This window comes from Perissodus microlepis, chromosome 3, assembly GCF_051167445.1.
Source record: "Perissodus microlepis isolate ML-2025 ecotype Zambia chromosome 3, ASM5116744v1, whole genome shotgun sequence".
NCBI classification, from domain to species: domain Eukaryota; kingdom Metazoa; phylum Chordata; class Actinopteri; order Cichliformes; family Cichlidae; genus Perissodus; species Perissodus microlepis.
The window spans coordinates 2,055,963-2,342,414 of NC_140463.1; the positions used below are offsets into that span (position 1 = coordinate 2,055,963).

The 286,452-nt window shown below is 44.1% G+C and overlaps 13 protein-coding genes across 22 annotated transcripts in view; 8 read left to right on the forward strand and 5 right to left on the reverse strand.

The window, feature by feature from the left end:
• Positions 1 to 4,405: 4,405 nt before the first annotated feature.
• Positions 4,406 to 35,126, forward strand: LOC146389395 (alpha-2-macroglobulin-like). The gene is made up of 37 exons (XM_084909960.1): positions 4,406 to 4,702; positions 4,975 to 5,122; positions 5,202 to 5,382; positions 5,480 to 5,633; positions 7,405 to 7,457; positions 7,569 to 7,589; positions 8,138 to 8,303; positions 8,379 to 8,463; positions 8,560 to 8,707; positions 13,129 to 13,246; positions 13,340 to 13,449; positions 13,546 to 13,713; positions 13,948 to 14,175; positions 16,970 to 17,033; positions 17,128 to 17,273; positions 17,745 to 17,894; positions 18,756 to 18,899; positions 19,006 to 19,108; positions 19,206 to 19,344; positions 20,235 to 20,460; positions 20,952 to 21,078; positions 22,008 to 22,129; positions 22,215 to 22,266; positions 22,502 to 22,585; positions 26,136 to 26,312; positions 26,563 to 26,638; positions 28,110 to 28,266; positions 28,845 to 28,919; positions 32,457 to 32,619; positions 32,690 to 32,877; positions 33,386 to 33,598; positions 34,095 to 34,219; positions 34,330 to 34,420; positions 34,508 to 34,576; positions 34,657 to 34,762; positions 34,908 to 34,952; positions 35,060 to 35,126. Exons 2-36 carry the CDS (start codon positions 5,043 to 5,045, stop codon positions 34,943 to 34,945), a joined length of 4,347 nt encoding a protein of 1,448 aa, XP_084766086.1. The 5' UTR covers positions 4,406 to 4,702; positions 4,975 to 5,042; the 3' UTR covers positions 34,946 to 34,952; positions 35,060 to 35,126.
• Positions 35,127 to 53,141: 18,015 nt separating this feature from the next.
• LOC146389396 (uncharacterized) lies at positions 53,142 to 54,942 on the forward strand. The gene is made up of 2 exons (XM_084912447.1): positions 53,142 to 53,888; positions 54,607 to 54,942. Exons 1-2 carry the CDS (start codon positions 53,142 to 53,144, stop codon positions 54,940 to 54,942), a joined length of 1,083 nt encoding a protein of 360 aa, XP_084768573.1.
• Positions 54,943 to 74,684: 19,742 nt separating this feature from the next.
• On the forward strand, positions 74,685 to 78,142 carry LOC146389397 (uncharacterized). Of its 4 annotated transcripts, none has more exons than XM_084911886.1 (7): positions 74,685 to 74,844; positions 75,606 to 75,681; positions 75,787 to 75,855; positions 75,948 to 76,058; positions 76,144 to 76,180; positions 76,453 to 76,529; positions 76,628 to 78,142. In XM_084911886.1, the coding sequence occupies exons 1-7, from the start codon at positions 74,830 to 74,832 to the stop codon at positions 76,642 to 76,644; spliced, it is 402 nt and encodes a 133-aa protein (XP_084768012.1). In that variant the 5' UTR covers positions 74,685 to 74,829; the 3' UTR covers positions 76,645 to 78,142. The 4 variants fall into 4 exon arrangements, with proteins under 4 accessions (XP_084768012.1, XP_084768022.1, XP_084768029.1 ...); XM_084911896.1 differs by having other exon boundaries at positions 74,687 to 75,436; XM_084911903.1 differs by having other exon boundaries at positions 74,687 to 75,168.
• Positions 78,143 to 81,817: 3,675 nt separating this feature from the next.
• mogat3a (monoacylglycerol O-acyltransferase 3a) lies at positions 81,818 to 89,231 on the forward strand. The gene is made up of 9 exons (XM_084911394.1): positions 81,818 to 82,065; positions 82,554 to 82,732; positions 82,915 to 82,975; positions 83,054 to 83,197; positions 85,814 to 85,944; positions 86,191 to 86,234; positions 86,313 to 86,403; positions 86,698 to 86,806; positions 88,708 to 89,231. The coding sequence occupies exons 1-9, from the start codon at positions 81,972 to 81,974 to the stop codon at positions 88,860 to 88,862; spliced, it is 1,008 nt and encodes a 335-aa protein (XP_084767520.1). The 5' UTR covers positions 81,818 to 81,971; the 3' UTR covers positions 88,863 to 89,231.
• Positions 89,232 to 90,390: 1,159 nt separating this feature from the next.
• LOC146389399 (TSC22 domain family protein 4-like) lies at positions 90,391 to 102,732 on the forward strand. Its single transcript, XM_084911414.1, has 5 exons — positions 90,391 to 90,807; positions 92,725 to 93,401; positions 94,121 to 94,254; positions 99,570 to 99,621; positions 100,255 to 102,732. The coding sequence occupies exons 2-5, from the start codon at positions 92,751 to 92,753 to the stop codon at positions 100,402 to 100,404; spliced, it is 987 nt and encodes a 328-aa protein (XP_084767540.1). The 5' UTR covers positions 90,391 to 90,807; positions 92,725 to 92,750; the 3' UTR covers positions 100,405 to 102,732.
• A 401-nt stretch (positions 102,733 to 103,133) lies between these two features.
• LOC146389400 (phosphatidylinositol 4,5-bisphosphate 3-kinase catalytic subunit alpha isoform) lies at positions 103,134 to 123,269 on the forward strand. Its single transcript, XM_084910231.1, has 28 exons — positions 103,134 to 103,392; positions 106,765 to 106,888; positions 107,120 to 107,223; positions 107,301 to 107,463; positions 107,545 to 107,754; positions 112,099 to 112,166; positions 112,245 to 112,373; positions 112,453 to 112,506; positions 112,831 to 112,940; positions 113,020 to 113,161; positions 113,463 to 113,548; positions 113,650 to 113,755; positions 114,517 to 114,669; positions 114,750 to 114,881; positions 117,202 to 117,326; positions 117,639 to 117,720; positions 117,810 to 117,974; positions 118,145 to 118,248; positions 118,334 to 118,433; positions 118,823 to 118,894; positions 118,979 to 119,085; positions 119,365 to 119,486; positions 119,570 to 119,648; positions 119,720 to 119,890; positions 119,966 to 120,083; positions 120,159 to 120,310; positions 120,387 to 120,535; positions 121,861 to 123,269. The coding sequence occupies exons 2-28, from the start codon at positions 106,804 to 106,806 to the stop codon at positions 121,983 to 121,985; spliced, it is 3,213 nt and encodes a 1,070-aa protein (XP_084766357.1). The 5' UTR covers positions 103,134 to 103,392; positions 106,765 to 106,803; the 3' UTR covers positions 121,986 to 123,269.
• Positions 123,270 to 124,329: 1,060 nt separating this feature from the next.
• Positions 124,330 to 133,081, forward strand: eif4e2rs1 (eukaryotic translation initiation factor 4E family member 2 related sequence 1). Its single transcript, XM_084911692.1, has 7 exons — positions 124,330 to 124,505; positions 125,081 to 125,162; positions 126,461 to 126,595; positions 126,785 to 126,889; positions 128,929 to 129,081; positions 130,377 to 130,513; positions 132,862 to 133,081. The coding sequence occupies exons 1-7, from the start codon at positions 124,489 to 124,491 to the stop codon at positions 132,899 to 132,901; spliced, it is 669 nt and encodes a 222-aa protein (XP_084767818.1). The 5' UTR covers positions 124,330 to 124,488; the 3' UTR covers positions 132,902 to 133,081.
• Positions 133,082 to 134,530: 1,449 nt separating this feature from the next.
• LOC146389402 (retinal guanylyl cyclase 2-like) lies at positions 134,531 to 161,644 on the forward strand. Its single transcript, XM_084910250.1, has 24 exons — positions 134,531 to 134,744; positions 137,622 to 137,868; positions 138,435 to 138,665; positions 147,571 to 147,726; positions 147,808 to 147,950; positions 148,142 to 148,297; positions 148,445 to 148,594; positions 149,465 to 149,684; positions 149,854 to 149,929; positions 152,138 to 152,222; positions 152,470 to 152,586; positions 152,654 to 152,737; positions 152,895 to 153,071; positions 153,364 to 153,517; positions 153,727 to 153,870; positions 153,942 to 154,090; positions 154,185 to 154,348; positions 155,299 to 155,422; positions 155,507 to 155,575; positions 156,275 to 156,449; positions 159,224 to 159,322; positions 159,457 to 159,542; positions 160,089 to 160,174; positions 160,256 to 161,644. The coding sequence occupies exons 2-24, from the start codon at positions 137,631 to 137,633 to the stop codon at positions 160,341 to 160,343; spliced, it is 3,171 nt and encodes a 1,056-aa protein (XP_084766376.1). The 5' UTR covers positions 134,531 to 134,744; positions 137,622 to 137,630; the 3' UTR covers positions 160,344 to 161,644.
• A 9,459-nt stretch (positions 161,645 to 171,103) lies between these two features.
• On the reverse strand, positions 171,104 to 193,588 carry LOC146389403 (uncharacterized). 4 transcript variants are annotated; one of them, XM_084910634.1, is made up of 5 exons: positions 193,489 to 193,588; positions 189,825 to 189,951; positions 182,511 to 182,636; positions 179,656 to 182,314; positions 171,104 to 173,234 (listed from the first exon to the last, which is right to left on the reverse strand). In XM_084910634.1, exons 4-5 carry the CDS (start codon positions 180,735 to 180,737, stop codon positions 172,001 to 172,003), a joined length of 2,316 nt encoding a protein of 771 aa, XP_084766760.1. In that variant the 5' UTR covers positions 180,738 to 182,314; positions 182,511 to 182,636; positions 189,825 to 189,951; positions 193,489 to 193,588; the 3' UTR covers positions 171,104 to 172,000. The 4 variants fall into 4 exon arrangements, with proteins under 4 accessions (XP_084766760.1, XP_084766765.1, XP_084766769.1 ...); XM_084910639.1 differs by having other exon boundaries at positions 179,656 to 180,739; positions 180,829 to 182,636; XM_084910643.1 differs by adding an exon at positions 190,766 to 190,930 and having other exon boundaries at positions 179,656 to 182,636; positions 193,489 to 193,550.
• Positions 193,589 to 196,926: 3,338 nt separating this feature from the next.
• Positions 196,927 to 212,114, reverse strand: LOC146389404 (uncharacterized). 2 transcript variants are annotated; one of them, XM_084911572.1, is made up of 6 exons: positions 203,151 to 212,114; positions 200,768 to 200,809; positions 199,704 to 199,982; positions 199,393 to 199,623; positions 199,073 to 199,192; positions 196,927 to 197,439 (listed from the first exon to the last, which is right to left on the reverse strand). In XM_084911572.1, the coding sequence occupies exons 1-6, from the start codon at positions 203,176 to 203,178 to the stop codon at positions 197,411 to 197,413; spliced, it is 729 nt and encodes a 242-aa protein (XP_084767698.1). In that variant the 5' UTR covers positions 203,179 to 212,114; the 3' UTR covers positions 196,927 to 197,410. The 2 variants fall into 2 exon arrangements, with proteins under 2 accessions (XP_084767698.1, XP_084767688.1); XM_084911562.1 differs by having other exon boundaries at positions 199,073 to 199,297.
• A 108-nt stretch (positions 212,115 to 212,222) lies between these two features.
• On the reverse strand, positions 212,223 to 236,028 carry LOC146389405 (uncharacterized). Of its 3 annotated transcripts, XM_084910409.1 has the most exons (11): positions 235,547 to 236,028; positions 229,667 to 229,800; positions 225,644 to 226,003; positions 225,444 to 225,563; positions 218,886 to 219,227; positions 218,070 to 218,411; positions 217,549 to 217,887; positions 216,251 to 216,529; positions 215,665 to 216,003; positions 214,764 to 214,848; positions 212,223 to 212,787 (listed from the first exon to the last, which is right to left on the reverse strand). In XM_084910409.1, the coding sequence occupies exons 1-11, from the start codon at positions 236,011 to 236,013 to the stop codon at positions 212,745 to 212,747; spliced, it is 2,850 nt and encodes a 949-aa protein (XP_084766535.1). In that variant the 5' UTR covers positions 236,014 to 236,028; the 3' UTR covers positions 212,223 to 212,744. The 3 variants fall into 3 exon arrangements, with proteins under 3 accessions (XP_084766535.1, XP_084766543.1, XP_084766554.1); XM_084910417.1 differs by lacking the exon at positions 225,444 to 225,563; XM_084910428.1 differs by lacking the exon at positions 229,667 to 229,800 and having other exon boundaries at positions 235,547 to 235,712.
• Positions 236,029 to 264,179: 28,151 nt separating this feature from the next.
• Positions 264,180 to 283,516, reverse strand: LOC146389406 (uncharacterized). Its single transcript, XM_084911334.1, has 10 exons — positions 283,432 to 283,516; positions 279,940 to 279,981; positions 279,557 to 279,835; positions 279,228 to 279,476; positions 278,875 to 279,132; positions 278,076 to 278,153; positions 277,870 to 277,926; positions 273,662 to 273,727; positions 264,517 to 264,561; positions 264,180 to 264,430 (listed from the first exon to the last, which is right to left on the reverse strand). Exons 1-10 carry the CDS (start codon positions 283,460 to 283,462, stop codon positions 264,423 to 264,425), a joined length of 1,113 nt encoding a protein of 370 aa, XP_084767460.1. The 5' UTR covers positions 283,463 to 283,516; the 3' UTR covers positions 264,180 to 264,422.
• A 2,362-nt stretch (positions 283,517 to 285,878) lies between these two features.
• The window catches only part of LOC146389407 (uncharacterized), a 4,896-nt gene continuing 4,322 nt past the window's right edge, over positions 285,879 to 286,452 (reverse strand). Inside the window, exon 6 of the mRNA XM_084912350.1 lies at positions 285,879 to 286,452. This exon is cut by the window's right edge and continues 2,365 nt beyond it. The gene's annotated coding sequence lies outside the window, so the exon portion shown is untranslated.

Here is a 286,452-nt window from a genome sequence, read left to right on the forward strand (position 1 = left end):
TGCTTATTCCGGACAACGCCCTAAGCGGCACACAGAGCGGGTGCCGTCTGCTCTTGTGCACCTCACAAATTATTCAAACTGCGCCACGGACTCGATACCGCGGTTTCTCTTCCCCTAAAAAATATAAAACCAAATTCAACCCCCCAATTGACTTCACAGTTTGCAACAACTCATGACACGGCCTCCTGCCGCGATTTCTACACACCACAAACACACACTTTTAGACACAAATTCTTTTTGTTACTTTAATTGACTCCCGTACTTCAGACGAGACACAGACTCTAACTGCGCTTTCACACACACACGCAATCTACACACACTGAAATCAGTGGGCTGAGCCAAGCAGTCGTACTCTCACTACGAAGCAACTTGCCCCCACTCTCATGCAGGTTATCAACCGCGACTAGGATCCAACACCTAGCTTTAGTTATTTAAGGCGTCCCCGGTGCCCAGGTTACCAACCTGGCTCCTGTCCCACAGGTCCCAACGACGCGTCCGAAGATGGGTTGAGTTGCCAAACTCAGAACACACACACGGCCCTCAGCCGCGACAAGGCCTTAAACCCCGCATTCTAACTAATAGTAACACACGTTTCCTGCTTTAACGCACGGGGACGGTTCACAACACCAACACTTTTTTTCCTAATAACTAAGACGGATCACACACCGCCGCGGATGAAACACCGATTCTATTAATCCGTAACAAACGTCTCCTGCTTTAACGCACTGAGATGTTCTTACGGGGCGCTAAACATCATCCTGAGTTCTTAGCACAAGTCTCTTGCTTTAACGCACTGGGACGGACGCTAGCCGCCTCTTTTTCTACTGAGTGAATTTACACTGTAATACGTTCAACTTAGCAAACAGATAATTTAGAATTTATTCAATATGCACACTTCGAAAATAAACAGGTGGTGCTTACCTTTTAGATGATTGAGCCGGCTCTCTGTTTGCCTCGTTTCACGACCTCAGCACTGCCAATTCGTCCTCTCTGAACCTCGAGCGAATCCCGGGGTTTCGGCACCAAAACTGTTACCTCTAAACAGTTTCGCCCGGTTCGTAGATTCCTCAGGCCTCCAGAAAGAACACCGGGGACTCAGCAGTCAATTCACAACACTTTTATTAATCCACACTCATTGATCACGCTTATTGATTACACCTTCTAGAAGGGAGATGTACAGGACCCTGGAAATCCTCTGCAGATCTCAACTCCTTTGTCTGTTACATGCAGTTTTGTATCAGTGACCCCCCTTCTAAACCCTCTACAAGGTGCCATAAAACTAAGTGCTATGTTTACATACTTTCACTTGAGTGTGTGCGTGTGAATGCCTACATGTGCGCGTTCCCGCGTGTCTATGTGTATGTGTGAGTGCACATGAATGAGTGTGCATAACAGTTAAAACACTGTGGGTGTAGGTGACTCCCTAGAGGTCATAAAAACCCATCTCCCTTCCAGACCACAGTTATCCAGGTCAGATGTTGAGACCCCCACCCAAACATTCTCTGGGGAATTTCCACTCAGCATTAACTCCTCTCTGTTTTACTTTCACAGCTCAACTGGGGAGGGTCTCCTATACTCTACTCCTAAGTTCATGACACAATCAGGCCTTTATTACATTGAGGGCAGTGTCAGTGTCTCTACAATAATTCTAGATTCTATGTTAACACATTTCTCAACTCTAAATCAGCTAAACATTTCTACAAGACCCATCAGAACAGCAGAAACACGATCATCATCATTATAAACTTCTAATGTAAGGAGACTGTCGGAGGTAGGGAGACTGTTGGGTAGGAGGTAAGTGATGGAGGTGACGGACAAGGTAAGCGACTCATGTTGTAACTGACGTCAGACGCCGGAGATTTTGGCGGAAAATTAAAGCGAATGGTAGTTTAGATTTGAACAAATTCCTTTAAGCTTCAGTATTACCAAATACACTTATCAATTGTCTTATAACTAACAACATTTGTCTAAATCATCTCCAACACCCTGGAGAACAACGGGGAGAGTTTAGAGACTCTCCAAGATTACATTGATCAGTGCTTCCAGGATCTCGTGATGAAGAAGGGCCAGAGTGCATCTTCCCCGGCCAAATCTGAGACGCCGTCGTCGAAAAGACTTCACCAGGCAGATTCCCCCGGCACAACATCGCCAGCCGGCAAAGATATTGCAGACATCCTAGAGTCAATCGACCAACGATTGTCCAGTTTCGATGCAAGGCTGTCCTTGGTGGAGATTCTTCACCGGGCATTCAAATGCTTGCGAGAATCCCTGGAGTTCAGCCAGCAGCAGGTGGAAACGCTCGCTGCTGAAAATGCCACGCTAAGGGAGTCGGTGAAATGTCTCACAGACAATGTTACTCAGCTAAATAGAGAAAATAAAAAAATAAAAGAAACAGTTATTGATCTACAAGCTCGTAGCATGCGTGATAATCTGGTATTTTCTGGTATTCCAGAAGCCGCTGGAGAGGACGCGGAGACTACGGTAAAAAGCTTCATCAAAACCCACCTGAAGCTGCCGGAGGACAGGGTGAAGAACATCGTCTTCGATAGGGTACATCACCTCAGCCCCATGCGGGCTGCGACCGGGAGACCACGTCCTATTGTGGCCAAATTCGGGCACTTCAAACAAAAGGAACATGTGAAAAGCCGCGGCAGGGAATTAAAAGGAACGGACTTCAGCGTGAACGACCAGTTCCCCAAAGAGATCCTGGAACGACACAGGGTCCTCTTCCCAATCCGACGCGGCTTTATCCAGAAGGGCTCCCGCGCTGTCATCGCTGTGGACCGGCTGTACGTGGACGGACAGCTCCACCGCGACCCCGACATCACTCCGTGGCTGTATTAACCTCACACCAGATAAGAATCAGCTACACCCTTTCCCTATCCACTCACACTAACTTGCATTAACATCTGTTTAACTTACTAGTATCAAATCGCATCTTAAGTGTGATATGATAGCAGAATTAACACCGTCACTCTCCGTCAGTGGTTTGATTGAAATGTTTTCGGGGGTTTTTTGTTTTTTTTTCTTCTCGTTTTTTTCTCTCTTTCCCCCCTCTTGTTTTTATGCTGCTCACCCTTGTCCTTGGTTTCTTTCTTTATTTCTTTCACTGCCTCGATCACCTGCTTCCACACTCATCCACAAACAACATCCTTTATTTCGACACATACGCACCGCACGATCACGCACAGTCATGCGCTAAATGGCAGCACATTTACACCAGTCAGACAGCGCACACAGACCTACAGGATACACACACTTAAGCCAAGCCTACTCATATCAGTAAATATGCACACACATTTTTTCTCTCTCTCCTTCTCTTTATTTATGAACAAGTGATGTATTCTCTCCACCCGTCTAAGCGACACACACAGCGTACACTCCTAGTTATACACAGACAACTATGGGTGCACTAAGGTTTGTTACATGGAATATAAATGGAGCTGGCTCCAGAGAAAAGAGGTTAAAAATATTTAACCAACTCAAAAAACTACAGGCAGATGTTGTCCTTTTACAAGAGACCCACAGACCTCTTAGAGGTTCAGATGAACTTAAAACACCTGAGTTTCCTAATGTGTTCTCAGCTTGTTATAATTCTAGACAAAGGGTAGTAGCAATTTTAATACATAAAAAATTTAATTTCACAGTACTCGATACAGTTATAGATCCAGAGGGCAGATTCTTAATCATTAAACTATCTATACGTGATAAAAAGCTATGTATTGTAAGTGTATATGGTCCAAATATTTTGAAATTGATTTCATGAAAGTATTTAACTTCATTTGGCATAACGGACTTTATTGCAGAATTCCTTAGTGTTGTCAAATTTATAAGAGAAAATTGTTGAGCTGTTAAAATGGGAGACAATCCAACTGAATGTTTCACCCAGATTTATGAAGTTTGTCACGATTTAAATGAGCATGCTGTTTAGTCCTTGGCCACATGTTTCAGCACATTAACCATGAGTGAGCTCATATCATAAATACATGTATCATAATAAATATCTAATAATATCTAATAATATCATAACAGCAGCAGATATTCAGTATATCAGTAGACTTCAGTCCTTCATAGGTTCAGTGCTGTTAACTGTTTTTTCTGTTATTTTCTGGATTTGTTAATAAGGATGAACACATCTGTATGTGTGTTTAAACATGCCCCACTGCAGCACATTAGTAAGACGGAACAAACAAAAACCCTTTTCCTGTAAAGGCAAATCAAACAAGACAAATAGAATAACATGGGGTAATACTGCTGGGTCCAGAGGGTCAGACATAATGACTCATTCTCAGCAATGTTACAGTTTAAAAACCAGACCAGAAATCCCTCCACACTCAGCAGTGTGACTGTCACTGCTGTTATTTCAGTGGGCTGAAGTTTGATCTGTGTTGTTTACTAAAGCGCAACAAAAGCTGTTTAACATGTTTCATTTTTAATTTGGACAGAAACATTGTGATTTTTGTCTTTTAAGCAAATATAGCAGTCTGTGACATCACTGATGAATCCACCAGTTGTGTTTGAGCCTGTTATCACTACACAAACGTTTGTTTAGTCTTTCCCGAGAAATAACGTCACAAACATGGCAGTCAGACATCCCATGCTGGGTAAAGGGCACTGTTGGTGGCTACACTTACTGTAACGCCCAGTGATTTTAGAGGATATCAGTAGTTACACACTACAGTGGGATATCCCAGCACTGACGGTAAGAAAATGCACATTATTAAGTAAAACAGGCACATTCGAAACAGAAATAACTTTTTGTAACAGCCAAATTAAACTTGGAGCTGATTTAGAAACATCACCTCGGAGCACTGTATGTTACTGTAATGTTTTACACTGAATGACAAACTTTACTGTTGTCTATAGTTTAGTGTTCAGTGCTGAAAGCAGGAATGGGATTTTGTAAACGTGTAAGTGATTGACTTTGTGGAGATCAGAGTACATGAGTGCGTTTCAAAGACGTGGCTGTTACAGTGTATGTGGGTGGGGACGATCAGCCAATATTTAGCCGAAGCTGACACTGAGAACGATCACAACCAGTCATGGACCGTCTCTGGATCCTGAGCTGCACTCTGTGTGTCCTCCTGAGCTTGATACGTGTGGATCAAGCGGTGGCTGAACCGTGAGTTTGTCTTCAGCGTGTTTTTGTCTGTGTGAGTTGTTCACTGCAGTAACTGCTGTATGTGCGATGCTGTATGCAGCCAGTACCTGGTGGCCATTCCTGCAGTTATTGAAGCTGGAGCTGAGGCCAAATTCTGTGCAACTCTCCGACAGCCCAGTGGGACTCTGGTCATGACTGTCACTTTGATGTCCCGAGAGAAGAACACAACCTTATTCACGCATACGTCAAATGAGGCCTTTCAAACCTGTGTTCAGTTTGAGGTTGGCAACCAGCACTTTCACACACAAACTGTGTTTGTTAGTTGTTATCGTAAGCATTATTGGCTTTAATGACTATCTAAATATCCCACTGTCTCAGGCTCCTTTGGTACAAGAGGAGGTGCAACATTTTCAGGTGGAGGTACGAGGAGACACATTTTACTCCAAACAAGTCACAAAAGTGATGATCCGAGCGTCTGATACCTTCACATTCATCCAAACAGACAAACCCATCTACCTCCCTGGACAAAAAGGTAACAATGTGCTGTTATGTTATATATGACATGTAGTTCATTCAAATTCCATCATCATGAGCCAGCTGCTCCACCATCTCCAATTTGTGTAACAAGTTTTGTGGTCCAAAATTTGGACACATACAGTGATTGATGTGAAATGTTTGCTTCAAATAGCAAAAGTTTTTCAAGATATTTAATATAATATTTAATACGGTCGATCGACCGAGATGTTTATTCGAAGTTTGAAATCCGACTCCATCTTTGAACATAACTACCGTATTTTCCGGACTATAAGGCGCACTTAAAATCCTTTCTTTTTCTCAAAAATCAATAGTGTGCCTTATGTATGAATTCTGGTTGTGTTTACTGACCACAAACAGATTTTATGTGGTACACAGTGCTCAAAAATGTGTGAAAAAATGTTTTGGTACGCCTTTGGTAAGGTACGAAGCCGCACCGCTTGATGGATTGTCGGAGCATTAAGGCTAGAAGAGTCAGAAGCCTCGTGGACTCGGTCTAATCTGGGTCCTAAACGCCGTCTGCTTCAGGTCCTAAAGTCAAACGAACACTGCAGCATCACTGAGAGTTAAAAACTGTCTAAATTCTATGGGCTCAAAATGTGGTCATAAATATTTTGTACTTGTAAAAAAGATTTGTGTGTGCGTAAAAAAGATTTGTGTGTGTAAAAAAGATTTGTGTGTGCGTAAAAAAGATTTGTGTGTGTAAAAAAGATTTGTGTGTGCGTAAAAAAGATTTGTGTGTGGACTTAGAAAAAAAACCCTGCAAGTTACAAGTACGAATTTTGACCCTATTTTTCTTCCTTTCATCTGATTGGTCAATGTCATGTCAATCACAAATGTAACAATCCAATCAGAGAACAGATGGGTTTGGCTGTCGGAGGGGCGCTTTTTTGAACTGCTTTTGAACTTGAAATTTTTTGTTACAGCAGAAAGTGGACAGTGCAAAGTTACATAGCAAAAATTATAAGGCGTTTAATGCGCCCTATATTCCAGTACGCCTTATGTATGAAAACAGATCAGTTTCAGACCCGTTCATCGTCAGTGCGCCTTATGGTCCGAAAAATATGGTATTTTAAAAAACAACAAAAGGAAAAAAAATCCCACAAGTTTCATATTTGAGCTCACACTAATGAAGAACTTCACATTGCAAAAGACAGCTACTGACAACGAATGGTATGCAGTTATTTCACAGTGATGAGAAATAAAATATGCAGAATACTCAGAGTGCACAACTTCCCCCAAAGGGCAAAGGCCATATTATATTTTCCATTTTGAGACCTGCTGCTGTGATGGAGAATTAGACAGTAATTCAGCTTAACTTTGTAATCGGGGACAGATAGCACAAAATGAATCATGTGTGAGTAATGCCTCTTAGTTTATTTCAGAGTCAAATTCTTTTTATATGAAAGTTTAACGGTTTTAATTTTTAAAACTTCACAATAAAATAAATATGTTTAAACATGGCTTTGGAATTCAAAGTACAAAAAAATCGCGAGGGAAGAATATGGAGGGCCTCGGGTGCCAAAATGTATCAAATACATAATTAAATAATAAATTAAATGTGTCATTAATTAAAATATAAATTAGCAATATCAGTTCAATTTCACTAAATTCTATACATATGTCTCATACATGTCAGTCCATTATCTGAGATCTGTCTTGGCTTGCTGTGTAGGGTAACCAATCAGATCCATGTTTGATAAGTTGCAGTGACTTTGTTTTAAAGTACAAAGAGAGAAACAGAGGTAACCTCTCAATTTTTCTCAAAGTGAATTTCAGAGTCGTTACGATGGATAATAAAATGCGACCTGCCAATCAGCTGGTGAGTTTTTGAACAGTATTATTAATAATGCTGTTTGCAATTTGGATGCAGTGATTTACACAACAGTTTCTTAACTCCACCTGTCTTTCTTCCTTTTGCTCTTTCTTTCAGTATGATGTCATTGAACTTCAGGTAAGAGGGCGCCTCTAGAAAAGGCTTTTACTTCTCTTGCAAATGCATCAACACAACACTGAACACATGCAGTCAGACAGACTTGAAGGTTCCCTGCTCACTGCTTGCATACACACTGCTTCTGCAGTAATACTCCAAGTTACTGACAGTGCAAGGTTTAAAACTTGGAGAAATTGGGTTGCATGTATGTAATACACACCGTGCAGGGGCCTGTTCTGTCACTTGATGCCCCACATGTAAAATAAAATGACAGTGATTAAGTCAAAATAATATTTTTGATTTAATTACTCCACAAACACAGCCACAGCTTCCCTGTCATTACAGCATAGGTTTCCTTATATCACTTAATTTTTAAACATTTATAAACAAGTGCTTCACATCTAGAAGGGGACAAAGCTGGCTACAGATGAAGACAGGACAGTTTTATGTCCCCCTAAATTTATATTGTCCAGTTTTAGCTCTAATCTCGTTGAAAAAGAAAATAAAGAATCTAGTTGGTACTGTACTTACACCTGTGTAGTAGCTGTCACTGTCATTTGATTTAACAGGATCCAAATAGTAACAGGATTGGACAGTGGCTAAATGAAACATCCAATAGCAGAATACTGCAGCTTTCTTACTCCTTGGACACTGAGGCCCGTGAGGGACCGTACCAGATCATTGTGTCAATGGGTGAGAGGAAAATATCTCACAACTTCAAAGTGGAGAAATATGGTAAGTCAGTCTTATTTATTCTTAAATTCTTTGTTGTAATGGAGTGCAAATGCTGACATTCATATTTCCCCCCAGTTTTACCCAAATTTGATGTGACAGTAAATATATCTGAAGAAGTGAGTATTGGGCAGGAAGACATTGAAGCTAAAGTGTGTGCAAAGTAAGGAAAAGTTCTTTCAGGACAAATTATGTGTTGTAAAATCTGGAGTTTGGAGAGCAAATGACTCATAATGTTTACTTATTTTTCTTTAAACAGGTACACGTATGGACAGCCTGTACCAGGACGTGTTACAGTCAATGTGTGCAGACCTACTAGGTACTTTTTCCAGGGTATATTGGTGCACAGTGAGGATGATTTGGCCCTATTGCAGATAAGTGCGCCCTGCCACACAGAGACAAAGCAGGTACAGTTATGGCTTTATTTCTCTCCAACCTTTTTCCCTGATACTTTGGGTACATTTAGGCCCCTGCATTAGCATTACAGCAAACGGGTTGCCTGCTCTACCCAGCTGAACTGGCGCCGTATGTTCTCTTCACTGTTTTTCACTACATTTCATCATCTCGTACTTGTTTCATCCACGGATTTGAATTTTTAGTGATATCTCATCTTTCTTGGATGGACGTGTCAGCTCCAAAGGAGTGAAGTGGTGTTTGTTGTGCCTAAAAGGTTGCATAGGTTGTGTTGGTGTTTCTAATATCTGCTAGATGATTAGCTTTACTGGTAGGGCTAAGGCAAGTGGTGTGTCTCATCATGTCTGTCACACAAAAGAATACAACTTCTGTGAGAAATCTAAGAACTTCAAAAATACTCTGATCAGACTGTGACACCTAAACAAACTGAACAAATATACATGTTGCACCCTCAGAGAGACATGACTCCATTCTCCTTTTTCTTGCAACTTTATTCTCCTCAGTTCAGGTTTGGAGTTTACAGGCAGCATAGCATATCATCAGTAAAACATCGCTTCCTCACGTCTCAGACACTGTTTTTTTTCTGCGCTTACTGATGACATCACACGTCTGATTTCTGACCTCCTGGAGCCAGTAAACTACAAAAATGAACTAGAAATGTGTCCAAAAACAAAACACAATTAAATAAGAATAGTCTTTAAAGATTTTCCCAACAATTCAGAAAAATGTAAGTTTTATAACTACTTTTAGAGCGCAACATACACACATCCAAAGATTCAGCTCCTGTTAAAAGTTTGAACAATTTAGACTGATTTACTGAGTTACTGCTCAGTGTTGGGAAGGTTAAAGTGTATTCCACTACTATTTCACCAACTAGATGTTTAAATCTTAATATAAATGAGTAACAGTAGGTGGACATTAGGTAAGGCTGCACTTTTTGCAGCGATCTCGTGTAGAAAACTATTCCACGCGTATATAAAACAGGTCAGCGGCTCCGAACCGTAGTAAAGGGACCTCTGGCTAATACGTCGGGTTCATGTCGGGCTCGTAGCTGAAAACTAGCTTTACTTTGTTGTCTGGGTCAACTTTGCTAGCGAGAGACAGAGAGAGGCGTTGAAAGGCTGCTGTAACGGGACTTATTGTTTTGGAGGAAAACACGAACACAGAGTACAGTCGAGTCTCAATACAGTGGCTTTCAAAAGTATTCGGCCCCCTTGAACTTTTCCACATTTTGTCACATTACAGCCACAAACATGAAGCAATTTGATTGGAATTCCACGTGAAAGACCAACACAAAGTGGTGCACACGTGAGAAGTGGAACAAAAATCATGCATGATTCCAAACATTTGTTACAAATAAATAACTGGAAAGTGGGGGAAATAGCTACAGTGGTTTACTGAAACATGCATGGATGGAAATGCAACCTGAATTCTCTCAGGCAAACTTTCATGAGTTCAAGCCCCGCTGTTGTTGGCGTTTGTTTTAGATTCAAAGAAGGAAATGGGAGTAAAAGATGGATCGACAATGGGATAAAAGTTCAAACTGGTTGTTTGCTAAGTTGTCTGTTATGTGTAGAAACAATAATCCCTTGAGGCAGGTGTCTTTGTTGTGCTTGGATGGTTCATAGGTCAACATAAAGTGCCTGATCGAACTGAACTGGAAATGAATGTAAAAGCTGCCAAAGTCTCAACACAAACTGCTCAAGCCCATTTTAAAATGGGCGATCGTGGCTCAAGAGTTGGGAGTTCGCCTTGTAATGGGAAGGTTGCCGGTTCGAGCCCCGGCTTGGACAGTCTCGGTCGTTGTGTCCTTGGGCGAGACACTTCACCCGTTGCCTACTGGTGGTGGTCAGAGGGCCCGGTGGCGCCAGTGTCCGGCAGCCTCGCCTCTGTCAGTGCGCCCCAGGGTGGCTGTGGCTACAATGTAGCTGCCATCACCAGTGTGTGAATGTGTGAATGACTGAATGTGTAAAGCACTTTGGGGTCCTTAGGGACTAGTAGAGCACTATACAAATACAGACCATTTACCATTTAAAAAATCCCAAGAAAGTTTGTTTAGTTGGAAGCCAACAAGCAAACACACAAAAAGTTAGTGGGTGAAGATTTTTTCACAGTACTGTATAACATATATATAGTAGTACTGAGATTTTGAGGATGTAAATGAGATGCTGCTGGGAAATTTAAACGATACAGTGGTTTTGTGAGGTGATACCATCATACTGCTATACAGGCCCAGCTCGACAGGATGTTTGGGCTGTTGTGGAGCATACGGCGTCTGTGTTTTCCAAAAAGAATTTCACATTCTGAATCATCTGAGCACAGAGCAGTTTTTGTCGTTTTAAATGAGCTTTTGCCCAGAAAAGAATGCAGCGTTTCCAGTTCGCATTCACATCTGACTTCTTTGCGCAATGGAGCTCTAACCTGCGTTTGTGGGTGGCACGGTGAACTTTGTGCACAGATATTGATTTGTGGAAGTGCTCCTGAGGACATGCAGTGATCTGAGTGGCAGAATGGCGACAGTTTTTCATGCATTGCTGCCCGAGGACCTGGAGACTGCATCTGATAGTGGATTTCAGCCTTATCCTTTGCACGTTTTGATGACATTATGCGCTGCAGATGATGAGATATTCCCCGTCTTGATAATTTTACATTAATGAAATTTTTCTGTCATTGTTCTACAATTTGTAGACACAGTCCATTGCAGATTTGTAAACCTCCGCCCATCTGTATTTGTGAGAAACTCTGTCTCTCTATGATGATCTTTTTATACACGTTTATCTGAATGATCTGTTGCCAGGTAACATAATCAGTTACAAAATGTTCCTTCAGCTGTTTATGTTTAGTACAACTGACCCCTCCAGACTTTTGTCCCCCCACCCTGCATTTTTGAACCATATTGCTTTCATCAAATTCTAAATGAGCTCAAGTCTTTCATGACTCATCATAGTTTGAACTAGAGATGAACCGATCCGATATTACGTATCGGTATCGGTCCGATACTGACCTAAATTACTGGATCGGATATCGGAGAGAAATAAAAAATGTAATCCGATCCATTAAATATCAAAAAAGCACCTCACAAAACTTGCGACACGGCGTAACTCGGCTCATAACCGAAGCACGTTGGAGCAGTGTGGTCACGTGATAGAGCGGCTGTGTGTATTTGTAGCCTCACCAGCATTTCATCTCCGAGGAAGTTTTCCCAGAGAGAAGTAAAGCAAGTGTGCAAGTTCATCTCTGAATGTTTGTAAAGCATTCCCACGTTAAGCTTAACAACCAATATATGGAGCGACTGCCTCTCTCTCTCTCTCTCTCTCCTGCTGCTACGTGAAACTGATCAATGATCAGCTGATCGGCTTTTCTGTCGAGTCCGTCTCTCTTCTTTGTTTTTGGCCCACTTCTCACCAGAAAGAGGAAACCAGCAGCTGAACAACAGCAGCACGTTTAAGCTTGATAAGCTGTTGTTAGAATTTATTTAATATTACTTTCCACACCAGGATCTTTTTCTACGCAGCTGACGGCTGGTAACTGTGCAGGGGCGGATCTAGCAAAGTTTAGCCAGGGGGGCCGATAGGGCATGAACAGGGAAAAGGGGGCACAAAGACATACTTTTCTTTCTTATTCTCGTTTCAAATGTCGAGCTTTTAATAAATAATTATCTGAATCTTACACCCAAAGTTTTAATCTAAAAATGTATAGAAGTCCGTTACTGTATATAGTAACTGTTAAGTCTAATACACACTAGTAAGCTATAGTACTTTTTTTTCCCTTTAGGAAGATACCATCTGTGCAGTTCTGTTGAAGAAAGATGTTGAATCTATTTAATTATTCTTGAAAAATAATTTATTTCTGTGCATTTTCTTTCACCCTGCATCAAATTAAATTTGATTACATCGATTAAGCATCATGAGGTGGAGGGTGGTTCCCTATTTTTCTTTTGCTGGGAGTTTGCAACCCTATTAGTTAGGTTGCTTAATATTTCTGCTAAGTACTCTTTAAAATACCAGAATAGGGAGGATGGAGCAGGTTTAAGTTTATTAGATTGATCAGTTTTGCTGAACTAGGAAATATTTTGGGCGCAGTGTATTTTTTACATACAGGTATAACAGAATAGCTTTAGTGTTGTTGTTTATTTAAACTTGAGTTTGAACTCATACAAAATGCAGCAAGATATTAAAAAAACAGTTTTATTGATTAAAAAACACTATATCGGATTCATGTCGGTATCGGCAGATATCCAAATTTATGATATCGGTATCGGACATAAAAAAGTGGTATCGTGCCATCTCTAGTTTGAACATTTAATATATTTTATAGATTCGATTGTGAATGAGATTTGATTCTAATTTTGGTTTATTCTAGTAAGATTGTATCACACACAGCAGTGATTTTCTTTCTTTATTGTTCTTTCCAGGCAGACACGACTGGCTGTGCAACTTTTTCCTTCAACATGTCAATTTTTACTAAAATGGACCAAAAGGTGCTTCAAGATGTTCTGGATATCAGGGCCAAAGTGGAAGAAGAGGGAACAGGCAAGGTTTTTTATTCCTTTATAATGACACATCGATGTGTATTTAACCAAAAAGGCATTCACAGGATTGTAACATGAAAGTTTTTACATTCAGGTGTTTCACTCCCTCAAGAGAAGAGAGTCACGATTTCTTACGTCCTTGGAAAAGTGTCTTTCATTAACGTGCCCAAGGTTTGGGAACGGGGATCTAATGTGGAAGGAAAAGTAAGCCTAACATGTTGTTTTCAGCTCAGTTTGTCGTACAAAGCACATTTAAATTGTTTGTATTTTCCATTGATAGAGCATTGTGCTTTTCAACAGGTCAGAGCAGTGTACCACAATAATACACCAGTTTGTGACGCACCGGTCTACCTGTTCACGGGAGAAATGTGGCAAACACGCTCACTACAAAATCTGACAACTGACAGCAACGGTGTGGCCTCATTTTCTTTCAGCACTGATAACTTTGACCAGGATATCCAACTCCATGTGAGCTGACACACTGAAACAATGTGTAATTTAATGCAGCCATCACAGCAGCATGAAGCCACAATTGGTTTCTGATAGGCTGCAAATGTCCAAATACCTCCCACAGTAATAAGCTGCAATCCTGAAACAGTTTATGACTCATCTTCCTCCACCTTTGCCTTGCTTATAAAGCCTCATTGACCACTGTTAGTTTTAGATCAGTTTTTTACATTTTTGTTTCCTATCCCCAACTAGGCAAGCCTGACACCAACAGTGGGCTACCCAGGATACAGAACTGCATACTATGACAGGGGATTTCACACATTATCCATGTCCCAGCCGTCTTCTCCTGATATTAAAACAATCAGCTCTCTAGAGGTACAGACGAAGGATAAAGCAGTGCCCTGTGATGCAGAAGAAGACATATCAGTCAACTACACTATAGTGGGAGAGTCTCCGGGGTCTGTGGATGTCATTTATCTGGTGAGTTATCTCTGGGTTTACTACAAAGTTCAACATGACCAGACCTTTTGTGTGTTTGCTAAAAAACTACTGTTGTAAAACCCATCATGACTGAAGAAGAAACTCTCAGTCCATCATTAGAATCCAGCAGCCTGGATCTATTTCAGCATAAATACTGATTCAGCCCAAACTATATGCTTTATCAAAACGTAAAACTAGGGAGGGCGTCTGTCTCCTGAATCCAAAGTGGAAGCTGGTTTCACAGACTTCGGGTCTGGTCCCTGTGCTTTGTCCCTCATCATTTTCTGTCAGCTTAGTAATTAGCCTCAGTGTTTAGTCATTTGTTCATGATATCCTTAGTTTTCTCTCTCTGTTAAGTATTTAAATTCTTAGGCCTTCTTAGTTTTAGTCATCTGGGTTCTGCTCTCAGTTAAAGTTGTTTGTATTCTAGCCCTCATTATAGTTATTGTGCTTTTCCTGTGTCCCCCTGCACTTTTGACTGATTGATTGATGACCTTTATTGACCCAGAAGCAAATTGGGTTAAAGGCTGCCAGCACTCCAGCGCCATCTTACCCTTCCAGCCATACATACCTTGCACAAACATCACATGGGGACGACAGGTCAGAAGAGGTAGAACAGTGGAAATACACGATACACGAGGAAAGACGAGGAGAAAAAAGACCCGCCCAGGACACTACTAATCCATCCCACAAAAGGCTTGCTAGCCAATCAGTGATGTATAGATTGCAGTTCTCTTAAGTAACATAAAGCCATTAATATAACATGAAAAAATAACCATATTTACATTATCTTTGTCCTTATATCAACTGATATAAATTAGTATTAACTGAACAGTTTTATATGCAGTAGTCCGTCAACAGTATTCAAGAGTGGCCGATGGCGCAACATAGCAGCCTCGCTTCTGTCAGTGCGCCCCAGGGCAGCTTTGGCTACAACTGTAGTTTGCCTCCACTATTGTGTGAATGGGCGGATGACTGAATGTGAAAAGCGCTTTGGGGTCCTTAGTGGACTAGTAAAAGCGCTATACAAATACAGGCCATTTACCATTTTACACGAGGAAAGACGAGGAGAAAAAAGACCCACCCATACTGAGCCCTTAAAGGGAGATCGGTTTGAGAACAGAAAGAACACCTCAGCACACGAATCTTCAAATCTCACAACAAAAAAGACATCAGAGGCATTATTAACCCTTTAAACCTGGTCGGAGCGGGCACGCTCCATTTTGCGTAACTATTTTTAAATCCCAGTAGCTCTGCAACCACGTGAGCTAGCGCAATAATTTTTTTTGCACATGAAACCGGAGGAGTTGTACTTGCATCTTATGCCATCAGCTTGTCCTCGGTCACAGTTTCCTTCCACATATAGCTTTGCAAAAACTGCATAAAAAGCACTTGCAGCAACAAAAACATAATATTCCAGAAACACGCTTTGCCGATCCAATCAGCTGTTTGTAACACTTCCTACGTCCATCAGCGTGAACTATCTCATGTCCACCATGACCTGCCCGAAACCGGAAGTGACGTCATTTTGCGGAAATGTAGTTTTTTACCATCAGCGCCTTATGAGCCTATACTTGTGTTTTTAAAGGTTATCTTTGACTTTATGACTTTGTGTCGTTTCTGGGATGCTGAGGACTCATATTGCACTGCTGGAAATAGTTTATTTTGATGCATATGCTGTTATTTTCATAATTCTTTTCATAAGTTTTTTCATAATATTTATTTTCGTTTTTTCCTGCAGTATATGAAAATTGGTGTATTTCAAAAATAAAACTATGAAGACACTCAAAATAAATTTCCTGTGGTGGGAAACTAGTTTGTGCAACTTTTTTGTATTTACAGTCTTGAGGGATAAGCCTCTTAAATTTCTCTAACTAGAAATATATGTTAAAAAACAAAAACGATTTTCAATTTTTTTTGTAGTTAATTGCACTTTTTTGCAATTTATGTAATTACTATGCACTTAATGCAGACATATTATTAAAATTTGGACTATAATGGTTGTATTGATGTATAGCAACTTGAAATGCTCCCAAAAATGGCTCCACAGCATGTAAAAATATAATATGAGCTCTGGCGGACTTGGTTCTATGGTAGGTCTTCAAGGGTTAAGAAGAAAAATCTTGATCCTAATGTTCTTTCTAACTTCAGGCCAATTTCTAAACTCTCTTTTATGTCCGCAATTTTGGCAAAAGTTGTTTTCAAGCAACGTCCGACCTTTTTAGATGTTTGTGGCATTTGTGAAGCATTCCAGTCTGGTTTTAAATCTCCTCCTGAGACTGCACTTTTACGAGTTTTTAATGATCTTCTTATAACTGTAGACTCAGGTTGTTCTGTTGTTTTAGTCCTTTTAGATCTGACTGCTGCCTTTGACACAGTTGATCACAACATTCTCTTATGGAGACTCAAACACGTTGTTGGTCTTAAAGGCTCAGTTTTATCATGGTTTAAATCATACCTGTCAGAGAGCTCATGTTCTGTTGCTATTGGGCAATGCCCCTCTTCCTCTGCCCCTGTGTGTTGTGGTGTGCCACAGGGCTCTGTTTGGGGTCCAGCTCTGTTCTCCTCATACACGCTGCCTTTTTTATTTTTATTCCTATATTTAGGAAATACAACATTCCCTTTCATTGTTATGCTGATGACATCCAAATTTGCTTCCCTTGAATCTGGATGTCTCTTAACCTTTTAATTCAAACACATTGAATTAAAAGGTGTCAAAACCTTTCACTGGTAGTGATGTCCACAGATATCAGTGCTAGTTCATTCTTGTTTTTAAATGATTTCTGTCTTCCAGGTGTTGTCCAGAGGAGCTGTCACCATGCAAGGACAAAGACAGGTTCAAGTGCAAGATAGATCAGGTAAAATTTCCATATTTCCACAAATGCCACAGCCAAGCATTGACGTTGGTCTGTTTTGTTGATCTGTGGATGTATGTTTGGACCTGTGATTCAGTGAATGAGGGCCAGGTGTCCTTTAAAGTCAGAGTGTCTCCTGAGATGGCTCCAGAGTTCCAGGTTGTGGCTTATGCCGTCCTGCCAAGTGAGGATGTAATTGCCCACAGTGCTGACTTCTCTACTGACAAATGCTTCAGCAACAAGGTGAGTGTAATTCTAGAGGTGTGCTGTGTGTTTGGTGTCTGCAGTCATGCCATGTCGTTCAAATCAAAGTCAAATTCAGGTGGCTAAATCACCTGAGGATTTCTAGCATCAGTAAATGGACTGGTTGTTGCACAGCTGCTTTCTACTCTACCTGAGGATTTCTAGCATATACTGGTTGTTGTGGACTGGTTGTTGCACACCTGTTTCTACTCTACCTGAGGATTCAAATTGCTTCTTTATATGACCTCATGACCCGCTCACTCCCATTTATACAAGCACCTTTTTCAATGATGATGCAAGTCCTACCTATCTAACACTGACACAGTGTTCATACAGTGTCCAACGTGGGCTACAGCCATCTCATGGGACTCATGATTTGTCACTCACCACAGTGAAGCAGCTCATTTAGCCAGCAGTGAGTGGGGAGTTATCACAGTCACTAAACTTCTACGGGTGTTTTGTGTGTGTCAGGTGTCAGTGGAGTTTTCACCGTCTTCAGCCATCCCAGGTGAAGAGACCAACATGCAGGTGACGGCCCTGCCACGTTCTCTGTGTGGTGTGAGCGCCATCGACAAGAGCGTTCTCATCAAGGAGCCTGGGAAGACTCTGGATGCAGATAAGGTAACTGCTGATATTAACACCAGTGAGGTGGACACATCCCTTATTTCCAGAGCCCGTAGTGTCACAAGTTCCCAACAGCTCAGGCCTTCGCTCTGGTACTGATAAGTATTCTTTGGGTAGTCGTACATTCAACTGTTTTAAACAGTCAAATGCTGAGTTTGTCTCAAAGCAAACTAGTATTATTACTACTATTACTAGTAAGTAAGTACCGTGCTTGTTGCTCATGTGGTTGCAGACAACAATATTTTAATCTTATAAAATTAATTCCCTTTGGGCAAATTAATATTTCAGCATGGAGATAAATCCAGGATCATGACTTTTTTTTAGCAAATAATTCAACCATGCAAACAAGTGTATCACCTGCCAGTCAGTGTCTGCTTTATTGAGAAGACTTCAACTTTACATCAAAACTGCTCAAATACATTAGTGTTTGTTGATGTTAAACATACAGCAAAACTGGGAAAAAATTAGACTTGGTGAGGTAAAGGAGCTACAGAGACAGCTTCAAATGGAGAACACTTACTGTAGCCATATAAGTCACTAAGAACGATGTGGTGTTTATAGAGAAATTGGACAACTTCTGTAAGTTTTTTTAAACAGATCCCTCAACTACAACACCTCATATCTGTGGAGGCTTACTGCTGACTTCATTAATTTTATTTATTTATTTTTTTAAGAACCCTTCTTAGATAATCTAGCAGTTCATTTGAACCTAATCGGTTCTAGTATTTACACCAGTACTTCATTTAAGAGTTTAACAATTATGTGGACCAAATGCGACCATGATCATGATAGATCAGTCAAAACTTCATAGGACTAAAAATGTTTGGAGGTTTTGCTGAACTGCACTTTTCTTTTCAGATATTTGACTTGCTCCCGCTCAAGAAATCCTCAGGTATCCCGTATGAGGTTGATGATGCTACAGAATGCCTTAATGTGAGACCAAAAAGATATGTTTTGCCGTACCCCAGTCAAGAGCAAAATGACGCCTATGCAGTTTTCCAGGTAAAATACATGTATACCTGTGAGTCCGTCAAACATAATGTAAATGCAATAGTTTTTGTTGTTGCACCAGTTTTTGCTGATCTTTGTGTGCTGCTGAAATATCTAGAAAGTCGGACTGAAGATGGCGACAAACTTGCTTTTTCGATTGCCTTCATGCCTCAAGTTCAAAGGAAAAGTCTACCATGAACGCTCTCATCATGTCTACTATGGTGAATCATTCGCTTGTTTGTGTTGTGTCTGGCTATAAATTTTGCTTTGTATTTACCAAAAAGAAAACAGGAAATTAATTTTTCTTTTTTTATTTAGCTATGGCTCCCCGGTTTAGAGATGGTTCTATTCAACTAAGTAGTCCTCGTCTGGGATCTGCTGGGCAGCTTCCTCCACTAATAGAGACAGCTCGCTCTTTCTTCCCTGAGACTTGGATCTGGGATCTGGTGGAAGTTGGGTAAGTATCTGTTGTGAAGAGATCTGGTGCATATTACATTTTTAAAAAGTTTATACGATCACATTTAGAAACCCATGTGAACTTTCTGCTGTGTCTTTGCACACATGAAAAACATGAAAATAGAATAATTGTGAGTTTTTTCTTAAGCATGTTTTGATGCTTCATGCTGATGTTTTGTCATATTTAAAGTTTTGTGGGATATATTTGTTAAGAGATGTATTCTAAAACACTTCTTCAGCAGAGAATCAGAGAGGAGAAACACACAGGTTTTCTTGCTAGCAAGGGCAGTCACCAGAGCGCTCGCACGAGAGAGTGAGGGCTCAGAGACTCGCAGCTCTGAGACTGCCCTGGTCTTTATTTATACATCAGTGGGCGTTTGTTCCTTACATTGGAATGTAGAGGTGTATATGTATGTGTGTGTGTGCGTGTGTGTGTCAGAGTGTGACCCCGTAAACTTAAACGAAAATCCAACAGTTCATCTATATGTAAAAAAGGCACTTAGACTAAAACTGACATAGCTACGTTAATCCTACCGTAAAACAATAGGACAAGGTACCACCTCTCCCATGCTCCCAGGATGTGGGCGTGAATGCCAGAGCACTCTGGAATGCACGCAAAGCTTTTGCAGACTATTAAGGATCGCACATCCTATCACTACCATATGTAAACTTATATTATTAAAAGATTATACTGACTACTGAGTACAATTTTCTATTGACAATATTATTTCACTGTCATCAGCAACGTGGAGCTCTTTTACTTTGTCAATGCAACATAAACAAGTAATTCACACTGCAGGATGTAACTACACTGATATACAAGTAATTTACAGACATAAAAACATGTTTGATTATGTTACAGAATGTGTTTGTGTGTATCTGCTGCTTCAGAGACGATGGAAAAAGGGGCGTGTCCCTGACTGTCCCAGACACCATCACCACCTGGGAGACGGAGGCTTTCTGTTTGTCCTCTCAGGGTTTTGGTTTGGCTCCTCGTAAAGAAATGAAAGTCTTCCAACCTTTCTTCCTTGAACTCACCATGCCCTACTCCATCATCCGGGGGGAGCACTTTGAACTGAGGGCGACTGTCTTTAACTACCTGACCAGCTGCATCATGGTAATGAATGATTAAAGTGTTTAGATACATTTCTGTTCATAGCCAAGGAAAACCATACTGAAAACATGACTTTCTAAGCAAAATTTATATCATATTTATTAAAATACAATAGAAAATATTTTTTCTTTGGCAATATAACCATGCAGGATGCAGGCCGTTCTTGAAGGGCCCCTGCTCACCAACACCTACAAGCTCACCTGCAAGCACAGACAACAGGATTGCCCAATCACATGTCTTTACACTACCAACCCTCCTCTAGCTTTCTTTGTGCGCTCATGCACCTTGTAGAACAGAGTTTAGTGTGGAGGCTGTAAGAAAACAGATGGAGGGAAACGATTAGGAAGGGAGTGATTAAAGTATCCAAGTAAAATGAAGGTCTACTTTGATCATGAGTTCATAACATCAAACTTGTGCATTCGTTTAGATGCTTAAAAATGTGTTCACATTTGAACTCAGCTTTAAATGTAGCCATGTCTGTGTTCCTCGTACAGGTTACTGTCACTCCTGGGCCGTCCTCAGATTACACCCTCACGCCTCTCTCTGGTGATCTGTACACATCCTGTTTGTGTGCCAACGAGCGCAAGACCCTCAGGTGGACCATGATCCCAACAGCCTTAGGTGAGGATCAGGCTTTGGTCCTCCACACTGCCAGGAAACCGCTGTGTGGCAGGCTGAGTACGACAGGTGCAGGACCCAGAAGCAGGAAGTGAACTCTCAGGAAGTGACTTAAAAAGAATCCACACAAGATGGCTAAATAGAATAAATGGAGATAAAAACAATAAAGAGCAATTATAAAAACACTATGTGAGAAATACTGCTGAAATATAAGTTATCATAATGAAATGAGAGAATCTGAGACCCAATAAGCTATATTCATGGAATTTAGAAAGCTGTGTGTGCATTAGACGACAGTGAGTGTGCAGTGTAGAGCTAGGACATGTTGACAGTCAAATGCAGCTGCAAATCGAGGGAAACCAAGAATATAACCCCTGTGTTTGGAAGGCTAAACGTGGGGGTTGTAGGGAGTGGGGCAGAACGTCTGTACCTCCAGTCTGAGGGCAGCAGCTGCCTCCATCCTCATGCTTTACTTAATGCAGCTGTCTTAGCCAATGATAAGTCATTTTGAAACCTTCCTTTCAATTCATTATGCATGCTTCCCTTGCACAGTATCATTAGAACAGACTGTTTGCAGTTGTATTGCCATGCAAATGATTTCTTCTTAATCTTAATTGGATCTTATGATTTGCAGTACGTGGGCCTCCAGCAGGACTCAGCAGCAACCCTGACATCATTTTGGACTGTTTTTTTTTCAGCTCATGTTTTTCATGCCTGATGCAGTAAAATTTCCAATTATAATTGATCTTACCTTCGATTTAGAACCAACATTAAATCTAGAGATCTAGATTTAGATCTTGTGTGATCACAGTTAACTGCCTCCTTTTGTCCCAACACATTTGCTTCTAGTTTCTACAAAATCTGTAAAATAACCTCAGTAACCTTTATTTTAATGGAGAGATAAAGAAGATGACCTGTGCTGCTGCTTTTAGGGGCTGTGAATGTGACTGTGTCTGCTGAGGCCGTAGCGTCCCATGTGTCATGCGATAATGAGGTTGTGAGCGTACCAGACAGAGGTCGCATCGACGTGGTCACCAAATCTCTCATAGTGAAGGTCAGTGTCATAAATACAAGACGAGAAAAACATTTTTACTCATAAAATTTAAATTGTTACTCATTTTAAAGATACTTTTCCTCAGGCTGAGGGAACTGAGATGACAAAGACGTACAACTGGCTTCTTTGTCCAAAAGGTCAGTGTGATGTCCATCAGCAACACCACTTAAATAATGTCAGTAAACAAATGACCTAAATTAGCAGTGGAGTGCACTGTGTACATAAAATCGTATTTTTTAAAGTAAAATGTTATCTTTTACTTTCACAAAATGTAACGATATGTGCTGAAGATCAGGCCACCTGGGGACTTTGAACAGTAACTCTGTTGTAGTCGTGACTTCCTGATTGGACGTTTGTTGTGTCTGTACACAGGAAGCCCGCTGACGGAGGAAGCAGAGATACATCTGCCTGAGAATGTGATCGAAGGATCTGCCCGCACTTCTGTATCAGTCCTGGGTAAACCTCATGATTTCATCTCAATTTTGATTCAGCCAAATAAAAATAAGGCAGGTTAAAGCTTTGTTGAAAAGGCAAATTACTAAAACAACAGAAAATAAAAGAGACATCATGTTCAAGTAAAAGTAAAAACCGTATTCAGCTTTTAAAAGATGATTTCATTTATAAATAGACCCACGTCTTCCTGGCCTTGTGTGAAAAATAAATGGACCCCAAAAAGGCTGTTTGTGCCATTCTTTGCAGGAAGAACTGCAGTCTAGCTTTTGTCATAAGTGTTTTCTGAAACGCTGTGGAGGAGTTTTGGCCCAGTCACACCACAGGGTTTCCCAGCGCAATCGTTCTGGTCATGCAGAATCATGTCAGTAGGATTTAAGTCCAGATTTTGATTTGGCCACTTTCTGGCGTTCTGGATCATTTTCCATCTTAACCCTCTGCGGTCGACGGACGCGCCGACACGTCAAAATCACATGACCAATTTAAGACGACACAGCTACAAGATAGTGATGGGATTTCTTTCTCTTTTTGGAGAACCGGCTCTTTCGGCTCGGCTCATTAAAAAGAACCGGCTCTTTCGGCTCGGCGCATTAAAAAGAACCGGCTCTTTCAGCTCCCAACCGGCTCTTTCGGCTCGGCGCATTAAAAAGAACCGGCTCTTTCGGCTCGGCTCATTAAAAAGAACCGGCTCTTTCGGCTCGGCTCATTAAAAAGAACCGGCTCTTTCAGCTCCCAACCGGCTCTTCAGGTTGTTTTGTTGCTTTAATTAATTTATTATCAACAACAACATAAAATTATGCACAAAAGAAATTACTAATGTAAAAAAAAAACGTGGATTTATTTATGTGTTTACATATAAATATATGCGGTGGCCCCTAGAGACAAAGCACAAAGTCCAAAACACATTTCTAGCATTAACTGACCCTCCAGAGCTACTAGATCACTTAAATTACACAATTGAAAGCATATGTGTATTGTTTGTGTATTTATACACAGGCACTCATATATATTCAAATAATTTTAAAAAAAATGTTAATTTACCTGTTACTACCACACACCAAATCAGGTCGTTGGTACTTCCTGGCTTGTGTAGCCACGAGGTAACAAAAGCTCAACACTGCCCCCTAGCATCCTGGAGCACTTCTGCTGTGTTTTGTACGTGTTTTGAGTTTTTAAGTGTTTTGGACTTTGTACTCTTTTTTGTCTCTAGGGGCCACCATAAATATACTTTTATTTATTCACTCAACATAAAATGTAATAAATAAATCATATAATACAAAAAACTATTTACATTTCAACTTTTAACTATTTAAATTTTCAGCTTTTTCCTTTTAAAAGTGAAACAACACAAAACACTGCAAACCACTGCAAAAAAGTGCGAGGGGGGGGGGGGACACGGCTCCCAATAAGGAGCTGGCTCGCGTCGTTCACTTCAAAGAGCCAGCTCTAAGAGCCGTTTCGTTCGCGATGACACATCACCACTACAAGAAGTAACGGACTTCAAACTACATACCAGTTTTTGAATTGTGTCGATGGACCACGTAAAACCAGAGTTATGATAAAAAATACACATAATGTTTTCTTCTTTACAAAACTGCGGTGTTTACAGCAGGAAGAACGGTAAAAACGGCGTTTTCTACAGACAGCGCTAGCAAACACTCTCTGCTTGCGCGTGAAAAAATAAAATAAAAAACACCCCTTCCCTATTGGTGTTGGAGTTTACCATGTCAGCCCATCAAAAAATGATATGGCAACATGTGACGCTTGGTTATTTAGGGAGAACGGCATTTTTAGTAGTGACGGAAAGCCAGCGAAAGAGAGAGAGAGAGCGAGTTTTCATATGTCAGACATTAGTGACGTTTAGCGTGTTTGGAGGCTGTAGTTAGTGTGTTGTGTAGTTATTGTTTTGTATTGTGTGTCAGTTATACTGCTGAATGTCACATTTGCTCCAAAAACGCCGTCAAAGGCAGATTCCAGTGTAAACGCTGTTCCCACATGGAAAACTGGACTGATGCACCTCCTGCTGTCAGACCTGGTTTAGGCCTGTGCTGTTCTCCTCTGTCTTATACTGAACACAAATAATTTGTGTGCCTTCGTATTTGATGCAGAACTGATTGTTCTGTAAATAGATTTAAATGGTTATATGCCTGGGCTGCATTTTTAGATAAATAGTACCATATAACTTTGTTGTTTGCAAAATTTGTGCATAATTTTATTCTATCTATTTGCATTTCAAGTTATGAAAATGATTCATTAAACATGTTTGTGGGTTTTACAGTAAAAAATGTAACTTTTTCTACTCGGATTTTGACATTTTTGTCTGGATTTAGATCAATTGTGCTAATATAGTATACCAAAATGAAAAAATAACTCAAATTTCAGATATTTGAAGCTGTGCTGAAAGTAACGATACCAAACAAGGCAAGATAAACACTTTTTAAAGGTGAGATATAGAGGTAAAATCAAAAGTAGTCAAAAACGGCCAATTATACCCTGACCCCAGAAGGTTAAATGCCCAAGTTTTAGATTTAAGGCACAAACTGATAGCTGGACATTCTCCTGGTAGAGAGTTCTTCCCTCCAGGTCGTGGCGAGCTCCTGAAACAGCAGAGGCATGATTTAACAGTGGGCACCAGCTGCCTTAACCAGACTCCTCCGTCACTAACCACCTGAACCCAATGCCCCACCCCTCCCCTGCAGCTGAGCCGCAGACAAACCTACGCCACACAGCCCCAGAGCATCACACTGCTACCACCACTGTTGGTATGATGTTCTTTCTATGAAATGATGCGTCACTTTTAAGCCAAATGCAACAAAACTCAAAACTTTTTCTCTTCAGTCCATATAATATTCTCCCAAATATCTTGTGGAGCATGGAGATGTTTTTTGGGCAAATGTGAGATAAGCTTTTGTGTTCTTTTTGGTCAGCAGTGGTTTTGTCCATGAATGCTGTTTTTGCCCCGTCTCCTTTGTATTGTTGAATCGTAAACTCTGACCTTTACAGAGGAAGGCAAGGCCTTCAGTTCTGGGTGTTGTTGGGATTCGTGTGACTTTTTCGGTGAGTCGTCGATGTTCTAATGGAGTAATTTCTGCCACATCTTTTCTAGTTTTCTCAGTTTGTGGATAATGGGTTCCAACATGGTGCACTGGCGTTCCAAAGCTGTAGAAATTGTTTTTAACCCTGTCCAAACTGATAGATCTCAAGACTTCTCGCCTATTTTTGAATTTCTTTTGGTCATGGCAACGACGTGTTTCTTTTTGACGTCTTTTAGCCTGCTTCCCTTTGTCAAACAGATTGTACTTGAGTGATTTCTTGATCCAGCAGGTCTGGCCTTAATCAGGCCTGGGTCTGGTTGGTGAAATGAAACTCAGTCTTCCCAGAAATATTTGGTTAATCTCAGTCAATCTTTGATTTTCAGTTTGGATGTTTTGTCGCTCAGCAAATGAAATCATCATTTAAAATTGCATATTGAAGTATTCAGGTTATCTCTGCCCAATAATACAAAGTTGTTTTACGCTAGTTTTGTTAGTTTTAGTGAATCAGTGTTTTTGATCAGGTGACATCCTCGGCCGGGCTCTGAAGAACCTGGATGGATTGCTGCAGATGCCGTATGGATGTGGGGAGCAGAACATGGCTCTCCTGGCCCCCAACATCTACATCCTCCACTACCTGAAAGGCACACAGCAGCTCACCGCAGCCATCATGGAAAAAGCTACTAACTTCCTCACCAGTGGCAAGTTTTTATTGTTTCCTCTAAGAAGGAAATCATTTGAATCACTTCAACACACACGGTTCAAGAAACAAGCCGACATGAGGCAGAACATTAGCCACAGGTTTTGGTCAAATGTGTCATTTTCCTCATCTGTCAGCAAGAGTCATTGAATTTCCCAAATCTTGATGTACACATGCAGATCCATAAACAAATGGAGTCCAATCATCACCATAGCAACAATGTCTCGATCATGGTGTCCCTGTTGTTACAGGATACCAAAGACAGCTCAACTACAAAAGTGCTGACGGTGCTTACACCACATTTGGAACAGGACCAGGAAACACTTGGTGAGAACATCACTGATCAAACATGTCATAAACCAGAGAGGTTACACTGGTTTTTAAATATCCCACCAAACAGAAGACGTTTCTTGAAGTTTGACTACCCATTAATAACATAAACATGTCTACCTCTAATACTTAAAATAATTCTCCATTTAATCCCTTGACTAAGCTAACATTAACAATACCTTTTGGTTAATACTGTGTAATTCAGTAGGTAGGAAGGAGCATTAGAGCCGGGTAAAAAATGTTATTGATCATTATTAGAATAAAGTTGAATTTTAAAGATTAAAGTTGTTTTACTTTAAGAAAAAGTCTAAATACTATTTCAATAATAAAGTCTTAATACTGTTTTGTGAAAAAAGTCAAATTCAAATCTAAGAAAACAGTTGAAATGATTACAGTTGTTGCTTCAAACGACTGCTATACCCTGTATAAAATGCCTTGAGTAGATGTAGTGAAATAAATCAGTCGTCTTGTGATACAGCATAGATCCTCTTTATTCCACGAGCGTGGAACCATCGGTATCCTTGCATCTGTACATTAGCAGCCATTTCCTTTTATACAAATCTAACCACATGCAGCTTTCTGCACCACTTTCTGCTTTTCAGTGTACTTATACTTACTGCCACGCTGTTTTTATTGCTACAAGTGACATCAGTTCCTTCCTTTTGTCATGGTCCTGGGCCATGTTGGCCCAGTATTCTTAGTTTTTGTGTGTTTTGTATTTTGTTCTTTTATTTATGCATTGGTTCATAGGTTGTTCAGTTAAGATGTTCCTTATTTGGCTACCCTTTGTGTGCCCCTCTGTATCTGTGAACCCCCGTTTCCCCTCCTTGTGTTTTATTCCATGTTTTCCCCAGCCCGTTATGTCCGTGCTCTCTCTCCTCCTGTCTGAACCTCTGTACTTCCTGTTTGACTTTGACAGTCTCCCGGCAGTGTTGCGTTTACTCCTGCCATGTCTTGTTATGATTATCAGTATCACCTTTGTTCCCTGTGTGCTCCCACTTACCTCGTTAATCCTCTGTGTATTTATGTCTGTGTCTCCCTCAGTTCAGTGTCGCCTTCTCCCTCATTCATGGCCGTGTGTTTCTCTGTGTAATATGTTATAGTTTCCAGTTTAGTTTGTATGGTTTTCCTGTCCAGCAATAAAGCTGTGTTTTGAATTCATTCCTGCCTCCGTGAGCTTGCGTTTGGGTCCTCATCCTGCCTGCACACAGCCGCAACATGACACCTTGTTACTAAAACTGAGTCTGAAGTACGATTTCACTAATTCAGAGGATAAAGCAACCGTGGCAGTTTGTCCTGAAATAACTCGCCCACATTTTGGCTTTTGTCTCAAAATACATTTTCAAATGTAATCTTGAAATTTCAAGTTTATTTTCACAATGGTCAGTATTTCTTTCTCTTAATGTGACCTCACAGCCAAACATTTCCATCGTTGTAAGACGTGTAAGTGTTGTTTTCTTTTTGTCAGGCTGACTGCGTTTGTGGTAAGAAGTTTTGCCAAAGCTCAGTCTTTCATCTTTATTGATCCCAGAAAGATCGAAGAGTCTAAGACCTGGCTGCAACATAAACAACAAGAAAATGGCTGTTTTGAAAAGTCTGGGAAACTCTTCAACAACGGAATGAAGGTAACCTGCAGTTCTTCGCTGTTAGACTGTGGAAACAGCCTCCAGTCTGGATTTAACAAATTTTATTAATAATGTCATGCATACATGGAAAACACTGTACTAAATACTGTAATAGCTCACACCAGTATATTCTATTATTTTATTTAAGAAATAATTTCCATTCATCTTGCTCCATTCACACCAGCACTGCCTTCTATGTAGCATTCACACATATTTATAGAAAATACAAAGTATCCACTAGAGACCAATTTGGGATTAGTATCTTGCCCACAAATATTTGGCATGCAGGCTGGAGCAGCTGGGAATCAAACCACCAACCTTCTGATTAGTAGATGACTACACAAACTGTTTATAAGGTTGGGGAAACCCGAGGTGAAGAAACATCCATCTCACTGGAAATACAATGTCCAGATGAACAAAATCAACTTCCTGTCCTTCTCTTTAGCTGGATGTTTGAACATGCATCAAGACATTCATGATACTAAAACCACATGCAGCTGAAAATCATTTTCATGACTTCATTTCCCTGAATGTTGGTGCATTGATGATAAAGTGTCTATGATGTCTTCTGTTGACAGGGTGGTGTATCTGATGAAGTGACTCTCAGTGCGTACGTTACTGCTGCCTTCTTGGAAATGAATACATCCCAACATGTGAGTAGACTCAAAGAATATCAAGGTATTCAACAAAAAAAGGAGTACAGTTTGTGCTGCTGAGCCATGGAGTTAGGTTTAACCAGCAGTCTAGCACCCTGCTGGTATGTGCTGGATTGTCTCAGGGGCATCTTTACACAGCCTGCAATTCAATTCAATTCAATTCAATTTTATTTATATAGCGCCAAATCACAACAAAAGTCGCCTCAAGGCGCTTCATACCTGGGGTCTTGCCTGGTGTGTTAGACCCCAGCCTCTATGGATCTTGTCCTCAGAGCTTGTTCTTGTGCTGCCATGATTAGTGCCTCCGTGCTGTCTTTCAGTCCAGCTTTCATCTACTTCCTCTATCTGCCAGTGGTAACATACTGTGCAGGGGCCTGTCCTTCCATGATGGTTCCTCGCCTTCCTCCTCTTTCTTGAGTTTCTGCTGCCTGAGGTATTCACTGAGCACGCGATCAGTTGGGGCCATCTTCCTCGTACTCGTGAATATTCGTTGTTTCATCTTGGAATGTGGTGCTGACACTCACCAGTCCCTGGCCTCCTTCCTTCCATTTAGCATGCAGGACTTGGCGTGAAACCCTCCATGCATGGTTAGGAACTTTCTTGTCTTGATGTCAGTGGCTTCTATCTCCTTTTGCCAGCTTATTATCCCAGCAGGGTACCTGATGACGGGCAGGGTGTAGGTTTTGATAGGCTGGATCCTGTTCTAACATTCAGCTGACTCCTCAGGATTTAACTGACCCTCTGCAGGGATTTGGTTGTAGCAGCTTTCCCAGCAGCCTCTTTGGGGTTCCTATTTGCCTGTTGGAGTACTTGTAGCTGTCCTCTATGTCTGCAATTTTGCCTTCTAGTAGTTCGATTCCCTCAGTTCTGACTCTTTGTTATCATCCGACTACATTTCTCCAGTCCAAATGACATTCCAATGTCGTTGCTGTATATCCTGGTAGTGTGGATCAGTGAATCGATGTCTCGTTCACTCTTGGCATACAGCTTGATGACATCCACGTACAGGAGATGGCTGACAACTGCTCTATTCTGTAGTCAGTATCCGTAGGGACAGAGCATCTCCTTGATAGATGGTGATTGTGCTATGGGCTTGAAGTTGGCCTCTAGTGTTGTATGCCACATCCCCATTGAGTTCTTGATGAAGGCTCTTAAAGTCCTGTTGATCTTGTACAGGTCTAGGCATTCCAGGATCCAGCTGTGGGGCATTAAGTCATAGACCCTCTTGTAATCAATCCAGGCAGTCTCGGCTGATTGTTACAAGTAGCTGGTGTTTTGCACCTCTGTTATTCTTGCCAATGAGTGGGGCACAGGAACATGTGTCTGTTCATCTTAGCCACTATGATGCCTGACAGGAGCTTCCATGTGGTACTGAGGCAGGTTATTGGTCAGTAGTTGGATGGGACCGATGGGACCGATTCCTTCAGGACTGTCCGCCCTACAGTTAGCCATTCTGGGTGTCTCTCGTCAACTAACAGCTGGTTCATTTGTGCTGCCAGATGCTCATGGAGTGCAGTCAGCTTCTTCCACCAGTAGACGTGAGCCATGCTAGTGTATGGCAAGGTGCTGGCCAAGGCTGTTAGTCGTTGCTTGGCAGTTTCCATGGACAGCTTGCTATACTTCTTCTTGGGCACCGTCTTTGTCACACCTTTCTGCAGCTCCGATAGTTGGCTAACCTCCCTCCTTGATCTCAGCCTCTAGTCTCCTTCTCCTTGTGGCTGTTCAACCTGTAGCCAAGCATCTCTCTGATCACTGCTGCTGTACTGTAGATCAGCTTGTTAGTCTCGATAATCGTGGCTGTAGGTATCGCATTTACATCATCTAGCAGATCTTCACATCTTGGTAACCAGCTACGGGGAATCCAGGTTTCAAGTTTTGCCATGATCCTATCTTTCAGGTCAGTTCCTCTCGCACTATAGCACTTGGGGCTTGGTACAAATCTCGGGTGGAGGTGATGACATCTCCCCCCTGACCTGTCGTCCTGGCTCCCCCTTGCCGTAGCATTTGTGTTGCACCTCGTCAATCTCTAGCTGTGAGAGCAATACCCTTCTTTCGAATGTTGGAACACTGAGTTATTAGTTGTTTCGCCGTCAATGTGGATGCTGGGTATCGAAGATTCCATAGGTCCCTCATCCTATTCATGTAACCCCTTCCGCCAGGGTTACTTGTATAGTAGCATTCCAACAACGCCCTATTTTCATCTCTTGCCCACCAATGCCTTCTTGTTCCAATAGTTGATCCGGGCGAGGTCCGAGCTGGTATGCATATATAAATACATACACAAAAGTGTATAAACCAACAATCTAATATACAATCTAATATATATATTACATATACCCCAAAAAGTTGATTCTGTTCATCTGGACGTTTTCAGTGGGAGAAATGTTTCGTCACTCATCCAAGTGACGTCTTCAGTCTCAGCTGACTGCAGGTTTCAATCTTATAAACAGTACATTGCATAATGACTGAAACCAGCTCACTGAAGGAACAATGGGCTGGGAGGTCAGTTCCTTAATCGTAATTATGCAAATTCTCATGACCATTGATCAACAACCACTGATCAAAGACCACTGATCAAGGACCACTGATCAATGTCCATGAGTCCCATTCACAGAGAGTTGGGGAATGGCTGCAATCACAGCAATGTAAGATGGTGACAGATGTACCCTTAGGCCCCCTCCTCGATTCAGAGATGGTCTTTCCTTTTTCACGTAAATGGCCTCCTTGACCCTACACTCAAACCAGCGTTCCTCCCTGTCCAGGATGTTACATCCTCATCATTGAAAGAGTGTCCACTGGCCTGTAGGTGTGAATAGACTGCAGAGTCCTGGCCTGACGAGGTGGCTCTTCTCTGTTGTGCTATCCTCTTAGCCAGAGGTTGTTCGATTTCCCCGATGTATAGATCCTGTAAATCCTCCTGGAACTTAACACCGTACACTATGTTACTCTGTTTGTGTCGGGGTGGACCAGTGTTTAGAAAAAAATGTGCCTCAGCTGTTCTGATACTTCTGACACATACGGGATCACTACAGGTTTTCAGTTAGGCAGCGGTTGTCCTTCTCTCCTGGATCGGCTGTCGCTTAGGTTTACGGTACACATCAGCTTTAAATGTCCCCCATTACTGATGGAAATCTCAGTCTAAGAAGACGAACCTGACACTTTTCATATCCTCCCTGGTGAATTTAATGTGTCGTTCCACCGAGTTAATGTGATCCGTGAATTGTGGAACGTCCTGAGATTTGATTTTCACCCAGGTGTCATCCACATACCTGAACTCTCACCAGCAAGAACTTGTATCACCACCCAACCTGTACAGTGTTTTTTCAATATGTTTTTCATATTGTAAATACTACTAGAAGATTGCTGCACTCTTTGCTTGATCTGTACTTTCCTCTAATTGCTGTGTTTTCTATTATCACACTGATGTTTTGAGTGACTGAATCAGGAACTCTGCCTCCTATTCTTCTCACACTGGGCTTAATGAAAGAAGATTTCTGTTTGTCCATTAAAGTTCTTTGTTGTGATCTTTTAAAGGATCCTGTGATGAACAAGAGCCTGGCTTGTCTCAAGGAGTCTCTCGGTGACCTGAGCAACACCTACACTACAGCTCTGCTGGCCTATGTGTTCACTCTGGCAGGAGACGTGGAGACCCGCGCTCACCTTCTGCAGCACTTAGACACAGTTGCAGTGAGGGAAGGTGAGTCGTCCTTTAGCAGGACATCATTCAGGCTTTATTAGCATCACTGTGACTGTTATTGTGTTTGTAGGAGGTTTCCTCTACTGGTCTCAGACAGCAGCAGAAACATCAGCCTCCCTGTCAGTGGAGATCAGTTCTTATGTGCTGTTGGCCAAACTCAGCGCCTCCCCGACTGCTGAGGATCTGGGATATGCCTCTGGTATTATCAGGTGGCTGACTGGGCAGCAGAACTATTACGGAGGCTTCTCCTCCACTCAGGTACGACACCACCCGAACAGCATGAAGCTCATCTTTGAGTTCATATACAGTCTTAGACAAAATCAGGGACAGAAGAAATAATACTGAAGCTTTCAGTTTTCTATCAGATATGTAAAACAGATTTGTTTTAGCCAGACAGAGAAGTTTTTATTCTTTAGTTAGAATATTACATTTAAGTTTTGTCTAAAAATTCATTGTTTTAACAGAATAGCAATGTTACCTCAGACCTCTGTACCAACTACACGTAACAGCCTGTAAATAACAGATCACCTGCGAGTTTATACCTTTAATTTCTATACTTTGATAATTCTCAGTTAAAGATATTTGAACCTGTTTAACGTTTATTTAACCAGGAAGTGAAATTTAGGAAACTTGAGATTAAGGATCTCTTTTGTGAGAGGGTCTCAAAGTGACACAGGCCGTTTTAACTTAATGTCTATTCCACTTAAGCCCATGAAATATGGAGACATATGCTGTGTGTGTTAACCACAATGACTCCATCCTGTAGGACACGGTGGTGGCTCTTCAGGCTCTGGCTCTCTACTCCACTCTGGTGTTCAGTCCTGAAGGTTGGAGCACAGTGACAGTTCAGGCTCCCAGCAGTCAGCTGACGTTTGATGTAAATCAGGGCAACAAACTGCTCTACCAGGAGGAGGCGCTGCAGGACATGTCAGGAAAATACAGCCTGGAGGTGAAGGGCACTGCATGTGCTTCAGTGCAGGTCAGTGACAGCATCATGTGACAAGCTCCTGGTTGATGTCAGAGAAAGGGTTTCTTCTCTTTCTTTTTACTTATACAACTTTAGAGAGCATTAGCATTTTCACATGTAATAAAGCTCATCTTGCACATGTATTTTCATACACAATAAAGACATTAGACCTGGCAGTAATAACTGTAGAGAGTACAATGCTATTTTAAACTAAATTGGAGAACTGAGCAAAAATAAATGAACTTTCTGTCTGTATCAGAATCAGGGAAACTGTTAATCCCAGAGGGAAACTGAGTTGTCATAGCAGCAAATATACAACAAACATCAAGCACTCGTATAAAATGAGTGTAGATATAACAGAGATACTCATATTAAGATGTATATAGACATATAGGTATGAATATAAAAGTATGTGTGCAAATATGTGTCATGGTGTAGAACAGTGACAGCAGGATGCATTGAGGTGTGATTAGTTCTGTTCCACATGTGACCCAAGTGTGTTTCCCAGATTTCTGCCACCTACAACATCCCAACACCTGCTGATGTCACCACTCTCAGTGTGAAAGTCCAGCTAGAGGTCAACACCGCCAGTGAATCTGCTAGACCCAAATTCACTGTGCAAATACAATCACTGTAAGTATGTGACAGGTTAGAGGAGTGCTCTTTACCAGTGTGGAGGAACTGCTGGTAGATGAAAAGCAAGTGTGCACACAGGTCAGTATAATCACACTGTTCAAACACAGGTACAGTGGAAAGGAGGAAACTACAAACATGGTGATCCTGGACATCAAAATGCTCTCTGGATTTTCCCCAGACCCCGAGTCTTTGAAGAGTGTGAGTAATTAGACAGATTCTACCAACGAGTGCATCTCATGTGATAATTGTGAGGATAATAATAAAAATGATGTCATCTCCTCACAGCTCAAACGTGGCTCCCTGGTGAGTCGTGTTGAGCAAAAGGAGGATCATGTTCTGGTGTACTTAGAGGAGGTAAGTGAAAGTCACCGTGAGGACACCAGATGATGATCTTTGGTACAAACTGTGTCTGCGATTGTTTCTGTCTCGTCCAGTTATCAAAGGACACACCCATCAACCACAGCTTAGAGATCATCCAGGAGCTCCCAGTGGACAACCTGAAGCCAGCCGTGGTCAAGATCTATGACTACTACCAACCAGGTCCAAGTCTAACTAAGCTTTACTCCAACAGTACACTGACACACTTCAGAGGATTCATCAGACTGAACAGTTCATACAAGCTGATGTTTCCATCAGTGACACAGAGAAATGACACTTTCATGTTTTTCTACCATGTTTCTGTCAGGTGACCAGGCTGAGACCCAATACATGTTTGTCTCGTGAGCTGCAGGTAAGAAGCTGTAATAACACACAAGGACACCTTTCACACACGTTCATGTTCACAGCATCAATGAAAAGGACTTTGAGCTTTTACTAACTTTATTCTTCGTCTCACAGTTTGAAGAAGGTGTGGCTGGTCCTGAGGTTTAAACCTGCATTTGAATAAAGATACTTTTTCTGCTCACATGTGTGTATGCGTGTGTGTTAACAGCTCCAGTATTATTAATGCTTCTTTAACAACATGCTTCATTATTAATAATAGGCGGAATGGAAAATATAGTGCTGTGAATGCACCGCTGAGACTGGCCTTATGCCACATTTCTGTCTTTGTGCAGGTTTAGACAAAAACAAAATGGTGCAAGTGGGCAAAACATTAAAAAAGCTAAACGTGCTCTTGGGAGACATTCAGTGACAGCTGGCAAGTGACGTCCACGGAAATAGAAGACAGCAACATAATGCTCGTGTGTGTGTGTGTGTGTGTACGTGTGTACGTGTGTGTGTGTGTGTGTGTGCGTGTGTACGTGTGTGTGTGTGTGTGTGTGTACGTGCGTGTGCGTGTACGTGTGTGTGTGTGTGTGTGTGTACGTGTACGTGTGTGTGTGTGTGTGTGTGTACGTGCGTGTGCGTGTACGTGTGTGTGTGTGTGTGTGTGTGTGTGTGTGTGTACGTGTACGTGTGTGTACGTGTACGTGTGTGTGTGTGTGTGTGTGTGTGTACGTGTACGTGTGTGTGTGTGTGTGTGTGTGTGTGTGTGTGTACGTGTACGTGTGTACGTGTGTGTGTGTGTGTGTACGTGTGTACGTGTGTACGTGTGTGTGTACGTGTGTGTGTGTGTACGTGTGTACGTGTGTGTGTGTGTGTGTGTGTACGTGTGTACGTGTGTGTGTGTGTGTGTGTGTGTGTACGTGTGTACGTGTGTGTGTGTGTGTGTGTGTGTGTGTACGTGTGTGTGTGTGTACGTGTGTGTGTGTGTGTGTGCGTGGGTACGTGTGTACGTGTGTGTGTGTGTACGTGTGTGTGTGCGTGTGTGTGTACACGTGTGTGTGTACGTGTGTGTGTGTGTACGTGTGTGCGTGCGTGTGTGCGTACGTGTGTGTGTGTGTGTACACGTGTGTGTGTGCGTGTGCGTGTGTGTGTGTGTACACGTGTGTGTGTGCGTGTGTGTACGTGTGTGTGTGTGCACGTGTGTGTGTGCACGTGTGTGTGTACACGTGTGTGTGTGTGCGTGTGTGTGTGTGTACACGTGTGTGTGTGTGTGCGTGTGCGTGCGTGTGCGTGTACGTGTGTGTGTGTGCACGTGTGTGTGTACACGTGTGTGTGTGCGTGTGTGTGTGTGTGTACACGTGTGTGTGTGCGTGTGCGTGCGTGTACGTGTGTGTGTGCACGTGTGTGTGTGCACGTGTGTGTGTACACGTGTGTGTGTGCGTGTGCGTGTGTGTGTGTGTACACGTGTGTGTGTGCGTGTGCGTGCGTGTGTGTGTGCACGTGTGTGTGTGCACGTGTGTGTGTACATGTGTGTGTGTGTGTGTGTGTACATGTGTGTGTGTGTGTGTGCACGTGTGTGTGTGTACATGTGTGTGTGTGTGTGTACGTGTGTGTGTGTGTGTGTGTGTGTACGTGTGTGTGTGTGTGTGTGTACATGTGTGTGTGTGTTTGTGTTTGTACGTGTGTGCGTGTGTGTGTGTACATGTGTGTATAGGTGTGTGTGTGTGTGTGTACGTGTGTGTGTGTGTGTACACGTGTGTGTGTGTGTGTGTACGTGTGTGTGTGTGTGTGTGTACGTGTGTGTGTGTGTGTGTGTACGTGTGTGTGTGTTTTTAATTCCTGCTGTCCGCCTTGGGAATAAACTTTTCCTGATGATACCTGTTGCATCTCTGTGTCATGTGTTTCTGATTTACTTAACCCCTCCTTGTATTTAAAAGAACCATCCCTAGTATGACATTCTGGCGCATCAGCTGTAGTCTGCTATGTTGAAGTTGCCTCGTTCTAATGTTTTCTCTGAGGCTGCTGTAAATGTGAATATATTTACTGTGGGTTTTGCTTAAAAAAGCTTTACGTTGTGAAAAACTGAAATCTGGAAATTAGAATTGTTGTGCCTTTTTTTGTGGATCTTTTTACATATATTCCTTTTGAAAATACTAAAATTTGTATATTTATTTATTTTAGTTTGTCTGATAGCATTTATTTATAAAATAAATCGGACATTTCAAACAGTTACTCGCTACTTACTCAGTACTTGAGTAGCCTTTTCACCAAGTACTTTTTTACTCTTACTCGAGTAACTTTTTTGACGACTACTTTTCACTTTTACTTGAGTAATAATATTTTAAAGTAATGATACTCTTACTTGAGTACAATTTTTGGATACTCGACCCACCTCTGGTTGGTGTGCCGTCTCAGTCGAATCGGAACGCCAGATCTTCTCCCTCTGCGTCGGCGTTTGCGGCCTCCAGGGCCAGAGAACCAAGGCGTCTCAGGTGAGATGAATGGGGGGTCTGCAAACGGAGGGTCCGTGTTGCAAAACTTGAACTCCGGAAAGTGATGAGAAAGTCCGTCTTTTATGTCCAGTAAGGTTTGTCGCTCGTACACAAGGAGACGTGCTACTCGTGAAAAAATAAAGGAAAAGTAAAATTAAACACAAAAACCAGCTGTTGCTTGGGGGAGCTCACGACGAGGCTGCCATACTCGGCGCCATCTTGCCATCTTGTTGATGATGATCCCCGACCCGGAGTGGGCACTCCACCCTTTTCCGGCTGAGAACCATGGCCTCAGATTTGGAGGTGCTGATCCTCATTCCCGCTGCTTCACACTCGGCTGCGAACCGTTCCAGTGCGAGCTGGAGGCCTTCACCCGATGAAGCCAACAGAACCACATCATCCGCAAAAATCAGAGATGAGATTCTGAGGCCACCAAAGCGAAAGCCCTCCGCCACTTGGCTGTGCTTAGAAATTCTGTCCATAAAAATTATGAACAGAACCGGTGACAAAGGGCAGCCCTGGCGGAGCCCATCACCCACCGGGAACGAGTCCGACTTTTTGCCGGCAATGCAAACCAAGCTCTTGCAATGGTTGCATGAGCCCAAGATGGGCAATTTTTTGAATTGGGGTGGGGGTTCCAGCAACCTGTCCCATGGTGGAGAGTGCACCTCAGTATCATCCCATGATATAAGGGACCGTCAAAGTAAATCAGTAAACATAACAACAAGACACAGACTTGACACTGAGACAGAGAGACATAACTGACCAGGGAGGTAGAGGGAACATGAAGACAAGTGTGACATGATCAGGAACACGAGAAGGACAAAATAACAGAAACCACAATCAACAAGACTAAAAAGCCAAGTTGACAATATTCAGGACATAGAGAAAAAGAAAACCATCATTCTGCTTTATTTCAGGTGTTACACGAGTGTAGTGTTACATGATTATAGCTACATGATTACAGTATTACATCATTGTAGTGTTACAGTATACGTTATTACAGAATCACATTAAATTAAAAACAAACAAGAAACATAAACACAGCATATGCAATCATTATTCACTTTCTCTCAACTGATGTATTGTTGGAGGTAATTCTGCCCGCGGTGGAGGTTTTTGCAACCACAGAGGTCTTCTTTGCGGACACGGTGGAGGTCTTTCCGTCTGGAGTGGAGGTTTTTGCAACCACAGACGTAGTCTTTGCACTCACAGTGGAGGCGTTTCCACCTGGAGTGGAGTTTTTTGCAACCACAGACGTAGTCTTTGCACTCACAGTGGAGGCGTTTCCACCTGGAGTGGAGTTTTTTGCAACCACAGACAATGTCTTTGCACTCACAGTGGAGGCGTTTCCACCTGGAGTGGAGTTTTTTGCAACCACAGACAATGTCTTTGCATCCATAATGGAGGTCTCTGCTTCCAGATGTCAGAAGTCTGTTAGTGTGAGATCAGCAGGAGCCTGAAAAGAGCACAGAGGACACTTTGAGTGCACAGAACTGAGTGAAGTGCATTACAGTACCAGAAACACGAGGATCTGAGCAGATTTGCTTTATTTTTTATTTTTCTGGTTTATTCACCGATCAGCTGACAGCATCTTGAAGCTAATCAGCTGACTGCATCAAGTTAAAGTGGTAAGTTGAGCCTCTCAGTGTAAGTCTGCTTGTTTCCGATCCACAAACAATAGTGTGGATGCTTTAAGCATCCACACTATTGAGTTCCTTCTTGGTGTTTCCGTACACTTTTCGCCGTGGATCTACTTCCACAATTTTTGTGCTATTTTCACCGTTCAAATTTTAAACTATTCTGCTATTTCTGCTAATGACGGCTATATCTTTTGGTATTTTTCACTATTATACTTTTTAAAATATTAAGCTTTTTTCCTTTAATTTGAAATGAATGGGAAACTTCTGCAATTCTGCTAAAATTTGCTTGTTTTTGAAACTTAACTACTTCCTCATATTTTCACGTAGAACAACCATTCAAACTTTAAAATGTTCTCAAATTATTGGGCTATTCAGGTATAAATCAGCTTTTTCAAATCTTTTACCGTTTTACTTTTATGCCTCTTAAAGTTTTCAGTTGCAAAATTGTGATTTTTCACAAAATACATGCGTTGTTATGGTTGCTATGCACTTGCTTCCAGTGTGCCACTGAAGGTTTTGCAGTCTTCTCTTCATGTCCGAACAACTTCTTGCTACTTGCTCAATTTTCACTCAACTTCCACAAATTATACATCAAAACGTAGGTATTTTTGCTGGCTTTCCGAAAATGTCACTATCATTGTTGTGGAATTTATAGAATTTTGGCATATCTCCTCAGACCAACACAAAGTCGCAAAACTCTCCATAGAAAGTCAATGGAGAGCTTGTTTAAAATCACCGCTTGATTTCTGTAATGAGAGGCATATTCGAATCGTCATATCTCCTTAACGAAGCAAAGTTAAGACATGAGGCTTGTCCCCGTATATCTTCAGACACTCCTGACGCTCACAATTCAAGAATTATTTTCTCACCTATTACCGTTCTGAAATGAGTTAGACTTGTTTGAGGGTAGGAAATTCGTCCTTCGCTCAGATTTCTTCAGATTTCAAACTCTGGAAATGAACCACTTTTTTCTCTCGTCATATCTTTTTAATGGATTTCCACAGAGACCTGAAAATTTCCATGATTGTTCACCAAAGCCTGCTGTCTCTTACGGTGAAAGAATGATATTGATGCTCCAAATAGATTTAGAGTTAGAAAGCGTTGTTTGAGGGCAAGTCAAGGCAGTTTTTGCTTTGCTCTACTCAGTTATGGTGCATTAGAAGTCAAATATCTTTAATAATTCATATTTTAATGATAAATTGTCAACACTGGAAGATTCCCCCATCTCTTCTGAACAAAACGGTGTAAGAATGACCGTTCTAGCCCCTACGGTTAGGAAATTATGGTCATTTGTTTGAGGGGAGTCGTCATTATGAGAAATAGACTGCAAAAGTCCTGTGTCTCTCTGTGCTGCGTGCACCTGTTTTGGCGGGAAAAAGTGCACAGGCTCTCTGATTGGTGGATTCAAATTCAGCAGCTCCCAGGCTGCTTGACTGAAAACTTGCTTCTCTCTCCCTCTGTGTGTGTGTGTGTGTGTGTGTGTGTGTGTGTGACAGAGAGAGACAGAGAGAGAGAGAGAGAGAGAGAGCCTTTTTATGGGATGATCTCATTGTAAGATTTAAATTCAATATATTTAGACTGGTTGACTGAATTGGATCTTGTGTGTGTGTGTGTGTGTGTGTGTGTGCGCGCGTGTGTGTGTGTGTTTGTGTGACAGAGAGAGAGAGAGAGAGAGAGAGCCTTTTTATGGGATGATCTCATTGTAAGATTTAAATTCAATATATTTAGACTGGTTGACTGAATTGGATCTTGTGTGTGTGTGTGTGTGTGTGTGTGTGTGTGTGTGTGTGTGTGTGTGTGTGTGTGTGTGTGTGTGTGTGTGTGTGTGCGCGTGTGTTTGTGTGACAGAGAGAGAGAGAGAGAGAGAGAGCCTTTTTATGGGATGATCTCATTGTAAGATTCAAATTCAATATATTTAGACTGGTTGACTGAATTGGATCTTGTGTGTGTCTCTCTGTGCATGTGTGTTTCCTTATGTGTACATATTTGTGATTGTGTGGCTGTTATATATTTTTTTGCTGATTTTTTTTATTTAACAAGTATATTTTAGGGACCCTCAGCATGTTCGGCATTTTTTCAGCTGTCCATTTTGCTTTTCCAATTTTTCTGTTTAAGTTATTACTATTGTGCTAAATCATACTATTTCTGCTATTTTATAAGATTTGTGCCAAATATAGTATTTCTGATTAATTATAATTTTTCTACCAAATCATAGTACAGTATTTTTGCTTTTTATAGGATTTTTATAGGATATTTATATTGTTTAATATAGTATTTCTACTAAATTATAGTATTTCTTCTTTTTATAGTATTTGTGCTAAAACATAGTATTTCTACTAAATGTAGTATTTATGCTTAATCATACTATTTCTATATATTTCTGCCAGGTCCCAAGGCAGCCAATCCTCTGTGAGGACTGAGACATTCAAATTTTCAAATCAGGGCCTGCACGGCTTCCCAGCCAATCATATATGTGGGCTGAGGCATTCAAATTTTCATATTGGGGAATTAGTGGCTTCTAAGTCACCAAGTCATCCATGTCATATATCTCTAAAAATTCATATTTTAATGATAAATTGTCAACACTTGAAGATTCCCCAATCTCTTCTGAACAAAACGGTGTAAGAATGACCGTTCTAGCCCCTACGGTTAGGAAATTATGGTCATTTGTTTGAGGGGAGTCGTCACTATGAGAAATAGACTGCAAAAATCCTGTGTCTCTCTCTGCTGCGTGCACCTGTTTTGGCGGGAAAAAGTGCACAGCCTCTCTGATTGGTGGATTCAAATTCAGCAGCTCCCAGGCTGCTTGACTGAGCTAGAAACTTACTTCTCTCACCCTGTGTGTGTGTGTGTGTGTGTGTGTGTGTGTGTGTGTGTGTGTGTGTGTGTGTGTAACAGAGAGAGAGAGAGAGAGAGAGAGAAAGCCTTTTAATGGGATGATCTCATTGTAAGATTCAAATTCAATATATTTAGACTGGTTGACTGAATTGGATCTTGTGTGTGTGTCTCTCTGTGCATGTGTGTATACATATTTGATTTTATGTGTATCTGTTGGCTGTTCCTTCTTGTTTTTTAATTTATTTTTATTTCTTTTTTTTTTTTCACAGGTGAACAACAATTAGTTTTGAGGGAACTTAACCATGTTCTGTTTTTTTTTTCATCTTGCCATTTTACTTTTCCAATATTTCTACTTCAGTTATTACTATTCTGCTCAATCATAGTATTTGTTCTAAATCATTGTTATTATGCTATATTGTAGTATTTCTGCTAAATCAAAGTATTTCTACTATATTATATTTTTCTTTCTAAATATAGCATTTCTGCTATATAATTGTATTTCTGCTATGTTATACTATTTGTGCTAAACCAGAGTATTTGTGCTAAAACACAGTATTAATTTAAAATTACAATATTCATAGTTCATCACAGTGTCTCTGGTAAATCACAGTATTTCTGCTCTGTTGTACTATTTTTCTAAATCATAGTGTTTCTGTAATGTTTAAGTATTTTTGGTTAAATATATTCTTTCTGTTATCTTATGCTATTTCTCCTAAATTCTTGTATTTTTGAGAAGTTATCATGTTTCTGGTAAGTTACAATATTTCTGCTAAGTTCTGCTATGCTATTGCATTTCTGCCAAGTATTATGTTTCCTCTAAGATATTGCAGTTCTGCTGAGTTATTACATTTTAGCAAAGTTCCTTTGCTTCTGCAAAGTTTTTACAATTTCTGCAACTTTTCAGCCTTTTCAGCTAGTTTTTGCAGACAGCTTCAGCTTTAAAGCATCCACACTGCATTTTCGCAGGAAATGCAAATTTTTCTAGTTAATTTACAGTTCTGATGCTGTCTGATGTCTCAGAGAGCTTTGAAACTTTTAAGTCTTTAAATAAAACTTAGTTTCTTTTTTTCTGTCAGTGAAAGTAGAATTGAGAATTAACCTTTAGTAAATAAGTCTCTGTGAGTCATGTTAAGTAGAACTGGAACCACGTAAGCTAGCACAATATATTTTTTGCATATGAAACCGGAGTTGTATTTACATTTTATGCCATTAGCTTGTCCTAGGTCATGGTTTCCTTCCACATATAGCTTTGCAAAAATTGCATAAAAAGCAGCAACAAAAACATAATATTCCAGAAACACACTTTGCCGATCCAATCAGCTGTTCATAACACTTCTTATATTGGAATAGACGTCAGCGCGAACTATCTCTAACTATTTCCTGCCGTAAATTGGAAGTGACGTCATTTTTGCGGAAAATTTAGGGGTTTTTTTTACTTTCAGGGCCTTATAAGCCTACACTGGTGTTTTTAAAAGTTTTGTTTGACTTTATGACTTTCTGAATAGTTTCTGGGATGCTTAGGACTCAAATTGCACTCCTGGAAATAGTTTATTTTGATGCATATGTAACCACGGTAACTTCTGACCCCACTTCCGCCAGTCCCTTTATTGTGGTGGGAATGAACCTGGTTTGTTTGGTTTTTTTGCAAATTTGCAGTATAATATTTATTTTCGTTTTTCCTGCAGTATATAACATTTGGTGTATCTCAAAAATAAAACTATGAAGACACTCAAAATAAATTTCCTGTGGTGGGAAACTATTTTGTGCAACTTTTTTGTATTTACAGTTTTGAGGGATAAGCCTCTTAAATTTCTCTAACTAGAAATATATGTTAAAAAACAAAAAACCTAAAAATTATTTTCAATTTTTTGTAGTTTATTGCACTTTTTGCAATTTATGTAGTTACTATGGACTGAATGCATACATATTATTAAAATTTGGGCTATCACGGTTGTATTGATGTATAGCAACTTGAAAAGCTCCCACAAATGGCTCCACAGCATGTAAAAATATAATATAAGCTCTGGCGGACTTGGTTCTATGGTAGGTCTTAAAGGGTTAATGTGCATAAAACTTTCTTTTTTCATGAGAGTAAAATGAAATAAAAAATAGCTTATTAAGCTGAAGGTTTCTAAGTTGTGTCTTAAAAAGAGAATAAACCTGATTTAAATAGCCATCCACTATTCATGAGCAGGATCTGTTTCACAGAGTAACAATGATGAGAATATTTCAGATGAGAAATGATGAAATGAAAATCTGTCACCTTACTCACTTTGGAGAGTCACCTGAGGCTCGTGGTCGTCCAGAGAAAAGGCTCTTCTGAGACTTGCCCTTCAGCAGGTCACAGCTTTATATTCAGGTGGATGGGGAGGAGGTAATAAGAATCTTTGTTTCTCTTTTCCCATTGGCTGTTTTTTAATCAGATGTTGCAAACAGAGAATGTATTGGTCATGAGAGAAAGTGAATGTATGACTCGATGTGTCCGTCTGTCATCAGACTGTCATCAGCTGATTTCAGAGCCTGCAGTGTCATGTGACTCTTCCTCTGTTTGAGGCTGACTTTGAGGCCAGACACTGTGAAGACGAAGGCTGAATGAACTGAGTCTGTCTTCATGGATCTGTTACAGCCGATGGAGAATTTAGAGAGAGTTTAGACCTTGTCCAAAAGTTGATTCTGTTGATTCTGGACGTTTTCAGTGGGAGAAACGTTTCGTCGCTCATCCAAGTGACTTCTTCAGTCTCAGCTGACTGCAGGTTTCAATCTTATACACAGTACATTTGCATTATGACTGAAACCAGCCCACTGAAGGAACAATGGGCTGGGAGGTCAGTTCCTTAATTTTAATTATGCAAATTCTCACGACCATTGATCAACAACCACTGATCAATGTCCATGAGTACCATTCACAGAGAGTTGGGGAATGGCTGCAATCACAGCATTGTAAGATGGTGACAGATGGACCCTTAGGCCCCCTCCTCAATTCACAGATGGTCTTTCCCTTTTCACGTAAATGGCCTCCTTGAGTCCGCCCTCAAACCAGAGTTCCTCCCTTCATTCAGAAGTTCATGAATGTGTTTAAGGGACAAGTGTCATGGTCCGGGTGAGTGCTGGGTTTTCCTGCGTGCCAGTAAATCCATCACTGGGCAGAGTCATCACACCCCTCGTTTGTGGCACCTGTGTGTAATTTGCTGGGAGACCAGCGTTCTCAAACATTCCTCGCTGGAACGTCAGCTAACCCACGTTAGTGAGAGGCATAGCTCGGTAAACCCTGTTTTGTCACGCTAACCCTGTCTACTTACCTCTGCAGCTTCACAGTGGATTGGATCTTGCTGCCTGTAACCACTCAACTCCCCGTCACTGGCCTGCTACTATTCTCGGCGCTATTCACCTGCCTGCCCTACACTTCACAGTGAGTATACAGGAACTGGTTTAGCCTCACTCGGACCACTAATCCCCTCCTAGCCTCGCCGTCAACCCAGACAAGTAAGTATGTATTTTGTTGCCACCACTTCTTGGACTGCTGCGTGGGGCACGCATTGACTCTACACTCCTTTCATTACAGTGACTCAGAGAAACCCTGTGACCCTGTACCTTGTATGCCTGCTCCGGAAAATCCCAAATAACGTGCCCAGCCTGATAAAGAGACTATTTCCTTTTGGCTTTGCTGCTGCACACGTGGTGTGATTCTTGTTTATTGGTCTAACAATTATTTTGGAGATGGTCTAGCCAAGACTTGTTTACTTTCTCAGCATTCCTGGTAACAGCTAGCCCTTGCTAATCACAGTGTGTTTGTAGCTACAGATTCTTAGTACCATAATCAGAAACTTTATGTTAGTAGGTAGCCAATGTTCAGAGGTCTGTTTTCCCTTTCGCCCTTAGTTCACATATAGCATTTTTGTTTCTTTTACCTCCTTCATGGTGTGCCATTTTTTTTGAGTGCCAAATAAATTGTTCGTTTGCACTATACCTCCGAGCCTCCGTTTGGTGTCTGCATTTGAGTCCACTTACCTGTGTCTGGCTGCCCGGTCGTGACAACGAGTGCTAAATGAGTTCAATCCCACCACACAGTGACTGTCCCTTTTACTGGACACAATTAGATAAAATGTTTGTTGTTAAGAAATTGACATTCAGGTTTAACTGAAGAGTTAATATATTTAATAAAATGCACTAATAATAATATGCAGACACACACATAGCGTGACAAGCTCAAAGATGAGGAAGTGTTGGGTTACAAATTCCTCTGCTGACAGCTGATGATTCTGGCATCACAGAAACTGATGGAACAGGATGTGTATTATTTATTATGTATTATTTCCTTTACATGAAAGGAAATAATACATAATGATCTGAATTAAAGTGTAAAACAAACAAATTCCTGTTGTGTGTTGGTCTTATATAGCTCTACTAGATAACATATTGTTTCTGCTTAAGAAAGGGTTAGGGTTAACTACAAACTGAAACTGTGATGCATTCAGTTACTAGTTTTTCCTGTTTAAACAGTCACTGAAGATTGTTTCCTTTGTTTGATGCTAGCTGAAAACGCGTAACCTCATTCAAAGAATTTTTGTTTCTCATGAATGTAAGACAAGGCAGAGCTAATGATGACTTAAATGAACAGCTCAGGATCCACTTCATCTCTTGTCCATATTATAAATATTATTGGGATCACTTTAATCACTGTTTATGCCAGCGGGTTTTCTTCCCAGTTACCGAATCAGAATACTTTATTGATCCCTGGGGGAAATTATTTATTTATTTATTTATTTATTTAAAGCAGTTGCTCATTGGGGGGTCATATGATTGTTGAGCTTTTCTCTCCCTTTTTTTAATTGTAGGGTCTATCTTACAATATAAAGCACATTTAGGCAACTGTTGCTGTGTTTTTGTACTTTATAAATAAAAATGAATTGAAACAGTTTGCTCTCATTGTTCATACTGACAGTAATACACAAGTGCAGTGTAAAACAATGTAAAGAATATGGTAAAAAGAAAAACAAGAGCAAAGGTAAAGCAGTAACACAAAAACACACACAGTAACACAAAAACAACACAAACTGCTTTGTGTGTTGTTTTTCCACACTACAAATTACTCTTAAATTACTCTTGTTAAATATCATGAGCCATTAATGAAAAGACTCTTTCACTTTTGCTTTTAAGTGGAGTTTTAGAAACGTATTTACTCCAGCGAGTAATTAAGTAACGTTCTGCATTACTTTTAAGAAAATGAACCAGTAATGTGTAATAATGTACTTGGTTTTTGAGTTGCCACCCTAATGAAGCATGTGAACTTTACTCTGACTTAGACTCACTATGAGCAGTCAGACGGCATATTTTAGGAAGGAACACATGAAGGTGTGAGACACACACAAGTGTGTATTTATATCCTGGTGGGGGACATCTCGTTGATATAATGCTTTCCCTAGCCACTTACCCTAAACCTCCATCCATCCATTCGCTTCCGCTTATCCTTTTCAGGGTCACGGGGGGTGCTGGAACCTATCCCAGCTGACATAGGGCGAGAGGCGGGGTACACCCTGAACCGGTCGCCAGTCTGTCGCAGGGCTAACACATAGACAGACAACCATTCACACTCACATTCACTCAAAGATTCACACACCTATGGGCAGTTTGGATTAATCAACTAACCTATCCCCTAAACCTCACTGTGGTGGGGCGTGGTCTGCGGTGCCGTGCAGGGAGGGCGGACGCACCTGCACGGCATCCTTAATCACAACCGCCTAGTTAAAAACAGAACATCATAAGTTGAGGCTGAATTCCAGTGTGTGACAGGAACTGGCTCTACCACAAGAAACTAAAAATATTCTACGTTATGACTAGAGTTGCAGCATTCTCCACATTAAATTCCACATTTGACTTTGACTATGACAGGCTTTTTTTTTATCATCAACAATTTTTATTTAATTTTAAAACTTCGATAACAGAACTGAAAAATAAACACATAAATAAATAATTTAAAAAACAAACAAACAAACAATTCATCCATTTCATTCATTGTTAATGTATTTCAAACATGTAAACAATATACAGGTACATTTAGTAAAGAAAATTAGAGAGAAAAAAATACTACACACAAGTCAATATATTTCAATATAGCTACCATTCTGATTCATTTACATGTTGAAAGAGTGGGAAGAAGTACACACTTATTTAATCCCACCCCTTTGCCATCAGTTATCAGTTAATATTTAGTCAGCTTCCTTACTGATATAATCTGTAATAAAAATAGTGAACAGATTTCTGATAGAATATACTATATATACTATATATTGTAATATCACATCATGAAATTTTTTAAATAGAGACATTCACTTAATTTCAATATTTTCCCTTTCTTTATAGTTCGAGAAGATCATATTTTTATAACTCTTTTTGAACAGTTTTATGTTTGGACATTGTTTTAATTCCATTTTCAAACTGTTCCACAGTTTCACTCCATGCACAGAAACACAAAAGCTTTTTCTTGTAGTACCTTCCCTGTTTTGAAGTTACAAAAACCCCTAAAATTATTAATGATGGGCCTGTCTAGCACAAACCCACCGCTGGAACGAGACAATTCTACTACACAGCAAAGCAAGACACAAGTAGGCAAAGTTCTTTGTGTTACTCGTGCACGAGGGAGAGAACCATGACAAGCGCCGTTCCTTCGCTTGACCCCAGTCGCTCTCGTCCTCTACCTCGTAACACTGCTCTTTTATTGAGGTTACATGAATGTGCATAAGTTCATTAACATTTGACGTCTTACACAGTTATACATATGGACAAAGAATACCTTGTCTGTGTGTGTGTGTGTGTGTGTGTGTGTGTGTGTGTGTGGTCGAGATGTGACCCTGTGAAGACTCCCCAAAGCTGGTGCCAGGAGTCTAGCGGTCCATCTAAACGAAGGGCTCTTACACTTAAACAGATATACGTGTGTTTACTATAGAGATGGACCGATCCGATATTACGTATCAGTGTCGGTCCGATACTGACCTAAATTACTGGATCGGATATCGGAGAGAAATAAAAAATGTAATCCGATCCATTAAATATCAAAAAAGCACCTCACAAAACTTGCGACACGGCGTAACTCGGCTCATAACCTTAGCACGTTGGAGCAGTGTGGTCACGTGATAGAGCGGCTGTGTGTATTTGTAGCCTCACCAGCATTTTATCTCCGAGGACGTTTTCCCAGAGAGAAGTAAAGCAAGTGTGCAAGTCCATCTCTGAATGTTTGTAAAGCATTCCCACGTTAAGCTTAACAACCGATATATGGAGCGACTGCCTCTCTCTCTCTCTCTCTCCTGCTGCTTCTTCAATCATGAAACTGATCAATGATCAGCTGATCGGCTTTTCTGTCGCGAGTCCGTCTCTCTTCTTTGTTTTTGGCCCACTTTGCACCAGAAAGAGGAAACCAGCAGCTGAACAACAGCAGCACGTTTAAGCTTGATAAGCTGCTGTTAGAATTTATTTAATATTACTTTCTACACCAGGATCTTTTTCTACGCAGCTGACGGCTGGTAACTGTGCAGGGGCGGATCTAGCAAAGTTTAGCCAGGGGGGCCGATAGGGCATGAACAGGGAAAAGGGGGCACAAAGACATACTTTTCTTTCTTATTCTCATTTCAAATGTCGAGCTTTTAATAAATAATTATCTGAATCTTACACCCAAAGTTTTAATCTGATATAAAATGTATAGAAGTCCATTACTGTATATAGTAACTGTTAAGTCTAATATACCCTAGTAAGCTATAGTACTTTTTCCTTTGGGAACCATCTGTGCAGTCTGCAGTTCTGTTGAAGAAAGATGTTGAATCTATTTAATTATTCTTGAAAAATAATTTATTTCTGTGCATTTTTTTTCACCCTGCATCAAATTAAAGTTGATTACGTCGATTAAGCATCATGAGGTGGGGGGTGGGGGGTGGTTCCCTATGTTTTTTTGCTGGGAGTTTGCAACCCTATTAGTTAGGTTGCTTAATATTTCTGCTAAGTACTCTTTAAAATACCAGAATAGGGAGGATGGTGCAGGTTTAAGTTTATTAGATTGATCAGTTTTGCTGAACTATGAAATATTTTGGGTGCAGTGTGTTTTTTACATACAGGTATAACAGAATAGCTTTAGTGTTGTTGTTTATTTAAACTTGAGTATGAACTTATACACAATGCAGCAAGATATTAAAAAAACAGTTTTATTGATTAAAAAACACTATATCGGATTCATATCGGTATCGGCAGATATCCAAATTTATGATATCGGTATCGGACATAAAAAAGTGGTATCGTGCCATCTCTAGTTTACTATATACCATATACCAGCAAGAGAAGATACAACCTCTCTCATGACCCTGGGAGGTGTGTGATCTATGCTAGAACACTCTGAAGAGGAGTGAACGCACTCCCCTCTTCATGCTACACAGAATTGTTACAGACCTCCTAGGATGAGACATTCTTTCAAATCTACAAACGATTATATACTTCTCAATACAAATGACAATAACAAAATATAAACCCAACAACAGCTCAAAACCAACTCAGCCGGCAGCAGCTTTATTTGTGGATGGAAGTCGCAACACTGAGAGTGGATCACATGATGTTTAAGGTGAGTCATGTGACATGTTCAATATTGTCACACATGTCTAGATTGTCCCTGATATCATAGCTGCTCAAACACTGATGATTATATTTGAAGAATTATTACTGATGGCAGCAAAGTTTGAATGGAGCTCTCTGTCTGTGCTGATTTGTCGCCCTCTGGAGGTCAAAGCAGAAACTGCATGATGTCACTGTAACCACCACAGTGACAGGAAGTTTTTTTAAATGACTGTCAAAGGAGCTTGCAAAGAAAAGCGTCTGGACTTCTTTAAGTTGCTTGAAGATGTTTCACCTGTCATCTGAGAAGCTTCTTCAGTTCGAAGGTCAAATGGTGGAGAGTCCCAGATTTTAAGCCCTGTGGGAGTGTCCCCGACGAGGGACATGGACGCCTTAACGCCCACTCACATCCTGGGCCATTTGATCACAGGAAATCACATGATAGCGTGGGGCTAGGTCTCACAATGGGTTCACCCAAAACCCTGGATGATTGTGACCCACACCCGTTTTCACACCTTGGCTTGTGTGATTAGGTAGCGGATCAACAGGGGGTCCGTGTCCCTGAACTTAAACACACCTGCTGACTTCATGTGTTCTGCTCTGACAGCTGCCATGTGTCACAGCGTGCAAATAAGTACAAATAAGTAATTGAAGACGTGTGGTCTGCAGATGTCAATGTACATGGATGTACAAAGGAGTGTGCAAAATGAGCTTAATGTGCAAATTGTACGTGTTGAAGGTGTGTGGGGTCTTTGAGGATGGAGGCAGCTCTCCTCTGGACTCTGCGATGGTAGCTGCTCTGCAGAGAGGGCAGCGGGGTCCTGATGATCTTCTCTGCAGTTGTTATCACTCTCTGCAGGCGTTTGCGGTCCATAGCAGTAGTGCTGCCGTACCATGCAGTGATGCAGCTGGTCAATGTGCTCTCCACAGTGCAGCTGTAGAACCTGCTGAGGATCTTGGCCAACATCCTAAATTTCCTCAGCCTCCTCAGGAAATACAGCAGCTGCTGAGCCTTCTTGACCAGCTGCATGGTGTTCAGTGTCCAGGAGAGGTCCTCACTGATATGGGTGCCCAGATACCTAAAACTGCTCACCCTCTCCACTTCACGCTCCCGGATAAACAGCGGCTGGTGAGGCCTCTTCTTCTTCCTGGTGTCCACTATCATCTCCTTTGTCTTATCAGTCTTGAGGGTGAGGTTGTTGTCCTCACACCATGACACCAGACCAGCCACCTCTCTCCTATAAGCTGCCTTGACCGATCACTGCAGTGTCATCTGGGGACTTCAGCATGATGTTATCTTTGTTGGCCTGTACCCTGATGTAGGAGTCATTATTTTCCAGGTGGGAGAGTGAATAGTGAAGGGCAGCAGCGATGGTGTCTGGACCTATTGGGCCGGTTGGCATACTGCAGGGGATACAGAGTGTCTGGAATATCACTCTTAATGTAGGCCAGCATCACTTTATCAAAACACTTTGCAATCATTGGAGTGAGCGTAACTGGTCTGTAGTCGTTTAGGCAGGTGGCTGGGCTTTTCTTGGGGAGAGGGATGATGATTGTGGTCTTGAAGCATGTGGGGATGGTACTCTAGCTGAGGGAAAGGTTAAAGATGGAGGTGAGAACATCAGTCAGCTCGTTAGCACGTGCTCATAGTCCTGGGTGTGACCCAGTATTTTATGTTTAATTTATTATCCTTCATTATTGCTAAAGAAGCTTGGAGTTTCTGTTTCTGTATCCTCCCTGTGTTTCACGTTTGGTTCCCTTTGTCTCTGTGCTTCATGTTCCCTTTGCCTCCCTGGTCAGTCATGTTTCTCTGTCTCAGTGTCAGGTCCATGTCTGTGTATCCTGTTTTACTTTGAAAGTCTTATGCTGTGTCCGATTTCAGGACACTACCTACCTACCTATGTCATGTAGGTAGTGTCCTTCAGCGGAGGTGAGCGGCTGTGGACAGCCCCCTTTTTTCTCCATAGAAACTTTATTGAACAAACAATGAGTATCCAACATAACAGATGGGCTGTGGACAGCCTCCTAGCCTTCAACTCCGCCCTTACTTGCATGTTTTTCCGGTCGCTGGCGCACAGCGCGAAAACTTTAAAATGGACCCAGAAATGTCGCTCCGTTTTCTTGTACATTTTTAATTCTCGAGGAGCTAGAAAAACTTTATTGTTGTCGCCCGCACGTTTTGTACCTTAGGCTCATCAGAGACAATCATATCCAGGTAAAATAATTTCCTTTAATCTACACGCATTTAGGAATTACTCAGCTAATTACACGGATAATTGAATTATTGCCAGCGTTGTGCCAAAAAGTGTTCGCCTGCCAAAACTGATTTCTACGGAGCCCCTCTGATGACATGGTACAAAAAATAAATAAATTGTGGCCACAAAATACTATTTGGAGGCCACGAAATAGGTATAACGTGCCCACAAATTAGCATTTCGTGGGCACGAATTGGGTATAACGTGGCAACGAATTACGCATTTGTGGCCACGAAATAGATAACGTGCGCACATCATATTGATACAATTCCTGGACAGCTGCGTAGAGACACAAGCATAAAAGTAGGCTAAACCTATACACCATGGACAGAGACAGTATGATTGAGTTTTATTTTAGGCTGGGAATGAGCTACAAATGCATTTTGAAAAGCCTGCAATGCAAGGAACCATCATTACGGAGGGACATTTAAACCGGATATTGAGAGCCAAGTCGCTTTACAGACGTAAGTACGACCTGGACGCCGGGATAGATTTTATTGTGAACCAACTGCAAGGGCCTGGGAAGGATCACGGTTATCGGTGGATGTTTACAAAGTGCAAACAACACGGCATTGCGATCAGGAAAGAAGACGTCAGGATCCTCATCTCTTTACTGGACCCAGTAGGTTCCCAGGTTCGCCAGACCAGACGTCTCAGAAGGAGGCAATATTTTGCTCAGGGGCCTAACTTTGTGTGGCACATAGACTCTTATGACAAACTAAAACCATATGGGATATGTGTTAATGGATGCATCGACGGTTTCTCACGCAACATCATTTGGCTGCGGGCCGCACACACTAACAGTGACCCAAAGGTTATCGGAGGTTACTTTGTGGAAGCAGTGGAGAGTCGTGGGGGTTTCCCCAGGCTCGTACGAACTGACATGGGCACTGAGAACGTGTTGGTCAGAGACCTCCAGCGTTATTTACGGAGAAGTGACGGGGATGATAGAGCAGGAGACAGAAGCTACGTCACAGGAGCAAGTACCGCAAACCAGAGAATTGAGAGCTGGTGGGGAGGGATGAGAAAAGAAGGAGTCGAGTCATGGATCAAGCTTCTAGGAGAACTGAAGGACGAAGGATTCTTCTTTGGAGATTTCATTGACAAAGCTCTGTCACAGTTCTGCTTCATGCCAATCATTCAGGTAAATGGCCCATATTATGATAACCAGTGGTGGTAATTAATTACATTAAATTATGCTTTTTTAGCAGTAAGGGTTAACAACATTACCGTTTACATCGTTAAAACGACGTTACCTTTACCGAACGGTAAAAGCAATGTATTCCTAACGTTGTGGAAGTAGGTCAACTGCGCTTTGTATGTGCGTAATGGAGGCTGAAGCATCAACCCTGATCAGAAGTCAGCACGACTTAAATGTTGTTTTTTTCTGATCGGAGGACATTATCCTTGTCTGCGCTCATTCTGCATCAGCAGTTATGCTGCAGCTCCCGATCTGTCACTGCCAGTCTGTCAAAAGCAGTCAGAGGCTTCACGCATCAGTAACTCTTCAGCGCTCTATCATTGGTACATTCAGGTCTGAGATGATATTGGATCCCCTCATGGGATTGAAAAATATTGATTTTGTCACCTGTATTATGCGCATAAAGTTGAAAAGCTTTGCGCATCCGCACCAAGATTAGTATTAGTATTAGTATAAAGCCCAGATCCCACAACTCAGTGGTTTGCCTGGTGTGGTTCTTTCTTTTCTTTTTTGCCATCACTCCCTCTTCCTTTGGTTTTCATTAAACTGCATCCAAACATTGCTGCTTTTCAATTCATTTAAGGATGCACCACACTTATTTTCGACCATTTTAAAAATGCTTTGTATTACAGCTCTGACCTAATTCTTGTTTCTTCATCAGGAGGTATCGAATGACATCCGGAGTGTTTGGAATGCTCACCGTATAAGGCCCTCAAAGAATAACAACGTGCCCTGTGGGATACCTGATGTCATGTACATGGCCCCTCACCTTTGGGGTGCAGAAGACTGTCTCGTTCCACTGACAGAAGATTTGACCTTGTGTAAAAACAGCTGCACTTTTGTTAGTGCAGTCCCATGTGATGTGCAAGTGTTTGATTTGTGCACAATAATAATGGAGGAATCAAGCTTGGAATTCCCATCTACCATGTCCCAGGCCCTTGATTTATATTTTCATCTCAGGGATACAGTTCGTTCACAGTTATTTGAGGCTACTTAAATGGACACAAACATACAAATGTAGTACATTTTGTACTTCAGTATGTATTCCTACAGCTTAATGTACTTATTATTAAGTAATTATTGTTCTCCAGTGTGTGGTTATCTTGTCTTTGTATCAAAATTATCAGAAATGACTGTATAACATAATTTTAATTTTATCCATGTCAGTAAATGAACTCATCATGAAGTGTTGCTTGCTCTTGGTAGCTACAAAGCGTGGAGTATTAAACTAAAATATGATACAGGTTAGAAAAAAATAAATCCTTTTGGGATTGAGTTAAACTTATCACACTGTTAAAGCATCAAAAGTTGTTCATAATAGTTTTTGGTAGCAAAAATGTGTTCATTTCTAACAAAAACAAGAGCACCTTGGATAACAACCACATAGACTGGCAATATATCTAATGTTGTGATCAATTAGACAAGAAGACCAAGTAGGCTAAAGTGTAGAATCATAGTTGTGTCACCAATGCTCCAAATGTTTCTTGAGCCTATAATTTTGTTATTGTGGAATAGATTAAAGCAATCCCATGTTTGATAAAGAACGACTTCTTTTCTTAAAAATCACAGCACATGTATGACATTATAGAATGAGGAGTTAAATAACGTTCAGCAGTGTCATTAGACATGTTCATGTTTAAAGATGTATAGAATGTAACAGAGAGGACAATGTTAATACAAATGAGAATGGTTTACTGGTGTCTTTCAAAATACACCATACTCAAAAACAGGTTGTATTTTGCATATAATAACAGGATAAAATAACAGTGAGTGTTGGGGACAAAATAAGGCAACAAATTGCTTGGGGAATGAGACCACAAAACAACATCAGTTGAAAATACATATACATATTTAAATAATATTTTCAGTGCTTCACCTGGTAGGAATCCGTACACTAAACATAGAAGTGCATCTGTTCCTGCTGCAGACATTGTTACTGTGTTTTTGGCTAGTGCCAAAATAAATTACTAATTTTAACATTCTAATGCTTTTTTACTACAGGAAGAGTAACAAATATTTAAAATATAGCATACAGTAACAGTTCTACAAACTGGAAGATTGCTGAGTGCTGTCTACTGTATATACAAACATAAGTACAACACCATTACAAATACCATATTCCAACTGATTAAGCATGTTCTATATTAAAGTATTTCAGATGTTTGCAGAAATCTTAATAGAAACAAGAATGTGAACCTTTATGTTCCTAATGGGTTTAGAAGAAAAGTTGTCAATTATAGAGATTGGTTACATTGTAAAGAGGTTTGTATAGCATTTTAGAAATAACTGCTTCTGCAAAGTCAGAGTGCTAAGTGCTGTCTACTACAGGTAACTCCACTTCAAAAAACCTGAACATTCCCTTTAGCTTACTATTTTAATTGGGGGGAGAAAATAAGAAAGCGCTTACTGACCAGATGAAAAAAAAGGCTGCACATGAAAAAGGCACAACGGGCTACACTGTTAAGAGAACTTAACCACCCAGTCTATTGAACAGTCACATTCATTCCTTCATGTTACTGTTAACTACACCCGTGTTTCTATGAACTGTTAGGGTGGAAAACCTAAAACGTGTAGGGCAGAGTGCCTTGAGGACCAAGGTTGGGTAACACTGACCTACACCACATCCATCACCCACATAGAGCTTGCGAGAATGCTGTTAAATCCACTGTGAAAGTCTGGATAGCTGTGATAACCAAGGGGCAGCTTTAGTACACATCCACATGTGTGGGATTGTGGTCTGTGGAGGAAATTTGTAGTTTCTATGAACTCAATTAGTATGGCTTTATCCAACAGATTGGATCCTGTACAGAACCGCAGGAAAAGCTGAAGATAATTGAAATCAATTTCTCCAATGTACCTTTTCAGGTAACGAGAAACTGTTGACTGGGCAGCTGTCAGCTCCTCTAGAAAGATTAGAAGCTCCTTCACTGTTTTTACAGTTGTTTTTTTTCTGCATTGAAATGATGCAGTCCTTCTGGTGGGAGTAAACCAGCTACAGGACCCACAACGGGACGCCAGCACTTGATTACAAACATTGGGGCCTGAATAAGTACTTCGTGTCCTATCTGTGCCAAAACAGGGAGCAGTGTGTCCTTGGTAGGAACCTGCTTGCACTCATGTGCATCAAGTACTTCCAGCAATTCATCTGTATCCACTGAATTGAAGTCATCCAAAGCCTTCAGGAGAACAGATCGCTCTTCTTGTGAGACGTACAAAAGAAAGGAATCTTTTAAACTACTGGTTGTCGAGCCGTACAATATCTCCTCCAGAAAGGGTATTGCAAGCTTAACTGGGAAGTAACCAGCTTGTTTCCACCCTACAACAAACACTCTAGCTATAGCCTGCCATTCTTCACACTGAAAGTCATGCCGGATGAATGGGACTTTCACCTCAACTCCCAATGTGCAGCTGTCATAGAAATCCATCCAAAATTCTGTCAGGCAGTCCCGCAAAACACCACTTCCTTCCCCCTGTTCAAGCTCTCCATTTGGTAACAACATTTTGATATTGGCCTCAGATAAAATAATGTTTGAGTCCTTAAAGGCACTGATCAAATCAGTAAGACAATGACCTCTTCTAACAGTCAGTATTACGGGACAAGATCGTGGTTCAGGGGGTGCTTGGTCAGGAATATTGGCCTCTCCTGTCAGCCCCGGTGAGAGAGACAATGTGTGATGAGGTGGATCAGACTCTTTTTCTGTAAACAGTGTTTCAGGGTTTAGTTCAACCACACTAATATCCACCCTGTTATCCCCACTAATAATAACAACTGCATCAGAATCTTCACTTTCACTTACATTTGGCAGACCATCCCATGGTAATGAGTCATTCAGTTCCAAATATCCACTTATGGAAGCTCCATCATTAATTACAAAGTGGTTTGATGGTTCTGAATTTATGTTTTCTCCATCAGCGGCCTGATTATGTTCATTGTCAGTGAGATCTACCACAGAGGGCTGGGTTATTGCATGATCGGCCTCTACGTCTTGGGGCTGCCGTTGTGTTTTCTTTCTGGTACACAGATAAAGTTGCAGAATTTTGACCTTACTTTGCTTATACAACTCATCAACTGTACTGGAAGCATCCACATGCATCTGTGAGCTCTCAATATGAGTTGAATAGTGTGAAAGACTTTTGGTTTTTTTTGAGATGCCATTGGGGAAAAACAGATTTTCTGCCATAAGTTTGATATTTGACACTGTTTCATTTTTATCTACAGATAAATGCCTTGTTCCACCACCACTTACAGACTTCACCTGTTTGAACCCACCCTTCTCCTCATCAAAATCCATCCAGCCAACCTCAATTCGTCTCACTGTTCGTTTTGCATTTGTATTTTCTGCCCACTGAGACAATCTCTTTTTAGGAGGCATTCCCTCAGCTCCTGTCAGTCTTTGTCGTAGCCTTGAGAGTATAGATTCTTTCCTGGATGGTGACGTCCGCGACAGTGTTGCTTGTCTGCAGAAGGCCACAGTGGAGACTCTATCGCCAACTTTGGGGATGTACTTTGCCAGGTCACTGTCTGTCATTAAGGGAATGACAGTTTCATCAATCTGAAAAATATAAACAACAAACTAATAAAATTGTCAATATTAAAAAAACAATGAATACATACAACTGCATATTTTAGAGTTGTTTTTTGCTATCTACTTTTGATAACAGATACTTTTGGTAATGTGGTACACATTTGTCCAACATAAGATGAACAAGAATTACTTTTTAAATTACTCTTTAAACATATGTCATTGATTAAACAAAAATATGAAATTCAATACATTTTTTTAGAATGTGCATAGTAAATTGTGGATTGCGGCTCTCCGTTCAAAAACAAACACACACACGCACGCACACAGCAACAGCTGCAGTGGCTTACATTCTCATCTTCAAGCTTCTTGATCACATCTTCTTCAACTTTGCGCTCTGTTAAAAATTCTCACAGCCGAGTATCCATAGCTGACCTCTAAACCACATGAAAATGAAATTAGTATTTTTACACTCAGTTATAAATTTCATGTAGCAGATTTTTACATGATAGCCTACCTATAAAATCACTTTATCTATGGCAAATCAGAATTTGATAATGATTGTTTTATTACTTAGATATTATCTATGGTAATGAGGAATGGAGCGATTGTCTACTTGGAGTTTAAGTAGTTCAGTATGAGCAATGACAACCTGCATCAATACAAATTCATTCCGATCACTGTATGCTTTATTAGTTCCCTTGGCAACGTGATACCCGCAGTGAGCTACTGTAACTGCAAGGGTTCATCTGGTGATGCATTGAAAGCTACGGCTCATTTAGCATGTATTACCTTAACAAGTGTGACTCACATGATGCTACTTTCAAAGGAGATGTTCAGCGAAAAAAAGAGGCAATTTTAAGATGCTTTCCATCTAAAACTGTTATTATTGTCCAGACCAGATTAGTTGGTCCAGCTAGTATGGTGATGTGGCCAGGGTAAAAGAGAGACACCTTCGTGACTCAGAGAACTAAGGTTTTATGTTGAACATACCTCGTTTATTAGTAGCCTTCAGCCTTGCTCTACTTTGAAAGTGTGCTGCGGGGCCGCCGCACGTCCTACAGTTAAAAATGAGTTTACGGCTACATATTAGCACAACAAAACAACGTGTAGTAACAACATGAGGATACAACGTTTGAAACGTCAGCAGATACAATTTAGAACATAGTAACAAAGATAGGTCTGAAGAAATAACTGCCGAATTGCAGGATAACAATATGAAATAAATATAAAATATAATACACTCACCTTAAGGACATCACCGACAGCAAGGACTCCGTACTATGGCTGACACAGGTTCTAGTGAATGTGCCCTGGGATGATATATATATATATCATCAAGTGTTTCGTGGCCACAAATAAGTATTTCGTGGGCACGTTATACCTATTTTGTGGCCTCGAAATACCATTTCGAGGCCACGATTTATTTATGTTTTGTACCATGTCATCAGAGGGGCTCCGTAGATTTCCAATGTTTCCGTGTGTAATATGTGTAATATCTTTATGTATGTTGGTAAATAGACTTCGGTGAACATGGTTTACAAAGGGGTTTTATATATACAATAATTACCTGTTGTTCAAGTATCTTTATAACTCTGGTCATAATGTAGGTACAATTTATATATTTGTTGCGCTGTCTGCTGTCCTCCTGACCAGATTACTCTTAAAAAATAAATTTCTAATGTCAATAAGATTGTTTTTGAACTGGATAAATAAAGGATATCAGAATCAGAATACTTTATTGATCCCTGGGGGAAATAATTTTTCGTTACAGTGCTCCATTATAAACCAACATTAACAGAGACAGACAAGACACTAACTAAGAATAGCACAATATATACAGGCATATATATACATAAAAGTCACTTATTATTAAATAGCTGAAAAAGAAACATGTGTAGCTGTAGCAGTAACCAGTGTGTTAAGTGGATGCGTTGTACAGGGAGCCACAGGCAGGAAAGATTTCCTGTGTCGTTCAGTGGTGCTTTTCGGTAATCTCAGTCTCTCACTGAACGAGCTCCTGTGACTGACCAGCATGTCATGGAGTGGGTGGGAGGTGTTATCCAACATTGTCTTTATCTTGGACAGCATCCGCCTCTCCGACACCACCTTGAGGGAGTCCAGCTCCATCCCCACAACATTACTGGCCTTACGGATCAGTTTATTAAGTCTGTTGGCATCTGCGACCCTCAGCCTGCTCCCCCAGCATGCAACAGCATAGAGGATCGCACTGGCCACAACAGACTCGTAGAAAATCCTGAGCATTTTCTGGCAGATGTTGAAGGACCTCAGTCGCCTCAAAAAATAGAGACGACTCTGGCCCTTCCTGTAAAGTGCTGTGGTGTTTTTAGCCCAGTCCAGTTTATTGTCAATGTGAAGTCCAAGGTATTTATAGTCCTCCACAATGTCAACACTGACCCCCTGGATTGAAACAGGGGTCAAGTGTTTCCTGGTCTTCCTGAAGTCCACGATCAGTTCCTTGGTCTTTGCCACGTTGAGCTGCAGATGATTCTGCTCACACCACGTGACAAAGGAGTCGACCACAGCCCGGTACTCTGTCTCATCATCCCTGCTGATGCATCCAACCACCGCAGAGTCATCAGGAAACTTCTGAAGATGGAGGTCTCTGTGCAGTGGCTGAAGTCGGTGGTGTAGACCAGCGGTCCCCAACCCCCGGGCCTCGGACCGGTACCGGGCCGCGAGAGTTGAGGCTCAGGTGTGAAATGTCTGGTTTTCAGGGTTTTTATCGGTTTTCAGTGTTATTTTGTTATCGTTTTTATCGTTAACTCAGTTTTCCTGGGTCTTTTCATGTGTGTTATTAATAAATTTTCTTTTTTTCAGTACCGGTACTAGTTTTATTTTGTTGTATTTATCCGCGACACCTTAAAGGCCGGTCCATGAAAATATTGTCGGGCATAAACCGGTCCGTGGCGCAAAAAAGGTTGGAGACCGCTGGTGTAGAGGGTGAAGAGGAAGGGGGAGAGGACAGTCCCCTGTGGTGCCTGTGGAGTTTCCACTCCAGCTTCCTCCTGTAATTGTCCTTAGCCTCTCTGATCTTGTCCTTTAGTAACACCTGGACCTTCCTCACCTCCTCTTTATTGCCCCCTCTGAAAGCCCTCTTCTTGTTGTTGAGGAGGGCTTTGATGTCCTTAGTCACCCACGGCTTGTTATTTGGGTAACAATGAACAGTCTGAGCTGGAACAATGGAGTCGGTGCAGAAAGTTATGTAGTCTGTGATACACTCAGTAAGCCCATCGATGTCCTCGGCGTGAGGCTCACAGAGTGTTTCCCAGTCGGTCACCTCGAAACAGCCCTGTAGTTCCGCTAAGGCCTCCTCTGACCACCTCCTAACGCTCCTTGTGGTCGCAGGTTCCCTCCTCACAATTGGCACATAGCGGGGGGTGAGGTGAATCAGGTTATGATCTGACCTACCAAGTGGGGGGAGGGAGGAGGAGCTGTATGCATCCTTGACATTAGCATACAGTAGGTCTAAAATTTTCTCTCCCCTGGTGGGACAGTCCACATATTGTCTGAATGTTGTTAGTGTATTGTCCAGTGATACATGGTTGAAGTCACCCGAGATCACAATAAAGGCACTCGGGTGCTGAGTCTGTAACCGGGCTACGGCAGAGTGGATAGTGTCACATGCAGCTGTGGGGTTAGCAGAGGGAGGAACATAAACAGCCACCAAGATGACGTGAGAGAATTCCCTGGGTAAATAATACGGCCTGAGTCCAACAGCACACAGTTCAATGTCCGGGCAACAAATCCTTTCTTTGATTGTTATGTTGGCAGGGTTACACCACCGGTTGTTAACTGAAACAGCAAGCCCACCTCCTTTCCGCTTATATATAAAATTCACTGCCAAAAACTGACTGCAGCTTCTACCATGTTACAGGGATGCTGCTGGTGGCTCAAAGTGACTTGTTATCCGTAGTGAGGGAAACATTTGACACATGTTTCACGTATTATAGACCAAGAAGTTATTCACAGCAGTTTAAATACGAGCAATCAGTTTTTGGCAGATGATCATTTTCTGCCACAACATCGGTCATTCTTACACATGTAGCATATAAAAGTATCTTTGAAACGTATAGAATCTAATCTTTTGTTTGCTTTTTACATAGCACTTTATCAAACAGTTGTCTGCCACAGTTACAAGTATTATACTAATAATATAGCATCCACCATCTCCTGCTTGCATATTTCTGAAAAAATCTTAGTGGTGTGGCAGCCACGAGTGAGCCCTGCAAACCCTGTGGATGGACGATGCAGTGGACAGTGGGAGGAAGCATCCTAAAGCTCTTTGCAGACCACCCTGTGTGATTCTCCACTCGCAGACCAGAAAAGACAAACCACAGGTCTCAGTTGCAGCACCATCCACGTCTGATCTTGCTCGGGCAGATTCAGCAACACTGCCAGAGACTTCCTGTAATCTATTACAGTAGTTAAAGAAACGGTCCAGGAACAGGTCACTCAGGTTAATCCTGTGTGAACAACTGTAAACATTGTTTTTTTTTCATCTTTACATACTGTGTATTTGAAATATTCTTGTTTAATTGTTATTATTTACTTTATTCCTATCAAATAAATATCCATGTAATATTGTTCAAAGTTAGCGTTGTGTTCATACATGTTAAAAATGCCTGTAAATCACATTGAGTTCACTGACAATTACTGTTTGTTTGAATCAATTTATTAATAACATAAAACCTTTGTGAAGTGAAAACAGTCTGTCCATCCTCCCCCTGCTCTCCTCTCCTCAGCCTCTCTTTGCTGCCTCGTGTCCTCTCTGATGAGGTCCAGCAGCTCATCATCTCTTCTCCTCTTCCTCCCTGTCGTAGGTGGCTGAGCTGCTTCGTCATCGCTGTCGTTTTGGTCACCCACTGCTGTGCTTGGCCCTGGAGTGTCCTCAAGGAGAGAGGACATTAGGACAGGAGGCCTAACAAAATTGACAGCAGGCAAATAAAAACACCACAAAAACTCTTAGTAATTGCACATTTATTAACTGGTGTTCTTAAGAATTATTGTCTTGATAACACACATACGTACTTTGTATTTCCAAGGGGGTGACTTTCCCCTGCAGGCCCATCTTCTCCAGAATTGTCCTGATCGCACACAACAAATAAGAGAAAAGAGGAAACCATGGCAACTATGTTAATCCCTAAATCCAAAAGTTTTCACAGCAGAACTCCAGAGGAACGCCGTCTGGACATCACAGGTTCTGTACAGCAGCGGTCCGTGAGTCGTTTGGTACCGGGCCATGAGAGTTGAAATTTATGGTTTTCTCAGGGTTTGTATCGTTAACTCGGTTTCCCTGGGTCTTTCCCTTGTTGTAGTTGTGTGTCTTATTTTGAAATAAATATTTACACGTTACCATAGCAACCAGAGAGCATTAAGCGGCAGAGAGGAGGATGTTACTCTCAATGTTGGCGCATTTTCAGGAGGACGCTGCTAATAAAGTTACACAATCACACAGTACATTCTCGTTTATTATTATATTTACAAAATACCACAGTTTTTGTCTTGGTCGGATCATTTTATGTGATTGTATTTATCCGCGGAGACCGTTCAAGCACCCATCGTGCCTGTTGAGTGAGGCGATGCTGAACGATAGGCTAATTGCTAACTAGAACAACAATACATTGTTCAAGTGGAACAGCGAAGCGCAATTACGAAAGCCAAGGGGTTGTCACATGATTCGGAAGGCACTGTGGGCATTGTAGGCTCAGCCAATCAGAGCCAGCGGATTTCGTTACATGGGCATTTTGCCGTAACACGGGCAGAAATATTGCCGTTCAGTGCCTTCGTAACTTGAATTTTTTGTTAAACGGGGTATTCGTAAGTCGGGGTTCCACTGTGTATATATATATATATATATATATATATATATATATATATATATATATGTGTGTATATGTGTGTGTGTTTGTATGAACATAAGTCAACATACTTAAAATGTAATTTCTTTTCCTTTTCCAGCAGTCTGAGTTCCCCCAGCTTTCACTGCAATCCTCAAAGCCCTTCTGGACACATTGGGAGACCTCTTCCTTACTGCCACTGTAACAAACAAAAGTCACAGTTCTATTACTTTTATCAGAGTTAAAATAAAAATAGGATTTATGTTAGCTGGCTTCATTTAGCAATCAGATAATTCTGTTTATATAGATACAGATATTAATACAGATATATTTTACGCATAATTTTACCTCTTTTTTTTTCCTAGATGGAAAGTCTATCCAGTTCACATTACAGTAATGCTAACACCCCTTTTGGTCGTCTCTCCTTACCCTCCAGCATTCATAAATCTGTTGACCTTCTTTGTCTGAGACCAACCACTACAATGCATCATCACCTACTTGTGCAATTTTTTTAGTGGTTGCAAAGTAAGTTACTTGTGCTGTATGCAATTTTAGATACACAGAAAGTCTTCACTTACTACATATGGCTGTCATAGTGTCCTTATCAAGGGCAGTTCTTCACTCTGCGCCGATGTCTGTTTTGCTCTGTCCTCCTATAAAAAGCATGAACATTTGAGTATTTGACTAGTTTTAGATTTCCAAAAATCTGATATTTGTACAACGAAACATTTGAACTACAATGATATGCTATTGAGAGATACTTTTATGGGTACTTTTTTGGTAAAGAAACTGGTGACAGAGAAGTAGGCTTTTTAGAGTACTATTAGCTAACCATTTGAACTCATCAGTTATAATGTAGACTCAATGTCATGTATAGTTTACAAATGACAAAATGTTCACATAAAATCATGACAGCATTTAAATAATATCACCCACTACTAGCATTCTGTAATTTACTGTCTCTTTTGAAAACTTATCACTACATAAACAGCACAAGACTTAAGAGTATTTAAGAAGAGCATTTTTCCCTGGTTTTACTACCACACTGGGGCACATGTTGACCAAAACGCAGCAAACCTTTGCCATCTTATCCAGGAGGATCACCTTTTCACCCTCACATGGAAGAAGTAATCTGATTGGCATGGTGGTGTGTAGCATGTAGTTTGAAGCAGGGATTTCGTAGTGCCCCATGTGTAGTGTTGGAACCCAGTCAGGATTTGTTTCATTCATTTCATAGGCTGGTTTGCTGCATTAATGCCAAATAATTAGCAACTCTATAAATAAAGGTAGTTCTGCATGTTTGTTCTAATTTGCTATGACCTCAGAGCGCATTGAAAATAAAAAGAGTAATATGAACTTATTTAGAACTTACCTGAATGAAAATACTGGAGCAAACCAACAGATATCTGTGGATGGTAGAGAACTGAATATCAGCTTGTCTCGCAGCTGCTATCCAGGCTAGACGCCTTCTTTTGGTAACATCCAACACATAAGCTCCCTCGTGATGCTTCCAGGTGAGGAAACAATGAAAAGAGAGCCTGTTTTCAAGCTTATTCCTTTGCCAGTAGTGCAACTGTTTTTTGCAGATGTAAATAAAACATGTTGTTACTTTTAGTATTATTATTATTATCATCATCATTATTGCACTAAATACATTTTAAATAAAGGATACTTTGATATACATTCTACTGTAAGGTTGGAAATGTATTTTCTTCACCCTGAAATATCTTTTGAAATGTATTTTGGTTTGAAAACAATATATTTTCAATTTTAAAAATATATTTTTTTGAGCATCACAAATACAACATATATTTACCATATATTTAAAATATATTTTGTCCTGGTGGATCATCAGGGGTGCAAAGCCTCACAGATGATGTGCAGCAGTGGGTCCCTCAGTCTGTCCTCACTCTGGACACTTGCAGTTGTCACACATGGAAATCAAATGTGTGATAAGCTGCAGGATTCAAACACAAGTGTAACTTATAAATAGGACTCACATGCAGGACTAAGAGGCACAGTTGGTATTTATTACAGTTCCACCAGGTGTATATACAAATAGTGCAGGGGTAGTGCTATATACAAAGCGGTGACAGGGAAAAGGCTCCGGGGAAATCCAGGTAGGGAAAAGACACTTGCTCCTCTTCTGACTCTCTCCTATCGTGACCAGTCTCTCTCCAAACACTCACAAAAAAAACAGGAATCCACTCGGGGAATGCAGGGTCGGGTCCAGGGGATCTATGTACAGAAGGAAACACACGTTAGAGGTTTTGCGCAGGGAAACAAAAGAGAACTTACTCAGAGCTAGGCTGCACTGACACGAGTCACACACAACAATCCAGCGATTAGTAGAAGCAACTGATTGTGGAATAAAAGTATGAACATGTGTTTATAAGTTACACTTGTGTTTGAATCCTGCAGCTTATCACACATTTGATTTCCATGTGTGACGACTGCAAGTGTCCAGAGTGAGGACAGACTGAGGGACCCACTGCTGCACATCATCTGTGAGGCTTTGCACCCCTAAAACCACCCAGTGGTTTTAAACTGTCATTAATAAACTGACTGAATATCCAGTTTGACTGATTTGGTGTGTGTACTTTCATGAAAGGATCAGTGTTGCGTTCAGGAAACATTTGATAAAATCAGACACATTATCAGAGACATGGACTTTAATCAAAGTGACGTCCACTTTCTGAGTTAACGCAGAGCTGAATGTGTTTCTTTATTTAATCGTACAGGTTTGAACGCTCTCAGCAGGTGTTTCAGTGTGTGTGTGTCAGTGATCACTGTCAGCATCTCTCGGTTTTTATTACCATGTTCATTTTAAAGTTCAGTGTTTAAAACCTTAGGATGTAACTACAGCCCAGCCCACGCTGCAGTATATTAATGACTAACCTCGTATTGTGGATGGATTATCTCAGTTGTTCTCCTGGCTGAAGTTTGGTCCGTTTACAGCAGGGGTCCCCAGCTCCAGACCTCGAGGGCCGGTGTCCTGCAGTTTTTAGATGTGTCCGTAATCCAACAAAGCTGATTTAAATGGCTAAATTACCTCCTCAACATGTCTTGCAGTTCTCCAGGGGCTTGGTAATGAACTAATGATTTGATTCAGGTGTATAAAGACGGTGTGTAGAGAGGGTTGTGAAGTAGTCAGACTCGAACGTCAAGGAAGGTGGTAGGGAAGCAGACTATGCAGACATTTTAGGTTTCCAAGGTGAGCAATTTATTTACAGTGAACTTAATTTAATGTAACTTAACAAAACTTCCCCCCCCAAATAAACTCTATTAACAAAACTCAACATAACATGGACCTGGTGACACAGCTCACCACCTCCTCTCCTCCTGCATCTGGTAGAGACTGGCTTTAAATAGGGCCATCAATTTCCCTCCAATTGCCCAGCCAGTACCACTCACTCAACTGAGGGATCTAAAACTCTACACAGATGATCTAAAAACACAAAACCTCTACACACTTCTAATATGCACATTTACACAACTAAATGGCAGTATTAACAAAAGGAAAAACATTCAACAAATCCCTTTAAACCCTAACACAAACAAAAGGAAGCATTTCTCTGGAAAAAGAAACCCCTCCACTTGGTTTGACCTGCTGATGTCATGTGTGACATCATCAGGACTTTAAAATGAGGAAATGCCAGGCGGGCGTTTCCCCACACCTGACCCTCATGAAGACTGAAAAGACAAACAAAGTAAGTATGAACAAATGACTTAATCTGTAACATAATAAAATATAAAGAAACATAACTTAGTATTTGTCTTAATTTGCAGCATGTTTGATTTGCCGGCAACAGAACGCTTCCACAAACAAACCCGGGATAGTGAGTGAAGCAATGTTACTTGACAAATAGCAAATCATAGCAAATACATAGAAACAGAATAATGTGTACAATGTGCAAAAAAAGGTAAACACATATGGGACAAATGGAGAGCATTGCAACTGCTCCTCCACTTTGTCACAAGGGTGAGCTCTAAAACCTGCAGGACACCGGCCCTCGAGTTCTGGAGTTGGGCACCCCTGGTTTACAGCATCCTGCCATGCGATTGCATTTGTCCATAACCATCAGGAACCCTCACGTTAACTTTTATTGAGTGGAAAAAAGTTAGCGTTCATCCTCCAGCTTCACTGTGTTTGTTATGCTAACATAACAGTGTGGCCACATGCAGCACATCATTATATACCAGCTAGCCCAACTTCAGTAACCCTACAAACGTCACTGCTGTTTAGTTGTCATTTATGTTGGAAGTGATAGCAGAGCTGTAAGTTTGAATTTTTGCTGTGGCAGTTAGGCTGCCGGATTTTTGGCTTCGCAACCCTCCTTCATGGTCCATTCACATCGAGGCTCAGTTTGCTCTTCAGCTGACATCACGAAATGCCATCATGTGGCGGCCTCACTGGATCCACTGTCCACCCGCCATGTGATGACCCTCCTCTGGGATCCCCCCACACAAGGGAAATACACCGCTCTCAAGGCGCTGCTGCTGCGGCGCTACTCCCTCTCTGACGCAGAGTGGGCTAAGAGACTCCTCTCTCTCTCAGGCCTGGGTGATGGTACTGCTCACAACTCATGGAGAGCACGCTGTCCTTTATAGGAACGGATGACAGCGGATTCCTCTTCACTCACATCTTCCTCCAACAGTTCCCAGAGCGAGGTGGCCACGCCAACTCCCCGCTGCTGGCTGCGAAGGATTACTGCTCGCTTGCAGAAGAAACGGATCGCATTCTCCTGGCTACCAGAAGCTTCAGCATCCAGGCGACAGTTCCCGACTCACCGACGGCATCTCCCGCACCCCCACCGATTCTCCCGGGGCCTCTCATTGATAGACTCATCTATAGTGGCTGGGAGCGCAGCACAGCGGCACCGCAGGTGTTTTTGCCATCAGCGTTTTGGGACTCTCCACCATTTGACCTCGGAACTGAAGAAGCTTCTGAGATGAAACATCTTCAAGAAACTTAAAGAAGTCCAGACACTTTTCTTTCCAAGCTCCTTAGACTACGATGACACAGAAATGTCAACTATAATATCCTATTAGAACAATTAGAGCATGGTTACAGGTACTCACAGCCATTCAGGAAGCTCGCCAACCCCTGTGCTGGCCTCACTGGCTGCCTGTGCCTTTTAGAGTTCATTTTAAAATTCTCATGTTTTTAAAATGCTTTCACAATCTTGCCCCGCTTTACCTCTCTGAGCATCTACATCCCCACACACCCTGTCGGTCTCTCAGGTCAGCTGACCAGCTGCTCCTGGAAGTACCGAGATCCAGGAGGAAGCTCAGAGGGGGCGGGGCCCTCTCTATCGTGGCTCCTAAATTATGGAATAACTTAATAATAATTAATTAAACAAATTAATAATTTTATGTTTTCTTTTATTTGGCTTTTATTTATATCTTATGTAATTTTAACCAATAACCAATGTTATTCTGCTCCCTCTCAGACCAATATTACCAGTATCATAATCAGCAATATTACCCAACAGATATTAAATGGAATATTTAATATTTGTTTGATCCCCCCATCACACGCTGCTACTCCCTTTATTCTATTGCACAACACTTTGTCACTTTCTAGAATCGCCTGCACTGATAGTTAAGTTCTTTATTCTCCAGGATACAGTCATTTATATTACTTCGTTAGAGTTATTTGATACTATGTCTTGCACTATCCTACTACTGTATATTACTGTATACTACTATTCTTACTGTATATATTATATATCTTATTCATCTGTCCCTCTGTCTCTCCTGCTGCTTTGAGCATGTACATGACAAAAGAATTTCCCTCGGGATAAATAAAGTTATTCTTATTCTTCATTTTATTGTATAGTTCCAGTGTACTGCACGTTAGTCAGCTGTGGTTGTTTTAAAGTGTTTTATGAATACATTTGACGATGATGATGATGATGAAGCCTACTCAGCAATCCCCTCCCACCTGATGTAACAACCCTGGTTATTGTGGTATAGCACCAGTAGGGGGTGTTGTCCTACTATTGTAGTAGTTGGGGAGACTGTTCTGTTTAACTGCCTGGTCTCCGAGTTGTCCGGCTAACATCCACACCACATGCCCGCTGGACCTGCTAGCCACTCCTTCCTTGCCAGACTGCCGTTACACTGCCTGCAGAGATGAGACTGCTTTGTTTGTCCACATCCTCAGTCCTCGGTTTCTCAGCTAATCAACCATCTCTGTCTGTTCCAGAGACCCACGCTCGAGTTTCCCACACCTCGATTATTCCCCTGTGAATAGTTAGTAGCTGTGACATTCTGTGCACATCTCCCCACATTAACTCTCCTCATCTGTATTTTGCGAATAAAGTCTGTGTACACGTTAAAAACTGCATTTCATAGGTCCACGTGCACGTACTGGCCTCTGGGCCCGCCTTGACAGGCGAGCTGCAGAGAGGCATGTAGGACTGCAACTCTTCTTCACCGTCCCAACTCTGGATAGTCACGCTTTGACAGGTTACTGAATTTACGTAGCGAGTGGTCAGTAAACATCTTCTGCTATAATGGATCAGGTGGACCCTACGTAGTTTGCATTTAAGCCACAAAGGGGGTGAAATGAAAGAAGATGCAACGCTGCTTTCAGTTGATACCGTTGCACATCAGTTACAACAAACAGATGCTCAGGTAAGAATTTTATTTGTTGGTTTGACTTCAGCTATGAGGACAATGAGGACACACGTTTTATTGCAGCACTTAATTAACACAAGGGTAACTCCAGGGCTGATTCACTGGATCAGATTTATTACTGATCGTCCACAGAAAGTTTGTATGAATCATGTTTTATCTAAAGAAATCATTGTTAGTACTGGAGCGTGTGTCAAGGGTGTGTCTGATTAACACCTGACACAGAGCAAATCAGCTACGAGCTAAGCTAAGCTGGCCAATCCCCAAATACACAGAGAGTGTGGTTTGGATGAAGCGAGTGGAGATCACGCAAGGGAACAAGAAGTTATCTATAAGTTTTCAATTAGAGTTGCTACACAGATCAGCAAAAACACCACTGTTCGTAGGAACAGGGAACAGGAAGTGATACTCAACACCAAGTGACAACGCCATTCACTTTTTCTATGTGCAAAAAAATATATAAAATAATAAACAGCGATATCTCCCATGTGCTCTGGTGAAATACTGATGTCAGTGTAGTGTCATGACTCACTTGATACAGCCTGTCTCTAATCAGTACAAAATGTCAGCTTTTCGTCACTTGGTCGAACGCTGATCGTAGGGTGTCATCACAAGAGTCCTCTAGTGGGAAATCCACAGCTTGTTGCAGACTGGTGCCCATGTTTACCTCTGAGAAACCTGGCCTCTCTACGATGCTCTGATTGGCTATAAACGTTCCTCTAGCTGTTTCTGTTTAGTACCACTGACTTTTACAGCCTTTTATTCAGCAATGCTGCTTCCATCAAGTTCAAAATGAGCTCACAGTTTAAATATTTGACATATTTTCTGTTCTACTGTGAATAAAATGTGGCGTTAATGATTTATAAATCACTGTATTCTGTTTGTATTCACATTTTTACAAAGCATCCTAGTGTCACCGTCTGGGGGGGGGCAGAACGTGTGGAGTGGGTGTGGAGGACCCAGGTGTGGACACAGGCGGGGAGGCGGAGCTAATTCTAACCAAAGGCGAGCGTTTGTTTTGAGCTGATACACATGAAATATAAATCAAAACTATTACACTGTGACTAGACTGCTATGGACTGACTATGAAACTATAAATTAACTATGATTTCTATGATGGGGAACGATACGCACTCGACGTGATGAGGAACGAATGGAAACACTCAGAATAAATACACAGGAGGTGAGGAGGGGAAGGGGACACAGCTGAAAGTAAAAACAAAACAATGAGCTCTTCAAAATAAAACAGGAAACATGGAGACTTAAATAACACCAGGTGTGAAACACAGACAAGACAAGAAACCAAACAGAAAAACAAGGAGACAGATGATAAAAACAACTTAACCTCAACTAAAACCTAAATAAGAATAACCCTCAATCACAAACCCAACATAAGAAGCTCAGCAATCCAAAATAAAATTCAAAAGGCTGCGTCCGAGACCCAGCCTGTGACACCTAGCCTTTCTGGAGCTGTTTGTTTCTGGTATGGATTCAGAATTTGGGTGTAACAGATCGTTGTTTACAATTAGCCCTGTTACAGAAGCCAGGGTAAAGCTGGTCCTCACCTAGCAGGTTTTCTCCCAGTCGAAGTGCCAAACTCTTTGTTGCACTCACTGACGCGTGCAGCTGTCCTGCACCTGTCAGGACTCGTCCTGAACTATTTTCAGCTCTAAACGAGCAGCTTTTATCCCACAGTTTCACTCACACTGCATCTCTCACGCACACACGTGAATGTTGTAAAAACAACCTGTTCAGCACACTGAGAGTCACCTCACACATTTTTAATTCCCCCTTTATCCACAGAGGCTCAGCAGGAAACGTTACAAAAAGGGAAGTAAAGCCTAAAAGCTCTCAGAGCAAAAGAACACGATACTTTAAGTACAAAGGAGCCTCATCAGTGATCAGTATTAACACACATAATGTCAGCTGTGACCAGGATCTATATTTATTGCAAGCTGTTTGTTGTCACACCTTCTCTCCAGCTCCATGTGATGAGCTGTAGAGTCAGAGACCCAGATGTTGTCCACAGAGAGAGGACACGTTTCAGTGAGCTGTGAAACCGCTCATGTCTTCAGTCGTTGTGTTTTTGTGGTTCAGAACTGTAAAAATCCTCCAACTGCTCAGTCACACACAGAGAAACGAGCTTCCTCCATTCTTCATGAACACCAGCGAATGTTCCAGGAGCAAAAATATTCAGTTCATCCATCCATCCACTTCTGCTTATCCGGGGCCGGGTCGCGGGGGCAGCAGCCCAAGCAGAGAAGCCCAGACCTCTCTCTCCACAGCCACCTCCTCCAGCTTGTCCGGGGGAACACCAAGGCGTTCCCAGGCCAGCCGAAAGATATAATCTCTCTAGCATGTCCTGGGTCTGCCCCGGGGCCTCCTCCCGGTGGGACATGCCCGGAGCACCTCACCTAGGAAGCGCCCAGGAGTCATCCTTGTCAGATGCCTGAACCACCTCAGCTGGCTCCTTCCAATGTGGAGGGGCAGCGGCTCTACTCTGAGCCCCTCCCGGATGCCCGAACTCCTCACTTCTATCTCTGCAGCATCTGCATCACTCCAGCTGCAGCACCAATCTGTCTGTCAATCTCCCGTCACTTGTGAACAAGACCCCGAGATACTTAAACACCCCCGCTTGGGACAGGAACTCGTCCCTGACCCGGACTGGGCACTTCACCCTTTTCCAGCTGAGGACCATGGCCTCAGATTTGGAGCTGCTGATTCTCATTCCCACCCCTTCACACTCGGCTGCAAACCGTTCCCGTGTGAAGCCAACAGAACCACATCATATGTGATAATGTAAACAGAATTGGTCCTACCACTGAACCCTGTAGAGCTCCATAATTAACCTTAGTGTGTGAAGAGGACTCTCCTTTTACATGACAGATATTAGATAGATATGATTGTACTGAAGGCTCCACTGGGGCCTAGCCGGACAAACACACACGAGTCCATTGATACAGTGTGATGAAACAAAGAGCACGTCCTGCAAACAGACACCATGGAAACTACGTGTAAATATTTATCACATCCAGATGTTTGTACTGACACAGTGAGCAGATCCAAACCATCTGCTGCTGTAACGTAGACTCATCAGGAAACCAGACTTCTGGTCCACTCAGAGCCTGTGTCTGTGATCTTCAGCCAATGAAAAACGTGCTGTTGTCGGCTCATTCACTGCCACAAAGCACTTTTAGCAACTTTAAGAGTCTAAATACTTCTTTAAGCACTTTTTGAAACAGTTAGTTAACACAAACTAGCCATCCATCAGCAATGGTGATAGGCTCATTCATACTTCACAGGAAGTGACCTCATCCTGGCGCTCTACCATTTGTGGCATCCTGCAGAAGTCTTGGACCAACATGTTTGTTTTGATATAAAAGGAGTTTGACTTCAGTCTAAGAATTTCTGTCTGATCTCAGTCTGAACAGGTGAAACTAGTTATTCCTGACAGGTTTGCACCTTTACCTGAGTGTGTAACAAAACATTCTCTTCAGTCAGCATCACCTTTAGTCCCCACTGCTAGGAGCAGAGCACCTGGACAGCTGGACACAGGTAGAGTTGGCCCATGTTGTCTCCTTCCTGTCATTAAAGGTCTCTCAGAGACTACAATTTACACCTTTTATGACAATAAAGCTTCAGTTAAACAGTCACACTGCAGCTGTTAGTGCCAGAGTCTCTGCAGAGGCAATAACAGTCCTTCCAAGGAACTCTTTGCCCCTCCCACTTTGCTGATGTAATGTGATGACTCAGGAGTGTTCCTCATCTTAAAGTGGAGCGCAAAAGCATAAAAGAGGTCATAGCGTACAGGGTCACTCATTCGATCACTTCACACTGTGAAAGCAAGGAGACGACGACATGGACGGTCTGCAGGTGAGTGCTGGGCAGGTGACGATGGCAGGAAACCTGAATAAGTCTGAGAGCAGAAGAAAGCGCACACAAGGACAAGCAGGATGGTTACAGCTTTAAGAGAGGAGTGCCAGCTCACTGAAGATACATGAATTCAGAGGAGGAAGAAGGTGAAGGGTTAAAGGAGTCCTGAGATGAAGACTTTTGTTTCTCTGATTTTACGACGGACTGCAGATTTAAACACGTTTAATGCAGTTCAGACTTAATGTCTTTACTCTCTGGAAGTGTAGTCCGTGACAGGAGGTGCCTGGTCTGTGGTTTTTGGTCTGCGCTGGTCTGATATGGTCTGTGAGTATTTGTGACTCCTCAGATCAGATCAGCTTGTTCTGGCTCGTTTTTTGCTGATACGTGCAGAGGGGTGGAGCCTCATTCTCAGGAACCCACATTTGTTGAACTTTGTTTCTGTCTCCTAGCAACAGGGTTTGAACTGATTGTTTACAGATTAAGATTAGGTGAGCACGTGTGCCAGTGTTTCTAAAGACGGGCAGAACTCTGAAACAGAATCAGAGACTATGGGGTGTCTGAAGTTGGATCGCTGAATCTGGTTTCTGTCCAGGTGTGTTTGTTTGTTACCTTACAGGACAGAGCAGATTAGGCAAATAGAAAGGACTTTAGCTTCAGGTATACTCAGGGTATAGCTTCAGTATAGCTCAGGCAGGTGCGCTATAGTTATGCCCTTCTTACCTGACACTTTGTTGCCCAGCTGTCTATGTGTCTTATCCCAGGTGAGCATTGCATGTCTGCTGGTGAAGATGACCTTTGTACAAGGGGTTGCAGGGAGCTGTCCCACCTGTGCACCAGGTAAGGAGTCCTAATGTGTGTTCTCCTGCACCTGAAGCTTTGACTCAAACAGATCTACCTGTGCACACCTGCAGATGTCTCTTAGCTCATGTGTGTCTCTCTCAGGTTTCTTCCTGGTGAAGAACTGCTCCAAGACTGTAGGGATCGGGTGCAAAGACTGTACTGATTGCTCGGGTAAGAACACTTTCAGTAAAAGGGCTGGACTTACCTATTTGCAATCAGTCAGCTGATGAACTGCTTGATTTGTCCTCCTATGTGTCCTCCAGCTTTACATCTGGACACTCTATCTGAGTGCACGCTGTGGACTGATGCTGTGTGCGGGAACCAAACTGTGACCACAGTGACAGTCACCACGGTGACCACTGCTGGACCTCCTGGTAGGCTCACCTGTTCATCCTTCTTCTTCACACAGCTTGAGAGGAAACCTGAAGTTCTTATCACTTTCCTTTTTCTCGTCCACAGTCTTCCCTGGTGAAATGTGGATCATCCTAAGTGTGATGTAAGAATAACTCCTGTAATTATTCAGTGGCCTCTAATCACTTTTTAATCAATCAATCAACACTCTGTGATGAGCTGTTCATCTGTTATTGATTCCTTCCTTCATCTGATCCTTTTAACCTACTAGTGCTCAGTGTTTTCTCTTCCTGTTTGTGTTTTTGTATTAAACGGATGAAGGCTTCTGATTGGCTGTTTAGCTGGACTTAGTTTTATCTGCATTACAATTGGTTCTTTTTTGAAGGGGTGGGGCTAACTGTGTTTCTATATCTGCAGATCAGTGTCTGTGGTCCTGGTTCTGGTGCTCGCTCTGGTTCTCTCAATGCTATCCCAGCGATACAAGCAAAAGAAAGGTAACAATCTCCACAATCTCCACCCCCTCAAACATCCACCTGCCCCTCAGGTAACAGGCCCTCTGACCATGTGACTCACCTGCTTGTTTCTTCTGCAGCTTTGTACCTGCCCTGAATGAAAGCAAGTCATTCTGAATGCCTCTCAGCACCAACGTCTTAGGAACAAGCCACTGTCCATGATGGCCAAAGCAGCAGATCCAGCTCTCAGAAACCAGAAATGTGGAGTCCAGGTCCTGTGTGGAATCAAAGTCCAGGTCCAGGCAGGGCTTATGAGACCAGATCCCAGGCGAGGTCATGGTCCAGGTCCAGGGCAGGGTCAGAGTCCAGGTCCTGGGTGCATTAAAATCCAGGTCCAGGCCGGGCTCATGAGTCCAGGACCAGGTCGAGCTCATCAATCCAGGTCCTGAGTGGATCAGAGTCCAGGTCCTGGGTGGGATTAAAGTCCAGGTCTTGTCCGGGATCAGAGTCCACGTCTAGACTGGTTTGATCCACCCATTATACTTCACATCCAGGCCACCCTATAAGAATACAAATGTAGACCAGGTGTAGACTAGGTGTAGTTCAGGTGTGAAGTAAGGTTAGATTCCAGGTGTAAGACAGGTGTAGACTAGTTGTAGCCAGATGTGGCGTAACTGTAGACTAGACGTAGTCCAAGTCCTAGGAAGAATTTAATTTCAGGTGAAGTCTGGGTCCACTTCATTAACACGTAGCCCAGGTGTAGCTCACACATAGACCAGGTGTAGCTCAGGTGTAGAGAAAGCGTAGCTCAGGTGTAGCTCACACATAGACCAGGTGTAGCTCAGGTGTAGCTCATACATAGACCAGGTGTAGCTCAGATGTAGCTCACAAATAGACCAGGTGTAGCTCAGATGTAGCTCACACATAGACCAGGTGTAGCTCATACATAGACCAGGTGTAGCTCAGGTGTAGAGAAAGTGTAGCTCGGGTGTAGCTCACACATAGACCAGGTGTAGCTCAGGTGTAGTTATTTTAGTCCAGCTGTAGGTGAAGATAGTGTAGTGATTGTCCCCTCTGTCAGCCAATCAGGTGTTGGAGCGATTCCTCACCATCTGGTGACATCACTTCCTGTTTAGAATATGAGCTTTTTCTAAATGTTTCCCTCTGCTGGTGGATTTGGGTGCTGTAACAGAGAGTCTCTATTAAATAAGTCTGTAATTTGTCACAGCTCACCCAGAACACACCCCCAGCATCCTCCCGATCAGCTGTTTAATTTCCTATATGTCCCATAATGCAACTTTACCTCTGCAGAGGCGACAAACTGAGAGTAACGTGTGTAAAATCAGTGGAATGACCTTTAACCCTTTCACTGTGAGTGTGAGATGTCTGGATGAGCTATTTCAATCAGTAGTGACGCTTATTTATTGATTCTGGATCGATAAATCTGATCACCTCTGTAAACTGAGCGTGTTGTAAACCTAAATCTCTTTTAAATGTTGAAGTCATTCATGTACTTGTGTGCTCCTGTTTATTCAGAAATCTGTGACAGTTTTATACTTTAAACTTTCTTTGGTACTTCAGGTGTGTATTAGATCATCTACTGTATGAACAGTGTGTTTGTATCACATAATAAACTCACAAAATGAAAAACATAATGACTCTCACCATGGATTCATCTGTTTTATTGTAAGCTAGGAGGTTGTAATGTGACGGTTCAGGCTCACAGAAGAAGATTTACTGTTTCCAGGATTAATTTACTCATAATCATCCCACAGATGTAATATTATCTACAGCTACTCTTAGTACCATTGATGTTAAGTTAGACTCTTTTTCTCCAATTGATCTTTCTGAGTTAACTTCAATAATTACTTCCTCCAAACCATCAACGTGTCTTTTAGACCCCATTCCTACAAAACTGCTCAAAGAAGTCCTGCCATTGATTAATGCTTCAATCTTAAATATGATCAACCTATCTCTAATAATCAGCTATGTACCACAGGCCTTCAAGCTGGCTGTAGTTAAACCTTTACTCAAAAAGCATCTCTAGACCCAGCAGTCTTAGCTAATTATAGGCCAATCTCCAACCTTCCTTTCATATCAAAAATCCTTGAAAGAGTAGTTGTCAAACAGCTAACAGATCATCTGCAGAGGAATGGTTTATTTGAAGAGTTTCAGTCAGGTTTCAGAGCTCATCACAGCACAGAAACAGCTTTAGTGAAGGTTACAAATGATCTTCTTATGGCCTCTGACAGTGGACTCATCTCTGTGCTTGTCCTGCTAGACCTCAGTGCAGCGTTCGATACTGTCGACCATAATATCCTATTAGAGCGATTAGAACATGCTGTAGGTATTACAGGTACTGTGCTGCAGTGGTTTGTATCATATCTATCTAATAGACTCCAATTTGTGCATGTAAATGGAGAGTCCTCTTCACACGCTGAGGTTAATTATGGAGTTCCACAGGGTTCAGTGCTAGGACCAATTCTGTTTACATTATACATGCTTCCCTTAGGCAGCATCATTAGAAGACATAGCATACATTTTCACTGCTATGCAGATGACACCCAGCTCTATCTGTCCATGAAGCCAGATAACACACACCAATGAGTTAAACTGCAGGAATGTCTTAAAGACATAAAGACCTGGATGGCCGCTAACTTTCTGCTTCTTAATTCTCAGCAACCATCTTTTATGAACTCTCTTAACAAGGTCAAGCAGAAAAATCAAGATGATTGAAGGTTTTTTATGATGAGGTGATAGCTTATCAGTTATCATCTCCTCGATTGATCATCTTAAAACTAATAAATCTCCTGAAACTGATGGTTAGCAAGCTTTCTCTGAAGAGCTAGCTCCATTACTGCTAGACGTTATTTTAGAGAGGATTGAAAAAGGCTCTTTATCTCCTGCACTAACAGAAGACATAATCCCCACACCTAATGTGGTTATTGATAACTGGAGACCTTATTGAATGCAGACGACAACATTTTTGCCTCAACACTGGCTTTTCTGGAGCCGATCATTGATGAAACCCAATCTGGTTTCATGAAAAACTCACTGTAATCAACATTTCTATGCCCTGATGATAGCCTAATCCTTTTCCTGGACTTTTAGAAGGTCTTTGATATGTTGGAACTTTATATTTCAAAGCACTGAAAATTTTGGCTCTGGTGACTTCTTCTGTCAAGCTGTTAAAACATTGCATTTTACAGGCTCCATAAGATTAAGACGGTGAACATCCCCATGATTCAAGCTGAGTCGGGGGAGGAGATCAAGACTTGCGTTGATCAGTTCTTCCACTGCTTTAATAAAGACAATGGATTTAAAACAACATCCACTCCATCCATCCTCTTATCTTCATCAGGGTTGGAGGGGGGGCTATCCCAGGTGTGATAGGGCGAGAGGTGAGGTAGACCATGGACAGCTCACCAGCCTATCACAGGACAAACAGTGAGACAGACAACCATCTGCACTCACAGGCAATGTTCCCTCTAAGCTGCGCACTGCCGGCACGGTCTCTGCGTACAAAAAATCTGCGTCGTGCACAAAAAAAAAAAAAATCTAACCTGAATTGAAATTAAAGTAAATACTTTCACAATTCTGTTTTGCAGTGTTAGTCAGTGAGTGACTGGCTGCTCCCATATGGGATTAGAACGATGCCACCTTATCCCATAGTCCAGACAGGGCATTTAGTTGTTTAGAAACGGGGGGAAGTTTTAGGAGTGACGGCGGTGTTTTGAGATGTGAGAGACTTGCGACGTTTTGCACATATCTTGTGTAGTTAGTGTGTAGTGTAGTCAGTAGTTTTGTTGTGTGTCAGAACAATGAGGCGACTGCTGAGTGTTACAGGTGTTACAGCAGTGATACATCTGCTGCTGTCAGGCCTGCAGGTATCAGGCTGTTGTTCTCCTTCATCTCATAGTGGACAGAAATTATTTTTTGGAGTGGCACAAATAATTTGTGTGGCATCAGATTTGATGCAGAACAGCTGATTGTTCTGTAAATAGTTTGATATGTTTATTTTAAAAATCGCCTTGGCTGCATTTTTAGGTAAACAGCTGCAAAAACTTTGTTTGCATAACTCAGTTACTTTTTTGAAGAAGTAACTATATAATTAATTGCCCAACATTGGTCATTATATCCTGTATTTTGCAGACAGAGTTACAGACTCTCTCCCAGACCACAGACTCATTATACAAGTCAGAGCTTTATAAAAAAAAATATATATATTTTTTCCCTTACAATAGTGTTAACATGCTACACAGGTCATGAACAAGATTTTATTTTTCATTGTAAGTGGGCTAAAGCAGTTAATTTAAAGTAGTCTAACATAAATGTAAACGCTGTAATTTGATTACTTTAATAAACATGTGACTTGGATGGATTCGACGCTGGCGTGACCACAGTGCACACGTCTGCTGTCGCTCACAGTGGTCCAAGGCACGCTCAGGGAGTTTGTGTGTTCACTCAGACACATGAAACATTAGAGGGAACATTGGTCACGGGTAATATAAACCAACTAACCAAGCCCACTAACTGTGGGAGAAAACCAGAGGATCCACTGCAAACGCAGCCGGACTGTGGGTCTGAACCAGGACCTTCTTGCTGTGAGGCAGCAGTGCTAACCACAGCACCACCGAGCTGTCGACCCAGACTTTAAAAAACTAGGAAAAGTATGATTACAGGTTGGTACTGATTCTTCTTTGTGTTGACAGGTTGAACACAATAAACACCAACAGCATGCACGTGGTGTGTGTGCGGGTGTCTGCCTCTCACAACCACAGTGATTCTCCTGTGGTTTCAAATCGCGTGTGATCTTGTAACATCGGGAGTCCAAACACTAACTGGACACTAACGGATACGATCACCATAGAAACGTGAAATCACTTTGTTCACGTTACATGTTAGACTGTTGTAAGCGTCACACTCTCCAGTTTCAGTTTACTGAGCGAATTAATAAACATCTGTAACCACCAACAACTCTCAATAAAGATTAATAACGAAACAAAGCAGCAGCAGGAGGCGTTGTCGTGGCAACCAAACAAATAGCGTTACCGTGGTAACAGCAACGTCACTCGGAGAGTTTCTGCTGACGTGCGCGTCATCAGCCCTGTGCGCAGAGGTGAGAGGTCACGTGTCTGACTCACCTGGATGAACCTCATTGATCACTGATGTCAGACACTTATTATTAGGACGTTTCATGTTTTAAATAAACTTTATTTAAAGTTTTTGAGCGTCCCCCTGGCGTGCACGCGCCTCCGCACATGCTCGTTCTCGCCGTGTGTCGTCACGTGCTGCAATTGGCTAAAAGGACACCGCCCAGTGTACAGCACGCATGCGCAGTGTAGCAGGGTAGGAGCAAAGTTTTGAGTTCAGTGGCGCTTACTGCTTGCAGCAGCAGCACGCGTACGGCTGACACACGCACACCTCCACAGACACCGGGAGCACGCACAGCTGCAGACCCGGCCGAGGAGCTCCACAGTCGGCATGAGGATCGAGTTCGCCCCGCTGAACGTCCCGCTGCGGAGGAGGCTGCAGACCGCCGCCGTCGTGCAGTGGGTCTTCTCCTTCCTGGCGCTGGGTACAGTCACGTGACCTGCCGAGACACACGCGCACACACGTAGAGACACAGTGATTGATCAGTGTGATCAGGGTCGTTGATTAGTGTAATCAGTCACTGATCAGTACAGCGTGCAGTAGTATTGATCTGCAGTCACTCTCAGGTGAGTCCTCAGCAGCTTCAGCCTGTAGGTGGACCCTGCTGTGCTCTGCAGGTGTTTGCGTTTGGCTTCACTGTCCAATCAGAGGCACATCACAGGAAAACTGAAGGATTTCACGGCTTCAGGTGTTAAAGGATCCTCCCACTTCTACCTGTTCATTTGTATTCGGATGTTTTTATGTGATGTTTGAGTTTATCTGATGTTACACACTCATTTTTATTTTCACCTGGTAAAAGGTTTAAAGAGGCGGAGCTTAGACACACACACACCTGTCAGGTGTAGATCAGCCTGGTCACTCAGAGAGCACCTGAACGCCTCAGCTCACCTGTCTGTCTCACCTGTCTCCCAGCTCAGTGCTGTCTGGCGGCCTTCATCCTCCTCGCCCTCTCTGATTGGTGGATGGTGGCTCTGCTCTACGCTGGCTGGCTGTGGCTGGACTGGGACACACCAACCAACGGGGGTCGAAGGTCACAGTGGATGAGGAGGTGGAGTGTGTGGGAGCACTTCAGAGACTACTTCCCGCTGACGGTGAGCGATCCCTGAATATTGGTTACTGATCATTCATCAATCACTACTGATCAGCGATCGATCAGCGCTGCTGTTCACTGATTGATTACGGATCAGTGGTCATTGATCGATCACCGATCAGTGATCCATCAATCGGTGATGGATCACTGATCGGTGATTGATCACTGCTGGTTTGTCTGCAGCTGCTGAAGACGGTCGACCTGGACCCGAAGAAGAACTACATCTTTGGATTCCACCCACATGGTAACAAACACACCTGTACACCTGCCCTTTTTAGTCCCGCCCCCTGATGTCTGTCTCCATGCATGTACCTGTCCTCAGGTGTGCTGGTGGCGGGGGCGTTTGGGAACTTCTGCACGGAGGCGACGGGTTTCTCTCACCTGTTTCCTGGACTCAAGCCTCACCTGCTGATGCTGCCGTTCTGGTTCCGAGTGCCGTTCTTCAGGGACTACATCATGTGTGGAGGTAAGGACCTGTGAGGTCAACTGAGCTGGTCATGTGACAGCGATCTGTGTGCTGATTGGAGGACAGTCATGCTCTGATAATGACGCTCTTTTAAACTCTACGCTCCTTGGACTCTTTGTCGCTGTGACCTCCTCCAGCTGTTGTAATCCAGCTGTGCTTTCATCACAGCATCTCCATCGGGTTTCAGTTGCTCCATCAGCCCTTTGGACTCTGGGCTGCAGGTCAGCAGGGAGGAGGCTGACACAGGCTCTCTGATTGGCTGTCTGACCACACGCAGGGTCACATGGGTCGATGTGTCCCAGCTATCGAGCGCCTGGTCGTGTGACTCCGGCTCAGCTCCTGTTGCCCCCTCGGTGCGTGCACCTCTGTCACCTCGGGTCTGAGTCACCTGAGGGAGGAAGCGGGGTCATGTGACACCTGGTGGTCTAATGAGGAACTGCAGGATGGAGATTTAGAACATCGTCGTGAGGGTGTGACGAGTGCAGTGTTGATGGAGTGATGGGTGCTCCACCCATCAGCACCAACACCAGCTCCTGGTGTTGGTGCTGATTCCACTCACTGTGATGGGTGTGTCAGGGTCTCACCTGTGTCAACTCTGACCTCATTTCCTGTTTGTACTGATGTGTGTAGATGATGAACATCTGGATCTGTGGAGAGAAGCTTGTCTCGGAAGTGTTACAGATGGGCTTCAGTGACTATTGTAAGGTCTGTGTTTATCAGTGAGAGTGGACACTGAGGGGTGGGTGGGCCCACTCCCTCTGACTGGAATGAGGATTATAGCAGCGTCTTCTACTGGGTGTAAACTGTGAGTGGGAGCATGATCACTGTGACTGTTGCAGCTATTAGCTGATGCATGTGGGAGTCACAGAGGAGAAGGAAATCGATGTGTGAGAGAGGAACAAGTGTGTTCTCTGGACCGAAGGTTGATTCCATCTGGATCAGTAAGAGCTGCAGCAGGGATTCAGTCTATATTTTTATCTCTAAGTAAACAGTTTCTGTTGTTTGTTGAAGAATATATCTGGTTGTACTTTTTTCTTCTTGTAAGAAACAAACATCTGCCTTTAGTGTGACAGGGTGGGTGATTGTTTTGGTCCTTTTCAGCCTACACCCGTACCAGCCCGAGGTCAGTGTTAGCGACGACGGGCCGATGGGGACTCCAGGCCTCGAGGGCCGGGGTCCTGCAGGTTTTAGATGTGTCCTTGATCCAACACAGCTAGGGCTGCTCGATTATGGCAAAAATGATCATCACGAGTATTTTCACTGAAATTGAGATCTCGATTATTTGACGATATTTATTTAACAATAACAATGTGTTGAATAATGACTTTAAAGATTGTCAAAAAATAATATAAAATAGTGCAAATACTGATAACAGTGCAAATGTTTGCAATATAAGAAATAAATGAAAAATGTAAACATCTGTGTTTAGTGAACTTTGCAGTGTTGCTCTGTGGTGCAGCTACACTGTAGCAAAGTTTACACACTGTGTCTACTTGATCCACGTCTGACTCCACCAACCCATAATGTTTCCACACCACTGAAGTTTTTTTACCTCTCCTTTCAACCAACAGCAGTCACTCTCCTCTCCAAATAACTTCTGCTGAGCTTTCCGAGCTTCCCTCGGGTCCTCTTAATCAGCGGTCCCCAACCCCCGGGCCTCGGACCGGTACTGGTCCGTGAGTCGTTTGGTACCGGGCCGCGAGAGTTGAGGCTCAGGTGTGAAATGTCTGGTTTTCAGGGTTTTTATCGGTTTTTAGCGTTATTTTGTTATCGTTTTTATCGTTAACCCGGTTTTCCTGGGTCTTTTCACGTGAGTTATGAATAAATCTTGTTTTTTTTCAGTACCGGTACTAGTTTTATTTTGTTGTATTTATCCGCGACACCTTAAAGGCCGGTCCGTGAAAATATTGTCGGGCATAAACCGGTCCGTGGCGCAAAAAGGTTGGAGACCGCTGCTCTTAATTGTTGTGACACAAATGCAGAGAGGTGCGCTCGATTTGCCACACGGAGCAGCGCGAGAGTAAAGCGCGAGGGAGGGGCTAATAATCGGCTCAGTCATTTTTAATGATCGTTGAAAGCCCAGATCGTAATCGAGATTAAAATTCGATTAATTGAGCAGCCCTAAACACAGCTGATTTAAAGGCTAAATGACCTCCTCAACACGTACTGAAGTTCTCCAGAGGCTGGGAATGAACTACTCATGTCAGGTGTGGTGACCCACCGGCCCTCGAAGCCTGGAGTTCCCCAGCCCTGTCCTGGACGATGAACTTGGTGAAAGTTGATCTGATTTACGGTGTCGGGTGGAAGATTTTTGGCGGAGCGCTTTAACGGTGGTGTGGGGGGAGTGGTCTGAGCTTGTTTCATCAGTCTGTAGGTCGCTGGTGTCTGTGGATGAAGTCTTCACGTTTACATGGCCTCAGCGTCTCTTGTCGGGTTGTTGGTTAAGAGGGAGTCCTCAGAGTGTACACACATCACTGCACACATCTGTAACACTCCGTGGATCCAGCTGTTGGTATCTGCTGTGCAGATGTCGTTAGTGAGGTACCCGTCTATGCCTTGTGGTAACCATGGTAACAGGTGAGGGGAGGAGTCACTTGTCACCCGTGTCTCTGTCAGGTCTGGTGTCCAGCTCCAAGTCCAGTCTCTCGTACCTGGTGAGCCGTCCCGAAGGAGGGAACGTGGCCGTCATCGCAGTGGGTGGAGCTCCCGAGGCTTTGGACGCTCGGCCCGGAGCTCTCACCTTACAGGTACGTGTAGAGTCCTGCTGTGACCGCGACTCGCAGCTCCGCCCCATCTGCGGTCACCGCACCCATCGCGGTTACATCACTGATGTAGAAAGAGGAAGCTGTGTGGAAACGCACTCTCACTCAGTGACATCATCGGGTTATTAGCACAGTGAAACATGAGGTCAGAGGTCACAGCCTGGAGTAACCACGTTTTAAATTTTAAATTCTGCTTTTCCTCACCGAGCGCCGTCTCCGTCTGTTTTTCAGGTTCAAAACAGGAAGGGCTTCATCAAACTGGCTCTCAAACATGGGTGGGTGGAGCCTGTAAAGAGGGCGGGTCCGAGAGGGGCAGGACTATCACCTGACTGACTGTGTTTGTCTGTGTGCAGAGCTCAGCTGGTTCCCGTCTTCTCCTTTGGAGAGAACGAGCTGTTTGATCAGATCGAGAACCCGACCGGCTCCCCTCTGAGGAGGCTGCAGGTCAGAGGTCACACACCACACGAGAGCCACCACATCACCTTAGAAGCTTCAGAGTAACCTGCTAGATAAAGGAACCACAGAGGGACCCTCAGAACCTTCTGCAAACATTTACCACAGCTATGTGAACTCATCGTAAAAACCAAGTGACCTCACTGACCCTATAGCAGCCTCTCAGTGGCCACAAAGCTGATACACTGAATATAAAAGACGTTTATTCATCGCTGCACTTTTACAGCTGCTTGAAATGACTGTGTGGGTATTATGGGATACCAGTGTGTTATCCTATGTCTACAGAACCGACTGCAGAGCATCATGGGAATAGCCATGCCTTTGTTCCATGCCCGAGGAGTTTTCCAGTACAGCTTCGGCCTGATACCCTACAGGAAGCCCATACACACCATCGGTACGACCACACAGCTTTAACCCGACCCTGACTCGGTGTTTATCCCAGCTTAGTTTAATGCTAACCTGATGCTGTTGCACCTTCGTTCCTCTAATATAGACTCAGAGCTAACCTAATGGTAACTCGATCTGTATCCCGTGTTGACTCAATACTAACTTGATGCTATTGCACCGTCCTGCGCCTGGTGCGTCCTGCCATTGTTGCACACTTGCCCTTTATGTCGTCCTGTGTCGATTGTGTTATATGTAGCACGATGGTCTTGGAGGAACACTGTGTCGTTTCACTGTGTACTATATGGTTAAAATGACAATCAAGCCTCTTCACTTGACTTGCTGACCTTTTTGACACAGTGTTCACCTTAGGGCTGCACAATTTTGCATAAAATGAGAATCACGATTTTTTGGCTTAGAATTGAGATCACGATTCTCTCACGATTTTCTTTTCCAGTATAAATATTTATTGCACTTATTAACTGCACATCAACTTCTAACAGTTGAGACTGAACATAAAAACAATAAATAAACATAAAAACAACAAATGTCTCATTTTGTTGTTGCCGCAAAATGTTGTACTGCTTGAAATTCCGTCTCCACCGTTGCTCGACGCTGCGTGTATAGAGCAGGTAGTGCAACAATAGAAAAATAGTTGCGGGACGGCACTGTGTAGCGTTTGTCTAGGCTGTTGATCGTTCTCCTAAATCCCTCGTTTTGCACAGTGTTGATGGAGCCATATCTTTGGTCAGGTGATAAGTAATAGCCTCCGTAATGTCTTTGTGCCTGCGGGAGTTCGACGGGTATAGGGAAGCGCTGTAAGGTTCCCGTTATTGATGTTTGGGTGGTTGACCGGGACGGATTTTCTCCTGTCACTTTCTCGTCATCCCTGACCTGCTCTCCGTTGTTTTTTCCCTGCCAATTTTAGCAGCCAGCTTCTGTATCACGTGGTATAAGGCTCCGCCCTCGTCATTTGTTGAGCAGGAAGAGTGAGCGCTTGTTTTCACGCAGATTACGTCCCGGATCAAAATGTGGTACAATCGTCCTCGTCTTTTTTTTTTTTTTTTTTTAAATCGTTGTCATTTGGAAATGAGATCGCACATAAGTATGAATCGAGATCGCGATTTTCTAACGATTAGTCGTGCAGCCCTAGTTCACCTAATGCTAAACCACAGCTAACCAAGTGTACACCACACTGAGCACTAGCCTGGCTTAGTGGAGGGGATTGTGTTGGTCTCCTTTAGTCCCTTTGAGTCCATATCAGCTCCCGTTCGTATCTGTCAGTTTTTAAACACCCTCTACCCTTTGTTATCTCTGGCCCAGTGTCAGCCTGTGTTAGCCCCCGTTGGCTGCTTGTTGGGTTTATCTAGGCACAAACGCTGCTGGAGCACAAGCCCAAACTGCACAACCAAGCAAGACAAGACAGAGCTCTTTGCCCTTGCTAGCAAGGGAAGTGTGCATTTGAGTATGCAATTACAAATACATGTGACATTGTTAAGCAGGTATACCTGAACAACATCAGTGTCTGTATTCTGTGTGCGTGTGTGCAGCTATACCATAGATAGACATGCGACCTTTCAATGAACTGTGTGTCTGAGGTATGCAGGACAGCAGAGTAGGCGTCTCGCTAAATGATAAGAACAGGAGGCTGCAGTAGGTCATGTGTCAGATGAGCATTTAAAGGTCAGGACAGTCTGGTTTCTAAAGCTCTGATGGAAATGATAACGTCGAGGCTGCTTCCTCTCGTCTCATGGTACACAAGTGCACACAGAATCTCATCAGACCTAATAAGGATATGATTGTTATCAGCATACAAGTGATTATATATTTCTAAGCATAAAGGACAATATAAAAAAATCAATTCCAACACTGCTGTCAGCCTCATGCTTCTCTTTCTGTCTCTGCCCTCAGTGGGGAAGCCGATCCCAGTCGTCCAGACTCCGAGTCCCAGCAGTGAGGACATCGAGAGTCTTCATAAAGTTTACCTGCAGAATCTCGCTGAGCTCTTCGAGCAACACAAACGCACCTACGGCCTTGCTGACGACCAGCACCTCGCCTTCATCTGATGCCGGCCGGAGCGCGTGAACTATGAACTACATTTATGTACACCTGACCTGTGTGTGACTTGCATGTGATTTCACTATGAGTTTGATCTGCTTGCAGAGCCCATTGACTTAAATTGGAAATTCCAAAGCTGCTATCAGGAAGCACTGATTACAATAGGAAAAGCTAACAGTGTTAGCAGCAACCATGCATTTAAATAGGAGCTAACACACATGTGGGAACCATTCAGTTCATAAGGAAACGCTTGCAGGAATCATTGCCTGTAATGGGCTTTGCTAACTTTAATGCTAATGGAGCTTTCATGGTACGTTTAAGGGTGTCATAAAGACCACTCTCTTGTGGGTTTATGTGCAATAAATCATGTAATAGGATCACAGGTAAATGGACTGGTTCTTATTTTGCGCTTTCCTGCTTCGAGCACTCCTAGTGATTTACACAACTCGCCCACAGTCATACTCCGATGGATGGATGCGTCAGAGAGCAACATGAGGTTACGGTCTTACTCAAGGATATTTTGCATGCAGACTGGAGCAGACGAGGGTCGAACCACGAGCCCTCTGGTTAGTAGCTCTGCTCTAACCTGAGCTACAGCCACAGGTGTGACATCACAGGGGATGGTGCAGTGTGAGTCAGAGCTGTTTGCTGTTAAGCAGAGACCCTGGAGGACTGAGCCTGAAGCTGCAGATGCTGAAACATCTGGTTTGGCAGTCACACCTGGAAATAAACTGAAGCTACGTCTTTGAATTGTTTCCCTTGTTTAAAGTGTTTGGCGTGGACGAGCTGAGCGTTGGAGGGTCTTCATGAGCTGTGACTGATGCTGAGCGTCTGCTCAGCAGCAGGTTATGTTGAGAGGGGACGCTCACGGGGATCTTATGACCTGTGAATTTCCCCCAGAGAGCCGAGGTCACCGGAGACATAAATAAATACACTTAACGATTCAAATTGATCTTAATTCGAATGATGCAATATTCAATCAATTCTGAATCGGTAATTGGATTCCACGAAAGCAAGTTAACAGAAAGCAGAGCTTGTTCATCCGACGGCACGTGCACGCACATGCCCCCGGCTGCTGAGAGCAGAGATATCAACTGCAGAATATTTTGAAAGCAGTTATCTGCTATAAAAAGCCAGGCCAGGAAAATCTGCTTTGTCTGTTTCATCCTCAGTTACTTTGACACAAAGACAAATGCTCACAGCGCCAGCTTTGGTTAAATGCATAGTGTACAGTGAGGTTGTGATTGCAGAGGAATAGTCAAATAATTTGAACGCACAAGCTTCAGAGGGTTCTTTCGACAGTACAATGATCTGAACTCTAATGATTTATATTATTATTCATTATAATATTTCTGAACTGAGCCGAATCCGGTCAGAGGTCAGTGCTGACACGCAGGCTGCGCAGTAACCGCTTGTTATCACGTTTAAAGACACACGTGTGTACACTTTGAACCAAACTTTCTTGACAACATGTTTACGGTAAAGACCCCTCCTCTGTCCTCACTGCGCAGGCGCTAACCCTGTCAGAGTCTGTCGTGCACGCGCACGTCGGTGCTCGGACGTGATCCGGATCGGACCCGGACCTGGCTGCGCGTTCACGAGCTGGTACAGAGACGCGCACGCTGTTAGGATGGAGAGGAAGAGGAGGAGCGTGCAGTGACGGAGCGCAGGGTGTTTGTGTTTGTTTACAGAAGAAGAGGAGGAAGAGGTGAAGCTGCACCTCAGAAGAGTCTCGCTCCTGAAACAGCACGAGGAGAGGAGGAGGAGAAGAGTCCCCAACTTCTGACTCCGTAAACTTCCTGCACGCTCCACGGTCGGGCCGTGCTACCGCGCATGCGCCCTGAAGTTTTCACCCCATCGGAACACAATGGACCGATTGTGACGTCACCGGTTGCTTATCCGGATCTGAACCAGTGACGGCGGCGGGAGCGCGCCTCGGCTCAGCGCGTGACCGTGAGTGTTTACTGAGAAGTAAACTTTACGTAACTCGTTTTTTAAATCCAAACATGTTTTACAAATAAAACACACGTTTGACAGAAGACAGACACACAAAGAGGAGCAACAAACGTGTTGTTACACGTCCTCTCTCCACCCGAGTGTCCAGAACATGCAGCTCTGGTGATACAACACAGGTCCGTCGTTGACCTTCATTGACCTGTGGCTCAGGGTGCGCTGGTGCTACAGGACACCTTTAGGTTCGAACACGGTGTTCGTTATGGACACACTGTGGTTTCCACAGAAGACCAACAACTCAACACCGCTCGGGTTCACATCCAGGAGGCCGTTCCTCCTAATCGCACCCCTCCAGGTCTCGCTGCCGTTGTCCATATGAGCGCTGACGTCTCCCAGCAGGACAACAGAGTCCCCAGGTGGGGAACCCTCCAGCACCCCACCCGGGGACTCAAGGAAAGCTGGGTACTCAGAACCGCTGTTCCGCGAATAAGTGCAGACGACAGTCACACTTAGGCTGCTTCCCACCAGGGAGGTGACATTCCACGTCCCAGTTACTAGTCTTGGTAGCCGGGGCTCGGTCCACCAGGGCTGCCTGACACACATTGCACCCGTCCCCTACGATGCCTCCTGCGGGTGGTGGGCCTCTTTTTACCTTTTTTGGCTGTGCCCGGCCGGGCCCCTAACGGACTAAGGCCCGACCCCCAGACTCTCGCACTCGGGCACCCTCGCGGGTCTGGCTCCAGGTCGGGGCCCCGGTAACTGTATCCCAGGCAGGGTGAACATCACCGTTAAAGCTGTTTTTTAAGTTTTCGTCCCTGCAGAACCGTCTGCACCATGAGATACTCATATACTGAGATCTCCAGTAACTAGTATCATCTGAAGTACAATCAGATTCTGACAACGACACAACATCAGAATTAAACTGCTCGGCAAAAACAAATATGGCTTTACGTTGTGAAGTAAAAATGTAAGTGAAACACAGGAAGTGCAATCAAAATAAAACAGGTGGGAGCTGGTCTCACTGTTTATTACATACAACTAAAAATAAATAAAACTTTGTTTACAAAAGCTGTAATTTATGTTTTAATACAGTTTTATTAAAGCTCAAAGTTTTGTTGAAACGGTGTTTCAGGCTTTGAGGGTCAGTTAGCAAAGTGACCAAAAGTCTGTGGACACACCTTCATGTTCAGAAACCAACATCATCATTATCATGTGGTCACCTCAGCTGACCAATCACAGCACAGCTCTGAGTGCCTCACCTGACCTGGAGAGTGAAGGGTTAAAGCCCTGCAGAACCTAAAAAAAACCACACACACACACACACACAGTCATGTTGTGCAATAGTCTGAAGCAACACAGCTGAGCAGGGTGGAGTGAACAGGAAGTAGAGAAGAAGCAGAGTGGGATCTGCAGGGCGGTGCCCTCTTCTGGACAGACAGACTGCACGAGGGGTGAGACACGTTACTGCTTTAACTCGGACCTCTGCCTCCACACACTGTGTTGGTTTTTGTGCTCTATGGGGACCTGGGTGTGTACATGTTTCTCTGAGGACTTAGAGTGTATTGTGCGTGTTAGTTTTTGTGCTTTATGTGGACGTACCAGAGGTCTGTGCATCTGACGACTTAGTCCGCTGATGTAGACTACCTGTGTTTATTGTGAGGCTGCGTCCCCATGATGCGGATCAACACACGTGCACATGCTCAGTGTGTCCTGTTTGGACATAAACAGCAGTGAATGTCAGGAAGCGTACCTGTCAGGTGTCCTCACACTGGACTGTGGTTAAAGCTGAACTTTGACCCCTAAGCTCCTCCTCTGTAGATCAGAAATCCATCTTAATTGTGTTTAATTTTTTAAGCTTGTGTCTCTGAAATGTCCCCATAAACCACATTAACTGGTGTACCCTGTGCTGTGTGTCAGTGAGCCTGTGGAGTGTGTGTGTGAGAATGAGTGGTGGTAAAAAGAGGAGTGGCTTTCAGATCACCAGCGTGACTTCAGAGGTGAACCAGAGTCCAGCAGACCAATTGTCTCCTAGCGTTGTCCTGCCCATCATCCAATCAGAGGTCTCTCTGCAGTCCCCCCTCTGCAGCCCTCAGGGAAGCTCCTCCCAGCCAACCACACCCTCTCTGAAGAGGAAGTACATCTCCCTCGATGGCGGGCAGGGGGCGGGGTCTTCCTCCAGGTTCAGGGTGGTGAGACTAGTGAGCGGAGCCGGCGGCGGAGGCCGGGGTGAATCGTATCGTCGCGGGCGATGGATGTGCACGGAGTTCACAGAGCGGCAGGAAGGCCCGGGGTTCAGGCGGGTAATGGACAGCATGAGACACGCCCACTCATTGGAGTCCCTGGAGATGATTGGCCGGGAAAGCGAGAGGGGTGGAGTCCACTCTCAGGACAACACCCATATGCTGGCTCAGCACGTGCTGCACAGCGGCCCGCCTTCACCCACGCACCAGACGCCAGCTAATGTCCGGCTGCTCGACCACAAGGAGTCACGCCTTGTGGTCGAGCAGGGCTTAGGCTCCACCCCTCCACCACCTTCACCCCGCCCACGCTTCGCCCCAACTCCTCTGCGGCTGGATGTGGACGCCTCAGGACGGGTAAATACACACACAGACACTCGTCTTCGTGCCTTAGTGAGGACATCAATCTGACATAATATTTTTGCTAGCCTCTTACCCTAACCCTCAGAAACCTAACCCGGACTAGCCCAGACCTAATCTGGACTAACCCGGGCCTGACCAGAACCTAATTTAACTCAGTTTTAGTTATGCAGCACCAAAGCACAACCACAGTGGGCTTTATGTTCAAATGTAAAGAGAAAACCCACCAATCAGCAGCCATATCCCTGCTCCTTTGTGAAGCATTTGGTTCCCACAAAGACATTTAGACAAGTATACACGCACACACACGTGTCCTACTGCCTGACTCAGGTGTGATCTCTGCACAGGTGGAGGCTGTTAGCTGCACGCCTGCTCGTTTGCGACGTAGCTGAGTTAGCAGCACCTGTTCTGCTCTGCAGTTTCACCCCTGACACACTAGGGGGCAGTGCAGCTGCTAACAGAGGTGGGGCTAAGGCGTCAGGTGCTTATGATGTCACAGCGGGGCTTCCAGCTGCAGCTGATCGAGCTGATTGTTGATCAGGTCATTGGAATAATAAAAACATGTACGTGCAGCAGTGACATCAGAGCAACGTGTGACATCATCATGACATCAGACACTGAGGAAACCCGCCGGGATATAAAATGAACCTTTAATGTTAGAACATTGTTCGTTGTTTTTACTGCAGTCACTCACACCTGTGTGTCTCACCTGTCAGTCTGTCCTCAGGCTGTCTCACTCTCAGCCTGGCTCCCCCCCTGCTGGACTGTACCAACCCCCTCTGACCCCCGCTCAGACGCCGTCAGGCTTCAGCCTGGACCGCACCATGTTCGACCTGCCGGGGGACGCCAGGTGAGTGTGTTTAACAGGTGTTTGTGATGTCACTGCTCAGTGGGAGGAGACAGGATGCTTCTCAGAGGTCAGCTGATCAGTTTTCAGTGTTTGGTTTGTTTGTGATTGATCAGGTTGATTGATTGACTGATGAACCCAGACTTTCACAATAAAAGTCCATCCTGTTTGAACTGCGTGCGTTTAGTTTGAGGTCTGAAACGCTCCATCATAAAGTCTGTGGGTGCTTTCCGTTTTCGTGAGGTTACTCGCTGACAGACGTGACCTGTGATGTGTGTGGAGGCCACAGCTGTTCCAAACCCTAAAGGAAGGAGCCTCAGTGCTTCCTTTATTGCTTCCTTTGGCGGAGGAGACACTGGAGCATCCTTTATGAGAGGGGAGGAGGGAACGCCAAATGGTAAACGGGCTGGTTTGTATATTGAGCTGCAGAAACACACAGACCAGCTGGATGCGATCTTAGCTTGGTCATTCTCCACCACCGTAGGGGGCGTGTCCCATTTTGACCTTCCAGATAGTGCCAATGGTTGTGGCTTGAACCAAGTTGAACCAAGCTGGACATAAAACTTTGCTCCCGTTCGTGTCGGAGATCCCGTGAGGGTTTTCTGACCACAGTCCTGTGATGTTTGTACCTCAGTGAAACCTCGCGCTGCTGCTGCTGCTGCTGCTGCTGCTGCTGTCGCTGCTGCTGCTGCCGCTGCTGCTGCTGCTGTCGCGTTTTTAACTCTGTTGAGCAGTTTTCAACAGTTTTTAGCCAGAACTGTAAAATCCCGGAGTTTTTTATGCAGCCAGACTGAGGAGCTCATGGTTTTATTCCACCTGCCGGACTGCTTTGGACACAGCCCGTGTGTTTTCTTTGATGGAGATGTTTGACCTCAGACAGGGAGGAAGTCTGACCCCAGATACTAAACACACTGTCCAGACAGGAAGCACGTCTTTGGACTTTCAATCTAAAAGCTTCTGAAGTTTAACCTCCAGGAGGATAAACCCTGAATCGGGTCTAATGAAAGCTCACACAGATCATGCTGCACAGTAACCGCCCACATAGCTGCTGAGTGTCAGCTGACTGAGGGCCAAAACAGACCTGCTGTGTGTGTGTGTGTGTGTGTGTGCTGTATCACTGTGAGCCATGATTTTGTCTCAGAGGGCGGTGATGTCATACAGTTTCAGGTAACAGCCAATAAAACACCTGAGAGTCAAACTGACCAAAACGCCTGGAAACCAACCACAGAAGGAATTAATTACTGATCAATACCAGTGAGTGATTACTGATTAGTTCCAGTAATGAGCAGGCAGTTGGTTGTTTCCATGGTCCCTCCGTCTGAATCAATGGCCCTCTGTCTGCGAGTGGGCGGGAGAAGAATGCTGCTGCTGCCTTGCCATTGGCTGAGACCATGAGTGGGCAGGAGCTGGCAGGCAGCAGCCAATCAGAGAGCAGAGATGTGTGGGAGTGACAGAGAACATGAAGATCTGAAGTCTGGACGCACCTTAGTCTGAAGACAACATCTGGATACAGCTGCTGACATTCACACACCTGTGAGCTCACAAGGAGGCAGCCAATCAGGGGCCACCTGGGAAGGCGGAGTCAGAGGTATTGACGATGGACGGCGAGGAGACAGAACCTTAAGCTGATTGGAGTTTGCTCTGATGGTGTGCTGTGATTAGTTGGTGCTCTGTGGTGAAGTTCTCACTGGATGTTTCCTGTTGTGCTGCGCTGTGATTGGACTGGGGTTTTTTTTCAGAGTGCTGTGATTGGACTGTAAAATATGTAGCTGAGTTCTGATTGGCTGGTGTTTCTGTGGGCCTCCATCAGCTGAAGATGTTTGTAGGTGAGAAGAAGAGGACCTGTCAAACACGTCCTCAGCGCCGTCTCCCTTCGACTCCGCCCCTTCCTCCCAGGACTCTTCAGCTTGTTGCTAAGCAACTGGAGCCTCCAGTTGTCTTACGGGATCATACAAAGGTCAAAGGTCGTGGCTCAGCTGTCAGAGAGTCCTGGCCGAGTACCAGGACATCGATCCAAGAACTCAAACCACGGGTGAGTCAGAGGTCCCTGACCCCTCCCTCCAGAGCTCAGCCTGTCACAGAGGCCCGCCACCGATCCACCAATCAACCACAGCCATCCCAGCGACCCCAGAATCCTCTGCGTCACACTGCCCCGCATCCTCATTGGTCAGTTCCTGCCAGGGCGTCACCCACCGGGCAGGGCTCTGAGGCCACCATGATGGCTCTGCTGCTGTTCTGCAACAGGTAACCACGGTAACCCGGGCGGGGGTTAAGATTCACCTGCAAAATAATAAATATGTGATAGTACCTGTCCAGGGCACCGTCGTAATGGAGATTTATCATTTCAGTGGGTTTGTTCATGGTTAGATAAAGTAATAACAGGTGAGAAGAACATCTGTGCAGCTGTGGATAAAGGTGCTGATAACGGTCATTCACCTGTCTCAAAGTCACCTATCAGAGAGTCACCTGCCTTTCTCACCTGCCTGTCTCACCTGCCTCTCTGTCTCACCTGCCTGTCTGTCACCTGTCTGTCTCACATGCTTGTCTCTCACCTGTCTGTCTCTCACCTGTCTGTCTCACCTGCCTGTCTCACAGGCCTGTCGCTCACCTGCCTATCTGTCTCACCTGCCTGTCTCTCACCTGTCTGTCTCACAGGCCTGTCTCTCACCTGCCTGTCTGTCTCACCTGCCTGTCTCTCACCTGTCTGTCTCACCTGCCTGTCTCTCACCTGTCTGTCTCACAGGCCTGTCTCTCACCTGCCTGTCTGTCTCATCTGCCTGTCTCTCACCTGTCTGTCTCACAAGCCTGTCTATCACCTGTCTGTCTCACATGCCTGTCTCTAACCTGTATGTCTCCCACCTGTCTGTCTCACCTGCCTGTCTCTCACCTGTCTGTCTCACAGGCCTGTCTCTCACCTGCCTGTCTGTCTCACCTGCCTGTCTCTCACCTGTCTGTCTCACAAGCCTGTCTATCACCTGTCTGTCTCACCTGCCTGTCTGTCTCGCCTGTCTGTCTCACCTGCCTGTCTCTAACCTGTATGTCTCCCACCTGTCTGTCTCACCTGTCTGTCTAACCTGTCTGTCTCACCTGCCTGTCTGTCTCACCTGCCTGTCTCTCACCTGTCTGTCTCACAAGCCTGTCTATCACCTGTCTGTCTCACCTGCCTGTCTGTCTCACATGCCTGTCTCTAACCTGTATGTCTCCCACCTGTCTGTCTCACCTGCCTGTCTCTCACCTGTCTGTCTCACAGGCCTGTCTCTCACCTGCCTGTCTGTCTCACCTGCCTGTCTCTCACCTGTCTGTCTCACAAGCCTGTCTATCACCTGTCTGTCTCATCTGCCTGTCTGTCTCGCCTGTCTGTCTCACCTGCCTGTCTCTAACCTGTATGTCTCCCACCTGTCTGTCTCACCTGTCTGTCTAACCTGTCTGTCTCACCTGCCTGTCTGTCTCACCTGTCTGCCTCTCACCTGTCTGCCTCTCACCTGTCTGTCTCTCACCTGTCTCTCTCACCTGCCTGTCTCTAACCTGTATGTCTCCCACCTGTCTGTCTCACCTGCCTGTCTATCACCTGTCTGTCTCACCTGCCTGTCTATCACCTGTCTGTCTCACCTGCCTGTCTGTCTCACCTGTCTGCCTACCACCTGTCTGCCTCTCACCTGTCTGTCTCTCACCTGTCTCTCTCACCTGCCTGTCTCTAACCTGTATGTCTCCCACCTGTCTGTCTCACCTGCCTGTCTCTCACCTGTCTCTCTCACCTGCCTGTCTCTAACCTGTATGTCTCCCACCTGTCTGTCTCACCTGCCTGTCTATCACCTGTCTGTCTCACATGCCTGTCTCTCACCTGCCTGTCTATCACCTGTCTGTCTCACCTGCCTGTCTATTACCTGTCTGTCTCACCTGTCTGTCTCTCACATGCCTGTCTCTCACCTGCCTGTCTGTCTCACCTGTCTGTCTCACCTGTCTGTCTCTCACATGCCTGTCTCTCACCTGCCTGTCCGTCTCACCTGCCTGTCTATTACCTGTCTGTCTCACCTGCCTGTCTCTCACATGCCTGTCTCTCACCTGCCTGTCTATCTCACCTGTCTGTCTCTCACCTGCCTGTCTCTCACCTGCCTGTCTCACCTGCCTGTCTCTCACCTGCCTGTCTCTCACCTGTATGTCTCACCTGTATGTCTCACCTGTCTGTCTCTCACCTGCCTGTCTCTCACCTGTCTGTCTCACCTGCCTGTCTCTCACCTGCCTTTCTCTCACCTGCCTGTCTGTCTCACCTGCCTGTCTCTCACCTGCCTGTCTCTCGCCTGTCTCTCACCTGTCTGTCTCACCTGCCTGCCTGTCTCTCACCTGTCTGTCTCTCACCTGCCTGTCTCTCACCTGTCTGTCTCACCTGCCTGTCTGTCTCTCACCTGCCTGTCTCTCACCTGCCTGTCTCTCACCTGCCTGTCTCTCACCTGTATGTCTCACCTGTCTGTCTCTCACCTGCCTGTCTCTCACCTGTCTCTCTCACCTGCCTGTCTCTCACCTGCCTGTCTGTCTCACCTGCCTGTCTGTCTCACCTGCCTTTCTCTCACCTGCCTGTCTGTCTCACCTGCCTGTCTCTCACCTGTCTGCCTGTCTCTCACCTGTCTGTCTCACCTGCCTGTCTGTCTCTCACCTGCCTGTCTCTCACCTGCCTGTCTCTCACCTGTATGTCTCACCTGTATGTCTCACCTGTCTGTCTCTCACCTGCCTGTCTCTCACCTGTCTGTCTCACCTCCCTGTCTCTCACCTGCCTTTCTCTCACCTGCCTGTCTGTCTCACCTGCCTGTCTCTCACCTGCCTGTCTCTCACCTGTCTGTCTCACCTGCCTGCCTGTCTCTCACCTGTCTGTCTCTCACCTGCCTGTCTCACCTGCCTGTCTGTCTCTCACCTGCCTGTCTCTCACCTGCCTGTCTCTCACCTGCCTGTCTCTCACCTGTATGTCTCACCTGTCTGTCTCTCACCTGCCTGTCTCTCACCTGTCTCTCTCACCTGCCTGTCTCTCACCTGCCTGTCTGTCTCACCTGCCTGTCTGTCTCACCTGCCTTTCTCTCACCTGCCTGTCTGTCTCACCTGCCTGTCTCTCACCTGTCTGTCTGTCTCTCACCTGTCTGTCTCTCACCTGCCTGTCTCTCACCTGTCTGTCTCACCTGCCTGTCTGTCTCTCACCTGCCTGTCTCTCACCTGTCTGTCTCTCACCTGCCTGTCTCTCACCTGTCTGTCTCTCACCTGCCTGTCTGTCTCTCACCTGCCTGTCTCTCACCTGCCTGTCTCTCACCTGCCTGTCTCTCTGTGTCTTGCAGTAGTTCCAGTACCAGTTTGATCGCCATCGACAACAAAATTGAGCAGGCCATGGTGAGTCCTGTTTCTACTTTTCTAGTCTTCTATCAGGCGTCAATCTATAAACCTTTGTATCTGTTGGTGGTAGGTTCTGTCATGAAGACCATCAAGTTGTCTGTTGTTTTTCTAGTTGTATATTTACTCTTTTCAGTGAGAGAAAGTTTGTCTGTGACTCTGTTCCTGTGTAGATATTTCAGTTCTGTAGTTATTTGATTTCACCTTGATTTAAACGAGGATAACCTGACTCCTGAGGTTAAGGATCTATTGTGTGAGAGGGTCCTGACTGAGAGACAGTCAGCAGTGGTTAAACAACAGCTGTAAAGGTTTCTGAGCCAACTCTGATGGTTACAGGTGGTCCTCCGTCGGGTCGGTCCTGGCTCAGTTTATCCTCAATCTGAGGTTGAAGCAGTTTGTATCTGATCCCATTCCAAGTATGCATGTAGAGCTGTGTTCAGATCTGTCCCTGCTGCTGACGACCATAAATGCGACACCGTTCTGTGGTTACAAACGTCTCTCAGTGAGGACATTAGAGCAGGAGTTCTCCTCTATGCTGATGATGCTGTTAATCACACAATGCTCCCTCTGTAGGACGGGCTTTATGATTGGCTAGTTTATTTATGCACATCATGTATGTGTGTGTGTGTGTAGGACCTGGTGAAGAGTCACCTGATGCTGGCGGTGAGGGAGGAGGTGGAGCTTCTGAGAGAACAAATCAGAGAGCTGCAGGAGAGGAACCGGCAACTGGAGAGAGAGAACCACACGCTGAGGGCGCTGACCCACAGCATGCACACTCACTAACACAAACACACACACACACACGTGCAGTCATGTCAGGGTTAACAGGACGGCGTTCCGGCTCCTGCGTTTTCTGATCAGCTGATGCTTCAGAGACACTCGCTGTGCCCTCCTGCTCGTCCTCCTTCATGTACCTGTAGTACTGTTGTACTGCAGTATTTGTGGTACTGTGTACTGATGAAAGGTGTGTGTTTCTGTGTGTGTGTGTGTGCAAGTACTTACAGTATCTGACAAAAGTGAGCACACCCTGACATTTCTGTAAATATTGTGTTAGCTCCTTTCATGGGACAACATTGTAGATATGACACTTTGATACAGTCAGTGTGCAGCTTGTATAACAGTGTAAATTTGCTGTCACCTCAAAATAAATCAACTCACAGCCAATAATGTCTAAACCACTGGCAACAAAAGAGAGAACACCCCGAGGTGTAAATGTCCAAACTGTGCCCAAAGGGTCAGTATTATGTTTGGCCACCATTATTTTCCAACACTGCCTCAACTCTGTTGGTCATGGAGTTCACTGGAGCTCCACAGAGTGCCACTGAATCCTCTCCCACTCCTCCACGATGACATCATGGAGCTGGTGGATGTTAGACACCTTGCACTCCTCCACCTTCCATTTGAGGATGCCCCACAGATGCTCAGCAGGGTTTGGAGACATGGTTGGCACTGGTCTGAGCACTGACAGGCTGACCCTCCAGGCCTCCAACCTCTGCAGCAATGCTGGCAGCACTCATACATCTGTTTTCAAAGACAACCTCTGGATATGACACTGAGCACGTGCACTCAGCTTCTTTTGTCGACCATGGCGAGCTTTGTTCTGAGTGGAACCTGTCCTGTTAAACTGCTGGATGGTCTCGACCACCGTGCTGCAGCTCAGTTTCAGAGTGTTGGCGAGTCACATGACACCAGGGAGGGAAAATGGCTAATCGGGCTCAGTTTGGACATCTTCACCTATTGGTGAACTCACTTTTGTTTCCCAGGGATTCAGTCAATCATGGCTGTGTGTGGAGTTATTTAGAGGTGACACCAAATGTACAAGCTGGTTACTTTACATTGTATCAAAGTGTCAGATTTACAGTGTTGTCCTGTGAAAAGATGTAACAAAATATCTACAAAAATGTGAGGGTGTGCTCACTTCTGTGAGATACTGTGTCTGTGTGTCTGTGTGCGAGTGTGTGTCTGTGTGCAAGTGTGTGTCTGTGTGCGAGTGTGTGTCTGTGTGCGTGTGTGTGCGAGTGTGTGTGTGTGCGAGTGTGTGTCTGCGAGTGTGCGAGTGTGTGTCTGCGAGTGTGTGTGTGTGTCTGTGTGCGAGTGTGTCTGTGTGCGAGTGTGTGTGCGAGTGTGTGTCTGTGTGCGAGTGTGTGTCTGTGTGCAAGTGTGTGTCTGTGTGCGAGTGTGTGTGCGTGTGTGTGCGAGTGTGTGTGTGTGTGTGTGTCTGCGAGTGTGTGTCTGCGAGTGTGCGAGTGTGTGTCTGCGAGTGTGTGTGTCTGTGTGCGAGTGTGTGTCTGTGTGCGAGTGTGTCTGTGTGCGAGTGTGTGTGCGAGTGTGTGTCTGTGTGCGAGTGTGTGTCTGTGTGCAAGTGTGTGTGTCTGTGTGCGAGTGTGTGTCTGTGTGCGAGTGTGTGTGCGAGTGTGTGTCTGTGTGCGAGTGTGTGTCTGTGTGCGAGTGTGTCTGTGTGCGAGTGTGTCTGTGTGCGAGTGTGTGTAGGTGTGGAGGACAGTGAGGATGATGGGTGGTGTCAGCAGCTCCTGGCAGCAGAGGCGTTGTCAGAAACCGATGGACGAGTCAGAGTTGATGGTTTGAAACTCCTTCTTCTTTGAGAGCCCCTCCCACCCCGAGGAGGTTACTTCCTGTTTAAAGGGAGTTTTTCCTCCCCACTGTCCCACCGTATGAAGCACTCGGAGGCGACTGTTGTGATTTGTGCTGCAAAGTAATCGTCCAAGGTGTCCCGATGATGTGTTTCAGTGTGGCTGCTGAGGAAGAGGAGTTGCTTCATCAATTTGAACTGTAGCTCAGGATCAGCGGGCTCCGCCCTCACCATGGATACAGGCAGCAGCCATGACAGCTGACGCTGCAGTGTGACAGATCCGGGAGAGCAGGTCAGGCTGGACCCACTGTGACCCCTGATCTCACACACACACACACACACACACACACACACACACACACACGCAGCCTGTAACACAGTAACCCAGAACGTGCCTTACTGACCTCACCTGACGGTGTGGGCGTGGCCTAACGGTCGCTCCTGGGACTGTTTGTATTAGCCGTCCAGATGCTGATGATGAAGAGTAGAGTCTAATAAATTAATAAAGCCTTACAGACTGATGTTTGTGTGGTCCCTCTGTGTTTGCTGTCTCTCTGTGGGGTATGACGTCACACACAGTGCATGCTGGGATACTGGGTCAGGCTGACAGATGGAGAGAAAACAGCCAAATCAGAGAAAGGAGAATATCTAATCCTTAATCCAGCGAGCCCCTCCCCCTGCACACACACACACACACAATCCTGGAAACAAACACAGGATTAGGATTAACTGATGATCTTTAAATCGGTCAAAATTTGAATGGACTTTGGTTCACAGTTTGCTCCTCTCCTCTAAAGCTGACCTTTGACCTGCAGCTCAACAGTCAGCTCCTCCTCCCTGTGAGGCTGCTGGCCCTTTAAGAGAGGAAGAGCACAGGATGAGCCCCCCCCCACACACACACACACACACACACCCTCCTCCTCCTCAGCCGCACATTGTTCTGTGGCTCCGGGAGAAGCCACTTCCTCCTGCTGCTGCTGCTGCTGCTCAGCCCGCTGCAAACGGACAGACAGACAGTTTCAGTGCCTCCGACGGAGGGACGGCGTCTGTCTGTGTGTCCGACGGGATCAGCTGAGGGGGGCGGACACGCGAGCACAGACAAAGACTCGCAGACAGACGAACAGACTGGACGAATGGACTGACAGGATGCGGCACCGCTGGACCCTCGGGCTCGCCCCCAGGTAGGAACAAAGACTCTCCTCCTTTTTTCATGGATGCTCCCACTCCTGTTGTCATGGTAACCATTTCCTAGTCTGAGGTCACGGAGAGGAGGAGGGCTGGTTTGTTACATCAGCCGGCGCTTCCTGTTTTTACCTGCGTGATGTCATCAGTCAGTGGGATGTCTGCGGGTCACGTGACTGTAGAGCTTTTGTTTGTTTAAGCTGCAGCTGAGATTTTCAAAATAAACAAACAGTATAATCAGCTTCCTGCTGACAGAAGCCTCGTGATCGATGAACGTCCACATTTACATGATAAAGCATGACTCTGACTCCATTTACAACTTTTAATCTTTTTAGAACTTTATTGTGAAAATTCCTCAAACCTGTTTGTAAAATATATAAACAAATGTTTATTTTATTCTGAAATCAGGTCATTTTGTTTGACATGTTTGTGCTGATTGTTAGCACATCGCTGTGAAACAACAACAGCAGAGTTCTTGTTCAGATTGTTAAAAACTGTTTACACCTGTCTGAGGTTCTCTGTTTAGACCTCTGTCACATTATTGTGAGGTTGGGGTGGATGTAGCTCTCTGTGAGGTTCTTTGGGGTTCTCTGGGGTTCTCTGTTTAGACCTCTGTCACATTATTGTGAGGTTGGGGTGGATGTAGCTCTCTGTGAGGTTCTTTGGGGTTCTCTGGGGTTCTCTGTTTAGACCTCTGTCACATTATTGTGAGGTTGGGGTGGATGTAGCTCTCTGTGAGGTTCTTTGGGGTTCTCTGTGAGGTTGGGGTGGATGTAGCTCTCTGTGAGGTTCTTTGGGGTTCTCTGTGAGGTTGGGGTGGATGTAGCTCTCTGTGAGGTTCTGTGAGGTTCTCTGGGGTTCTCTAGGGTTCCCTCTGTATCTCTTTAAGTGCTACTGGTTCTGTCAGAAATGCTCTCCTGTCCGTTAGATCACAGTCTGGGATGTGTGTGGACCTCCTCAGGTTGGTCGTTCAGAATCTTTGGCTGGTTTGTTTTTATCCTCAGTGATACTTTGACCTCTGACCTGTCAGCGCTTCATTCATCGTCATGTTTCTGCCCATGGTGACCTATGGGATTCAAACCAGCAGCCCTGGTTCACAGGTCACTTCCTCTGCGTCTGGCGGGCCTCAAACAGCTGATCAGCTCCTCCATCTTCTCCTCTGCAGGAGTCTGTAACACAGTAACAGTGTGAGCTCCTCACAGCAGGAGCTGACCTCTGACCTCTGATCGCCTCGTCATGCTCTGAGACTCTGAGAGAAATAACTGCTGTTGCATTAAAGCAGCCGGTCAACAGGAAAACAACCCCAGGAAGTCTGCTTCCTCACACACACACACACACACACACACACACACACACACCCCTGCTTTGTCCTGACTGTGTGTGTGTGTGTGTGTGTGTGTGTGTGTGTGTGTGTGTGTGTGTGTGTGTGTGTCCGTCCTATTTCCTTTGTTTGACGGCCTGGTTGGGAAAACAACAACAACAGCACATGAGGATGTCTGTGAAGGTTCTCAGTCACCCAGGATGACTCTTAAGTTAAATCATGGTTCTCGCTGCGCACTTGCATGAAGAGGCGGGGCCGGCAGCATCTGACCAATCTAAGAGGAGCGTTTCATGGATCACATGACTCTTGTGTCACTACTCCGCAGATGTTATCAGATGACGATTGAAGACATTTAATCTAACAGTGAATAATCTGAGCGATCTCAAAGGGTGATTCTGTTCATCTGGACGTTCAGTGGGAGAAACGTTTCATCATCATCAGGTGACTTCTTCAGTCTCAGCTGACTGCAGGTTTCCTTTAAACAGGACGTTTGCACAATGACTGAAACCAGCCCACTGAAGGAACTGGGAGGTCAGCTTGTGATCGTTAATATGCAAACTGACCACAGCTATGAGTACCATTCACAGAGAGTTGATCAAACACTGACCTCACAGCGTTCGAGGATGTACTTACGTGATGACTGAGCGTGATCGAGACATTTTAACAGGATGCACCTCTAAGACAAACTTTCTGTATGATCAGCTCAGTCGCCTACAACATCTCCAGGTTCCTGGCTTTGATCGTCAACCTGCTGCTGGGCTCTGAACACCACATCCAGAACACCCTGGATTTTGTTGAGAGGTGAGAGGTGTCATGATGGTCTCGTACGACGTTACATCTGTCTCCACTTGCATCCCAGTCAGGGAAGCGTTGGAGGTAGTTCGTAAGAGATTACAGGATGACCCCACTCTCAGCGTGGACCAAGTGTGCTTGAGCTGTGTCTTCATTGTGTGTAAGAGTCTATCGTGTCTCTGTGTTTGTGTCTCGCTCCCTCGTCCCTTTGTGTCTTAGTCGTGTCACTGTGTTTCGTCTGTTCCTCTCCTTGTGTCTCATCCTTGACTCCCTGTTTGTCCATCTTGTGATGTGTCAAGCCTGTGTGTCTTAAGTCTGCCTCTCAGTGTTTCCTGTTTTATTTTGACAGTCTTGCGTCCCACGTTCAGCGCTGTGGTTTTCGCCTCCCCGTCTCATTTAGTCTAATTCGTTCCAGCTGTTTTTCCGTGTGTTTCTTCCTCTGTCATCCTCTCCTGTGTGTATACATTGTGTCATTTTCCACTGATTCCTCGTCAGTGCGTCTGCAAATCTCCAGCGGTCCCTCCTTTTGTTTCCAGGTTTCCTCGATAAATTCCAGTGATTATTTCTGTTCTGCAGCCATAAATCGTCTCATTGTCCGCTTCACTGATAAAATGTTTCCCTGTTTTTAGCGAACATCAGATCACCTGTGCTCAGATAACACACATTAGCCCTTCCACTTTACCTGTGGACCAATACAAACGCTCCGTCAGTGACGCTGCTCTGTTCATTCAGCATCTGTTCACTGTAGCTGAGAATCATGTGACCCAGCAGCTGTAGCACCTGTTTTTTTCCAGGTGTTCTCATATGGGCGTGGCCTGTCATGTGACACTTTCATTATGATGTATGTAACATGTTACCATAGAAACTCATACAGATTTTTAGGAGCCCTCACAGAGGATGATATTTCTTATAACTGCAGCTGTTCATAGACAAACCCGTCCTCTGAACATCGTTACGGCTCGTAGGAGGACACCGGCTCACTCTCTGATAAACCTCCTGTTATCAAAGAGGACAAACACACCCAAACAAAGTACAAAGGCTGGGTAGCAAAGGAGAGGGGGCGGGGCTAAAGAGGAGGCCAAGACGTGATCAAAATTAGTCTCACTTTCTTGTTTTATCAAGTCTAGTTTCAGGTTACGTGACTCCGCCCACAGGTACGGGCCTCACCCAACAGTTGTACCTGTGGAATTGTTCCAGAGTGACCTCTGACCCCTGCTGTTTGCCCTCTGCTGAGCCGCAGCTCTCTCTCTTTTCACAGGTAGCCCAGCACTGAGGTGAGGTGTGACTGTTGGTTACCATGGTGCCCAGGCCATCGTCAGGGGAACTATGGGGGCTCCACCTGATGCCCCCCCGGATCCTGGTGGACTGCTGCCTGCCTAACGGTACAGCCACGGGCGGATGTAAGCTTGGGTGTAGCTCTGTGACGTCATGATGTCGGACAACAGATGACATCGTGACGTCACAGCTTTGTTTTTAAGACTGAACACAAGCTTCACTCGTACAGGCTTACCTTCGTCCTCTTTCAGCTCACCTGTAATATTTGTGTTTCTGTTGGATTGTATTTCCGTGGCGTTTCCATGGCGTTTCCATGCTGTTTCCATGACATTCCTCAGGTATGATGGTTAGCCTGGAGTGTCTGAGGGAAACTCCTCTCATCAGTATCAAGCAGCAGCTCTTCTCCGAGGCCAGGAAGTACCCCCTGTACCACCTGCTGCAGGTATACGCTCTTAACTTTGACCCCGCCCCTTCCTTCTATCTCAGTCCAACTATAAATTCCGGTCTCCGATTGGCCAGGAGGAGTCGTGCTACATCTTTGTGGGCGTGACCCAGGAGGCTGAGAGGGAGGAGTTTTACGATGAGACGAGGCGGCTGTGCGACCTGCGCCTGTTCCACCCCATCCTTAAGGTCATCGAGCCCCTCGGCAACCGTGAGGAGAAAATCCTGAACCGTGAGATTGGTAAGGGAACGCCCCATCACATGTAATCACACTATGACCTCATAGTCAAGTCATCAACCCTTTAGACTCCTCCCCCCACAGGTTTCGCCATCGGGATGCCGGTCTGCGAGTTTGAGATGATGAAGGACCCGGAGGTCCAAGACTTCCGCCGTTCCATACTGAGCGTGTGCAGAGAGGCCATGGAGGAACGGGAAGGAGGGGGGGCCCACAGCCAGGCGCTCTACGTTTACCCCCCCAACGTGGAGTCCAGTCCCCAGCTGCCCCAGCACATCTATAGCAAGCTGGACAAAGGTACTCCTAAACCTGCTGGGCCCAGAACCACCCTGTACCTGTCTCTCCTGTGTGAGGTGCCGTGAGGGACATTATTACTGAAACACTCTCACACACACTACTGAAAAACCTTTCAGTTGAACAGGAAGTTGTTTCAGTTGAACAGGAAGTTGTTTCTTGACAAGGAAACTGAAGGAAAAAGTGGTAGATTTCAAACAAACCACTACACAGATGTCTACTCAGCAACCTGCCTAAGTGAAGCAGCTGCATTACTTAACAATATATTAGCCCCAGCATAAGTCAAATTTAGAATAGCAGACGGGCATTATCCTGGTTATTTTTTTGCCATATGTGCTTTTTGTCTTTTTTAGCAAAGAAAATCTTAAAATCATCAATAAAACCAGGGAGAGAAGCTTAGCGTTCCTCCATTTAGCACAATGGATATGATATTTACTCAAAAGCAGAGATGGGCAGTAACGCGTTACTTGTAACGCGTTACTTGTAACGCGTTACTGTAATCAGATTACTTTTTTCAAGTAACGAGTAAAGTAAGGGATTACTATTGCAAAAACGGTAATTAGATTACCGTTACTTTCCCGTAGGAACGCTGCGTTACTGCGTTACTAAAACCGTGATTTTTTTGCGAGAATGTCTCATGACAGTGACGTTAGCAAGTGCGAGGTTTGTGACAACAGCTGTGTGCAGATCAACAATGGATCATATATCGAGTGCAGGAGAGAGTATGAGCGTGCAGCGTTTAAAGCGTGGAAGTACTGACCTTACTTTAAGTTTGATTCCATAAAAAGTGACAAAAACATTAGCGTCCGCTGTGCGTGGGAAGAAAACTTCTTTTTACAGCGAAAAAAACCCCTAAACTTCCAAGCAAGCACCGAGTAGCTACGACGTAATGGGAAACTCACAGAGAAACTCGCAGATTCTTCCACTGACCGCTGCGGCTCACCTGCACCAGGGTAAACCTCGCCTGCCCCACTCCTGCTTTACAGGTGAAAATAGAGCAACAGGACCGCTAGTCTTTGGTTTTATTTATTTTCTGCTGTGTTTTACTTGCATCTATTTGAAAGACTGAGTGTAAACAAAAAAAATATTTTATTTTATGTGCTGGAATGTGCAGAAAATAGGTTTAAATATTAAACTAATTTCTTCCAGTCAGAGAATGGTGCAGATAATTTAATTTTTGCTTGATGCATAAAGTTAAAAGATTAAAACTAATAAAACAAGTTTTAAAAAGAGACTTTTCCATTTGATTACATTTTGTATGATGGATTATGCAGAAAAAGTAGAATTGGGCTGAAAGATCTATCACTTTATCACCTATTCAGGTTGTAAATCGTGTTTTTAAAAAGTAACTAAGTAACTAAGTAATTAATTACTTTTGAAAATAAGTAATCAGTAAAGTAATGGGATTACTTTTTGGGGGAAGTAATCAGTAATTAGTTACTGATTACTTTTTTCAAGTAACTTGACCAACACTGCTCAAAAGTATGATGATGTTAATAATGTCTGAGACACCCAATGCTAGATGATCCATATAAAAAAAATTATGATGTAATTCAAATAGTGGCACATTATTAATATTTAGGGAAATCCAATTTTTTAAGTTGCACCAAATACGTTGTGCGATAGGGCATAGAAAAAAAAGATGTTGTAGGGTTTCATTGTCATCAGTACAAAAAGAACACTGATCCACCTCAAAGCCAAAGCTCTTTATTAGAAATTCTGCCACAGGATTCATTTTGTTTATTACTTTAAAGTGTGTTTCTTTAACTTTAGGTAGAATAGGCTATTTCATGAATTGTTAGTATGCTTTATCCAGTGTATATGAAATAACTGAATTACAACCATGCAATGTAACCATTCTGTTGTAACTATGAAATATTTTGTCTTTGAAGAAACTACTAATAAATCTATTATTGCATTTTTATCAAACAGCTGACATTGCCCTAGCAATAAATTTGGGAGCACTGATGAGAAATTATTGTATATCATAAAATTTTAATCAAATGAAGCAGAGGCAGAGGGACCAGTTCACAAAATTTGTTATATTCTCTTTGAGTTTAGACAATATTTTTCTGAAAGGTCTGTGTAACTTAGAATGACACCGTTATCATCAACAAATCTGTTATGAATATAATCTTTTTGTTCAAACCAGTCACTCTTGAAAACTGATTTTTGATTAAGTGTTATTACCCTATTATTCCATAAGGTTGAATTATGGGGAGAAGTTGTGGGTAAATCTCATTTTCCCAAAAATGCAAAGTCTGTTTTGGAAAGTTTGATATCTTGATGGGGATTTTATTTACCTCAAAATCACATTTCAAAATAAAGTCTAATCCTCCTGTTTTATTAAACAAGGATCGTGGGCTCTATGTAGAGTCTGGCTGTGACAGACAAGATTTTAACCATTTAATTCTGATGGTGCCAACCAAAAATTCAAATTCTGCAGTTTTGATACCACCTGTATTGTATTCCTTCACAAGCTGAGATCTTTCAATGTAATTATTATTATTATTCCTCCACAAAAATTGGAAAATAACCGTGTTAATGTTTTTTCTCAAATATATTTTTATTGATTTAAAGCAACAAAGAAAAATAGAAACACACAGAATTGTTAAACAACAGACAAGTAAGTTTCACAGTGACTGTTTGGACTGAAATATTAGAATACAGATTAATGACACACTCACATGTCTAGTAATTGCTTACACCAGTTTACCCCTTAGAACCCCTATCCCTCAGGCCCGGTAGGAAAAAAAAGAAAAACAAAAAAGAAAACAAAAAGAAAAAACAAACAAAGCAAGAAAAAAGAAAAAACAAACAAACAACAGAAAAACCCCCCCAAAAAAAACCACACACACATGAAAATAAAAAATACAAAAAAACATTGCAAATACAACACAAAAAATAAGGCAAACACACATGACTAGAAAAAAAAATAAAATAAAATAACAACATTTTTCTGTGTTAATGCTTTTAGAGGAGATATATAGAGAGTGACAAGGATAAATCAATTTGGAGATGCCTCCAGCTTTAGATAGGATGTTTCTGCCAAAAATAGTCTCTGATTAACCAGTGGCTAAGTGATTTCTTCATCTCCATGATACAGTTAGAAATATTAGTGTCTTTTCTGCTAATTGGGCTTTTTTTAGATATTATCAGCCCTATATATTTAACTTTAGATTCAACTGTAACCAAAGCTATTGAGGAGTCGGAGCTTGTATGAATCGGGAGAAGTTCACATTTTTTGATACTGAGAGATAAACGAGAAGCCATCCATCCATCTTCATCCACTTTATCCGGGGCCGGGTCGCGGGGTCAGCAGCCTAAGCAGAGAAGCCCAGACCTCCCTCTCCCTAGCCACCTCCTCCAGCTTATCCGGGGGAACACCAAGGCGTTCCCAGGAGATATAATCTCTCCAGCGTGTCCTGGGTCTGCCCCGGGGGCCTCCTCCCGGTGGGACATGCCCGGAGCACCTCAGCTGGCTCCTTTCGATGTGGAGCAGCAGCGGCTCTACTCTGAGCCCCTCCCGGATGGCCGAACTTCTCAATCTATCTCTAAGGGAGAGGCCAGCCACCCTTCGGAGGAAGCTCATTTCTGCCGCTTGTATCCGCGATCTCGTTCTTTCGGTCACTACCCACAGCTCGTGGCCATAGGTGAGGGTAGGGACGAGAAAATTTAGTTTTCTCTACCACGTATTTATCTTTCAAAAACATAGATGTATCATCTGTGAATTGACTTATTTTGAAGTCTTTATTAAAAATTTATATTCCTTGTATGTCGTTAGAAGTTTTGATTAACAGTGTTAACAACTGAGTTGCCAATATAAAAAGCTTAGGGGAAACAGGACATGCTTGCCGAATTCCCTGTTGCACCTTGAATCCATTCAAGAAAGCTACAGTATTGTTAAGTAATGCGTCTGCTTCACTTAGGCTACAAGCACAGCCGCCCCCAACCCCCAGGTCCTGGACCAGTACCGGTCTGTGAGTCGTTTGGGTCGCAAGAGTCGAGGCTTGAGTTTGAAATTTATGGTTTTCAGGGTTTTTATCGTTTTTTTATTTTTATATCGTTTATATTGTTAACTCGGTTTCCCTGGGTCTTTTCCCGTGTGTTATGAATAAATCTGTTTTTTTGGTAGCAGTACTGGTTTTATTGTACTGTATCTATCCGAGACACCTTAAAGTAGTGTGTGTGAGAGCGTTTCAGTAATAATGTCCCTTACGGCACCTCATACTCCTGTACCTGTCTACCTGTCACACACCTGTCTCATTGGGCCCAGAACCTGCTTACCTGCGTCTCTTCCTGTTTCACTCTCTATACCTGTCTGACTTCCTGTACCTGTCTGTGCAGGGCGCCTGATTGTGACCATCTGGGTGATCGTGTCTCCATCAAACTCCAAACAGAAGTACACCTTGAAGGTAAACCTGGATACTGAGCTGGTTCCTGAAACAATCAGAACAGGAAGTGAGGTAGTCACCAGCTGTGTGTGTGTGCAGGTTAGTCATGACAGTTTACCTGAGCAGCTGATCGCCGAGTCCATCAGGAAGAAAAGCCGATCGATGCACCTTTCACCTCAGCAGCTCCGCCTCTGCGTTCAGGAGTACCAGGGCCAGTACATCCTTAAGGTACGCCTGTCTGTCTGTGTCTACCTGTCTGCCCCCACACCTGACGACTCACCTGTCTCCCTCCCTGTGTGCCTCTCAGGTGTGTGGCTGCGATGAGTACCTGCTGGAGAAGTTTCCTCTCAGTCAGTATAAGGTAACAGCTGATCCTGTGGCTTCACTGCACCTGTCACAGTTTGTCCTACACCTGACCTACCTGCTGCCCATAGTTCACATTAATGTCCCGTACAGGACAGGTGAGACTGTCCAACGTGAGCTTGTTGAGATTTTTCTGAGAGTGTCAGGTTAGAATGAATCCAAACACAGAGGGCGGAGCTGATTTGGAGGGGTCCACTGTAGCCAATCATCAGGGACATACCTGCTGAAGCCTCAGCTCTCTCTGCTGGCTCTCTGATCCTCGTCTGCTTAAAGTGTCATCCAGGATTAGGTGATCTTCAGTTCCTCACCTGTGTGTCTGCAGTACATCCGCTCCTGCATCATCGTGGGACGTCTTCCTCACCTGATGCTCGTGTCCAAAGACAGCCTCTACTCTCAGCTTCCTGCCTCAGGCTTCGTCACGCCTTCCTACAGGTATGGCCGTCACAGGTGTCACACCTGCAGGTATCACAGGACACAGGACAGGAGGTGACTTGAGCTGTGTGTGTTTCAGCCGTCGGACTCCTCAGCCGTCTCCCTGTCCAGGAGGAGGCGACGGTTCTCCTCCTCGCTCCTTGTGGGCCTTCAACACTCTGCTGAGAGTCCGGCTGCTCTGCGCCACGTACGTGAACGTGAACATCAGAGACATCGATAAGGTGAGTCGGTACTCGCTGCCTGGACCTGCTGCATCACATGTGGGGTCTAACAGGTGTTATCATGATCAAGCATCAGCCCTGACTCCAGTAATTATTACGTGCTTTGAGAAGCTTTAATGTTCAAAGAAGGACTCACAGGGTCGTAGCAGGAGGAGACCCAGGACTCTGCAGAGGTTCTGAGCTGGAGAGAGGGAGGACTGGGGGTCGGTTCACTGGACTGGATTAGATGTCTGGATGTTTGGGTGGATGGTTGGATCAGTCCCACCAAAACATCAGATAGGATTTTGTTGTGTGTGTGTAGATCTATGTGAGGACAGGGATCTATCACGGAGGAGAGCCGCTCTGTGACAACGTCAACACCCAGAGAGTGCCCTGCTCCAACCCCAGGTACGACACACCCAAACACACACGTTAAAACATCTGCCCCCCTCCTGTCGTTCCTTTTACCTGCCTGTCTGTTCAGCTAACTCTTACCTGTCTGTCTTCAGGTGGAATGAATGGCTGACCTATGACATCTACCTGGCTGACCTCCCTCGTTCAGCCAGACTCTGCCTGTCTATCTGCTCTGTGAAGGGAAGGAAAGGCGCTAAGGAGGTAGGAAAGAAGGGAGTACAGGTGATCTGTGTAGTAAGACTGCCTGGTTGAACCTGTCTCAGGGCGTTTCTCAGTACTCAAGTACGCAAGTCCGTACTCGTCCCACTCGTACTTCTGAAGTTCCCACGGGAATCTGGAGTTCCTGAGAACTGGAGGACGCGGCGATCGTTCTAATGTTGGAACAGGCGTGTACTTGATGACATCACAGCTCAGCTCCATTGTTTCTACTGTCACCGCCCTTTAATTTAACTGTGATTGCTATGTGCAATGGAAATTACACATGATATAAAAAACTGCACAAAGTAATAGATTTCTTTAAGGAAAAAATCTTTTTAAAGTATTTTGCAAAATTCCCTTTTACATATCATCTGCTTCACAGTCAGATGTGAACAGCTAAAAACTGTACACATGTATGCACAGTTCATGCTGCTTATTCAATAGAAACAAAGAGGTTAGAAAGCTTTTATTTTATTTTAGTAGATACTTAAACCTACCGCAGACAGCTGCTGGGGTTTGGAAGAGAACTGAACTAATACTTCAAATATAATCAGATCATTGTTGGAGCAGCTGTCAAGATCTCCTCGTATCAACATGCTGTTTTTGTTTCCTCCTGGATTTAATTATTTTTATTGTTAGATTCAATTCAGAGTCAGCTGTTTAAATAAGAACAGCACATTTTACATCAGGTGAAATGACCATCGATGCATGCTCGATAGAAGGGGAGGTGCCAGGACACATCCTCTGTCTCACCTGTCTCACAGGAGCACTGCCCTCTGGCCTGGGGGAATGTAAACCTGTTTGACTACAAGGACATCCTGGTCTGTGGTAAGGTGGCTCTCAGCCTGTGGCCTGTTCCCCATGGCCTAGAGGACCTGCTCAACCCCATTGGAGTCGCGGGTTCAAATCCCAACAAGGTACCCAACAAGTTCTCTCAGACAGTAGAAATGTGTCTGATCCTGAAGTAAGTATTTAATGATGGTGTTGTGGTCTGCAGGAGACCCCCTGCGTGGAGCTGGAGTTCTCCTGGTTCAATCAGATCGTTGTTTTTCCTGACGAGCAGCAGATTGAAGAGCACGCCAACTGGACCATCAGCAGAGAGCTGGGCTACAACTACTGCCACGGCCTGGTAACTACAACATTAAAAACTCCCTCTCTGCCCCCTGCGGTTTGGTGTGTGTGTGAAATCCTCAGACCACGTCCTCTACAGAGGTCCTCCACAAAGATCCTTTACAGAGGTCCTCTACAGAGGTCCTCTACCAGAGGTCCTCTACAGAGATCCTCTACAAAGATCCTCTACAGAGATCCTCTACAGAGGTCCTCTACAAAGATCCTCTACAGAGGTCCTCTACAAAGATCCTCCACAAAGATCCTTTATAGAGGTCCTCTACAGAGGTCCTCTACAAAGATCCTCTACAGAGGTCCTATACAGGGGTCCTCTACAGAGATCCTCTCCAAAGATCCTCTACAGAGGTCCTCTACACAGGTCCTCCACAAAGATCCTCTACCAGAGGTCCTCTACCAGAGGTCCTCTACAGAGGTCCTCTACAAAGATCCTCTACAGAGGGCCTCTACAGAGGTCCTCTACACAGGTCCTCTACCAGAGGTCCTCTACAGAGGTCCTCTACAAAAAGATCCTCTACAGAGGCCCTCTACCAGAGGTCCTCTACCAGAGGTCCTATACAAAGATCCTCTACAGAGGTCCTCTACACAGGTCCTCTACCAGAGGTCCTCTACCAGAGGTCCTCTACCAGAGGTCCTATACAAAGATCCTCTACAGAGGTCCTCTACACAGGTCCTCTACAAAAAGATCCTCTACAGAGGTCCTCTACCAGAGGTCCTATACAAAGATCCTCTACAGAGGTCCTCTACCAGAGGTCCTCTACAGAGGTCCTCTACAAAGATCCTCTACATAGGTCCTCTACCAGAGGTCCTCTACCAGAGGTCCTCTACCAGAGGTCCTCTACCAGAGGTCCTCTACAAAGATCTTCTACAGAGGTCCTCTACCAGAGGTCCTCTACAGAGGTCCTCTACAAAGATCCTCTACATAGGTCCTCTACCAGAGGTCCTCTACCAGAGGTCCTCTACCAGAGGTCCTCTACAGAGGTCCTCTACCAGAGGTCCTCTACCAGAGGTCCTCTACAAAGATCCTCTACAGTGGTCCTCTACCAGAGGTCCTCTACAGAGATCGTCTACAGAGGTCCTCTACACTGGTCCTCTACACAGGTCCTCTACAGAGGTCCTCTACCAGAGGTCCTCTACAGAGGTCCTCTACACAGGTCCTCTACAGAGATCCTCTACAGAGGTCCTCTACAAAGATCCTCTACCAGAGGTCCTCTACACAGGTCCTCTACAGGGGTCCTCTACAGAGATCCTCTCCAAAGATCCTCTACCAGAGGTCCTCTACAGAGGTCCTCTACAAAGATCCTCTACACAGGTCCTCTACAGAGGTCCTCTACAAAAAGATCCTCTACAGAGGTCCTCTACAGAGGCCCTCTACCAGAGGTCCTCTACCAGAGGTCCTATACAAAGATCCTCTACAGAGGTCCTCTACACAGGTCCTCTACAAAAAGATCCTCTACAGAGGTCCTCTACAGAGGCCCTCTACCAGAGGTCCTCTACCAGAGGTCCTATACAAAGATCCTCTACAGAGGTCCTCTACAGAGGTCCTCTACCAGAGGTCCTCTACAGAGGTCCTCTACAAAGATCCTCTACAGCGGTCCTCTACCAGAGGTCCTCTACCAGAGGTCCTCTACAAAGATCCTCTACAGTGGTCCTCTACCAGAGGTCCTCTACAGAGATCGTCTACAGAGGTCCTCTACACTGGTCCTCTACACAGGTCCTCTACAGAGGTCCTCTACCAGAGGTCCTCTACAGAGGTCCTCTACACAGGTCCTCTACAGAGATCCTCTACAGAGGTCCTCTACAAAGATCCTCCACAAAGATCCTTTACAGAGGTCCTCTACAGAGGTCCTCTACACAGGTCCTCTACCAGAGGTCCTCTACAGAGGTCCTCTACAAAGATCCTCTACAGAGGTCCTCTACCAGAGGTCCTCTACAGAGATCCTCTACAAAGATCCTCTACAGAGGTCCTCTACAAAGATCCTCTACCAGAGGTCCTCTATCTATCAGCAGTGGTTTCCTGTGTGCTCTCCTTCCATTAACAGTGCTCTTCTTCGGGGTCTTCCTCAAAGTGAACACAGTTGCTTTCCAGCTGTTCTCCAGCTGTTTTGCCTTTGGCTTCTTTTTGCCTCTTTGGGAATTGTGGTGTAATCTTTATAGGTGTCATCTCGACCGAAGAGCAGCAGCAGTCCTGTGCAGTTTGTGTTTCCGATGTTGTTGTGTGTTTTAGTTTGTCAGTGTTTACCTGTGACTCAGATCCAAATACAGAAGACTCAGTGATTGCCTCAGACTACCTGTCTCTCACCCGTCTCTCACCTCTCCCTCAGAGCAGCCGTTTGGCCTGTGACAGCAGTGTTTCATCAGGCGATGCCGAGCAGCTTCGCTCTCTCTGCTCCAGAGATCCGCTGTACGAGCTCTCGGAGCAGGAGAAGGACTTCCTCTGGAGACACAGGTGAGAATGAATGTAATGGAGTGAACACCCTGCAGGTGTACTTTTGGAGGCATGTCCTCTGAACGCTGTGACGTTCTGAACCCACAGTTAAACCTCTGATCCAGGTATATTTGAACAGGTTTAAATAGTCCCAGATTTACCTAACGTGATCTTTGACACAGAAACTTTCTGGACCTTTCTGTCTGTCTGATTTTAGATGTCTGGCAGCTTCATGTGACTCTCTCTGTTTGTGCATGTTCCTGTCCACCTGCCTTCTCTACCTGTCTCTCCCCATTTGTCTACCTGTGTCTCTGCCTGTCTGTATCTCTGCAGACATTACTGTGTAAACATCCCAGAGTCTCTCCCTAAGCTGCTTCTTTCTGTCAAATGGAACTCCAGAGACGAAGTTTCTCAGGTACCGAACTTCCCATCACAGTCAGGGAAAAATGCTTCAAACCCTCACTTTGACTCACCTGTCTCTCTGTCACCTGTCCCCTCCCTCAGATGTACTGTCTGTTGAAGGAGTGGCCTCTGATGGAGCCCGAGTCGGCTCTCGAGTTGTTGGACTGTAACTTTCCCGACCCGATGGTCCGAGAGTTTGCGCTGCGCTGCCTCGTGCAGGGCCTGACGGATGACAAGCTGTCGCAGTACCTGTTGCAACTTGTACAGGTGCGTCTGGTAATGGGAAATGGTAAATGGTCTGCACACCTGCTGCTGTGTGCCTCACACAGATTCCTCTGCAGCACACTGCAGACACACCTGGACTCCTCACCTGTCTGTGTACTACCTCACATACATACACTTATCTTTCGTTTTTTGTCTCATGGTCTTTTCTGCAGGTGTTGAAGTATGAGATGTACCTGGACAATCCTTTGGCCCGTTTCCTGATAAAGAAAGCTCTGACCAATCAGAGGATAGGGCACTTCTTCTTCTGGCACCTGAAGTGAGTGCAAATGTCCTGGTGTTTACCTGAGGGATCTAACACGTCTGTTTGGCCATTTTTAATCTAACAGGAAGTGTTCTCACAGGTCAGAGATGCACAACAAGACGGTTTCCCGACGCTTCGGTCTGCTGCTGGAAGCTTTCTGCAGAGCCTGCGGGATGTACCTGAAGCACCTGAACAGACAGGTGAGCCCTGACACACCTGGTCTTCTGAGTCCAGTTCAACATGAGCTCCTTATCTAGTTTTTCTTAACCTAAGATCATCACCACACAACAAAAGTGTCTCTCAGCCCAGGATTTATCAGTCTACCTGTGAGATAGTTCACAGGAACCAGGAAGCCTTGGAAGACCAGTCAGAAGCATGGACACATACTCACAGGAAGTATCATCCTGGAAAAATATTAGGAGGTTAAACACAGAATAGAGCGTGAAAATAACACAGAGCAGCAGAGTGAAACAGCAGTGTCAGTGATTAACGAAGCTTCTCTCACCTGGTCGTTCGGTGCATAACTGAGCTATTAACACACCTGTGTGTGTGTGTGTGTGTGTGTGTGTGTGTGTGTGTGTGTGTGCAGGTAGAGGCCATGGATAAACTGGTGAATCTGACCGACACGCTGAAGCAGGAGAAGAAGGACGAGACTCAGAAAGTATGAAAACAAACAAAGAAACTTAAATCTGACTTGTGATTGGCTGACGGTGACGTGTGTTTCTGTACTGCGATTGGTTGTCAGACTCAGATGAAGTTTCTGGTTGAGCACATGTCTCGTCCAGATTACATGGAAGCTCTGCAGGGATTCGTCTCTCCACTGAATCCAGTTCACCAGCTGGGAAATCTCAGGTAGGCATAACTGGTTAAATAACTGCATGACTTCCTACCTGACCGATCATTGCATGACCAGATCTTTTAGTGTGTGTGACTATGACTAAGATCAGTGTGGATATTTATAGCTCTTGGTAGTGAAATGTGGGGTTTTCTAAATATAAAAGTGATTCATCTGCATATTGACTGACTTTAAGTGTTTTATTCTTTAAAGAGCTTCCTGACTGCATCAGCGTGTTTTCAGGCTTGAAAAACAACAAAGTAAAACAATGTTTAAAAAGTGTCGTGTGCTTTTAGGCTGGAGGAGTGCAGGATCATGTCCTCGGCAAAGCGCCCCCTGTGGCTGAACTGGGAAAACCCTGACATCATGTCCGAGCTTCTCTTCACCAACAACGAGATCATCTTCAAGAACGGAGACGGTAACGAGTTTGGCGCTAACTGTATTACTGCTGTTTACAGCTGTGCCAGGGCACTGTGGGTAACGTAGTGTGTTTTGTTACAGACCTGCGTCAGGATATGCTAACGTTGCAGATTATTAAAATCATGGAGAACATCTGGCAGAACCAGGGTCTGGACCTGCGGTGAGAACCCGTGACATTAGCTGTGACATCACACCAACACCTGGCTAACAGAGCGTGTGTTTGTGTATTAGCATGTTGCCCTATGGATGCCTCTCCATCGGTGACTGCGTGGGTCTGATCGAGGTTGTGAAGAACAGCTTCACCATCATGCAGATTCAGTGCAAGGGAGGCCTGAAGGGGGCGCTGCAGTTCAACTCCAACACGCTACATCACTGGATCAAAGACAAGAACCGCGGCGAAGCGTGAGCACACCCCTCTGCACACCTGTTTGCATGAACACCTGTCTGCCCTCTGCTCACTTCCTGTCTGTCCCACAGGTACGATCGGGCCATCGACCTGTTCACGCGCTCATGTGCTGGTTACTGCGTTGCCACGTTCATCCTGGGAATCGGAGACCGCCACAACTCCAACATTATGGTGAAAGAGAATGGACAGGTGAGCCTCTGACCCCACGCCCTGACAGTTCTTCCTGGGACTGCAGCCGCCTAACTCTTTGTCTGCCTTCTCCAGCTGTTCCACATTGACTTTGGTCACTTCCTGGATCACAAGAAGAAGAAATTTGGCTACAAGAGGGAGCGTGTACCCTTTGTCCTTACTCAGGACTTCCTCATCGTCATTAGTAAAGGCATCCAGGAGTCCACCAAGACCAAGGAGTTCGAGAGGTGCCCTGTCCCTCCTCTTTGCACCTCCTCCTGTCTCCCTCTGAGCCCGCTTCACTCTACCTGTCTACCTGTTTAGGTTCCAGGAGATGTGCTACAAAGCATACCTCGCCATCCGTCAGCACGCCAGCCTCTTCATCAATCTCTTCTCCCTTATGCTGGGTTGCGGGATGCCTGAACTGCAGAGCTTTGATGACATTGCCTACCTGAGGAAAACCCTGGCCCTGGGTAAGACTGGGGTGACGGATGGGCAGGAGACAGGTGGTATTATGATGCTGTAGATGTCTAGAACTCCACCAATCCATGGTGGCAGCAGAGTGCCTGTTCTAAGCAACCATCTCCTGTCCATCACAGGGACTCAGTTCAGTACTTGGAACTGTCTGTAACCCGTCTGTCTGTAACCCGTCTGTCTCTAAGCCATCTGTCTATAAACCGGCCTGTCTAAGGTCATATCCAAATTCATGGGCTGCGTCCTCCTGAGGACCCGGTCTTCGCAGTCTACGTGGGCCGGGTCCTCAGAAGGTCGGGTAGGCCGGAAGTAAACGGCTGGGGAAATTGGACGGTCTAGCCTTCAGATTAGCATCACTGCTGTCTTAGTGGAGTTTAATAAACTCTGCGTAAATTGCCGACCATCTCACACTTCTGTTTAATCAGTTTTCTGTTTGACGTTTATTCAGCTGTGTGAAAACCACCCGGGGGATTAATAAAGTTTTATTTTATCTAATCTAATAACTTTAATCTCAGACAAACCGATTTACTCACGAACAAATAAAACACTGAAAAAAGCCCAACAATAACATTTTTAGGTTGTCTAAGTGACTTATATATCACGTTTAACCTGAGTAGCGAAAGTCCGCGGTGATCTGAAAATGATGTGCCGGGAGTTGTGCCGTTCTCGGCGGCTTCAGTGACCCTCAAGCTCTCAGCTAGCCATCGAGCTGGTGGGTAACAGACGTCTCCGAAAACGCCAAAGCACTTTTGCAAATATGCAATATCTTCATAAACCGAGCAGATATTAGAAGTTTATACACCCACATTCTCGCCTGAAAATATGTTAAAAGTTTATTTTTTGGGGGGTCCTTTGTCCCTCTTTGGGGGGAAACTCCCACTAGGTTTAAATCTGGGACTCCCCACCATTTGACCTTAGAACTGAAGAAGCTTCTCGGATGAGAGGTGAAACGTCTTCAAGCAACTTAAAGAAGTCCAGACGCTTTTCTTTCCAAGCTCCTTAGATTAATACCAGTAATTTTAAAACTTTGTAGCTGCCGCCATTGCCGGAAACTGGAGTTTGGCTGGGCCGTGCTATGAATTCTGGGATATGGTAGGCCACGAAGGACTCACCCAACCCATCCTTCAAATTTGGGGAAAAGGAGGACGCATTTGTCGGCTGCATTCGGAGGAGTCTACGAATTTGGACAGCCTTCGGCGCATCGCTGTGACGTAATCGGTCTACAAATGCGGCCTCAGGAGGATGCAGCCCACATGAATTTGGACACGACCTGTAAGTCTTTTCTTTAACCAGTCTGTCTCTAACCCATTTGTCTGTCATTCAGAGAAGAGCCAGCAGGAGGCACTGGAGTACTTCACCAAGCAGATGAACGACGCTCACCACGGCGGCTGGAGCACGAAGATGGACTGGATCTTTCACACCATAAGACACATGCCCAATGAGCACTGACACACACCCACCCACACACCCACACTGGTGTGTTTGTTTACTGCACTACTGTGATGACTATGATACTAATGATGATGATGATGATGACAGACTCGTCATCTGATGTCATAGATTTTCTTTAAAGGTTTTTTGTCCTTGTGTCTTTTGGACGGTTGTCATAGAAATATGAATCTCAGGGTCAAAGGTCAGAGGGGTTTTGAAGATGCCAAAGGCAGGCTGGGAAAAAATGACGATGCTGATGATGAAGGTGACGGTGATGTCACAAAAGTCTTCCAATCGGTGCTACTGTTAGCTTGTTAGCTGCTGTGCTTTTCAAAAACAGTCAAACTTTATTGAGTGAAATTTTACTGACAAGCAGCTGTAACTTTATAAAATGTTATTTTTGAGTGACATAACTTTATTGAAACCAGCAAAGTGAACACTGTGGTCACTGTGAGAGCAATAAAACTTCCAATAACCAATCAATATTTAGATTATGACAATCAGGAGTTCTGACCAGTAGGAAGGCAGAGCTGACCAGCTGTGGGTGGAGTCATTGTGATGATGCAGTCTAGAGACTGAAGTTACCTTCAGAGTTTATTGGAAGTATCTTTTGGAGTATTTTGTTGATTTGAACCCACTCAAACAGATTTTTACAATCAGCATATCATCCTCGTTAATCAGGGATCAAAGTACTCGACAATCTGAACCAATCAGCTGCTGCCGTTAGCCCTTAGCTAGTCTACTTAGCATTGTTAGCTGTTGGCTCATGAGTCATGCTGAGATAGTTAGCATTAGCCTGTTAGCTATTAGATAGCTGAGTTGTTGCACTGGATAAAGGAAGTGTGGGTAGGTTTAGTTACCATAGTGAAAACCCCGTCCCTCTAATCTCATTGGCTGCCAGTTCCTAGGGCGGGGCTACATTCAAATAGTTTTGTGTGAAGGTTTTTTCCTGTCCAGGTGAGAGATCAAAGCCCCGCCCCCTGCTGCATGCTAATCATTCATTGCTGACATCATCGACTGTGATGGTTACTATAGTGACTGATAACACACGGGGAGATGTGATGTGTTTGTTTCCATGTGATCAGTATTGATTGTTTTCTGATGTATTAATGATTTTTAACTAATTGGTTTCTTCATGTATTGATTTGTGATGTTATTGATTCTTCTTGACCCTCTGACATAGGAGAGCAGGTCACCTGAAGGGCGGAGCCTGATGTTATAACACCATGCCCAGGTGTTAAAGCACTTATTGATCAGTGTTATTATGGATTATTGTTGTTTCAAAATAAAAGTTTAACTGGTGTACTGTGTGTGTGTGTGTATGTGTGTGTGTGCTTTACTCACCTGAGACATGTTCAGTTCCTCTGACGTCCAGCGGGTGCTGCTGTGACTTTTGAGTTCTAACTGCTCTTTTTTTTAAAATGAAATAAATAAAACTAAAATAATAAGATATTTCACCGTATTTCAAATAAAATAAATGCAAGTAACTCTGGGTATTAATCAATCCATGATATATGACATCTTCAAGCAACTTAAAGAAGTCCAGACGCTTTTTTTCCAAGCTCCTTAGCATTTGACACTGTTGACCACACAATCCTATTAAATTAGGGGTCCCCAATCCCAGTCCACGAGGGCCGGTGTCCCTGCGGGTTTTAGATGTGTCCTTGATCCATCACAGCTGATTTAAATAGATAAATAACTGTCTTGAAGTTCTCCAGAGGCCTGGTAATGAACTAATCATGTCCTAGGGTGAGATCTAAAACCTGCAGGGACACCGGCCCTTGTGGACTGGGATTGGGGACCCCTGTATTAAACCATCTTGGGTTTGCACTTGTACAAACGTATACATGTATTTTATGTTCACATATGTGTGCTTGTGTGTGAATGTGTACACTCTTGTATATGTATGTGCATATTTGCATGTACACATATTTTTACTAACATACATGGATGTCTCACAATGTTTTCTATTTTTTCATCTTATCTATTTTAATTCTTTTTATTTGATTTTGCTATCCTTCTGTTCAGCACTTTGGCGGACACTTGATGCCCTTTAAATGTTCTTTATAAATAAAGATCACTTGACTTGAGAAGCATACATTAATGCAGAGAAGTGTATTTTCATTTATCGTTTTTTTAATGTATTGATTTATGCAGTGTTGGTCCTCCATATATTTATAAATATAATTTTGTAGTTTATGCACTATGGGTCCGCCATAATATTTATATATCACTTATTATTATTTTTTAATGACGTCAATTATCCCGCGTTGATCCTCCATACTTATGGACATAATGTTTCGCTTTTATAACCTTTCGTGAAAGTGCGATTAGTGACAGCTATTAAATTTGTCCCTTCGCGCCTTCCGTCCACTGCTCCGCCGTAAGCATGCGCATTGACAGAAGCCGTCACCGCAGTCCAGTGTGTTGAGTAGAAGCCGAGTAGGGACAATAGATTAAAAATAGAAAAGTACAGGTGATACAGGCGGAGATAAGGAGCAGAACGAGAGACGGAGGAGAGATGGATCAGTTGGAGCGGTAAGGCTCACCTTTGACCCGGAAATAACTGCAGATAACGCTCGAGCACGTAGAGCTAGCATCCAGTGTGATTCATTCAAACTTAATAAGAGTTAGCCGTTAACAACAGCGTTTTTATCCAGACAGTCAGGGTCTAAACTTTATTGACACAGCCTCCCTGAACAGTCCGTTTGTTTCGGAGCGTGAGACGGTCGCGTGCGCTGTCGTGTACAAGTGAGAGGACCTGTGGAGGTGTGACGTCAGCGCAGGGCTCCGTCTTTTAAATGGAGTTTAGGAAGGACGTGTGAGATAAAGGGGCGACTTCACCTGTGAGTAGTGACGGTGCGGTGTGTCGAATCTTTCCAGCCAATAGTTTCGGGCTCACGAAGCCCCGTTTAACAGCTCACTGCTGCCATCTGCTGGTCGTTCGGTGTACAGCAGCCCTGCTGTGATAATACATGCAGGCTACATATCAGTGGAAAAGTAAATGTAGAGATGAATCAAGCATTTTAGCTGTTCATCCACCATTAACCATGGGCACGTCCCTCAGGTGACACCTGGGATTACCTGCTGAGTACTTCCTGTTTGTCTTTCAGTCCCCAAGATGACAACGCACAGGAGACAGATTGTCACGTTGACAATGCCGATGGAAACAACAACAACAACAACCGGCGCAAGGTAACCTGTTCCTCTGTTTTACCTGGTTACCTGTTCACGTCGTGCTCACCTGTGTCTGTAGGCACATTATGTTATCCCAGGTGAAAGTCTCACTGAGACACGTGGCATTAGAGGACAGACAAACAGAGTCTGTAGTCAGAGACCAGGTGAGGTCCAAGCACCAATCAGACCAATCTGATAGCGTATTACTGTTTCCGTGGTGATTTGATGGTTGTTTTCCTCTTCATGATGACATTTTAAGCTGCTGCTGTTATTCATTGTGGCCTTGTCTGATTGGTGTTTGGACCTCACCGGTCAGCTGCTGTGTTAATAAAGTTTATTTGAAGCCAGTAGAAACCCTGAGACGTGAGAACCTTCAGGTTTCTGAACGGTCACTGGACTGGATTAGCTAGTAAATAACAACGAGCTAATGTTTCTCATGAGACTAGTCTCACATGTTCATACTGTTATTCCACAATCAGAGAGAGAGTGCAGGACAGACAGGTGACAGTCTCAGGTGTACACACTGCTACAAACAGGAGGATTTAGTGTTTGTGTTATTACGAAACAAGAAGAGTTCCAGATGGTCCAGTGGACACATGTGTGACTGCTGTGATTAAAGCATCTTTCTTTCAGCTTAACGAGTGAACCGTCAGCTCGTTCAAACACACGTTAAAGTCCGTTTGGCTCGACACCACCGAACAGAGGCAGCAATATAACATAGCTAACATTAACAGTGCAGTGAATCCTGCTTGTGCCGTGATATTCAGGACTGCAAACCGAGCAGCATCACTGACTTTCAGCTTGTTGTGTTTGTGGATATATGACTGACTTTAATTATCCACAAAATCATCACATTCTCTGTAAGATTAAACTTTTTGAACATTATAAGTGCTTTATAAAAACAATGTCACGTGGCTAAAAGTATTGTTTTGATGTTCCTCGCTATTGGAACTTTTGCATCGCCGCATAAATAAGAGTCACAAAACTCAGCACTTACTTTTAAATGTTTACTCTTCGGCCGCCCCACTTTATCCTCTGCTGTGCTATGAATCCTGGGATATGATGTGCCAACCCACATCATAACCCATCCTTGAAATCTGAGGAAAAGGACGACGCATTTGCAGCAGCCTTGGATTTAGGACGGCCTTCGTCACGTCACTGTGACGTAATCGGCCTTCAAATGCGGCCTCCGAAGGACGCAGGCCCTGACTTGGGACACACCTTGAGTTTAGACACTCTTAAAAACCCTCAGACTGTGAGGACCTGATTGGTCAGCAGCTGTGATGTGTGTGACCTGTGTGTTTTGTAACCTGCAGACGGTGTGTCCAGGTGCAGGTGAGCACCCCCTGCAGTATAACTACACCTTCTGGTACAGCAGGAGGACCCCGAGTCGTCCCGCCAGCTCTCTGAGCTACGAGCAGAACATACGACAGATCGGCACCGTGGCCTCGGTACGTATGGACAACTTTCTGTGAGGACACGCCTCCTCTGAGACCACACGTCAGCTTTACTGATAGTTTCAGTCTGACACAATTTTATTTCTTTTCTCTCTGATTCAGTCACATGATCAGTCTGACCGGAGGTTCGATCAGTAAAGTCTGTGCGATCGATCGTTCTGATAACCAATAATGTGTGTTCAGGTGGAGCAGTTCTGGAGGTTTTACAGTCATCTGGTGAGGCCAGGTGACCTGAGCGGGCACAGCGACTTCCACCTGTTCAAGGAGGGCATCAAACCCATGTGGGAGGTAACTAAGTACCCAGTACTCCTGCAGCACTCGTGTAGGACAGATTTGGATTTGTGCTGCTCAGACAAATGAAAGTACAACAATAAAATCATCATAGACACACAACACATGCAGTGCTGCAGTGACATCACCACAAACACCTGTGTGAGGCCACACCCACATCAAGAAAGTACTAATGAATGAAGCATTAATGAATTCTTAGTGAAGTGTTGATGAAGATCAGGGTTATCCATCCATCTTCCTTCACTGGGGGACAGGTCACGGGGCAGTAGCCTGAGCAGAGAATACCAGCCCTGCCTCCTGCTGGCCACCTCCTGGAGAACACCGACAAGCGCACCTTGCCCAGGAGCCTCAGCTCTCTCTTCACCACGATGGACCGGTGCAGCATCCGCATCACTGCAGCCGCTCCAGTGCGAGCTGGAGGACACCACCTGATGAAACCAACAGAACCAATCTGCACGAAAACCAGAGATGAGATCCGGAGACCGCCCGAGTGAAAGCCCTGTGCCACTTGGCTACGCCTGTAAATTCTGTACATAAAGATTCTGAACAGAATCGGTGACAAAGGGCGGAGTACAATGTCCCACCAGGAACTAGTCCTACTTACTGACGGCTCTGCGGACCAAGTTCTTGCAATGGTTGCTTCAGGATTAAATGGCCCGTAGCAACGGCGATGGGCCCCTGTCCCTTTTCCTGGCTGTGCCCAGCCACATCCTGGGCCTGGCTCCAGGGTGTGGCCCTGGTAACCCCAGGCAGGGGGAACTGTTTCCTGGGTGATCTTCTCATGGAGGTTTTTTAATAACTCTTTGTCTGGTCTCTAAACCCATGTCCAATTTGTCGTGGGAGGCCCTACCAGGGGGCAAAAGCCCTCTGACACAAGCCCATGGATCTCTGCAGCGCACAAACCCCTCAAACTCCAGAAAGGTAGCGCTTCACAGAGGGTTTTAATGAAGTACTGCTGGAGTTATTGAGGGCCGTGGGCTGTTTGAACACAGTGGCTATTGTTAAATAAAATGCGTTTTTTTGGCAGCCTGGATATTAGCATTGAGGACGCTGACAATGTCGGCCTCTGATCGTTTTCTGGTTGCGTTTAATGCCGACTTAGGTGTGACACGTATGGTTGCCCCGTACGTGTAATCAACTCTGGCTAATTTCACTGCTGTCTTTCTAAACTCTGTCCGCCTTGATCCTGATGTGAAGGACCCCAACTGTTGTACTCCCCCCTCGGCTGGTGAAGTTATGAATGCTATGTCATCCACATGCTCCACCACCTTGGACCAAGTGGCCCCCGTAAAGATGAAGCGTCTTAGATCCTCCCCTCACCCCTGGTTAAATGACTTTTTACGTCGTATTAGTCTGAAGACGAGGAGTGGTCGTGCCTGTGCCTCTTCAGCAACAAACCTCTGGAAGAGTCTTCCTGCTACCATTCGTACCTCTGACTCCGTGCACTCCTTTAAAGCACGCTTCAAAACGTACCTATTCAACCCGGCTTTCCCAACTCGCTCATTAATTGCTGTAGCACTACTCATTTCTCTGGATGCTCATGCTGTCTCTACTTGCTCTATTTGAGCTTGTTTTAATGACTCACTGTTCAGTGTAATCGTTTTACTGTTTCTCCTCACTGTGAAGCACTTTGGTGCACCCCTGGTTTAAACGTGCTGTATAAATAAAACTCTTCCCACAGCTGTACGCAAAAGGCTAAAAGTAACACGAACATTAGGTCATAGTCAATACAACAGATTAACTAAAACACATGAAAATAAACAAGTCTTAACATACACAATAATTCAACAACAGAAAACCTGTTTTAACAGGAAAGTATTAACTGCTCGTCAGTGTACTCGAGTACTGCAGGAGTAATCCTGAAGATGTACTCGTGCGCTAATGCAGTACTGATACTGGAGTTCAAACGATGTAAACCAGTTGTCCCAGATAACTTCCTGCAGTGATGTTAGAGCTGTGTGGTCACATGACTGACGCACTCAAACTCCCTGTGTCTCCTACCTGTCTCACCTGTTGTGTCCGTCTCACCTGTGCAGGACGAGTCTAACCGCAGTGGGGGGAAGTGGATCATCCGGCTGCGTAAGGGTCTGGCGAGTCGGTTCTGGGAGAACATCATCCTGGCCATGCTAGGCGAGCAGTTCATGGTGGGAGAGGAGATCTGTGGGGCTGTGGTCTCCATACGCTTCCAGGTAACCACACTGTTGATGACTGTGGAAGTCTGTGGAGTGCAGAGGTCAAGCAGAGAGAGGACTTCTGTGATTCCATCGTACAGGGTTACCAGGGTTACCCAGTGCTGGTGTGCTGGTCCCCTTTTTTAAAGTGGGCTCTACCTTCAGCTGGCCTCAATCCTCACAGTCTGTTAGCTGAACCTCAGATTCAGGAGAAGTCGTGTGGGCTTTGTCCTGGAGTGGTCTGCCTCACCCTCCGTCACTGACTCTGTTCATACCTGTTGTGGATGGAGCCAAAGGGTGGATGGTGCGGCTCTCTTGGCTTCATCAGGGCATGACCTGCAGCTGTGGAGGGTTGACAGCTGAGTGTGAAGTGACTGGGTGGAGGTTCAGCACCTGTCAGTCTGAGCCATAAGCAGGAGGAGGGTGGAGGGCCTGCTCCGGGTTAGGGAGTGGGCCCTGTGAGCTCCGCCTGGAAGTACAGCTGTCCTTTTAAGTGTTTAACCCGTGACTAACAGTAATGAGGTCCAGTTATTTGGATCTTTATGTCTGATACTGGGAACTGAAGCTGAACACAGATGAGCGGGGACTTTCCCGCGACATCTTTCAAAGTATTTCCAGTCTGGATCATGTGATCTGATCAGGTGGGTAGCTCTGCATGATCAGCAGGGGTTCAGATGGACGGGTGGGGTCTTGTTTATAGAAGACTGTGGCAGCAATGTTGTCGAGCTGTGTTCACAGACCAAATCAATGAGTCCGATATATGAGCGCTGGAAGTGAGCTGATCAAAGTGAGGCGCTCAGAGGAGAGCTGCTGCTCCTCCACTGACAGGAGTCTGCTCCTTCAGCCTAATCTTAAAATTAGATAGTCTGTCTCCCAAATCCAAACTGGAAGCTGGTTCCCCAAGTTGTGCTCTGATGCATCCATCAGAGTATGTATGTGTGTAAATATTAGATAGGAAAAAGGACTTGTGTGGATGGGTGAATCAGGCACGTTGTGTAAAGTGCTTTGAGAGCTCAGAGTAGGAAAGTGATATAGGAGAACCAGTCCAGTCACCATTTCCTGTCAGAGGCCATAAGAAGATCATTTGTAACTTTCACTAAAGCTGTTTCTGTGATGAGCTCTGAAACCTGACTGAAACTCTTCAGTAAGCCTCTGCAGATGATCTGTTAGCTCTTTGGCCTATAATTAGCTAAGATTGCTGGGTTTAAACAAGCTTTTTAAGTAACGGTTTAAGTACTTCCAGTTTGAAGGCCTGTGGTACGTTTATGATAACATCTGACCTCTGACCTGTCTGTAACCCGTCTGTCTGTCAGGAGGACATCCTGTCGATCTGGAACAGGACGTCCAACGACCAGACGACGACGTCCAGAATCAGAGACACTTTGAGACGAGTCCTGAACCTTCCAGCTAACACCATCATGGAGTACAAGACCCACAACGACAGCCTCAGGTAATACTACTGTACTACCACTGTTATTACTGCCGCTAACACTGTGCTGGTCAGGTTGGTAGTGGAGATGCTTTGAGTGTATTCATATGAACCTGACAGTGATCAAAGTCACCTGTCTCAGCTCTAAACCATCTGTACTCACTGGTCCTCTGAGCTGGGGTTGGCCTCTGCTGACGTTTGGGACGTGAGGTGGAGCCACGTTTCATCTAATGAACGCAAATCAGGACATTTGTTTTCTTTAGGTCAAAGTTGAGATCAAACATACGTGTCCTCCCTGTAAACCCACTGTTACCCTCTGTGAAGAGACAAGCATGTCCTCTAACAGGGGGACACTTTCCTGTGTCATCCGTGGAGCATTTGAAAGCTGTTACTGTGACATCCTGAGTATGACTGTTACCTGCAGTAACATCTGTAAATGTTAAACATCTGCACTGAAGCGTGTTTAGACAGAGGGAGGCTCGCAGCAGATGGTAAATGGCCTGTATTTGTACAGCGCTTTACTAGTCCCTTAGGGCCCCAAAGCGCTTTACACTACATGCAGTCATCCACACATCCACACATCCATTCACACACTGGTGATGGCAGCTACTTTGTAGCCACAGCCACCCTGGGGCGCACTGACAGAGGCGAGGCTGTGACACTGGCGCCACCGGGCCCTCTGACCACCACCAGTAGGCAACGGGTGAAGTGTCTTGCCCAAGGACACAATGACCGAGACTGTCCGAGCTCGGGGCTCAAACCGGCAACCTTCCGATAACAGGACGAACTCCCAACTCTTGAGCCACGATGGCCCAGATGACACTAACACTGTGTTTAAACGAACAGCTGTGCTCGTCACTAGAGCAGGGCGATATGGCCAAAAATATTTATCACGATATATATTTGAAAATTTGCAATAACGATATAACTGACGATATAATTTCTGCGAGACAAAATACAACTCCACAACTTTACTAGCGCAAAAACCCCATCCATTTATTTTCACTTAAACAAGCAGCTGTTTTATGTGCATTAAAGCTATATAAAAATGTAACAGTGCAAATGCAAATTCCTTTAACCAAAAGGCATTTCCAGTAGAAATGTGCTGACATATCCTGAGCATAACCATGTATCATATCCACTGAAGTTAAAAAGAGCTGCTTTACAACATTAAACTGCAGTGTGCCAAATAAAGTCAAATACGTATTTTTCGGACCATAAGCTGCTCGGGATTATAAGGCACATTAAGCGAAACAAAGCAGTCAGATAAATCAAACTTTCCTCAACTCATTCTTCTTGCTTCCTCCACTTCTGTACCATTGATTCATTAATGCTGTATTCTCTCACAGCTGCTCTGTTCCCATGTTGTTGCAGTATATTAATGACTAACCTGGTATTGTGGATGGATTATCTCAGTTGTTCTCCTGACTGAGGTTTGGTCCGTTTACAGCATCCTGCCATGCGATTGCATTTGTCTCTAATCATCAGGAACCCTCACGTTAACTTTTATCGAGTGGGAAAGTGTTAGCGTTCATCCTCCAGCTTCACTGTGTTTATGTTATGCTAACACAGCTGTGTCGCTAGCAGTCACGTAGCACATCATTATATACCTTCAGTAACCCTACAAACGTCACTCCTGTTTAGTTTCCTGTCTTCATTTATGTTGGACGTGATAGCAGAGCTGTACGTTTGAGTTTTTTCAGAAATCTCTCAGTCAGAACATGCTATATCATGATTAGGTAACTAGCAAAACTAGCGAGCTAACTTCCTGCTAACTTCTAACTCCGTTAAAAGTAATAAATTCTGCTTTCATGGATGCCTGGATGTTAAACGTCATAGTTACACCTGGTAAAGCAGCAACGCTGATCGTTTTATTGAAGATGAAAGAATTTAGACAGTTTTTAACTCTCAGTGATGTTCGTTTGACTTCGGGACCTTAAAGGACGGAGTTTAGGACCCAGATTATTCCCAGATTTATGAGCACCTTAGTCCAACAAATACGGCAATAACGACGTGCGCTTGCATGTTCTACAAAAAAATGTGCTTTGTTGTGTATCTGACGGACAAACACCACACCAGTGAAGCTGCACCATTTTTACAAACCAATTCTGGTTCATCCGTTTCACTCAACGATCTGCTTTCCCCGTTCTCATTCTCCGTTACCACCGTGCTTCTTCGGCACTGCGCATGCGCGTTTTACCCATATTCTATCGCGATATTTCATTTTCTTATCGTTGCCTAGCATTGTACCGGTATTACCGTGAACGGTATAATATGGCCCAGCCCTACTTGTCACTGCAGACTGGTGAAATGCATTGTGGGAAACGATCCTGATAAAGCAGTGAGACCTCTTCTGTCTTTGGTTTCAGGGACAACTCGAGCTTCAGGAACACCAAGATCTCTGTCTGAGGTCACCGGGGTCAGCCGAATGGCCCTCTGACCAATCAGGAACTGCCGTGGTGTTACTCTGCTCTCTCATTGGCCAGAGAATGGCCACATGGACCAATAAACTGACTGAACTGGACTGACGGTGTTAGTTTGTATCTCTGAAGTTTCTGCTGGTGTAAATAAAACTGAGTCTTCTTTAAACTCTGAGTGTGACTCTTTAATCCCAGCTGGCACCTCTGGGTCCCAGAACAGTAAAAGAACCTGTCCCAGGATATTCCAGGATGGTAGCTGAGGCTAATCTGGGTCTATTCCAGGCTGCAGTCCAGCAGGGAGCTGAGCTCTGAAGATGGACTTGATCCAGGCCAGGATTAGCAGATCAGAGGTACCATCATCGGTACCTGATCCAGCTCACCTGTCTGATCACATGATTCACCTCCCCTGCTGCTCCTTACACAGAAAGACTCAGTCACCCTCTTACCACAAGCTGTGACACTACAGCGAGGTGCTGACATCATCACAGGGAATGAAGACGTGAGAACAAAACACAGGTGGATGCAAAGTTCCTCTCTCTCCACTGTAAGTGGATGTAGCTCGACCATGATTCTCTCTCCACTGTAAGTGAATGTAGCTCGACCATGATTCTCTCTCTCCACTGTAAGTGAGTGTAGCTCGACCATGATTCTCTCTCCACTGTAAGTGGATGTAGCTCGACCATGATTCTCACTCCACTGTAAGTGGATGTAGCTCGACCATGATTCTCTCTCTCGCCACTGTAAGTGAATGTAGCTCGACCATGATTCTCTCTCTCTCCACTGTAAGTGAATGTAGCTCGACCATGATTCTCTCTCTCTCCACTGTAAGTGAATGTAGCTCGACCATGATTCTCTCTCTCTCCACTGTAAGTGAATTTAGCTCGACCATGATTCTCTCTCTCTCCACTGTAAGTGGATGTAACTCGACCATGATTCTCTCTCTCTCCACTGTAAGTGAATGTAGCTTGACCATGATTCTCTCTCTCTCCACTGTAAGTGGATGTAGCTCGACCATGATTCTCTCTCTCTCTCTCTCTCTCTCCACTGTAAGTGGATGTAGCTCGACCATGATTCTCTCTCTCCACTGTAAGTGGATGTAGCTCGACCATGATTCTCTCTCTCCACTGTAAGTGGATGTAGCTCGACCATGATTCTCTCTCTCTCTCTCTCTCTCTCTCCACTGTAAGTGGATGTAGCTCGACCATGATTCTCTCTCTCTCCACTGTAAGTGGATGTAGCTCGACCATGATTCTCTCTCTCCACTGTAAGTGGATGTAGCTCGACCATGATTCTCTCTCTCCACTGTAAGTGGATGTAGCTCGACCATGATTCTCTCTCTCTCCACTGTAAGTGGATGTAGCTCGACCATGATTCTCTCTCTCTCCACTGTAAGTGGATGTAGCTCGACCATGATTCTCTCTCTCTCCACTGTAAAGGATGTAGCTCGACCATGATTCTCTCTCTCTCCACTGTAAGTGGATGTAGCTCGACCATGATTCTCTCTCTCTCCACTGTAAGTGGATGTAGCTCGACCATGATTCTCTCTCTCCACTGTAAGTGGATGTAGCTCGACCATGATTCTCTCTCTCCACTGTAAGTGGATGTAGCTCGACCATGATTCTCTCTCTCTCCACTGTAAGTGGATGTAGCTCGACCATGATTCTCTCTCTCCACTGTAAGTGGATGTAGCTCGACCATGATTCTCTCTCTCTCCACTGTAAGTGGATGTAACTCGACGTTGACGCTCTCCCTCCTGGTCTCTGGTCCTCCCTCGTTCACCCTGACATCATCTGCTTGGTTTTCCTTTGGACAGATGAAGCTCTGAGACAAAGGTAAACAGATCATTGATCGCTCGATTGATTGTTCTGATATTTGAGCTTCTGATGGTCAGACAGTCTTAGACTCTGTGTGTGAAGACAGGTTGTGTTTTGTCCTCTCTGATTTTCGATCCGTTGGAGCTCTATCCCTGTTAAAAGGGAGTTTTTCCTTCCCACCTTCGATTGCCCCTATAATATTGTAGGCTCTTTGACTGCTGCTGTAAACCCGAGCTGTATACATAAAGTTAAATTTTGCCTGAATATAGGGAGCACGGGACCTGAGTGATTTAAGTAAATCTGTTAATGAGCTTGATCTTCTTTAAAACCAGCCAATCAGAGAGCTGCAGATCAAGTCTTGACCTCTCAGGTGTGTGTGTGTTTCCATGGTTACTATGATTGGATTAAAGTGTCAGCGGATGCCCTCTGTGGTTTAACCTGAGCATGTGTGGTCATAGTTACATACTCTGCTCTATCTCTCCTGATGCCATGACTGAGGCAACACATTTGCACACACCATCATCGTGTTATTGCATAACATGCATGTCTCTGGACAGCCTCTGGTGGCAGCCAGACAAACCAGTGAAAGCCTCCACCTGCTCTCCAGTTGCTGTACCTGAGGGTCCAAACTTTAGGATTTATGGTCTCTGAGGAGAACCAGTCACAAATGAGCTACAGCTGAGGGTCCTGTTTCAGAAAGCCGGTTCACTGAGGCTCAAGTCCTGAAGGGGGTCATAGTTCATAGTGGTCCTACACAAGCGGTCCTAGTCCGTTAGGAGGTTGAAGGTTTCCAGTGCCTGGTGGTTTGAGTGTTCAGCTTCAAGTCATCACAGTCTCTAATGTGGACTCAGACCTACCTTCAGATTAATTATCCCCAGAGGGAAGACCAGCATCTCTGTGACATCACCTGGAGACTCATCACAAACCCCACAGAGTCACAGCTGCAGGAGTTCAGATGAAATGTGGTCATTTCAGAGGTTTTGACAGTCAGCTTTCAAACGCTGATACAAGCGAGCATCCTACGTGTGGTTAACTGCATCTCATTTATAGTTACTGTGGAAATGACACTTAAGTCATGTGATGTCAAACGGAAGGTCTTCTTCTGAGGGTTTATTGAAGTATTCTCACTTTAAAACAGAGCGTGCACTGCTCCTCTGTGAAGGGGCCAGCAGGTCCCTGTGACCTACCTTATCACCTTGGAGCTTCTACATTGTCATCATTTTTTAACGAAGCACTGCGTAGACCTCTAAATTCTTAATCTGTTATTCACTTTAATACCTAACACAAGATTAAGGAGCAGATGTTAAAGGTAAGATGTTACATCATTCAGGTGGGAGGCTGGTCGATGGATTTAAAACCTCTGCTGTAGTATAAACTTACAAATCATGTGATTCTGGCTACCCACAGTCCACAGTGACGCAGTGGTTAGCACTGTTGCCTCACAGCAAGTCCTGAGTTTGATTCCACTTTGAATTTGACTACATGTTCTTCTGCTGTCCATGCAACTGTGACATGTGACTGCATTACGTCCAGAGGAAGCCAAACCCTGTAAAAGCATCAGTGTACATATGCAATGTTGGTCTATAAAATCTATTTAAAACAATAGCGTGCTCTTCTGTTTTGACTGGTATGTTTAGTGTAAATGTGTTTTCAGTGTTACAAACAAGTGATTCATACAGATTTCTGATGCTTGTCTCCTCTCGGAGTTGTATGTCCAGCATTATTAAGTCTTATTACAGACTGCCAGAGCCGGTCCAGTGTTCCACAACCAGTGGATTCAGCGTTCCTCCTGAATCCGAGGTTCGACTACAAATCTCTTTTCCAGAACACTGGCATACACTTTCCCAGGAAAGCTGTTGAGTGTGATCCCTCTGTAGTTGGAGCACACCCTCTAGACCCCCTGCTTAAACAGGGCAACCACCATCTGGTCTGCCAATGTAGAGGCAATGCAACACTGCAGAAACGTAACCCAGCAGCACAATAGAGTTCCTTATTGGAGAGTTATTGAGCGTTATTACCCCCACCCAGTGACTCTAAGAAGGCTGGATGGGGTGCTGGAGAACTCTGTAGGGTCATTTGGCTCATACACACAAACAAAAATTAGGACCCATTCCACGACCACAAGGTGCAGGGAACCAACCATCTCATCCACCGGGGAAAACTCTGCCGTGGCGATATATGTAGTACCACTCTGTCCGTGCCCTCACATCGAGGGCAACTCCAGAGGGGAACAGAGTCCAGGTCATCTATAGGAAACTGGTTGAGAACCAGAGCTATGCACTGAGGTCATCACATCTTAACCTCATGCACCAGCTCAGGTGCCTTTCCCACCAAAAAGGCGACATTCATGTGCCACAAGCCAGTTTTGGAAGCTGAAAATCGGAGCGCCAGTACATCAGACTGTCTGGGGTGGCTGTAGCTCAGGTGGTAGAGCGAAAGGTTGGTGGTTCGATCCCTGGTCTCCCCAGTCTGCATGCCAAATATCCTTGGGCAAGATACTAACCCCAAATTGCTCTCCGATGCATCCATCGGAGTATGAATGTGTGTGAATGTTACTTAGAAAGCACTGTGCTTGTGCAAATGGGTGTGAATGGGTGAATGCACAAGTTGTGCACAGCGCTTTGAGTGCTCAGAAAGAGTAGAAAAGCGCTGTTTAAGAACCAGTCCATTTACCATCTAAGCACCCAACCCTACAGCCCCTCGTGTGGGTGGTAAGCCCTGTCATTAAAATGAATTGACATTGCAGGTTAAGTAATTCATTACGTGGAGGTTTCAGGTTCCTTGTTAACAGACAGTAGTTTGACAAACCTGAATCAGTTTTTTTGTGTTTCATCTTTGTTCAGACGAGTTTGTGTTCTTGTTGACTTTCTAAAAATCCGTCTGAATCTCTGGCAGGTTGTCAGGATGCAGCTTCGATGGTTGCTAGGGGCGTGTCTGTGGTTGCTATGCATCGAAGAGGTTCGGACAACAACCTTCAAGATCGCCTTGGTCGGTCCGTGGTCATGTGACCCGTTGTTTTCCCGGGCGATGCCGACAGCAGCGGTCACGCTGGCGTTGTCCAGGTTACGGACTGACATCAGTATGAGCAGAGGGTACTGGTATGATGTCAAAGTGCTGGACGAGGACTGCTCTGCCTCCAAAGGTCTGTTATCCAATCAGCCAACAGGACCTTAAAATAAAGTTCAGTAAAATATTTAGAAAGAGATTACCTTTAGTTACAGTTACGGTTAGTTACACTAGAACAAAGTGGTACAGGGTTAACCAATCACACAATGATGAGTTAGCAGCCAATTATTAGACCCCCTGTTAAAAGGGGGTTTTTCTTTCCCACTGTCGCCAAAGCGCTTGCTCATAGGGGGTCATGTGATTGTTGGGTTGTTCTCTGTATCTGTTATTGTACGATATACTGTACAATATAAAGCGCCTTGAGGCGACTGTTGTTGTGATTTGGCGCTGTATAAATAAAATTGAACTGAATGAACAATCAGAAGACATTTAATAAAACTTTTAATTTGAAAAGTCTGCTTGTTAGTCACATATTAGACCACTCCACCTCCAAAGGATCATTAGACAGTTAATCAGTCTTATCAACACACGCTTATTTGAAGTGTGTTTATCAGCTTACAGACTGAAGTAAGTGAAATATTTTTTATTTTCCTTATTTTTATTTGTGTGATATTTGTTTGACCTTTGACCTTTTTATTTTAGCTCTGACCAACTTTGGGGACTTTGAAGGTTATGGCTATGCCTACATTGGACCCTTTAATCCCGCCCTCTGTCATTCTGCCTCCCTAATGACTGAGCATTGGGAGGCTGGACTCGCCTCTCCCGGTTGTCTAGATGCTGACTGGCCAAACCTGCCGCCACTGACTCCTCCCACCAGAGTCCTGTTCACCGTGCTCAGATTTTTCGGCTGGGCGCATGTCAGCATCATCACAGGTGAGGGTTTGACATCACAGTCAGAGTGGTGGGGTGGTTCTCACCGTAATCTCTTCATTCAAACTCGTGTTACTTTAATTTAGTCTGAGCCGGTTATTTGATCTGAGCTTCACCATTTTAGACTGTTACACTCACATATTAGGCCCCATTTGTTTGATTTTGGTGGTTTGACTTTTACTGCCCATCGGACTATAACTGCAGTGGTTCATTGGGACATCACAGAAGTGGTGGTGTTTTCTGTGAGGGCTTTAACTTAACCATTGTTACTTATGAGCTTCTGAATGGAGATAGAAGTGAGAGCTAGACCCAGTTTAAGAGTATCGACATTGTACGGTTTTTACTAAACTAACTACCTTTAATTTAGTAAACTCCCACCGTAAGGGTGTGTTTTAACTGATGAAACTGTGTCGTACTCAGGCTCGGACATCTGATTGCTGCCTTTTATAAGCTTTATTGCACAAGCACAAGCTAACACCAGTACAGTAACCGTGCCTTTACAGAAGCCAGGTAATCAACTGAAAGACACAAAATAAAACAACCATACAACATTAACAAAGCAACACTATTAATGACAGTACAGTTTGGTAATAGTCATATTTATAGCTTTAACATGTTACTTAGTTAACACAGAAACTCACCAGCTCGGCTTCATCAGTCATAACAGCAATATCAATGAAAAGAAGATCCGGCAGGTAGGATCTATGAGCGGCCGTTAACACGTACCATCCCAGACTTACATAAATCACTCCGTCTTAAATAAATTTGTCATTTAAAGCAAATATGAGTCTGGCGGATAATAAATCACAACAAACAAATCGGCATGTTAGTAATATGGGAAAAAACCACACACCCCCCACTTGGGCTACGTGTCAGACTAAGTAGGCCACAATAACCAGTAACAGTAAACACTAATATAGAAAACAAAAAAGCCTTATAACAGTGTTTTAAACAGGTTGAACCTGGTCCCCACACCCAAGAGTCCCCAATCCGCAAGTATTTCTTGGGTACTCAGGGGGATGAACCACGCTCCTCTTGCTCCTCTACTGGCAGTAACACCACCAACCTCCTTACGTCCCTGTGGAGAATGATGGAATGACATGGTTCCCTGTCCTTCCTTGCCTGAGACCAGTTGATGGGACGACTACAACAAATCCTCACTTTGACATCCCGAACAACACCTAGGTGATCTGGATCTGCCTCCTCCACGCGACCCAGCTTGAAACGACCCCTAAGTGCGTTCTGATCTGCCACCCAGACAAGGTCCCCAACAGAGACATTTCTCGCCGGGGCATGCCATTTTTGCCGAACAAACAGGTGTGGCCCGGCCAACTGACTCCAGCGTCTCCAAAACTTGTCCACTTCCACCTGGACTGCACATAGACGACTGAATGGGTAGGCAGGGAACTCAAAACCCATGTTGTCGCCTCTGGGCCCTGCCCGACCCAACAACAAAGAGTTTGGTGTCAAAACATCTACAATTTCTTCCTGAACTTGAGCTCTGGCCCCAATAGGCCTCTCATTGGTGAGGTTGGCCGCCAAATAGAGGAGGGTTTGGAATTCCAGAGCAGTCAATTTTCCCTCCTCACCAACGTTACTCAACGCCCATTTCAGCACGCGAACAGCTGCCTCTGCTGCTCCATTCCGGTGTGGGGAGTCCGCTGGACTAAACTCCCACATCCAGTCAGACCCAACTACGGCTGCCTTTCTTTGGATCTCTTCTTTGTCGATACTCGCAAGGAAGTCGTAGAGCTCCTTCAGTGCAGGTTTAGCTCCCACGAAATTGGTCCCCTGGTCAGACCAGAGTTTCTTGGGGTGACCCCTCAGAGCAGTAAACCGCTGGTATGCCTTCAGGAAGCCCTCAGTTGACAGATCTTCAACTATGTCTGCATGAACTGCTCTTGAGGCCATACAGCTAAAAACCACGCCCCAGACTTTCTTCTTCACTCGTCGCCTTACTGAGTCTCTGACAAAATATGGACCAAACAAGTCCAAAGTAGTGTACTCGAAAGGAGCTGCTGGCGTAGTGCGCACGGGGGGAAGATCACTCATCACCTGAGTGCATAGCTTGGCCCTGCACTTTCTGCAACTTATGCATGAATCAACCACCTTCCGTACGATCCTGGGACCCTGAACTACCCAGCCCCTCTTCCTCATCCGAAGAAGGGTGGCAGAAACACCTTCGTGGTTGTGACACGATGGGCGTCCTCAGCGAGGAGAGAGCTTAACCGACACTTGTAGGGGATCAAAGGGACCCCGGACCTCTCCTCCTCAACGGATTGAATCCGGCCATAGCACATCAAGAGCCCCGTTGTTTTATCCTTGCGCACAACCAGGCGGTTGAGCGTCGTCGTAGGGAAAGTCACACTTGCTTGAGCGGCGAGGCATAAGTCCTGAAACGCCTCTACCCGCTCCTGAGCCGTGGGCACCGCCTCCCACTTTAATCCTACAACAGTTCGACCCCTGCCAGATAACCAAAAGCGCAAGGCTCTGTGGACATAAGCTATGACCCCACAGAGCTTGGCTAGAGAATTGAACCGTGAAAGATCTACTTGATTTACCAAGGCTGAACCCCAGTACTCCTTGATCCTGCAGACATTAGAAGCAACAGAAGGAGACCCCTTAGTCTCAAAAGACGTAACCTTGTTACTGAATGGTAAAAGCTCTGGACTTACTCGGCTGCCGACCACGGCTTTGACGCTATCAAAACCATCTGGAGTGGCCTGCACCCTTACCCGCGACCTTGTTAAGATGGCAGAAAAAGCCTTTCTTTGGAGTCGACTGACGACTTCTCTACTCCCAGAAGCCACCTCTGCAGCTGACTTTATGGGCCATTCCTCTACTGGCTTGCTTAGGAACATGGGACCGGTCTGCCATGAAGAGTCCTCACCAAGCTGCTCAGGAGAACATCCTCTTGTGACCAGGTCAGCCACGTTGAACTGGCCAGGAAGCCACCACCAGTCGGTCACAGGCCCGGCCTTCTGTATCTCTCCCACTCGATTGGCATAGAAGGTCTGGAACCCGTAACTCTCCCGCTGGATGGCACCTAACACAGTCTGACTGTCCAGAAAATGGTACCAACGATCTATTTCCAACCGACTGTACTTCAGAAAGTGACCTTTCAAGCGAGTGGCAAAAACAGCTCCACAAATCTCTGCTTTGACAGCATCTCCCTTTTGTTCGATTGGAGTCAATTTGGCCTTGGACTCCACGAGCCGAGTCTTGACCCCTCCAGACGTTTCCCAGCGCAGGTAGAGGACCGCTCCGTATGAGTCACAACTCCCATCAGAGAATGTGATCCCCCAGGGTTTACCCACCCAGCCGGATGGTGTAATACTCCTGGGAAAGGTGATGGTACTCAGCCGCGCGTACTCCTCAAAGATCTTGATTGCTCTCCCACGTAGTTCACTAGACAGCGGCTTATCCCACGTATCCTTAGTCAGTATCCCGGCCTCCTGAAAGGCTCTCCTGACAAGAATAACACCTTTCTGCTTCAGGGGTGTCGCCAGACCAAGGGGGTCATAGAGCCCTGCTACCTGACTTAGAAGCATACGGCGGGTGAGGGGATTCGGCGTCTTCTCTCCTACGTTCTCCTCAGCGAGGTCTACTTGAGTACGCACCTTTTTCTTTCTTGCGGAGAAGTTAATAGCCACCATGAGGAAAAGCTTGTCTTCTTCCAAGAGATAACCCACACCCAAAGCCTTGTTGTCCTCAGTCCGCAGCTGGTTGGGCAACATGATGGTTTCTGGTTCGGCAGGAACAGCACCTTGCCTCCCACTAAAGCCAGACCGCACCCAAGGCTTGAGGTAAAACCCCCCATGCTTGAGAATGGTTCCAACCCCCTCAAGGATCTCGTTCAGTCTCTTAGGGTCGTTGTGGGACACAAGGATGTCATCCACGTAAGTATCCTCTTCAATGACATGTCTTTCTTCCACTCTGTTGACAAATTGTGGCAGAAGGGCAGTCTCTCGCATGGCAACCTGAGCGATACAACCTGCAGGCTTGTCACCCATGTTCACACGCACCACAGCATAATCCTTGACGTCCTCCTCCAGGGAATGCCTCCACAAGAAGCGGTGAACATGCACCTCTTGATCCTCCAGCCATACAGAGTTATACATTTTGGAGACATCCCCTATTGCCGCATGCTCTCCCTCCCGGAAATGGAGCAGCACTGCCCTAATGGGATTCAGAACATCTGGGCCTTTCATCAAGATGCTGTTCAAACTAACACCTCTGTACACCTGGCTGCTGTCCCAAACGAGCCTCACCGGCGTGGTGTTGGAGTGTGGGTTGGGCGCCATCAAATGGTTTATCCACCACACCGCTCCTTTCCACCCGTCCAACACCGTCTGGGAAAGCTGGATAGCGGCCCCCCTAGCTAGCATGTCACACACCTGCTTAGCATAAGCTGCCTTCCATAGTGGATCTTTCTCGAGGCGCTTTTCTGACTTCAGGAAAGTCGCCTCCACAGCTTTGCGGTTGTTAGGCAGGGTTGCAGGGTCTTCTTTCCAGGGATATTTAGCATTCCAATGGGGCTTGTCACTATGATTGTCACTCAGCTTGAAGGTTAGACCTCCTCTGATGATCTCTAACTCTCTTTCATCAGCAAGTGACATTTCTTTCCCTCCAGGGGCGCACTTCCCGCAGCGGCACCCGCCACACATGGGATCACAGGCGGCACCAATACTGTCCCACTGCAGCCATTTGATGATCTCAGTGTTGGATGTAGCCGTGGTACCGACCCCTACGCTGTCCTTCGGTTTTGGGCAGCAGTTACGGAGGGCCACAACTCTCTGAGACTCCACCCTCATGGAGCACACAAAATGGGTCGATGAGAGTCGTGCAGTCACCTCCACATCTTCAAACAGATCTGGGTGTGCGCCACTGATGGTTTTCCCTAATGGACCATCCCACAGAACCAAGTCACCGCACCTCATCATTCTCTGGGGGGCTAGACGACCCTCCCGGGTGCTGATGAGTAGCTCAATCTTTTCCGGGCGGATCAGTTCCCCCGGTTCGACGGAGCCTGGGAAGAACTTCTCCAGGCGCCCCGAGTCCACGACGTGACCCACATTGGCAATCTCTTCTAATCCATAGCAAACCATCTCATGGAGTCGCCATGTCCCCTTCTTTGTGGCTACCTTTATGCTCACCGGGTATCTCTTTGTCTCTACTTTTGCCTCCATGCCACCAACACCATGAACAACTAAGGTGATTGGTTCACCAGGCAGACCAAGCCTCTCCGCTGCCTGGTGGGTGATGTAATTCGTGTCAGAGGCTAAATCGATGAGTGCTCCAATCCAGTCTCCCCTTTTGGTGGTGACGTCCAACAACATCATGAGGACCGGGAGCTCCTTCAGACAACTCTCATCTTCCGAGCCTCTGCCAGCCCACGACTTTGAAGTCACTTTGTTTGTGCAAGCCCTTCGAACAGCCTCCAGCTGCTCCGGGGACAGACCTAGGCCAGCAAACACAGCCTCTTGCTCTTCCGTCGGGCCTCGGGGTTCCCTCCTTTTATCCCCTTTGGTCCCCTGCCTAGCTGCATCTTTCCTAGCTGGGGTTTTAAGGCACAGGAAGAAATGGTGATCCGATGAGGCATCACCCCTTCTGCATCCCTCATTACGACACAGAAAGTTTTTACTACATGGGTCATCACTCCCATGGGAGTCCAGACACCTGGGACATACTTTTGTCCTTTTCACATAAGCTCTCCGCTCTGACGGGTTGGCCTTTTTAAACATCTTACAGCGGTATAAACGCCCTGTGTGACCCTCTTTGCCACATAAACAGCAAGGATTCTGTGACAGCTCACCTCTCGTCTCGCTCACCGTAGCCTTGGTGAACGAACGTCTCTCCATCCTCCGATCTGGTCTCTCTTTTGGTTTCTCGCGGGGGCTTGGATCAGCTGCCCTGGCAGTATTAGACTGTCTGATGGATTGCAACTGCTCCAGTTGCACCAGAACTGTCTTCTGATCTTTCAGGAACTGCCATAGCTTATCAAACCGGTTCTGTGGACTGACAACATTGACAGGATCACATCGGTACAAAAGCCACCTTTCTTTCATACCGTCCGGCAGCTTACTCTCAAGTGACCGGATCACCAACTGATTTTTTATGGCATCTTCACAACCTAGGTCTATTAGGTCCAACAGCGCCCTCTCTACAGCTTGGATCAACTGTAAAACCTCTCTGGGTTTATTGTTGCGCACGCCCGGTAACTCCTGTAGTTCAAGTACAATGTCATCTGCTATCTGTGATACGTCACCATAACAGTCCTCTAAAACCCGGAAAACCTCGCTCGCAGTACGGCAGTGAGATAGCCTAAGTTCACATTTTACTGGATCAGCTATACTGTCCATCAGGTGGAAGAGCCTGCACTCTGGGGAACCTGTGGGTTCCGCTAACGATTGGAGGGTCCCCCAGCTACTCTTCCAGCGCCAGTAGCTTCTCCTGTCCCCAAAGAACTTTGGTAGGCTCAGGGGTGCGAGTGCAATCCTCGTTCCGAGTGATCCTTGAGAGACGGTAGACGTGCTCTGTCCTGCCCCAGCGCCATTGGGTCTCACACCATGCATTCCTCGAAGCTGCTGTGGCGTGCCTGGGAGGCCAGGGTTGAACACAGGACTCCCCAGTCCCTGGGATAGTGGTCCCTGTGGTGGCGCTTGAAGGGCCGCAATGGAAGGACTTGCAACTCGTGCTCCATCGGGGCCACCTTCATCAATAACCTGGTTACTACTGCCCACTGCGGCACTTTGGCGTGCAGCAGGGTGCACGTCGGCATCTAGCGCACCACCGGCACGCGCTGGGCCATCACCTCCACCAGTCGCAGCGGGCCCACTGGGCTTGCTAGTGCTGGTCGTCACCCCACCGTCAGCGCCACCTTCATCACTACCATCACCCTCACTGCTAGTCCTGCTTCTAAGGTCGCCACACCCAGATCTCCTTCTTCCATCTAGGGTGGTAGCCAGCACCACCATAGCCACTCTCCTCCTTTCCTTGAGCTCTTTGAGACAAGCTCGCATAACGTTCACTTCTTTCTCTGGAACATAACGATCCCACTTATGCACAAACTCACTCAGAGCTTCCTCTCTGCCTTCCACAGCAGGGAGCATTGAATCAAACTGCTCCTGTTTTACTTGACCCGTTTTGAGCGCCTCCACCTGGCCAATCGCATCTTTCAGGTCAACTCTTAGACTGTCAAACTGACCTGATGCACAACGAGACCATGACGCTTCCTTTAGCTTCATTTCTGTGGTCTGGTATTTTGAGCGGCAGTCCTGCAGCTTCTTCTCCACTTCAGCTATTTCTGCTGCAAACCCACTTGCATCTTCTTCTTCCATAGCAGCGATGTAATCAAAACTGCTATCACAAACCTCACTATAACTGTCTTTGAGTGTCCTACGTTCAGACATGAGGTCATGTTCAGTCAGAAGGTCAATGTTAAAGACAATGGAATTGGCTTTCCTAGTAAAAACTGCTTGCGCAGAGGACCGCTTTTTCTTTAATTCTTTTCGGCATGCCATACTGACTTTTCCTTCTTGTATCACCAGCGTTATTCCTTTGCCCTCAACAAAGATGGCGGCAGCCCACTTCCGGTCACTTAGCGGCTAGTAACTGAATTAAAAGTCAGTTTTCGGCGGCTGGCTTATCCTACGCCAGCGCACTAATAGTCCCAGCAAGGAAATCCACACACAGTCTCTCACGTACGAGGGCTTGACGGTGTTTTGAGAACGAAGTCGCGTCGATCGGCCGTGACGATCGGCCGGGGTCCGCCTAATTGCTGGATTCTCCGTAGTTGACACAGACCCTCCTCCGCTTCTCCGTCGCGGGGATGGCTAAGTGTTGATTACTGTACGGTTTTTACTAAACTAACTACCTTTAATTTAGTAAACTCCCACCGTAAGGGTGTGTTTTAACTGATGAAACTGTGTCGTACTCAGGCTCGGACATCTGATTGCTGCCTTTTATAAGCTTTATTGCACAAGCACAAGCTAACACCAGTACAGTAACCGTGCCTTTACAGAAGCCAGGTAATCAACTGAAAGACACAAAATAAAACAACCATACAACATTAACAAAGCAACACTATTAATGACAGTACAGTTTGGTAATAGTCATATTTATAGCTTTAACATGTTACTTAGTTAACACAGAAACTCACCAGCTCGGCTTCATCAGTCATAACAGCAATATCAATGAAAAGAAGATCCGGCAGGTAGGATCTATGAGCGGCCGTTAACACGTACCATCCCAGACTTACATAAATCACTCCGTCTTAAATAAATTTGTCATTTAAAGCAAATATGAGTCTGGCGGATAATAAATCACAACAAACAAATCGGCATGTTAGTAATATGGGAAAAAACCACACAGACATGTTCACCAGGACTCTTTCACCAAGGAAACTTCTTGCTGACATGAAATCCTCTCTACCAAAGTAAAGTACAGAGATAGACAGAGACAGCTGGAGGTTCAACAGATCCACTGACCTTCTGATCCTCCAAGTCTGATTTCACCATTCTGAAGGGAAAAGGAGACATCATTGACCGAGCCCTTCTCTTTATGGACCCATCCAGGAGGACCTCAATTGTCCTGGTTGTCTGATTCCAACATATTAAGGACAGCTTCTTAAAAGCTCAGATGATCTCCACAATCTTTGGTTCTTCATCATTTCAAACACTGTTCCTCACAGCGTTCCTCACAGCGTTCCTCACACTGTTCCTCACACTGTTCCTCACACTGTTCCTTTTGTGAACCTGCACAAGGTCTGGCTGACAGCTTTTACCCAACATTTGCGTAAACACAGGATATGCATCTCCCCGGCAGTTTGTTTACATTGTGATCGTCTTTGTTGTCTTAATTGTTTATCAGTGTTTCCTTTCTCCATCTCTTCTCCTCTGTTGTGTAGCTGCCACCGACCTTTGGGAGAGCACCGGACAGGAAGTGGCCTCTGCGCTCCGGGCTATGGGTTTGCCGATTGGGCCGGTGGTTACCATGGAACCAGGCAGCAAAGGCGGGGCTCGGGAGGCGCTGAACGAAATCAGAGAAGCCGACAAGGTCAAAGGTCAGGTCTAAGAGATGATCATTAAGCTGCCATCCCTGAACTGAACACATCAGATCAGAGAACTTTTTATTTCACCTTAAGTGGTCATCATGTGCATGAGCTCTGTCCTGATTGGTGGAGAGGATCAGAGGGAGCTACTGCTGACCGCCCTGGAGATGGGGATGGTTTCTAATGGTTACGTGTTCATTCCCTATGACGCCCTGCTGTACGCGATGCCCTATCAGGTAACGACCAACAAGTTCTCACGGAGGTTTTATTCCATTTTCTCCGATCGTCAAAAAGAAAACTGAGTCAAGCAAACTTTTCTTATTTACCACCCGTACACCACCCCACTGCCTTTACATATTAATCATGACATGTTTAACAAAAGGCCGAGTTCTGATTGGTTCCCTCCCTCTCTGTTTTATCCAATCAGCACACAGTCTTCAACCAGCTGACCAATAACACGCAGCTACGTCACGCCTATAGTGCCGTGCTGACTGTTACCATGGCATCCGACCAGAGTTTCTATGAAGCTTTCCGCAAGGCTCAAATGAGCCGAGAGATTCACTCGGGTGTCTCCGCCACAGAGGTAAACAAACAAACAACAACAAACACGGGCTTTAATGTGCTGATGGATTCAGAGGTAAACAAGTAAATAACGTGTAAACACTGTGTGCATCCCCAGTAAATGAGAGAATCTAATGTGACAAAGTGTTGTCCTGGATTTTGTCTGCAGGTGTCTCCTTTGTTTGGGACTATTTTCAACATGGTCTACTTCGTTGCAAAGGCAGTGGAAGAGCGCCGTCAGGCGGGGCGTGGACACTGGGTGACGGGCAATCAGCTCATGAAATCAGATGGAGGCTTTGATTTTCAGGGTTTCAATCAGGTCACACAGATTTCAGCACTCGCTAGCTGAGTAACTGATGGAGTTGCTGCTTTCAGTATCAAAGCTGAGATAAAAGACTTTCTCCTCGTTTCCTTCAACAAACTGCTCCAGATCAGATAGACTCGTGACACTCAGAGGCAGAGAGGCAAAAACTACAACAAGGCGCACTTTACGGTTTTTAAAACTATGACCTAAAACTCAAGTTTTGTTTTCCAAATGTTTTGTGGCAGTGAAGAGTTACTCATGACTGACCCTTCTAGTGTCAGATGACTCTGATCTGGGAACAGTTCGTTCTGATTAAGTTAGACAGACTAATTGAGTCTCTGTGTCCACAAACACAAAAGAGTTTTAATAATTGTTTTTCACCACTTAATACAACATAATCACGTCTATCCTGTTGTTAAGAGTTTGCATAGAGTTCTCTAAGGAGCTTGGAAAGATTTTCAGTGCACACTGAAGAATAGAAACCTCAACACTGAACACATGGACCAGAACCTTTCTCTCTGAAGTTCTCCACAGGCCTGGTAAAGAACTAATCATTTGACCCTGATGACCCAGGGTGAGAGTTGAAACCTGCAGGACACCGGACCTCGAGGCCTGGAGTTTGAGACTGCTGAATTAGAGGACCAATAATGGGTCAACAACCCTCTTAAGGGACACTCCCACAGACGCTTTTCTTTCCAAGCTCCTTAGACCATGATGACCTGGATGACTAAGAAACTTCACAGACATTTAGAATAAAGTTAATAAATTAATAATTTCTGAACCACAGAATTTGATTTGATCTCTTGTTTTGCATCATCATCATTTTCATCATGTCCTCACCTTAAACTCAATGGTACAATCAGCTCCTGTCTTCTTCCCTATCAGGTGTTGTATGGAGGTACTCAGGGGCGTGGCCTGCAGGCCAGCTATCTAGTGTTGGACAGCGATGGCGACCGCCTCGTCCCAACACACTCACTCTCTCCGACGCACACCGACGGGACGACCAGAGGTCTGAGACCGCTGAGCCGTTCGTTTGTCTTCCCGGGAGGAAAACCCCCCTCAGCCAGCTTCTGTTGGTTTAATCCAGATGAGGCCTGCAGTGGAGGTGTGTTTACTGACCCACAGAGAGGGTGGGAGCTTTGTGCTTCAGTTCAAATGAGGTCTTAATTACACCTGTAGTTTCTGTATGTGTCGTGATTTCGTGTTCATGTTGACAAAAGGTTGCTGTCTGGCATGGCTATAAATGTGGAAGTTAACCTCTCCACTCCCTGCAGGTATGGGCGCTGTAACTGTGCTCTTCCTCTTCCTGTTGTTCTGCACTCTGCTTGGAGGCCTTTTCTTTTGGAACAGGTTAACACACAGGCTTAATCTCACACACTCCTCTCTAACGTACCTGGTGCTTATTCTGTTTTCAGTCTGGTTCTCAGTCATCCCAGTCATGGTAGTCTAAGAAGCTTGGAAAGAAAAGCGTCTCGACTTCTTTAAGTTTCGTGAAGACGTTTCACCCGCAAAGCTTCTTGAGCTCTAACACCAAGTGGTGGAATGACCGAGGTTTTAAGCCCTAGTGGGAGTTGTCCCTGGAGAGGGTCGTTGACCAATTATTCATCATGTGACTCATCACATGAGCCGAGGTATTAGTGATGTGTCGGTTGTGAACGAAACGGCTCTTAGAGCCGACTCTTTGAAGTGAACGACGCGAGCCGGCTCCTTATCGCGAGCCGTGGGATTTTTTTTCTTTCTCTCACCCTCTCTCTCGCACTTTTTTTCCACGTCACTCCGCATGCAAGCCTTGTGCTTTGCTGGGCAGAGGGGGGAGGGGCGGTAGTTACACTCAGTAGCACAGGAACAGAGCGGAAGGGAGAGAGAGAGAGAGAGAGCCAGGGACAACAGCGTCACATTAGAAAGGTATAGTAATCATCCACAACTATTTTCAGTTGCAGATGATAAAGGATTCAGAAAGTTTATTCATGCAGGTCCATATGACAGAGAATGTGCATCTTCTTTTTGTTTTCACATTTTAATTTATATTTAATTGTGTTGTGGTTTGCAGTGTTTTGTGTTGTTTCACTTTAAATTTGTAAAAGGAAAAAGCTGAAAATTTAAATAGTTAAAATTTGAAATGTGAATAGTTGGTTTTTCTATTATATCATTTATTTATTACATTTTATGTGAATAAATAAAAGTATATTTACGGTGGCCCCTACAGACAAAGCACGTACAAAACACAACAGAAGTGCTCCAGGATGCTGGGCGCAGTGTTGAGCTTTTGTTACCTCGTGGCTACACAAGCCAGCAAGTAAGTGTGTGGTAATAACAGGTAAATGAACATTTTTTTAAAATTATTTGAATATATATGAGTGCTTGTGTATAAATACACAAACAATACACATATGCTTTCAATTGTGTAATTTAAGTGATCTAGTAGCTCTGCTTTGGAAGTTCAGTTAAAGCTAGAAATGTGTTTTGGAGTTTGTACGTATTTTGTCTCTAGGGGCCACCACATATATTTATATATAAACATATATAAATAAAAACTTTTTTTTACATTAGTAATTCCTTTTGTGCATAATTTTATATTATTGTTAATAATAAATTAATTAAAGCAACAACCCGAAGAGCCGGTTGGGAGCCGAAAGAGCCAGTTCTCTAAAAAGAGCCGGAAATCCCATCACTACGAGGTATGAGACAGAGTGTGGGTCATTTTTAGCAGAGGTAGCCAACCTTTACATGGAGGAAGTAGAAAGTATGACTCTTGGCAGCACCTTGCCACTGGTACAGACACGTGTATGCCACCTAACAGTTTGCTGTTTCTGGACTGTGCCGTGCACATTGAGGAGAATCGAAATCTCAACATTAAAGTTTACTGTAATAGAGAGAAGATGGATGGTTTGAAAGAGGAGTGAAAGAAGCCATCTATGTCCACTGTGAGCAACCATCTTTGAACAGAGGGCGGGGCTTATCACACCAACTGTCGGCCATCTGTAATCCAGTCTCTGATGCTTCCCAGGCGCCTTAAGGTCTCACAGTGGGTTCACCCAAAACCTCTGCTTATAATGACTCACACCCACCTTGGCTCATGTAATGAGGCCATGATCAAGAGTGGGCCAATGACCCTTTTAAGAGGCCACTCCCACCAGGGCTTGAATACCTGGGACTCTCCACTATATAGTCTTAGAATTAAGGAAGGTTTCTCAGACAGAGCCTCTTTAAGAAACTTGAAGAAGTCCAGTAGTTTTTCTTTCCAAGCTTCTTAGATTTCTGCTGCTTAGTTAAACAAACAAACAAACAAACAAACAAACAAGCAAAAAAGACATAACCACCCTGGACTCACTGACGACATAGTTCCACCCCCCAGTCCAAGGACTTCCCTCCATACACAATCTACCATCACCACTGTGTAACACTTAATTTATGTGCAATGACCCACACTGTAAATATATAACACTATTTATGTTTTCATGATATGTGTATATTTTGTATTGTTTGAATTGGGACTGGTCATATGTATATAGTGCTGCAGAACTGTGCATCTTTCTTTTCTCACGTGTCTCTGGACAGGAGTACTAAGGGAGCAGTGACAGCAACCAAAATGATCCTTACTCTGGACGACATTGTCTTCATCGATACTCAAGTCAGCAGGAAGGTCAGAGAATGTTTAGCTTGTTTACTTTTTACGGGTTTTACTGGTGGTAACTACTGTTCAATCTGGTACCATTGCTGGTACTGGTGCGTCTGTAGTTCTGTAGAAAACTGGGAGCAGCGGGAGTACTAACAGCGAGGCATGTTTGACTAATGAGCTAATCGATGAGCTGATCAATGGGCTGATCAATAAGTTGATCAGTGAGCTGATCAGTGAGCTACCTTTGGTCAGATTGTTGGTGTTTCCATAGAAACTCAACGATGAGTCCATCATGAAGAGTCTTTTGGAAATGAAAACTCCATTGCGATCGCTCGCTCGAAGTTATATCCTCACAACACCTGAGAGCTCCAACATCGGGATACTGGAGGTATTACCTGCACCTGTGTGAGCCTACCTGTCCTGTCACATTCCCTGATTGGCTGTGCTGTTTTCAGGGTGACTGGGTTTGGCTGAAGAAGTTTAGTACTGGAAAAACACCAACAGAAGCCAATCAAAACACCCAGAATATGTTCAGCCAGGTATGATGAGAAGAAAATCTACAATAGAAACACAACGGACACAGATTCTATTTGTTTCTGTGTCCGGTTTTCTGTTCTGTTGCGTGGCGTTACCATCTGTACGTGAAACAGATTAACAGTATTGCAGTATTAAGAGTATTTTCTGCCTGGTGTTCAGTTGAGGGAGATGCGACACGAGAACCTAAACCTGTGCCTGGGTCTGTTTGTGGACTCGGGGATCTTCGCCCTGGTGGTCGAACACTGCCCCCGAGGAAGTCTGGCAGACCTGCTGGCTGACGGCGACGTGAGGCTGGACTGGATGTTTAAATCCTCACTGCTCATGGACCTCATCAAGGTACTGCTGAACCCCCTGTCCCTGGTGTTCACTTATATTTGCGATACAACAACTGGTGCTGTGAGCATTACTCACACTAGTACTCTGCTCCTTATTATTAATAGTGCCATGATAAAACACTGCTGTCCTAATAAAGGATCTATGAACTAGTCTGACAAAGTTCAGGTTTCACGACTCGACTTCTAAGTCAATTAATTATGCAGCTCTATTCGACTTTATCTATGATCTCTTTAAAGACTGTTTCATTTCTGATCAGACCGATCAGGTTACTGATATTAAGTGTTTGTTTCAGGGCATGAAGTACCTTCATCTGCGAGGTTTGACTCATGGCCGTCTGAAGTCAACAAACTGTTTAGTTGATGGTCGCTTTGTTCTGAAAATAACAGATTATGGACTTCCTATGATCCTGAAATCCCAGGGGATCAGCATTCCTGAGGATCCACACGGTAGAAACATGAGCATGTTCAGATGTTTGAAGTTTTTCTCAGACGCTGTATCTCTGCTTACACGTGTGTTTATGTCAGAGGGCATATTAAGACTCTCCATCCTAACCCTAACATTAACCCTAATCATGAGCAAAACACAACACAAACCTGTTTAAATAAAAACTGCAGCTGTCTAAATGCATCTGTGTGTTTCTCTTCCCGTCTCTCAGACATGCTGTGGACAGCTCCGGAGCTTTTGAGGAATCCGGTCTCAGGAGGTTTGTTTGCTGGAGATGTCTTCAGCTTCTCCATCATCATACAGGAAGTGATCTCACGCACACTGCCATATGCCATGATGGACATGCCGGCTCATGGTGAGGGAGGATGTCTGATCAGCTGTGTCTCTCATATTTCAGTTGTCTCTTATCACGTGTCTGTCTCCCAGAGATCGTGGAGCGTCTGAAGCAGCCTCCTCCTCTCTGCAGGCCGATCGTTTCGGTCGATGAAGCTCCTACCGAGTGTCTCACGCTGATGAATGAATGTTGGAATGAAGACCCGAGTAAGAGGCCGAGCTTTGATGACATTTTCAAACAGGTGAGCCGAGTCTCACTGCTGCCACCTGCTGCCTTCTACAGGCTCGGGGTTATTTTCTGATTTCATCTCGACTCCTTTGACAATCTGTTTGCAGTTTCGAGGTATCAGTAGAGGCAGGAGGGCCAACATCATCGACTCCATGCTGCGGATGTTGGAGCAGTACAGCTCAAACCTGGAGGATCTGATCCGAGAACGAACGGATGAACTGGAGATTGAGAGAACCAAGACAGATAAACTGGTGGGGCAGCTCCTGCCAAAGTAAGACTAAAACAGTAAACAGTATAGTAAAGCAGTAATGTGAACTGGAGGTGGGGTCAGAGTCTCTGATGAGTGGGTGGATAAGAGTCCTTGAGAATAGAACTGTGTCGTTGGGCCTCGTTAATGAAGTTCGCTGCAGACAGGAATGAAGGATTCTCATGATGCAGACTTTGGTCCTGATGGAACGCCGACTCCCGAGAGAGGAGTGGCCAAGCTGGGAGGGTTTAGCCTGCCTCGGGGTTGTGGAGTTGCACAGGTGCTAATGAGAGGGCATGCTGCAGCCATTCACTCCTCAGGTTATGAATGATGAGCTGCATTGTGCATTTGGAGGAATGCCCCAACATTATCTTTGGTGCGTTTAACTTGTTCCTGTATCACAGGAAGTTCGTCCTCTGTTGTGCTCTTTTGATTTGAGCTTGTTTAGTTCTCTGAGGACCTGTGAGATGATAGCTGCTGGGAGGCTGAAAGGTAACCCTGTCTTAACTGGAATCAGACAGGATCATTGATATGGTTGGTGCCAAGGTTTTCAACTAACTCCACTGGGGGCAGATTCTGACACCAGGTCACCAGATAGTGACTCTTTCAACTGTAGTTGGATTCATCCCCATTCAGCCAAAACATAGCAGGTTGAGCATGGTAATCACGTTCCTGTCTCCTGGACTGTTAGCACTGGTTACCTTCCAGGCTGTTTCGCTGTCAGGCAGCAAGTCTATGATCCCCCTGCAAGAGGAGTACATTTAGCCAGGAGGATTTGTTCTTTGGCAGACCAGGAGGATGATGGCGTTAAAAGTGGAGCTAAACTGGAATCCATTATTGGTTGCTGCAGAGTCCTGGGTTTGAAGGATGAACTGGAGAGCCATGTTTAAACTTCTGGCCTCTATTTTGGCTGTTTGCTGCATGGTTACACTAAGCAATGAAATTCTTACTTTGTGAGTTCCCATTTGTTCCAGGTCTGTGGCTCAAGCTCTGAAGAAAGGGAAACCAGTCGAACCTGAACATTATTCGGACTGCACCCTTTACTTCAGCGACATCGTTGGATTTACAACTATTTCTGCTCTGAGCGAGCCCATCGAGGTACAAACAGTTTGAACTTATTTTTGTGCATTTCATTTTTCAGTGTTTCACTAAACCCGTGTGTGTGTGTGTGTGTGTGTGTAGGTGGTCGACCTGCTGAATGACCTCTACACCATGTTTGATGCCATCATTGGTCTCCATGATGTGTACAAGGTAACACACTTCCATTTAAAATGCGTGTTTGACCTAAACAGTAAAGATTTCTCTTAATTTCTGGATTATCTGAACAAAGACACATGAAGTCAAAGGAGCTTGCAAAGAAAAGCGTCTGGACTTCTTTAAGTTTACTTGAAGACGTTTCACCTCTCATCCGAGAAGCTTCTTCAGTTCTAAGGTCAAATGGTGGAGAGTCCCAGATATAAACCTAGTGGGAGTATCCCCCCACAGAGGGACAAAAGGACCCCCCCTTTTACGACACCAACTCTCTGCCATCTATAATCCAGTTTTGAGATCCCTTCCCAGACGCCTTAACGCCCACTCACATCCTGGGCCATCTGACCTCAGGAATTCGCATGATAAGGTGGGGCCAGGTTTCACAATGAACACACCCGAAACTCTGGCTGATTGGGACCCACACCCAGTTTCACACCTTGGCTCAGGCGATTAGAAGATCATCAGGGGGTCCTTTTGTCCCTCTGTGGGGGGAAACTCCCACTAGGTTTATATCTGGGACTCTCCACCATTTGACCTTAGAACTGAAGAAGCTTCTCGGATGAGAGGTGAAACGTCTTCAAGTAAACTTAAAGAAGTCCAGACGCTTTTCTTTGCAAGCTCCTTTGACTACGATGACCTGGATGACTGAGAACCTTCACAGACAAAGACACATGAAATTTGGTTCTGGTTTTGTTATAGGTGGAAACTATTGGAGATGCCTACATGGTGGCTTCAGGTGTTCCCAACAGGAATGGGAATCGACACGCAGCTGAAGTGGCCAACATGTCTCTGGACATCTTGCACTCGATAGGAAACTTTAAGATCAAACACATGCCCGAGATTAAAGTCAAAATCCGCATCGGACTGCACTCAGGTACACCTGTCGACCGTTATCTGCTCATTCAGTACCAGGACGTCAGGAGAGGGTTCATTTATCAGTGTAACTACTATACTATCAACTTTCCTCATCTGAAGAATCCAGAGTATGTTCAATGTGTCTCAGGTGTAAGTCACTCTTAGTGTGGACACGTGTGGATGAGATTAGTGAAGCTCGACTTCTGTGTCCAACTGCTGAAAGATTTAGAAATGTCGGGAGTAGTGAGTAGAAATGTCTGTTGACAGAACTGTTTTGGGAGATCTCAGGGCTGGCTCAAGGTCCTGCTTCATCAGCAGTTGGTGCTCAGACCACAAGGATGGGAATAATATTTGAACCAGTCAGACTGGATTACAGTACCAGTTTTGGACAAAACAGTTTAATGGTTTTTCTTTTTAGATTCTTGCTGAAGGCATCAACTAATAATGAACACATGTTGAATTATGTAGTACAGAGCCCCGCAGGGGACATGGGAGAAAAAAAAAATTAAGACGGACTTTTGCGAGATCTCGCAAAACTAACTCGGGATCTCGCAAAAGTTTTGCGAGATCTCGCAAAACAAACTCGGGATCTCGCAAAAACTTTTGCGAGCTCTCGCAAAACAAACTCGGGATCTCGCAAAAACTTTTGCGAGCTCTCGCAAAACAAACTCGGGATCTCGCAAAACTTTTGCGAGATCTCGCAAAAGTTTTAGCCGCATTCTTCCCGTTAGCTCGAAGCTAACGGGAGGTCTCGACCTCCTGTTACCTACTACAGCCGGGAGGAACACCGCTTTCCCTGCACATCGTGCCTCGACCTCCCGGTCGGCTTCGAGCCGGCGTCCGAAGAATGCGGCTAAAAGTTTTGCGAGATCTCGCAAAACTTTTGCGAGATCCCGAGTTTGTTTTGCGAGAGCTCGCAAAAGTTTTGCGAGATCCCGAGTTAGTTTTGCGAGATCTCGCAAAAGTCCGTCTTAATTTTTTTTTCTCCTATGTCCCCTCCGGGGCTCCGTAATGTAGTAAATCAAAAAGGGTGAAATAACTCAAAACATGTTGTTTGTTTTATATTTTAGATTCTTCGTAATATCCAGACTTTGCTTTGATTACTGTGTAACCTGGACGTGTGTCCCTCTATCCTAATGAAGGGATCCACCCTACTGGCCCCAAGTGTAATATTTACAATGTTCGGGTCTCGGGCCTCCCAGTGTAGAATCACCACAAGGCTACTCCGAGGCGCACTCACTGACCCACTAGGTTCTGAAAGGAGATTGGCAGTAGCAGACTAAATGGAAGCAAACAAGGCCTCCAGCCCACACAACACTACTGATTCCGGGTCTTTTTAGAGAACCGGCTCTTTCACTAAAAAGAGGAAAACCATGACTGACCTTCAGTTGTTAAAGTAATGATGGACTGTTGTTTCTCTTTACTTACCTGATTGGTTCTTGCCATAATATGAATTGTAACAGTTGTCAAATATGTCTGTCAGCTGTGTACCAACCTGATTTCTGCACAACACAACTGATGGTCCCAACCCCATTAAGAATGCAAGAACCAATGAACCCTGACAGGCTCACCTGAGGTGAAACCATTTCAGGTGACTACATCATGAAGCTCACTGAGAGCAGGATAAGGGTTTGCAGCGCTGTCAACAAAGCAAAGGGCGGCTACTTACAGGAATCTAAAATATAAAACATATTTAGTGTTGTTTTGCTGTACTCTCAATCATCCAGGTGAGTAAATCCAAAAGAGTTGATTCAGTTCATCTGAACGTTTTCAGTGAGAGAAACGTTTCATCATCATCATCCAGGTGACTTCTTCAGTCTCAGCTGACTGCAGGTTTCCGACCTTATAAACAGGACATTTGCACAATGACTGAAACCAGCCCACTGAAGGAACAACGGGCTGGGAGGTCAGTTCCTTCATCATTAATATTCACATTGTCATGTGGGCTGCTCCTGCTGGGAGCGGTGGAGGAGCTGCTCCAACCGGAGGCGGCAGATGAGGAGCGCAAGGGTCCACACCGACTGGAGGAAGAGGAGCTGCTCCAGGAAGGGCTGTTCCAGCCGGGAGTGGTGGAGGAGCCTCATAAGCCAGAGGTGGACGAGGGGCGAGAGGGGCTGTGCCTGCTGGAGGCAGAGGCGCCGCACGGGGAGCCACGCCAGCCGGGTGGCTCCCCAGCCTCAGTCGGGCGATGGGGGTATTTGGCAGGGCGTGGCCTGCGGTGCTGTGCAGGGAAGGTGGACACACCTGCACGGCATCAGCAATCTTGCCCCGCCAACTTAAAAATGGGACTGGTTCCTGACTGGGGTCTGTTGGTGATGTGCATTGAGGAATAAACATGTACAGAACACAACTGGGTCATGGCCCATTGTTCATTCATGCTGGTTTCAGTTACTGTGCAGATGTACTGTTTATAAGGTTGGAGAAAGCTGAGACTGAAGAAGTGACAAAGCATTTCTCCCACTGAAAACACTACGTCCTACATCCAGTTGAACATAATCAACTTTCTGGGCATATTTAAAGTTGTTAATCAATTTTTTCTTTGCTACATAATTCCATATGTCGTGCTTCATACATATGATGTCTTGAGTTTGTATCTACAGTGTCAAAAGTAGTAAAAATAAAGAAAAACCATTAAATGAGAAGGCGTGTCCAAACCTTTGACTGGTAGTGTATTTTTGTTCCCAGCTAGTTTGAATGTAACCCTACATCTCTGATTAAAGTATGGTAATAATGGTTCCTGAGGTTGTCAGTGGTGTTAGTGCCAGGTAAAGGTCTGGCCCTTCCTGTCTTCAGGTCCTGTGGTAGCAGGTGTGGTTGGACTCAAGATGCCCAGGTACTGTCTCTTTGGAGACACGGTGACCACGGCCTCACTCATGGAGTCCTCTGGGCTACGTAAGTAAAATCTTTGATCAATGGTTGGATCACTGAGAGACCACCCTGATGTCTCTCCTGTCTGTATTTAACTTATGTCAGAATCACTAGTTTCCTCCTGAGTTGCGGTGTGACGATGTGTTTGTGGTCTGCAGCTTACAGGATCCACATCAGTCTGAGTACGGTCAAAGTCCTGACCAGTCTGAAAGTGGGATACCACATAGACACCCGGAAGGCACAGGTATGCTAATCTAAACAGACCTGAAGCAAATCCAAATATAATTACATGATGCAATAGCTGTGAATGGTGTTAGAAAACAAGCACACAAAATGGTGATAAAGGCAGCACGGTGGCTCGGGTATTAGCACTGTTGCTTCACATAAAGAAGGTCTTGAGTTCGATCCCACCACCTGGCCAGGGCCTTTCTGTGTGGAGTACTGGGTACTGTGGCTTCCCACAGTCCAAAGACACGCAATTAGTGAGGTTATGTTAATTGGAGAATCTAAATTGCTCATAGGTGTGACCATGAAGCTTAGCCTTGAATCAGGCTGGCGACCTGTCCAGGGTGTACCCTGCCCCCACCCCTGCGACCCTGATGAGGATAAAAGAGAATGGATGGTTTACAAAACCTTATCTCAAAAGTCAGGTTATTACCCTCAGGTTTACTGTAGTCCAGTCTGACAGGTTCAGAGTCTGGTCCAGATCCAAAGTGACCCTGTCCACAGTTACTCAGCCTGATGCGAGTCCATGGTGGGACTCGTTGATGTTTGGATGCTTGTGTTGCAGGTTAAGGGCACAGAGGACACGTACTGGCTGATGGGTCGAGAAGATTTTAATAAACCTCTTCCTGTTCCTCCAGACCTCGCCGGAGGGTAAAAACACACAGTGGTCATTATCGATTACCAATAAAGTAATCATTAAACTGAAACTCTCTACACCTGTCTCTCTGTCAGGGCCAGCAACCATGGAATCAGCCTGGATGAGATTCCAGTCGACAGACGACAAAAGTTTCTGGACCGACAGAACAAGATGAAGAAGTGACAACAGACACACACACAGTGTCATCAGCTGATGAGACCCTCTCAAAGACATCTGAACCCTGGAGATCTTCAGGCTCCCGAAGGCTGTAAAGTCTGAGTGCACAAATCAATCATCGCCATGGGTGCCAATTTCTACTTCCTGATTTAACTGGAAGTCCTCTTTGATTGGTCACTGACATCGCTTCTGTTTCTGTTTGACCACTGTCTGATGTTTGTACAGTTGTATAGAAACTAACTGTTAGCATGGTGACTGTGATGTGTTAGTAACCTTGAAATAGAATCAGGGTTGTGTTGTCCAATGAATGCTGGGTAAAGACTGTTAAAGAGTGGATGCATGACAGATGTCTCTGGCTCTGCTCTGTTACCTTGTTGTGATGATCAATAATCAGTTCTGCGCACTGACTCTGGCTGTATGCTGTCGCTGTTCCTGATGCTTCTTTAAAATGTAAATGTTCCATTAAACTCTGAGGTAGACTGAGTGCTTAAATATGGATTTTCCTGGATGCTCCTGAAGGCACCGTCTTCCTCAATAAGTCAATCAAACATGTGCAGTTCAGGTCTATTTTCTTCACTACCAGCTGAGTTTCACATAATAATCTGTAAAAATAACACACAAACACCCATTGTTGTATAAGTAAAAATTATTTTTTAAAAACAAATGAAAAAAATACTAAAAAGAGTGAAAAAACAAAACAAAAATGGAAACAATTTAGTTTAACTATTGTCTGTATTAGACAAAGGTTGGCTGCTGAGATGCTGTCTGCAGACAGGTGAGGGCTGAAACGAGCCACTGACTCCTCCTTTTATAACCTCCCTCTCAGTCTGCATGTGTTTGTTTATTCCCTTTCCAATTTTCATTCGTTCTCATGTTTTGTGCATTTTGAATTAATTTCCTTGTGCTTCCTCTTCTTAAATCCTATTTTTAAGCTTTTCACCTTCTAAATTCAAAAATGGATATTCTCTGGATTATTCCAGTTTTACGTTAATTTAATTAAAGTTGATTTAAAAGTATTAATATTTTTTTTGATATAACCCCTAACCCTCTCTTCTCCTCAGTGTGATTGCTAAACATAACCAGCTGTACTGCAGTTAACCTGGGTTTCGATAATCGATTTTAGCTTGAATAAAGTGATATTGATTCATTAAATCCTGAATCAGTTTTTAAATATAAATGTATTTTGCCAGAAATGCCAGAATCTCAGGTTAAAGCTCACAAAACTACACTGCTCAAAAAAATAAAGGGAACACAAAAATAAGAGATCCCAGATCTGAATGAATGAAATATTCTTATTAAATACTTAGTTAGATCAAGCATGGAGGTCTGGATTTGGAGTCACACTCAAAATGAAAGTGGAAAAACACAGGCCGATCCAACTTTGATGTAATGTCCTTAAAACAAGTCCAAATGAGGCTCAGCAGTGCCTGTATGACCTCCCTACAACACCTGGGCATTGCTCCTGATGAGGTGGCAGATGTTCTCCTGAGGGATCTCCTCCCAGACCTGGACTAAAGCATCTGCCAACTCCTGGACAGTCTGTGGTGCAACATGATGTCCCAGATGTGCTCAACTGGATTCAGGTCTGGGGAACGAGTGGGCCAGTCCATAACATCAATACCTTCGTCTTGCAGGAACTGCTGACACGCTCCAGCCACATGAGGTCTAGCATTAATTGTGTCCCAATTCAGGGGCCTCATCCTTCAGAGGCATTTGAAGGCCGATCACGTCACAGCCAGGCGATGAAGGCTGCTCCAAATGCGGCCTTCATTTCCCCTGATTCGAAGTATGGGTCAGGTGTATACTTTGTGGCCTATTCCAGAATTCATAGCGCTGCCTAGCCAATTCAGTTTCTAACGATGGCAGCAGCTACAGAGACTGTAGAAATTGTTAATGTTAAGATATTAAAGTTAATGGAAGTTTAATTTTAAATATTAAGGTGATTTTTTTTTTACATTCATTAAACTTACGTGACTGTAAATACCAGGCACGTACAGAGGGGGGGGGGCTGGAGGGGCCTGAGCACCCGCCCCTTTCCTGATGGGTGCCCAAAGTGCCCTTTTGTTGAGGCAACTTTTACATTTTTTTAAATTTATTTATTTATTTTTGTGTGTGTGGGCGTGCGGAGTCCTGTCTGTGCCCCTCAACAATAATATATACTATTAATCACAGTTTGGCTGGTTACGAGCTGGGAACGAGCTCACAAAGAGCACGCACATTTTTTGTGGTCCGGAGCTGTAGGAGAAACACAAGTTAACTCAGAGACACAGACTGATGCGACACAACCAGTAAGTAGGTGTACAGCGCACACTGTAGTGTACAGCACCCAGGAGTATTAGCTTATTACGTACACGTTGGTAAGCTGTCTTGTGGCAACTGACGAACTGAAACAAACGAGCGTGCTGTGTGTGCAACAGCGCGACAAACATTACCTGTCCTTTTATTAACTGCACAAGTAGTGCTGGTCACAGCTGCTGGCTACCTGTGTAAGGCTGTCATGGGTCTGTAGCTCTGTCACCGTTTTAGGGAACATATTTAGTTATAAAGTAAGTTACAGAGCTTTTCCTTCCTTTCTGGGGGGATTATATTTCACTAAAAAACGATCTAATATGCATGTCCACATAATTATGCAGTGACCGTGGCTCAGGGGGTTGGGAAGCGTATCTATAACCGGAAAGTCGTATTTTATAATATAAACTGTATTTTAAAGAACATACATTAAGAAGCAGATTATATTAGATTTATATTTTAAATAAGACAAAATTTGGATTTTACAGCAGTAAAATGATTGTATCAGTTTAAAAATGTAATAAGCTTTCCCCCTGCACAGAGCGGATAGTGAAACAAATGGAATCATCATAATGACATTATTTCATATTTATTACTTTCCCCTCCTCATTGCTTTATTATTGTAGCTCTAGTAACAAATAATAATGTAAGGATTCTGGATCAGCACCATGATGCCCATAGTATATACAGTATTCTGAAGAAGGTCTAAAATGTCACTGTGTGTGCGTGCATGTTTTATGTATATGGATTTCTTTTTAAATTATTACTCATGATATAACATTGTCCAGACATGGCTGGTAAGGACATGAGGAGGAAACAGTAGGAGCTGTGTGAGGCTACTAAAGGCAGTGCTATAACATTTTTCTGTCATCATTTTATTATAGATTAAGTGCAAGAGTTGTTAGGTGTGGATAATTAGATTATAGTTTATTGCAATAGCAAGTTGTGCCTTGTTCTCAGATAGACAGCAAGTGGAGAGTGATATATGAAATGATGGGATGGAAGGAAGAAGAGAAGCAAAGAGTGATTCACAGGCAGAGCCTAAATTATTTCTCACAGTTTTTTGTTGCCTTATGGTTCCAAGCGCTGTCACCAATCTTTGCATTTTGTTATTATCTCATGACACTTGTTTAATCAGCTACCATCTCTCCTATGGACTCTTTAATGTCTACAGTCTCAGATCAACACAGCCCTGCCCTCCAGCACTATCAGCAGCAGGAGCAGCAGCAACCCCTCAACAGCAACATTGTACCCATCAGGTAAAACATCGGCTACGTTTGCTTCACCTCACAACAGTGATATAGTATGATGCAATCCCATATTAGATTCTTGATGAATGTGTGTTGTTGTTATTCAGCCTGGTTCAATGTGCCCCTTTTTAACTTTGGGCACCCGCCCCTTTAAACGTCTCTGCACGGCCCTGGTAAATACACAGTGCCGCTGGTTTTTAACATAAGGGTTGGTTTTAAAATTACTCTCATTATTCTTTCTGGGTCACAAAATAAACATTTAACATATTTTCAGGTGCGAATGTAGCTGTGTAAACCTCAAATATCTGCTCGGTTTATCAAGATATCACATATTTGCAAAAGTGCTCCGACGTTTTCTGAGACGTCTGCTACCCACCAGCTCGAAGCTGACAGGGAGGTCGAGGCTCAGTAGAGCTGGCGAGAACAGCGAACTCCTTGTTTTTTTTAACCCCCCGCGGTCTTTCGCTACTCAGGTTAAACATATATAAGTCACTTAGATAACTTAAAAATGTTATTGTTTGGCTTTTTTCAGTATTTTATTTGTTCCTGAGTAAATCGGTTTGGCTGAGATTAAAGTTATAGTTTTTACACAGCTGAATAAACGTCAAACAGAGAACTGATTATCAGAAGTGTGAGATGATTGAGAATCTACGCCAGTGTCCTGTTATATTTTACATAGCAAGGAGCAGACGGCTGAGTTTATTAAACTCCAGCGAGACAACGAACACCTTTTCACCAGTGCTAAAAAGTCAGCCACTGTGGGCTGCAGGTACAGCAATAGTATGCAGTTCTTAATCTGTTTCGTGTAAGGGAGAGTGATGTTTTTGGTCTTGTGGTCCTAATTTAGTACATGTTGCTGTGGATGCTGTTCAGGGACTAATATGAGTGAGATGTTCTCTTATATTCTGTCTGTTAGGGCAATTCTTATGAAGATGGGCCTGGCGGGAAAAATCACCCCTTTGCAGGCCAAAAAAACATGGGACAATTAAACAAAACAAAGTATGTACAGTAGTATTAAAATATGTATTGTTAACTATAATCTATTGAACTTATTTGTGTAAACCTGTACTGTTGCTGTGTTCGTCAATTGCCACTTGTGATTTCCTCTGCCTTTAGCAAGTATCCAGGGTCAGGCAAGGAGTGAGTGGGAAGCCCACTGCTGCTAAATGGTGCTGGTCTGCCCTTATGGATGAGGTGTTAGGACAGAGCCTTCTACCAGGGCTCCAGTCCTAATTGTCTGGAACCCTGGGCCTGGGCCCAGTTCAGCAGTGGGCCAGCTGGAGCCAAGAGTGGACAAAAGAAAGAAGGACAGGAAGGATGAATTTTTGGAATTAATAAGAGAGGGCATGAGACTGCAAATTCAATTCAATTCAATTCAATTCAATTTTATTTATATAGCGCCAAATCACAACAAAAGTCACCTCAAGGCGCTTCATAGATACAGAGAAAACCCAACAATCATATGACCCCCTATGAGCAAGCACTTTGGCGACAGTGGGAAGGAAAAACTCCCTTTTAACAGGAAGAAACCTCCGGCAGAACCAGGCTCAGGGAGGGGCGGCCAGCTGCTGTGATTGGTTGGGGTGAGAGAAGGAAGACAGGATAAAAGACATGCTGTGGAAGAGAGACAGAGGTTAATAACAGATATGATTCAATGCAGAGAGGTCTATTAATACATAGTGAGTGAGAAAGGTGACTGGAAAGGAAAAACTCAATGCATCATGGGAATCCCCGGCAGCCTACGTCTATTGCAGCATAACTAAGGGAGGATTCAGGGTCACCTGGTCCAGCCCTAACTATATGCTTTAGCAAAAAGGAAAGTTTTAAGCCTAATCTTAAAAGTAGAGATAGTGTCTGTCTCCTGAATCCAAACTGGAAGCTGGTTCCACAGAAGAGGGGCCTGAAAACTGAAGGCTCTGCCTCCCATTCTACTTTTAAATACTCTAGGAACAACAAGTAGGCCTGCAGAGCGAGAGCGAAGTGCTCTAATAGGGTGATATGGTACTACAAGGTCATTAAGATAAGATGGGGCCTGATTATTTAAGACCTTGTATGTGAGGAGCAGGATTTTGAATTCAATTCTGGATTTAACAGGAAGCCAATGAAGGGAAGCCAAAACAGGAGAAATATGCTCTCTCTTTCTAGTCCCTGTCAGGACTCTTGCTGCAGCATTTTGGATTAGCTGAAGGCTTTTCAGTGAGTTTTTTGGACATCCTGATAATAATGAATTACAGTCGTCCAGCCTGGAAGTAATAAATGCATGAACTAGTTTTTCAGCATCACTCTGAGACAGGATATTTCTAATTTTAGAGATGTTGCGCAAATGGAAGAAAGCAGTCTTACATATTTGTTTAATATGTGCGTTGAAGGACATGTCCTGGTCAAAAATGACTCCAAGGTTCCTCACAGCGTTACTGGAGGCCAAGGTAATGCCATCCAGAGTATGAATCTGGTTAGATACCATATTTCTAAGATTTTCAGGGCCGAGTACAATAACCTCAGTTTGATCTGAATTAAGAAGCAGAAAGTTAGCGGCCATCCAGGTCTTTATGTCTTTAAGACATTCCTGCAGTTTAAGTCATTGGTGTGTGTTATCTGGCTTCATGGACAGATAGAGCTGGGTGTCATCGGCATAGCAGTGAAAATGTATGCTATCTCTTCTAATGATGCTGCCTAAGGGAAGCATGTATAATGTAAACAGAATTGGTCCTAGCACTGAACCCTGTGGAACTCCATAATTAACCTCAGTGTGTGAAGAGGACTCTCCATTTACATGCACAAATTGGAGTCTATTAGATAGATATGATACAAACCACTGCAGTGCAGTACCTGTAATACCTACAGCATGTTCTAATCGCTCTAATAGGATATTATGGTCGACAGTATCGAACGCTGCACTGAGGTCTAGCAGGACAAGCACAGAGATGAGTCCACTGTCAGAGGCCATAAGAAGATCATTTGTAACCTTCACTAAAGCTGTTTCTGTGCTGTGATGAGCTCTGAAACCTGACTGAAACTCTTCAAATAAACCATTCCTCTGCAGATGATCTGTTAGCTGTTTGACAACTACTCTTTCAAGGATTTTTGATATGAAAGGAAGGTTGGAGATTGGCCTATAATTAGCTAAGACTGCTGGGTCTAGAGATGGCTTTTTGAGTAAAGGTTTAACTACAGCCAGCTTGAAGGCCTGTGGTACATAGCCGATTATTAGAGATAGGTTGATCATATTTAAGATCGAAGAATTAATTAATGGCAGGACTTCTTTGAGCAGTTTTGTAGGAATGGGGTCTAAAAGACACGTTGATGGTTTGGAGGAAGTAATTATTGAAGTTAACTCAGAAAGATCAATTGGAGAAAAAGAGTCTAACTTAACATCAATGGTACTAAGAGTAGCTGTAGATAATATTACATCTGTGGGATGATTACTGGTAATTTTTTCTCTAATGATAAAAATTTTATTTGTGAAGAAGTTCATGAAGTCATTACTAGTTAACGTTAAAGGGATGGTTGGCTCAACAGAGCTCTGACTGTTTGTCAGCCTGGCTACAGTGCTGAAGAGAAACCTGGGGTTGTTCTTATTTTCTACAATCAGTGATGAATAGTAAGATGTTCTGGCTTTGCGGAGGGCTTTCTTATAAAGCAGCAAACTATTTCTCCAGGCTAAATGATGATCCTCTAAATTTGTGACACGCCATTTCCTCTCCAGATTACGAGTCATCTGCTTTAGGCTACGTGTTTGAGAATTATACCACGGAGTCAGGTACTTCTGATTAGAGACCTTAGTTTTCACTGGAGCTACAGTATCCAGAGTCGTACGTAGTGAGGAGGTGAAATTATTAACAAGATAATCGACCTCTGTTGGGGTAGCGTTCAGATAGCTGCTCTGCTCTGTGTTGGTACAGGGCATTGAAGATGATAACAGTGGGTGGATTATATTCTTAAACTTAGTTACAGCGCTTTCAGAAAGACATCTACTTTGATAAAATCTACTCTCCACCGCTGTGTAATCAATTATTGTAAATGTAAATGTTATCAGGAAATGATCAGACAGGAGAGGGTTTTCAGGAAACACTGTTAAATGTTCAGTTTCTATGCCATATGTTAAAACAAGATCTAGAGTGTGATTAAAGTGGTGGGTGGGTTCTTTTACATTTTGAGAGAAGCCAATTGAGTCTAATAACAGACTAAATGCCATGTTGAGGCTGTCATTTTTAGCATCTACATGGATGTTAAAATCACCCACAATAATTATTTTATTTGAGCTCAGAACTAAATTAGATAAAAAGTCTGAGAAATCAGACAGAAACTCTGTGTAAGGCCCAGGTGGACGATAGATGATAACAAGTAAGACTGGTTTCTGAGTTTCACAGCTGGGGTGGACGAGGCGAAGCATCAGGCTTTCAAATGAATTAAAAGTCTGTCTGGGTCTTTGGTTGATTAATAGGCTGGTGTGAAAAATTGCTGCCACACCGCCCCCTCGGCCTGTGCTTCGAGGTTTCTGGTAGTTAGAATGACTCGGGGGTGTTGATTCATTTAAACTAACATAATCATCCTGCTGCAACCAGGTTTCTGTAAGGCAGAGTAAATCGATTTGTTGATCAATTATTAAGTCATGTACTAACAGAGACTTGGAGGAGAGAGACCTAATATTTAATAATCCACATTTCACTGTTTTACTCTTTGGTTCAGATGTGGATACTGTATTGTTCTTTCTTTTTGATTGTTTATGTTTAAGTTGTTTGTTGCTGGTTTTTAGTTTGTTTTTTGTCTTTTTGGAAGCTGACACAGTCTCTATGGAGATGGGTTTTTGGGGGGGGTAGCAGGAGGAGAGAAGCTGCAGAGAGGCGTGTAAGACTGCAACTCTGCTTCCTGGTCCCAACTCTGGATAGTCATATTTTGGGGGGTTTAATAAATTTGTCCATATTTCTAGAAATGAGAGCTGCTCCATCCAAAGTGGGATGGATGCCATCTCTCCTAACAAGACCAGGTTTCCTCCAGAAGGTTTGCCAATTATCAAATGGAAATGGAGGAAAGAAGAGCAGAGAGAATGGACAGGCTTCTTCACAGTCATATCTCCCGGGGCCAGCTAGCTGATGCTTTTGGATCCCTTGCCACTTTCCTCTCTGACACTGTTAGCAATCTAGGTGTTCTGCGATATAGCTCTTTCAAATTTGATAGACAACTATCCTCTGCAGTCAAATCTAGCTTTTAGCAACTGCTTCTTATTTCTAAGGCTAAGCATTATGTAACACACAAGGATCTTGAAGCTTATTCATGCCTTTGTGACCTTCTGATTGGATTACTGTAATTCCCTCTACTTCTGTCTCCAGTCTGCTCCATAGATTGCAGCTTGTCCAAAATGCTGCGGCACGCCTTTTGACTGCAACCGGAAAGTTTGCCTCTTTCACTCCTGTCCTTGCTGATTTGCACTGCCTCCCTATCAAATACCATATTTAATGAAAGTATTGCTGCTTACCTTTAAAATCATAAACCATACAGTGTCTAGCTATCTCATTGAGCTCCTTAGACCATACACCCTGGGAGAGCCCTCAGATCATCAGCCCAATTACCCTTGGTACAGCCTAGATCTCTGCCTAAGACCAGAGGTGAGCGTGCATTTGCCCTGGTTGCGCCTAATTTGTGGAACAACCTCCCCATTCCTATCCCACTCTATATCACCGTCTGGTATGGTAACTGCACCGTATCGGATCGCAATACCCTACAACGGATAGTGAGAGGAGCTGTGAAGATCATTGGAGCCTCTCTTCCCTCCATCACGGACACTTATAGCAACTGCTCCATCCGCAAAGCCACCAGCACCTCACACACACTCTTCATCCTGCTGCCTTCTGGAAAGAGGTACTGGAGCATCCGGGCCCTCACGACCAGACTACAGTTACACTAGCGCCCTGGTCTTGGAGGAACGTCATCTCATTTCACTGTGTACTGCACCACTGTACGTGGTTGAAATGACAGTAAAGCAACTTGACTTGAAAAATGAACCAAGATGGAGCTGAATGCTTTACAACCAGAGACCAGGTGAGTCTCTCTCACAAACACAGTCTATTTTTGTCATAATTGATACTCGTGGATCTCACTCTGGTTCAAAATCCAGGTTTTGGATGTTTTATGAGCTGACTGGTGTATTTTTACCTGCAGCCTTCATACAGCATGAACACTCAATGCTCAGACGGCCTCAAATGTTTATAATGTGGAAGAAAAACATACATCATAGTGCAGAGACTAGTAATTACATGTGAGGATATACTGCTGTTGTCATGTATAATGTATTATAATTCTGCATTATATAATACTGACACCAAATAACAATCAAAGTTTATTCAGGTGACCAGTCAGTGATGAATATGAAGGAGCAGGAGAGTCATGCACATCCAAATAAAGCATGTTGTGTTTTAATGATGAATAAATAAATATAAATACATGATTATATTGTTGTTACTACTGGTTGTTACAGTGGAACTGTATCACTAATTACAGGAAATGTAGGTCAAATAAAAACAAGAGTATTTATACTACCCCTGCTTTATATAAAGTATAATGACACAGCAGTGTTCGTGCAGTGGTGTTAGAGCTTATGTACAGAGCATTTTATGGGCTTCCTTCCTCCAGAAGACACGACTGGAGAAAATCTTTCGATCGTCACTCTAAAGCAGGGGTGGGGACCTTCAGTCCTTTTGATATTTTATATGATTTTAGTGTTTGTTTGTGTTAAAGGTTAAAATGGTTTAACAGGCGTGTTACTGTCTGTTTTCATGTTGGAGCTGAATGAACCTGCAGACATGACTCGGCGCTAAAAGTCAAACATTTCAGGCAACATTTTAACATTTTCAGGGAAAATCAGTCAGAGCAGTTTTTATTTGTAGATAAATCTGAAGTCTCAGAAAGATTACAGCTGGTCACTTTGTTATTGATTAAGATTCAGCTGTTTATGATGTATGCAACTTTTTCTTTTCTCAAATCAAACCTTCAGTCTCCACTCAGCTGCATCTCCTCAGTAATGTAGTACAGCTCCCTCTAGTGGTCTGTGCCCCTCACCAACAGGTCATCACAGGTTCTTCCTGATGAAATCTCAGCTGTGATGGAGCTTTGTGTGTGTTTGCTGAGTGTGTGTGAGAGCTGCTGCTCGCAATAAACTGAAAGTGTTTGAGGAACAAAGAGAAACAAAGAAAATCAGCTGATGATCCAGTAAAGACACTCTGAGCAAAGTGACTGAATGAAGCAGATTTTATTGAGGATTGACAGAAAAGTGCATCGAGCAGGAGACGATTCATGTGGAAGACCCGAATATAGAGAATCTGAACAGATCAAGTCCAACATGAAAGGATCCAAATGTTTCCACTCGGCCTGAGCCATCACAAATATCCAGCATGAACACATGAAGAATCCGAGGCATCGATCAGCTGGAAGAAGATCAGATTTCAGGACTGGACTCAGAAACACTGAAGAGTCAAAGTTGGATTATTTCTACACTGTGTCTGAGTTCAGTGTCTCCAACATCCTCTGCACTCACTGATTAGAAAGACAACAACATGTTGGACTGTCTCTGGATCATGTCAGTGACACGTTACTGTCCCACAACCAGTTTACTGAGTCGGCATGAGAGGAGCAGCAGGATAAAGCTCACACTGACAACATTAGAACAACGTGACAGAAACACATGTATTTGTGGAGAACAGAGTTTAGTTTGTGACGTCAGAGAAGCAGGGAGCTGTTCTCACACACTGTTGTACTGATCATTAAACAGCAGGGGGCGCCTCACTGCATTTACAGCACAGCTGGCAGCTCTGCTCTGCATAATAACTGACTGTGGAGTTTATGTAGTAATATTTGTCATGTGCATAAGTACAAATATCTGTGTGAAATACATGTATATCAATAAGTATTTTTTAACATGAGAATTGATATTTTTAACTGGATAAAATATGAAAGCATACATGATGTTCCCGTCTTAGAAGGAGGCCCTCATGTCCACATCAACAATCAACATCTGTGTACATCTGAACATGTAGCCTAGAGCAGTATCAGTACCATCTGCCTGATGCTTCTTTACATGTTTCACGTATGCCAGGGGAAGAGTCTCACAATGTTGCTGATGGTGTTCGTTTAAGCTTGCACTGCTTCTTTGGTTCCTCCATCCTCTCTCCTCATCTCCTCCAGTTTCTGGACCTTCTCCGTGTCTCCTTCCTCCTTCATCTTCTCAATCAGGAAGTCCAAGTGCACAACAGTGGATGCTGAATCAGCTTTCAGAGCGATTTCCTCCAGTCTGACAGCATGCTGGTAGGAGTCACTTAGCCACTTTTCCTTTTCTGCTGTCAGCACTTTCATTTCCTTTTCAAGATTTTCCAAAAGACTCAATATTTTCTCAATTTCTATTTTATTTCTGTGATTCGTCTGCTTCAGAGCTTCTCGGATCTGTCTGATTTCTGTCTGTTTCAGTTCAGCCAGCTCGATTCTGTCTTCCAGGTTTTGGATGCAGGCTTTCAGTCTGATTCGTTCATTTAACACTTCGGCTGTTTTCACCAGTTTTTGAGGATTAGATTTTCCCAACAAGTCTGTCAAATGATCCATGTTTGTCTGTGTAAGTTCCCATGAATTTCTAAAAATTGTGTTTTCCTCCATTCGCTCTTCAAGCTGGCAGTTATTAAACAGGAAGTGAACAGGCTGACTGTCCTCATTTCTGGCACATTTAATGTTTGCAGCTTCAAGAGCTTGAAGAGGGTTTTTAGGCCTGCTTCCATCTGAGTGTGTGATCAGAGCTATGATGTTTTCCTCCATGTTCTTTCCAAACAGAGACATCACCGAATCAAAGGCATACTTCAGTCGGTCATTCAGTCGATTCACACTCGCCTTCATCACCAGACCCACTGCATGAACTTCATGGACTCCATCCTCTGATTGAAACAAGTCCAATAATCTGTGACTGATGATGTCATGATGTTCAGTCCCTCTGGTGTCTCCATATCCAGGAGTATTGATGATGGTCAGAGAGTAGGGCAGAGTTTCATCTTCAAAACCAAAGATCTCGTACACAATCACATCTGATGTCTGACTTCTTCTCTCCTCCTCTATGATCATAAACCAGACTCCGTCCTCAAACTTCACTCCCATAGTGTAGTTGAGCAGAGCGTTGATCAGAGTAGATTTTCCTGCTCCTGTTTCTCCCACCAGTAAGATGGTTCTGTTCGGCTTGTTTGGACGTTTTTCTCCAACAGTCATTCTTGTCAGAGTTCCAATCTTCCTTTTCTTTGCTCTCAGCTGGTAGACAGCAGGAGGTCCTGACCTGATGAGAAAACTGTTTGAGATGATGTCTTCATGTGGTGATGAGATCAAACTGATCCTGCACAGAAAAGCATAGAATGTCTTCAGTAAACATGTAAACATTATGAACAGGTTCCTATTGTTTAACACTGAAACCTGAGCTGATCCTTTTCTGCTCAGGGTCAAAGGTCACATAAAATTAAACCTTTTTGTTTTTTCTTTTTTCTAAGTAGATTCTTATTTTTGTCTGTCTGCTCTCCCAAAGCATTAGTGGTCACTCTGATTCATTTTATTAGACTTTTATTTTCCCTCAACCTTTGATTGGATTGGCATGACATCATCTGGGTGAGCCACAGCTGCTGCTACCCTTCATACAGTTTTAATTTCATTTTTATTGTCAGGATTAGAATATTGGGATGATTTAAAAATTTGGTGTTAAAGTTAGAAAAAAGTGACACTTTATATCTATACTTATTTATTTTGTTTTTATTTATTTATATTTTACATTTATGTTTTATTTTTATAGTTGGACTCTATATAAAATGATTTTAAATTTCTTACCATTAACTAAAATAGTTGGTCGATGACTGAACAATAACCTCCAGCTGTAACCCTCTGTCTGTAGAGAGGCTGGGATAAGACTCAGCACTGCCGAGTCTGAGGTCATGATTCCCACCTGGAAATGGTTGAAGTGCCCATCACAGTTTGGGGATGACATGCTGGACTAAAGTTTTTTTGCACATTATTTTAGTTTTAGTTCAGTATAAGAAGTTTGGTGTAATTATCCATCCTTAAACCAGATGTTAATTTCTCTTTATAGTTTTTTTTCATGTTCTCACAAAACACTGATTGATTTGTTTCTTTATGAGAAAAGATACATTTCCATAGCTAATGTTCAAATCCAGTCATGGGAATCAGTTTTCTCTCATCCTCTTCATCGATTACAGAAATGTAGTAAATTAATACTGTGTCACACTGAGTAGAGAAACTATTTGAATACTGAGAGTGAAATAAACCCAAATAAACTAAGCAGTGATATTGATCTGTACACTTTTCTCTGATAATTAAACATCTACATCTACCCCACTTTTCAGTTATTTATTTGTAAAAAATGTTTGGAATGATGTATGGTTTTCGTTCCACTAAACTGATTCATGTTTGTGGCTGTAATGTGACAAAATGTGGAAAAGTTCAAGGGGGCCGAATACTTTTGCAAGCCACTGTAGTAATTATTTTGTCATCAAATTCGTAATGTTGGTTAACACACTTACACCCCCCCCCCCCCCCCCCTTCTCCCTCTTCAGGTGCAGTGTGACTTTTGTATAAGATGGGCACATTTTGGATGTGCTCAATATGAGAGCAGCCTAGTCAAGTACTTGTGTGAAAAATGTGCATAATTTGTTATGAATACTGTTTTTTTTTCTGTTCTTTCTCCCTGTGTTCTGTTGGATCTGTAAATGTCAAATATATGTATCTGTAAATATATTCAGTAAATATATACTATAACTCTAATGGAGTGAGTTCATTGTCAAAGTTTATATAGTCAGGTGTTCCAATCACTTCAATGGTGACAGGTGTATAACTTAAGCACCTTGGCATGCAGACTGCTTCTACAAATAAGTGCCAAACCATGCTACCTTTCTTAACATAAGCTAGAAGCATACTCTGATGGGAAGAATTACGTGCCAAACCATGCTACCTTTGTGAATGTGACCTGCAAGCATACTTTAACGGGTAAAAAGAAGTGGCAAACCGTACTGGCTTTATGAATATGAGCTACAAGCATACTCTGATGGGCAAAGTTAAGTGGCAAACCGTCATTCCTACTTAAATTTGTGCTGGAATTACTCTGTGACAGCAGGAATGTGTATAAACTACTTAGGGAGAAAATTATGACAAAGTAGGATGTTTTTTCCTAACACCATCCTACCCATTTAAATTTATGCTGGAATTATTGTGTGGCAGCAGAAATGTGCATAAATTACGTACGGTAGGACATTTTGCCAAAGTAGGGCAGTTTGTCATAAGCCAACGTAAAATTATCCTATTGGTAGGACGGTTTGCCAAAGTAGGATGGTTTGTCAGAACAACGGCCCTTTGGTGGCCCACATCTGGTTTGCCAGAGGTAGCCCACACATGGGCCAGCACAAGGCCAGTTGCAGACACACTTCTGGTCCTGTGTTGGCCCAGAACAGTTTCAGCATGTTAACAACATGTGCCAGAACATAATATTGCAAAAATAGCATGACAAACCTCTGTTCAGACAGTGAATGGACTGCTTCTTATGTAGCGCTTTTCTACTCTCCCAGATTACTCAATGTGCTCTATACAACATGCCACATTCACCCAACCACACTTTCTCTAAACTGAGTGCTTCCTACCTATATTCATACACATTCACACTCTTGACATGCAGATGGGAGGAGCCAGGGATGGAACCATAATAATAGGTGACCTTCTCTACCTCCTGAGCTACAGCCATGCAGTGGTAAACATGAGTAAACCCTCACTAGGTTTTGGATAAAGTGTACACTCACAAACCTGTCAAACCTGCATTTGAAACGTTGGCTACCATAGCAGTATAATATTGCAACATGGCATTTGGATCTTCTAACTAAAATAGGAAAATAGGAACATAAACAGTGCCATCATTGCCAGACCTGGCCCACATCTGGTTGACATACACTCTGCCATGACACCAATCAATCAGAAGTGCTAGCTTGATACCAGATCTGGTCCAGACCTGTTTTTATGAGCCTAGGCCTCATACACTAAAACACAGTCTGGCCAGATGGGGCATGCCATCACATGAACAGTGCCATCTACGCCAGGCCTGGCACATATCTGGATGACATTTCACTTACCATGCCAGAAGTCAGCCAGCAGTGCCGGTGTGACACCAGATGTGGGCCAGACCTGTCTGCTATGTGGGTAGCGAAGATGACTGATTTCTAACTCAGTTTCCTGTGAAACAAAGGTGTGACCTAAAATTGATAATTTATCTATTGATTTCTAACAGACGGAGAGGATAACCATTTTGATTTACGTCTTGATGCAGTCTCAATCATCCAGGAAAGTAAATCTCCCAGCTCCCTGACCTCCCAGCCCATTGTTCCTTCAGTGGGCTGGTTTCAGTCATTATGCAAATGTACTGTTTATAAGGTTGGAAACCTGCAGTCAGCTGAGACTGAAGAAGTCACCTGGATGAGTGACGAAACGTTTCTCCCACAAAACGCTACGTCCAGATGAACAGAATCAACTTTTAGAGAGACATTTTGATTTATTTTTTATCTGTTTGTTTATTTGAAGGTCAACCATGTTTTCTATGATATACCTGGTCATTTTATATTCCTTCTCACACGAATCACATGCATTATTATTATTATTCTCATTATTATTAATAAACTTAGTAAGATTTCTCTTTATTCTGATCACATAAATGTTCAGTTTTTGTCAGCACATACATGTTTGTGTCTGCGGGTTTTATCTCATTTATAATGTCACAGTGTTTGTAAAAACAAAGTCTGAGCTGTACAGCAGCTGCATCAGTACAGATAAGAGAAGCACAGACATCAGTACTCATAAAGACTTCTGCGCTCACTCTGCCCGCTGATTGAAACTCTGGTTTTGATGATGAAGGCCACAGACAATCGACTGGGTGACCGACTGATGTACATCTTCGATTCAGTGATGTCTCTGTTTGGAAAAGATGTGGAGAAAAACATTGTAGCTCTCATCACACACTCAGATGGAAGAAACCTAAATATGCTCTTCAAGCTCTTGAAGATGCAAAAATTAAATGTGCCAAAAAGGAGAAGAATCAGTCTGTTCACTTCCTGTTTAATAACTGCCAGCTTGAAGACGAGAAAGAAAAATACCTGAAACTAAATTTTGAAAGCTCAGAGAGTTCATAGCCTTCCTGAAGGAAACTACGCCTCTAAAGCCAGAGGCAGCATTTAAAGTGTTAAAGGAAAGTATCAGACTGACAGCCTGCATCCAAAACCTGCAAGAAAGAATCAAATTCACTGAAGTGAAACAAAGAGAGATGGAACAGAGTCAGGAAGCTCTGGAGAAACATGACAACATGAAGAATGAAGAGGTCACTCCATTTGTTGCTGAAGTTTTTAAACATAAAGAACCTATCAGAGCAGAGAAGTGTGGGCTGGGTTTGAAAGCAGCTGTCAGCTGTACAGTCTGTGAGGAGAACTGTCACTATCCTGGATGCACGGTGCCCTTAAATCAGTGTGAGGTCTTTAGAGATGGTCTCTGCACGTCATGTACCAACAAGTGTCCTGCATCAGTGCATGTGAAAGAAAAGTGGAGACCAGGATAAGGAGCGGTCAGGAGAACGAACCACCAACAAAAGAGAAGGATGTTGATTTACTTGGAAAGGAAATGAAACTGCTGACAGCAGAGAAGTCACAGTTTCTGGATGAGTCCTACCAGCATGTAGTCAGACTGGAGCAGATCGCTCTGAAAGCTGATTCAGCATCCACTATTGTCCACTTGGACTTCCTGATTGGGAAGATGGAGGAGAAAGGAAACACAGATAAGGTCCAGAAACTGGAGGAGATGAGATGGAGAGAGGCTAGAGGAATCAGAGCACCTCTGAGGTATGTCAAACTGACACTCACAGAACAGTGACTGTAAGAGAGAGAGGTTCAAAGGATTGCAGAAGTTCACCCTTGGAAATTTCAGCAGCAGCACCAAGGGGAAACTGTCCTTGTTGCACTTGTTGACTCTATTCCTCCTCCTCACCATGATGATTATCATCATTATTATCATCATCATCGTAATTGATGTGTTGGATTATAATTCTGAGAAGTATGTGGACTTCCAAAAGTGTCCTCAGGCAAGATGCTGAATCCCAGGTTGCTGTCTGTTGTTACAATCAGAGTGAGCACTTAGGTAACAAAAACAACAAAGTGCTTGTATAACTGGGTGAAAGAGGAAAGTTTTTTAAAGCAGCCTAAGCAGAGAAGCCCAGACCTCCCTCTCCCCAGCCACCTCCTCTAGCTTGTCCGGAGGAACACCAAGGTGTTCCCAGGCCAGCCGAGAGACATAATCTCTCCAGCGTGTCCTGGGTCTGCCCCGGGGCCTCCTCCCGGTGGGACACCTCACCCAGGAGGCCCCCAGGAGCAGTGTTGCCAACTCCTCAGTAAGGAAAATCGCTATTGGTTGTCCTAAAAGTCGCTAGAAGTCGCTAAATGACGTCATCGCCTAATTTGCATAATTGGTCATGCTAATGTAATTGTAACCTATGTTGTTGGAGAGAGAAATAACATCGTGGAAGAGACATAAAGTGAGTAAAAAACGTCCTAAATGCAGTTAGAGTTTATTTAGAACTACAAATTAAATTTCTTTTAGCAATTATTGTTTTTTTTTAATGTTACAAATCCAACCCTGCTCCTTTACCCGGGCTTGGACCGGCAAAAGTGACCCGAAATAGGCACTCTGGTGGAGTTACTTTGTGTGTGTTTATAAGTAGTTTTAAACCTTGTGATCCACAAAACAGCATAAGAGTAAAAGAGTAAAAGAACTGACTGCGTTACAGCACCCGCTGCTTGTTGAGAGTAAAAGCGATACGCGCTTTCACGTCTTTTTTTAGCGACTTTTTTTCTTAAAAAAAGTCACTAAGGGGTCTGAAAACTCGCTAAATATAGCGACAAAGTCGCTAAGTTGGCAACACTGCTCAGGAGGCATCCTTATCAGATGCCCGAAACACCTCAACTGGCTCCTTTCAATGTGGAGGAGCAGCGGCTCTACTCTGAGCTCCTCCCAGATCGCTGAACTTCTTACTCTATCTCTAAGGGAGAGGCCTGACACCCTTCAGAGGAAGCTCAATTCCGCCACTCGTATCCTTGATCTCATTCTTTCAGTCACTACCCACAGCTCGTGACCATAGGTGAGGGTAGGGACTTAGATCGAACGGTAAATTGAGAGCTTCGCTTTTAAGCTCAGTGGTTCACCACGACGGACCAGTACAGCATCTGCGTCACTGCAGCTGCAGCACCAATCCGTCTGTCAATCTCCGGCTCACTTCTCCCATCACTCGTGAACAAGACCCCGAGATACTTAAACTCCTCCACTTGTGGCAGGAGCTCGCCCCTGACTGAGAGTAGGGACTCCACCCTTTTCTGGTTGAGAATCATGGCCTCAGATTTGGAGGTGCTGATCCTCATTCCCACCGCTTCACGCTCGGCTGCAAACCGTTACAGTGCGAGCTGGAGGCCCTCACCCGATAAAGCCAACAGAACCACATCATCCGTGGAAAGCAGAGATGAGATCCCGAGGCCACCTACGTGAAAGCCCTCTGCCACTTGGCTGCAACTAGAAATCCGCCCAGACTAAACTATTCTTTATTTTTACTCAACAAACAAAAGTTCATGTACAAAAAGGGTGTCGAGTTGGAGACACTGACTGATTTTGATTGAGTGACCTCACCGTGTTTCAAGGAGAACCCATATCTGGACCAAGCCATCAAAACATTCAGATCATACCTTTGTTCTTTCCCATCTCTGAAGTTTATATCATAGAGCGTGCTGACTTCTTCTCTGACTTTTGTCTCCAGCTCGGCCAGGGTCTCCTGAATCATAAACTGGTCACTGGTTACAGTCACAGCAGACCAGTCCTGCAGCTGGGGTTTATTGTAGGTAAGAGGGAGGACGTTCTCCAGGAAGCTGAAGGGGTCTCTGATGAGCGAAGCTTCATGAAACTGCAGCTTCTTCTTCTTCATGTGTGTAATCTCTCTCTGCAGCTCATCAATAAAGCTTTCTGCCTCCGTCTCATTTATTTCCTGCTTCGTCTCGATCGCCTCAGACAGTCTGGTGAACTCTGTCTTTATGTGCTGCACCAAAGCGGTCATCACCTTCCTGCTGTACAATAACGCCTCCTCAGCTTTTCTTCTGCTGGTCTTCACTGACTGTTGAAGCTCCTGGATTTTCTGCTCACGCTCCTGGATCATCTGATCCATGCTGTTATTTTCTAATCTCAGCTGGGTTTTCCTCATTTCAGCCTCGTCCTCCAGACTCACTGTTTCATGTGTTTTATGGTCACTGCATTTACAGGACCGACACAGAAACCTTTGATCCAGTCTGCAGATCAGCTCCAAAGGCTCACTGTGATCCTGACATATTCTGCTCTCCAGGTTCTTAACTGGATCGATCAGCTTGTGTTTCTTCAAAGCTGAAATCCTCTGATGAGGCTCCAGATGTGTTTGACAGTAGGACAGTAAACACATTAAACAGGACTTCAGGCCTTTTACCTTGGACCCTGCACACATGCTGCAGAGCACGTCTTCATGTCCTGCTCGTTCAGATGAACTCAACAACATTTCTTGAACAGATTTTTTAACCTTTTCTGCCATTTCATCAATGACAGGGTTAACCCGAAGCAATGGCCTGGTGTAAAACTTCTCTTTGCACAGTGGACATTGGAGTACAGACAGAGTGCTCCAGTAGTCTGTGATACAGTTCATACAGAAGTTGTGTCCACAGGGAATCGACACAGGTTTAGTGAACACACTCAGACAGACGGGACAAAGAAGACTGTCCTCAGACACCAGAGCCAACGCTGCAGCCATGTCTGCAACATACAAGGAGAGCTAATATTAGCACAGTGTAAAGTCAATATAATCCTCATTTATCATTCAATATACAAAAATGCAACTGTACCTTCTGTATGAAGTCTTCACCAAGACAGAACGGTGTAAATGAAAGTCAGAAACAGGCTCTTCTTCTTTTTAGTTTCTACTGACACACTGACCACATCGTCTCCAAGCACTTCCTCATTTGAGTAGAACAAATGAACTCTTTAGAAAACAGACCATGAAGCCCCTCACAGGTAAACAGGTTCACTGGGAAGCTGATCGGCATGACAACTACAGCTTGAATATTTTTTTTCATGAACATTTAAGAACAAATGCTTAACACGAGCTTTTCTCACATGCTTAAGAGAAAAGTAGAAACTGAAAGCCACAAAATGAAACTAAACTGGCAACTCCTGCGTTAGCCTTTAGGGCTGTGTCTGCATTAATTAGTCACATGAAAAATAATTAAGAGAAAATTTAAGACGTCAGACTGTGAGATGATGGAAAATCTGAGCAAATAAAAGCATCTGCATCAGAAATCAGAGTCATGGTGATATTCTAACATGAATCCACACACAGCAGGGACACTGTTCCACACCGTCCAGGGGCTGTCAGTGAAAATGAACGTCCCTCAGAGTGGAGGGCAGTGTCCAGGAAATAAAAACCTAGTTTGCTCTTTAGGACAAAAATGCAGACTGGAACGTTCCTAAAGAACTCTGATGAATAATTGGAGCAAACTGGAGTCCAAATTTGTTTGTCTTAGAAAAGTTCCAGTATATTTGAGTTGAACCTGTCCGAGAGTGTCACATGCAGAGTCCTGACAGTGAAGCAGGGTGTGATGATTTGGGACTGCAGGAGTCTGGGAGATGGAACCATGAATTCCTGCAGAGGATCCAAAAACATGTGACAGGATGAATCTCAGCCTGAGGCTGCCTGGCAGAGGACTGAGGCTAACTAAACTCCAAATCAGGAAACACTGTAACTGTTCAGTTTATATGACATGTGATTAAGAAGCCCCTTTTGAACGTGGTCGGGTTGTTGAACTGTCAGCGATGGCTGACAGGAGACTTTACTGAACGCGGTGATCACAGGACAAAACAATTGAAAGGTTTTACACAGATCACATCTGACACAAAGTGAGCTGCTACACAAACATACTAGGTTGGCTACAGTGACAGTTTCTCCTGCAGGCTGGACTCATGTGGACCACACATACCTGGACTTTGGTTCTCTGTGTCTGTAACGTTTGTAAAGACTAATGATGGAGCTGAACTGATAGAAACAGAAAGCCCTGCATTAGTGCGTCTGTGTAAATGCCATTCTCTATATGAAGCTATGAATGAAAATGAAATGGATACAAGTATAGTGATAATTACACTCATAGAACACTGACATACTGTCAATGACTGCAGGGCCTTAATGTACAGGTTTATTTCCAACGGTAAGGACAACAAGTGCACATATCCAAACAGCATATGTCATCATAAACAAGCTTCAGCACACTATAGGGACAACATCTTTACACTCAGGTGTTTTCAGTCCCACTGCAACACTGTAGCCATGCAGTCTACCTGTAGAAACATAAGTCAGGACTGTAACATGATGCCAGGACTGCAACATTTCATTATTCTACCATCCAATGTAAGTGCTGTTATTATTGCCATTTAAGTGGTAGAGCTTAGTAACCACACAAAGTGGCAGAGCACATATATTACAGCGCATAACAGCTGCCAACACTCTGCTGACTCAGTGACTTCAGTTTCAAACCTCCTTTGGCATCAACAGATCACTATGCCAGCAGGAGCTTCATGGTTCCCATGGATGAGCAGGTCCTGCAGGTGCAGTGATTGCTGGCCCAGCACGCTCGTCTACTCAGCGTGTAGTTAGTGCAGCCTAAAAGGTTCCAGAGCAGATTGCCACGTCAGTAACAACACCAGATATGATCATCAATAAGCTTTACTGATGCAATGCTGATTAAACATGAAAAAGCACAAACAAAGCGACTACAGTGAAGTCAGTGAATACAAGTGTAGCGTGTAATATCTACACTGTCCACTTAGCCAAGAGGCAGACTCAGGTTCAAGATTTCCACCTTAAAGCCCAGGCCTGCACTTTGAACTGCTGGCACACTGAGTCCCACGAACCTGAAGTTCATTACTGGTTTCTATGCAGCCATACACAGGTAGATCCCAGAGCCATTATATGCTTCATAAAAGCCTTTTAAAAGTCTGTATATGAGCAGACAGACAGCCGGTGTATGGACTCAGACTGCACAGCTGGTTTATAACACTGTCGGGTAAAGCACACGCTGAACATCACAGTGATAAGTGAACGTTATCCCAGTGCGTCTGTGTGTTTGTGGGTGTGCTGAGCACCAGCTTACAGGCATCTTCAGGCCTGGTGGGTGTGTCACACCTGCGAAGGAGATTCACTTCCACCTGGAGCTGATCCAGCCTCGTCGGGGAGCTACTTAACAGTGTGGCTGAGCGCTCCTCGACGCTGGATCCTTCCCATCAGTTTCTCAGCATCTGTTTGAAGTTGAAGGTACTCACGGCTGCCTTCGTGTGTTTCCAAGGAGGATTTGCAGAAACGAGGTTGTACACAGGGAACAGAGACACGGAGCACGGGCGCGAGGACATGAAACGGGAGATGGGAGCGCGCAGGGATTTATCGTTTACCTTTTATTTTACTTTACTGTAAATAAAGACACCTTTTCATCGCAAGAGTCCTGCATTGTGGGTCCTACTTCCCCACATCCCCAGACCGTGACAGTTTGGGATTATTGTCCTACTGAAAAACAAAGCCAATCAGACTCTTTGCAGATGATCTTACACAGTGGATCAAACTTCTCTACCTTCATAATTCCATCACATTTGGACAAGATTCCCAGCACAGACTGGTTTGACAGATGGCTGCAGACTCCTCTTCTACTGTGCTGAACACATCTATGCACGAGCTGAAGCAGAGATGGATCATATTTGCATTCAAGTATAAAGACATATTTTTTTAAATATGCGTGTGGGCTCCAGACCTTTGAGACAACATCTCTGCACTGAGACAGTTGGACTTAAGGGCCGGGGACGCTTCAGCAGCGACTCTATGTCTTTAATACTACAGCTTTCACAGTATTTTTCATGTGCATTACTTCATCATTCACTGAAAGTATGATGCTTTTCTTCTGCCTGACAGTTTCATGTAGAGTCAGAGATGTAAAAGCAGGACTAAGACCCACTGAACAATAGACACACACTGTACTGACTGACACATTCAGCAGCCAACAAAAGTAGTCTGAAAGCTCACCAATCTGAGCCATGGTGACCCTCATCACTCAGGCCACTCACACGCAGACTATTCAGGCTTTTCTTTAGACCACGTCCAAGCACCATCTAATATGTGCCTGTCTCGTTATTTTGTATTGTATTTTGTATAAAACTTTATTGTACACATTTCTCCTGTTTGCTATTTATTCCTGCTGTGTCCTATTTATATTTGATCTCAGCATTGTTGGTGTGGAGCACACAGAATGACAAAGTTACACAGTGTACATCAAAATCGTCGACGACTGATTTAATAGTCGACGCGTCGTTTGAAGCTTTGTAAGATCCCCAAAGACGCAGGAATAAGTAGCAGGATTTAAGAGTGTAATAACGGACTGAAACAGAAGATGGCAGCACTGCATGTACAAGGATGCCAGCTGCCGTTAAACCCCGAAGAAGAAGAAGCTGTGTCCCAGAATTCATAGCGCAGCCCAGCTCAGTTTCCAACAATGGCGGCAGCTAGTTAGTTTTAATATTACTCTTATTATTCTTTCTGGGTCACAAAATAAACGTTTAACATATTTTCAGGCGAGAATGTAGCTGTGTAAACCTCAAATATCTGCTCAGTTTATCAAGACACCACATATTTTCAAAAGCGCTCCGACGTTTTCGGAGACGTCTGTTACCCACTAGCTCGATAGCTAGCGGGGGCTAGGCTCACTAGAGCTGTGAGAACACCGGACTCCCGGCAAATCGTTTTCAAACCCACCGCCGTCTTTCGCTACTCAGGTTAAACATGATATATGAGTCACTTAGATAACTTAAAAATGTTATTGTTTGGCTTTTTTTAGTATTTTATTTGTTCCTGAGTAAATCGGTTTGGCTGAGATTAAAGTTATAGTTTTTACACAGCTGAATAAACATCAAGCAGACAGCTGATTATCAGAAGTGTGAGATGCTCGAGAATTTACTCCGGTGTCCTGTTATATTTTAGATAGCAAGGAGTTTATTAAACTTCACCAAAACAATCTGCAGATTTCATTAAAATTTAATAAACTATCATCTTGTCTTTATTTTTAGTTAGCACCTTAAACACTTAAAGCTGTAAGCTAATGATAGTTATATAAGAGCAGATGCTGCTGGTGCAATAAGCTGTACGTCCGATGGATGATGATCTGATTAGTCGACTAATCGCAAAAATAATCGGTGACTAGTCGACTATCAAAATAATTGTTTGTGGCAGCCCTATTACACAGTGAATTTACGTTTATTATTATATCTGCAAAACATCACAGTTGTTGTCTTGGTCGTATGATTTTATTTTGTTGTATTTATCCGCCTTAAAGGCCGGTCTGTCTGACATTAAACCGTCCGTGGAGCAACAAAGGTTGGGGAGCGCTGCTCTAGAGATCTTTCTCTATCCATCTATAGATCTGTACAGATATAGAAGAGCGTGTGTGTGTGACAACACAACATTACAGCAGCATCTTTTTCTTCACTATGTTCTGCAAAGAGAAGCATTTCCGTGTATACTGGACCAAAGTCAGGTGTTATTATCTGGGCTCTTCCCTGACTTCACTTATTGATCCTGATCGTCAGCTCCGTGGACATATTGGTAAATGATATGAAATCACTGTGAGCAGGCTTTCTGTGACTGTCCCACAGCCTGAGCATGATGGCTTTAAGCAGCACTTATGAGTGAAGCTGAAGAGCTGCTGACACAGTGTGAGTCACTCTGAGGCAGCGTTTCAGTGGCCCAGAGTCACCTTCTCTGTTCAAACGTGCAGTGAAATCACAGCCTGAATGGCTCCGTGTAAAAACAAACAGCTGCCCTTTGCAGCTCCTCTGTCACATATTCCACTGCAGCCAGAACAGCTCTCACCTCTGCTTCCTCCTCAGACACAGAGACTGCTGTGCTGAGCTCCTGCTGACTCAAAGCTTTCTCTCTCCTATAGATCAAACTCCACATGTGTGAGAGTTTTCCAGCATTTCCATCAGCATCACAACTTTACACCATAAAACGCAACGGCAGCTTGTTTGTTGCTCTGAAAATGAAAGCCGTGAATGTGAGCCCACATCCACCCTGAGCCTCCACGTTCTCATTTCTGTTAGCTGCCTCAGAACTGGAGCCACTCTGACTCAACATGTCCTCAGCCACAAACACCAATCCTGTGGTGTTTCGTGCATTTTAGGTCTGCCTACTGCAGCTCTCAGCCTTCACATGAAGACTTTGGAGATAAAGGGGACGTTCCACTGGAGACTATTAACCTGTTATTGGACAAATGCAAACATGCATGCAAACTGCACAGAGCCCAGATGGTGGATACAGACTCAGACCTTCTAGCTGTCAACAACTGCAGCACTGTGCTGCCCTGTTAACCAGGTCCTGTGGACAAATACCATAAAGTGTATTTGTTAAAAGATGGATGTGGTCGAAAAATGGAAGCCAATACGTTAGTGCCTTTAACCTGCAATCTTTCTACCGGCCAGCAGGGGGCAGCTCTGAGAACTGCAATGAGCCTTTCCCGATGAGTCTCACAAAGTCGTGCAGCCTTGTCTTACTTTGCTCCTCAGTCACTGAATAACACAGCTCACACAAACACTTCTCTAACTGCTACTCAGAAGCTGGACCTTTGTTGTTTTCATGTTATGTTTGATTTCGGGTTCACTTTGGATTCCTTTGTTTTTAAAACCACCACAGCCTGTCTGAGTATCAGTGCTGACCACGTCAGCCTGGGGTCACTGCTGGTCACTGTTACTGGTTGTGTATGAAGGCAGTGTTGACCTGACTCACATCTTCTCTGTCACAGGAATTATCAGCTGCTCTTTCACTCGTTGCAGTCTTTAGATGAGACTCCTGTCAAAGAGCAGCATAAACACAGGGATAAATCCTGAGCGTGTGATGAGCTGCTGGAGTGCAGTATGGACTGTACTCACAGTGAGGCTGGAGCCTTGTGAGGTTACTGTGAATGACCGCCCAGAAGCCCAAAGCACTGGGATAATGGACAAACACAGTGTGACAGTAGCAGCTAAGCTAGCTTAAATAAAAAGAGTCAAATGTTGCTTAAATTAAAGCATCAGTTTTTTCTTCCTTCAGATGTCCAACTCTTTAAATCTTGGCTCATGTCTCCATGGTTACCATAACTGTTACAAAACTAACCCAACGGCCAATCAAAACCGATGATGACTGATGACATCATCTAGTCAGAATAAACAAAGCTCAGTCATCAGCTCAGTCGTTCCAGTGTCTCCTGTGTGTCTTTGCTTCACTGCTTCAGTTCTTCACATTCACAGTCAATTCAAAGTGGTGCAAACGGCAGTAGAGACATGAAAAATGTTGTTGGCAAGAGAAAATCTCCTTCATATCCCAACACGTCCCAAGTCTAACCGAGGCCTGACGATCCACAAAGACATCAAACCAAGGTCAGAGCTTACGTCCACCTACCAGCCAGCTTCAGCCTTACTGGGACGAGGCAGACCAGTCGATATTAGCGTTCCCCAGTATGCATGCATCACATTTATAAAGGCCAATAAATGAAGACTTAAAGTAAAGTGGAGACAGCAGAAAGTCTCAACCATCACATGGGTTTGACACCATGTTTATTCACCAGTGGGCACTTTGCAACTTCCTGTTATCAGCAAGTGTTTGTCACGAAGCCAACGACTCGTGCAGAAATCCACGATTTGTTGGGACGATCAAAGAAGTATCAGCTGGGCTCCATCAAATCTATCAAATCACTGCAGTAACCTGTCAGTTATTTCTGACAGCAGCAGCAAAGCATGCTAGCTGTGGCTCGCTGATCCATGCATGCCTGCATGTCTCGCTGCTGCACTGATTAATGAGGAGACTGTTTCCAATAAACTGGAGGCATTTAGGTGGAGCATCAGAATCCCGTCAAATGAAAGAGGTGGGAGTTGTTCCCAGAGCTGGATGCTGTGTAACCTCCTCACAACACAAGCTGCACAGCAAAGGACACAAAAACCTCCTGTTGACTAAACTAAACCCTCCCAACAGCAAAGACAGCTGCTGTGCATGAACGTGTGCACATTGGTGAAAGCTGCTACAGCGCAGCACTGTCAGCACTGTAGGAAAGGTCCTCTCTATTTTCAACAGAACTGCACATCACAGGTAAAGTAATGTGTTCATGGAGACGCCACGTTGGAATGCTTTGGATGTCTCATCTCCAGCCTGTCGAACCATTACTTGAAAACACGGAAGGCAAAATATTCCTGGAAATGCACCAATGTTTTTGGAACGTTGTCAGACGGGAGAACATGTTACAAGGTGCTGCACAGACAAGTAAATGCAACAAAGACATCTTCAACCTCGGACTGAGAGCAGAAATGTGACAGTTTCCAGAAACATCTTCAAACGGGCCTCACAAAGACACGAGTGCACACAGACTGGGATCATCTCCAATGTTCCCTCTAATGGTTCATGTGTCTGAACACACAAACTCCCTGAGCGTGCCTTGGACCACTGTGAGCGACAGCAGACGTGTGCACTGTGGTCACGCCAGCATCCAATCCATCCAAGTTACATGTTTATTAAAGTAATCAAATTACAGCGTTTATGTTAGACTACTTTTAATTAACTGCTTTAGCCCACTTACAATGAAAATGAAAAAAAATCTTGTTCCTGACCTGTAGCATGTTCACACTATTGGAAGGAAAAATAACTTGAACTCCAATTCTTTTTCTTTTTTTAAAAAACCCCCAAAAAGCTCTGACTTGTATTATGAGTCTGTGGTCTGGGAGAGAGTCTGTAACTCTGTCTGCATAATACAGTAAATAATGACCAATGTTGGGTAATTAATTATATAGTTACTTCTTCAAAAAAGTAACTGAGTTTTGCAAACAACAAAGGTTTTTGCAGCTGTTTACCTAAAAATGCAGCCAATGCGTTTTTTTAAATAAACATTTCAAACTATTTACAGAACAATCAGCTGTTCTGCATCAAATCTGATGCCACACAAATTATTTGTGCCACTCCAAAAATAATTTCTGTCCACTATGAGATGAAGGAGAACAACAGCCTGATACCTGCAGGCCTGACAGCAGCAGATGCATCACTGCTGTAACACCTGTAACATTCAGCAGTCGCCTCATTGTTCTGACACACAACAAAACTACTGACTACACTACACACTAACTACACACTAACTACACAAGATTTGTGCTAAACGTCTCAAATCTCTCACATCTCAAACACGCCGTCACTCCTAAAACTTCCCCCCGTTTCTTAACAACTAAATGCCACGTTTTGATTGGTCGAGAAATGTACCATGTCGACCAATGGCAAAGGGCGGGATGTTTTGTTTTTGCTCACAGGCTTTCGAGCGTTTTCCTTATAAAACGCCGTTTTTACCGTTTCTTCCTGCAGTAAATATAAACAACGACAGTATTCAGGAAGAAAACCAAACATTGCAGATATTTTATCACAACTCTGGTTTTACGTGGCCAATCAGCACAATTTAAAAACTGCTATAAAGTCCACACTGTTTCTGTCAGTTGTCCGTCTGTCCTGCTCACATCTCCAATGGTTGTACACGTTGTCATTAACGTGGCTTCACTCCACATCAGCCGCTTTGCTAAAACACCGGTGTCGGCACACATTTACTTTAATTTCAATTCAGGTTAGAATTTCTTTTGTGTGCGCAGCGCAGAGACCGTGCCAACAGTGCGCACGTGCGCAGCTTAGAGGGAACATTGATCATCTCCATGTTTGACTCCATGTTAAACCAGCTTCATTGATCCAGACACCACAGGGGCTGTCACGTCCTCCCTGGTCCCACAGATAACAGGCTGCACACAAGAGGCTCACCTCTGCTACATGCTGCTCCACTCCCCTCAGGGTTTTGGCCACGCCTCCCATTGGTCAGCAGGTGAAGCCTGGGACATGGAAGCGTTTACAGCAGAGCTTCATGGGCCTGACAGCGTCCAGCAGCAGACTGAGGAGAGAAAGGTTCAAACACGCTGTTACAAACATGCTAAAGCTTCTCAGCTCACTTTGATCTAAATATGTTCTTTTGTGTTAAACTCAAAATGAAAGGAGTGAGCACATGTTCTCCCTGAGGAAGAGCTCAAAGCTGAGGAAGACGAGGATCTCCACCCACTCACAGCCCCTCTCCTGACCTCCTCCCAACAAACTGAACCTTTAACACTTGTTGTCAGTTCTTGTGTCAGTCAGCACATCTCAGCTGTTTCTCCTGTGCTTCTGAATGTCTTCCTGTGATTGGCCGTTCACAGAGACATGTCTGACTGCATGAATCAGCTCCACATGTACTTCTCAGGTCTTTGCTGGATTTGTCTTCCCCTTTCTTAAACTCATGACTTTCCCATACTGTTCTGTACAGCAGTGATGAGCACAGTGTGGAGCTTAAAGTGATCATGGGCAGCTGGAGTGTTGTTATAAACACAGAGGGTTCAAACCTGTGGTTGCTTCATCAGTGTGGAGATTTAAAGATGGATGTAGACTGCATGGAAGTATGATGTTTTACTGCTTTTCTACACATCATATGAAGTAAAACAGCATCATTTACACACACATGAAACATGAACACTGTGACATCAGCAGCTGTGGCAGTGCATGAATAAACAACAACAACTGTGCTCGTCACGTTTGCACCATTTTTCAACAGTCACAGTGGTGTCTCCTCATTCCCAGCTGTGCCTGCTCGAGCCAAATGGAATCCCAGCAGGAAAACTGATCCGAATATATCCCCACTACATGTGAGGAACACCAGCTCCAAATGTCCTCCTGACCTGTGGAGTTTGTGTGGATGACCTGGAGCAGGGTCCAGAGTCCAGGTGCAGGAGCTGGGTCAGCCACTGTGACAAAAGGCCCCTCCTCCACTGTGGGAGTCATCCAGGGGCTTCAAGAAAGATCCACAGTGGGACCAGGGCTGATGCTGTAGTCACAGCAGGGACCTGCAGAGCATTCAGACCCACAATCAGCTTATTTCAGGACACGTCGCTGCAAACATCTGCTCACCTCCACAGCTGTGTGTTGGGTTAGAATACAACACATGCAAATACATTTCTGACTGTGTGACACAGTTAGACTGTGCAACAGTAACAGGTAGTGCACTACATTTCCCTGCAGGCTTTGCATGCACAGAGCAGCCATCCAGCAGTAGTTGGTGCTCACAGTGTTTCTGTGAGCTGAACAGTGTGTGTGCTGCTGTCCTGTGTGTCTAACATCAGCATTTAAATAACTACTAACATTTCTAATCACTTAGAACCAAAGACAGAGCAAGTTCCATCCAACTCTTCCCCTGCACCAACATGTTTCATGCTGTTCATGTAACAGGAGGTGAACACGCTGGGATTGAAGGTTCATCTCATCAATAACAAAGCAAACATGTTCCTGCCTCTGATGTGAGTTTCTGCTGTTTGCACAGTTACAGCTGGTACCTCAGTGCAGCCCTCACTGCTACAATACAACACCATCACATAGAGTCTCCACTGTGACAGCAGCAAAGACTGTTTGAGGCTAACTGACAGTTACAGTCGGCTGTTACAAAGTAGCAAAGCTCATTCAGTTACTCTGAACGCATAAACAGTTTTTGTATTCTTTGCAAAATCTGTTTTAAACTAAATGTAATGAAAAAATAACCTGTTCCATTTAACTTCTAACACCATTAGAGTGTTTATATGAAAACAGATGAATGTATGAATGTTATGTTACAGTACCAACGATCTGCAGCAGCCTGTAAAACAGCAGGAGGAGTTACTGGAGGTGTCATCAGGTTGGGCTGAGACGTCTCAAACTTACAGTGTTATGTTTCGTTATTGATCACAGGGCAGTCCAACCAAAAGGCTTCACATGGCTTTAATACTTTAAATTGTTTTCTATTCTCACTGTCATCACATTTAGTCTGCAAATTCACAATTTGTATTTGTTTTAAATCCTAATCTGACTTTCTGAGCCTCCACAGGTGAGTGGGAGTGTCCCGGGAGCTTCTGAATCACTGGAATCGATCCACATACACTGTGATCACAGCGTGTGGTCAGGTGGTAAAACTCTTATTACACTTAAACTCAGCTGCGTGGTTTAACGTTACAGCTCTCGTCATCTGTCTGACTGTATTCGCTCATCGATCCTCTGTAAACTCCAATGTTTACGCTTCTCTCAAAAACAAATGAATAAAATCTGACTGCATCACATTTACAGATGTACGAGAAATAAGACTGACATTAAACTCAAACAAGAGTCCTTTTGTTTCAGCATCAGCTGGATTCAACACTATTATAATGCATTCATCGATTCACTGTCACAGTTCCTGTATACGTCACACCAACAGAAGTGCATCGTGTGCACAAAGCAGACAAAAGATCCTGCAGTGGTTTTAAGGCCAGCACAGGTCAGAGAGTGCAGACTGTTATTAGCATCACAGCACATTCAAACATTCAGGTCAGGGGTCATATAAAATAGTCAACATTAGTGCATTCAAGCAGCTCTCCGACCCGCCGCAGAAGGACGACGACTTCCAAACCCCGGACCAAATATCCTCTCTTTCCTATGGCTGGGATTTTAACACAGGTACACACAGCTGTGTTAACGGGTGCAGACGAACAATCTTCTATTTTGTACTTCCTGAACTTAATAACAAAGTTCAAATGACACAATTGTTCTTTTCTTACTTAGTGCAACACAGAATGACTAATGTCTCATATTGTTAAGATATCAGGTTGGAAAATGTTGAAGTCAAAGGTTTAAATGACCTCCAGAAAAGTCAGACAGTGTTGAAAGTCCCTGAACACAGACCTGAGATGGTGAAACAGCCAAGGAGAGCTACTGTCTGAGGTCAAAGGTCAGACTGTAAGAGAGTCGTCAGGTTCATATAGCTCCATAACCCAAAGCTGCCCCTCCTCACATGGAGACATGGTGATGTAGCTTCATCATCCTCTGTATCCACTGACCCTCTGTGCACAGGTACAAACTTTCAGCCTCTCTGCTACACCTGAGCTGATTGGTCCGTCCAAACATTAGGAATAACCAGCAGAAACAGTGTTCACTGTTTCTACTCCAACATGTCCTAAACTGGACCTCAGGTCCTGTCAGGTTAGTCCTTACAGCAGTGTGTGACCTTTAACCTTATTCATTCATCATAAATGTCTTTAATGACACCTTTCAGTCCTTCACAGCCTCCACACTGAGTGCTGTTGCACAGTTATTAAACCCTTCTTTAAGCCTTTTCTACACCATTAAATAAACCCACCATATTATACTGGTCTGTGACGTCACTCAGCAGTGAACCCTGTAAACCTCTGCATCGCTGACTAACAGGACCAGTTTACCGAGACCGCGCTCTAGTGGCTAAACTTAGCTGTTACACTTAGCAGCGGTCGGCAGCTTTATGCTCCGTGAAATAACAAAGTGACATTTCCACGACAAACTTTCACAGCAGCCTTGTTCCCTCATCGACCAGCTGCTAACGAAACGTTTGTGACTCACAGTTAAACCTTAACAGTCATCTTTTTACCTGTTTACTAACCAATCAGCTCCCTGCGCATTCAAACTCCCGCTGCTGCTGTACGCTTTACGGCACCTGGTTTACGGCACCGTGTCGTTCTGTACCTTTCAAAGTAAAAGCATCAGCTCGGTCCAAGCTGCAGCAGAATAATAACCACTTATGAACCAATTTACCAAAAATTAATGATGTCATTTACAACACTGAGTTTGTACTTGAACAATGTTTTCAGTGTTTTTGCCTCCAGTTGAAGAGTAACGCTGTCAATGATGGCAGAAAGGCGCGAAAGCAGAGAGGAAATAAACTCAGCACAGACCAGAACCAGGCTCAGGGAGGGGCGGGGCCATCTGCTGTGAGAGAAGGAAGACAGGATAAAGACATGCTGTGGAAGAGAGACAGATTAATAACAGATATGATTCAATGCAGAGAGGGGTTTTTTGTTTGTTTGTTTTGTTTGTTTGTTTGTTTTTTATGCAGAGAGGTCTAGTGAGTGAGAAAGGTGACTGAAAAGGAAAAACTCATCACATCATGGGAATCCCCCAGCAGCCTACAGCTATTACAGCATAGCTAAGGGAGGATGGAAGTCTATTCTTAAAAGTAGAGATAGTATCTCTCTCCTGAAAACTGATGGTTTGTGTATATATGTATATATTTATGCTTATATTCATATTCTCGTATTCCCCTTTATTTTATATCCTAATTCTGTACTATGCTGTCTGGACCCTCGGGTTTATCCTACATGAAACTGGATTCACGGAGGATAAACATGAGGGATTAATAGAGTTCTATCTCTCTATTAAAATCCCCCAAAATAAATGAAATGTGAATTTCAGGCTGACATATTTTTAAAAGAGTCGCTTAAATGGAAAAATGTCAGCTGTTGGGAACGAGCCTCATTAAGACCTCGAGTGTGACGGACTTTGTTGTTGTTGTGTTTTTAAATCCAGCCAATGGGAGCGTCTGTGGATATCAGCTGAGGCTGAACACAGGAACACCATCACATATATATACACAGAATTAAAACACTAAATAAAAGACATCATTAAATAAGGATCAAATCGAAATGCCAGAGGTCAAAGGTCAGTCAGAAGAGGTGTAGTTAAACACTGGCAGTTTAGCGATCAGCATATCCAGGAGCAGCAGGTCAGAGGGGGCGGGGCCATGCCAGGACTTATTTTAAGTGAAGTTTAAAGTGGAGCGACAGCAGGAGTCACACAGCAGTAACCAGCTCTGTCTGCCAGGGTCAAAGGTCAAACAAGTCCTGCAGCTGACCCACACACAGACTTACACTGATCCACAGAGAGTGATGAATCCACACATCACTCGGCTGGAGGAAGCTGGGTTTCCACACCATCCAATCACAAACCAGCGTTGACGCTGAGACCCGGGTCTGTGACAGGAAGTCCATGAACAGGCAGACCCTCAGCAGCAGGCTGACCTCTGACCTCTGAGACAGAGGGAGGAGTTTGTGTCACCAGGGGGCGCTGCAGCATCGCCTGAGAGCTTTAACAACAACACCAATAAAGAGGAAGTGAAAGTCACACTTCTGTTGGTGTGCGTTATCAGCAGACCTCCACCCTCTGCAGGAAGCTGAGATAAGAAGCAGCCAATCACAGAGCAGAGAGCATGTGCCTCCCTTTTTTTGTACTGTGACAACAGCTCCTGGACAGAGAGCAGCTTTCTAAAGCAGAAAGAAAAACTTGGTCCCTCCGTTGAGGGACGATGCAGTGAATGTCCAGGTGTCATGTGACCCACCTGATGTACTGATTTAAGACTGTAAGAACAATAATAACAACATGTTTAATACAGAGTCAGGTGCTGCTGCATCCACACAGATCCATGTGAAACAGCTGGATCATGTTTGCTCTGCTGGAAACAGAAACACTGATTTAAATGAACCTGAAACGCTTCATGTATAAAGGCTCATGTAGCCACTGAGCCCTGCTCTCAGATCTGTGAGGCTTTAACAAACAACAGTTTAAAATCATGTGTAGCACCATCTTCTGTCAGTGTGGAAGGTCACACACTTTCCTGAATGTTTGAACCCTGAGCTACTGGCTGTTCATGTCAGCCTGGATATAAATACAGACCTGCCAGCTGTGATAGGCCCCCTTGAACTTTCCCACATTTTGTCACATTACAGCCACAAACATGAATCAGTTTTATTGGTGAAAGAGTGAAAGACCAACACAAAGTGGTGCACACGTGAGAAGTGGAACAAAAATCATACATGATTCCAAACATTTTTACACATAAATAACTGCAAAGTGGGGCGTGTGTACTTATTCAGGCCCAGAATGGGCAAGGATCTCAGTCTGTAGCTGTGCAAAGCTGGTAGAGACAGACCCTAAAAGACTGGCAGCTGGAACTGCAGCAAAAGCTGGTTCTACGAAGTATCGACTCAGGGCTGAATAATTTGCCTCTGATGGAGTTTCCAGTGGTGAACATCTGGAATCCTTGAACTGCTCGTCTCACAGGAGACTCAGCGAGGACGCCTCTGGTCTGCTCACTTTATCTCCACCGTCTCCACCCACATCACTGACACTAAGCCCCACCCTGTCTCTATCTGTGACCTTTCACCCACTTTAACTAAGGTGGAGGTTTCATCAGCAGCTTCATGGTAGAATCAAACTGTATTTGTCCGTTTACACAATAATGGTTCTCTAACTCAATCACAAACACACACACACACTCGCACACACACACACACACACACACACACACACACACACACACACACACACACACACATACCAGTCCTCCTATAACAAAGTCAAATTGTCAGGAAGTGTGATCTCCACCCACGAGCACGCTCAGAGACCTCAGAGTGTCTCCACCCATGATCTCTGCTCACAGAGCTGATGTTTCACTCTGTGTAACGTCTTTAACAGCTTCCTCTTCCTCAGCCCTGCAGTATTTCTATGCATCTGTACTCCTCCTCCTTGGTTTCAGCTCTAGGGCCTTTTTTCACTAGAGACCACGAGACTGTAAAACATGATTGTTGGGCTTCATTTCTGTGCTGAACAGTCATGTAAGATTAGTTAGTAAATAACAGTTAGCTGATGTTGTTCATCAGACTAAAGTCATCTCACTGTGGTAATGTAAATATAATATGGCCAATATTATAGTTATTAAATTAATCATTATTAGTTATTACAGCAGAGAACAGTGAACATAACTGTCTGATAGAATGAAGAGTAGACTGATATAGTAAATATTCCTTTATTGGGTGAGAAAATCAGACCATGTCATAACTGCTTTAAGTCACACAGAATAGATATCAGAGCCTTAAACAGGCTGACTTCTGCTAAATGGGTCAAACTGGGCAGAAACACAAGAAACACAAGCTGCTGTGTGACCTGAACAACAAACCCACAACACAAATGTGAACAACTGTGTGGGAAAATGATTAAATACTGTATGTGTGACAGAGAGACACGAGACGTCATGTTAATATGTAAAAACATTTAATGTGGTTCATACAGCACCAACATCAGTGACCTCGGGGTGATTATATGGATATGTATGATACTGATGGAGGCAGCTGTCAATCACAGGCACTGACAGGAAGTGTGGGTGTGGCCTCAGGGAGCTCTGAGGTCAGAGGGGGTGTTTCATGATGTTTGATGCTTCCTGACAGTCAGCGGCTTTGACCTTTGACCCACATGAAGCTAACATGTGACACAGAGTCAGGACGCTCCGTGGAGATCCATCAGAACAGCAGAAACACGCTCGGGGTCATCATCATTATAAACTTGTAAAGTTAGACAAACAGCTGCAGAACATCTGGCTGAGGTTAGTTAGCTGTTAGCTGTTAGCAGAGGAAGGCCAAAGCAAAGCTGCGCCTTCATCTTCCTCAGGGCTGAATACACAACAGATACTGTATATACACACAGACTGCTCTTCATCACCAGCTCCTCCTCCTCCTCAGCAGTCAGACGTTCCTCTTCATGGCTGCTGTTCCTGAGGACACAGAGGACAGAGCAGCTCAGCTCATGTGTCCACAGGACGATGTGTCCTATGTAAATGTGTCTGTCTGCAGACGGTGACAGGGAGAGAGGCGGAGCAGCTGAAGGTGAACGGGCACCTCCACCCCAACAATCTTAACACAACCAACCATATCAGTATAAACAACGATGTCTCGTCCTGTAATCTCACATTAAAAAATGTTTTAGAAACTGGATGAAAGAGAAGGAGGGAGGGAGAGGACTTGAGGATGTAATACAATGTCTTAAAGACATAAAGACCTGGATGGCCGCTAACTTTCTGCTTCTTAATTCAGATCAAACTGAGCTTATTGTACTCGGCCCTGAAAATCTTAGAAATATGGTATCTAACCAGATTCATACTCTGGATGGCATTACCTTGGCCTCCAGTAACGCTGTGAGGAACCTTGGAGTCATTTTTGACCAGGACATGTCCTTCAACGTACATATTAAACAAATATGTAAGACTGCTTTCTTCCATTTGTGCAACATCTCTAAAATTAGAAATATCCTGTCTCAGAGTGACGCTGAAAACTAGTTCATGCATTTATTACTTCCAGGCTGGACGACTGTAATTATACTGTAATATAAAAATGCTTTGTCCTTCCTCCTTGTGTAAAAAGGATTTTTCATGTTAGTTTTAATTAAAAATTCACAGTAAAAAAAATCCAACACATATGAACAGCAGATGATAAAGAAAAGTGAATGGTTCAGTCTAACACGTGAGACGTTAAACTTCAGTAAAACTATGCAGTTATGAGACGTAACTTTAATCTGAGCCAAACCGATCTGCTCAGTTGTAAATAAACCAGCGACGTAAACGTGACCCGACAGACAGAACCTGAGTGAATGAAGTCCAGTGTTTAACCACTGAGAGCTGAAACTCAGGTGAGGTTTCAAAGCTGTGATATCAGCCGCTGATAAAGTGCTCTGTAGTTTTCCGTTTCCAGCCGTCATCTGTAACCCAGGTCAGTCACTCTGAGGGAAACACAAGCTCCAGCAGCTCTGAGCTCAGGAAACTATATTTACTTGTGCACAACATTGCGCCGTCATTGCGTTATATCCAGCTGCAGCTGCCCAGTTAAACTGTGACTATCACCAGGTAACGTGGGCGTGTTTGCTGAATCAGCAGCAGGTGTTAAACAGCTGACAGGTGAGCAGCATGTATGCAGGTAAACTGAGGGCCTGTCGAGCTGATCGCTGGTGTCCTGAGGAAAATGTCGGCTCATTATTTATGTTAGAGAAACACAAGGACACGAGAGCAGGTGGAACGAGACGACCGTTCGGTGAAAATGAGAATCTGCAGATGCAACATGTGGAGCACACAAATCTAACCGGTTAACGTGAAAAACAGTTAAACTGGGACACCGGAGCTGTGAGCTCGGTGCACTCTGATTCTGTGGCAGCTTTATGTGTCAAAGCCAACCCAAACACATTTTATTTTGAAAGGTAAAACTGAAGAGTCACTGACCAGCATCACTCAAACACACCATGACCGTATGTTTGGACCATTACTGACCGAGGTGACGCAGTAAGTTCATTTACTTAGGCTCAGAAGGTTAGTACAGTAATCAGATTACACCTGCTCACATCAGGTGAGTGAGAGCTACCTTTAAGTTTCCAGCAGAGGAACAGAACCAAACCCGGAACCAGGACCAGGAGAAGCCCAGAAACCAGACCTGCTACGACTGGGACCACGAGAGAGGAAGGAGGAGGAGGACAGGAGGATGCTGGGAGAGGAGGAGAGGGAGGACACGTAAGAGGAGGAGCAAAGTTTGTGGAGGTGCTTGGAGGAGGAGGACAGTGAGGGGGAGGATGGATGATTTTGGGAGGATCTGCAGGAGAGATGATGAAGATGGTTCAGTCAGTTTATTATCAGGTCACAATGTTACATCAGGTTTTAAACAGGAAGTGATGTCAGTGTTCTGACCTCTGACCCTCAGAGAGCTCCGAGGAGACTTTCCACTCTGATCAGTAGAACATGAGTAGAGACCTTCATCAGCCTGCGTGATGTTAGTGATGATGTGCTCTGGTTTATGACCAACAGGACTTCCATTGATGAAGAAATAAGCTGCGACTGTGGCACCATTCCTCTGTCTGCAGCGCAGAATGACATCACTTCCTGTCCTCACAGGAAGTGCAGGGATCTCCAGGATGACAGCTTTATCAGACCATCAGAGACAAACAGAGTTAATGAGAGCAGAGTCACACAGAGACAGAGACACAGCTGGAACGTCTCACCTGTAGTGTCTGATTGGACACTGAAGGAGACTCTGTCACTCTGCTGTCCAGAGGAGTCCTCACACCAGAAGGTTTCACTGGGAGCAGAAAGATCCACAACACAGTAGGAACCAAGAAGCCTCCCAAAGCCTGCAGCTGCTCCACAGTCCTCAGTGAGTCCTCCTCTGGTCCTCTTCACTGTCCATCCATCAGCTGTCTGTCCATCATCAGCACAACTCAGAGACACTGAAGAAGATCCTCTGAAGACCTGCTGAAGGTTTGGACTGACAGACAGAGACACTGGAGGACACACAGAGATGATGAAATCATAACTATATGTTGATTAAAGTCTAATATAAGCACAGTGCTGGTGTGCAGGGCTGTTATATGCTGCTGACATGTTATAAACTGTTATGTCTACATCAAGCTTTTAGCCTCATAATAAACAGATATTTGTGTTTGTCATCAACATTCAGATCTTAGAGATGATTTGATGTTTGGATCAACAGCATCACTAATTGAAGCACTTTAAAGAGGAAAAATCTCCCTTATTTCAGCTGTGATCACACACTTTGGCTTTCAGAGGAACAAAAGCAAAAGCTGAGTGTGTTTTCTTTAAAGCTCAGATGGAACTTGGAGGACTAACATGCAAACTGAGGCTGTGTTCAGGACTCTGTCACACTGGTGATGAAGAGTGGGACCAGCAGAGAGTGTGCACACACAACGGTCTGTGCTAATCACAGATTCATTTCAAGAGTTTTAATTTACAAATGTTTGAGGAAATGGTTTATCAGGTCTGATTGTGGAGAAATGTACAGTTAGAATATAAAGAAGCTTATTTATTGTAATTCAAGTTCTTCAAGTCCAATGAATCACTTGACATGGAACAAAGGTAAGTGTTGAACTGCCAGAGGTTATAAAACAGGTAAGATTACCCAAAACTGAAGATAAACACACACACACACACACACACACACACACACACACACACACACACACACACACACACACACACACACACACAGAGTAAATGCTTTTGTGTTCTTGTTGGAGTCTCACTGATTGTTTTCACTTCATCAACTCACCTGCAGAAACAGTCGGTGCAGACAGCAGCAGCACACACACACCTGCAACAGGAGGTCAGAGGTCACTAAAGGTCAGAGGTTAGTGGCTCCTCCACCACCTTGTGTACCTGCACAGGTGAGGAGCTTCTTTCTCTGTGTGAATATGACCAAACAGTCGTTTGTAACTGCAGTCATTACAAAACTTAATGACAGTTAGAACAGTTAGGAGGGAGCTGAGTGTGAGCAGAGATAAGTGACGCAGAGAGAGGAAATGCTGCAGGCGTTGTGATACTGCCGTGTCACAGCGCCTGAGAGGAGTCTCAGAGGAGAACTGTAGCTCAGAATTAAACAAGTTTTTTAAGCAAAACAATTAACGAATAACTAACCACATGTGCTTAATCATCCAACACCTCGGAGGACAGCCGGGAGAATTTGAATACTCTCCAACAACTGCTGCTTCAGAGAGATAATTATGAAGAAAGCCCCGTCCAAGAACTAGACGCCACCCTCCAAAAGAAATCGCCCAGTAGACTCTCCTAGTACAACATCGTCGGCTGGGAATCACAATCTATAAGCGACTGTCCAGCTTCAGTGTGAGGCTGTGGTGGAGGTTTTACACCATGACTGTAAAGCCCTTTGGGAGTTCAGCCAGCAGCAGGTGGAAACACTCAGTGATGAAAACACCTCACCGAGGGACTTGGTCAGCTCTCTTACTGAGAATGTGACCCAGCTTCACATAGAAAATAAAACAGACTGCCATTGATCTCCAGGCCACGGATCACTTTGTGTTTTCTGCTTTGTCACACTCCAGTCTTTGATGACTGTACACCTCAAAATGCTGCACAGCCCATATTAAAGCCGGCACTTCTTCCTTAACCAATGAGCAGTATAAATGATAAGAGTTACTGTCGCAAGGAAACAAAACATCAAAATGATTGAATGAACGACTCCATCATCACCAGTCTACAAAGAAACAGCCCCAGCATGCACCTACAGCTGGAAGGGCTCACCCACATGAGGAGCAGAAGAAGTCGCTTCCTCAGGTCGCCTCGAAGTTAATCGTAGAGCTGAGCAGATGTGTGAGAGGTGCAGATAGAAACCTAGCATGCCCAAGAACTGATCAAGAGCACGTTTGGCCCACGCAGGGCTGATATTCCCAACCTTACCCTGATAGGTGATCATGGACTGACTGGCATTTGCATTTTATGCACTTCTCACAGTGAGGCATCCCATGTCAGAGCTGAACACAGCTCTAATTCACTCTGCATGGTCTTCAAGTGTTGCTGTAAATTACAACATCAAGGTAAGCAGCACAGCCCTGTAGTCCTGCCACTATACGATTCATTTCAAAAGGCATAACCGTGTGAGTACAGCAGAGTGTGTGACCAACAGAACAACTTGAGCCCAGGCAGTCGTCTATATAAGGCCACATGTAGCTCACACAGCCTCCAGGTTTAAACACAAACAACGATAACACAACAGCAGCAGTGATGGGCAGCAGGAGTCCTTCATCAGAGCAGCTGATCAACAGACTGTGTAGCTGCTGAGTTTGCTTGTAATGAAACGTGCTACATAAATACACACAAGTATTCGGCCACCATCACAGAGCTCATGCTCACAGGTGTACACAACCAGCAGCTGGTCATACACACACGTGTGGAGGAATGACTCTCAGGAGCTCAGTAAGCTCCAGCGTGGTGTCTGACATGTGTGTGCGATATGGGTGGAGGTCTCAGCTCCGTCAGTGTTAAAGCTGACCGCACCCCTGGCTGTGTGTCAGGGGGAGGGCTGGCTATTGTTTCTACTTCCTGTTTGTGTATGAGGCTCCGCCCCCTCCTGGGGTTTTTGGTTAAATCTAAAAAGGCTCAGTGTGAACTTCCTGTAGCTGCAGTGTGAGATTGTTTTTGGGGGGATGTCACATCTATTTCAATAATAAATCTTTTGGAGGAATAAACCTTCCTTGTTTAAACGTGGGCCGTGGTGTGTTCTCCTTTTGCTGGTGACTTCTTGATGTTTTTACTAATTTAAAAAACACACTATATATGTGTATGTACAACACAGTCATAATAGGTTGGCAGTATGCTTGTGCTGTGAGGTCTAACTCTATGTGTAGCGTATTTATTATGTACATTTTAGACAGAGTGTCCTTATACACAGTGTACACTGTAGCAGTACACACTGAAAGTGCGGGACCCGCCCTGCACGGAGGCCTCGGGGACGAGCTTCACATGAACGAGCTTCACATGAACGAGCTTCACATGAACGAGCTTCACATGAACGAGCTCGATAACAGAATAATGAACGTGAGTGCTTTTAACAGCAGAGGACGTTTGACTAACCCACTACTTACTCTGTATGAAGCCACACCCATCTCTGTTTGAGTGTCTGTGTGTGTGTTTCTTACTGATTAAGAGGAGCATGATCTTCATCATCCTCTGTAACAGTCCCGTTGATCCTCACTGACAGCTGAAATCACCAACCGCTCTCAGAAACAGATCCGTTACTCTGCGCACAAGAAAAAAGACTTTCTCCTCCCTGGGTCCTTCACAATAAAAGCTCTTTGCAGTGTTGGAATCAAGATAAAGACAGACATATAAATGTGTATATTTATAAAGGGAAACATGGAAGCAAGACAGAAAGAACAAGGTGGAGATGAGAACAGGGAACAGGTACTCCTGTCCAAATAACATGATATAACCACACATGCAGCCCAGCCATAAAGTGAACCAAGTCATTTATTTAAATACAGCATCGGAGCCAAATCACCAAACCAGCCACTGGTTCCCACACTGACACTGAGTGTTGATTGAACTGAGCCTGTATCGACAGCTGTAACGCACAAAGCTACCTGAGGCGTTGCATTCTGCTCTCAGCTCAGATGTTCTGCTTTGTCCTTTCGGTAGATCAAAGCAGCTCGTGTTGCTTCTGAAGAAGACAGAAGCGTCAGAGATGTGGCGCTCATGGTCCCAGTGTGCCAGTCACGGTCACACACTGCATGTGGTTTTCAAAGCAGCACGCCTGTTCACCATAAACATCAAAAATGTTGAAATATGTCTTCCTGTTGGGAGATGTGTAATGTTACTGCGTGCTAGTGTTTGTTCACTTCTAGTTTGATGTCCTCATCACCCCATCATACTGTTTAAAAAAGTGTTTGGAAGTGGAGCGGGCTGTAGTTCAATTAATTAGTCTTTTAGTTTTTTATTTCATTGTTCCATAGTTTATTTATAGTTCTGGTTTTATTGTGATTTTTATCTGTGAAAAGTGCGACATAAACACATTATTCTTACTTACTTATGATAAACAGCTAGATGGAGCCACATGGCTGTTGTAACTCGACCGAGCCTTTACAGCAGAGCCCACAGAGCCCACAGAGCCCAAACTCACAGTTAAAATAAGGACAGCTGTCCTCACATCGACAGGAAACCACACAAAGAAGAAGAAGTGATGCAGAGGCTAAAAATACTGCAGGGCTGATAAAGAGGAAGCTGAAGAGGGTGTGGTAGCAGATCACTCCTGCCACCAGCATGAATGTTATCACTAGTGGGCCTCATGTTTATTGCGCCTTCACAGTGGACCTGTTGTAGAGACATCCTGTTCAAGGGAGGTGACTGGTGGCTGTAGCTTTCCTTAGAGTGGGAGGAGGTCAAGGATGAGCTGGACTGAAGGTGTAGGGACGTATGACGTGCTGTGAAATGTGTTTTGTGTGAGAGTGGGTATATGTGAGGGCGGTGCCCAGAGATCACCCTGGTGTTTGGAGTGTTTCTCTCCACATTGCAGTGTGTTCATTAAACCCACTTCAATCATGCTCACCGAGGTGTCTGCAGGTTATTTTAAATCTTCCACAACAAGGCTGACAAATGTTCTTAGAGACGTTTCCCACTGCAAACATCAGCTTTGACTCTCAGTGGAAACATGACCGTGTGTAGATCAGTGATCAGGTTCATGGTTGGACTCAGTCGGAGTGTTTAAAGAAGAAGCCGAAGATACCGAGTGAACATTTCTCCCTTACACTTTGTCACCTCTGAGTCAAAGGCAGAGGCTGAAATCTGAATATCAAGCTGTAAATGTACCCACCACACCATCATCACACAGATGTAGCTGTCAGCATCCTACATCAGAGAATACAGCACAACCTGTCAGGTTATAAGAGTTAAGAAGAGCACCTGAGCTTCAGCAAAGATTTAATAAATATTTATTTATATTTCCTATCATTTCATGTCTATTCCATCTCAAAGACAAGTATCTTAAACACATAACATCCTTATAGAATATGATGTAACACTATAGATCAACTTACCTCAGAATATATAAACAATTACAGCAATATGATGCAACAAACACAGCAGCTGCTGATCCAAAATACTCAAAGCTTCATAGAACTGAAACCAACATTTATTTTTAGCTCCATTCTGCTGCTGATACAGACTTTAGGTTTCTGAACATTAAACTTGTTGCTGCCTTTCATAGTGTGTTCATATTTGAACATTACCTAATAAGACTGATTCAGAGCAGGATTCAAACACATGCCAGATAAATCCAAGCTGTCAAGCTATCTAGCCTGGTCACTTTCTCCTGGCCAATCAGCATCTGCATCTGTCATTCTCCTCTGCAGATGCAGAGCAGCTGTTGTCTGTACTGGCAGACCATGGGGAGAGAGAGCGGACCCAAATGCAGACACGCAGGGCTGAGGTGAATGTTTAACCAAAGGTGAGCCTTTATTTGGCTGAATGTGAATATAAACAAGGCAGAAAGGAAATGAACAAAATATAAACAGGAAAAACTAAACAAGAAAAACCTGAAACACGGGAAAAGAAACGCAGGGGGAGATACTCAGGAGACAATGAACAGGAGACATGCAGATGAAACACAGAGGATGATGATCAGTGACAATGGAGCAGAGGGAAGCACACACTAGATATACACAAGCAGCACACTGAGAGGAACAGGTGGGACTAATCAGACATGAGGAGGCCAGCAGGAAGAACAACAGAATACACGGACACAGACTGTCAAAGTAAAACAGGAAATACAAGAACGTAGAGATGACAGGAGGTAACAGAAACAGCTAAACACTACAAATCATAACCAATGACCAGAACTTAACTAAGGCGATGAATATTAAATGATCACAAACATAAACAGTCACTAGGCTGTGATGCCTTTGTGCAATCGTGTTCTTGAATATAAAACTTTAGTTACATCTCTCTGCCTTATCGTTCCTGCTTTGCTCTCACGTCCGTGTCTAGTCTCATCTACTTTCTCCTTCTACCCTGGAAGAGTCTCACAGTCTGTTCTCTAAATCCGAAAAGAGGAATTATGGATTTGACCAATTAGCCTGTGATACTTGACCAACAGGCAGACACTTCCACGTTGTCAGTTTCTGGCACCTGCCCTGGATGCAGCCACTCCATCTCTGCCCACATTGCTGGATTTCAGTTCAAAGACAGTTTAAATGAGGTGACAGCTGCAGGTTATTTTCGTCCTGTCAGTTTAAGACAGTACGACGTCTTGTTCCTGTTTTTCTCTGTGGTCACTTCTCAGAGTTGAAGAGATAAAAATATGCAAACGTGAATTTATTGACACTAAAGATAAGAAACGTGTTGTGAAGGACAGTTTGACACCTCAGCTGTGAGTGAGCTGTTTCCACATTATACACAGAAGTGAAGATAAGATCAGCTCTGTGTCTGTGATGTTTGTCTTTCTTCTGTTTGTTCCTGTTTCCATCACAGCTTATTGGTGCTCACAGTCTAAGGCTGTGGCTGAGCTCAGACTGCTGTTAGCACTCTCAGGCTAACCTCATCAGCACAGAATAAACCATAATAAACAAATCATTCTCTCATCAGCCATAGTTCACACTCCTGGATCACTTCAATCCTGTTTCTGTGACTCTGACTCTCTGTGTCACTGAAGTATCTGCTCTGTAATGTTTCACTGTTTTATTAAAGCATCACAGAAACAGAGGAGGCAGGTCTTACTCAGAGACTGTTTGATCCAATCACTGATCAGTTCAGCCTTTCATTCCCGCTCTCACAAAGTGCTGCTCACACTGGGTTCTGCTGACGCTGATAGACTTCAGTTCAGGATTCAACACAGTGGCTCCTGCAGGGCCTGAACACCTCCACACTGCTCCTGGACTTTCTGATGGAGACGCCTCAGACAGTCCAGATACAGCAGGTGGTGAGAACAGCTGAGACGATCATTGGAGCCTCCGATCCACAGAGAGTGATGAATCCACAGACTCACTGCTTTAACATGAACATTAGAATATTGATTTTTCTATCTCGGCTGGAGGACGCTGGGTTTCTGCACCATCCAATCGGAAACCAGCATCCACCCTGAGACCCGGGTCTGTGACAGGACGTCCATAAACAGGCAGACCATCAGCAGCAGGCTGACCTCTGACCTCTGAGACGGAGGGAGGAGTTTGTGTCACCAGGGGGCGCTGCAGCATCCCCTGAGAGCTTTAACAACAACACCAATAAAGAGGAAGTGAAAGTCACACTTCTGTTGGTGTGCGTTATCAGCAGACCTCCACCCTCTGCAGGAAGCTGAGATAAGAAGCAGCCAATCACAGAGCAGAGAGCATGTGACTTCCTGTTTTTGTACTGTGACAACAGCTCCTGGACAGAGAGCAGCTTTCTAAAGCAGAAAGAAAAACTTGGTCCCTCCGTTGAGGGACGATGCAGTGAATGTCCAGGTGTCATGTGACCCACCTGATGTACTGAGTCAGGTGCTGCTGCATCCACACAGATCCATGTGAAACACAGCTGGATCATGTTTGCTCTGCTGGAAACAGCAACACTGATTTAAATGAACCTGAAACACCTCATGTATAAAGGCTCATGTAGCCACTGAGCCCTGCTCTCAGATTTAACTCTGTGAGGCTTTAACAAACAACAGTTTAAAATCATGTGTAGCATCTTCTGTCAGTGTGGAAGGTCTCACACTTTCCTGAATGTTTGAACCCTGAGCTACTGGCTGTTCATGTCAGCCTGGATATAAATACAGTCTTGGTGTGATAGACCCCAGCCTCTATGGATCTTGTACTCAGAGCTTGTTCCTGTGCTGCCATGATTAGTGCCTCTGTGCTGTCTTTCAGTCTGCCTTTGTCCAGCCACTGGTAGGACTTCTGGATATCAGCCACCTCCGCTATTTGCCGGTGGTACATACCGTGCAGGGGCCTGTCCTTCCACGATGGTTCCTCCTCTTCCTCCTCTTTCTTGGGTTTCTGCTGCCTGAGGTATTCACTGAGCACGCTGTCAGTTGGGGCCATCTTCGTGATGTACTCGTGGATGTTCGTTGTCTCATCCTGGACTGTGGTGCTGACACTCACCAGTCCCCGGCCTCCTTCCTTCTCCTTAGCGTTCAGCCTCAGGGTGCTGGACTTGGGGTGAAACTCTCCATGCATTCCTGGTCTTGACATCAGTGGCTTCTACCTCCTCCTTTGGCCAGCTTATTATCCCAGCAGGGTACCTGGTCACAGGCAGGGCGTAGGTGTTGATAGCCCGGATCTTGTTCTTACCGTTCAGTGGGCTCTTCTGTAGTTGGATGGGGCCGGTCCCCTCTGGTCCTGGGATCAGGACCAGCTTCAGTTAGCCATTCCAGGAGCTATCATCGACCGAACATCAACCGAACTGTCAGCAGTGATTTAATGACTTTCTGATCTCTGTGAAAATGATTTCCACATCATGTAAATATCTACTGCTGTATGTGTCACAGCAGTCAGGGCCTTTATAAGCACAGTGCATACAGACAAAAGTACTAAACTGAACAATTTCAGGTTCTGTTTTCCATCATGTGTCATTTATTAATATGGAAGCACTGAGAATGGATGGATGGTTATTTCATTTATAATTATATTTCATTCTCTGTATCTTCACCACACATGTGACTTGGTGTGGGTACTGTAAGTGCAGTGGCTGCTTACATTGTACTCACTGCAACATATTCGTAGCACAGACTCAGCACACTGTGTTAGAGGCTGGGATGAGGTGAGCCTGGTCCTTGGTCATCATCTATGTCCAGTAGAGAACGACTGTGTGCACTCACATATTAAATGAACTGAAATCAGTGTGATCTCCAGTCAGAGCAGAGGCCGTGATAAAAGGAATGGGGCTTTAATCAGCCTGTCTCAGTTGTTTTAACTCTCAGCATCACAAAGTAATGTGGTAACATCTGGACTGACGAGTTTACTGTCAGCATTTTAATCGCTAGTTTAAAGGCTGCAGGTTGCAGCCGTTGCTCCAACACTGTATAAATGTGACAGGCCTCAGTGCTGGTTCTAACAGTCGGAGCTGTTTCAGGCTTCATTTGTGAAGAGCACAGCAGCTTACAAACACGTAGCTGGACCACCCTAAAGGAGTGTTTGTTAAAGCCTGCAGTAAATCCACCAGCAGAATGATGGAAATGCAACACAGAAATGATGAAGAGGAGCAGACATAAAGACAAATCAAGTCCAGCTCATACAGTTAGGTCCATAAATCAAATAAGGGAAAACAAAATGTTGGTTGGCTGCATCTGTCTGCACCCTTAAAATGCTCTCTGGTCGCTATGGTAGCGCATAAACATTTCTTTCAAAATAAGACACACGACTATAACACAGGAAAAGACCCAGGGAAACCGAGTTAACGATTAAAACCCTGAAAACCATAAATTTCACACTAAGCCTCGACTCTCACGGCCCGGTCTGTGGCCCGGGGGTTGTGACCCACTGCATTAACACATGGGTAGTTCAGGCTGCACGTCATTTTCATTGTTACTGCTAATAGTCTTTGTGAAAAGCACATTGATGTAAAAATCATGACAAAGTATTTAATTTAATTTCAACAGCTTTTCCACAATGTTCCCTCTGAGCTGCGGGCGTGCGCAATTGCGCACTGCTGGCACGGTCTCTGCGCAGAAAAAATCTGCGTTGCGCACAAAAAAAAAATTCTAACCTGAATTGTGTTTTAGCGAGTAAAGCGGCTGATGTGGAGTGAAGCCACGTTAATGACAACGTGTACAACCATTGGAGATGTGAGCAGGACAGACGAACAACTGACAGAAACAGTGTGGACTTTATAGCAGTTTTTAAATTGTGCTGATCGGCCACGTAAAACCAGAGTTATGATAAAATATCTGCAATGTTTGGTTTTCTTCCTGAATACTGTCGTTGTTTATATTTACTGCAGGAAGAAACGGTAAAAACGGCGTTTTATAAGGAAAACGCTCGAAAACCTGTGAGCAAAAACAACACCAAAACACCCCACCCTGTGCCATTGGTCGAAAAATGTACCATGTCGACCAATCAAAACATGGCATTTAGTTGTTAAGAAACGGGGGGAAGTTTTAGGAGTGACAGCGGTGTTTGAGATGTGAGAGATTTGAGACGTTTAGCACAAATCTTGTGTAGTTAGTGTGTAGTTAGTGTGTAGTGTAGTCAATAGTTTTGTTGTGTGTGTCAGAACAATGAGGCGACTGCTGAGTGTTACAGGTGTTACAGCAGTGATACATCTGCTGCTGTCAGGCCTGCAGGTAGAAAGTTCAACTTATTTTTCCTTCCAATAGTGTTAACATGCTGCAGGTCATGAACAAGATTTTTTTTCATTTTCATTGTAAGTGGGATAAAGCAGTTAGTTAATTAAAGCAGTTAATTAAAAGTAGTCTAACGTAAATGCTGTGATTTGATTACTTTAATAAACATGTAAACATGATTGGATGCTGGCGTGACCACAGTGCACACGTCTGCTGCTGCTCACAGTGGTCCAAGGGACGCTCAGGGAGTTTGTGTGTTCAGACACATGAACCATTAGAGGGAACGTTGGTCCTGGGACACTGGGCAGAAACGCTTTGCCACACACACACCAGTCCTCCTATAACAAAGTCAAATTGTCAGGAAGCAGATGTGTGATCTCCACCCATGAGCACGCTCAGGGACCTCAGAGTGTCTCCACTGATTTCTGCTCTCGGAGCTGATGTTTGACTCTTTATAACATCTTTAAGAACTCATATCTGAGTGAATGTTTCAGCTTTAACGAGTCCTCTGAGGGTTCACACGCTGACGGCCACTGATTGGTCCACTCAGTCACATGGGTCAGAACCAGGAAGCTGTGAGGTCACAGAGTAATGGGTGGCTCTGTCAGAGGTCATCATATAATGAATTACAGCAGTTCAGCCTAGAAGATCACAAGACATCTGCTCACACCTGGATGAATCCAGCTGTGTACAGCCAAAGAGAGTGTTGTGACTTTCATCCGTAAATAAAGCCGCGGCCGGCTGAGTTGGTTGTGTCCCTGTGACGCGCCTCCAATAATCCATAATGAGTCGTACTTGTACTTTACGCATTTATTTTAAGGACAAAACAAAACAAAACAAACTTTTGTGCTTTGAATCAAATTACAAATAGCGCATGGATTAACTGATGTGCCAAAAAATGATGGTCAACAGAAAAGTTTGCCCACAAACCACTCACCCAACACACCTGCTGCGAACACCGACATCAGGTAAATAGACTGTGACCACACCCACATGCCATCACCTGAGACGCAGGTAAAGCTATACACCTGTGCCACCATAACAAATAAACAAAACATAAACATTGACTTTGGCTCTTACAGAGAGGTCAGCTGATCACAGCCTGCCCAGGGATGGAGATGGGTTACAGTCCCTGACTGAGAGGAGTGGTGCATGGTGGGTAAGTAACGAGTGCAGCCACAGAGGTACAGACAACAGCTGCTCTTATTGGACTGTATATTTATAACAATGCTTTGAATGTGTTAATAACTCCAACACCAAATGCAAACCTGGTCATACTTTTCACAGCTGAGGTGTTTAATCAGCGATGGAGACTCTATGACCTCATGTGACGTCTGCTGGATTCACTAGGATGGTATTTATCTATCAGCCACTGTGCTGCACCACAACCCACTCACCTCACAAGCTCCACCCTCACAGCACACGAGCATGAGGTCACTGCGAACCGTCGACCTGAGGAAGGCTGCCGGTCCTGACGGTGTCCCAGGACGGGTGGATGGAGTCTTCAGCCAGTGTCTGTCCCACTCTGCCCAGAGTCCTCCTCCATAATTAAACCCCATACTTCCAGCTTCATCAACTCCTGACACCACCCTCCCCTGGAACAATCAAATGTCTGAGCTGCTGGTGTTTATCGGTGCTCTACAGAGAGCACACTGACTCACAGCTGCACCGCGGCTCACAGGAAACACCATGATGGCTGCCCTCTGCCCCACAGCTCCCTCAGAACATGATGAAGGACCCTCCACACCGGGTCATTCACTGTTTGAACAGGCAGCTCCATCAGACCAGGACAGCCTGATCCACACACAGCTTTGACCCAACAGCAGTGAACACAAAGCACCAACATGAGTGTGTCTGTGCAGCTGCAACACAACAGCACAGTGTTTGATTACTGACATGTTTGTGCACTGAATGGACTGACATGAATAATACTGTATATGTGACAGAGACACGAGACGTCATGTTAATATGTAAAAACATTTAATCTGGTTTATACAAAAACAACATCAGTGACCTCGGGGTGATTATATGGATACATATGATACTGATGGAGGCAGCTGTCAATCACAGGCACTGACAGGAAGTGTGGGTGTGGCCTCAGGGCCTCCATCACAGGTCCTTCCTGCTCTGATTGGAGCTCTGAGTTCAGAGAGGGTGTTTCATCTGTTTGTCTGATCTTCTCTGAAGCTTCCTGACAGTCAGCGGCTTTGACCTTTGACCCACATGAAGCTAACATGTGACACAGAGTCAGGACGCTCCGTGGAGATCCATCAGAACAGCAGAAACACGCTCGGGGTCATCATCATTATAAACTTGTAAAGTTAGACAAACAGCTGCAGAACATCTGGCTGAGGTTAGTTAGCTGCTAGCTGTTAGCAGAGATAAGGCCAAAGCAAAGCTGCATCTTCATCTTCTTCAGGGCTGAATACACAACAGATACTGTATATACCACAGGCTGCTCTTCATCACCAGCTCCTCCTCCTCCTCAGACTGTTTCTTCAGCAGTCAGAGGAAGGTCTTCATGGTTCCTGAGGACACAGAGGACAGTCAGACACTCACATGGGTTCGTGGGTTTGATGCTGGAGTCTGTCCCAGCTGTGCCAGCTGATCAATATCCTACAAACAGACTGATCGGTTCTCTGATCTGTGATCGATCAGCTGGAACTAGGATGAGGATCAGAGCCAAGAATTAAACCAGGTTCATACATTCATACCTGCACGGGCAGCTCATGTCCTCAGTCGCTGAGCTCTGAGCTCCTTGTTCCATTAATCAGTGTTAAATATGGAATAATCTTTACATCATAAGTCCCATGCAAGAAAAAAAAACGTAATTCAAGCAAATAATTAAATTCCTCGCGCATAAAGTCAGTGCAGCACTGCAGCCAGGTGCAGAGAAGCCAAAACCCAAAGAGGTTTCTCCTCTGCTCGCGCTGCAGCGGTGCTACGCTTGTACAGTTAATCTGCTAGCAAAGGTCATTGTAGCCTGTGCAGATCACTTTGCCTAAAGGAGGCCAGGGTCCTGATGTGATTGGTCACTGTTGGTGTCAGGACCCTGGCCCTTCAGTGGATAGGGCAGTTCGATATAAGGCTATATATCCGATGACGCCTTTTGTTTCATATTACACACGATCGTTTGTTTCATGGTGTCACAATGTGAACTGTTTACGGTTTGTTTCATGGTTTTGATGGTCACTAGTGGCTATATCCATTTCTTACAGTTCTTTCTTTCTCTTATATTTAATATAACCACAGTGTGGACGGACGGACACGCCACTGTTTTTAGGCGTTGTCGTTAGCAACAACGACGGCAAACCCAGCGTGTGGCTCTGCCGTCCGCTTGTTTATTTTCCACGTAAACCTTTCACAATAAAGCTGAAGATCCTGTTGAGATTTTGCAAAATAAACTGAAATGATGACAAACAGAAAGACCAAAACAAATCCAGGACATTATTCCTAAACGAGGGCTCGCTCTGTAGCAAGAAAGTCTGCAAAACCGGTCCCCACTAAACACGGCAAACCTCTTCTGCCACCTACGCAAGAGTCACATGACAGAGGATGGAGAGAGTTTATGGATGAGAAGCAAAGCTCTGCCCACCACATCACCTCTGAAGCAGCTTCACTGGCTCCAGGTCAAATCTCGCATTAATGATACATTTAAAGCTATTCATTGTCTCTCCCCACCATCTCTGACTTGGTTCAGATCACCATCCCACTCCAGCGCCCCGATCATCCTCTTCTCTTTCTTTTTCTCTCCCTTCCTCTCGTCTTGTTTCTATGGGGGGCTTTTAGCCGCTCTGCCCCCCAACTTTGGAATTCCTTACCTGCAGACCTCGGAAACATCACCTCATTCCCTCTTTTTAAGTCCAACCTCAAAACCCACCTGTTTAAAACTGCCTGTTTTCACGCCTGTTTTATTTGCTGTACAGCGTCCTTGAAAGGTGCTTTTAAATAAGCATCCCGAAAGGTTCATTGTGTTCATCTGTGTTTCCAGTGGGCACCACTGAACTGTTCATTGCTCCCTCACTGCTGCTAGTTTGAGTCATTGTGCAAATGTCCTGTTTATAAGGTTGGAAGCCTGCAGTCGGCTGAGACTGAAGGATGATATTGTTTCTCCCACTGAAAACGTCCAGATGAACACAATCAACCTTTGGGTTGATCCACCTCCACACTGCCAACTCAGGTAACAGCTGTAGTGATGTGAACCAGCAAAATGTCACCAGCAGATGAACTGCATGTAAAAATGCTGCAGCACGATCACAGGAGAAACGCTCGCAGCTTCTTTGTGGGCGTGGCTGCTGAGCTCTGCGCGGGTTGTTGGATTTATGCACGAGGAATTCAACTGTGCTGTGAAATGAAATGATTTGCTCAGATTACATTTTTTCTTTTTCTTCTTATGATATAAAGATCATTCCATATTCAAAGTGCAGCTCATTGAAACTGGACCAGCTGCAGTTACCATGGTGACCTCACAGGTAAACACACCTGTGTGACCCTGCAAACATACCTCACGTCCTCTTTGACCTCAGGTTTTGGTGCCCTCCTCCTCCTGAGACATGGAAGCATGTCTTTCATGGCTCCCTTTAAGGTTGCTGCAGAGGAGAAAACAGGAGTGAGTCTCAGTCTTTCTACATCAGACACACAAACCAGGTGACCATGTGACTCTTTCCTCCCAGCTGTGGTTTAGTCTGAGTAGTGGGAACACTGCAACAACCTTTACTAGTGATGAAAACGTCCACATACATGAACAAGTATGACTGAGTGATATTTAAAATGCAAAGCAAGCATTCCCTAAATCAGCACCTGGTCACCTGTCTGTACAGGCCAATCACAGCTCTCCGTGAGCCGCTCAGCTGTAATTCAACACTACGTTAAGGACATGTATCCAGTGTTATTTGGATGTACTCTGCACCCACACATTTATACTTTAGTTATCTTATTGTGCTCAGTGTTATTTGGTCCAAAGGTTTTATTCATATGCATCGCGTAGATAAAACTAACACACTTAGCTTCTATATTTGGCTTGTAAAAGATGCTCTTAAGTCCTGGTGATTATCAAGCAAGTGCTTATGATTATTCTCATTTCTCTTTAATTCAGTGAATGAATGTGGATTTAACCTTGAAGCACGTTCAATCACCCAGGACTTCTTCAGTCTCAGAAGGCTGAAGAAGTCACCCTAACACTTCCATTAATAACATCCAGATGAACACAGTGAGCTGTCTGTGGTTGCAGACATCATGTGAAGACAATTCTGCTGTTAATGAAACTAGACACCTTAAATATTTGTTATTAGTTGTAGTTTCACTACAGGAGCAAAGGGACGGTGCAGCTAAAGGTGTTTATGTGACACTTTCTTTCTTATCTTTTTAGAGCATTTGTTCGATATTTACTGCACTGTTACTCTCACCTCTGACTCTGAGAGTCACTACTTTCTGTAGCGGCACGCGTCCATCCGTGTTGTGGACGGTGCAGGTGTAGCTGCGACTGTCGTCAAGGCGGAGGTGTTTCAGGGTCAGACTGAGGTCTCCAGTTCTCAGTGGATCTTTATTCATCTCTGTGTGACCTTTGTAAGACTCGAGCAGTGGATATTGCTGGTTCTTTTCACTGTAACACGCATGGACTACGCTTTTGTCTTCAGTGAGAATCCAGTACACTTTGTGAACATCATGAAGGTCAGCTGTGGTTTTAAAGGGCAGCAGGACAGACTCCTCCCCCTCTGTCACCTCCACCACTTCCACCTGGAAGTCTGAGAGCAGAACATGAACACAGAACACAGACATGAGTGAGGTTGATGCTCCATCCTGTCCTCTGCTGTGTAACCAGCAGCTGCTGTTCTCAGCGTTTCTCTGACTTGGAGCTGAACTGTTGTGTTGATGTGTGAGGCTGCACAAACAGCTGTGCAGCTTTTATTCTCACTCAGCTGCAAACAGCTGGACACTCACAGTTTACACATGCAGGGATTCCCACTGTGGACAAACAGCTGTTACACTCACCTGTGACACTGAGACTCACTGATCTCTGTAGCAGAGCGCGTTCATGCTTGTCATAGGCGGTGCAGGTGTAGACTCCGCTGCCAGTGAGGTGGAGGTCTTCCAGGTTCAGACTGAGGTCTACCTCACTTCCCTGATGGTTAGGTATTTTCTTTATCAACTTGTATTTGGGGTATATGAGTTTCCACTCCATTGTGGAAACGTCACGGTGTTCACCTGTTTTAAATTCTAACAAATAAGACTTGTCTCCATACACTGTCCCCTTCATCGTCACAGGGTGCTCTGAAAAGAGACAGACAGACACCATTGAGAGTCCACTCCAGTGTGACAAACTTGACCAAGGTCAGCTTTGGTCTTAAAGGCAGCAGCACAGACTCCTCCCCCTGTGGCACGTCCACCATGTGTGGCAGACTCTCTAAAAAGGGATCAGACAGATGTGAGTGATCATCTCCTCTGCACAAACAGCTGTGCAGCTTTTATTTACCAGAACACATTTAAGTAATCAAAGTCTTAATTATTATTTCTAAACAATGTTATGTTTATGTTTATGATCATTTATATGGGCTCAAATTGTGGTCATAAATATTCTGTACTTGTAAATCAGGATTTGTGTGTGTAAAAAAGATTTGTGTGTGGCCAAAAAATACGTGTGAAACTCTGCACTCAAGTTTCAAGTTACAAGTACGAATTTAGCTCCATAAAGCACCCCTCCAATAGCCAAACCCATCTGTTCTCTGATTGGATCGTAAAATTTGTGATTGACATGACATTGGCCAATCAGATGAAAGGAAGAAAAATAGGGTCAAAATTCGTACTTGTAACTTATAACTTGAGTTTCTCACGTAGTTTTTGGCCACACACAAATATTTTTTACACATACAAATCCTGATTTACAAGTACAGAATATTTATGACCACAATTTGAGCCCATAGATTTATATATATAAGATGAAGCATTCTGTTCCTTATTTACCAAAAAGTCTCATTAAAGAAGTCGACCAATCAGCAGAACCCTGAGGAGTAGCTGTGCCAGCAAATATCTGTACTGATCAGTGAATGTCAGGAGGCTCTTATTAACAGCTCAGAGTGATGATGATGATGATAGAGAGCTCTACACTCAGCTTGTATTAGATAGAAAACACAAAATATCTCATTACACTTTCAGTTATTAAAATTCTTTTTCAGCACTTTTGTGTCTCATAAGAAACATTATTTTATCGTATCAGGTTATCACAGATCCATCAGCAGCTCTTTGATTTCACTGATTCGTGCTGGGTTCACACAAACAGCTGTTTCACTCACCATAGACATGGAGAGTCACTGATTTCTGCAGCAGCTTGTCTCCATCCTTGTTGACGGTGCAGGTGTAGACTCCAGTGTCACTAAAGTGGGGTTTTTTCAGGGTCAGACTGAGGTCTTTAGTGTTCAGTGGATCTTTATTCATCTCTGTGCGAGCTTTGTTATCCTGGTCTTGGATGTGTGACTGATTCTTTCCACTCTCATACACGTGGACCTTCATGTGTTTGGGTTGAGTGAGTGTCCACTCCACTGTGACGTCCTGAGGAAGGTCAGCTGTGGTTTTTAAGGGCAGCAGGACAGACTTCACTCCTTGTGGCACCTGCACAATGTCTGGCACACTCTCTGTAAAGAGACAGACAGACATGAGTGAGGTTGATGGTCCATCATGTCCTCTGCTGCGTAACCAGCAGCTGCTGTTCTCAGTGTTGTGTGTTGATGTGTGAGGCTGCACAAACAGCTGGACACACTCACAGGTTTACACATCTGGGATTCAGTTACTGTGGACAAACAGCTGTTACTCTCACCTCTGACTCTGAGTATCACTGATTTCTGCAGCAGCTTGTGTCCATCCTTGTCATAGACGGTGCAGGTGTAGACTCCACTGTCAGTGAGGCGGGGCTTTTTCAGGGTCAGACTGAGGTCTCCAGTTCTCAGTGGCTCTTCCTTCATCTCTGTGCGCTCCTTGTAATCCTGGTCTTGGTTGTGTGACTTATTGTTTTCACTCTTATACACGTGGACCTTCCTCTCTGTGGGTTCAGTGACAGTCCACTCCACTGTGACGTCCTGACGAAGGTCGGCCGTGGTTGTAAAGGGCAGCAGGACAGACTCCTCTGCATCTGTCACATTCACCACCTCTGGCTGAGGAACTGAGAGAAAACAGAAGAACACAGACAGACAGATAAAAAAGCTCACTGTTACTGTTCCATGATGATGAGACTAAATATTCCCACTGTGTGCACTGCTGAGAAAAAAACACAGAGAAATTCAGCACTATCTGTGATCAATTTTATGCTACAAATGCTAACAAATCATGTCTTTGCATGTTCTCCTGCCAAAGCTTTGTTGGACCTATTATTGTCGAACTGAAAACAAAGCAATACAAGCTTTCTGGACATATTCTGAAAATGGGCTTCGAAAACAGCATTTGAGAATGAAACCAGTAATGGGGGTCACAACTATGTGTAGTAGCAAAAAGAGGATCATACAAATACCGTCATATCCAGACATTTGGTGAGGTTATCTTAAAAATAATTAAAATAAAGAACAGCACCCAAGAATCTGTCTGGTTGGATCTTATTCATGGAGGATTCACACTGTGGACAAACAGCTGTTACACTCACCATAGACATGGAGAGTCACTGATTTCTGCAGCAGCTTGTGTCCATCCTTCTTGTAGACGGTGCAGGTGTAGACTCCACTGTCAGTGAGGCGGAGGGGTTTCAGGGTCACACTGAGGTCTTTGGTTCTCAGTGGATCTTCCTTCATCTCTGTGCGACCTCTGTAACCCTGGTGCTGTTTATCTGACAGATTGTTTCCACTCTCATGCACGTGGACCTTCCTCTCTTTGGGTTCAGTGTGTGTCCACTCCACTGTGGCGTCCTGAGGAAGGTCAGCTGTGGTCTTAAAGGGCAGCAGGACAGACTCCTCCCCCTGTGGCACCTCCACCACGTCTGGCAGCAGAGCTGAGAGGAGAACATGAGGTTTACAGACACACAGACATGAGTGAGGTTGATGCTCCATCCTGTCCTCTGCTGTGTAACCAGCAGCTGCTGTTCTCAGTGTTTCTCTGACTTGGAGCTGAACTGTTGTGTTGATGTGTGAGGCTGCACAAACAGCTGCTTTCCTATGTCAAACATACAGGCAGTAACTTTGAATTATAACAAGCTTTTATTTAATCTGTGAAAGTTGTGCATGAATTAGTGCTGCAGTATGTTGTAATGTGTCAGCACTTCTTTAGAGACATGAAGGAGACTTCTTCTAATTCTTCTGCTTCAGGCTGCTACTGATGGTCTGCAGAGATTCCAGCAGATATTAGTTAAAGCCAGTCACACTGTAAGTAATCAATTTATTCATGAAGCGCTTTCAGACAACTCCCAGCTGCAAACAAAGGTCTGACATGACAAACAGAAAACATCCAACCATTCGCTTCCACTTCTCCTTTTCAGGGTCACGGGGGGCGCTGGAGCCTATCCCAGCTGTCATAGGGCGAGAGGCGGGGTACGCCCAGGACGCCAGTCTGTCGCAGGGTTAACAGACAAAGACAGGCAGCCATTCGCGCTCACATTCACTCACAGATTCACACCTATGGGCAATTTAGATTTTTTCAATGAACCTATCTCCACAAACTGCATGTCTGTGGACGGTGGGAGGAAGCCGGAGGACACGGGGAGAACCCACACAAACACAGGGAGAACATGCAAACGCCACACAGAAAGGCCTGATGGTGGAGTTGAACTCAGGACCTTCTTGCTGTGAGGCAACAGTGCTAACCACCGTGCCCAAAAAGAAAGAAGAAAACAATACATAAATAAAAAAGAGGTAAAATTAAATGGAAACAACAAAATCAGCACATTCGATTAAATTAAAGCAGTAAAATGAGAAGATGTGTTTTAAAAGTGGACAATGAAGCGGCGTCTCTAATGTGCTGATTGTTCCAGAGATTAAGAGCAGCAATGGAGAAGGCCCCGCCCCCTCCGAGCTGAAGATAAGATAACCTCTATTAGTCCCACATGTGGGAAATTTGTACCTCCAGGAGCAGCTAATCAGCTGACCTGAGAAACCTGGGGGTGGTTAGGGTCAGGGTGGGGCAATTTAAAAACAAACAGAATTTTAAGATGAACTCTAACATATACAGACTCCCAGGATGGGACTTGAACTGGGAGTTCCAGTTAAAAGTTGTGCAGCAGCATTTTGTATCCCGATAGAGACGCCAGCAGTCCTTTAAGGTTAGAAGAGACACCTGAAGTTTGCCCCTCGTCCATCTGCGTTCAGCTCTACGACACTCACAGCCTGCATCGTGTCACTACGCCAAGGCTCGCTTTTAGCCTTGGGCTGCCTGGTTTTTAGTGGCGCCAGAGTCCAGGATAGTTTGGCAAGAAGATTGAAATCAAATCCGACAGCGGCGAACAGGAGCGCTGGTTTGAACTGTAGGGTGTGAAAACACAGCATCAAATAATACAGCCATACGGTCAGAGAAGGCAGTGTCGGTCACTTCCACGTTAGACACAGGCAGACTGTGTGACAGGACCAGGTCTAGTGTGTGTCTGTGTTCGTGTGTGGGACCAGGTACAGACTGGACCAGGTTAAAAGAGTCAACAAGGCTTAAAAACTCCTTCACCAGAGGTTTGTCAGGACAGCAGACATGTACATTAAAATCTTAATGTAAAATAAGATGAAAATTAAATAAGAAGATGATCGTAGTTGGGCATAGGCCCAGCTAGGAATTCTGAAAAGTCATTTATGAAGTTCTTATTGTATTTAAGGGGACGATAAATAACTGCACAGAGTTAGAGCGACTGACTTCAAAACACGTGAGCTGAAAGCTGGAAGACGAGGGCTGTAAAACACTGTTTACATTTAAAATCCTTTTAAAAACAGCCGTACCTCCTCCTCTCCCTGATGTCCTTGGTGTGTTAAAATAGGAACAACCTGCTGGTAAAAGTACTGGACTCACCAGTGTTAAGCCAAGTCCCAGTGACACACATGAAGCCCAGTTTCCAGGAGGTGAATAACTCCTTCAGAATAAAAGATTTGTTCACCAGCGATCTGGCGTTTACCAGCCCAATCCTGACAGGAGCTGGGGCAGAGGTATGAGCCCCAGCAGCACAGGGAGCCCCACACAGCAGCCTCAGATTGTCCAGGTTCGCCTGGTGCACACTGAGCCGAGGAGAACGGGGGTCACAAAGGAGCGGTGCGTCATCCTGGCCGACCACGGGGATGAGGCAGGAGTCCACAGGGTCCAGGAAACGTCGGTGCACAAAAACTCCACAAAATAATCTCTGTACTATTAGGAAAGCTTGAGTTTAACCAGCCAGCCACTGCGCCTACCCCAACGCCTTCGCTGGGGAGGTAGCATGACAGCACGGCATAGGCCGGTCGGGACATGTGACAGCAGCGGGCACCAGGAATTCTGTTCTGCGTTAGCAAACGGATGTTTTGATCAGAACTTCAGAGATTTAGCAGCGACTGGCGATCGTACACCAGTAGAGAGCAGATTTCCTGAGTGTCACATGACAGGAACAATATAAAAACAAACAAAACTATAAGCCACAGACGAGCAGCCATGTACACCGGCGCCATCTTGATCCCCATTTAAGCTGCAATGAGCTGCTACTAAGTGAAAAATAATATTTGTTGCTACTATGTAACAAACACTTCTGGACTGATTCCCCGGAGTACAGCAGTAAGTGCTGAAAGAAGCTGGTTTGTGAGCCGCTGGTCAAAGTGGAGAGTCAGTAACAGCTCAGCTGTAGAAGAACACCAGACCTCAGGAACAGGTCTGTGATTGGTGGCAGAGGATCTGCTCTTCCATCTAAGGACCCTGAATCACTGAAGCTGCTCACACCAGCTGATCCTGGAAAAGTGCTCTGAGGTCACATTAGTCATGTGATGTCACAGAGGAAAGATGTCACAGAGGAAAGATGTCACAGAGGACAGATGTCACAGAGGAAAGATGTCACAGAGGACAGATGTCACAGAGGAAAGATGTCACAGAGGAAAGATGTCACAGAGGACAGATGTCACAGAGGAAAGATGTCACAGAGGAAAGATGTCACAGAGGACAGATGTCACAGAGGAAAGATGTCACAGAGGACAGATGTCACAGAGGAAAGATGTCACAGAGGACAGATGTCACAGAGGACAGATGTCACAGAGGAAAGATGTCACAGAGGACAGATGTCACAGAGGAAAGATGTCACAGAGGAAAGATGTCACAGAGGACAGATGTCACAGAGGAAAGATGTCACAGAGGAAAGATGTCACAGAGGACAGATGTCACAGAGGAAAGATGTCACAGAGGACAGATGTCACAGAGGAAAGATGTCACAGAGGAAAGATGTCACAGAGGAAAGATGTCACAGAGGAAAGATGTCACAGAGGAAAGATGTCACAGAGGACAGATGTCACAGAGGAAAGATGTCACAGAGGAAAGATGTCACAGAGGAAAGATGTCACAGAGGAAAGATGTCACAGAGGAAAGATGTCACAGAGGACAGATGTCACAGAGGAAAGATGTCACAGAGGAAAGATGTCACAGAGGAAAGATGTCACAGAGGAAAGATGTCACAGAGGACAGATGTCACAGAGGAAAGATGTCACAGAGGACAGATGTCACAGAGGAAAGATGTCACAGAGGAAAGATGTCACAGAGGACAGATGTCACAGAGGAAAGATGTCACAGAGGACAGATGTCACAGAGGAAAGATGTCACAGAGGAAAGATGTCACAGAGGAAAGATGTCACAGAGGAAAGATGTCACAGAGGAAAGATGTCACAGAGGACAGATGTCACAGAGGACAGATGTCACAGAGGAAAGATGTCACAGAGGAAAGATGTCACAGAGGAAAGATGTCACAGAGGAAAGATGTCACAGAGGAAAGATGTCACAGAGGAAAGATGTCACAGAGGACAGATGTCACAGAGGAAAGATGTCACAGAGGAAAGATGTCACAGAGGAAAGATGTCACAGAGGACAGATGTCACAGAGGAAAGATGTCACAGAGGACAGATGTCACAGAGGAAAGATGTCACAGAGGACAGATGTCACAGAGGAAAGATGTCACAGAGGAAAGATGTCACAGAGGACAGATGTCACAGAGGAAAGATGTCACAGAGGAAAGATGTCACAGAGGACAGATGTCACAGAGGAAAGATGTCACAGAGGAAAGATGTCACAGAGGACAGATGTCACAGAGGAAAGATGTCACAGAGGACAGATGTCACAGAGGAAAGATGTCACAGAGGACAGATGTCACAGAGGAAAGATGTCACAGAGGAAAGATGTCACAGAGGAAAGATGTCACAGAGGACAGATGTCACAGAGGACAGATGTCACAGAGGAAAGATGTCACAGAGGAAAGATGTCACAGAGGAAAGATGTCACAGAGGACAGATGTCACAGAGGAAAGATGTCACAGAGGACAGATGTCACAGAGGAAAGATGTCACAGAGGACAGATGTCACAGAGGAAAGATGTCACAGAGGACAGATGTCACAGAGGACAGATGTCACAGAGGAAAGATGTCACAGAGGACAGATGTCACAGAGGAAAGATGTCACAGAGGACAGATGTCACAGAGGAAAGATGTCACAGAGGACAGATGTCACAGAGGACAGATGTCACAGAGGAAAGATGTCACAGAGGAAAGATGTCACAGAGGACAGATGTCACAGAGGAAAGATGTCACAGAGGACAGATGTCACAGAGGAAAGATGTCACAGAGGACAGATGTCACAGAGGAAAGATGTCACAGAGGACAGATGTCACAGAGGAAAGATGTCACAGAGGACAGATGTCACAGAGGACAGATGTCACAGAGGAAAGATGTCACAGAGGAAAGATGTCACAGAGGACAGATGTCACAGAGGAAAGATGTCACAGAGGACAGATGTCACAGAGGAAAGATGTCACAGAGGAAAGATGTCACAGAGGACAGATGTCACAGAGGAAAGATGTCACAGAGGAAAGATGTCACAGAGGACAGATGTCACAGAGGAAAGATGTCACAGAGGACAGATGTCACAGAGGACAGATGTCACAGAGGACAGATGTCACAGAGGAAAGATGTCACAGAGGACAGATGTCACAGAGGACAGATGTCACAGAGGAAAGATGTCACAGAGGACAGATGTCACAGAGGAAAGATGTCACAGAGGAAAGATGTCACAGAGGACAGATGTCACAGAGGAAAGATGTCACAGAGGACAGATGTCACAGAGGAAAGATGTCACAGAGGACAGATGTCACAGAGGAAAGATGTCACAGAGGAAAGATGTCACAGAGGAAAGATGTCACAGAGGACAGATGTCACAGAGGACAGATGTCACAGAGGAAAGATGTCACAGAGGAAAGATGTCACAGAGGAAAGATGTCACAGAGGAAAGATGTCACAGAGGACAGATGTCACAGAGGAAAGATGTCACAGAGGAAAGATGTCACAGAGGAAAGATGTCACAGAGGACAGATGTCACAGAGGAAAGATGTCACAGAGGAAAGATGTCACAGAGGACAGATGTCACAGAGGAAAGATGTCACAGAGGACAGATGTCACAGAGGAAAGATGTCACAGAGGAAAGATGTCACAGAGGACAGATGTCACAGAGGACAGATGTCACAGAGGAAAGATGTCACAGAGGAAAGATGTCACAGAGGAAAGATGTCACAGAGGACAGATGTCACAGAGGAAAGATGTCACAGAGGAAAGATGTCACAGAGGAAAGATGTCACAGAGGACAGATGTCACAGAGGAAAGATGTCACAGAGGAAAGATGTCACAGAGGAAAGATGTCACAGAGGACAGATGTCACAGAGGACAGATGTCACAGAGGAAAGATGTCACAGAGGACAGATGTCACAGAGGAAAGATGTCACAGAGGACAGATGTCACAGAGGAAAGATGTCACAGAGGAAAGTTCCTCAGCACATTTTCAGCTGTGAGAAAGATGAAAGGAGGCCACAGAGTCCAGCAGTGTTTGGGAGATACTTACCTGAATGATTGAGCATCGAGATGAATTATTGTTATTGATAAGATGAACACAACAACTGAATGACTGAATGTGTGACTGTGTTACTGAGTAACAGGTGAAGGTGATGGCTGCTGCCTCCACTTCCTGATCTGCTCTGTGGAAACGCACACACACACATTATAAAACACACACACACACACACACACACACACCTTCTCTGTCCTTCATCCTTTTACATGCACAGCACACCCACAGACCAATGACAGCAGCCAGGATGATCAGAACCAGCACAGGTGAGAGGACTATGGGCCAGACTGGAGGAGGAGGAGGTACTGTAACACAAACACAGGAGACATGAACATCATCAACATGTTTGTATGAACTCACATCAATCTGACCTCTGTCCACTGACCTGTGACCTTCAGGTCTACATAGGTCTTGTTCCGATCTTGTCCGTACTTGCGGTATGTGCAGGTGTAGGTTCCACTGTCAGAGACTGTGGGCTTCCTCAGAGTGAGGCTGAGGTCTCCAGTCTGCAGAGCGTCGGCTCTCAGTGATGTTCGATCTTTGTAAAAATCATTCTGACCTCCAAGATCGTCACGCTCATCAAGATCACTTTTCGTCACACGCAGGTGAACTGTTGGGTTACTGCGCCCATCACGGTTCCACACTGCTGCTGTGGAGCTACTGGAAACATCAGCTGGTACCTGACAGGGCAGCAGGACAGACTCCGCCCCCTGATACACCTCCACCCCTGAGGCATGCTGGGAACCTGAGGACAGAAACATGAAACAGGTGAGACCTGTGCTTCCAGTCACATGACCTTTCTCTCTCTCTCTTTCTCTCTCTCTCTCACACACACACACACACACACACACACACACACACACACACACACACACACACACACACACACACACACACACACACTTCAGCAAAGAAACAGTGCAGTGCTAATGAACCATCAGCTCAGGTCTGTCACAGTGAACCTGTCCAGCTCATCAGTGTGTCCATCCAGCTCAGATCACCAACACAACACATGTGTACAGTAAAGGCTTCTGCACACACAGCAGAGTCTTTGTTCTCCCCTCAGACAGTTAAAACCTGCTCTGTACTCAGAGGAAGCAGCTGAGAGAAGCTTCCTGTGAGGGTCACTCAGGTCCATCAGCAGGTGAGCAGTGAAAGATGGGCTCAGGTCAGGTGGACAAAGCTCATCTGTCTGCAGTCATGTGTTAATTATATGAATGTAGCATATATGCTGTGAATAACATCAGCTGAAAGTAACTCAGGCTGTGACATCAGACAAAAGAGAAAACTCTATGTTACTAACTGAATGATTCTATGCTCCTCAGCTGCAGCAGGACAAATATGTAGTACATGTTTCTGTCTCCGCCTCTTTGGGTGGGAGTGCTTGTTTCTCTGTGTGGGTGGAGGTCTCAGCTCCATTAGTGTTAAAGCTGTAGTTACAGCACTGAGCTGACAGCACCCTGTAACAGCTGTGTGTCAGGAGCAGTGTTAGTCAAGTTACTTGAAAAAAGTAATCAGTAACTAATTACTGATTACTTCCCCCAAAAACTAATCCCGTTACTTTACTGATTACTTATTTTCAAAAGTAATTAATTACTAAGTTACTTAGTTACTTTTTAAAAACACGATTTACAACCTGAATAGAAGGGGTGCAACGATACTCGTATCGATATTGAACCGTTCGATACAGTGCTTTCGGTTCGGTACGCATATGTATCGAACAATACAACATTTTTAATTTATTTTATCAACTTTTCTTCTGACGATGCTGTCTGTGTTGAGCGCTCAGTGGATCTGCGTTCGACTACTCCGCCTAGGCTGCACCGTCGAGTGCAGATCCGCTGAGCGCAGCGCAAGCTAGCAAGACAGAAGCTAAGCTCTCCTTGCAACATGACAAATTGAACCTCCTCCACCCTCATTCAGATCTGGCGTTTGGAACTATTTTGGTTTTCATGTGAAGTATGACCCTGAAGGTAAGCGCGTCATGGACTAAAGTAAAACAGTGTGTCGGATGTGCCACGCAATGCTCAATTGGTGGGAAGTAGTGCGTTAACGCAGTTAGCTTGTTAATGTGTTGACGCCGTCCAGCCCCACGCACGGGGCGATCCGCGGTAGCTCGTTAACGGAGATTTGCCGTGTTGTGGCGTTAACGTCATTTCAGATTAACGCTGACAGCACTAGTGGGAACACAACGAATATGACTGCACATTTACGCCGACATCATCCTAGTGCAAAGACAAGTGGAAGCAGACAAAAACAACAAGCACGCATGCTACAAACTTTACCCGAGTCATTTAGACAGCCGTTAGCACAGGATTCTCCTTATGGGGACCTGATATGTTTAATATGCTGCTGAGAATATAGCCCAGAAGAAGCGTATAGTATAGCTTTTATTTTGGAAAGAGACATTTCTCTGTAATAAACTCTTTTTTCCAAAGATGAGGGATTCCTCCATGAGATATTTATTTTTTATTACTTTGTTGTTTCAGCAACATTAAATTTAAAAACTGTACTTTTGAGTTAAAATATATATTTATAATTTTAATAAATGACAAATTAAAAAGGCATGAACATTTTTTTGTATCAAAAAAATATCAAACCGTGACACCAAAGTATCGAACCGAACCGTGAATTTTGTGTATCGTTGCACCCCTACTGAATAGGTGATAAAGTGATAGATCTCTCAGCCCAATTCTACTTTTTCTGCATAATCCATCATACAAAATGTAATCAAATGGAAAAGTCTCTTTTTAAAACTTGTTTTATTAGTTTTAATCTTTTAAAAAATTTAATTATATGCAACATTCTCTGACTGGAAGAAATTTGTTTAACATTTAAACCTATTTTCTGCACATTCCAGCACATAAAATAAAATATTTTTTGTGTTTACACTCAGTCTTTCAAATAGATGCAAGTAAAACACAGCAGAAAATAAATAAAATCAAAGACTAGCGGTCCTGTTGCTCTATTTTCACCTGTAAAGCAGGAGTGGGGTAGGCGGAGGTTTACCCTGGTGCAGGTGAGCCGCAGCGGTCAGTGGAAGAATCCGCGAGTTTCTCTGTGAGTTTCCCATTACCTCGTAGCTACTCGGAGCTTGTTTGGATTTTTTTTCGCTGTAAAAAGACGTTTTCTTCCCACGCACAACGGACACTAATGTTTTTGTCACTTTTTATGGAATCAAACTCAAAGTAAGGTCAGTACTTCCACGCTTTAAACGCTGCACGCTCATACTCTCTCCGCACTCGATATATGATCCATTGTTGATCTGCACACAGCTGTTGCCACGAACGTCACACTCGCTTACGTCACTGTCATGAGACATTCTCGCAAAAAATGACGGTTTTAGTAACGCAGTAACGCAGCGTTCCTACGGGAAAGTAACGGTAAGCTAATTACCGTTTTTGCAATAGTAATCCCTTACTTTACTCGTTACTTGGAAAAAGTAATCCATCTCTGGACAGGAGGAGGGCTGGTTTACTGTTTCTACTTCCTGTTTTTGTCTGTGGCTCCTCCCCCTGCTGGAGTTTGAATTTACATCTAAAAAGGCTCAGGGGCCGAGCAAGATGGCGGCATGAAGAGGAGTGTTTTTTCGAGCTCTCAGCACTAGAAAGATATAAAGCATTTTTACAACACCTATTTGACGTCTTTGTAACTTTCAAGACTTTTTTGAAGATCAGCGCACTAAACCTGCTAAATCTGAAACCAAATTCTATAACAACAACATGTCGAAATCTGCTCAGAAAAGGCTGAGTAACTCGGACAAACCACATGCAACTAGCATGCTAGCTAGCGACCATAGCTACATGAAAGAAATGGAGTGTCAGCAGATGGTTGAAGAAGAATTTCCACCTCTACCAGTTACGCCTTCCAAGCCTCCAGTGGCTAAAAAACCAACACTGTCTACCAGTCACTCTGATGGCGACTCCCTGAAAGCTGATGCGGTCAACACTTTGATTAATCTGATCAACACCAGAAGTAATAATAATAATAATAATGGATTGGATTTATATAGCGCTTTTCAAGGCACCCAAAGCGCTTTACAATGCCACTATTCATTCAGTCTCGCATTCACACACTGGTGGAGACAGCTACGGTTGTAGCCACAGCTGCCCTGGGGCAGACTGACAGAAGCGAGGCTGCCATATCGCGCCATCGGCCCCTCTGGCCAACACCAGTAGGCGGTAGGGTAAAGTGTCTTGCCCAAGGACACAACGACCAGGACAGAGAGCCCGGGGATCGAACCGGCGACCTTCCGGTTACAGATACGCTTCCCAACCCCCTGAGCCACGGTCGCCCCGTGAAGTGACGCCATTGAAGAAATGGTAGGAACAGTTCGTACGGATTTAAAGGACATAAGTGATAAGATTATGGTCATTGAGGAGAGGGTTGAGAAAAACGAAACACTTACACAGAAATGTGACGAACGCATCTCTGAAGTTGAACGCTACAACCGCCGTTGGAATCTGAGACTGTATGGGGTACCGGAGTTGGAGAAAGAAGATGTGCGCGCAAAGGTGATTGGGATATGCCAAACGGTTCTGCCTGCGGAAAAGGAAAAGTTTTCAGAGGTCTTTGACATCGCTCATCGAGTGGGGAAACCAAAACAAAATGACCCGAGACCCAGAGGGATCATCATCCGGTTCATCTCAAGGAGAATTCGTGATGCGGTGTGGAAAGCTGCCAAGAACAATACTTTCCTTCAAAATAATTATCTGCGGTTCACTGAAGACCTGACGAGAGAGGACAAAGAAAACAGACTGAAGCTGTGGCCCATTATAAAGAAAGCACGTGAAGAAGGGAAATCTGCTTACTTTGTTGGAGGTCGAGGCTTTGTGAATGGTGCTGAAATTCACACATAAACTCTTCAATATTCCCTGACCCTTAGTTCTTCTCAGGTTTGTTTACAAGGTGTTGATGTGCCTGATATTTGTAGATATTAATGTTTGGCTGTCTAAATTGCTCTTTGATGTTAGCAAAAAGCAAACTTACTGTTAAATAGGTAAAACTTTTTTGTTACGCTTTTATTAGGCGTCTAAAGTTTATTTATATGAATACTCTATACTGTGAACATTTTCATATTCTAGTGCTGATCTCAGTGTTAGGTTAAAAAGTTTAACTTCGATTTACATTTTAATACATATCTTTTCTTTGTCAATTTGTGTTCTTTGTTTTTTGTTTCTATTAATGCTAGGGGTCTTCGTAACAACTTAAAACGTAAAGCCACTTTTCTTTATGCAAAGCAACTTAAATCTGACTTTGTATTTTTACAAGAATCTCACTCTACTATCAACGATGTTAGTTTTTGGCGATCTCAATGGGGAAATTCTATATGGTTATCTCATGGAACTGAACGATCAGCTGGGGTATCAATCCTAAAAAACAGATATAATGGGGATGTTTTACATACGGAATGTGATTCTGCAGGTCATTACATATGTCAAGTCATAAAATATAATGATTTAGTCTTAATTGTAACTAACATATACGGGTTTAACACAAAGCTAGAAAATCATCATTTATTTTTGACGATTGAAAAAAAAATATTTAGCTGGTTAAATAAATTTCCAAATGCAAAATTATTACTAGGTGGAGACTTTAACTGTATTATGGATGCTGAATTAGATAAATTTCCTCCAGGACATTCGAACAGAATTAATACCACATTGAAGGCTATTATGGTACGCCTGAAACTTACAGACATTTGGAGATTCAAATATCCTCAGTCCAAAATGTTTACTTGGTGCAACAATTCTAACTCGAGACATTCAAGGATAGACTTTTGGTTAGTTTCAGAGAGCTTTGACAGCAATAGCATAGATGTAGGTGCTTGGCCTTCTCCAGCAACAGATCATAAAGCCATATATATTAAAATAAATCTAACTTCTCTATCTAATTCTTCTGTTGTTAAATTTACATACTGGAAACTCAACAGCTCATTATTACAAAAAGACGATGTGAAAAAGGAGCTTAAAGAACTGATCTCAAACTTTTGGTCTATAGCTCAAAAAGATTTAAAGTATGGAAATAACTGGGAATTATTAAAATTTGAAATTGGCAAATATTTAAGGAAGGTTGGCAGCCTTAATGCAAAATCCAGAAGATTAGAGGAAGAAAATATAATCTCTCAAATCACACAGTTATCTAATAAACAAATTGACACTTTAACTGAAGAGGATAAAATGAACCTTGCTAAATTACAAGATAAATTAGATCGTTTATACAGACAAAGCAAAAGGAGCTTTTATCAGATCAAGATCTAAATGGCTTGAAGAAGGTGAGCGTAATTCCCATTATTTCTTCAGTTTAGAAAAGAAACACTCAAGTATAAATAATATTAGCAAATTAATGATAAATGGGGTTATAACAGAGGATTACAGATTAATCTCTAAATATTGTAGTCATTTCTATAAGGAACTTTATAGCTCTACATTTTCTCAGGAAGCTGCAAATCGTCTCTTAGAATCGCTGAATGTTAAATCTATCAGCCAAGAAGATTCTATATTATGTGATCAACCCATCTCATTAGAAGAAGTCAAAGATGCAATTGGGCTATTGAAAAATAATAAATCTCCAGGTACGGATGGTCTTACTGCTGAATTATATAAAACTTTTTCTGAAGAGTTGTCTCCCTTTCTTCTTGAGGTATTTGCAGAAAGCATAGGAAACCAACAGCTTCCCACTACGATGAATCAAGGTTTGACTACGTTGATTCCGAAGCCTAATAAGGACCTATTGATGATTGATAATTGGAGACCAATTAGCTTGCTAAATAATGATTATAAAGTATTTGCTCTAATTATAGCTAACAGACTTAAGATGGTTCTTGACTCTGTTATTGATGAAACACAATCTGGCTTTATGCCCAAAAGACACATAACTAACAATATCAGATTGGTTTTAGATATTCTGGATTATTCTGACCTCATAAATTGCAATGGTTTCATATTATTTTTAGACTTCTACAAGGCCTTCGATACGGTGGAGCATGAATTTATATTTCAAGCTCTGGATAAGTATGGTTTTGGCTCTTACTTCTCTACAGCGATTAAAACATTATACCATAACAGTAACAGCAGTATTAAATTAACAAACGGTACTTCACCCAGATTTAACATACAAAGAGGGATAAGACAAGGCTGTCCCATTTCTCCATACCTGTTTTTGTTAATTGCCCAACTATTGTCTAACCATATGAAATCAAGCAATGTAAAAGGTATATCGCTAATTGGCAAAGATTTACTCATAACACAGTTAGCGGATGACACTACATTATTCCTAAAAGATGAAAATCAAATCTCTATTGCTATTGAAACAATCTCCATATTTTCCAAAGCTTCTGGATTGTACTTGAATATTCCTAAATGTGAACTTATGGCGATAAAAGAATGTTCGAAAACAGCTCTGTGTAACATTCCAATAAAACAAGAAGTTCGTTATTTAGGTATCATAATAACCAAGAATCAGGAAAGTAGAATCACTCAAAATTTTTATCCTATTCTAGAGAAACTCAAACACAGATTTAATCAGTGGCTCTTAAGAGATTTGTCGTTAAAAGGCAGAGTATTAATAACTAAAGCAGAAGGCATTTCTCGTCTTACATATGCTGCATTGGTGTTGCACCTTGATAAAAAAATCATAAAAGAGGTTGATAAGTTACTTTTCAACTTTATCTGGAAAAATAGGACACACTACATTAAAAAAAACAGTTCTTATGAACTCCTATGTGTTAGATTTTAACACTTTAAATAACACATTCAAAATAAATTGGTTGAAGAATCTAATTACTAATCCTACTTCCATTTGGAATACTATACCTGTGTTCATGTTTTCTAAGTTAGGTGGCACTGAATTTTTCCTTACTTGTAATTTTGATATTGATAAAATCCCTTTAAAAATCTCTGCTTTTCATCGTCAAGCTTTTTTAGCTTGGACTCTTATTTACAAGCATAACTTTAGTCCACACAGTTATTATATCTGGAATAACAAGGATGTTTTATTTAAAAGAAAATCTCTCTTCTTAGATAGTTGGTTTAGGAATGACATTGTTTTAGTCAACCAATTATTTGATTCAAATGGTACGCTTTTCTCCTATGAAGAATTTTGTTTACGTTTCAATTTAGCTATAAATCGTCATGATTATACGAAAGTATTTGGCTCAATACCATCAGGGGTTTGTATGCTGTTTAAGAATCAACCTAATATCACTTCATTCCACAGGCCGTTGGCATCTCCCATACAAACTTTTGTTGGCAAGATTTGCTTTTCTAAGCAATCTAAAAACAACAATAAATCTATCAGAGCTTTATTTCAGAGTACCATAACCACGCTAGCGTATGTCATTTTTTTCTGGAACCGGCTGTCAGATGGTATTATGTGGAACGAAGTTTGGAAACTCCCTAATCAGTTTTTAATTACCAACAAAATTAAAGATATTTCTTATAAATTAATACACAGAATTTATCCTTCTAAAGATTATCTTCAAAGCAAATTCAGATTAGACATTGATACAAGCTGTAGCTTTTGTAAAACTTCCAAGGAATCTACTACACATCCTTTTTGGTTTTGTAACCTTGTACAAGATTTTTGGCAGAGTTTATGTGTTTTTATTTCAGAAAATATATTTAAAGGATTTGTACTGTTTTGGAAATATGTTTTGTTTGGTCTGCACAAAAACCAAAAACAATTCAACTTTGATAACAGATATATGATTAACTTGTTACTTTTAATGGCTAAATTTCATATTCACAAGTCCAAATGTTTAGGAAGACATCCCTCTTTTTATGTATTCTCCTTTGAACTTGTACAGTATCTTAACTCAATTAAGAACTCCACTAACCCAAAAGCTATAAAAACTATTGGTGTTTGTGAAAAAATCAAGATCTTTCAATCACTTTATTCTTTGGCTTGATCAGTTACTTTCCCCCTAGCAAATTTTTATATTGTTGTTTCTAAATGCTGTTCTTGTATTTGTTTAGCATCCAACCTCACTGCCTCCTGCTGTCTGTACTACACACATGTTTATACCAAAGACTGTAGAAAAGATGGACGACGCGACCCCGCCTCCTCCCATTGTGCAAAAATGAAGCCAAAGGCTGTCTCCCAATTCAGGGTCTGCAGCCTTAAAGTACGGACTTGAAGGCCAATTACGTCACAGCGGCGCGCCGAAGGCTGTCCCAATTCAAAGGCTGCTCGAAATGCGGCCCTGAAATGCGTCCTTCATTTCCCTGAATTTTAAGGACGTGGCGGTGTAGACTTCATGGCCCAACATATCCCAGAATGCATAGCGCGGCGATGGGTGTGGATAAATTTGCAGAAGAAAACGGCGGATGAGGGGCGGCTGAAGAGTACACTTTAAGTACTGAATATTATGTCACTTATTTATGTGCAAATGTTTAATAACGAAGAACATTAAAACATTACTGTTGGCCACATGTCGGCAAAGTCATGTGACATTAGTGACGTTTGTACTAACTTGGTTTTAAAGCCTTTACTTTAAAATATACGCCGTTCAATAGCTGAGCTTAATCTTACAGAGAATGATCAAAGCTCATGTAGAAACAAACAAACAAAAGATTTTCTCCTTCATTTCTGTCAAACAAAGCTGTATGACACGTTTCCAGCTGTTAGTATCATGGTTGCTAGGCAACCTGGGCAGCGCAACGGAGGATTTTTTTTTCTTTTTTTTTAAACTTTATTGACAAACAACAGTATCAGCGCAACGGAGGCTAGACCGTCCCATTACACAAGCCTCGCACTTCCGGCCTTAGCGGTCTTTAAGTACGCGGCCCTTGAGGATCGTTGAGGCTGCGTACTTTAAGGCTGCAGACCCTGAATTGGGAGTCAGCCAAAATATCCCGCTTGTGGAGGCTGCCATCTTGCATTTTTGGAGCCAGAGTCTGCGCAGTAGTGACTTGAGGTGGAGCGACTGTTTCACGCTACCGCCCACACACCCGCTGGAAGTGATAGCAAACACGCACCCCCCCCCCCCTTACACTTTTTACGTAGCCCAGGTGCTCCAGTTTATCTGCTGACAGATTTGCAATGCAATCATATGGCACATTGACTTCTGAGGTAATTTTAGACGGCACTCATCACCAGAAAGGTTGCCGACCCCTGGTTTAAACACACACATACGATCAGCTGATAAAACCAGCTGAAAGCGCGGGATCCGCCCTGCATGGAGGCCGCGGTGACGAGCTTCATCACATGAACGAGCTCGATGAACGTGAACACGAGCGGTTAAAAAAAAAACAGATCCGCAACACACTCGCTATGCAGCCACACCCACCTCTGTGTGTGTGTGTGTTTCTTACGAAACACAAGAGGAGCACGATCATCATCATCATCATCTTCATCCTCGGTAACAGTCCCGTTACAGCTGATCCTCACCGACCCACCGACCGCTCCCAGACACAGACCCGTTACTCTGAACAAGATGGCGAACAAAGAAAAACCAACTTTCGATTCTACCGGAAGTCTCCTCCTCCCTGAGAACCTCCATAATAAAAGCTCTTTACAGTGTTGAATACAAGATAAACGGAAAGGGAAGAAATAAAGAGTGATGTGCAGGTGAAAAGCTGTAACACTCACAGACTGTACGAAGGTTAAAGATGCTCCAATAAAAGAATAAAGCTCTTCATTACAAAGAGAAAGGAGTGAAACACGCCTCCTCCTGTCTGCCTGTGAACTGAGCCCACACACTGGACTCTGTGTCACTGATGCAGCTGCTGACTGTGAGCTCATACCACGGTTCATGTTTCTAACATCTACAACAGTGTGAACTACACACTGAGGTACAGTGGTCCCTCGCTATAACATATTTCACCTTTCGCGGTCTCACTGTATCGCAGAATTCTTTGTGGCAATTTTGCTTTACAGTTGTGAGTAGAATAAAAAAACAATTAGAATATGATGTGCTTAGACAATAGGGTTCGGCTGCAGATCAGAAGAACAGGAAATGATTCATAAGTGTGTGTCTTGTTTGGATGACTTAATGTTTACAGGACAATTGTGAACTTTTATTCTCAAAGCATTTCATGTGGCTTTAAAGCTGTCAAGAATGAGATTAAGTTGCTGAACCTGACCTCTGACATGCCAGAGCAGGTAGTTTAGCTATAAACTTTGGTGTGTAACTGTGCAGAGTGAGGAATTTATTGACAGTGGGGGTCTGCCTGTCATAAAATGAGGAGTAAGAGCTGCCTCGGTAAGATACCCCCCAAGATCCACTTGGTGCTTGCTGTGACTGCATGTAGTGGGATCTCCCAGTGTGCATTGGTAATAAAGCTTTGATGAAAAATACTCCAGCCTCATCTGACTCTTCCTCTCCAGCTGGGATATCACACAGATCAGTGAGGTCAAGAAGAAGTAAACCTCAACATAATGCATTGTGTTCTGTGTCCTGATTGGCTGTAGACCATTGTCAATCAATCTTGTGCTGTGTCTCCTGTCCAGTACAGAATGTGTTCAGCTTGTCAAATGTACATAAATCTTTGATCAGTGTGACTCTGAAGTTGGTTTCATTGTATAATACTGGGCTTATCTTTCTACCAAGGTTTGAATTTTGTGTATAAACAAGAGAGAAAAGAATGAAAATGTTCATGCCGGTCTGAGAAAAGCGTACAAAGCATGTAGTGAGGGCTTTTACAGCCTTCAAACATCTATAATAACTGTAAAAAAATAAAGCTGGCTACTTCACAGATTTCACCTATCGCAGGTTGTTTTTAGGACGTAACTCCTGCGATAAACGAGGGACCGCTGTACTACAGTTTAGGTATAAAGTGTGTACTAACAGTCTGAAATTCATTTTAATAACAAAACACATTGCACGTCATTTAACCTGAATAATAAGATTTTCCAAAATAATAGAAATCTATTTTTTGCACTTATCTTTTCCTACAGTGTAGCTTCAAACCAAACTAAGGACAGGTGAAGCAAAGGAGACAGGTGCAGGACAGTTCACTGACAGTAAGGACAAAATCTTCATTGAAATGTCAGAAGGTGCAAACAGCGGAGGATGCACAGAGCCATGAGAACCATGACGAGAGGGGAAGCAGAGCTTATGTGAGGGCAGGCAGGGAGTCTGAATCCTACAGAGCTGTTTCAGATGTTTTGGGCTGTTAGAGTCTGATGAACAATGATGGCAGAACTCCAAGTGAGTCACACTGACTTCTTCTGCGTAGTGCGCGCACCTCAAGCGTGCGGTCTCTTAATTGGGACACAGCCACAGAGAGCAGATTTAATGCACACAGGCTGTGTCCCAATTAAGAGACCACACGCTTGGAGTATGCGCAGTACGCGTACTACGTACGGTGCGTACTATAAGTACGAGAAGTGCGGAAGTGAGAGGCTTGTGAAATGGGACGGTCTAGCCTTCGTTGCGCTGTTCAGGTTGCCTAGCAACCATGATACTAACCGCGAGAAACGTTACATACTGTCACGATCCTGGGTCTTTTGACCCAGCGTTTTGAGTTTTAGTTTATGGTTTATGTTTAAGCCCTTCAGGTTTTCTAAGTTCATTTTTAACATGCCTACACAGCAAATCCAGCATGTCCAAATTAACACTGTCAGATTTGATTTCAACACTATTAAAGTGTCTATATGGGTCCACACCAGAGAGTGTTAATTTAACTCTTTTTGGAGAGTTGGTACGTTAACTCTGATTTAGTGTTAAACACCAAATCTGTCTGGAGTTGATAATTTAACACTTACTAATGCTAACTAGGTGTTAAGAGTTTATATTGTGGCGAGCTCAGACAAGGAGGAGACGGAGGTATCGTTTGGTCTTGCTACCCGTGAGCTAGCCAGGGAGCACAGCCGTTTATTAACATCTGCAGAAGAACACTGCCGCTAGCTAATGCTCAGCGCGGCCACAGCACAGCAAAAACAACAACAACACAGGGCGCCCTCTGACCCCAGAAGGGCACACCGTCGCAGCGAGAGGGCGTCACCCGTCACTATGGCAACATAAACAAAACATAACTGTACAAACAGAACCCCGAACAGCCCTGACCTGCTACATAGCCCCCACCTAAGGGGTCAGTCGACCCCATTACCCCACACAAAGTCCTGCAAATGTTCAGGTGCCTTCTTTCGGCGCACCGGCCGGTCACGACCGGCGGGAGAAAAGTCACTCGGGTCAGAACATGGGGTGCCACCATCATCCCCTGCCCTGGCGTCTGCCGGAGTGAGGGGTCGGTACGGTGAGAGCCTGTCCCGGTGCAACACCACCATGCGCCCCGGGCCCGGCATGCGGATACGGTACACCACGTCTGTTAGCCGCTCCACGACCTCCGCCGGCCCTTGCCAGTGACTGCAGAGTTTGGGGGACACTCCTCTCTTGCGAACCGGGCAGTACACCCAAACCTTGTCGCCAGGCATGAAAACCCCCCCCCCTCGGCACTTGGTGTCGTAGGCTCTTTTCTGTCGTACTCTGGCCTGGGCCTGGCGGGTGTAGTCATGAACCACCTGCAGCCGCTCCCTCAGCCTCCTGTAGTAGTCCATCTCTGGCCCACCATCAATCTCCGGCTCGGGGGGGGACCCGAACACCAGATCCACAGGCGTCCAGAGCTCCCGTCCAAACATCAGAGCGGCAGGTGTGCACTGGCTGGACTCCTGCACCGCAGTCCGATACGACCAAAGGACCAGGGGCAGATGTCGGTCCCAATCCCGCTGGTGGCGGCTGGTGAGAATGGCGAGCTGGGTGGCCAGTGTGCGGTTGAAGCGCTCAACCAAGCCATCGCTTTGCGGGTGGAGTGGTGTGGTTCTCGTCTTCTCCACCCCCAGCCGCCGGCAGATCTCCCCGAAGACCTTCAATTCGAAGTTACGCCCCTGGTCACTGTGGAGCTCAGCCGGGACCCCAAAACGGGTGAACATCTCCTCCACCAGCTTCTCGGCCGTCGTCGTTGCGCTCTGGTCCGGCACCGCGTAGACCTCTGGCCACTTCATGAAATAGTCCATAGCCACCAACACATACCGGTTCCCTGACTCTGTGACGGGGAAAGGCCCCAGGACGTCCACTCCCACTCTTTCCATTGGGGCCCCCACCAGGTACTGCTGAAGGGGGGCAGTGGAGCGTTGAGTTGGGCCCTTCTGTGCCGTGCAGGTGTCACAGCAGTGCACATGAAGTTCCACATCCCGTCGACAGCCAGGCCAGTAGAACCGTCCCCTGAGGCGGCGGAGAGTTTTGGCGTTCCCATAGTGTCCTGCCCCCACCGAGCCGTGGACCAGCTCAAGCACCTGCGACCGCAGCGACCGAGGCACCAACAGCTGCAGGAGATCTCTGCCCTGCCCGGGGGCCCGCCATCTCCGGTACAGGAGGCCGTCGTGGGTCTCCAGATTGTTGTGCTGGGAGTAGTAGGCCTTCACCTCGGGCTCCTGTCCCGACACCCCCGTCCAGGCGGGGCGTTGCGCCGCCTCCAGCCAGGCCCCCACCTGAACCAACGTCGCGTCGGTCTCCTGCTCCCGCTTCAGCTGCTGCGTTGTCAATGGGAGCCACCCCCCTCCGCTGGCTGTGGCCTGAGCAGTAGCCACCCCCAGCACCTCCTGGGCCCGCTCCTCCTGTCGCAGGCAGTAGCGGCACTCGACGGCTACACAGGGCCATCTGGAGAGGGCATCAGCGTTGCCATGCTGTCAACCTGCCCGATGCTGGATCTCGAAGTCGTAGCGCTGAAGGACCTCCAGCCAGCGGGCCACCTGCCCCTCTGGGTGTTTGAAGTTCAGGAGCCAAGTCAGAGACGCATGGTCAGTGCGCAGGAGGAAACGGCAGCCGTGCAGATATGGCTGGAAGTGCCGCACCACTAGCATTACGGCCAGCAGCTCCCACCGGGTCACGCAGTAGTTCCTCTCGGCTCGCCCCAAGGCACGACTGAAGTACGCCACCACCCGTTCTCCAGCCTCGTCCTGCTGGGAAAGGACCGCCCCGACTCCTACATTGCTAGCATCAGTTTCCACAATGAAAGGTTGCCGGGCGTCGGGGTAGGCCAGGACTGGGGCTCTGGTGAGGGCCTCCTTCAACTGCCCAAATGCCGCAGCACAGGCATCCCCCCAGCCAAACAGCTGTCCCTTGTCAGTCAGGCGGTGGAGGGGGCTGGCCATCGTCGCGAACCCCTTGATGAACCGACGGTAGTAGGAGGCTAGGCCCAGGAAGCTCCGCAGTTCTTGGACGTTCGAGGGAGTCGGCCAGTCCCGGACCGCAGCCACTTTTGCAGGGTCAGTGGCGACACCTCGAGCGCTGATCACATGGCCCAAGAACGTGGTCTCTCTCGCCAACAGCCGGCATTTCGCAGGGTTGAGCCGCAGCCCAGCTCGTCGGATGGCACTCAAGACCTCGCTCAGGTGAGACAGTGCACTGTCGAAGTCGCCACCGTGCACCAACAGGTCATCCAGGTACACAACGCAGCGGCTACGAGGGATATCCACGAGCACCCTCTCCATCAGCCTCTCAAACGTCGCTGGCGCATTGCAGAGCCCAAATGGCATGACCCTGAACTGCCACAGCCCCTGTCCAATGGTGAATGCAGTCTTAGGCCTTGCGTCGGGGGCTAGCTCCACCTGCCAGTAACCGCTGCGTAGGTCGAGGGAGCTGAACCAACTGGAGCTGGTAACGTAATCTAGGGCCTCGTCGATCTGCGGCAGCGGGTACGAGTCCTTGGTGACTGCATTGAGACGGCGAAAGTCCACGCAGAACCTCGGGCTGCCATCCTTCTTCCCCACCAGAACCACGGGTGCCGCCCATGGGCTATTGGACGGCTCGATCATCCCAGCCGCAGCCATCTCACGGATCTTCTCTTCCGCTACCTGCCGTTTTGAGAGGGGCAGCCGGTGTGGGTGCAGACGGATGGGCTGAGCAGAGCCGGTGTCGATGGTGTGCTGGACCAGACTCGTCTGCCTACAGTCTTTGTCACTGGCGGCAAAGATGTCCACATTCTCATCCAGGAGGCACCTCAACCGCTGGCGCTGGTCGACGTTGATGCCTACGCTGCTGCACTGCCAAAGGTCATCAACAGCCTCGATGGTCTCAGTTGAAGGAGGTTTGTCGGGCTGAGGGGCTGAGGCTGAGGCGAGTGGAGATGACCCGGAGCCACCGGCATCCGAAATCTGCTGAGCGGCAGCTGCCCGACGCCTGTCTCGTCTGGTCCCCGCTCCCTGCTTTTGGCCGCGCTGGAGGGCAAAAGTCTCTGCGCCAAGAGTGATAGCCAGCTTCGCGGTGTCGACGCAGGCCCCCCAACGGCTCAGCAGATCCAGGCCAATGATGCACTGGTCTTGAATGTCGGCGAGCCAGGTCGTATCAGGGAAATGGTAGACACCATGTCCACCAGGGCCTGGCATGGCTGGTCCTCAACACAGCAGCTCAGGTAGAGTCCCTTGAGGTGCCCAACTCGGCCCACCACTGTGCATTGTCCTTGGAGGGGGGCAGGAAGCTGGAGCGGTGGTCCCCTCGCTACACCGCTCCCTCCTTGTTTCCCTGAGGCTGCGTAGTTCTGGTCTTCGAGGCTGGTGCTGGGCAGTCACGCGCCACGTGGCCAGCCTCATCGCACCGGTAGCAGCGGTCGGTCGGTCGACGAGGACGCCTCCGGGGCACCGAGGGTTGCAGCTGGGACATCTCGGCGACCTCCCCCTCCCCGTCGCAGTCTGCGGCTCTGATTTGGGGGTAGTTTGGGGGGGACACCTGCTGGTTAGGTCGTGAGGTGAGCACCGGCTAGGCCCTTTCAGCCTCAAGGAGCGCCTCACGGAGGGTCTGAGGCATGGCCAGGCGGACGTGTTGGCGTAGTCGCTCTGGGAAAAGTCCTTGCAGAAAAGCATGCAGGCTAAGCTCCTCACGGGCTGCTGCTGGAAACTCCGGGTAGCCACGACGAGCATACAACAACACGTCTGCTGCAAAGGTGCCCAGGCTCTCCCCCGGTCGACGGCTCCGGTTGGTCAGCTGCTCTCTGCTCTGATCAGTGGAGTGCCGCTGCCCGAATCGCCTCTCGAGTGCCGCGGTGAGGGCCTGGAGCTCGTGCTGCTCTGCCGGGGCTAGGTCAAAGAGTATCTGCAGTGCATCTCCCTCTAATGCTAGCGCTAGGTGTGTAGCAGTCTCCTCTTCGCTCCAGCCACTATGTCTGGCGGCCAGCCGCACTTGTGAGAGGTAGGGCTCTAGCGGGATTAGCCCGTTGTATTTCGGTACCTTAACTGGAGTGGTAGGCATAACTGCTCGCGGTTGGGGGCTCGGCGTGTGGGCCCATGAAGCATCGCACTAGCATCTGTCGCGACAGGCCGCTGCGACGGGCCGCCGCCACGGTGCGCTCGCGCCATCGGGACCCGTCGGGGGCCTTACATGGCCGCTCACATCCTCTCTCTTCAATTGCCAGTTTCCCAAGCGGGGAATGTTCTCCTCGACAGCTTGCTCCAGCCTCTGAATGTCTCTCTCCATTATGGCGAGGGTGAGCTATCCCACTTCTGACACCAATGTGGCGAGCTCAGACAAGGAGAAGACGGAGGTATCGTTTGGTCTTGCTACCCGTGAGCTAGCCAGGGAGCACAGCCGTTTATTAACATCTGCAGAAGAACACTGCCGCTAGCTAATGCTCAGCGCGGCCACAGCACAGCAAAAACAACAACAACACAGGGTGCCCTCTGACCCCGGAAGGGCACACTGTCGCAGCGAGAGGGCGTCACCCGTCACTATGGCAACATAAACAAAACATAACTGTACAAACAGAACCCCGAACAGCCCTGACCCGCTACAATATATTGACTCTCAAAGAGTATTTTAGTTTAACTACGTAAGAGTTATCTTCTAATTCTAAAAAGCGGGAATTTTACGGTTCTGAACTTCCAGAAATTTCTCTTGGAAATAAACATTTACTAAAAAGATGCAATGGTTTTTGAAAAACATTTATTCTGAACTGTGCACCACAATTTCAAAACATTTTCTGAAAGATGTAACAGTATACATGTTCTCACTTTCATTAGAATTTTGTTTATCAAAAGGTCTGACATAGGTGAGCTGGTAATTGCAAATAACAGCATTCTCATCACTTATTTCTTCAATACAATATGCATGTCCTTCATTCATCACTTTGTGGAACTTCAACGCACTTCTGCTCTCCCCCATATTCCATCTTCACAAGCATATCCTATGTGGAGATTGAATAAAAATTAGTTGACACTAATTAATGGCACAAATCAATTGCAGCGCAGTAAAAAAAAGGAATCCTCTTTGAGCCATTACTGGTGTGAAGTATTTTCCCAAAAGACAAGGACACAGGCAACAGGTAATACTGAACTAAATGTAAAACCTCAACCTTTTTCATTTTTACCTAAACCGTGTGCACAAAACTCTGGAGGGATCTATGCTAATGTAGAACCCAGTCAGGACGTCTGCTACTGCTGTTTGCTCGTTTTTTGTTTTTTTTTTTTATGGGAGATCGTTTTCAGGCTTCAAGTAGCACCATTATACCAACATTTCACATTCTAGACATTGTTTTAGGTGTATTTGACCAAAAGTTTGACTGAAAATTCACATGCAAGCTTTTTTTCAAGGCTGTAGTATTTGCCCGCAAACAATACCTTTCAGCTAGCTAAAACAGAATATTATGCTATCAGCGAGCAACATGGCTAATGCCTTTCACACAGCTTTGTCTCAACTCCAAAGAGCCACAGAAGTAAAAGCTAATAATAATAATTGAAACAACCTTTGAAAAAATGACTTACCAAGCATGGCAAACAACTCAAATATGTAGAGCAAAATTGTGAAGAGAAAAGTTATTAGAAAGGCAAATGAAGTCACACTCAGATATCTAATTTTTACATGCGCATGGGCGGTCAGTCCGATCTGCTCTGCTGTCAAAGTGCGCACAACAGATGTGACAGAAAAACCGCCCAGGGCTCTCAGCGCATTCTTTATTTATACTCCAAGTGAGCTTTAAAGGAAGTAGGAGTGGTATGTTCAGTATACAAAAACGTTTCCATAATAGGAGAAACCTTTAGCTTGTCTGTAGAAATAGGAGATAGCTTGGTATGTATAGAAACTTAAACATTTCCTTAAAAGGAGAGTGAGAGAGGGGGGTGACCGTTAACTCAGGATGTAGTATGTATGTCACCGCATTCCTCTACACATCTGGTTCCACTTTCCTTTCCTGTGGTGGTTCCAACTCACAAGCTCTCCTATCTTAAATGAAGCTACAACTAAACAATAATCACAAAACTAAAAAATCTCTTATCATTCCCTCCTGTTTGTAGCGATTTTAAGCAAATACATCAATGTGTTTCAGACACAGACCCTACATTGTGAGTGCTTTCGGTCTGGTCGTCATAAAATGTGTATCATTCAAACATAATCATTCATCACATTAGTTTCATACTCATCGTCTTCTCCTTCTTCCTCGTCTGGCACAGTGACATATGCAACAAGAGATTGAGATATCATTCTTGATACCATTCCTCTTACACAGGGGATAATGCGTGTAGTAAAGATACAAAACATGATAAGTATTAGGCCAATAAACATTAAAACCTTAAACATCAGTGTTCTCCATGAGCCGCTCATAAACCAATTCCACCAATTACTTTGTGAATTTGCCCAATCGGTTACCTGTGCTTGTTTAACGTTTCTAAGTAATTGTAGAGCATTTGTCATATTATCAGAATGCACATTGTCTGGAATATATGTACAACAAGTTATATTAAACAAAACACACAGTCCGCGCTTTTCTGCCATGGTCATGTCCAGAGCAACTCGGTGTTGCATAACAGTTATTCTCATGGCATCAATTTCCTGATTTTGCTCATTGTTGATGCTGGTCGATGCATTTAAAAACAGTCCAAAACTATAGTCCAATAGTCAGGAGGTCGCTGTGGTTTAGGACAATTCCTGAATATTGATAACCTAGACTGGCAAAGCTTGCTGCGCATGTCACTTGAATCATGTTCATAAGTCTGCCATATAATGTAGCATGCTGTGTTGTAGCAGGCATGCGTGAGCATATATAACAATCTTTGTCTTCTTTGCGATTATATATGTATCTATACCAGGCGTTGTTCATCCAGGGATGGATGTGGTCCTGTGTCACTTCAGTCAGGTGTGAGTTGTCATATGTCCATGCTCTTCTATGCATGTTGGCTTCTTGATCCTTTAAGTGCATCAGGGTCCATGCTGTAAGCAGCAGGGCCAAGGTGGTAAGCAGAATAATCTTCATGATGACCAGACACACCGATTTACTCTGGTGAGTAGACTACAGGCGAGAAGTAGAAGGCGGGATATACCCAATCAGCCCTCCCTTCACCTGTAGATCACCAAAGAGTCGGGGTGGTGGTGTCTTTAGGTTGTGCTGTCACTCACTTCCATTTTTGCAATGGCTCTGGTGGATCCAAGAGGGCCTCTCAGCGATTTTGCAAGCTGTTGGCGTCGTTAGGAGTACTTGGTATGGACCTTCCCACCGGGATGGGTTCCAATTCTTTCTCTGGAGTACTCGTATAAGGACCCAATCGCCTGGTTTTAATCTGCAAGAGACTTGAGAAGCGTCGCATGGCAGTTCAAAACAATATCCCTATTTTCTACTAGTTTTGCCATTCTTTCTACTAAAGTTGTCTTTCTAACAGATTTATCTATTGGTTCACTTTCATCAATTCATGCATCTTTTCACTGAGATCTGATTCAAACTATCTTACTTCTAATTCTTTCCAAAAATAATTTCACATGTAACAATTTATATATGTGTGTTTTCTATTTTTGTTTACCTCTTTGTTGTGATCTGGTGGACATCTCTAAACACCATCATAAGTTCAGGCTTCAATTTCAACCCAATTATACTCCTCTGGGCTTCACCTTCCCACTGGCCCCTGTACCCTTCTCAAAGTGTCCTTTGTTGTCTTAAATCTCCAGCAAACACAATCTGTTTCTTCTCTGTTTCTTCCTTTTAGATTAAGTCCCAGCCAGGCAAAATATCACATTCAGTGCCTTTAAACAGTTATGTCACACTGTTCTTACCAGCCTGCTGTTAATTCTTCAATTCCACGATATTCTGTTGGTCTTCATCAGGAGATTGACTGTCCTTTGAGCTTCTTTTCAGGATCGGGACAAGTGGGAGGTCAAGCTATAAAGTTTTAAGCCAAACTTTGGCTTGTTTTCTCCCAATTATGTTAATCTATGGTTTTGCTGCTATGCTCAAAATTCTAGGTTGAGAAAAGTCCACCTTTATTTATTTGTGACCTATATTGACACACTAAACCATACCATTAATATCATTTTCATTTCTTTTCTTAAAGCCTCCATTTGCTTCATCTGGCTAGAGTCTGTCTCTTCTGTTTTTCTCTCTGGGTGCTCACTCCTTATATGGGCATGCAAAGTTCCTGTCACACACACACTTCCTGTTACTCTCTTTTGTGTTTCTACAGGCTAATCAAACTCATTTTGTATTTACAGTCTACAAACCCTCTGTAATTCTACTAACTTCTAATCTAAAATGTAACGTCATTCACACAATAATTTCATAATCCTCTCACACACACTGCCTTTTAAATAACTAAACTCTTTGCATTTTTATCTATTTCAGACATTTTCTGAGTCTCTGTTTTATGGTGCCGTTAGTTCTCTCTACTAACCCTGCACTCCATAGATGATAAGCACAGTGATTTCTTATGCTGAATCCTAGTGCTTCAGAGACCTTACTGATCACATCATTGACAAAATGTGTCCCATTGTCTGATCTTATCAGAGAAGGGATACCATATGTTGGAATAAAATGATTACATAAACATTTTGCAATGGAGATTGCCTCTGCTTTCACTGGATATATCTCTGGTCAGTTTGAAAACACATCTATGATCACTAAGGCATATTTTAATCCTTGACATTCATTCAATTCAATAAAATCCATGTGGATGGTGTGGAGAACTGGCCTCTCTTAGGTCTTAAGTTTCCTTGTGAGTTGTGTTTTTGACAGAATAGGCATGTTCTTACAAATTTTTCGCTGAAGTTTCAAAATTTATAGTGTAAAAGTATTATTTATCTATACTATATTTCCCTCCTGTTGACACATGTATTACTTCATGTGTCACTACAGCCGCTGTCCTGTGTAACGACTCTGGTAACATTGGTTTTCCATCACAGACCATTAAGTCATCTTTCAGTTGTGCTCCACATTTCAGCCACTTGTTCTGTTCAGTGATTGTTGCAGCTTTTTGTTCGGTTTTTAGTACGTCAAGTGGTATTTGTGTACAATGTTCGGATGTTAGAAGCGTTATCATTTGTTGTGCAGCCTGCTTTGCTGTTTGATCTGCAAAATTATTTCCTTTTGTGACAATAAAATTGTCTTTTTGATGTGCTGCACATTTACAAAGTGCCAATTGTTTTGGCAAGCTAATCACTTCCAATAAGATTTTTAATAAGCTGCCGTGTTGCACGGGGTTATCCGTAGAGGTGACCATACCTCTGTTATGCCAAATTTTTGCAAAGTGGTGCACTGCTGAAAAAACAAACTGGCTGTCAGTGTATATATTTATATTTTGGCCTGCGTGCAATTCATATGCACATATGACTGCATACGTGCAGCCGACTCTTTTACTGCCTCTGCTGCGGCTGCATAGGCTTACATATGCAGGCAGGCCTGACGCTACAGAGTCTAATTTACACGAGTCTAAATTTCACCAGGAATGTTAACAGGTGTTATTTTTCTCCAAATACCTGTGTTATCACAGCTTTCATATAACCTGCTCCTCTATCTACACGTAAGTAGAAAGGCTTATCATAGTCAGGCAGTGCTAAAACTGTATCTGTCTGTAATGCCTATTTTTAAATAACTGAATGCTTCGTCTTTCTTCTCTATAGATGCAACATTACATTTTCACTTAATGCATTTTTAGATAATTTCTAGTTTTTCAAAGAATCCACCCATCTCACACATTTCAAACTTTGAAGTTAGGGTTTTTATATATATATTTTTTAAATTTTAAATTGCTCACAGTTCTAAAACTAGGCATTTGTAAATCATATGCCTAATCACTATGTGTCACTGTGATCCACAAGTATGGTCACAAATTCGCTTCCAAGTCAACAAAATAAAATAATCAAACAAAAACAAAAAACATACATGAGTCAGGACACAAAAGAAAAATGCTGCTACTGAAACAGAGCAGAAGTGTGAGGGAAAAACTGAGCTCACAGACAGCTGCGTGTGTTGGCTTTTAATGCAGCTTCTGCTCTAAAAACAAATAAATAAAAATAAAAGAAAATGTGTAACATGCTCATCAACTTAGCGGTGTCCACATATTTAATTCAGCTTCTCAATCCTGTAGCTTTAGCTGTTGTCTACAGGGTTTGGCTTATTAGTTGTTATTATAGGTGTGCTCTATATCTCAGTAATGTTTTATCCAGGATAAATGACAGATGTTTAAGCAGGTTAAGTGCCTCTATGCACGTAATTAGTTTAGATAGTTTCTTTATTTTCTTCATCTCATGTGTCATTATACTGAGTTTGAGCAACCTTAAGCTTGATGCAGATTACTTCATAACAATCATCCACCTCACATCATAACTGACTAGGTTGCTTCTCATTATTAATATTATGTCATTATTAATATTATCATCTTTGTCTTTCTATATTATGACAATAGTATATTACAATATTTTATTAGTGTATACCACTATACTACTACTGAGCCCATTTAATAGTTAGGATCATCTTACTCAGCAAACAGATAATTTAGAATTCATCCAATCTGTACAAATTTGCTTTTCTCTGAACAGGTTTGTGCCTACTTTTTAGACTGGTCTTCTGTTTGTCTCATCTCAGATCCAACCTTCAGTCACATTCATTCTCTCTGTTGTGTAGCGAACCAAGCAATTTATTATTATATATTTTATATTTTATTTTGTATCCATCAAGGGCTTCGGGTGATCTGCAGTTTCACCCTTTCCCAAGCTGGAGACATTCACCTTTTCACACACTTTCCTTGGCTGAACAATGACACAGCCCTAATGTACCTTATGCATCTCTCTATTTTATTTAAAAAGTTTTCGTGTGAATTATTTCCTTTTATTGATTTTATACATTCTGGGCATGATTGTCATGCCAACTATGTTTCATTGTTAATATCAGCTTACAGGTTGTTATCCTTCCTATTATTAGTTTCAATACGGTAAAAATAAGTTCTAATGTAATTTTTTCTTTATTTATTTTATTTTTGTACTTCTTATATTTATATCTATTCGGTGGGGTCTGTTTCCAACCTTTTTAAACTACTTTAAACTATTTTGATCCCTAGTTTTCACTTAATAAGGGTTTTGTCAGTCACTGCACTGTAGTGTGACCTGATGCTGATTTTACTATTAGAGTATCTTCTGAGAATTGTACTTCCTGTGGTCTTCTGTTCAAAACGGTTTTACATACTCCTGTATCACATAACATCTGCACTGGTTTGCTATTAACATATACTGTCAGTGTAGGTTTGCCTTTTACTTCAGACACTAATTGATAGACAGTAAATACTTCTGCGTCACTTTTATCATTTTCATTTGGCTTTTTCTCATTTAGTCATTCATTTGAATATTGCCGTTTGTCTGTTTTATGTCTGCAATCTCTGGCGAAATGCCCTTCCTTGCCACAATTCCAGCACGTATTATCTCTTTCTTCACTTCTTTCGCGTAAGTCTGTCTGTCCTACATATCTCTGGCCCTTTCCTCTAAATCCTCCTCTGTCCCTGTCTGTTACCTCTCCACCTTCTCCACCTTCCCCTGCGGGATGGCCGTATCTGGGGTTTAGTACTGCTATCATGGGAAAAATGCCGGGAGGACCAGGTGGATCAACATCACCTCCCATATCTCCTCCGTAGCGATCTTTTCCTATTTTTTTTTTTTTTTTTTTTTTTTTTTTTCTGTGGATTTTCACCTAGTGCTATTTTATCTAACATGTTTTGTGCCTCTGCATAAGGACCAGGTTGAGGTCTGAACGGATCACAGGATTGTTTAAGGGGGGTCGCAGCAGCGGAAGTGGGGGCTGGTTTCACAGCAGCAAAAGTGGGGGTCGGCCTCGCAGCAGCGAGTGGAGCATATGGTGGGGGGTCTAATACCTCTGCCTTTTCTTTCTTCTTTTCTTGTTTCTTTTGTTTATTCTCACATCGTCTATCTGCCTCTCTCTTCCATACTTGGAAATATTCTAATTCTTACGTGCGTTTTCCTTCTTTCTTTCTTTATTTTGTCTCTCCTATTTCTTTCAGTAATGCTTCTTTAAGTTGTATTAATGCAGATGGGCTACATTCTCATTTAGTCTTTTTAGAACTTCTCCATCTTTGCACACTAATTTGTCCGGCGCCTGGACACTTTTTTCCTAACCACTGTTCGTCAACAGTAAACTTAGTGGGCTAATTACCCATTAAAACAGAACTGCAGAGCCTTCTCTGGTATTAGACTTAAAGAGTGGTTACTGACTACGCCCTTCTACTCCACTCTAATTAGTGGAGCGGTGTCAGTTTTATGAGGCGGAACTCAACCGTTCTCTTTTGTCACCAGTACTTCAGCTACTGACAGGAAATAAAATGACAATAACAATGAGAGTGATTCAGCAGCGTATTTGTGCTGTTTAAATCAATTCACTCTCAACACACAGAAAACACAAACATTTAAACAGACATTTCACACAATCGCGCAGACCTTTTCGGACGGCCAGTCCTAAAGCTTTTATTTTGAAAATCCTTTCGGCGGATCAGTCCAACGCTTTTATTTTGAAAATCCGTTCGGTGGATTACCCCAACGCTTTTATTTTGAAAATCCGTTCGGTGGATCACCCCAACGCGTTTATTTTGAAAATCCGTTCGGTGGATCACCCCAGCGCTTTTACAAATACGGTCGGTGGATCACCCCAGCGCTTTTATTTTGAAAATCCGTTCGGTGGATCACCCCAGCGCTTTTACAAATCCGTTCGGTGGATCACCCCAGCGCTTTTACAAATCCGTGCAGTGGATTAGACTAATTACACCCTTTCGGCGGGTGAGACCAAAGTTCGTTTTACGCGAGTGTAAATGAGTGACTTCCTTTACCTTCCCAAGATTCTCTGGCTATGTTGAAAGTCAGCCACTGGATCCCAGCGTCGTGGACCACTTGATAAAACACTGGCCAGGAATCGAATTTTAGCGTCCCTGGACTTTTTCACTCCTACCTAGAGGACAGATTTCAGTGCAGCTTTCCATGACGGCAGGACACAGCGGCCGATGCTTCCTCTCCGGCTCGGAGGACCAAGAAAATGTGAAGAGAAAAGTTATTAGAAAGGCAAATGAAGTCACACTCAGATATCTAATTTTTACATGCGCATGGGCGGTCAGTCCGATCTGCTCTGCTGTCAAAGTGCGCACAACAGATGTGACAGAAAAACCGCCCAGGGCTCTCAGCGCATTCTTTATTTATACTCCAAGTGAGCTTTAAAGGAAGTAGGAGTGGTATGTTCAGTATACAAAAACGTTTCCATAATAGGAGAAACCTTTAGCTTGTCTGTAGAAATAGGAGATAGCTTGGTATGTATAGAAACTTAAACATTTCCTTAAAAGGAGAGTGAGAGAGGGGGGTGACCGTTAACTCAGGATGTAGTATGTATGTCACCGCATTCCTCTACACATCTGGTTCCACTTTCCTTTCCTGTGGTGGTTCCAACTCACAAGCTCTCCTATCTTAAATGAAGCTACAACTAAACAATAATCACAAAACTAAAAAATCTCTTATCAAAAATGTTCTGAAACGGCTTCACTTCAGCTTCGATTGGAGCCTATGGTGCTGGGGGCGGAGTCTGTGAATTTACTCTATTAGTGTCATAGCCCCTGTAGGAGTTCAGAGTTAAGAGGTCAAGAGTTAATGTTTCCATTGTAACACCTTCAGATTTGACATAGAAACACTCATTTTTAACACTCGGTTTTAACTACTATCAATTTACACCTCAGAGTTACATTAAAAGAATGTGACTCTACTTAGAGTAAAATTAACTCTACTTTTGCAAGAAGACTACTAACACCAAAACATTTAACACTTTTGAATTTGCTGTGTAGGTTGTTATAGTTCTTTGTCATTAGATTCCCCTTGTGTCTTCCAACCCCTGTTAAGTCTCCCTTGCCCTTCATGTGTTTCATGTCTGTCTCACGTTGTCAAGTTCAGGTTGTCATGTCTGTGTCTTATGTTTCCTGTTTTATTTTGAAGAGGTCTTGTGTTCCTGTGTTCATCGTGTTTAGTTTTACTCTTCCACTGTGACATCGTTATGTTCATGTGTCAGCTGTTCCCCATGTGTTCCCACTTCTCTCATTTGCCTCCTGTGTGTATTTAGTCTGTGCCTTTTCATTCAGTCCTTGTCGGATCGTCTGTGTTGTTCCCATGCCATGTCCTGCGTTCAGGTTTTCATATATGCTCATCATCATTGCCATGTTTAGAGTTTTGTTTGTTTTTCTGTTTGCCAGGGTTTTTCATAGTTCGTGCTTCCTTTCTAGTTTACCCAGTTTAGGTTATTGCTTAGTTTGCATTGTTTTTGCCCTTTTATTTTGTACTGTTCTGTCTGCCTTAATAAATGGCTCATCATCAGTTAAGTTTGAGTTTTAGAATGTCTGCACCTGGGTCCACTCTTCACACTCCACGGAGTTTGCCTCGGCAAATTGTGACACATACAGCATTGTTTGATGGAAATGCAGGAGAAAAAATGTTTTGTTGGTCATTCATTTTTGTCATGACAGCACTTTGATTAGTTGAGTATCTGAGGCTGAGACCACGGGACTGTAAAACATGATTGTTGGGCTTCATTTCTGTGCTGAACAGTCATTTAAGATTAGTTAGTAAATAACAATTAGTTAATGTTGTTCATGAGACTACAATCATCTCACTGTGGTAATGTAAATATAATATGGCCAATATTATATGTATTGTCAGATTATTATGATATATATGTATATATATATATATATATATATATATATACACACAGGTCCTTCTCAAAAAATTAGCATATTGTGATAAAGTTCATTATTTCCTGTAATGTACTGATAAACATTAGACTTTCATATATTTTAGATTCATTACACACAACTGAAGTAGTTCAAGCCTTTCATTGTTTTAATATTGATGATTTTGGCATACGTAACTCATGAAAACCCAAAATTCCTATCACAAAAAATTAGCATATCATGAAAAGGTTCTCTAAACGAGCTATTAACCTAACCATCTGAATCAACGAATTAACTCTAAACACCTGCAAAAGATTCCTGAGGCTTTTAAAAACTCCCAGCCTGGTTCATTACTCAAAACCGCAATCATGGGTAAGACTGCCGACCTGACTGCTGTCCAGAAGGCCATCATTGACACCCTCAAGCAAGAGGGTAAGACACAGAAAGAAATTTCTGAACGAATAGGCTGTTCCCAGAGTGCTGTATCAAGGCACCTCAGTGGGAAGTCTGTGGGAAGGAAAAAGTGTGGCAGAAAACGCTGCACAACGAGAAGAGGTGACCGGACCCTGAGTAAGATGGTGGAGAAGGACCGATTCCAGACCTTGGGGGACCTGCGGAAGAAGTGGACTGAGTCTGGAGTAGAAACATCCAGAGCCACCGTGTACAGGCGTGTGCAGGAAATGGGCTACAGGTGCCGCATTCCCCAGGTCAAGCCACTTTTGAACCAGAAACAGTGGCAGAAGCGCCTGACCTGGGCTACAGAGAAGCAGCGCTGGACTGTTGCTCAGTGGTCCAAAGTACTGTTTTTGGATGAAAGCAACTTTTGCATGTCATTCGGAAATCAAGGTGCCAGAGTCTGGAGGAAGACTGGGGAGAGGGAAATGCCAAAATGCCTGAAGTCCAGTGTCAAGTACCCACAGTCAGTGATGGTCTGGGTGCCATGTCAGCTGCTGGTGTTGGTCCACTGTGTTTTATCAAGGGCAGGGTCAATGCAGCTATCAGGAGATTTTGGAGCACTTCATGCTTCCATCTGCTGGAAAGCTTCATGGAGATGAAGGTTTCATTTTTCAGCACGACCTGGCACCTGCTCACAGTGCCAAAACCACTGGTAAATGGTTTACTGACCATGGTATTACTGTGCTCAATTGGCCTGCCAACTCTCCTGACCTGAACCCCATAGAGAATCTGTGGGATATTGTGAAGAGAAAGTTGAGAGACGCAAGACCCAACACTCTGGATGAGCTTAAGGCCGCTATCGAAGCATCCTGGGCCTCCATAACACCTCAGCAGTGCCACAGGCTGATTGCCTCCATGCCACGCCGCATTGAAGCAGTCATTTCTGCAAAAGGATTCCCGACCAAATATTGAGTGCATAACTGAACATAATTATTTGAAGGTTGACTTTTTTTGTATTAAAAACACTTTTCTTTTATTGGTCGGATGAAATATGCTAATTTTTTGAGATAGGAATTTTGGGTTTTCATGAGTTATGTATGCCAAAATCATCAATATTAAAACAATGAAAGGCTTGAACTACTTCAGTTGTGTGTAATGAATCTAAAATATATGAAAGTCTAATGTTTATCAGTACATTACCAGAAATAATGAACTTTATCACAATATGCTAATTTTTTGAGAAGGACCTGTATATATATACATGTATATATGTATACATGTATATATATATATATATATATATATATATATATATATATATATATATATATATATATATATGTGTGTGTGTATATATAGATATAGATATATATATCCATCCATTCGCTTCCATTTATTCCATTTATTATATTATTGTAGTGTTAATGAAGCTGCAGGCACAGCTCCTTTCAGCATGGCCGGAGGAGAGGTGTACTGGCAGGCGCGTGACACACACAGATCAGACACATATTTCTGTGTTGCAGATGTGCAGTAAACAGCCAAAGACCTAGTACTGTCTCCTGCCTCTTACTTTCACGCCAGAACACAACGCAAGAACAACAGGTGTAACACTTGAACGGGTTACATTGGTGCCGTGACCCTTTGGATTCATCAAGCATCGACGTCATCTCGATCACCGTGGGGAGCTCTTCGCAATTGCCCTTGTTTCAAGTTGGTTTCTTTTCCTAACTTGTGTGGGACTTTTTGAATGAGCTTGGACATTTAATCTGCTCAATTCTCATCCTGAATAACATTAAGTGTTAGTTACGAATACTGTGTTTGCTTTTGTACAGTTGCACTATTTGGAATCTTGTTTTTTGTGATTGTGCTTTATTCATCATTATGGAGTCAGCATCTGGTTCAGAGGCAACTGGCATTCTTGATGGGGAGGTTTCCTCTAATGTTGGTTTGGGGCGAGGGTGGTTTCTTGGGGATGGGGTTCAGACACCTAAAGTTGGTGTGTCACTTGCTCCCAAGTTTTGTTCCACTCGTCTCCAGGTTCCCCCCTGTGACATTCAGACCCCGCAGACAGCTGCCAATGCTGAGTTGAGTACACTCATCTCAGATTTGGCCAATCAGATTGGTCAGTCCATTGTAGCCCAGCTGCAAGGTGATAAGGGGACCAGTATGTCTACTGAAGCCTCTAAGGCTGAGCAGGGACCTCCTGAGCTAAATTTGTCTGGGGTGAAACTTGTCTTGCAATCAGACGTCAAGGAGCCGCCAGTTTTCAGGGGTGACGGCAGTGATAAATTCTCCATTCATGAATGGGTTGAAATGACGGAAATGTACTTTGTAAAACGCAACACACCAACGGATCAGCAATCACGTGACATATTGGCTAGGTTGATGGGGAAGGCTAAGGATGTAGTGAGGGTCACCCTACGTCACAACCCCTCACTTGACCATGTCCAGGTTCCTGAATTGATATTTGACATTCTGAAACAGCACTTTAGTGTATTGACTTACTCTTCTATGCCTATGGCTGACTTCTATAACACCAAACCATTACAACATGAGGGAGTGATGGAATATTGGATAAGGCTAAACAATGCTATTGACGTTGCTGACGAGTGCTTGCGTAGGCAGGGGCGTAATGTTGAGGATCCAGGGCGTGAGGTCTCGATGATGTTCATCAAGTATTGCCCTGACCCCATTCTCTTGAACAGGCTCAGCATCAAAGCAGCTGAGGAGTGGACAACCACTGAGGTTCAAGAACGCATTGATAGCTTCCAGCGTGAACTCAGGGCACGCAGTCAGGGCAGTTTCCACACCTCACAGAGGAGAGAGGTTAGCCACAACTGCTCTATTGTGTCTCAAGAAGCGATGGCATCACAGCCTGTGCAGGCCAGTGTCGCCTTGCAGTCTCAGCCTACAGCACCAGCCTCAAACCTCGCTTGTCAGCTTTCGCCCACGGCAGCTTGCTTCACTCCTGTTCTAGCTGATGTTTCGACAACCTGTCCTTCTGGGACATCAGTGTCTTCTTGTCCGGTGCCTACGCCTACTCCTCAGTTCCAACAGTCACCAACATGCCCTGTGACCACTCAGTCTAGTCAGCAGTCAGTTGGTTGCGAGCTTGGTTCGACTAACACCCAAGCTTTTGATGTGACTGGCATGCGCGCTCTGATCAGCCTCTTGGATCGCGTGATTGCATGTCAGAATGTGCAGACTGCAGCCCCTACATCTGCACCTTCGCAGCGTTTTACCCACGGGCCCTTCCTTAAGAAGAGTTGTCAGGTCTGTGGCAACACTGGTCATTCCACTCACATGCACTGCAGGAGAGAGAATCTCTCTCTTGCATGCTTTGCTCCTGGTCATTGGAAAAAGGACTGTCACAGTCGTCGTGAGGGACGGGAGGCCGGAGCTGTCGCGAGGCAGAGTTGAAGTGACTCTGCCTGAAGTGGAGCATCTCTGAAAAGTTCAGCCACTGGTTGAAGGGGCACAAGTTCACAGTGTGGACTGACAACAACCCGCTCGTTCATATATTGACCAAGCCCAAGCTGGACGCTTATGAACAAAGGTGGGTGGCCAAGCTTTCATCCTACAACTTTGATTTGAGGTACATCCCAGGTCGAAAGAATGTTGTAGCAGATGCACTCAGTCGTGACCCCTTCACCTATTCTATTGGTGGGCGCTTGCTTCGGGAGCCCTACGAGCACTTGGTGCGGAATGCAGAAGGTGCGGCGGCTCATGAGGTGCAGGACGCTTTCAGGTTTGGTGTCCAAAATCTTCAGGTTGCCCAACAACCTGTTCCAGCTCTGACCTCAGAAGATTCCTACAGTTCGTCGGAAGTCACGGCTACCTTGGTTCACCATGATTACTGGGAAACCGCTGCGGAGAATAGAGCTGCCTCCCTTCTCCTCCTTGTTCAGCAGTTGCAACCAGTTGGCAATGATGTACTGCCATCACTTACCTTACATGAGCTGGAGGACCACCAACTTCAAGATCCTATCATCTCCGCTGTCCTGCCACTCGTAGCCCGCAGGAAGCGCCCTTCCAGGCGTGAGAGACATGATATGGATTCCAGGGCACTGGCCTTATTGAAGCACTGGGAGAGGCTCAAGGTTCGGGATGGGATTCTCTACAGGGAGGCGAGAGACCCTGTGAGCAAAACAAAGAGACTCCAGTTGGTGTTGCCAGCGAATTTACGGGCGCAGGCCTTGAAAGGTGTCCACGATTTGGCAAGGCACCAGGGTCAAGTTCGGACCCTCCACCTAGCAAGGCAACGTTTTTTCTGGCCCAATATGGAGAGGGATGTGAAGGAGCATGTTCGGTGCTGTGGAAGGTGCATACTTGCCAAGACTCCAGAGCCTGCAGCATGAGCCCCATTAGAGAGCATTAAGACCTCTGCTCCCATGGAGCTCATCTGCATTGACTTTTGGTCAGCAGAGGACAAAAAGAAGCGCTCTGTTGATGTGCTTGTGGCGACTGACCACTTCACGAAAATGGCCTTTGCTTTCCCGTGCAAGAATCAGACTGCCAAGCAGGTTGCCAGAAAGTTATGGGACTGTGTTTTTTGTGTATATGGTTTCCCTGAGCGTATTTACTCAGACCAAGGTCCCAGCTTTGAAAGTGAATTATTTTCTGAGCTTCTGCAGATTTCAGGCGTTGCCAAGTCTCACACTACTGCTTATATCCCTATGGGCAATGGTGGCACGGAGCGGTTCAACCGCACACTTGGCAATATGCTGCGAGCTCTCCCTCTCAGAGCCAAACAGGAATGGCCGCAGCAGATTCAGACATTGACCTTTGCTTATAATGCAACTGTTCACGAGACTACTGGATATGCCCCATTCTACTTGATGTTCGGCCGTGTCCCACGACTACCGGTCGACGTTATGTTCAAGTCTGTTTTGCATGATCCCATTGTGGTGGACTTTAACAGCTACTCCAAGCTTCTTCTGTCATACTTGTCTGAGGCTGTCAAGATCGCCCAGGAGCATACCAGCAATGAGCAGGAGCATCAGGCTCGTCAGTATAATAAGAAAATCAAAGGTGTGTCTCTGAATGTTGGGGAGCCTCAGGTTTATACTGTTGTTGAGAGGCATCCCAGGACCCACATTTACAGGATCAGTGACTCTTCAGGCCAAAGTAAGGTTGTACACAGAAACCTTCTGTTGGACGTGAGTTTCCTTCCTGTTCAGGATTCATTGGGAAGTCAGTCCCTGGACGTTTTCTCCAGTGAGGGGGATCTCAGTGCTTGTGGGGATCTGGAGGACCCTGGCAGTCTAGAGACAGAGTCTACCGCAGCAAGGACTTCCTTGTGGGTCCTTTCGGATTAGAGCCATGGAGTGGATGTGGATTCTGTGGCAGGAGAGCATGCCTCACAGTCCACGGATCGTCAGCACGGTTCATGTGATGGTGCGGATGTGGACAATGCCTTACCTGACTCTCAGACTTGCACAACTCACACTTCAGCAAGCCCTTCTGGTCAGGCCCAGCACTTTGCTCTTCCTACTCCGGTTGACTGTTCCGCTACCTCTGATTTGACACAGTCTGGCACAGTTTCTGCTCCAGGTGCCTGTCATGGGGACGCTGTTGTTCCGCAGACTGCTCCTGTTTCTGGCTCAGACATGAATCAGACCTCTGGTCAGCCGTATACTGGACAGCCATCCAACTTGCCAAGACATGACCCTGACCATGTTCGAGGCAGAGTGGTTACCAGAGCAGGTCGGGTGGTAAAGTCAGTCAACAGGTTGATAGAAAATATGGTCCAGAAGCCTATTACATGGGGCCTGTTACCGCCACGGGAGGCTCGGCCTCTGACATAGACTGTTTTTTGGTCATCCCATTGCGTATTATGAATGTGTTGTATTTGCTTGAGGCATCATGACACCCGCCCTGTGCGTCTTTAATGGGACCACGTTTGATGAGGTGTAGGCTGCACCTTTGTGTTCTGAAAGGGTTGGAGGCCTGATCAACCTATCCAACTTCTTTTAATCCATTTACAGATAGTTTTTTAACTGAACTATGGGATAAGATCCTTGGGTTGCCTGGTCCGGAGGTGATGGTAGTTCAGCATCGTTGTGCCTCTTGGTATTGCAGTACCATTCAGATGTGTAACACAACGCAAGAACAACAGGCATAACACTTGAACGGGTTACATTTGCACCCTTCATTCATTTTTAGCTAGCCAGGCCCCTGTAGCTGGTGCAGCCAAAGATAGCGTAGGCCCCTCTAGCTGTTCCCCGGCAGTACCCAAGCAGCTGGGGAAAGAGGGCTGCTGGGTGACAGTGAGTAGGAAGCATAGTCTTAAACAGAAGTCCCAGGTACACCACCAACCTGTTCATGTGTCTAACCGTTTTTCCCCACTCGGCGACACACCCGCCGGGGGTCAAACTCTGGTAGTTGGTGATTCTGTTCTCAGACATGTGAAGCTAGAGACACCGGCAACCATAGTCAATTGTCTTCCAGGGGTCAGAGCAGGCGACATTGAAGGAAATTTTAAACTGCTGGCTGGCTAAGGGTAAACGTAAATTCAGTAAAATCATAATACACGTCGGCAGTAATGACACCCGTTTACGCCAATCGGAGGTCACTCTCTTCTGAGCTCTCAAAGCACTTTACACAACTTATGCACCCATTCACACCAGCACATTTTCATAGTGCTTCCTAACTAACATTCACACTCCGGAGAGCAATTTGGGGTTAATACCTTGCCCAAGGATAGTTGGCATGCAGACTAGGGGAATCCAGGAAACGAACCAGCAACCTTCCGATCAGTAGGTGATCTGCCCTACCGCCTGAGATACACTCACCACAATGTCACATGCTAAACAGTGACATGTTTAGCCGCATGTTCTCCATAAATTGTTACTTGTTGTGTGGATGCCTACAGCATCCACACTATTGAGTTCCTGTTTCTCTTTATTCTTTATTACACTATATTCTAGTTGCTTCCGTATGTTTTTTGACACTTAACTAGTCCCGCAGTTTTTATCCGATTTTCGAAATTCAAAATTCTGCTATGACTTTTGGTGCTCATAACTTCTATAATTTTTGAGATATTACATTTTTTATGCATTTTTTTTGTCCCATTGAAATGAATGGACCTCATTATCAGTGTGGTCACTGATTTTGCTTGCCAGGGTGAGCTGTGTTTTAGCTCAGTGAGATGAGCAGCTGTTTTCAGAGTGGGATGCCCGGGTTCGAATCCCACTTATGGCAACATTTTTTTCAGGTAATAGTTAAACTTTTTTAACTCTTTTCAACAAAAATTTCAGCTTCTTCACCCCTTTTCAGCAGAAAGTTCAGCTTTTTCACCTCTTTTCAGCCAAATTTACAGTTTCTTCAGCTCTTTTCAGTACAATTTTCTGTTTCTTCAGCTCTTTTCAGCACAATTTTCTGTTTCTTCATCTCTTTTCAGCAGAATCTTCAGCTTTTTCACCTTGTTTCAGTTGCCTAGTAACCAGTTTAGCTCAGTGAGATGAGTAGCCACCTTGAGACCAAGAGGCCTGGGTTTGAATCCCCTTTTCAGCACAATTTTTGACTTTTCACCTCTTTCTGCAAAAATTTCTGCTTCTTCACCTGTTTTCAGCAGAATTTTCAGTTTCTTCACCGCCATACAATTTTTGCAACTTTTCATCTTTTTCAGCAGACAGCTTCAGCGATACAGCATCCACACAGCATTTTCGCAGGAAATGCAAATTTTTCTAGTTATCATCTATCGTCCACCTGGGCCTTACACAGAGTTTCTGTCTGATTTCTCAGACTTTATTTCTGATTTATTTAGATTTAGTGCTCAGCTCACATAAAATAATCCTTGTGGGTGATTTTAACATCCATGTAGATGCTAAAAATAACAGCCTCAACATGGCATTTAATCTGTTATTAGACTAGCTGTTGCCCGTGAAATGAATGTTCATTTCTCTACCATAAGCCGTCTCCAAAGGCGTTTCAGAGAATTTTGGCAGTACATCCAACCGGCCTCACAACCGCAGACCCCGTGTAACCACACCAGCCCATGACCTTCACATCCAGCACGTTCACCTCCAGGATTGCCTGAGATCAGCCAACCGGACAGCTGCAGCAACAATCGGTTTGCATAACCAAAGAATTTCTGCACAAACTGTCAGAAACAACAAACAAATGGACAACAAACTCAGGTGCATTTTATTGATGGCATTTTGATGGCATTTTGAATGCACAGAGGTACCGTGACGAGATCCTGAGGCCCATTGTTATGCCGTTCATCCACAACCATCACATCATGTTGCAGCATGACAACGCACGGCCCCATATTGCAAGGATCTGTACACACTTCCTGGAAGCTGAAAACATCCCAGTTCTTGCATGGCCAGCATACTCACCAAAAATGTCACCCATTGAGGATGTCTTAGCCGATATGAGGCATCATATCGGCTAAGATGAAAAGGCACATGGGTCAATACATGAGTGGGGCACAGAAAGGGATTGGCAAAAATACCAGAGGTGCAAAACACCAGCTACTGGTAGACAGAACAGTCAGCCAAGACTGCAAGACCAGACTGACCAACATGTGCACTGCCTGGATTGATTACAAGAAGGCCTATGACTCAATGCCCCACAGCTGGATACTGGAATGCCTAGAATTGTACAAGATCAACAGGACCCTAAGAGCCTTCATCAGGAACTCAATGGGGATGTGGCGTACAACACTAGAGGCCAACTCCAAGCCCATAGCACAAGTCACCATCAAGTGCGGGATCTACCAAGGAGATGCTCTGTCCCCACTGCTGTTCTGCATAGGCCTGAACCCCCTCAGTGAGATCATTAACAAGACTGGCTACCGATACCGACTACGGAACGGAGCAGTTGTCAGCCACCTCCTGTACATGGATGACATCAAGCTGTATGCCAAGAGTGAACGAGACATCGATTCACTGATCCACACTACCAGGCTATACAGCAATGACATTGGAATGTCGTTCGGGCTGGAGAAGTGTAGTCGGATGGTAACAAAGAGAGGGAAGGTAGTCAGAACTGAGCGGATCGAACTACCAGAAGGCAACATTGCAGACATAGAGGACAGTTACAAGTACCTGGGGATCCCGCAGGGAACCATGAAGAGGCCGAAGAGGCCGCTAGGAAAGCTGCAACCACAAAGCTGCAGAGGGTCAAGCAATTCCTGAGGAGTCAGCTGAACGGTAAGAACAAGATCTGGGCTATCAACACCTACGCCCTGCCCGTGATCAGGTACCCAGCTGGGATAATAAGCTGGCCAAAGGAGGAGATAGAAGCCACTGACATAAAGACAAGAAAGCTCCTTACCATGCATGGAGGGTTTCACCCCAAGTCCAGCACCCTGAGGCTGTACGCTAAGCGGAAGGAAGGGGGCCAGGGACTGGTGAGTGTCAGCACCACAGTCCAGGATGAGACAAGAAACATCCACGAATACATCACGAAGATGGCCCCAACTGACAGTGTGCTCAGTGAATACCTCAGGCAGCAGAAACCCAAGAAAGAGGAGGAAGGCGAGGAACCATCATGGAAGGACAGGCCCCTGCACGGTATGTACCACCGGCAGATAGCGGAGGTGGCTGATACCCAGAAATCCTACCAGTGGCTGGACAGAGCTGGACTGAAAGACAGCACGGAGGCACTAATCATGGCAGCACAGGAACAAGCACTGAGCACAAGATCCATAGAGGCTGGGGTCTATCACACCAGGCAAGACCCCAGGTGCAGGCTGTGTAAAGATGCCCCTGAGACAATCCAGCACATAACAGCAGGGTGCAAGATGCTAGCAGGCAAGGCATACATGGAACGCCATAACCAAGTGGCCGGCATAGTGTACAGGAACATCTGTGCCGAGTATAACCTGGAAGTCCCGAGGTCAAAATGGGAGATGCCCCCAAGGGTGGTGGAGAATGACCGAGCTAAGATCCTGTGGGACTTCCAGATACAGACGGACAAAATGGTGGTGGCTAACCAACCGGACATAATGGTGGTAGACAAACATGAGAAGACGGCCGTAGTGATCGATGTAGCGGTTCCGAATGACAGCAATATCAGGAAGAAGGAACACGAGAAGCTGGAGAAATACCAAGGGCTCAGAGAAGAGCTTGAGAGGATGCGGAGGGTGAAGGTAATGGTGGTCCCTGTGGTAATCGGAGCACTAGGTGCGGTGACTCCCAAGCTAGGTGAGTGGCTCCAGCAGATCCCGGGAACAACATCGGAGATCTCTGTCCAGAAGAGCGCAGTCCTGGGAACAGCTAAGATACAGCGCAGGACCCTCAAGCTCCCAGGCCTCTGGTAGAGGACCCGAGCTTGAAGGATAAACCGCCCGCAGGGGCGTGCTGGGTGTTGATATATATATATATATATATATATATGAGAGAGAGAGAGATATGGAACTGTCAGTCTGAAATTATTCACAGTATGAAGGTAAAGCCATGCATACCTCCATTAAACATAATAAAGTTACACTGGGAAAAGCATCAGCTACCGATTGTGAGTGGGTCAGGAAGTCACTGACTGTCCATTTACTAACTCTGATGTGTTTAGGACAGCAAAGTACCAAACAGCGTGCTCGATTATCAAATTACTCAGGACTACAGGACTACACAGGGACTGACTGACACTGGCTGTTAGATGTAACAAATACAAACACCAGTCTGGGATGTTGGAATCAAACTTTTATTAAACACAGGTCCTTTCTTTATTACATGTATATGGATCCTTTAAAGTCATTCACATATTTGTAGAAGAATGAAAACAGCAAAACTAATACTCAAAGTACAAATCTGCTTCTCCATGATCAACACTGACTAATTTAGATTCAAGAATAATTGATGATGTCTCAGTAGGCTCTGAAAAAGGAGCAGAGTGAAGGATGAAGGTCGTCCATCAGACTGAGTGTGTCCTCAGCTTCCTGTTCAGAGACAAACACCACTGATGTCAGCTCTCAGCTGTTCACCTCTGACTTTTATTTAAATAAAACCTGTATGTAAATGTTACCTGCTCTGACTGATGAGTACACAGCACATGGATCAGCTGACTGCTCTGTAACACACACACACACACACACACACACACACACAGGGTTAGAGTATCACACACCTGTATGTGTGTTTCACATGTTTCCCACATAGCAAGTAGGTCTTGCCCGGATCTGGTATCAAGCCGGCACTGCTGGCTGACTTCTGGCATGATAAGACGTATGTCATCCAGATATGGGCCAGGCCTGGCATAGATGGCACTGTCCATGTGATGGCATGCCATATCTGGTTCGATTGTGGTTTGGTTTATGTGGCCCAGGCTCATAGAAAACAGGCCTCGCCGGGATCCGGCATCAAGCTGGCACTTCTCACTGACTGGTGTCATGGCAGAGTGTATGTCAACCAGATGTGGGCCAGGTCTGGCAATGATGCACTATTTATGTTCCTATTTTCCTATTTTAGTTAGAAGACCCAAATGCCATGTTGCAATACTATACTGCTATGGTAGCCAATGTTTCAAATGCAGGTTTGTGAGTGTATACTTTATCAAAAACCTAGTGAGGGTTTGCTCATCTTTGCGATTGGGTGGCTTTAGCTCAGGCGGCAGAGCAGGTCACTTGTTGATCGGAAGGTTAGTGGTTCGATTCCTGGCTTCTCCTGTGTGTGTGTTGTTGTATAGAGCACTTACAGTAATCTGGGAGAGTTGAAAAATGCTATATAAGGTTCACTGTCCGAACAGAGTTTTGTCATGTTACTTTTGCGCTATTATGTACATGTTGTTATTACATGGCTTAATTAAGGTACACATTAGGCTGACATCAGGGGCCAGAGCTGAAACTGTTCTGGGCCAGAACAGGGCCAGCAGTGTGTCTGCAACTGGCCTTGTGCTGGCCCATGTGTGGGTCACCTTTGGCAAACCAGATCTGGGCCACCAAAGGGCCATCATTCTTTGCGGTATGTGGGCCATGTGTAAGCACATTGTGTGGACCAGAGCTGGACCAGAGCTGGACCATACCAATTTTGCTATATGGGTTATATTCCACAATTTCTCAGTGGTGCTCCTCGCTCCCCCTACAGGCCATTCATAAATAGTCTACTTCTGTTACACACACCTCTGAGTCAGTGCAGATTTTTATGTATGCCAAAGAAAAAGCAGCTGCTGTTCTAAACACACACAGCCTGGAAGTAATGCTGTTATTACTTCCAGGCTGGACTACTGTAATTCATTATTATCAGGATCAGAGATGGGCAGTAACGCGTTACTTGTAACGCGTTACTGTAATCTGATTACTTTTTTCAGGTAACGAGTAAAGTAAGGGATTACTATTGCAAAAACGGTAATTAGATTACCGTTACTTTCCCGTAGGAACGCTGCGTTACTGCGTTACTAAAACCGTGATTTTTTGCGAGAATGCCTCATGACAGTGACGTAAGCGAGTGCGACGTTCGTGACAACAGCTGTGTGCAGATCAACAATGGATCATATATCGACTGCGGTAGATAGTATGAGCGTGCAGTGTTTAAAGCGTGGAAGTACTGACCTTACTTTGAGTTTGATTCCATAAAAAGTGACAAAAACATTAGTGTTCGTTGTGCGTGGGAAGAAAACTTATTTTTACAGCGAAAAAACCCCCCTAAACTTCCAAGCAAGCACCGGGAGTACGCTACCACGTAATGGGAAACTCACAGAGAAACTCGCGGATTCTTCCACTGACCGCTGCGGCACACCTGCACCAGAGCACACCTCCACCTACGCCAGTCCTGCTTTACAGGTGAAAATAGAGCAACAGGGCTGCTAGTCTTTGATGTTATTTCTTTTCTGCTGTGTTTTACTTGCATCTATTTGAAAGACTGAGTGTAAACACACAAAAAAAATTATTTTATGTGCTGGAATGTGCACAAAATAAGTTTAAATGTTAAACAAATTTCTTCCAGTCTGTGACAAAGTGGGTGAGAAGACCATTTGTCTATCTTCTTAGTTAACATTCTTGTTTTGATTTAACCATATTTCACATGTAATCTGCAATAGGCAAACATCTACTATCCCGGGTTTGTTTATGTTTTGCACTTTTACAGATTATATAATATAATATCTTGGTTTAAATCAATCCCTACAAGTTTGTTAAGTTAACATGTTATTTATTTCAACTGTTAATTTGTATTGTTTAGAACTTACCTTACCTACCTGTCTTCCAGAAACAAAAGGAGGAAATGTGGTTTTACTTCCTGCTTTATACCTTTTGGGTTCATCTGAGGTCACAGGAAGAGACCAAGTGCAGAAGGGGAAGAACTCTTATAATTTAATAGAGCTGATTTTAGAGGGTTTATAAAGAAATAGATTTATTGTTGTGATATGTATTGATTACACCAGAGTTTATGTTGCCAGTAAAGAGGAGTAGTAGAGATTTGACTATAATCAGGTTCATCTTACCTACCTACTGAATGGAATAGTCCAGAGGAGAAATTGTGTGATTAAGTGGACTACTTAAGCAGATGAACTCGGGTGTTTCGAGAGAAAGGTTGAGGTCAGTGTAGCTGTGTGCAGTTTGACCTTAATTTCTGTTGATTTAAGTTCAGTTATGTTTATTTGAACTGAGTTAATTATGGAGTTGAGTTTCTTATTTGTTTCTTTGCAAATATTGTTTGGGTCACAAAATGGTGAATAAATCACTTGCTACACTGGACAGCATCAGTCTCCTGCACTTCTTTGACCGCTTAAGTCAAGCCCTACCACATTTGGTGGCAGCAGTGGGATTCCAGGCCAATTAAGAAGGAGTGGAGAAGATGTCTACCCGAGCAAAGAGAGGGCTTGTTCCAGAATGTGAAGCAGATGATTTACAAGATGGCAGTGACCAACAAGGGGCAATAAGTGGCCATATTGCTGGACAAGAGAATGTGGCTGAATTGTCTAAACTTTTGCAAACTCTGATGCAACAGCAGGCTGAACGCGATGCTAAACTAGAGCAAGAGCACAAGCGCCAGGAGGATAGATGGAGGCAAATCCGGCATCAGTTTGCCCAGCTTCAACAGCAGGTGCAGCATGGCAATCTAGAGCATCAGTTACTTGAAGTACAAGCATCTACATCGGCTTCTTTGAGAGCACCTACTCCAGAACCATCTGCCAGCACACAAGAATCAAATAGGCTTGACTTGGAGCCGGTACATCAACGCAGTGAGGCACAGCTTTCATCACTGGTGAGACATTCAGGCTGGAAGGGGCCAAAAATGCAACCTTACAATGACGGTGAGGACATTGAACATTATTTAATCACCTTTGAAAGAATTGCTCATGCTTGCCAGTGGCCGCGAGATGAGTGGGCTCTTCACCTAGCACCACTGCTAGCTGGTAAAGCACGTTCCGCCTATGTAGCCATGGATATTAATGACACTATGGACTATGCAAAAGTAAAGGGTGCTGTCTTGCAGAAGTATGAAATAAGTGTTGACACCTATCGAATGAGGTTTCGTTCTAGTACCTTTGGAGCAGAGGAAACTCCAAGGGAGCTGCAGGTCCGCCTAAAGGAGTTGTACATCAAGTGGATGAATCCTGAAACAAAGACAAAGGATCAAATCGGAGACGCCATCATCATGGAACAGTTTCTCAAGGTTCTGAATCCTGATCTTCGGACGTGGGTTAAGGAACGTAACCCAAAGACTTCCAAGGAAGCAGCAGAACTGGCTGAAGCTTTCTTAGCAGCTCGTCGACCATCAAAAGACTTCACACCAGTTAAGTCAAATTCCAACATGCCATTGAACAAGTTAGGTGGTGACCCTGACTTGAAAGTTAAGCACACAAGACAGAACTGGTATAACTCAGATCCTGCCAGATCTGAGACAAAAAATAAAACCAATAAAGCATGTCATTTGTGTGGTCAAATAGGTCATCTTAAAGCTCAGTGTACAAAGATGTCTGTTAGTAAAAATTACATGTGTTCTGCTAGACAAACTAAAGTCAGTGAGAATCACAAAAATGAAATTGAATGTCAGCAACGTGAACCATCAATTGGGGTATTTGTTGAAGACAAACCCTGTGTAGCTCTGTTAGATTCAGGAAGTAATCGCTCTCTGGTTAGACAAGACAGTCTTCCTAGGGATGTGATCTTTTCAGGAGCAACAGTGGATGTGTGCTGTAATCATGGTGATAAGGTATTGTACCCAGTTGCCGAAGTTGCAATTGAAGTAGAAGGCCAGTGTTACACTCTTTCAGTGGGAGTGCTGCAAACTTTGCCTTATCAAGTGGTGTTGGGCCGTGATCTCCCAATACTCACAGAGCTAATAGCCAAGCATTCCTGTCAGGCTGAAGCCGTTGAAAGTTTGTTAGCAGTCACAAGGTCAAAAGCTAAGGAGCAACAGGTTAATGCTTCGGGTTGGGATGAATTACCTTTTGCAAATGAGGATGCACCATTGGACGAGTCTAGCACTCGTTCTAAACCAAAAAAGAGCAAGAGACAGAGAAGACATGAAAAGGTGAAGGGAACAAGAGTAGCTGAACACATTTTAGATCCTTTAAAGACTGAGTCTCTCCCCAGTGCTAGTCAGGTTGCTAGGCTTCAGAAAGAGGATCTAACACTTAAACCATTGTTCTCTAAATGTGTTCCAGAGTCAACTAGAGTTGAGGGAAGGCAGGAAGCGTTTGTGGTTAAGGGAGATTTGTTGTATCGCCGTAGCAAGATTGGTGACCAGTTGGTGATCCCCCAGAGTTTGAGATCTACCATTTTGAAAATGAGTCATTCCATTCCCTGGGCAGGACATTTGGGACAATCTAAAACATTTTCTAGAATGATTCCCAGATTTTACTGGCCCCAACAGTTCAGTGATACGGTACAATACTGTAAAGCTTGCCCACAGTGCCAGTTAACAGCTCCAGGCAGGAAAGCAGATAGAGCTCCGCTTATCAGTATGCCCATCATTGATACACCCTTTTCACGCATTGCCATGGACATTGTTGGCCCACTAGAACAGAGTAAAGCAGGTCACAAGTACATACTTGTAGTTTGTGACTATGCCACAAAATATCCTGAAGCCTTCCCCCTGAAGAAAATAAAGGCTCGTCAGATTGTTAACTGCCTGATTCAGTTGTTTTCCAGAGTAGGTATCCCAAAAGAAATCATCACAGATCAGGGGACCAATTTCACTTCTAAGATGCTTAAAGAAGTATACAGTTTGTTAGGGATCCAGGGTGTCAAGACCAGTCCCTATCACCCACAGACCGATGGCCTTGTGGAGCGATTTAACAAGACCTTAAAATCAATGCTCAGGAAGTTTGTGAATGAAACAGGGTCAGATTGGGACCAATGGCTCCCATTTTTGTTATTTGCCTACCGAGAGGTTCCACAAAGTTCTACTGGGTTTTCACCATTCCAGCTACTTTATGGGCATCCTGTCAGAGGTCCAATGGATGTTCTGAAAGAAGCTTGGGAGGGTTCGATGTCAGAGCAGAGGTTCAGTGAACTCTCACATGTCCTCAAAATGAGAGACAAGCTAGAATATTTCCAAGAACTTGCTAATAACAATCTGGCCCATGCGCAACAGCGGCAAAAACAAAGATATGATAAAGTGTCAAGAAGAAGAGTCTTCCGTGAGGGACAGAAAGTTCTTCTACTGTTGCCAACTTCTGAGAGCAGTCTTCTTGCAAAGTGGCAGGGGCCATATGAAATCACAAAGAAGACAGGCCCAGTCACATATGAGCTTCATTTGCCAGCTCGTCGAAAGAATCATCAAGTGTTCCACGTCAATCTTTTGAAAGAGTGGACTGACCAGCCACAGGACTCAACATCCATGTGGGCATGTACAGTTGTGGATGAGGAAGAGCCTCAGGAGCAGTACTTCCCTTCTTCAGCTGTCACAACTGTGTTTCCAGACTTAAACCATTTGCCTTTGGAAAGACGTCGGGAGGTGCAATCACTTATGACCAAAGAACTCTTCAGTCTAAAGCCAGGTCGTACACACCTCATTGAACACAAAATCACTTTGCATTCTCCAGACCAACGGCCAATTAGAGATACCACTTGCCGTATCCCAGCTAAGCTATTGCCTGAGCTGAAAAGTGAGCTGGAGGAGATGCTGGCTGCAGGAATCATTGAGCCATCGCACAGTGAGTGGTGTAGCCCTGTTGTGCTTGTACCAAAGAAAGATGATCCTAAGCTTAGATTTTGTGTAAACTTTTCTAAGTTAAATTCTGTGTCTGCTTTTGATCCTTATCCAATGCCGAGGGTGGATGAACTAATTGATCGTTTGGGAAATGCTAAATTTCTGACTACCCTTGACCTCTGTAAAGGTTATTGGCAGGTTCCCTTGACAGACTCATCTAAGGACTTAACAACATTCAGAGTGCCAAGTGGACTGTTTAGATTCACAGTGATGCCCTTTGGTTTGCATGGAGCACCAGCTACATTCCAAAGGTTGGTGGATCGAGTGTTGAAGGGTGCAGAACAATATGCAGCGGCCTACATTGATGACATTGTTGTTTACAGTGGTACATGGGAAGATCATCTGAAACATCTTGCTGATGTGTTTCGACGTATCACCAATGCTGGACTTGTCATAAATGCCAAGAAATGTCACATCGCCAAGCCCGAGGTGCAGTACCTGGGTTATGTAATAGGGGGTGGAGGCATTCGCCCTCAGGTTGGGAAAGTGGATGCAGTTGCTGCAGCACTCTTGCCAAACACAAAGAAAAGGTTGAGATCATTTTTGGGATTAGTAGGTTGGTACCGTCGACTAATTCCAAATTTTTCATCAAGAGCAGCTTTATTGACTGACATGACAAGAAAATCTAGTCCTACAAAGATCAGGTGGACAAAAGATGCTGAGAATGCATTTAATGATTTGAAAGACTGTTTGTGTCAGAAACCTGTTTTGCAGTGTCCAGATTTTAACCTTCCCTTCACAGTACAAACAGATGCCTCTGAGGTGGGTCTGGGAGCTGTTTTACTGCAAGGAGAGGAAGGGCAGCAGTTGCCTGTCCAGTACATCAGTCGAAAACTTTTTCCAAGGGAAATGAGGTATTCGACCATTGAAAAGGAGGCATTGGCGATTAAATGGGCTCTAGACACCTTACGTTATTATCTCATTGGGAAAGAGTTTGTTCTTGAGACTGATCATCGGGCTTTGCAATGGATTCATAATATGAAAGACACTAATGCCAGGATAACAAGATGGTATTTATCTCTCCAGCCTTTTCGTTTCCAGGTCCAGTATAGACCCGGACATAAGAATGTCATTGCTGATTTCCTGTCCCGTGACTCAGAGGAGTAACGGTCTTAAGGGGGGGAGTGTGACAAAGTGGGTGAGAAGACCATTTGTCTATCTTCTTAGTTAACATTCTTGTTTTGATTTAACCATATTTCACATGTAATCTGCAATAGGCAAACATCTACTATCCCGGGTTTGTTTATGTTTTGCACTTTTACAGATTATATAATATAATATCTTGGTTTAAATCAATCCCTACAAGTTTGTTAAGTTAACATGTTATTTATTTCAACTGTTAATTTGTATTGTTTAGAACTTACCTTACCTACCTGTCTTCCAGAAACAAAAGGAGGAAATGTGGTTTTACTTCCTGCTTTATACCTTTTGGGTTCATCTGAGGTCACAGGAAGAGACCAAGTGCAGAAGGGGAAGAACTCTTATAATTTAATAGAGCTGATTTTAGAGGGTTTATAAAGAAATAGATTTATTGTTGTGATATGTATTGATTACACCAGAGTTTATGTTGCCAGTAAAGAGGAGTAGTAGAGATTTGACTATAATCAGGTTCATCTTACCTACCTACTGAATGGAATAGTCCAGAGGAGAAATTGTGTGATTAAGTGGACTACTTAAGCAGATGAACTCGGGTGTTTCGAGAGAAAGGTTGAGGTCAGTGTAGCTGTGTGCAGTTTGACCTTAATTTCTGTTGATTTAAGTTCAGTTATGTTTATTTGAACTGAGTTAATTATGGAGTTGAGTTTCTTATTTGTTTCTTTGCAAATATTGTTTGGGTCACAAAATGGTGAATAAATCACTTGCTACACTGGACAGCATCAGTCTCCTGCACTTCTTTGACCGCTTAAGTCAAGCCCTACCACACAGTCAGAGAATGTTGCATATAATTAAATTTTTGCTTGATGCATAAAGTTAAAAGATTAAAACTAGTAAAACAAGTTTTAAAAAGATGCTTTTCCATTTGATTACATTTTGTATGATAGATTATGCAGAAAAAATAGAATTGGGCTGAAAGATCTATCACTTTATCACCTATTCAGGTTGTAAATCGTGTTTTTAAAAAGTAACTAAGTAACTAAGTAATTAATTACTTTTGAAAATAAGTAATCAGTAAAGTAACGGGATTACTTTTTTGGGGAAGTAATCGGTAATTAGTTACTGATTACTTTTTTCAAGTAACTTGACCAACACTGATCAGGATGTCCTAAAATCTCGCTGAAAAGCCTTCAGTTAATCCAAAATGCTGCAGCAAGAGTCCTGACGGGGACTAGAAAGAGAGAGCAGATTTCTCCTGTATTGGCTTCCCTTCATTGGCTTCCTGTTAAATCCAGAATTCAAAATCCTGCTCCTCACATACAAGGTCTTAAATAATCAGGCCCCATCTTATCTTAATGACCTTGTAGTACCATATCACCCCATTAGAGCACTTCGCTCTCGCACTGCAGGCCTACTTGTTGTTCCTAGAGTATTTAAAAGCAGAATGGGAGGCAGAGCCTTCAGTTTTCAGGCTTTTTCAGGCTCTCTTCCACAGCATGTCTTTATCCTGTTTTTCTTCTCTCACCACAAACGGTCGCAGCAGATGGCCCCGCCCCTCCCTGAGCCTGATTCTGCTGGAGGTTTCTTCCTGTTAAAAGGGAGTTTTTCCTTCCCACTGTCGCCAAAGTGCTTGCTCACAGGGGGTCATATGATTGTTGGGTTTTCTCTGTATCTATTATTGTTGGGTTGACCTTACAATATAAAGCACCTTGAGGCGACTGTTGTTGTGATTTATATAAATAAAATTGAATTGAACTGAAATTGAGGGGTGTCCTTTGGGGGGTGCTCTGGGTGTCTTTCCCATTGCTACGAGCCATTCTATCCCAATATATAAATAAATCAATATCAATATATAAATAAAATTGAATTGACTTATGGTGAGTACCATGCTTTGTCGTTATGGTGGTTACTATGGTTACCTTTCCTCTTGCCAGCTTTTTTCTTGCTTTTGATGACCACCTGACCATAAGTGACGTCCTCAGGACCTGAAGACAGAGAGATGGATTGAGTGACTCGAGACAGAGTTTGGTCACAGCCGATATCTACAGGCAAGCTGCTCTGTGAGGATTTTCAGTCCTCAAGGTCATGTTTTTTATTATTATTATTTTAAGATTTGCAGTTTTCTTTTTTTTAAACAGTTGAATTTTTTGATTGGGACAAATTTAATCAGTTGTTCATAAAGTTTGTTTCCATATTCTTGAAGCAGCTTGTAGCTGTCACATTGAAATGTAATTATTATGTGATTGCAATGTTCAAAATTAGGTGTTTAATCTGGTTCCTATGTTGTGTTGTTGCCACCTACTGGTAGACTTGAGTATGGCGCTTAGTGGTGCGAGTGTTTAATTAAGCGCACATGTCGGCATTGACTGAGAACTCGAGCAAGAAAGAGCAGGCTGGCTTATGTGCGGTGAACATATGGACAATATGGACTGCAATTGTTAATGAATGTTCAGTAGAAAGGTGCACACGGTATGTTTGTGCATTTAATTTGTTTGCACGTTTTTATTTGAGTTGTAATTTTATTTTGCTGATATAATATCTGTGTTTTCATTTCTTATTTAAACGTAGTTTTTCCAAGGTGTTTGCTGGTGAAAAGAAGATTACTGGTTAAACATCAGTTGGACCATGGCCCTTTATTCTACTTGAAACATGAAAAACTCTCAGGAGCAGTTATATAGATTGACCTTTAATTAGACTGCCTTTGTCTTCAGAGAGATAGATACAGAGATAAAGAGATAGCGATAGAGATATATATTATATATCTATCTCTCTATATATATATGTATACACAGAGGATGCAAAACTAACAACTCAGGAACTTCAGCAACACTTAAAAGTAAAGAGGAACAACTTTATTAACTGACCAATGCATTTTGGCTTGTGGCCTTCATTGGTGTTAGGGTTTTCCCTCCTGTTTTCCATCCCCTCGTTACCCTTTGTGTATTTAAGTCCTCTGTCATCCTTTTGCCACGTTGTCCACATTAGCTGTGTTTGCATGGCTGTTCCTTGTCCCCTCACTCATGCCTAGTTGTTAGTGATGGCCAAATGAAGCTTTCTGAAGTGCTGAAACTTTTTTTAAAAAGGGTTAATAATTTGAAGCTTTTCAACACAGTTCTCTTTGGTGACATCTGGTGGACAAACATATGAACAGCAACCAAATCTACAAGCTACCTGTAACTGCTTCATTATGACTGACCACTCTGCAGAGCTCAATTGACAGTTCTGTCAGATATTGGGCTGATATGGTGCTTTGACCATTAAAAAAAAAACCCTGTCATGTCTATTTTAATAATAAATAATTTAGATGAATAAAACCTTCCTTGTTTTAACCTGTGTATTGGTGTGTTGTCCTTTTGCTTGTGACTTTTTAATGTTTTTTATTAATGAAATAAATAACATATATAACATTATTAGGCGTGGGTTTTTTCTGATTAAAATCGATTCTAGCTTGGATAACGCGATATCGATTCATTACAATCCTGAATTGATTTATAAATATAAATTTATTTTACCAAAAACGCCAGAATCTCAGGTTTAACCTCACAAAATGTCGACAACAACCAAAAAGCTAAAACAGTAAATGAGAGCAGATACACGGATTCTGAACAAAGACGTAAACACAGAGCAAAGACCCGCCAATGCATCAGAATCAGTGAGATGTCAGCTTTCTCACCCAATGGCACATACACGCACACGCTGTCTGGGCTGAAAGCCGACAGCTCACAGATCCTGATGCTTCAGCGGGCCTGTGCTCTGTTTTTCATCCTTTCTGCGCTAGATTGTGAAACTGCAGGTTTCATCTCTCTCCAACCAAAATTGACTGAACCAGCAGCCAAAGAATTTCCAAACTATACTTCACATAAACATCGCCATGAATTCCTTCTTACTTTTGCTGTTTTGCTTCTACCACAATAAAATCACACTTCATGCACAGCTCTCTCTCTCAGTGTACTTCAAGAACAGTTTCTCATCTAAAAAGCTGTGTTATCTGTATTATTCGCTTGCCTATTACACACCAGTCTACCGTTATGTACAGCGCTTGTCATGGTCCTGGGTCATTAGACCCAGTGTTTTGTGTTTTATATTGGTATCATCTTATGTTTTGGGTTAATTCTTCTTTTCTTGTTCTTAGGGGTTTTGTGTTTAGTGTTTTGTATACCTACCTGTGTCCTCCCCCAGTGCTCTGTTCATGTCCCTGAGTTTGTGTTTGTGAATTTCCTATTTTACTTTTACAGTTTAGTTTATGCAGTCCTCATTTCCTGTTTGCCACTTTGCCACTCAGTCAATAAAGCTCACTTGCAGCACAGCTTTTGCCAGCATTTGGGTCTTTTCTTCACAACACCACACAACTGCCGCAGCAGCCGTGTCCTTTTTTTTTTTTTTTTTTTTTAATTTAACTGACTCCTGACAAGAAAGTCTTATTTCTCCTGTTTAATATTGAGGAAATTTAACCTTTTTAAAATTATGCGAAGTTGCAAAACGCTTAGCTGTGTCTGTAATCAAACCTCTGTAACTTTGCTCTCCTTCACTTCAGCAGCATCAGGTAATGTTTATATGTTGATTCATGGTTTTCTTCAGTTTTCGTTCTACTGCAGAATATTTTTAAGGTTATCTGCTATAAAAACTCAGGCCAGGAAAATCTGCTTCATGTTTTTCTGTTTTATCCTCAGTTACTTTGACACAAAGGCCTCTGCTGTGATGCTCACACCTCTGATGAAGTCTCACAGTGTCAGCTTAGTATTTATAGATACAAAAATATGGATATGTACTGATTAGTGATCAGAATTATAATATTTCTGACTGAGGCAAAATTTCCCCGATTCAAATCAAATAGATCGAATCGATTCAGGACCTTGTGAATCAGAATCAAACTGATTCTAGAAATCAGTGATGACACCCAGCCCTAAATATTATACAACAATCTTATAACATGTTGTGAGTATACTTGTGCTGTCAGGTCCCTGCCTCCACATGATTATGTAATTAACCACAGGTACGTTTATATATAATATACTATAAATTCTATAATTATAACTACATGTACTGTGTATTTCTTATGTACATTTTAGACCTGGGAGCAGAATTTTTGATGAACTGGTTTTTAGAGCATCCTCTCTTCCTGCTCCATGTATCTGATCATGCTGCACACTGATTCGCTCTCTTTTACACAAAGTCAATGCCTTATAAACCACTGAATCAGGTATGTCTGTGAAGGTTCTCACTCATCCAGCTGATTGCAGTCTTGGCTCATGTGATTAGGTAGAGGATCAACAGGGGGTCCATGACCCTCTTGGGGACACTCCCAAAGGACCTAAAGTTAGTTACTCTTAGAACAGAAGAAGCTTTTTGGATGACACATCTTCAAGAAACATAAAGTTCAGATGCTTTTCTTTCCAAGCTCCTTAGACTGAATCAGTTACTGAAGCAGTGACGTGCTGACTAAAGATTTGGATGTGATTGGTCACGTGACTCTGTTCAAACCAAACCTCGGCACAGTGTTTCTGAAGCAGTGTGTTGAATTTTTTTTCTACACATGCGCTTTGGCTTCAAACGGGTCATCACTACTAGTTGTGAGTTTGTGGGTGTTACAGTCTTAATTTCTAGTTTGTCTTTTGTTTGTTTCTTTTAATGTTTCTTTGTAGCTGACTTTGACTTTAGTAAATCAGTAATAAAGCTGCTACTTTATTTCTGCTGCCTCCGAGTCCTGTGTTTGGGTCCTACCCATGCCTGCCACACAGCCAACAGTGACATCTACAGAAACGTCTGATTTGAGCTTGGTGTCTTAAAATCTATTTCTTTTTCTAATATTTCTAACAGAACACAACCTTGTACAGCTAGTCTTATATAAGTACGAAATTACGGAATAAAGTTACCTGAGAAGGTAACTTGGATTGCCTGCATGTTCCTGTGTTTAATGCTCACAGTTTGTACATGTCCCTTATGAACATACTGATGACACAAAGCTAACTGTGGAAACAGACATGCCGAAGGGGAAAACTAAGAGTAACAATAACAGAATATTAGAATAGTAATAATGATAATAACAATCACAATAGAACAACAGAACAAACATGTAAGAGAAAATAATCGCCATCATCATCACCACCTGTTTTATGTTCATTTGTACCTGAAGTGTGAGTCCTCACATCAGAGTAGATGGCTCGTGGATCAGCAGGATGTTTGTCTGGAACACACAGATTTACAGCCATTCATAGAGGCAGTAGTTTTCAGCCTTCAGTAGTACTCCTTTTAACACAGATTTAAAGAGTACAGTATGTGGCTACATAACATGCTTGTCTTATTTTGATGACAGCACACATGGTGACAGCCTACCTCTCCTGTTGGCTCTCTGCTTGATCGTGACATCAGCATAGGTCACATCCACAGGAGGAGGAGACGGGTTTTTACTTCCTGAAAAGAGAGGAGGGGGAAACACATGAACATGATTGTGGTGACCCTCAGTATGTGTGAAATCTGTGTTTAGGACTTAACTTTGTGGTCCTTGTTGTGTTAGCCAATGTTGGGAGACATTATCTTCAAAAGTAACTTATTACTTTATAACATTATTAAACATTTATGCTAAATGTTACTTTCTGAGAAGATTAGCTTGTTAGCGTTTTTTGCTTTTCCAAGACAATCATTTATCTTGTTGACACTAACATGTTATTACAGACTGAAGTACTCTGTGCTGGATATGATGGACTCTATGAAGAAACGTTTTTAATAAAATATACTTATTCTAGGAATTAGCTGGAGCTCTTCTGCCTTGCTCTACAATAAATCCTAAAGAACTGAAAGGTGATGAAATGTAATGTCACCAATGTATTCTTTTTACACTACATTGTGACATCTTCCTCACTAAAAGAATAAACTGAGACATAGTATAGCTTTATGTGTCAGGGGCGGCCCAAATACACATTTTATTTTGAAAGGTCACAGAGGAAATTGAAGAATCACTGAGCAGCATCACTCGAGTATTCATTCAAACCCACCATGACTGCATGTTTGGATGAGTAAAACCCACTGATCTGGACAGAGGTGACCCAGTCAGTTCATTTTTATGTAGGTTCAGAAGGTCAGCACAGTAATCAGATTACACCTGTTCATATCAGGTGAGTGAAAGCTTTCATACCTTTACGTTTCCAGCAGAGGAACAGAACCAAACCTGGAACTAGAACCAGGAGAAGCCCAGAGACCAGACCTGCTACAACTGGGACCACGAGAGAGAGAGGAGGAGGAGGACAGGTGGATGCTGGGAGAGGAGGAGAGGGAGGACACGTAAGACCAGTTTCTACAGGAGGAGCAAAGTTTGAGGAGGTGCTTGGAGGAGGAGGACAGTGAGGAGGAGGAGGACAGTGAGGGGGAAGAGGATGGATGATTTTGGGAGGATCTGCAGGAAAGATGATGAAGATGGTTCAGTCAGTTTATTATCAGGTCACAATGTTACATCAGCTTTTAAACAGGAAGTGATGTCAGTGTTCTGACCTCTGACCCTCAGAGAGCTCTGAGGAGACTTTCCACTCTGATCAGTAGAACACCAGTAGAGATCTTCTTCAGCCTGCGTGATGTTAGTGATGATGTGCTCTGGTTTATGACCAACAGGACTTCCAGGACCAACAGAACTTCCTTTGATGAAGAAATAAGCTGTGACTGTGTCACCATTCCTCTGTCTGCAGCGCAGAATGACATCACTTCCTGTCCTCACAGGAAGTGCAGGGATCTCCAGGATGACACCTTCATCAGACCATCAGAGACAAACAGAGTTAATGAGAGCAGAGTCACACAGAGACAGAGACACAGCTGGAACGTCTCACCTGTAGTGTCTGATTGGACACTGAAGGAGACTCTGTCACTCTGCTGTCCAGAGGAGTCCTCACACCAGAAGGTTTCATTGGGAGCAGAAAGATCCACAACACAGTAGGAACCAAGAAGCCTCCCAAAGCCTGCAGCTGCTCCACAGACCTCAGTGGGTCCTCCTCTGGTCCTCTTCACTGTCCATCCATCAGCTGTCTGTCCATCATCAGCACAACTCAGAGACACTGAAGAAGATCCTCTGAAGACCTGCTGAAGGTTTGGACTGACAGACAGAGACACTGGAGGACACACACACACACACACACACACACACACACACAGAGTAAATGCTTTTGTGTTCTTGTTGGAGTCTCACTGATTGTTTTCTCTTCCATCAACTCACCTGCAGAAACAGTCGGTGCAGACAGCAGCAGCACACACACACCTGCAACAGGAGGTCAGAGGTCACTAAAGGTCAGAGGCTCCACCACCTTGTGTACCTGCACAGGTGAGGAGCTTCTTTCTCTGTGTGAATATGACCAAACAGATAAGCAGATGTTTGTGACAGTCACACTGAGGGGCCTGCAGTCATTACAAAATCACATGAAAGTTAGAACAGTTATGAGGGAGCTGAGTGTGAGCAGAGAGGTGGCATTAGACACCAGAGTCTTGGAGGAAAAAGTGAATGTTAGCTCAGAATTGAACATGTTTTAACACTTAGATTAGACCAAAAAACCTGATAGGCACCTAAATACATCTGCATAATCATTCCCAACACCGTGGAGGACAGCAGGGAGAATTTAGATGCTCTCCAACATTAGATTAGATAAAACTTTATTAATCCCTCTTAAACGATCCTTCATAATCCATCATACAAAATGAAATCAAATGGAAAAGTCTCTTTTTAAAACTTGTTTTATTAGTTTTAATCTTTTAACTTTATGCATCAAGCAAAAATTAAATTATCTGCACCATTCTCTGACTGGAAGAAATTAGTTTAACATTTAAACCTATTTTCTGCACATTCCAGCACATAAAATAACTTTTTTGTGTGTTTACACTCAGTCTTTCAAATAGATGCAAGTAAAACACAGCAGAAAATAAATAAAGTCACAGACTAGCGGTCCTGTTGCTCTATTTTCACCTGTAAAACAGGAGTGGGGCAGGCGGAGGTTTACCCTGGTGCAGGTGAGCCGCGGTCAGTGGAAGAATCCGCGAGTTTCTCTGTGAGTTTCCCATCACGTCGTAGCTACTCGGTGCTTGTTCGGAAGTTTAGGGGTTTTTTTCGCTGTAAAAAGAAGTTTTCTTCCCACGCACAACGGACACTAATGTTTTTGTCACTTTTTATGGAATCAAACTCAAAGTAAGGTCAGTACTTCCACGCTTTAAACGCTGCACGCTCATACTCTCTCCGCACTCGATATATGATCCATTGTTGATCTGCACACAGCTGTTGTCACGAACGTCGCACTCGCTTACGTCACTGTCATGAGACATTCTCGCAAAAAAATCACGGTTTTAGTAACGCAGTAACGCAGCGTTCCTACGGGAAAGTAACGGTAATCTAATTACCGTTTTTGCAATAGTAATCCCTTACTTTACTCGTTACCTGAAAAAAGTAATCGGATTACAGTAACACGTTACGTGTTACTGCCCATCTCTGGTTTTGGCCCACATCAGTCTAAAATTGTATGTAACCATGAATAACGTGTTGCCATGTCCACCAGGACAGACTGGACAGTATAGATGGAAAACCAATATGCCAGCAGTTTATCTCAGTTAGCGAGAGGAGCAGGCATGTGTTTGGCTCCTCCACATAGTGGACATTGAGTTGTTGTGTGGGACACCAGTAGTCCATGTCTGTTGCTGTAACAGTAGTTCATGTTTAGAGTAAAAGATCCCAGCTCACTGATTTTATAGGAGCAATAGTGCCTAAAATGTTGCATAATTTTGCTGAGAGATCTGTTACTTTGTGGTAATCTTAGATGAGTAGTTTTATGGACAAAACCCACCAGGTCATTCAGTGTTCCCTTAGTGCTAATGTATCAGAGATGTTGGTGTAACTGAAGTAATGTTGTTAAGTCCTTAAAGTCATATTCTGTTATTGTCATGACTGTATTTGAAGCTATTTTTATTTTTGTATGATACCTGATTTATATGGAATATGGCTGAAGTAAACTAAAGCCTGAAATACTTGGTCAGTCATTTGTTTAATAGTAATTTAACATTATATAATTCACATATAAAACTATAAATTATAATTTTGAATGGTTTAAAAGCATGTAGAATAGCATATGTAGGCAAGTATATTTCTCCTTGTTTTTGTTGGGCAGCAAAGACAAAAAGGGGAAAAAAAGAAACAGGGCAGGTTCGGTGGTTGAATCATCCGTCCCCACCAATGCCAAAACCAAATCTAAGCCCTTGGTTGAAACATTTTATGATCCTCTTTAACAACATGGATCATCTAGTTGTCTGTATGACTGCTGCAGTACATGCACCACATTTGCACACTATCAGAAAGAGCCAAACAGCCCTGGTGGAGTGAGGAGCTGTAAAGAGAAGCAGATGCTCTGTTTCTAAACATGTTTTAAGCTTGTTTCAAAGATTCTGTACAGCAGCTTTAAATGTTTCCCAAAAGCACACACACACTTATCAGTGTTTCTCACACTTTTTACAGTGTGGACCACCTGAGAAAATGTCAAGCTCTCCCAAGGACCACTATAACAACATGAAACTCATAAATCTTACAACACAAAATTAGTCTTATTAAATTAGTAAAATTAATATCTGCAGTAAAGAGTTTTTTTCATACATTGCATACATTGTACCATAGGCAAAGTTGCCTCCATTTTTTTTAATAATTTTTAAAAATATTTTGTACATTTTAAGGGCTCTTCTGTTTTTGGAGTGTATTTTTTTATATTATACACACACATTAAAAGTGAATCTCTGTCCAAAAAATGCACTCAGTTTACTTTTGACTCACTATGAGCATCATTCATTGTTCTCTCCCAGTAATTAAGGTTAGTATATGTATTTTTGTATTCTATGTATTCATTTATATAACCTTTATCTGATTTGATGGTTTTGTTACAGCCTTTTTTTAAAAAAAGTGTTTTGCTTTTCTTTCACAAAGGTGGGATTAAAATGTGTTAAAATGTACAAAACAGTGATGTCATGTTTTGTGACGAGGACCCAGGCACAGAGAAACTTGATGAATTTAAGAATCTTATGATTTAATAAAGAAATTTGCAGACTTTCACAGAGATGGTAAACTTATGATGACTGATAACGGAGACGAAGACAACAGACGACGAGGACAAGGAAGCACCACGGAGACAGTCAGAGAGAACTCGGGACAACTGGAGACATTTAGGGTTGCAGGGACTGACAGAGACGGGGAAGAAGTCTCATCGTGACAAGTAAATTTTATCTTCCCTGGCTGGGCAGCTCTCTGGGTGCTCAGCACCCCCAAAGCTCTGATCCTAGAATCGCCCCTGCTTCAGCTAATCCAAAATGCTGCAGCAAAATGTCCTGACAGGGACTAGAAAGAGAGCAGATTTCTCCTGTTTTGGCTTCCTGTTAAATCCAGAATTCAAAATCCTGCTCCTCACATACAAGGTCTTAAATAATCAGGCCCCATCTTATCTTAATGACCTTGTAGTACCATATCACCCTATTAGAGCACTTCGCTCTCACTCTGCAGGCCTACTTGTTGTTCCTAGAGTATTTAAAAGTAGAACGGCTCAATCCAGTTTAATGAAAATTTGATTCCAATTTCATCTCCAGCTTTGCGAGTCAGGAAGCGCTTCCTGTTATTTCTTAGTTCAGTGCAGTGAATCTCTATTAAATGGATAATAAATGAATGAGCGCAGCAGCTCTGAGTTTGACTCACCGAGGAGCAGAGAGACACACGGAGTCTTCATTATGTCTGATGACGACTGAACATCAGTCTGAGAAGCACGGAGACGCCTGCAGCTTCATCACTTCCCCTTTAACACACGCAGTCTCACTAAATGTCGCCACAGTGAGGGGTTGGTGAGGGCGGGGCTTGCTTTAATGAGCCGCAGCCTGTAGTTATCATTTACAATGATTAAAATCATCATGTTACCATATGATCTGTCCCACCACCTGATACAGGTGCTCACGACGTTTCCATTCACCCCTTTTGTCAAACATTTATCCAGTTCAGCGTTGCAGAGTGGGCTGAAGCCTGTCCTGTCATACGATGAGAGATGGGGTGGTAGAGGCTGGCAGTCCAGCTTTACAAACAAAGCTTCATTCTTGTGTTTCTTCAGGTAAGATTTGCCTTCACCAAAGTCCTCATATCACAAATTTAAAGTTTGTGGTTGCTCAGGTTGAACATCAAACACTATTTCCTTGCCAACAGTGAAGATAAATCCTGAACTCTCAGTCAGACATTATGAAGCGTGTGATCAGCAGTATGAGCTCCATCCCAAGGTGTAGTTTTAGACTAATAACATACTTTGTTCAACTCATATTTCATATTCAGATAAATATTTGTTTGTGAGTAATGGCACTTCTCCATCTTTGTCTTCATCCATTAAATGCAAAAAGAAAAGAGCAGCTGCTGAAAAGCTGTAACACCACAAATTCACCACCTGATATGTAACTTTGTTTTGAAATATTGAGTATCAAATGGCACAGAAAGACATCTGGAACATGTAAATCACCCTGCTTTGTGTTTTATCTGAGTGTGTCTGAACTGAAAAGGAGGCTTACAAGCATCACATGACAAATTGATTTAAAGTGGTAAGAACATGAAAACAGGAACCAAAGAGAAAAGGAGGAAGCAGCACAACAAAAATAGACAGAAGTTACTGAGAAAGGAAACAACAGAGCTGAATGATGGTGTTAGATACATTCTTCTTCTTTTGTTTTTTTGCCTGTCCTCCCCAGCACTTTAGCATCAGAATTATTGTTTGAAGGCCAAGAACAATACCCAACATTTTGACCCTTTACTACGCTGGTCCACTTGATTTTTGTAGTTTATTAGATTTCTACTAGGATTTTTTTATTATTTTGAATTATTTTTTATTTTCCGTTACTACAATCAGAACGGACAGGACCAGAGGACGGGAAAGAGAAAGACAGAAACAATGCATGGACATCCCAACAAAGATAGTTTGTGCCTGTGAACACCTGTGTGTGTGAGCGCGCTTGTACTCAAAGGTTTCTCCATGTTACTGTTTAATAGTAGGTGTGGGGAGTCATAGCCCTGCCTTCCAGGTTAGGAAGCAGGCACGGAGGAGAACCAGGCCCCGGACATCTAGAGGCCCCCAAAGCACTTGTAAGCGCCCAAGGAGGACCACTGGAGGGACAGTTGCGCCACCCACCTAGAAAAGAGCTGCCGGGCTATCCTCGGATGGCTACTCCAGAGCAGACCGAGCCCCAGACCAAAGAGCTGAGATCCAAGGGAAGGCTGCCGTTTAAAAATTTTAAATGCTTCAAAAAAACATTCTAACTAAAGTTCAACGTACAGCACTCCGTGGTTAGTCAAAGAGCCGAAATAGTCTAAACATTTAAATATTTTATCGTCTCATTTAATTAGTGTACTTTATGTAAACAAGGTCTGGTGGCCTTATATTGCAAAATGAAGGGTGATTTTGTGGTAATGTGTTAATCTTAAGAAAAACTAAGGTGTAAGACTGAATTGATTGACAATTTATACTTTGCACTTTAAAAAAACACTCAAAAGAAGTGAGGATATTTTTGACTCCTGAGGACTCCTGAGGACCACAGGTGAATGGCAAATGGGAAGACATTATGAGGGTTAAGAACAACCCTCCTGCTGATGGAGAGAACAGTGTTTGAGTCTGTCCACAGTGAAAAACACCAGCTGACCTCTGATGTTGGACAGAAGCACAGGAGTAGAGGAGAAATCCTCACAGACACTTTGTTTATGGTGTTTACACTGCACGTTTGTGAAGCTCTGTCAAATATTAACTATACACAGTAAAAAACAGTGTCAATTTTACACTTAGAGAGTTGATTTTAACTCTGTTTCAGATAACATTTGGTCCCACTCAAAATTAGAGTACAATTTACTCTATGGCCAGTGTTAACTTTTTAGTGTTAATTCCACTCAGTTTAGTGTCAAAATTAACAACAAAATGTGTAAAAATATTTAACACTGAGGGTTATTCACACTGTTTAGAGTAATATGATTTCACTTTATAGTTATTTTTAGTCCAAGTTCACTCTAATGTGTAATAATATTTCATTTTCATTATTTTTTCATATTTATCATATGATGCTATATTTCTAAATGGCTGTGATCGATCCTATATTATGAAAATAACTACAAACATACAGGTTACAGTAACAGCATTTATTAGCATAACAAACTCTTACAAATGACAGTAGCTATGATGCTCACCAGAGAAAGCAATATGGGACCACAAAGAGAGCGTTGCCATTCACTCCATACGACAATTGTATGTCAAAAGGCCTGGGATAATGCAGGCTGTCAACATGAAAGACAACTAAATCTTGCTTTGTCCTGGTCAACTCATAAGCATGGAAATGTTCTTGAAAGGCTACTGTACATGATGGCAAAGTGAGAAGTACCAGTTTCTCGTGTATTATCAGAACTGACTCAATCTGGTAAAACACAGGCATTTCAGACACTACTTTGCCACAAATAACCAAATGCGGGCGGTAAACAATACCATTCTGTTTAGCCCAGTTCCCTTTCATAACTTGAACTCTATTGGGCAGTTGCATTGCTATTGCAATTCCAGAACCTCCTTTTACCATATCTAAAGACACCATTTTTCCTGGACCAACGTCTAACCGACTAAAGCTTGCTGAAGATTGCCAAATGTATGCCATATAATTCTGGTGTTTTTTGGCCAGCGTTTTGGTGATATTTTTGAATGATTTGAGCTGTTTC

What these genes read in the sequence shown, in the direction of transcription:
- LOC146389397 (XM_084911878.1), top strand. Translation starts at nt 75,552, where the DNA reads ATGCCCTTCTTACCTGACACTTTGTTGCCCAGCTGTCTATGTGTCTTA. An exon ending in CTGTCCCACCTGTGCACCAG is followed by an intron (nt 75,682 to 75,786) that starts GTAAGGAGTCCT and finishes TGTCTCTCTCAG; the next exon opens with GTTTCTTCCTGGTGAAGAAC. An exon ending in GACCACTGCTGGACCTCCTG is followed by an intron (nt 76,059 to 76,143) that starts GTAGGCTCACCT and finishes TCTCGTCCACAG; the next exon opens with TCTTCCCTGGTGAAATGTGG.
- LOC146389406 (XM_084911334.1), bottom strand. Translation starts at nt 283,462, where the DNA reads ATGAAGACTCCGTGTGTCTCTCTGCTCCTCG. An exon ending in CCTCTGCTGGAAACGTAAAG is followed by an intron (nt 278,154 to 278,874) that starts GTATGAAAGCTT and finishes CTCTCTTTTCAG; the next exon opens with GAAGTAAAAACCCGTCTCCT. An exon ending in TGTGAGGACTCACACTTCAG is followed by an intron (nt 273,728 to 277,869) that starts GTACAAATGAAC and finishes CTCTGTCTTCAG; the next exon opens with GTCCTGAGGACGTCACTTAT.
- LOC146389402 (XM_084910250.1), top strand. Translation starts at nt 137,631, where the DNA reads ATGCAGCTTCGATGGTTGCTAGGGGCGTGTCTGTGGTTGCTATGCATC. An exon ending in TGCTCATGGACCTCATCAAG is followed by an intron (nt 153,072 to 153,363) that starts GTACTGCTGAAC and finishes TGTTTGTTTCAG; the next exon opens with GGCATGAAGTACCTTCATCT. An exon ending in CCGCATCGGACTGCACTCAG is followed by an intron (nt 156,450 to 159,223) that starts GTACACCTGTCG and finishes TCCTGTCTTCAG; the next exon opens with GTCCTGTGGTAGCAGGTGTG.
- LOC146389399 (XM_084911414.1), top strand. Translation starts at nt 92,751, where the DNA reads ATGAGTGGTGGTAAAAAGAGGAGTGGCTTTCAGATCACCAGCGTGACT. An exon ending in ATGTGGACGCCTCAGGACGG is followed by an intron (nt 93,402 to 94,120) that starts GTAAATACACAC and finishes CTCACCTGTCAG; the next exon opens with TCTGTCCTCAGGCTGTCTCA. An exon ending in ACAAAATTGAGCAGGCCATG is followed by an intron (nt 99,622 to 100,254) that starts GTGAGTCCTGTT and finishes GTGTGTGTGTAG; the next exon opens with GACCTGGTGAAGAGTCACCT.
- LOC146389404 (XM_084911562.1), bottom strand. Translation starts at nt 203,178, where the DNA reads ATGATGAAGATCATGCTCCTCTTAATCA. An exon ending in TGCACCGACTGTTTCTGCAG is followed by an intron (nt 199,983 to 200,767) that starts GTGAGTTGATGA and finishes TGTGTCCTCCAG; the next exon opens with TGTCTCTGTCTGTCAGTCCA. An exon ending in TGTCCAATCAGACACTACAG is followed by an intron (nt 199,624 to 199,703) that starts GTGAGACGTTCC and finishes GGTCTGATAAAG; the next exon opens with CTGTCATCCTGGAGATCCCT.
- eif4e2rs1 (XM_084911692.1), top strand. An exon ending in AGATCGGCACCGTGGCCTCG is followed by an intron (nt 126,596 to 126,784) that starts GTACGTATGGAC and finishes ATGTGTGTTCAG; the next exon opens with GTGGAGCAGTTCTGGAGGTT. An exon ending in GCATCAAACCCATGTGGGAG is followed by an intron (nt 126,890 to 128,928) that starts GTAACTAAGTAC and finishes TCACCTGTGCAG; the next exon opens with GACGAGTCTAACCGCAGTGG.
- LOC146389403 (XM_084910647.1), bottom strand. Translation starts at nt 180,737, where the DNA reads ATGGCTGCAGCGTTGGCTCTGGTGTCTGAGGACAGTCTTCTTTGTCCC. An exon ending in AGAGATGGGAAAGAACAAAG is followed by an intron (nt 173,235 to 179,655) that starts GTATGATCTGAA and finishes TTTTCTGTGCAG; the next exon opens with GATCAGTTTGATCTCATCAC.
- LOC146389400 (XM_084910231.1), top strand. Translation starts at nt 106,804, where the DNA reads ATGGTGCCCAGGCCATCGTCAGGGGAACTATGGGGGCTCCACCTGATG. An exon ending in AAGACCAAGGAGTTCGAGAG is followed by an intron (nt 120,311 to 120,386) that starts GTGCCCTGTCCC and finishes CTACCTGTTTAG; the next exon opens with GTTCCAGGAGATGTGCTACA. An exon ending in GAGGAAAACCCTGGCCCTGG is followed by an intron (nt 120,536 to 121,860) that starts GTAAGACTGGGG and finishes TCTGTCATTCAG; the next exon opens with AGAAGAGCCAGCAGGAGGCA.
- mogat3a (XM_084911394.1), top strand. Translation starts at nt 81,972, where the DNA reads ATGAGGATCGAGTTCGCCCCGCTGAACGTCCCGCTGCGGAGGAGGCTG. An exon ending in CCGGAGCTCTCACCTTACAG is followed by an intron (nt 85,945 to 86,190) that starts GTACGTGTAGAG and finishes TCTGTTTTTCAG; the next exon opens with GTTCAAAACAGGAAGGGCTT. An exon ending in AAACTGGCTCTCAAACATGG is followed by an intron (nt 86,235 to 86,312) that starts GTGGGTGGAGCC and finishes GTCTGTGTGCAG; the next exon opens with AGCTCAGCTGGTTCCCGTCT.
- LOC146389395 (XM_084909960.1), top strand. Translation starts at nt 5,043, where the DNA reads ATGGACCGTCTCTGGATCCTGAGCTGCACTCTGTGTGTCCTCCTGAGC. An exon ending in CTGGCTTCTTTGTCCAAAAG is followed by an intron (nt 22,267 to 22,501) that starts GTCAGTGTGATG and finishes GTCTGTACACAG; the next exon opens with GAAGCCCGCTGACGGAGGAA. An exon ending in CTATGACTACTACCAACCAG is followed by an intron (nt 34,763 to 34,907) that starts GTCCAAGTCTAA and finishes TGTTTCTGTCAG; the next exon opens with GTGACCAGGCTGAGACCCAA.
- LOC146389405 (XM_084910409.1), bottom strand. Translation starts at nt 236,013, where the DNA reads ATGAACCGTGGTATGAGCTCACAGTCAGCAGCTGCATCAGTGACACAG. An exon ending in TGTAGACCTGAAGGTCACAG is followed by an intron (nt 225,564 to 225,643) that starts GTCAGTGGACAG and finishes TTTGTGTTACAG; the next exon opens with TACCTCCTCCTCCTCCAGTC. An exon ending in AGTGATACTCAGAGTCAGAG is followed by an intron (nt 217,888 to 218,069) that starts GTGAGAGTAACA and finishes GTCTCTTTACAG; the next exon opens with AGAGTGTGCCAGACATTGTG.
- LOC146389396 (XM_084912447.1), top strand. Translation starts at nt 53,142, where the DNA reads ATGCAAGGAACCATCATTACGGAGGGACATTTAAACCGGATATTGAGA. An exon ending in GCTTCATGCCAATCATTCAG is followed by an intron (nt 53,889 to 54,606) that starts GTAAATGGCCCA and finishes TTTCTTCATCAG; the next exon opens with GAGGTATCGAATGACATCCG.